General features: G+C 58.0%; 22 protein-coding genes across 44 annotated transcripts; 8 read left to right on the top strand and 14 right to left on the bottom strand.

Moving 5' to 3' along the window:
* Positions 1-3,982: 3,982 nt before the first annotated feature.
* HMGN2 (high mobility group nucleosomal binding domain 2) lies at positions 3,983-7,572 on the bottom strand. The gene is made up of 6 exons (XM_063418824.1): positions 7,265-7,572; positions 6,606-6,650; positions 6,181-6,210; positions 5,608-5,658; positions 5,193-5,288; positions 3,983-4,838 (listed from the first exon to the last, which is right to left on the bottom strand). The coding sequence occupies exons 1-6, from the start codon at positions 7,277-7,279 to the stop codon at positions 4,803-4,805; spliced, it is 273 nt and encodes a 90-aa protein (XP_063274894.1). The 5' UTR covers positions 7,280-7,572; the 3' UTR covers positions 3,983-4,802.
* Positions 7,573-9,030: 1,458 nt separating this feature from the next.
* Positions 9,031-17,970, bottom strand: DHDDS (dehydrodolichyl diphosphate synthase subunit). The gene is made up of 9 exons (XM_063418812.1): positions 17,895-17,970; positions 16,861-16,944; positions 15,921-16,037; positions 15,239-15,381; positions 14,583-14,699; positions 14,307-14,408; positions 13,538-13,652; positions 12,321-12,428; positions 9,031-10,629 (listed from the first exon to the last, which is right to left on the bottom strand). Exons 2-9 carry the CDS (start codon positions 16,921-16,923, stop codon positions 10,393-10,395), a joined length of 1,002 nt encoding a protein of 333 aa, XP_063274882.1. The 5' UTR covers positions 16,924-16,944; positions 17,895-17,970; the 3' UTR covers positions 9,031-10,392.
* A 4,008-nt stretch (positions 17,971-21,978) lies between these two features.
* On the bottom strand, positions 21,979-37,126 carry LIN28A (lin-28 homolog A). 2 transcript variants are annotated; one of them, XM_063418819.1, is made up of 4 exons: positions 37,005-37,126; positions 32,075-32,253; positions 23,253-23,437; positions 21,979-22,254 (listed from the first exon to the last, which is right to left on the bottom strand). In XM_063418819.1, exons 2-4 carry the CDS (start codon positions 32,150-32,152, stop codon positions 22,041-22,043), a joined length of 477 nt encoding a protein of 158 aa, XP_063274889.1. In that variant the 5' UTR covers positions 32,153-32,253; positions 37,005-37,126; the 3' UTR covers positions 21,979-22,040. The 2 variants fall into 2 exon arrangements, with proteins under 2 accessions (XP_063274889.1, XP_063274890.1); XM_063418820.1 differs by lacking the exon at positions 37,005-37,126 and having other exon boundaries at positions 23,268-23,437; positions 32,075-32,712.
* A 1,539-nt stretch (positions 37,127-38,665) lies between these two features.
* CRYBG2 (crystallin beta-gamma domain containing 2) lies at positions 38,666-49,864 on the top strand. The gene is made up of 20 exons (XM_063418772.1): positions 38,666-38,808; positions 41,515-43,588; positions 44,037-44,084; positions 44,162-44,280; positions 44,469-44,643; positions 44,724-44,863; positions 44,948-45,074; positions 45,360-45,395; positions 45,497-45,624; positions 45,801-45,927; positions 46,201-46,343; positions 46,432-46,558; positions 46,646-46,678; positions 46,774-46,886; positions 47,012-47,141; positions 47,430-47,569; positions 47,655-47,778; positions 48,272-48,430; positions 48,741-48,900; positions 49,042-49,864. The coding sequence occupies exons 2-20, from the start codon at positions 41,603-41,605 to the stop codon at positions 49,128-49,130; spliced, it is 4,104 nt and encodes a 1,367-aa protein (XP_063274842.1). The 5' UTR covers positions 38,666-38,808; positions 41,515-41,602; the 3' UTR covers positions 49,131-49,864.
* A 3,264-nt stretch (positions 49,865-53,128) lies between these two features.
* On the top strand, positions 53,129-64,813 carry UBXN11 (UBX domain protein 11). 5 transcript variants are annotated; one of them, XM_063418791.1, is made up of 13 exons: positions 53,129-53,727; positions 54,338-54,428; positions 54,637-54,737; positions 55,427-55,481; positions 56,408-56,484; positions 56,939-57,053; positions 58,299-58,516; positions 58,814-58,891; positions 59,706-59,826; positions 60,919-61,025; positions 61,225-61,298; positions 61,994-62,140; positions 62,775-64,813. In XM_063418791.1, the coding sequence occupies exons 2-13, from the start codon at positions 54,341-54,343 to the stop codon at positions 62,935-62,937; spliced, it is 1,344 nt and encodes a 447-aa protein (XP_063274861.1). In that variant the 5' UTR covers positions 53,129-53,727; positions 54,338-54,340; the 3' UTR covers positions 62,938-64,813. The 5 variants fall into 5 exon arrangements, with proteins under 5 accessions (XP_063274861.1, XP_063274864.1, XP_063274863.1 ...); XM_063418794.1 differs by having other exon boundaries at positions 63,830-64,813; XM_063418793.1 differs by having other exon boundaries at positions 61,225-61,292.
* On the bottom strand, positions 64,395-66,227 carry SH3BGRL3 (SH3 domain binding glutamate rich protein like 3). Its single transcript, XM_063418821.1, has 3 exons — positions 65,997-66,227; positions 65,575-65,742; positions 64,395-65,300 (listed from the first exon to the last, which is right to left on the bottom strand). Exons 1-3 carry the CDS (start codon positions 66,210-66,212, stop codon positions 65,235-65,237), a joined length of 450 nt encoding a protein of 149 aa, XP_063274891.1. The 5' UTR covers positions 66,213-66,227; the 3' UTR covers positions 64,395-65,234.
* A 77-nt stretch (positions 66,228-66,304) lies between these two features.
* On the bottom strand, positions 66,305-78,525 carry CEP85 (centrosomal protein 85). 3 transcript variants are annotated; one of them, XM_063418775.1, is made up of 14 exons: positions 78,138-78,525; positions 77,121-77,192; positions 76,453-76,593; positions 73,639-74,357; positions 72,863-72,996; positions 71,936-72,053; positions 71,360-71,545; positions 70,867-71,019; positions 70,622-70,776; positions 70,309-70,429; positions 69,841-69,891; positions 69,653-69,760; positions 68,935-69,151; positions 66,305-68,659 (listed from the first exon to the last, which is right to left on the bottom strand). In XM_063418775.1, the coding sequence occupies exons 2-14, from the start codon at positions 77,173-77,175 to the stop codon at positions 68,496-68,498; spliced, it is 2,322 nt and encodes a 773-aa protein (XP_063274845.1). In that variant the 5' UTR covers positions 77,176-77,192; positions 78,138-78,525; the 3' UTR covers positions 66,305-68,495. The 3 variants fall into 3 exon arrangements, with proteins under 3 accessions (XP_063274845.1, XP_063274846.1, XP_063274847.1); XM_063418776.1 differs by lacking the exons at positions 77,121-77,192; positions 78,138-78,525 and adding an exon at positions 74,685-74,935 and having other exon boundaries at positions 76,453-76,578; XM_063418777.1 differs by lacking the exons at positions 70,309-70,429; positions 70,622-70,776; positions 70,867-71,019; ... (5 more) ...; positions 77,121-77,192; positions 78,138-78,525 and adding an exon at positions 70,073-70,139.
* A 452-nt stretch (positions 78,526-78,977) lies between these two features.
* CNKSR1 (connector enhancer of kinase suppressor of Ras 1) lies at positions 78,978-86,774 on the bottom strand. 2 transcript variants are annotated; one of them, XM_063418774.1, is made up of 21 exons: positions 85,557-86,774; positions 85,122-85,279; positions 84,622-84,812; positions 84,461-84,545; positions 84,284-84,325; positions 83,908-84,207; positions 83,769-83,828; positions 83,323-83,391; positions 82,927-83,046; positions 82,679-82,764; positions 82,118-82,251; positions 81,873-82,036; positions 81,665-81,695; positions 81,394-81,566; positions 81,240-81,313; positions 80,829-80,900; positions 80,664-80,737; positions 80,405-80,469; positions 80,224-80,326; positions 79,540-79,721; positions 78,978-79,459 (listed from the first exon to the last, which is right to left on the bottom strand). In XM_063418774.1, exons 1-21 carry the CDS (start codon positions 85,606-85,608, stop codon positions 79,256-79,258), a joined length of 2,439 nt encoding a protein of 812 aa, XP_063274844.1. In that variant the 5' UTR covers positions 85,609-86,774; the 3' UTR covers positions 78,978-79,255. The 2 variants fall into 2 exon arrangements, with proteins under 2 accessions (XP_063274844.1, XP_063274843.1); XM_063418773.1 differs by having other exon boundaries at positions 84,437-84,545.
* Positions 86,775-88,117: 1,343 nt separating this feature from the next.
* ZNF593 (zinc finger protein 593) lies at positions 88,118-89,566 on the bottom strand. The gene is made up of 3 exons (XM_063418822.1): positions 89,327-89,566; positions 88,701-88,763; positions 88,118-88,589 (listed from the first exon to the last, which is right to left on the bottom strand). Exons 1-3 carry the CDS (start codon positions 89,521-89,523, stop codon positions 88,448-88,450), a joined length of 402 nt encoding a protein of 133 aa, XP_063274892.1. The 5' UTR covers positions 89,524-89,566; the 3' UTR covers positions 88,118-88,447.
* Positions 89,567-90,025: 459 nt separating this feature from the next.
* On the top strand, positions 90,026-91,096 carry C24H1orf232 (chromosome 24 C1orf232 homolog). The gene is made up of 4 exons (XM_063418817.1): positions 90,026-90,276; positions 90,357-90,443; positions 90,528-90,625; positions 90,804-91,096. Exons 1-4 carry the CDS (start codon positions 90,190-90,192, stop codon positions 91,060-91,062), a joined length of 531 nt encoding a protein of 176 aa, XP_063274887.1. The 5' UTR covers positions 90,026-90,189; the 3' UTR covers positions 91,063-91,096.
* A 271-nt stretch (positions 91,097-91,367) lies between these two features.
* FAM110D (family with sequence similarity 110 member D) lies at positions 91,368-94,225 on the bottom strand. Of its 2 annotated transcripts, XM_063418811.1 has the most exons (3): positions 93,927-94,225; positions 93,650-93,782; positions 91,368-92,935 (listed from the first exon to the last, which is right to left on the bottom strand). In XM_063418811.1, exon 3 carries the CDS (start codon positions 92,834-92,836, stop codon positions 91,826-91,828), a length of 1,011 nt encoding a protein of 336 aa, XP_063274881.1. In that variant the 5' UTR covers positions 92,837-92,935; positions 93,650-93,782; positions 93,927-94,225; the 3' UTR covers positions 91,368-91,825. The 2 variants fall into 2 exon arrangements, with proteins under 2 accessions (XP_063274881.1, XP_063274880.1); XM_063418810.1 differs by having other exon boundaries at positions 93,650-94,225.
* Positions 94,226-96,904: 2,679 nt separating this feature from the next.
* PDIK1L (PDLIM1 interacting kinase 1 like) lies at positions 96,905-104,898 on the bottom strand. Of its 3 annotated transcripts, none has more exons than XM_063418807.1 (3): positions 104,809-104,898; positions 102,675-104,022; positions 96,905-99,882 (listed from the first exon to the last, which is right to left on the bottom strand). In XM_063418807.1, the coding sequence occupies exons 2-3, from the start codon at positions 102,957-102,959 to the stop codon at positions 99,142-99,144; spliced, it is 1,026 nt and encodes a 341-aa protein (XP_063274877.1). In that variant the 5' UTR covers positions 102,960-104,022; positions 104,809-104,898; the 3' UTR covers positions 96,905-99,141. The 3 variants fall into 3 exon arrangements, with proteins under 3 accessions (XP_063274877.1, XP_063274878.1, XP_063274876.1); XM_063418808.1 differs by having other exon boundaries at positions 102,675-102,976; positions 104,809-104,890; XM_063418806.1 differs by lacking the exon at positions 104,809-104,898 and having other exon boundaries at positions 102,675-104,757.
* A 1,887-nt stretch (positions 104,899-106,785) lies between these two features.
* TRIM63 (tripartite motif containing 63) lies at positions 106,786-110,593 on the top strand. 5 transcript variants are annotated; one of them, XM_063418803.1, is made up of 10 exons: positions 106,788-107,203; positions 107,311-107,477; positions 108,607-108,775; positions 109,045-109,140; positions 109,262-109,495; positions 109,645-109,667; positions 109,803-109,927; positions 110,038-110,115; positions 110,224-110,270; positions 110,321-110,590. In XM_063418803.1, exons 1-9 carry the CDS (start codon positions 107,045-107,047, stop codon positions 110,232-110,234), a joined length of 1,062 nt encoding a protein of 353 aa, XP_063274873.1. In that variant the 5' UTR covers positions 106,788-107,044; the 3' UTR covers positions 110,235-110,270; positions 110,321-110,590. The 5 variants fall into 5 exon arrangements, with proteins under 5 accessions (XP_063274874.1, XP_063274873.1, XP_063274872.1 ...); XM_063418802.1 differs by having other exon boundaries at positions 110,224-110,267; positions 110,318-110,590; XM_063418804.1 differs by having other exon boundaries at positions 106,786-107,203; positions 110,041-110,115; positions 110,224-110,593.
* Positions 110,594-111,407: 814 nt separating this feature from the next.
* Positions 111,408-114,169, top strand: SLC30A2 (solute carrier family 30 member 2). Its single transcript, XM_063418800.1, has 8 exons — positions 111,408-111,587; positions 111,746-111,945; positions 112,178-112,324; positions 112,561-112,714; positions 112,805-112,961; positions 113,141-113,246; positions 113,337-113,471; positions 113,651-114,169. The coding sequence occupies exons 1-8, from the start codon at positions 111,538-111,540 to the stop codon at positions 113,794-113,796; spliced, it is 1,095 nt and encodes a 364-aa protein (XP_063274870.1). The 5' UTR covers positions 111,408-111,537; the 3' UTR covers positions 113,797-114,169.
* Positions 114,170-114,271: 102 nt separating this feature from the next.
* EXTL1 (exostosin like glycosyltransferase 1) lies at positions 114,272-121,782 on the bottom strand. Its single transcript, XM_063418778.1, has 11 exons — positions 121,137-121,782; positions 119,706-120,941; positions 116,899-116,992; positions 116,712-116,819; positions 116,181-116,300; positions 115,966-116,098; positions 115,766-115,884; positions 115,389-115,484; positions 115,205-115,291; positions 114,923-115,083; positions 114,272-114,811 (listed from the first exon to the last, which is right to left on the bottom strand). Exons 2-11 carry the CDS (start codon positions 120,638-120,640, stop codon positions 114,382-114,384), a joined length of 2,283 nt encoding a protein of 760 aa, XP_063274848.1. The 5' UTR covers positions 120,641-120,941; positions 121,137-121,782; the 3' UTR covers positions 114,272-114,381.
* Positions 121,783-123,194: 1,412 nt separating this feature from the next.
* On the top strand, positions 123,195-128,047 carry PAFAH2 (platelet activating factor acetylhydrolase 2). 3 transcript variants are annotated; one of them, XM_063418990.1, is made up of 11 exons: positions 123,195-123,321; positions 124,308-124,406; positions 124,548-124,695; positions 124,886-124,982; positions 125,073-125,141; positions 125,237-125,351; positions 126,586-126,699; positions 126,952-127,043; positions 127,131-127,301; positions 127,414-127,562; positions 127,741-128,047. In XM_063418990.1, exons 2-11 carry the CDS (start codon positions 124,323-124,325, stop codon positions 127,833-127,835), a joined length of 1,134 nt encoding a protein of 377 aa, XP_063275060.1. In that variant the 5' UTR covers positions 123,195-123,321; positions 124,308-124,322; the 3' UTR covers positions 127,836-128,047. The 3 variants fall into 3 exon arrangements, with proteins under 3 accessions (XP_063275060.1, XP_063275061.1, XP_063275062.1); XM_063418991.1 differs by having other exon boundaries at positions 123,231-123,270; XM_063418992.1 differs by lacking the exon at positions 123,195-123,321 and adding an exon at positions 123,434-123,455.
* Positions 128,048-138,336: 10,289 nt separating this feature from the next.
* STMN1 (stathmin 1) lies at positions 138,337-142,398 on the top strand. The gene is made up of 5 exons (XM_063418970.1): positions 138,337-138,420; positions 139,869-139,939; positions 140,624-140,796; positions 141,449-141,640; positions 141,891-142,398. The coding sequence occupies exons 2-5, from the start codon at positions 139,927-139,929 to the stop codon at positions 141,957-141,959; spliced, it is 447 nt and encodes a 148-aa protein (XP_063275040.1). The 5' UTR covers positions 138,337-138,420; positions 139,869-139,926; the 3' UTR covers positions 141,960-142,398.
* A 1,745-nt stretch (positions 142,399-144,143) lies between these two features.
* Positions 144,144-147,327, top strand: PAQR7 (progestin and adipoQ receptor family member 7). 4 transcript variants are annotated; one of them, XM_063418961.1, is made up of 3 exons: positions 144,206-144,334; positions 144,802-144,902; positions 146,069-147,327. In XM_063418961.1, the coding sequence occupies exon 3, from the start codon at positions 146,107-146,109 to the stop codon at positions 147,136-147,138; it is 1,032 nt and encodes a 343-aa protein (XP_063275031.1). In that variant the 5' UTR covers positions 144,206-144,334; positions 144,802-144,902; positions 146,069-146,106; the 3' UTR covers positions 147,139-147,327. The 4 variants fall into 4 exon arrangements, with proteins under 4 accessions (XP_063275033.1, XP_063275031.1, XP_063275030.1 ...); XM_063418960.1 differs by having other exon boundaries at positions 144,209-144,334; positions 144,798-144,902; XM_063418963.1 differs by lacking the exon at positions 144,802-144,902 and having other exon boundaries at positions 144,144-144,334.
* Positions 147,328-150,355: 3,028 nt separating this feature from the next.
* MTFR1L (mitochondrial fission regulator 1 like) lies at positions 150,356-156,382 on the bottom strand. Of its 2 annotated transcripts, XM_063419047.1 has the most exons (8): positions 156,244-156,382; positions 156,068-156,136; positions 155,168-155,272; positions 154,464-154,573; positions 153,767-153,978; positions 153,250-153,574; positions 151,164-151,289; positions 150,356-151,081 (listed from the first exon to the last, which is right to left on the bottom strand). In XM_063419047.1, the coding sequence occupies exons 2-7, from the start codon at positions 156,080-156,082 to the stop codon at positions 151,184-151,186; spliced, it is 873 nt and encodes a 290-aa protein (XP_063275117.1). In that variant the 5' UTR covers positions 156,083-156,136; positions 156,244-156,382; the 3' UTR covers positions 150,356-151,081; positions 151,164-151,183. The 2 variants fall into 2 exon arrangements, with proteins under 2 accessions (XP_063275117.1, XP_063275116.1); XM_063419046.1 differs by having other exon boundaries at positions 150,356-151,289.
* Positions 156,383-157,094: 712 nt separating this feature from the next.
* On the bottom strand, positions 157,095-171,864 carry SELENON (selenoprotein N). The gene is made up of 12 exons (XM_063419045.1): positions 171,583-171,864; positions 167,994-168,111; positions 166,864-166,994; positions 166,229-166,441; positions 165,410-165,534; positions 164,707-164,844; positions 163,860-163,941; positions 162,776-162,964; positions 161,743-161,848; positions 161,048-161,160; positions 160,355-160,456; positions 157,095-159,480 (listed from the first exon to the last, which is right to left on the bottom strand). Exons 1-12 carry the CDS (start codon positions 171,724-171,726, stop codon positions 159,310-159,312), a joined length of 1,632 nt encoding a protein of 543 aa, XP_063275115.1. The 5' UTR covers positions 171,727-171,864; the 3' UTR covers positions 157,095-159,309.
* Positions 171,865-175,930: 4,066 nt separating this feature from the next.
* On the bottom strand, positions 175,931-229,890 carry MAN1C1 (mannosidase alpha class 1C member 1). Its single transcript, XM_063419044.1, has 13 exons — positions 229,558-229,890; positions 227,892-228,814; positions 211,416-211,512; positions 192,986-193,101; positions 191,292-191,372; positions 189,316-189,410; positions 186,032-186,155; positions 183,607-183,700; positions 180,333-180,448; positions 179,946-180,165; positions 178,356-178,528; positions 177,725-177,840; positions 175,931-177,294 (listed from the first exon to the last, which is right to left on the bottom strand). The coding sequence occupies exons 2-13, from the start codon at positions 228,456-228,458 to the stop codon at positions 177,174-177,176; spliced, it is 1,920 nt and encodes a 639-aa protein (XP_063275114.1). The 5' UTR covers positions 228,459-228,814; positions 229,558-229,890; the 3' UTR covers positions 175,931-177,173.
* An 11,519-nt stretch (positions 229,891-241,409) lies between these two features.
* Positions 241,410-256,665, bottom strand: LDLRAP1 (low density lipoprotein receptor adaptor protein 1). Of its 2 annotated transcripts, none has more exons than XM_063418934.1 (9): positions 256,473-256,665; positions 253,923-254,065; positions 251,905-252,017; positions 250,609-250,723; positions 248,829-248,901; positions 248,486-248,569; positions 246,774-246,901; positions 245,381-245,415; positions 241,410-243,213 (listed from the first exon to the last, which is right to left on the bottom strand). In XM_063418934.1, exons 1-9 carry the CDS (start codon positions 256,633-256,635, stop codon positions 243,069-243,071), a joined length of 999 nt encoding a protein of 332 aa, XP_063275004.1. In that variant the 5' UTR covers positions 256,636-256,665; the 3' UTR covers positions 241,410-243,068. The 2 variants fall into 2 exon arrangements, with proteins under 2 accessions (XP_063275004.1, XP_063275003.1); XM_063418933.1 differs by having other exon boundaries at positions 241,418-243,213; positions 246,774-246,904; positions 256,473-256,660.
* Between the last annotated feature and the right edge of the window lie 9,671 nt (positions 256,666-266,336).

The raw sequence follows: 266,336 nt of genomic DNA on the forward strand, positions 1-266,336 counted from the left end.
AATAATGGCCTGAGGAGGAAAAGGAATGGTCCAGTGATTCTTAAAATAGAATATGGGAAGCCTAAGTTCAAAGGCTTGAGATAACACAGATAAACTCCTTTGCAATGTCAGCGATGCCTGTAAACCGATGAGGAACTGAGCACTCAGTCTGGATTTCGAGTAAAATCCTAACAAAAACTGGAAGGAGAGGCTCAGGGAGGGCTCCCACTGCTCTGGTAAATGCAGTTTGTCCAACACCGATCTCTGCAGGTGGCAGAGGATGGAGGCTGCCGGGGCAGTGCTGCTGCTGCTTCCCAGAGGCAGGCAAGGCTCCCCAGCCTGCGCCAGCCCGCTCCAGCCTCCCCAGGGCTGCCGAGCTGCGTTTGCCACTTGTGGGCCTCCCAGCCCATTCCGTGTTTCCTGGTACCACCGTGTGGCGGAGGGAAGGAACAGGCTGCTAATCACAGCGTGTTAATGAGCTAAACGGCCCCGCACAAATCCCTGCGTCCACCGGGCTGTGCCAGAGGCACCGGGAGGATGCCAAGTCCAGCCTTCCCCTGCCAACGTGCCTCAGATCCAGCTCCCCTCTGAAATCGTGGGTATTTTTTCCAAGAGTAATTAATTTAGTATCAAGGGAATTTTTCTCTGTGGGGCTTGGCAGCAAGGAAGTTAATTGGATCATGGTATGGCAGGGAAACCTGGGCACCTCCAGCCGGGCTGCAGGCCAACAAAACCCACCCACCAAACACCCCCAGCACAGGAACCACCTCTGCTGTCATCTCCAGTGAGAAGGAAATGATGAGAAAAGCTAATTTAATTGCCCAAGTTTACAATCAGAACTCAGAACCCCTAATACAGGAATGTTCAGCTCTTGTGCTGAGGTAAGACTGAATTCAATCAAGAAGCACCAAGACACCACTTCATTAGAATAAAAGCAAACAAAATCTGTCTGGGCAATGCTAAAATAGTAATCCAGAGGAACCAGATTAATAATAATCTAACAGTAACTTCTCTCCAGGAGGAGACTGCCATGTACACCCACCTCTGCACAGCAACCAGCAAACTCGAGAGCAGGGAAGAGCTGCTGCCTTTGTAAGGAGACAGTTAAAACGCAAAAAAAAAAAAAAGTTTTTAATAAAACATCTTTTAAAATTCCAGTCTTTCACATCAGAAATCTTCTAAAGCCAACTTACTAAAGATCTTTATCAGCCTCAATCAACTTTACTCACTCACAGATCCCCCTGTGCCATCTCCTTCCCATCCCTTACAAATGATGGTCTCACTGCAAATTGTGAGAGTTTAACTCAAACTCCATTTCATCTCCACCAACTGCAGAAGGTGCCATTTCTCAGGAATTATAGCAGCAATATTAGTCCCTGGGTATGGCATTACCATATCTGGGATGATTTAGGGACAATGAAATCCCTGTGCCATCAAGCTGTGTGATTCTTCTGACACAAATGATCCTGCAACTCAATATCCTCTGGATGCACTCACTGAATTCAGTCCATTTTCCTTCCCTGTTCCCTTTCAGCCCACCCGTGGCAGGGCTCGGGGATGGCAGGAGGACACTGTCACTCCTTCCAAGCAGAACTGAGCTCTGTGAAGGCAAAAGGAAAACTGCAGAGGGAAACAATCCTGAAACTCTAAACTGTTAACCCTAGGGCAGTGTGCTGGGAGGAGCAGGGGCCTGGGGAATGCTCCTAACGTGGTCCAGTTCTGTTCTTGTGGATTTTAGCCCAATCCACTTTCAGTTTAACATAAACCCATGGCTGGGGGAAAGGTGGTTCTGTGGGATATTGGGGAGTGACCACTGGCTGGCAACTTGCTCACATTAACTTCTGCTCACTCTAATTGTCACTGCTCTGGGGGGAGTCCAGAGATTTTGCTCTATAATTTATCAGTAATTTCACTGTTCTTAAATGCCCAGCAAACTCCTGAAGTGTTGGGGAAACAAGATCATCCCCAGTATCCACTTCCAGCACCCCAAAGGATTCAGAACTTGGCCATTCTTTTTGCAACTTCACCCATCAAGAGGCAAATAAATGACAACAGCAGCTTGGGCCTATTTCCAGCTGACTTGTGCTGAAATTAATAAACGAAGAAACTATTTAGTGACAGAGCCCTAATATTGCATGGATTTAACCCACCCTGGTGCCCAGCTCAAGGCCTGCTATGGAGCACAGATCTTATTCGCCTTTCTGCTGCCAGTGGTGACTTTCTGGACCCTGGATGTGACATTTCCCAAAGCTCCAGCAGGACAAAATCCCTGCTGCTGCAGAGCCCACCCAACAGACCAGCCTGGTAACTGCACCTGGCAGCACCAGTGCCGTTCCCAACAGATACACAAGGGACAATTTTCCACGTAAAATGATTACAATTTAGCAGAGAAATGTTCAGCTGCAGGCGCTCTGGCAGGCGGCGATGCAGATTTGTGGTGCCTCCAGCCACGAACCAGGCACGGTTCAGCGCCTGCTCCCCAGCTTTAATTTACACAGCTAATTAGTTGGATTTACTGGCTTCAGCATCCCTCAGCCTCTATTTGCTTAAGGAGAAATAGATGAGCCCTGCCTGTCGAGTCAAGCCCAACAGGCCAATAACTCCAGCAGCGCAGGGCACATGCAGTGGAAGCAGCTCAGATGCAGCAAGCCCTGGAACCTCACACCACAAACGTCCCCTGCTTTCAGAGGAGTTTAGGTGGCAGACACCGCTTAAAATCACTATTTTCGTGCTTGGCTGGAGAAAACATCCTCCAAGGAACCACACAGGGTCAGCACAGCCTGCTGGGGGTGGGAAGATGAGAAGTTAAGGATTTACTTCTTTAACAAAGAGCAACCCTGAGATCCCCCTTCATTAGCAGCACTTTGTTTAATGACTGGGGGTGAAGAGGTCGGCAGTGGACACAGGGAACACAACATTGCAGCTGGCACCTCGGCCACTGGCAGCCCCTTCAAACCCACTTCCTTTGGCAGTATTTGTTCATTTGTAGATGCACAGCAAGGTAAGACCCTACAAAAGCAAGGCAGGCTATTTCAAACTTCCTGATTTTGAAGATTTAATGATTATTTTCCTTTCCGCAGCCACGTCCCGGCCACTCCTGTGACTGCTCAGGACGTTTGGGGCTGTTTCTGGGTGGGGTTTAATGAAGATTATCAAACAGGATTATTCACTATTATTTCTTTTCTGTTAGACATACCAGCTATGGGAGGATGGAGCAGTTCCATGGGGTACATCCCAAACTGCCTTTAGAGCACGCGGCCGCTCCAGAACACTCCCAGCACTCCTGACATCGGAAATTTGTGGATGTGAAACTCTGCCCTGCTCGTTTGCACTGGATTCCCTCTGAAATCAGCGCAGGTTGAAACAGGTCACTGAACTTAATCACAAACAGACACTGAAATCCCAGGGAAAGCCAAGCAGAGATGGAAAAAATATTCCATCTGACAGTCACTGAAGGAGACGTTTACACAGGGGGGTTTGGGTTTAGCTCTGGAGTCCAAGTAGCAGCTATAAAAATGGTGCATTTTTACCCAAAAAATCTCGTCTCCTGCTTAGTCACTGCCCCAGCCAGGTCTGGATTCGATTAGCAGGAGCAACAATATTCAAGTTTAAGTGCAGAAATGTAACACATCATCAGTTTTATGGAGCCAGTTCTGGTTTCCCTCCCAAGAAAAGCTCACCAGAATTTACTTTTCTCTGAAGCAAGATCACTGTATTCCTCCCAGTTTTGTACAGTGCTACATTTTAGAAAATAATTTATCTCAGTAGATTAACTTACATGTTTCATTTTCAGCCTCCAAGTAAGCCAAGTCTTTAAAAACATCCTGCAGTAATCTAGCTTTTAGGCAAGGAAATCTCACTTTTAGGTAAGGAAATCTCGCTTTTCAGGTGTGAATAACAATTAATTGTCTGAATGAAAACACAAACACAGACATGCACACAGCAAACGTCCTTAAACCACTAAGGAGTGAACTAAAGGCAAGAGAAATTAGAGAGCATTAAGAACAGTCCAAGCCAAACCGTATCCAGCTTTATTAAAGGTACTTTTCATGAACAATCATGGTAATTTAGGCAGGACATGGGCTACAATCTGCAACATTTTACAACAACTGTCAAACTCCCCTCCCTTTGTGGACTACTGAAATGGAGAAGTTGCTAAAAACCGTAAGAATCTTCAGCTCATACTTGTAGAGGGCAAAGTTTAGAGTGAGGGTGGACAATGTGAAACATCCGCGCGTTGTCTGACAACTCTGCACAAACCCACCCTGACTTTGAGAGGAAAGTTAAAAGCAGGTTTCTGTATCTGAGGATCCACAATAGAAAAGAGGAAGTGCAGCTCCTGTTTGAGCCAGCGTATCCCAGACTGGACACCAGAAATCCAGGGCACCTGACAGGGGACTGAGTGTGGGACATCCCCAAATGTCAGTTCTGCTGAGCTTTGGAGTGAGGGCTCTGGGCAAACAAGGAGACCCCAGAGGAGAACTGATGGCACTGGGATGTGGAGTGAGCAACAGCATCCCGGGAGCTCTGATGTTCCCTTGGACACACCTGACACGCAGCACGGGGGAATCCCTTCTTCCAAACACTGGGGACTGGCAAAAGCTTTTCTTATTAAAATTTAGGTTTTGAGAAATAGACTAAATGACATTTGTCCCCATTGCCCCCCACCCCCCCAGAACACAACAACAAAGCGGTCTGTGTGCTAACAACATAGCTTAAAAAAAAGTAAACCAAAATTCTGCATTGTTATAAAACTTGATAAAAAATAGTATTTCAAACTGTACAGTCACCAGAAGTACACAGTTATCAAAAATTCACACGTTTTACTTGGCTTCACCAGCACCTTCAGCTTTCTGTGCCTGAAAAGGAAAAGGGGAACAAGTCAACACGTGAAAAACATGGACACTGATTTTTCTATACAGCAAAACCCTGAGCAGAACAAATCCTCTCTGAGCTGCACAGCTCTGATTTTTAATAAAATTATATTTAACATCTGTGGCACCACAAAACACAACTTAGAAGTTGCTTTGTGAACTTTACAGAAGAACAGTAACTTCCATGTGGCAACATCCCCTGGCAAACAGACAACTTTAACTCTTTACCACCACCCCCATCTGCGTGGAGTGTTGTAAGCAGCGCTCGTCCCTGCCACAAGCCAAGACCTGTCCTGGTCCGGGAGGGAAAGGAACAATCCTGGTGCACAGCAGGGATACCTGGTCTGTTTTGGCATCTCCATTTTCTGCAGGGTTGTTTCCCTCCTTGCCAGCATCAGCTTTTCCCTTCTTCCCCTTGGGCACCTTCTCGCTCTTCTGTAAATGCAAGAGAACATTTGCTGTCAGCCCCCAGCAGCAGACAGGAGCCACAGCAGCCTGAGGGCCCCACAAGGACACAGCACACCAGTCTCTGTTTGTACGGGATAGACAGCAAGCGTGAAGGCTTCACTTCGGTATTTTTTATGCAAATTCTGTAAAATGTGCAAGTTTTCAGTTCAGCTTTATGCAGTGATGATGCAGCTCCATTTCCTCACTACACAGCTGTTAATCAAAGGTTTGTTAGTTGTTATCATTACCAGGCAATGCCAAATCTCATCACCCTTTTACCTTTCCAAACAGCCCTGACCCAACTCACCTTTGGAGCTGCTTTTTTAGGTTTGGGCTCTGGCTTTGGAGGAGCAGGCTTCTGCAAGGGAGAGAAAACCTGAGTTAGAGACTCTGGAACGGTTTGGCTTGGGAGGACCTCAAAGCCCGTCCCACCCCTGCCACACCAGGGACACCTTCCACTGTCCCCAGGGTGGTCCCAAGCCCTGTCCAGCCTGGCCTTGGGCACTGCCAGGGATCCAGGGCCTCCCCACTCTCCCAGCCAGGAATTCCCTCCCAATATCCCAGTCCTCCTCCAGTGGGAAGCCATTCCCCCTTGTCCTGGCACTCCAGGCCCTTGTGACAAATCCTGCTCCAGAGAAACAAACTACTTTTTTTTTTTAAACACTCATGCCAAATAGCTTAGTTTTAGAAAAGCAAATAAAAACATTTGAAAGTGCAGCCGTTATTTGGGCTGTCCATTATTTTACCACTCCCACAGCACCACACAATGGGGCAGGAACTTAATTTTCACCTCCAGCTCTGAGATGCATTTACACACCCAGTGGTCATGTGTGAAACCACCCAGTGTTGTGACATCTCTGCCCAGCAAGAGGATACTCACAGCAGATAACCTCGCTGATCTCCGCTGCGGCTGTTGGAAAAGGAGAACAGTTCTATTGAAATGACATGGATTATGGACTCTCAAAAGCTCACAAACTTGCTCTCTTCCCAAAGTAGTAAATCCCCAGAAATTATGTTTATAGTTCTTTAGTTTCTAGAAATTAAGGTGATAGTTCTCTTTTTCTGTATTCTCAAGACACATGAGGCTATGCCATTATAATTACTAATAGCTAATGATAGTTGAGTAGATTTTTCATGGTTAGAAGTAGATTTCTCATGGTTAAAAAGCAGTTAAGACTTTGAAAAGTCAGAATCAATTGAGACCAACCCTCGCCCCGACTCCCCAATTATTGTGGTGACGTTAAACCTCATCTTCCAACGGAAACACTTGATGATCCAACTTTCTCCAAACACTCAACTTCTTACCTCATCCTTAACTTTGGCCTTATCGCCCTTGGTCTCTCCTTCAGCCTGGGGACATGGACACAGGTTGTAGGAACAAGTGATGGACAGGATTCTCGCTCACCAGCCGCTATTTTAACCCCCAAATCCCAAGGGGCACATCCCCCTCGCAGCCCCGGCGGGTCCCGGCCCCTCCCCGCGGGGCCGGGGCGGGGATGCCGGGGCACAGCCCCGCACCGAGGCAGCGCAGGCGGGGCGGGCGCCGCGGCCTCCCCGGGCCGTGCGCGGGGTCTGCGCGGGGCCGCCGCTGCCCCCTCAGGGCGGGCCCCCCTCCCGCCCCCGCCGTTTTGGCGGCAAAGCTCCGCCGCCGCTTCCCGCCCTTTCCCGCCCCACACCGGCGCTCCCCTCCCCCCTCCCCTCACACCGACCTCCCGCCAAAACCAACCGGTTCGGACCGGCGGCGGCCGCCGGCCCCTCCCGCGCCCCCGGCCCCCCCGGGCTCCGCCGGTACCGGGCCCCGCGCCGCCCCCACCCCGGCGAGGCCTCGCTCCTCCGTTACCGCCCCGAAAGCGGGGGGGGCCGCATAGTCCCGCCCCCCCTCCCACAGGCGGCTCCGTGAGGGGGGGGAGGACACCGTGAGGGGGGAGAGGACACCGGGCGCGGGGGGCGGCAGCTGCACGTACCTTTCTCTTCGGCATGGCTCCGTGTGTGTGTGAGCGTGTGTGTGTGTATATGTGTGTGAGGAGAGCGGAGCGCGCTGCGCGGCGTGAGGGGGCGGAGGGAGCGGGCGGAGGGAGGCGGGGGTGTGGGCGCCGGGCGCGCTGGGCGCGGGGGGCTGCGGGCGCGGTGCGGGGAGCGGTGCGGGGCTGCACCCGGCGGGCTGCGCTGCTCCCGACCCCTCTAATTGGAATCGGGTGTTTATAAAGTTTTATATAGAGCCGGACGCGGCCCAACCGGTTCCAGCCGGATCCCCGCCGCCCCGCGCGCCCATTGGCCCGCGGGGGTCACGTGGGGTGGGGCCAAGGCGGGGAGGGCGGGAGGGGATGGGGGGGCGCGCGAGGGGGCGGCGCGCGCGCCATTCACCCCCCCCCCCCCTCCGTGCGCGCGCGCGGGAAACCCGCGGGGGGCGGGGGGGGGGGGCAGTGCAAAAATGGTGGAAAAAGGGAAAAATTGGGATGCGAAGGCGGCTCGGGATAAAAGGGGGACACCCCACCCCGCGCGCAGGTGAGCGGAGCTGTTCGTTCAGCACCTCCGGCCCCGCGGGGCCCCCGCGCCCGGGAGCGGCTCCCGGGGGAAGCACCGAGGGCCCTTTTTCCTGTAAAAACACGGGAGATGCGGAGAGCTGCATCCTGAGGAGGAGGTGGCAGTGCTGGAAGAAGAGAGAAAAATGTTAAAAAGCCATAAAACGACGTTAAATCGATTCACACAGGTGCCCGCTGCTTGTGCCAAGCGACCCGGGGAGTTGGGCTCCTTCCAGGAGGGGACATTTCTCAAACCTGTTCCATCTGCTCCATCAGCTAAAGATCCCCGTCCACACTGCACCCTGCCCCAAACTCTCCACTTCTTAGCTGAACCGCATTCAGAAAAACACCCCAAGGAACAGCCTTTCCCCCCTCCCTGCCCAGGTAAACTCAGGCTTTTCCACACCTCATTTTTCACATTTTCCCCAGCCATGCTAATTTTTCCCATCAAAATTAAAGATGGAGGTTCAGTTCTCACTGACAGGAGCCTGTGGCTCTATTCCCAGGGATTCCCTGGGAAGATGCCCTCCTGAAACTCTCGAGTTTGCCCGGGTAACTCATCCCCACCCTCTAACAAAGGAGGGTTCACGGGGGAAATAACTGGAAATTTCATTTACTGGAATAACTGATGCAGGTGAAATGTACAAAGTCAGGTAACAGGAACCTTTTGCCACTGCTCAAAGGACTCTTCCTCCTCCCCTACTCCAGTGACACCTTTTATAAAATGGATTAAAACTTTCCATCCAAGCATTTTATACACCAGATCCTTCACTTACCTCACCTGCAACGGGACCAGTACTTTGTGGAAAGCCACCACTGTGGCTTTCGTCACCTGTAGAGTCATAACACAATGGAAAACCTTTTTTTTTGTTTGTGTTCCCTTAAGGCAAAAATGCATTTTTTGAGTAGGAGAATCTCCCCATCAGCCTGGCAAAGCAGACTGGAGAGTTTCCATCTCATGGAGAGTACACTGTTTCCACAGTTTCCTGAAACATGGAGAAAATAAAACACAGCCAAAGAAGTTTATGACCAGCAGCTCTCATCATCTCAGCACATTTTTATCCAAATTCTCTTTGCTACTTACACAGAGGTGGAACCTGCACACAGCTTCACCTGGGCAGGCTTTGGGGTGTCAGCAAACTGCTCACCCTACACTGTAAAAAACAACCTTCAACTCATTCCCAGGATAACAGGAATCACATGAGGAGTCTGTCACAGAGTAAATATTATATTAAACCTGGATTCCAACTTCATCACACCTTAAAATAAGCAGCTCTACATAGTTGTAAACATTCAGGTTATTTTTTAAATAACTTTGGTATGAATATACTTTATTCCCAGTTTGACTACACAGTTCTCCTCTTCACAATCACAGGCCAAGTGCTCAGTATGCAGCACTTACAAGGCTTTTAAATCTGCATTTTGTGGTTTTCACCTGGAGGTAAAAAGAAACACTTCAAACCCAGCAACAGCTGGTACTGCCACATCTGTGTGTGCATCAGGAGCAAAACCCAAGACATTTTCAGTTCTTTGATCATGGGGACGGAAACCAGGAGGAATCAGAGACGGAAACACTCTTGGAAATCAGCTTCTCCATCTCCCTGCCAATGGAAAACTGAGAACAAGTGATACTCCACAGCTGCTCTGGCCACTCCCAGTAATATCAGCCAAACAGCCCTTCTGGAACATCTTGGCTGGGGTCAGAGGCTGGTTTTGGCTACTGTATTCCTGAATTAAGCCCACCCTCATTCCCTGCAATTCCCTCAGAGGGTTTGGCATATGGTAGCCATCACCTGTGTTTAGCTGATTTCCTTTCCTTCCTGAGAAGGTTCATTCCCAACCAATCCTTTCTTCCTGCCTGCTCAGAGCCTTTCCCAAGGTCAGTGTGGTCCAAGCAGCACCTTCTGCACCTGGCTTTTCCCCACATCCGCTGCTCAGGAGAGATCTCAGACCTGCTGAAACTTTGGAGCAGCTTTTTTTGTTTACAGCAAGGCTGGGAAACCTTCCTTGAGCTCTCTGGAAATCAGGAGTGGATACATCCAACCCAGCAGAGGCAGGTAGGGAAAAGACAAGCTGCTCTCACCAAGTCGGCAGTGGGGAATGTCCCTGACACCAGGAATAATCCTCTCCCTGCAGAAAGCAGGGCTCTCTTGATGGGACAGCAGAGGACATCTCAAAAATGGACTCCCTACTGCAAAGCCATGGAAAGAATCTGAGCCCAGACTGATTAATCAGGACTGAACTGGTTTGGCTGGGCTAGTTCAGGAGGAATCACAGAACTGGAGGAGGCTCGCTGCAGTTCACTTCTTGTCACCGGAACACCTGGTCTGGCAAGGACCCAGCAGCAGAGACCCAGCAGGGTGCAGGGAGGTGACCCAGGACAGCACCACCTTCCCCAGCAGCATCACAGCCCGGCAGGGCTCAGAGCAGCCATCCCTGCCCCGGGCAGGGCCAGGGGACGGGAGGTCCTGGGGCAGCCCTGGATGCCCACGGCAGGACCCTGCTGAGCCAGTCCCTCTGGGCAGCAGCTGCTCCCTCTGAACACTGTTCCCCAGAGCCCAGCACCTGTGTCATGCGGACACCGGACACAATCTCTCAAAGAAGTCTGCTCTCTTGTGCTCCAGGGCCTGCAGGAAGCCCTGGATCCTCTCCTCCCGCAGGGCCGTGCATTTCTGCAGCAGCGTCCGCCGGCGCCGCGCGTCTCCATGGGACGGGCACCCCTCCTGCTGCAGCTTCTTGGTCACGTAAGCCTGGTCCCTCTCCATCTGCTGGCGCCTCCTCTCCTCCAGGTACGAGTCTCTGGCCTTCTGGAGTGGAAAGCAGGAGCGTTAGCACCTTCCAGGACCCTCAGCTCACTGTGGCAGCTCTGCCGGGCCCTCGAGCTGCAGGTTCCCCCAGGGCTGGCTCCGGGGCTGTCTCCTCCACCCTGAGGCAGCCTGCTTGACTGCTTACAGAAAATACAGGGGTGCCCTTGTGGGCCTTCCCTCCAAAACACCACTCTGCTGGAGCATTAACTCCTAGTTAGAACAGATAAAAGGACAGATTGGGGGAAAACCCTCAGGTATTGGAATCAGAGAGGAACAGCTACAGGAGAACTTTTCAACCCCAGACATGCACACTGTCCTCCCTTTGGACAATTGTGAGGATTCCCTGGCAAAAAGAAAGGGCAGCCTCAGACACTGCAAAGTGGCTCTTGCGGGGAGAAAAGTGACCAGAGAACAAATGTGGACAATGAGAAACCTTGATAATAGCATGGCATGAACACATCCAGCCACCAACCAGAACTAAGAAAAGATGAGAATAGCTGGGAACAGAAGCTGCATTTGTTGCCTGTCAGAAACCAGCACCAGGAGCAAAGTCAGAACAGTGACCTTACTGTTCCAGACAGAAGCCAAGCTCATGGCAATGACAAACACTACTGCCTTTTTTGCTTCCCTCTTCATGCAGAAGGTGAACTGCCATTAGTTGTACTAATACAATGAATTGCTGGTAAGAAAAGGGCAGAGCTGGGCCAGAAATAGGAACAAAAGAGGTTAAGGACATGGAGAGTTTGGATGCTGCCAGACTGGCTGCACTTGATTAAATTCAGCCATAACCACAACTGGCTATAATCTCTTTGACAACTCTAAGGGGTGAGCAAGGTCCCTGAAGGTAGAAAAGGGACAGGCAATGTAATGCCTGTCTTTAAAAAGAGGACACAAATAATTAAGGAGCAGACACATTCAGAGCAAAATATGATGGAGGTTAAGAGCTGAGGCCCTTCTGCCAGTCACTGCTGCCTCTGTGACACAAGGTGCTGCCCCCACATTTCTCCATCGGGAGTTCCAGCTCCCACACTTGTTTTGCTTAAAAATAGCCAAATTACTGTCTCACTCCTGAACTGGCCAGCTGTATCAGAACCAGGTCAGTGAGGTTCACAGCAACAGCTCTGAAAGGAGAGGAACAATGTCAGCGAGCAATAGGAACATTCCCTTCAGCAGGTACCTCTGGACCCACCAGAAGGAACACACTTGTCCACAGACTCACAGCTCGGGCAGCCTCATTTCAGCTGCTAGAAAGGAAACTCAAAACCCACTTGTTACCACCCTGGACACAATGGTGGAGTTAGAGGAAGAGCATGTGAGCACTCCCTGCCTGTTGCAGTGTGAAGGCAGCACGTGCTGCCAGCACTGTGAGGTGTCTGAGCTGAACTGGCAGGTGTCACCCTGGTGTCACAGCAGGTGTCACCCTGGGGCAGAGCAGCGTTCACTGGGACAGAGGCTCAGCTGCTGGAACCAGCAATGAGTGACACAGACAGAGCTGACTCTGGATATTTTGCTGCAAGTAGAGGAGTCTGGCAACACACCAAGAGGTTGTGACAAGCCACAGGGTGCAGGAGAAGCAACACATGAGCTGCTACTGAAACAAGACCTTAGCTAACAATCACTGCTGCCCCTTTTCAGCCTCTCACCTGACTCCAGCTGCTGTGCAGGTAACACACGGGGCTGGGCTCCCTTACCTGTAAAGCACTGTAGTTCATCTGGAACTGAAGGATGGCTTCACACAAGTTCCAAAAGGAATATTCTGGCCACAAGACTGACTGAAACACCAGGCATGAATGGGATGTCTGCAGAAAGCAAGATCACCAACAATTTAATCACTGAGCAAGAGAAAAAGTCATTAACATGCAACTCTGTTGGGCAAACTATGCCACTTTCCCCATAAAGGTTTTATCTAGGCTGTGTTATCAGATTCTACTTAAAGTGAGGCAAAAACCAGCTAGGAGAGTCTGAAATTGCACAGTGTAGAGTCCTTCTAATTAATTTTTAATGCTGGGACACCAGTCATCCACTCCTGTAAAGGCATCAGCAGAATTCTTTCTAATGCTGTGTTGGTCTCCAGAGGTATTTTTAATAGTTAAGCATCACAGACTTATAAAAAAACTAAAATAGCAACACTGGAGTACCAAAGGCTAAGGGAACAACAGTTGAACTGAGGCTCAGGACATGACATTTAAGCCATTCTTCAAATGACATCTCATGATATTCCTTACTGCCCACCCATGAAATTTAAACTGCTTAATGAAGCCAAGAGTTGTGGTGTCCTGAACATATCCCTGAGCTGGATGATGAAAGACTTCAAGTCAAAACCTATTTTTGCCACCAAGTTCCTCACGGTTTCAGGTAAATACATTCCTGTGATGACTGCTAAAACAATCCAACACTTAACAGGACTCTTTACCACCGAGAGGAGCAGGCAAAGTTATTTCATAGCATCAACACAGGGTATAGGTGTGCCCAAAAACAGAGGGAGGAGAGGGGATGCCTTGGTAGGGAAGCACAGCTCAGGCCAGACTTCTGAGAACTCAACAATTAAATAATTTGGAATGAGAACATTTGATGTGGTTGCCTAAAGGCAATTGGGTTTTGGCTCCAAACTGTAGATGTAAAATAAAATGTGAGCTTCAGCTGAAGCAGCCCCACTCAAACGTTCCCTACAAACAAGTAATTATCTAAAGGTGAGGAGAGGAGCAAAAGAATTCATGATTTTAGGCAACCACAGATCTGCAAGAAGAGATTGCTCAGAGGTGCCCCAGCACTCAGTCCATCCTGGGAGTTACCTAACCCCAGCAGAAGGAGTTTCAGAGCCCTCATACCTGCTTGCACCTGGAGTCAGTGGAACAGCAGCATCTCTGAGGTAAAGATGGAATATCCCAGGGAAAAACAGAGACTTTACCTGCCAGAGCAAGAAGTCGCTGAGGCGAACCTCTCCAGAGGTTCTGATCAGCAGGTCTGGGTCAGGGGAGTTGTTGGTGTACAGACATTTATCCAGCAGCGACTCAGACACGTCACTAGAAGACAGACACAGGTCACAGACCCCTTTGCTGACCTGATGGATGTGCCACAAACCAGAATTAAGGGGGTTTATGCAAACTCAGGGCTGCAAATTAGCACTGGGTGGTGGAGCTGAACCACACAGAGCCATCAACTTGCTTCTGACAGACACTGCTGTCTGCTCCACAGGCTATTCCAAATGCTATTTCAGCCCCCAGAGCATCCCACTCCACGCTCTTTGAAACATAACACAGTGGTGGAAGCAGACTGTGAGGGCTTCCATCTGGAGCAGGGAGCAGAGTGTAACTACTCCTTCTCCTTCAGGGTGGAGGAACAGTGCAGCATTCATGATTCATCTGTTGTTTGACCTCATAGCTAAGACTGTCAGCCAAGCAGCCAATTGTTGTGGCATGAAATCTGCCTTCACATTTAAACCAACTTAAGACATAGACCTAGTTTCTCTTCTGTCTTGGTTGTGTATCTATCACCATGGTAACTGAAATAATAAAAGCCAAACATTGCATAGTAACTTTAAGTCACTTGTTCCAGTCACACTGGTTTAATGAGATCTATTTAAAAGCCACTTGGCTTCTGAGAGGTTTCTCATGCAGTGAGAGTGGCAAGACAGGCAGGATTCATCCCAAAGCCTCACACAGAAAGCCAGGAGTTACCTGGGTTCCAGCAGTCCTTGTTCCACCCCCCAGGCCATCTCCCTGACAGCATTGCTGATCTCGTGCCTCGAGGTGTATGCAAAGCAGACATTCAGAAAGCACCTGCAAGGAGGAAAAGGTGTGGAAGGCTCATCCTGGGCAGGCCCAGCAGATGACAGTGGTGTGTGCTTGTAGGACCAAGAAGGAAAAAGAGATGTAGCATGTGTGACAAGTCCCAGCCCTCGGGGAGAGGAGGAAGTCGTGAGGTATCAGCTCCTGAAACCGAGTGTCACTTACTTGTTGTAGTTCCTGGTTGCCAGCACAGCTTGGGCAATCAGCTCCTGGATGTCCAGGGGCAGGAGGGGCAGGTCCCCGAGCACACGGATGCACACCCCGTGCTTCTTCAGGTTCTCCCTGCACCCAACCACAGCGGGGACCACAGAAAACACATCAGTCTCTACTGCACAAGTGCCAACATCCACCCACAGCTTCAGCAAAACTGGGAACTGGGGAAAGGCAAAACCACCAAATGCTGCAAAACTGGCTGAGATTTGATCATCCCAAACCATTCCATAGAGGCACAGTGATCACTCCCCACACCAGTTCCTGAGGTACAGACACAACCAAAGGACCAGGAAATAACCATAGATTAGGCATCCCTACCTATGGAAACCTAGAGTACAACCACAGGCTTTAGGCGCCTCCAACAAACCAAAAATTAAGACAAAGCTTTGATATTTATGAAAACATCTGGCACTCAGTGTTTCTGACTGTGCTGTGTCTATCTGAACTCTGTCCTTGTCCCCATGGTTTGGATGGCACAGTTGTCACAAATCTGATGTGCCTGCACAGAGCTCTACAGCCCACGCAGGCAGGCACAGCCCCTCCAACCCCTGCAATTCCCCGTGTCCTGCCCCAGTCCCACCCTGTGGCACACACAAGGGGGCTCTTACTGCTCCTCCAGCAGGCGGCTGAACTTCTGCCTGGCCAGGTCCATGAGCCCGTCCACCTCCTCCTGGGAGCGCTTGAAGTTCTCGATGCTGAAGGCGTAAACTGTCACCTCCCGAATGCCCAGGTTCAGGCACCACCGCAGCGTCTGCAAGGAGACAAACAAAACCATCAGGCCAGCAAGACACAACTTCCCCAGGTAAAACCTTCTTGTGGCTTCTCATGAGGCCAGGACTGGATCAAAGAAATGATATCAAAAATATGAAACCCCTAGATGTGAATTTCAGATTCATTTTAAAGGACAGGAGGAAAACATCACTGCCTCAGGATGACTCCATCACAGGGGACTCATCCAGCCAGGAAAAGCACCACTGGTTTATCAATTATATAACACTGTACCTTTCAAAACCTTTCCAAAGAAAGTCAACCTGTTTCACAGAAATAAAAGCTTTGAGATCTGTAGGGTAGACATTTTAATTGAGTGCAAAACAGAAGAAAAAGCAGTTGAATAGAATGATTCTGCAAGATAACACAGAGAGGGAGGAGCTGAAGCTGTGAATCCTGAAGATGAACATCAGCTCCAAACACAGGTCTGGCTCCAGTGAAGGGAAGGAACACAGGACACCAGTCCAGCAGCAAACCCAGCTCAAACCTCCACCACACAAAGACACCAAACATCCTCCCCACCTGTGCCAGCTTATCAAAGCCTTGGGAATGTCCCTGCTGCCTCTCCACGTGACACTTCTGCGCGTAGCGTCGATTGCCATCCATGATGAAGGCAACATGCTTGGGCATTGGACCTGCCTGGGGAACAGGGAGAAGCACAGGAGAGCAGCAGCTGAGCAGGCCTGTCCTCCCCAGAGAGCTCAGCCCCTGCCCCAGCAGCCTGTGTGCTCCCAGCAGGGCACTGCTGTGTCCCAGCAGGGCACTGCAGCTGGGATGAGCAAGGTGCTCCTTCCCTCTGTGCCAGCCCCAGTGCAGGGTCTCCAAAGGAACAGCTCAGTGCTCACAGCTGACTGCACTGGAAAGCAGCTTTGCCCTCCCCATTGCTCTCACAGCAGAGCTGCAGGGCTCAGTGCCCCGTGCTGCAACAGCTGCAGCCACGGAGGAGGGCACACAGGGGGCTGTGCTGCATTTTTTATTTCAAAGCTCAAGTGCCTTTTCACAGACACAATTAACTTCAGAGAAAACAAAGAAAGGTTGTACGACTTCCCCCACAAAGAGCACTGTTCCTTTCCTGACCTCACTGGGCCTCACAAGGGCAGCACCATCAGTCCCAAGCCTCAGCAAGGAGAGGATTTTCCTGGAACTGGTGAGGTTTTTTCCAATACTCAGTTTCACTCCTTAAACTCCCAGCATGAGGCTCTCTCTTCCCTCCCTCCTTCCCATGCCCTGCCTTCATCAGCAAGGGCAGAGATCCTTCTTGGCAAGCACTGCCTGCAGCCTTGCTCATTTGCAAGGCTAAGCCTAAGTAATCTCCCACCCTGGGATGCAGATCCAGTGCCAGCACTAAATGCACCCTTGGCAACAACGCTCCCTCTCCCGAGCACTGCAGCCACAGAGACGGTCCCACCCTGAAGAACCTGCCAGCTCTTCCCCACAAAATCCACCCAAATCCATCCCTTACCTTAATAATGTTGGCACAGAACCTCTCTATGATGGTCAGCTCGCCCTCTCTGATCCACGACATTTTTTACTGACAGCTCCTTTCCTTTTTCAAAGGGAAAATGAAAATAAAAGGGTTAAAGGTGATTGTTTGAACCCAAAGCAAACAAACCACCTGGGAAAAATCAGCTCTGACTTGCTGCTCTGGAGCCCTTTACATTGTTTGTGCAAGTCCTTTGATAAGTAGGCAGTGGGGAAGCTCAGAAACAGGCTCTGGAATTTTCCAGCTGTGTCATCAGAGTGGGCTCTGCACCGGCTGCTGCAGGGAAAACCATCCCCGAGTCCCCCAGCCTGCAGGACTGGTTTGTCCAGAGCCACGGTTCGGGTGCCACCAGCACAAACTGCCCGGACCCAACCACCTGGACCTCATCCCGCCATCCAGGGGCAGATCGAGTTACACCGACAGATCATCCTCCCTGTGGGCTTTCTCTGCTTCCTCCCTCAGGGAGGGATCCCTGCCCGCAGCTGAAGCCACAGAACATTAAGGCAAAGAACCGCCGGACCTCGGGCTGCTCCTAAAGCTCGGCCCGAGCACACCCAACGCCACCGCTGGCTGCTAGTGGTCAGCTAATGGCGATCGACCGCGGTTTTACACAGTCACCCTAAAGAACGACCTTCACAGAGGGCTGCAAGCCCGGGGCGGAGCAGGGACGGCCGTGCCTCGCTCCCCGGGCCGGGCGGGCGCAGCCCCGGCCCCCGGGACCCCCTCCCGCCCCCGGCAGCGAGCGGAGCCGGCCGAGAGCGGGACGCACACCCAGACCCCGCGGGTGACCCCGCTGCCGGCGGCCGCGCACCGTGGGGACGGGGCGTCCCTTAGGCCTCCGCCGGCTCCGTGAGGGGAGGGACGCGGCGGCCGGCGGGAGAGACACGACGGAGCTAGACACACGACGGAAGGAGACACACCCCGCCCGCAACGCCCCCGCCGTGCCCGGTAAGCCCCGGCTCTGCCCCGGTCCCTCCCGGTGCCGGTATCTCCCCCGGTACCTGCCCCGGTACCTGCCCCGGCGGCGCCGCCTCAGCCTCCGCCGGAGGGTGACGTGCCCTTCCGCTTACGTCACACCGCGCGCCCACGGGGCCGCGACGGCGCGGGGGGCGGGGCCGCGCGCGCGGCGGGGCGGGGCGGGGGCGCTGAGGGGAGGGGGGGATGGGGGGCTCTGAGGGGAGGGGGGGATGGGGGGCTCTGAGGGGAGGGGAGATGGCGGGGGACAGGACACAGGGAATGGCTCCAAAGGGAGAAGAGGGCAGGGATAGATTGGCAGGAGATTGTCCCGTTGTGAGGGTGGGTGCCCAGAGCGGCTGTGGCTGCCCCTGGATCCCTGGCAGTGCCCAAGGCCAGGCTGGACAGGGCTGGGAGCAGCCTGGGACAGTGGGAGGTGTCCCTGCCATGGCAGGGATGGGCTTTAATGTCCCTTCCAGCCAAACCAGTCGGTGTTTCTGTGACAGGGCTGGGACACTTCTGGGGAGCTGCAGGTTCCCAGCACAACCCCCCTGTCCTGGTACCCCCCGTCGGGGCTCCTCAACCCCAGGGGAGAAAAACAAAATAACCACACACAGAACATCACCAGCAGCCATTGCTCATGGTCTTTATTAATTTTTTTTTCCAGAAAAGAAAAAAAACCCACATTTTACATAGCTGGTACAAAAACAAACATAAAATGAACAGAGGGGGAACCCTGCAGCAGCAGGAACTGAGGATCTCGCTGCAGGGCCTCCAGCAGGAAATGTCTTAGGGAAGGGTGAGTGACTCCCTCAGGGGTCACCCTGAGCCCCCCAGCACACACAGCACCCCAGCCATCCCCTCCCTCCCACCCATGCCATAAAACTTCACGGGTTTGACACAAACGCTTTGGTTGCTAGCAGTAAACATGGATTACATTCTTCCGTCTCCTCCTGGACATTTTTGGGACTCAAGGCTTTCGCCCCAGGGCAGACAGCCCCTCGTGAGGGACATCTTTGTTTTATTTCTCATACATTCAAACACTGCTGTGTCACAGCAGGACCCTGAGCGTGCCCCATCCTCCCCGGCTGTCCCCTCATGCATAGTGCCCGTGGGCAGGGTGGGCCATGATGCAGCAATTTAGTTAATTATTGTCATCGTAAGGGAAGAACCACAATGGCCAACACAAGGAGATGCGAATCAATCCCATCTCCTCCAGTGTGGCTTCCCAGCACAGATAAAAATCCCTGTTTTCTTAGATCCCAGCACCCTGGGGAAACCTGAGTGATTCCCTATTTGCTTCAGCCCAGGACAGGGATGGTTACAGAGCTTCCACCCGGCAGCTCTGTGTGGGAGAGCAGATCCATCTCCCTCCTCCATAACCTATTAGATGCTTTGGATATTTCTATTTTTTTTCCTTTTTTATTATTTTTTTCCCTCTTATTTTTGTAAACAATAATCAAGGAGAATACCGAGAGAAAGTGGAAAGATTTACAGAGGTGTTTACACACACTAGACATCTAGCAGAGAAATCACCAAACCAATAAAGTGGGAGCAGGGGGAAAGGTCCTACACGATCCTTGAGGACAGACAGGAATTGAAGGGGGCAGAGACAGGGATGAGGGGGGCAGATACAGGGATAGAGGGCAGAGACACGAATTGAGGGGGCAGAGACAGGGATGAGGGGGGCAGATACAGGGATAGAGGGCAGAGACACGAATTGAGGGGGCAGAGACAGGGATGAGGGGGGCAGATACAGGGATAAGGGGCAGATACAGGGATAGAGGGCAGAGACACGAATTGAGGGGGCAGAGACACGAATTGAGGGGGCAGAGACAGGGGTGAGGGGGGCAGCAGTTTCCCTGGCACAGCCGAGGTGCCGGGGGGAGGCCAAGAGCCACCCCCCAAGGCTCTATTGCATTTACCCCGTCAGACTAAAGCTGTTTTCCTGAAGCAGTTTTGTACAGATCCCGTTGCTAGTCAAGAACTAAAAGTCCTTCCCCCCTCTCCCAAGAAGAGACCACCACCTCACCCTAAGCTACTGGAGCAGGGCAGGAGCAGCTGGGGGCACTCTCCATCCCCTCAATGCCCATGTGCTGGGGGTCACAGCAGCCTCAGCGGGTCCCCCCAGAGTCCCCCATCCCTGGGGATGGAGTTGGTGCTCCTGTCTGATCCAGCCCTGCCCCACATCTAAACCTATTGCTACTAAAACCCACAGAAAATGTGCCCACAGCCAGACGCCCTCCCTGGGAAGGCTCCAGCCACCCCCTGGGCTGCAAGGGAAGTGTTCATGCCCCAAAACCTGGGATGCAGAGTTTCCCCCAGCTGTGGTGAGTCAGCATTCGAGGGGAGCCAGGAAGGAGACAAAGATGGAGCAGTTGCACCTCCCTCGGGCTTGGAACCGGGTCCCTCGTCCCAGGAGGTCATGGACAGCCAGCCCTGAGCTCGAGGGTGAGGAAGGGCAGGGGCTGAGGGTTACCCTGTCTCCAGCCCTGTCTCCCCACGCTCCCTGGTCACTGCCTGCTCTTCCTCTGTCCCCCTGGATGGGGCTGGGACCCTCATCCTGACCCCCAGCCACACAGCACCAGCCTGCTGGGAGACATCCTGTGTGACATCGCAGCCCATGGGCAGCAGGAGGACTCAGGGGGGCACTGGAGTGTTCCCATCAGGTGCAGAGGAAACAGGAGAGACAGAGGACAGTCCTCAAAAGCCACAGGGCTGGGAGAAATTCAGGAGCTGCGGAGCCAACAGGACCTGTTCCCTGCCCATGGCACTGCCTGGCTCCTCTATCCCCACACACGGATCCACAGACCCAAATGCTTCCATCAGTGCATGGGGAAAGAGACCATTAAAACACAGTTAAAAAGAAAACAAATCCCAAACATACCAAAAAACACATTTGAAAAGCTCAACAACACGTCAGCCCACCTAGCAAACATCCAGTGAGGTAGATCTACGCTTCCAATACAGACTTCATAATTTCTTTGTGCTGTTAAAAAAACCCTCCTCTCTGTCCAGCACTGGGCTACAGAGGCATTTTATCCCTGAGATTGCTCGAATACCTGAGAATAAGTTGCAGAAATTATGTCCTTTCTCTCCTTTTTTTTTCCTTTTCTTTTCTTAAAGATTAAAATATACAAAAATACAAAACCAGAATATTTATATTAAAAAAAAAAAAAGAACAACAAACCCAAAACAAAGACAACAAACAAACCCAAAGATACGTCATTCACGCACGTCCTAGTGCAGCTTTCACTTGGCCTTGGCTTCGGCACGGCCGGGGGGCTCCCCGGGAGAAGGGGGGTCCACCGGGGCCAATAAATAAAGGCAAGACTTGGGAAGGGCTGTGGGGAGGGGGGACAGCCCCGTCCCCTGTCCCTGGGGAGGCTCAGCCCCAGAGCCAGCGGGTTCTGCAGTGGGATGGGCAGGAGGAGCAGAGGAGTTTCCCAGAGGCTGGGGGAAGCCTGAGAGGGGAAGAGCCGGCTGCACAAAACCCCTCGTGCTCTCTGGTGAGGATTAGGGGGAAAAGTGGTTTTCCTCTGACTCTCTCTCTGCCAGGCTGCAGCTCACAGCCCACAAACTGAGGTGTTAGTCCAGCCCTGAGAGATGATCCATTTCCTCCCAGACTGAGCCCAAATCCAGGCTCTGCTGCTGTCAGCAACGGAGCAACCACGGAAAAACCATAAATCCTCACACCTCCCTGAAAGTGAGAGCCACGAGGAGCAGAGGGACCCGCGGGACCGGCCCACGGGCGTCTCCCTTTCCCTCCGCCTCCCTCCCGGGGCAGGCACAGGAGCGCGTCCCCTGCAGCTCACCCAGGCTGTGCCGGAGCCTGCGTGAAGCTCAGGAGAACAAGGAGCCGTGAGCTCCTCCCTGGGATGGTGCCCCTCTGCTCCTCCTCCCCAAACACAACTGCCTGGCTTAACTTAGGAAGAGAATAAAGATTAATCAAGTACGTTCGGGGTTTTTAGCATGAAGAAGTGTGTTGGGTGCCGCCTTCCCTGTTCTGGAAGAAGCCATCCTGATGCTAACAGGGCTGTTCCCAGCCTGGGCGTGGGGAAGGGTCTGTGCAGGGACACCAGGTCCCTGCTGCCAGCGCTGCCACCCGCCCTCCCCAATCCTTCCCCTCCCAGCCCCGCGGCTGTCCCTTGCCTTGCCAAAGCCTTCTCATCCCGGTGGAAGCCCCCTCTCCCTGCCACCCACCATCATTCCCGGGTTTCGGGGAGGAGGGCTGAGCTGTGCATGTCCTCCTCCTCTCGGAAGTAGGCGGGCTTTCCCTGCGAGCTGGGGGACTGCTGCGCCTTCGCGGGGCAGTTGGCCACCATGTGGCTGATGCTCTGGCAGAAGTGGCACTTCTTGGGCTGCGGCGGGAGCTTGCACTCCTTGGCGTGGTGGTCCAGCCCGCCGCAGTTGTAGCACCTGCGTGAGGGGAAGAGAAATAAAATGAGGCGAGAGGATGCTGTGACCATGCCTGGGACCATTCTGGCTTCTTAGCCAGAGCTGGGCTCGGCTTTTGGGGTGGGTGGTGGCCCCAGGGTTGGTCCCTGCAGAACCCCAGCTCCAGCACGGCCAGTCGGGGCTCACTGGTGCTGCTGGTACCCAGGAGATGGCAGCAAACCACTGCACTGCAGCCACACACCGGGACAAAATCGGGATGTTGAGGTTCCACCCCTCTGGCTCCATCCGGCTCCTGCATGTCCAGACCCCACTGCCGGGGTTACAGTGGCCCAGGAACAGGCAAAGGAACCACTGACATCCCCAAAGGAACAACCGACATCCCCAGCTGTCATCGTGTGGGGACAAGCCCAAGGGTGGCTTCTCACAGGACTGTGCCTTCCAGCACGTGTCCCATGGGTGCCGCCCTCACAGCGGAGCAGAGGGAGCTGCCTTGTGTCCATTTAAAATCCTGCATCCCCGCAGGACAGCCACAGCCTTTTTCTCTTTCCTTTTCCTTTACAATTCCATTCTGATTAATTCAAAAACCTGTTTATGAGAACAGCTGAGTGGGTCGGACAGCATCCACTGGAAAAACTGGGATGAGGCATCCTCAGGCAGCCAAGATGGAGATAAAGGGAGAGGGGGCATGAAGGGCTGGCCAGAAACTTGCCTGGGGTTCCCATCCCACCAGGACATCCGGCTCTTTCCTTCCCACAAGGGAGGGCTTCTCCAGGAGAAAATTCCCGCAGCCCAGCAGGGCTCCCGAGGAGGGGAGCGCCGCCCGGGGTGTCCCCGACCTCTGCCCCTTCCCTGCCGCTTCCCTGCCCTTTCCCCGCCGCGCTGCATCTGCCGCTCATTAACTCCGCAGGGAGCCGCTCTCCCGGACAGGGCTCTCCGCCCGTCCCGCGGGGCCGTGCCCGCCCCCGGGGCGCCCGGGCAGCTCCAGGTGCCCGCGGGGCTCCGCCCCAGCCCGGCCCTACCGATCTCCTTTCGACCTGCGCTTCTGGAGGCTCTTCCCCTTGGGCCTCCTCTCGCTGCCGATGCAGAAGACGCCGCCGGGGCCGGTCACCCGGATGGACTCGAGGCCTTTGGATGATTTCTTGAAGGTGAACTCGACAGCTTCTCCCTCCTTCAGGCTGCGGAAGCCTTCCATGTGCAGCTTGCTCTGGGGGGCACAGGGACAGGACGGGGGTCAGCACAGAGCTGGGCTGTTCTCCAGGCACAGCACAAAGCCCTCCTGTGGCACAAGAGCTGCAAATGTCCCTCTCTGCCTGCCCCTGTTTTTTTTTTTTTTTTAATACAAGAGGATCTGGAGGCTTTGCACAATGATACAAACCCAGCTTGTGGCAGGCCCTGCAGCCAGGCCAGGAGGATGGAAGCTGGCACTGCCGGCCCCCTCAGCAAAGCTCACCTCAGCCCAAGCCCTTTAACTGCCTGCAGTAATTAATTAAGCAGCCATTTGGCACAGGATTATCACTGCTGGGAGCTTCTCCCATTCCTTCCAGGAACACCACATCGGTTATCACCACGCAATCAAACTCGGGGAGCCAAGAAAAACCCAGGCTGGGGCAGGGGGGGTTGTGAGGTGACAGAAAAACCCACTCCACTTTCAGGGGCTCTGTCCATTTTAGCAGAACAAATCCCCAAGGAGCAGAGCTGGGTGAGGTAGATGCAGTTCTCAACCCCCTGTGCCGAGAGCACCCCTGCCTGCCCTGCCCGGAGGCAGCAATTCCAGCTCGGCATTCCCACAACTCTGCCAGCGGAGCCAAAACGAGCATGAGCAGCGAATTACGGGGAATTTGCTGGCAGAGGGAGGAGCAGCTCCGCCGGCTGGGGATTCCCAACGCCTGCGCGGCTGCAGCAGACCCCGCATTTATGAATGGAGCATCTCCCCATTCATGGCCCGCAGCGTTCCCATGGCCGCGCTCCCGCTCCTCCCTCGCCGAGCCCCGTGTGAGCTCTGTCCGGACAGGCAGGGCTGCTCCCACCCCGCTCCAAAGCTCACCAGGAGCCGTGGGGAAACACCCCGTGTAAAGCAGAGAGGGAAAATTCCCGTTGTTGGGTTATAGGAGTGGATTTTTCTTGGTAGGGTCTTGCAGGATGTCCATGAGAGAAGTGGGAACACAGCAGAGCTCGAGGAGGAACCCTTGAGACCCCTTTTTGTGCTGCTTTTTCCCCTCCCTTTTTGTGCCTGGGGTCCAGCCCAGGGTGGGACAGACCCCCTGTGCTGGGCCAAGTCACCCCCTTGCCCTGGATCCCCTTGGCTGCTGGGATGGGATCCACAGTGGCCCCACGGGATCCTCCTTTGCTCTCTGACCTGCTCCTGCTGCCTAAAGGCAGAGCCAAACCCTCCTCTCTGAGGTCCCAAATGACAACAAGGACACGGCAGAGTCTCACAGCCACCTCTGCCCACCCAGGGCAGTTCCAGCACCCCCTGCCCCTGGCAAAGCCCCACAGTGACCAAATCCTGCTCCCAGCCCCAGCCCAGCTGCCCCTGTGCCGAGCACCCCCATGCAGGGGCTCTGTGCCCAGAGCACCAGCACATCCCAGAGGTGCCTGACTGGGGTCAGCCACCCACCCTGCCCTGTCCCCAGTCTGAAAGGTGACCTGGACACCAGGAGCCACCCCGGACAGGGGATTCATCCCCTTCTCAGCAGCCCAGGGTTTGGGGGTAAGGAGGGGCTGAGCATCCCTCCCTGGCACAGGAGGCAGCCCTGGAAGCCGGGGGATGAGGCAAACCTCCTCCCGTGGCTCCTCTCAGGGCGTTTACAGCCCCAGCTGGCCCAGCTGTGTTTACACTGCGGGGATGAAAACTCGCAGGCGCTGAGCCCTGAGCTCGGGATAAAGCTGGGCCGTGCCAGGGGGGACCCCAGCGCACGGGCTGGGCCCCCCCGGCTCGGCCACACCTTGGGCTCCACCGCCCCCCTGCCAGAGTCCAGCCCCGTCCACCCGTCACCCCCACCTCGAGGAAGAGGAGGGATGAGGCAGAAGCTGCCACAACATGACGGGGAAGCGATTTATTTTCCAGGAGCGGGTGAGGATGACAAGCACCCCTCCAGCCCCCTCCGCCAAAAGGCCAAAGGAAACGCCCCCTCCCCGGGGAAGGGGGGGACAGAGGCTGGGTCGCCCCAGCTCACCCCCCCGCCGCAGCCTTTTGATGTGAGCTGCAGAGTGGCTGGTGGTCCCTGCGCATCCCCCCTGCCCCCTTCCCAAAACACACACATTGCTGGCATTCCTCTGTTATCAGATAGGTAATCAAACTGCAGCCCATTGAATTAGCTGCATACCTCCTGCATCTGAAAGGAAGGGGCCCAGAGCCCCTGTCCCACACCACACACAAAGCCGGAGCCTTCCCAGGCCTCCACACACCCACACCCCCCCCAAAAATAAAGAGAGGAAGGGGGGGATTGGAGCGAGCCGGGGATGCTGGGGATGAGGGGGAGCGCAGGGGAGGGCCAGGGCCGGGAGCCACCGGCCAGCGAGAACAAAGGGCCGGCGGCGGCCGCGCTCCCGCTGCCCAAATTCCAGGAGTTCCAGGCCCCGGCGGGGGGAGGAAGGGTGGCCGGCATGGCCGCGGGCCCTCTGACCCCCTCCAGCCCCTCCACACACCAGCGCTGTGCCCAGCCCGCCCTCCGGGCCCTGGGTTTGGGCTCTGGGTCCCTCGGGGGGCTGCGGGGTCAGTCCTGGGGGGGAGGTTCTGGTGTGGGGGCTGTGGGGTGGCCCTGGGCTCGGGGTCACAAAGCACTGCCAAAAGAAGCGGAGCCCCACGCGAGGATTTCCTTGTGGAAATGACCACATTGGGGCCCAGAGTTAACCGGCGGCACAGGGGCAGAGGCAGGGCTGGCCTCACCCTGTGGCCCCCGGGCACCACGGCGGGCACCTCCCGCTTCCCCGGGCACCACGGCGGGCACCTCCCGCTTCCCCGGGCACCACGGCGGGCACCTCCCGCTTCCCCAGCTCCCTCCCCGCAGCCCCGGCAGACAAAGACGCAGCACGTGAGCGCTGCCCACCCCCGCACACGGGTGCCTTCATCCCTCCTCTTCCTCCCACCCTGCAAATCCCTCCTCACACATCCCACACTCAGACCCGTTTCCCGTCCCGAAGGGATGAGGATGACACCGTGGGGCGCCCCAAACCCCACGGCTGCCCCCCGAACTGCCGGGCCCCGGCTCAGCCCCACCCGCCGGGCTCTGGAGGGGCTCGGCGGGCCCCGGGGTCACCATTGTCCCCGCGGCCTCCCCAGCGCGACACAAGGGGACGTTTATTCCCAGCCAGCCCCGGCCACTCAATCAAACCATCTTTGTGTCCAGCAGGGCCTGGGGCGGAGCAGCCGCTGCACCTCGGCTCTCCAGAGCCCTTTAAACTGAAATCCCTTGGAAAACCAGCCGGGCTGGGATGTCGGGAGAAGGCCGGCTGCAGGAACAGTGCTGGCAGTGCCAAGCTGTGCCAGGGGCACTGCTGAGCCCTGCCCAGAGCATTTCTGGCAGCCCAGCCCCACTGCAGGTGCTGCCAGTGCCTGTTTCCCCCACTCTGCAGAGAAGGGTCAGGAGAAACAGCCCAGGGATTGCTGAGCCCCGGGGGGAGCTGCCCCCATCCCTGGGGGTACCCTGCCCACGGTGACCTCAGCTGGCACCCACAGCAGTGCCCCCACCATCCTCTGCACCCCTCTGTCCCCAGAGCCGCAGGGTCCCTGTCCCCCCTTATTCTGCCCATCAGCCACCCCGGGTGGGGGTGAGGGCGGCCCCCAGGGCCCCCCGTGCCTGCAGCCCCCGAGGGCCCAGGCAGGGGGAGCAGCCCCGGCCCCGCGGGCTCAGGTTGGCACAGCCCCGGGGTAAGGGGGTGCAGGGGTGGCTCCTGCCCGGTTCTTGAGGCACGGCTCCTCCCATCACCTCGGCATGTTGGCACTGCAATCCCGCGGGGACAGTGGCCTCAGCCCAGCCCTGGCACAGCAGTTCTCCCCTCAGCTGGGCACTGCTCTGTGGCAAACAGCCCTCGAAGGAGATTTCAGCCGGGCTGGGCTCTGCCAGCATGCAGCAGTGACCCCAGTCCGCAGTGACAGCAGGGAAATGTCCCTTTGCCTTCACAGCCTGTGCCCAGATCGGTCCCTGTCCCCAAAGGCAAAGCCCTTCCCTGTCCCCAAAGCGCACAGCAAAGCTTTTCCCGGTGCCAGAAGCTCCAGGGACTCTGCTGTGCTGGGTTTTAGCTCAGGAGTGAAGGGCTTGGGGCAGGAACCACTCCCGGTCCTTTCCTGCAGCTCCGACCCTGCACAAACGGGGGATGTGCTTGGGAAAGGGGTCCTGCCTCAGCCCCGGGGGGCCGGTGCAGAGATAAGGAGGGCGATGCCTTTGGAGCCCGGGGGGAGAGCACAGAGGATTTAACAAAACATTGCCAAGGCTTTCCCCTGGTTCTCTCACCATCATCTGCTGCAATATCCCTAAGGACCCCTACCGATTTCAACTAAAATCAAAATAAAGGAATTTCCCTGCCGAAGTAACTATGTTTGCTCTTCATTTTCCACCACAAGTCAGTAAAATGAAACTCTAGATATCAATTCCGAGGCGGGGAGGGGAAAGGGCATCTACCACAGAATTTAATCCACCAGTTTCCTGTCCTAAATCCTTTTAGCTCCTTTGGTTGTATTTTTTCACCACCAAAACCCTCCTGCACTTCCCAGGGGCAGCTAATTGGGATCAGTGGCTGAGTATTAATTTTGTGCTCGCTTCTTAAAGCAGGAGCACGGCCGGGAGCAGCCGCGCATCTCCTGACGGTGATTTCAGCTCCATCCCGCTCATTTTTAGGAGTAAGGGGATAGGGAAAAGGAAAGGTCGGAGCTGGAAGCGGGGCCAGCAGGGACAGCGGCTCCATCCCGGCCCTCCCCAGCTCCCCGCTCCATCCCGGGATCAATCCCATTCATTGGGGCCATATTATCTAGGAGACCATTCCAGGGTGTTTTCTCTCCCTGGGGCAGGGAGGGGGAGCTGGGGGAAGGGATGTGCCTGCGGCCATCAGTTAATCTTTAGACAGAGACAGGAGGCTTTTTTTTTGTGTGTGTGAGCGTCTTGAGGGGGTTTCAGGGGTGGAATAAAGCCACTCTCTTTCAGCATTTCCCATCGGGACGCGGCGCACAAGCGGCGCAATACAATTTCATTCCAGCGGTTATTTAAAAAAAAAAAAAACCTCACAAAATAAACAAAACTAAAGAAATTGCTACGACCCCTCTCACCCCACCCACAAAAAAAAGTGGAGATTCCAAGGAGCATTTCTACCCCAGGGGCTCTCGGCGGGGGTTCCCTGCTCCTTGCAGGGGGGTTGGACTAAATGACCTTTAAAGGTCCCTTCCAGCCCACACCAGAATGTGATTCCAGCATCTCCTCCCCGGGATGTGCAGCCCGGTGCTCCCGGTGCCGGGGTGCCCGCCCGGCAAACACGGGGAGCAGGAAAAGCCAAAAATCGCACGTGTCCCTCGAGAAGCGTCCCGGCTCCATCGCACCGACCCAAACCGAGAGGAGTCCCCCTCCCCCGGCTGCCCCCCAGCTCTGCACACCCCAAACCCCGCCCGGGTCCAGCTCGGGGAAAGGCAGCAGGGAAAGGCTGATCCTGCTCCCTGACAGAGACGCTCTCCCTTGCGCCTTTCCTGCACGCTCAGGGATGGAGCTGCCTCCAAACGCGGTATTTTTTTTCTAAAGACCTCACGTCACGCTCACGTGGGTGATTATTTTTATTATCCTGACCGCATGCACGGGGTGGCAGAGGTGGGTGACAGCCCGGGTCGGCTCAGCCAAAAAACAGCCACAAAAAACACAGCCCCTCATCCCATCCCATCCCGCGCCCGGGGGGTCGCAGGGGACAGGAGCCCCTCCCGTGCTGGGATGTGCCCAACAAGTCCCGCAGTGCCCGGGGCACTGAGGAAGGCCGAGGTGCCACATCCCAGCCCCAGCAGGTCCCATCACGGGCACAGCTCGGTGTCCCCACAAGGACAAGCACGACCAAGTCACTGAGTCACCACTGACCACACACTGCAGCCACAGCAACCACGGGTGCCCACGGTGCCCAGCAGAATTTCTTGCCAAAATCATGAGAAGGAACAAAAAAACCCAACTAACTGCATTTATCAAGGATTTAGACCTGCTGGCCTGGAGAAACGCTTGGAAATGCAGAGCCAAGCTGTGGAGAGCAACAATTTCCAGGCACTGGACATCCTCTTCCCCTCTGCTCTCAGCCAGACCCCAACCCCAAATACCAGCACTGCTCCTCCAGCTCCAACCAGTGGCACCCAGCCTCGATTTTCTCCTTTCCCTCTTTCCATGTTGCCTCCCCAGGCAGCTCCACACTCCTGTAAGTGATGCTCAGAGCCCGGGAGCCACATCCCGAGGGTGCCACTGCACCTTTGGGCTCTTCACCATCACCAGCCCAATTTCTGCCACCTCAAGGTCCCCAGCTCCTCAGGGGTGCTGCTCAGCCCTTCGCCTCCCCAGGACGATCTGCTCTGCTCCCCTCTGCTGCATCCCTCCTGTCTCCTCACAGCCCCCAAATGAATCCATCTCCAGTGTCCAGGGGAGGCATTTGAGCCCAAATGCCTCATTTTTAGCTCACAATGCGAGGGAAAGGCAGCCCCAAGGAGCCCTGTTAGTCTCCTGTCCTGCCGAGATTTTAATCTCTTTGTGATCAGATAAAGGCAGAGGGAGATGGAGACGCGCTCCCTGCAGAGAGGGGCCATTCAGACCTGGTTCCTGTAATAAAGTGATTTAATAGATCTAAAGAGGCCAATTCCCTTCTTTCTCCCACAATTACTTCCTGTGGGTCATCATTCACATATGTAAATGAAGAGGGGAAGGAGCGGGTTTTGAGGGGCTCTGGAGTGTTAAGCCCCAAATCTGGTTTGGGGCTCTGGGCACGCCGAGCCTTGAGCGTTCCCCCCCTGGCTTTTGGTGGCCTTTGGTGGCCTTTGGTGGCTTCTGCCCTGGCAGCCCTGACCTCCCCCGGGAGCGGAGCCGACACGGGCCATGGGAAGGGCCCGGATGCCGGGACCGGGACCCCGAAGCAGCGAGGGCGCGGTGGAGCAGGAGCTGATCCCTCCCCAAGGAGGGGCCGCTGCTGGGATCGCTGCCGTGGGAGAGACCCCGGGAGCGCCTCCGGTGTTTCTGAGGAGAGCAGAGACTTTGTGCCACCAGTGAGCGGAGCAGGAGGCGAGACCGACCCGGAGGAGAATTCTCCATCAGCCCAAAGCTTCTGGTGGTGCAGAGCCCTTTGCTGTAGCGGGGGAACCCCCCACACCCCCAGCCCCTCTGCTACCCAAACTAAGCTGCTTTTCTCCAGAGTTCCCTGAATTTCCCAAACGCTGCAATCTCTGGGATCCCGCGGTTCCCCAACCTTAGCACTTGGGGGGCACCGGGAGGCTGCAGGTCTCTCCGGGCACTGGGATGCTCCCAGCAGAAACACCCCAGCTAATTCTCTTCCCCTGCAGGAATGTGAGCAGAAGCAATCAGGAAACCAGACTGTCTGGGGGCAATAAACCCCAGGAGCAGGGCGGGAGGTTCTCCCCAGGAGCGCTGGGTCCCGCTGTGCTCCATTGAGATGCAAAGGCCCATTTGCTCTCTGGAGAACACCAGGATCTGTTTTCCCCCGGCTGATTTGGAGCCCTTGACTCCAAAACCAGCTGTGCCTGGCAGAGTGGCTCCTACCAAGGCACTTTACCCACACCACAGCCAAGGCAGAAGGGATTTGTGTCTCCCCTGGCCATCATTTGCTTGCCAGGTTGCCAGTCCTGCCTGGAGCCTCCACTCATGTGCAGGGAGTGAGCGACCCCCGGGATCCCCAGGAGGTTCTCCCAGCCCAGGGGCTCAGTCCTGCACCCCCAGCCCACAGGATGGACCCACTCTGGGAGGCTTTGGGCCCGTGAGGAGCAGCAGCCACTGAAGGTGGCTGGTCCAGGGACTCCCAGAGCCAGCACCGTGGTGCTGCTCTCGATCATGCACACAGACCCCCGTGTTTGCCCCACAAACACCCGTGTCCCCTCCGTTCGTGCTCGCTCTGCCCCCCAGCCCCACGGCAGCCGCTGTCCGGAGGTGAGGGCAGCAGCAGAGCCCCGTCCACACGAGCCCCACGTCCCCTCCCAGCGCTGGCCCCGCTTTGGGCACCATCTCCAAACCCCTTCCCCCAGACCGGGGGGGATCTCCCGGCGGATCTGGGGCGTTCAAGGAACTTCGGCCCCGAATCCACGACCGCCCTCGGGGCAGGGTCCCCGACACGCGTGGGGCTTCCCCGCTCAGCAAGGTCAGATCCGGACACGGCGTTGTCACTGTCACACAGGGACACAACCCCGACGCCTTTGTGCCACCCGCGACTGGGACAAAGGGCGCGGGCAGAGATGCCAAATCCCGGGATGGGCTCCAGCGGGAGAGCTCCCAGCCCCGCATCCCAGCCGGGCTCGGGGCTCCCGGGAGCGGGTACTGGGTACCGGGGCAGCTCCGCCCGCTCCCCGCACCCCTCCGCGGGTGAGCGGCGTCCCCGCTCCGGTGCATCCCGCCCGGCCCCGCGGGCACCTGCTCCCCCTGCTCCCCCGGCCCCGAGGGGCTCCTCAGGGAACAACGACGGGAAAATGAAATCGCCGGGATCAGCTTACAGGGCCCCAGAGAGGAGCCGGGGCTGCGGCGGTGCCTGCCCTTCCACCCGCCCGGGGACCCGGCCGGAGCCGGGCTGGGGGAGCCACGGCCGCGCCTGGGGCCGCAGGGGGGTCCCCATCCCGCCCCCACCCTCCGGAGGGTGCCCCCTCCCCTCCGCAGGACCCCTCGCGGTCCCGTACCTGGTGCACGAAGACATCGACGGGGGAGTCCAGGGTCGCGCCGCCCTTGGCGGTCATGGAGAGGAAGCCGAAGCCCATGCGGACGTTGAACCATTTACAGATGCCGGAGCCGTGCAGGGGCTGGGACTCGTTCTCGGCCTTGGGCGAGTCTCCGGCCGGCTCCTCGCCCGGCTTCGCACCTGGGAGAGACCCACGGAGCCGCTGAGCCGGGGGCTGGGGGAGCCGCGGGTGCCCCCGGCCCAGCCGCCCGCGCCCGGCCGGGCAGCCCGAACAGGAACCTCAGATCCTGCTTGGGGTGCCCAGGCTGGAAAATGCCAAAAAATATCACCAAGCCCCCCAAAAAAATCAACGGAGAGGTGAGCTCTGCCTCCACGTGTGCATGGGGATCACCCCAGGAAACGAAGGCAGCTCCTGCCAGCACAACCCAGGCAGGGCGACGAGTGGGAGCCCCAAATCCGTTTCTTCCTCAAAAACGTTAAAAAAGAAAAAGAAAAAAATTTAAATCGCAGACACGCACACAAAAAGACCAAACAAGCAACGAAAAAAATAGCCAAATTATTTTTGTAAAATTCAAATATTAAAAGGGAAAAAATCCTCCCCAAATACCAACCCGACCCCCCCCTGCCCCCAGCAAGCCACGCTGGCGCGTCTCCCTTGCCGTCAGCATCCCCCCCTTGCACCGTCCCACCCCCGCTCCCAAACACCCCCAGCAGCCTCCACTGGCCCCAAACTTCTGGGGTCATCCTGGGGCTGGAGGGGGGATGAAAAAATCCCGATAAATCCCCCCCTGCGAGCCCCCAGCGCTGCGCGGGGCAGAGGGGCCCGGCGGGCCCGGCCGCGCTGCCGGGGCGCCGCGGGACTGGGTGGGCCGGGGTCGGGGGGGCCCTGCGCCCCCCAGCCGGGCTCGGCCGTGGTTATTAATAATCGCGGAGCCGAGGCGGGCTGCGACAATAATATAACTTAACCTGCAAACTGCTGGTTGGAAACAGACCCCATCCCGACACTCGCTTGCAAATTCCGAGTTGTGGCTGTTACCGCCTCCTCCCTCCTCCTCCTCGGCCAGCTTTGAGGGTATCAGGCCAGCCAAAAAAAAGGAAAAAAAAAAAAAAAAAAAAAAAGAGGAAAAAAAAAAAAAAACCAACAAAAAACCCAGCTTAGACCCCGCCGGGAGGGAGCCGGGAGAGGTTTGACTCCATCTTCACTCCAACAATAGGGGTGGGAGGGAGCGGGAGGGTTTTTTCAAAGGCTCCCAAATTCTCGCAGACAATAGCAGCCCCCGCCCCCCCCAGGACCCACCCGCGGGGCCGGGGGGCGCCGGGCCCTGCTCCGCCATCCCGTCCCCACGTGATCCTAATTAACCCCCCCGGTAATAGCGACACATTCCGGGAGGGATTTGTAGGGGGGGTTGTGTGGGTTGACCCCCCCACACTTAGGGCACTTGGGGGCGAGGCCACCTGTCAAAGGCAGAGGTGACACTCGGGGAGGGGGGGCTGGAGGTGGGACCCCCGCACCTCGGGGGAGCGTCCCCCTCGTTCCTCCGCGCCCCCTCCCCACGAGCGGAGCCACCTGCGAGCCACGACCCGGTGGGGCGGGGAACCGGCACCGGCTGGAAGTGCGAACCGAGGAGGGGGCGGCTTTCCGGGACACCGGGGTCCCCCTGCGCCCCCAGCCCCAGCCCGTGCCCGCCAGCGGGGCGCGCACCCCGCACCGTGCGACCCCCGGGATGCGCGATCCCCGCGGCGGCGCTGCCCCGTCCCGGCGGCACCGGCGGCACCGGCGGCGGGGAGCGGTGCCGGGGCGGGGTCGGGCCCGTGGCCCCCCGGGCCGGGCGGGGACAAAGGGCGAGTGACCAGCGGCTCCATTTCCGGCGGCGGACAATGCCCCGGCCGCGGGGGCACAGCGCCGCCCGCCGCCCCGCCCGGGCGGTGCCCGGGGGTCCCCCTGCGCCGCCCCCGACCCGGGGCGAGCCGCCGGTGCCCCCCGAGGGGAGCTGGGGCTCGGGGCGGCGTCTGCGCCCACCGCGGCCGCCCCACGCGGGGCCAGTCCCGCGTGGTGTCCCCGAGCGGGGCGCGGCGGGGGCACCGCGCGGGCCCCGGGCGCGGCGGGGCCGCGGGGCCGCCCGCGGGGGGACCCCCGGGCCGGGCCGGGGCTGCCGGGGAGATCCCGCGTGGGGAATCCCCGCGAGGGCCCTGGGCTGCCGCCGCTGGCCGTGGTGCTGAACCCGCGGCCCTGTCCAGGGTCCTGGCGGTGCCCTTCGTCCTCCTGCCCTTCCTCCTCCTCCTCCTCCTGCCCCGCACGCCCCCGCCCCGGGGGCTCCTCGTGGCCCCTTCCCCACAGAGCCGAGCACCCGCGCTGGGCCCTCGCTGCGGGACCGCAAAGGAGGAAGAAGAGGAGGAGAAGGAGGAAGAGGAGGAAGAGGATGGTTTTTCTCTGTGAAGGCACCCACCGGGAGAGGTGCTGGAGCTCCCAGCCGGGAGCGGTGCGGGCGAGCCCGCGTCCCCCGGGACACAGACGCGGTGTCACAGCGTGTCCCCTCACCGTCACCCTGCTGCCAGCCGGCACAAACCGGGCTCCATCCTCAGTCCGGGGCCGATTCCCCAAAGCCACGGGGCAGCACCGCACCTGCGGCAGGAGGGAAGGGCCTGGGCAGCGTTTCCCGTGGGATCCCCACTCCCAGCCCGGCCGGGACGGCGCTGGGGACAGTCTTGGTAATAAGGGGAAGCACGGTGCCTGTCCCTGCTCACGCTCCCCTCTCTGTGGCACTCAGAGCTCGGGTGGCAACCCGGGACCATCCCGGGAGCAGGAGAGCGTCTGGCCCCCTCTCCTGGCTGCAAGGGCCGCGCATTTATCCTCGTTTTCCTCTCGGCTGTGGGATAACCGGGGCAAGAGGGGAGAAAATAACCCGCCCCCCACAGGGCTCCAGCCCTCCCAGCTCATCCCAGCTCCTTCCCAGTCCCCCCCGTTTCACTCGGGACTTGGGGAGGGTGCAGCCTGCACGTTCTGCTCTGGTGCAGAGGTGTGAGGCCACGGGGAAGGATGTGCTGAGGAATGAGCTCTTGCTTTCTCCATAACGAATCCTTCAGAAAATAATCCACGCCCTGCACCAGCTTCCCCGTCCAGCCCCTTCCTGACGGACAGGAGTGACCAGCAGCCCCAGAGGCATTTTCCTGTGACTATTCACAGGCAGCAGCACTTCCTCAGCACCCCCGATCTCAGCCCATCCTCCCTTGGTGCAGCCACATCCCTGATCCGGCGCTTCCAGGCACCCTCCCCTCCCTCCCCGGTGTCCCAGCCCACAGCAGCGCTGGTCCTGTGCCGTATTTCTGTGTGTGCTGTGTTTGTTTTTGGGGGCTGTTGAATGGCAAATGGCAAAGGGAAGGGGACTCCTTCCTGTTCTTTCAGAGCAGCCGCTGTGCCCTGCTCGGCTTCAAGGGGACGGGCGGCAGAGCGGCCGCTTTCACCAATAATGGCTTCATTAGATTGAAAGAAGTGGACAGTGACCTCACTGAAATGGACTTTGTGACCCCTGCTGACCTCTGGCCCCGGCTCTGACAGCCTGTAAATCTTCCCCCTCGGCACGGCCGGCGAGGGCAGGAGCTCTGTGAGCCCGGAGCCAGTGCTGCTGCCCCGGGCCCACGGAGCCACCCCGGGCTCCAGGCAGGCCCTGGCCCGGCAGGACGAGCCCTGGGGATGGGCACGAGGGCCACAGCCCTGGCAGAGATGGGGACCGCTGTCCCCATGGCCCTGCAAGCCCCTCCAGGGTCCTGGGGACTGAAGGGCCATGGAAGATGATGTTATCTGGGCTGAGGCTCCAGCGCCACCTCCCAGCGCTGTCACTGTCACCACTGACCAGCCCTAGAACAGCCTCTGAGCTCCTGCCAAGGAAAAGTGACCCCCCCTCCCTGCCCACCCCACAGACACAGCCCTCCTGGCTGCACACAGATGCACGAACCTCCTCCAACACTCACTGAGCCCAACTCCACCCCCTCCTGTGGGCACAGTCCCTTCCCTGCAGCCCCCAACACCTCCTTCCCCACCCACCCAGTCCCGGACGCTGGGGCCACTGCCCAGTCCTGCCAGCCCATCTGCTGGTGGGGAAACTGAGGCACGAGGAGGGGCAGTGGGTGCCTGTGCAATGGGAGCCCATGCTGGGCACTCCACCCTGCCCTGCCAAGGCTGGCACAGCCCCGGGGTGGAAGCGAGCCCCTCACACCCCACCTCCCTCCTCCCCACCCTTCCACGCTCGCCGCTGACCTTTGGCTACGAAGCAATCAATAAAGGAGGCCACGGAGCTGCTCCTCCCCCTCGCTGCCCCCACACCCCTGCTCGCCCCCAATAGCCCCAGCCGGGGCTGAGCTGCTCCCAGTGTGGGGGGACGCTGACACAAATGTGCTCCCCTGACCAGGCAGCACCTCCCCAGCACTGCAGAAAAACTCCCCTGGGGCTTCTGTCTGGCTGTGGGTGCCCCACAGCCCTGGGGATGGAGCGTGGCCATCCTGCTCCCCCCCAAACGGGGCTCCCCGGGGCGCTGGCACCTGGCAAGGGGAGGGTGAGCAGGGGTGGATGGAGACAGTCCTGTCCCCTGGCCCGGAGTGATGGGCTGTGCCCAAATTCGGCAGCTCCCTTTGATGCAAGCCCTGGGGCAGCAGCTGATTGATCGGCTGCAGAGCGGGATTGATCAGGATTTCAGCCCATACATATTCCTGCTCCCTGATAAAGGGGAATCAATAGCTGAAGGATATTCCTCGGAGGCTGCAAATCCCTCCAGACCAGAGCCCTTGCCCCTTAAATCCCCCCACCCCTGTTCAAACCTCACTCCCTTTGACAGCAAACCCTGGCAGTGGGGGAGAAAATTGGCCTGGGGGAGCCAGGAGGGCACAGCAGGATATTGAGGAGAAGCAGAGCCTCTCCTCCAGCAGCTGAATCTCACCTCAAAGCATCGGCCTGTCCTGCATCTTCCTCCTCTCACTGGTGGCCTGGCAAACAGGGTCTTCATCCTTCTTGGGGTGCTGGAGAACCCCCCTCAAAGTCCTGGTCTTCCTCTGGTCTGAGGAAGCTGAGCTGGCTGATCCATCTAGAGCCCTTCATTGCCTCCAAACAGCAGCACCGGCTGCCCTGGCTCAGCCCCCGCCCCAGTGCTGGCCTGGAAACTCACTGCAGGTGTGGCCAGAGCTGCCCTCCAGCTGCCGTGGGGAACGGGCGACAGGCACCAGTGTTCCCCCAGGGGAGGGGATATGGCTCATGGGGGTGTCCTTTTCCTTTTCCTTTTCCTTTTCCTTTTCCTTTTCCTTTTCCTTTTCCTTTTCCTTTTCCTTTTCCTTTTCCTTTTCCTTTTCCTTTTCCTTTTCCTTTTCCCCCGCCTGGAGGGAGGCTGACCGCGGGCCCTGCAGCCCCGGGAGGACTCGTGGTGTTCTGGGGCTCCCTCCGGCCCCGTCTCGCTCCCGGGAGCCGCGGCTGAGCCCGGCCCCGCCCGTCCCCAGCGTGCCCCGTTCCGTGTCCCTCCCTTGGCACACAGTGACTCAAAGCCCAGGCTCGCCCTGGTGTCCCTCGGGTTTCTCCGGTGCCTGCGGAGCTGCTTTGCCGCGGGGACCCCCGGCAAGGGGGGCTCGGCACGGACACCCCCGCACACGCTGAACACACAGTGACACCCCCCCAGCATCCACCCGGGGCTGCCGGGACCCCGTCCTGCCCCTCCTGCCGCTCCCGGCACCGCAGGGTGCAGGGGGCAGATCCCGCTCTGTGCCCGAGCCACAGGGACCGGCAGTGGGTCCCGTGTGGGTGCTCAGCCACCCTTGGGGCGGGCACCGGCGAAGGGCACGGGAGGGCACCAGGGTCCTGCCAAAACCCGGCAGAAAGAGCTGGGCCCTGCCTCAGTTTCCCCAGCGCGTGAGCGGTGTCACCCAGAGCTGGGTGCTGAACTGTGGCCACCCGCGCCGGGCTGGCGGTGGCCGGGGAGACTACCGGGCTGGGCCAGCAGCCGGGAGTGGTGGCCCCGGGCTGAGGCTGGCACCGAGCGGGCTCCCGCGGGCTGGGGCGGAGCAGGGCGAGGGCACGGGCGGGTGCTGGCCCTGCTGCGCTCCCAGCCCTGCCGGGATCGGGCCCTGCGCCCCGGGTCAGGTCTCCCGCCGTGGCTCAGGACTGCTGTGACATCCGCTCCGTCCCCAAGCCCGTGTGAAGCCCCCGGGAGCGCTCTGGGACCTGGGAGATCTCCCCGCATTCGGAGCCCCTCGGGCTGGGGGCTGCAGTGCCGGGGGCTCGGTGTGGGACCCCCAGGGGGTTAAACTGATTAACCCGGAGCGATCACAGCCCTGGGGACCCCCAGCCCCCCACCACGCTGTGCGGGGACCCTGCCAGCCCCGCTGGCTGGAGGCGCGGGGACAGAGGGGGTCCCTGATGTCCCATCCGAGGTCACCATCGCCCTTGGCTCGTGTGGGGGTGGGATAGAGGTCCGGGGGGCCCAGAGCCGGCTGGGCTCCCTCCCGGCGCTGCTGAGTCGAGGAAACGGGGGAGCCGGGTCTGGAACCAGCCTGACCGGCTCCCCGGCTGTCAGCACCTGAGGAATGCCAAACCTCCGCTGCGCCAGGGCTGGGTGCTCAGGGCTGGGTGCTCAGGGTGACTCTGCCGGTCCGCCCAGCTGTGTGGTGTGCAGAGAGCAGCACCGCGAGCCCGCTCGGCGCGGCACGGCACGGCACGGCACAGACCCCGCTGGCCCCGCAGGGACCCTTGGCCGGCAGGTACGCGGGGGTGCAGGGCGGGGCCCCGGGGCGCTGCCCGGGCCGGCCCCGCTGGCGGGGTGCCGGCAGGGAAGGGTCCCGTGGTGCCGGGGGCGGCGGGCACCGGTGCTCCCGTCCCGCTGCCCCCACGCGGGCTGCCCGTGCTCGGACACGAGCCCCGGCTGCTGGGCAGGTGCTGGGATCGGTCCCTGCTTCCCCAGGGTCAGCACTGGCCAGGGAGGGGGGACTGGGCCGGGGGGTGGGGGCTGAGCTCAGCTCTGACCCTCTCACCTTCAGCCCCTGAATTTGGGGGGCTGCTGGGGTTGTAATCCAGCTCCTGGCACCACGGAGCATCCCAAGAGCTGCCAGAGTCAGCTGGGGCTCTTCCAGCTCTGCTGGCCCGGGCCGAGGGGACAGCGGGGCTCTCCTGTCGCCCCTGTCCCCCTCCGTGCCAGGCACTTGGCTGCCCAAGACCCGGCCCAGCGGGGGCAGGCAGGGGCAGCGAGGGGGGACGGGGCTCTGCTGCCCTCCCCATGAACCCCAGCCCGTGCCGCAGCCACCCAGCCCAGGTCCCTGATCCTCCTGAAGGTGGCAGGTCCGCTCTCACCCCGCGGTGACAGAGCTCAGCCCAGCGTGGCCGGAGGCTCAGTTTAATCCGTGGTCACCGGCTCAAAGGCAGCCGCAGCTGCTGCCCTCGGCCCCTCCGTCTCTCCTGAATATTAAACAGCGCCTCGTGCTTGGGTGCTGGGAGACCCTTTGGGGTGACAGAGGCAGCAAACGAGGTCAGCTCGGCTTGGCCAGAGGGGATTAATTAGAGCCGTGCTGGGTGCCCCGGTGTGGCAACACCGCTGGATCCAGCCTGGCACGCCCGGGCAGGCGGGGGACGGCCGGGAGCTGCAGCCGGGAGCTGTAGGGTCCTGTCCTCCTGTCCTTCCATCCTCGTGTCCTCACGTCCTTGACCCACTGCTGCAGTGGGAATTATTTTGGCAGAAAATGGGGTGCTGGGGCAGAGCAGGGCTCTGGGTCAGCTCCTTTCCCACCACCCGTGGGGCCCAGGGTGGCACCAAGTGCTGGATCCAGCTGCAGGGATGGGATGGGATGGAATGGGATGGGAAGGCAGACCTGGAGATCTTTGGAAATGCAGCTCCAGGTGAGAGGAGGATGCTGAGTCAGCAGGCCCCAGCTCCTCCCAGCACCCCCAGCACGGAGCCAGCATCCCTGTCCTGTGCTGTCCTGGAGCCACAGGCATGGCCAGCGCATCCATCCCTCTTCCACTGGTGGATGCCATGGCCCTGGGGACCCAGCTGTGGCCCTGGGGACCCAGCTGTGCCCATGTGGCTGCACAGCCCCACCCAGGCTGGTCCCAGCCTCCAGCGGTGCTGGCTGCCCCAGACAAGGTCTCATCACCTTCCGGAAAAATGACACAAACTCTTCCTATCTGTTCTGGAAAGACCTGCTGGGCCGGGGAGAGCAGGATCTGGAGGGCGCGTGGCGGGCTGGCAGAAGGGGCAGGCAGCTGCCTGTACCCGGCCCCCTGATCCCCTCAGGGACTGGGAAAACCCAACCTGCCAGTGCTGGGTTCGTCGCACCCGGCTGGTGCAGGATGAGGTTCTCTCCCGAGCTGTCCCCCAGGGAAAGCAGCTCTGGGACTTGTGCAGGGAGGTGTCCCCATTCCTGGATGGGGACCTCAATCTCAGCCTGTCCTCGGGCTGACCCCAAATCCCCGTCCCTGCCATTGTCCCCAAAGCTGGGTGGTGCCACTGAGCAGCTCCTGACTGGGAGACACTGGGATGTGGGTGCACCTTCAGCTCCCTCCCCAGCACCTGCTGTGTCAGCTGCTTCCCAATCCCAAACCCAGCAATAAAACCCTTCTGGGGCAGGCATGTGGCCACAGCACAGGGACGCCTCTGCTGGCACCCCCCCCAAGCTGAGGTGGCACCTGGGTCCCTGTCCCCTGTGTCCCTGTCCCCTGCCCTGTCTCTCCACCAGGATGTGGAGCTGTGTGCTGGGACAGTCTCGGATCAGGGGGTGAGCACTGGATGATTATTCCAGTTGGTTTCCTGGTGCCACTGGAGCTGCAGAGGTGGATGGAGCAATCCCACCTTTCCCCAGGGAAGGGTCACGGGATGCTGCTGCTCAGGTCTCCACCTGCTCCTGTGCACCTCGCGGCTGCCCCAGCCCTGGTCCCGATCCCAGCCAGGCCCTTTCCCCTGTGGAGCAGCTTCCCGGTTGTTTTCTGGGCTTGTTTGTTTGCTGCATTTGCTGACTCGGCGCAGCCCTGCTGCCCGCCTGACTCATCCCACAGTTTGGGGCACGGCACAGCTCGGGGCACGGCACGGCCCAGGCGCATCCTGCACACTCACCTGTGCCCCAGCAGGCTCACCTGTGCCCCGGCAGGCTCACCTGTGCCCCAGCAGGCTCTGCCACAGCCCACAGCCCACCACAGCGTGTGCCAGACCTCCCAGCCGCCCTGCTGGACACGGCAGCGCTGGCATGGCCGGGCAGAGGGACCCACGGTGCCCCCTACACCCCGCATGTGCCAGGACGGATGGCATGAGCACCACGAGAAGCTCCAAAGCCACCCCTGTGCTCATGGGATCCTCCCCAAAAGTCCCGCAGCATCACAGGGAGGCCAGCGGGGTTTAAAGGCCTGGTTTGGGGGCTAGGGCTGTTCCCGCGTGGGTTGGTTGTTCTCAGCTCTCACAGAGACTCCCTCTCTCCCCGCAGCTCTGCCAGCCCAGCGTTGTGGCCGCGGGGGCTGCCCGGCAGCGCGGGGAGCTCGGGGAGGACGGCGCTCACTGCCCGGTGCCCCGGCATGGATCCGCCGCTCCGGCACGCCAAGAGCAGGGGCTTCACCTCCAGCGCCGAGCTCAGCATGAAGCAGGGAGCAGCGGCTGCCCCCGAGGGCAGGGCCCGCTTCCAGAAGGTCTCGCTGGTGTCGCGGCGCCTGGAGAGCACCGGGAGCGCGCGGGGCAGGGACGGGAGCCCCTCCCGGGTGTCCCTGCTGCTGCAGGCGTGGGAGAGGGAGATCGTGGAGAAGACGAGCTCCAGCCCCGCCGCCCCGACCCGCCGGGAGCACCCGTCCTCCGGCAGCCTCCCCAAGAGCTGCGCGGCGCACGGGCCCATCTTCTCGCAGGTCTATTCCCCGGCGCAGAGGCCCCGGCGCCAGGACGAGCGCGGGAAGGGGGGGCCCGGCCCTGAGGGCTCCCTCGCCCCGGCCGCTGCCTCCCGCGAGGTGCCCGTGCACAGGGAGAGCTACGTGCACGGCACCCTGCTACCCACCCGCCCCGCCGAGCGCCCCGCGGGGGCTCCCGGGGCCGCTCCCGGTGCTCCGTGCGCCCCCAAGCCCGGCCGCGTCCCTGCCGCGCCCCGGGCCAGGCAGGTCACCGTGCTGCGGACCGGCAGGGACCCGGCCGGGCCCGGAACGCGGCCGGCGGAGGGACGGGGGGCTCCAAACGGGACACACGACACTGCCGGGGCCACCGTGGCCTCGCCACAGCGGGACAGCCCCGGGCAGGGCGGCAGCGGCTCTGCCGGGGCCGCAGCGGGCACGGAGGATTCGCCGGGCACCACAGAGGCCGCTGGGCTCCCCCAGGGATCCCCCGAGGAGAAGGACTCAGCACAAGCCAAACCCACGCCGGTGAGGGCAGCTCCGGGAGCCGGCGACAGCCCCGGGGAGCCACGGACCGGTCAGACCAGCTCCCCGCAGTGTCCCTCGGCAGGCGCCGCCGGCCAGGCTGATCCGGCCCGTGCAGCTGAGGGAAGCGTGGCAGATGTGGATGGCACCATTTCAGCCACGCCACAGAGGACAGCGAGTCCCCCGGGAGCTGGCTGCACCCCCGAGACCCCCCCATCAGAGGTGAGCAATGGTCCAGAGCCTTCATCCGAAACAGCAACATCAGCAAAGGTTAAGATTCAGCTGGAGGGGCATGAGAAGATGGAAGACCCCCAGGGCACAGCCCAAGAGCCTGAGAGCATCCCAGAGCCCCCCACCGAGCCCCCAGCCCCCGAGGCCCCAGCTGAGAGCCCCCCAGACGCGGCCGAGGAGGACCCCGAGCTGCTGGTGGACATGGAGATCCTGGTGGACACGCTGCGGAACATGGAGCCCTCGGAGCTGCGGAAGGCGCCCAAGGCCCCGCGGCAGCCCCGGCCGTGGGCGCTGGGCCGCTGCGCAGCCCTGCCCCCCATCCACGAGGACCGGGTGGCCCCCCGCGCCCCCCTGTCCCTGCCCCAGGCCCTGCGGGAGCTGCTGGAGCGGGGCCCGGCGGGGCGGCCCCAGGAGAGCCCCGAGGAAGAGGAGGAGATCGAGAACCCCTACCTGAGCCCCGAGGAGCGGGCGGCTGCAGGGACCCTGCGTGGGGTGCCCAGCACAGCGGGCGAGGGGTGGGTGGAGGGGGGCTCCCTCCTGGGGACACTGGCAGCGGAGGAAAAAGCCAAACTGGTGGCCGGGGGCCCGGCCGAGCGCAGCGTGCTCTTCCGAGGGAACGTCCTCAAGGGCATGGCGCTGCTCTCGCACTTCTTGGAGCAGCGGGCAGCTGCAGCTGATGAGGGCAAGCCCTACTCCCGCCTGGACAAGAGCGTGCTCTACGGCCGCTTCGTGTCCCCCGGCGCCGCCCTGCTCGAGCTGCCCGACAGCAACGGGAGCACGGACTTACCCTGCCACAGGGACCACAACGGGCTGGGCCCTGCTGGCCATGCTGGCCCCGAGGTGGCCATGCTGGAAGCCCTGAGTTGTGGCTCTGTCCCTCCCGTCACCGAGGAGCCAGAGAGCACCGTGACCCTGAGCCTCAACCATGTCCTGGTGAGTGAATCCAACAACCCCTGGGAAACGCTCTCCTTCCCCGGGAGTGTGGGAAGGGGGTGGGGGCTGGACCCTGGAGCATCCTTCCCTGTTCCCAACATTTGTGCTCCCCGTCAGAGAGGCCACGGGGTGAAAGTGCAGGTACTGGGAGAAGTGATGGGAGGGCACTGGGAAGCGTCATGGGAGGATACTGGGATGGGTGAGGGGAGGATACTGGGATGGGTGGATATGAGGTCAAGTGATGGGAGGGTCCCGGGCAGGTGCCAGGAGGGTCGGGGGCAGACGGGAGGCTGATCCCAGCAGTGCAGGAATGCTCGAGGTGTGGCTGCTCGGGGCGGTGGGAGGGTCGGGCAGACGCCAGACGCGAGGCTGCGGCTGCGGGGAGATGGCTGCTGAAGCCGATGTCCCTCCGTGCTCCTCACCCGCCGGTTCCCTCGACTCTTCACAGCAGGAGGATAAGGACGGCTTGGAGAAGATCAACACAAGACCTGGCAAGGTACGGGGAGGGCGGTGGGGCAGGGCGGGGCATGGCGCGGTGTGGCAGCACTTCCCGGCCGTGTCACCCCTTCGCAGATCATCCTCTACTCCGATGCTGGCTTCGCGGGGCACAAACGGGAGATCTGGGACGACGTCCCCGACGCCACGTCCTGGGAGCTCTCGCACACCATCTCCATCCGAGTCATCCGAGGCGGGTAGGGACCCCGCGGGGCGAGGACACGGCGGGAGGGACCGGCGCTGCCCGGGGTGCAGTGACCGCCCTGCCCGTGCTCGTTACCGCGGCCGCGGCACCGCGGCGGGGGCAGCGCGTCCCTGCCCCGGGGCCCCCGCGGGGCTGCGGCCAGCGCTGCATTCCCCCGTTCTGCCCCCGCCCCGCTCGCAGGTGGGTGATGTACGAGAAGCCGCGGTTCCGCGGGCGCAAGTGCGTCCTGGCCGAGGGGGACGTGGAGATCGACAACCCCTGGACGGCGTACGGGGACAGCGGGGACAGCGGGGACAACGGGCAGCCCCGCCGGAGCCGCCCCTTCCGCATCGGCTCCTTCAAGAGGGTGGTGCGGGTGAGTGCGGGGACCCCCCCGAGCCTCCCGGCGCCCTCCAGGCAGAGGTGGCGGAGCCCGGAACGCTGCTGTTCCCCCAGGATTACCGGACTCCCGAGATCAGCCTCTTCTCGGAGGAGAACGGCGAGGGCGCCCGGCTCAGGTTCAGCGGCTCGGCCGAGGACACCCGCGAGCAGGGACAGGCGCTGGCCGCCGCCTCCATCATCGTCCACTCGGGCCTGTGAGCGCGACCCTGCGGCTGGGGGTGCCAGGTGGGCTCCAGCACAGGCAGGAGCAGGGTGTGATGCCTTCCCCCTTTCCCCAGGTGGCTGCTTTACTCCAAGCCTTTCTTCGATGACGATCCCTACGTCCTGGAGCCGGGCGGGTACCCCAATTTAAAGGCTTGGGGAGCAAAGGACCCATCCATCTGCTCCATGCATCCCATCAGGCTGGTGAGTGTTGGTTCCTGGTGTGTGGTTCCGGAGGTGCCGGGGCTGTATCCAGGTGTCAGTGAGTTCTGGCAGCTCCTGGTTGCCACCGGGAGATCAGGGTGTGGAAACAGGCGAAGCGTGGCTTTGGAAAGTGCTCCTGTGGGACAGGGGTGAGGGAAAGCTTCAGAAGAGCTTCTTGAATGAAAATGACCCCAAACCAGCTCAGGTTTTAAAGGGTGGCAGCAGATGTCCCTGCAGTGTGCCCTCCTGCCACCACAGCCTCACTGGGGCTCCTTCTCCTTCCAGGGCTGCCCCGTCGTGGAGAGACCTGGAGAGCCACAGGTGAGCTCTGGGGAAGCTCCCAGGAATCATGGGCTGGGGTGGCCCTGGGACCATTCTCACCCCACCCTGTCCCCTCTCTCCCCTTTCTCACCTGTCCCCAGGTGCTGATCTATGAGGCCGCAGCTTTCCAGGGCCGCAGCTTCACCATCAGCAGAGACATCTACGACCTGAGGAGCCTGCCCGAGCCAGCGCTGCCCACCGTGGGCTCCCTGCGTGTCCTGGGCGGCTGGTGAGTGGCACGGGGAGGGCAGGGCTGGCATCCCAGCTGGAGCAGGCTGGGGAGGTGATGGTCACCCCCAGGAAGGGCTGTGGGTCACCTGGGGAGAGGGTGGGGATGGTGTCCCCGTGCCCCAGCATGTGGAAATCCTCTGGAGTCCTCACTGCCCGTGTCTGCCTGTGCCACAGCTGGGTTGGCTACGAGAAGGAAGGCTTCCGTGGCCACCAGTACCTGCTGGAGGAAGGGGAGTACCAGGACTGGAGGCAGTGGGGCGGCTACAGCGAGGAGTTGGTGTCCCTGCGGCTGATCCGGACGGTGAGGGCAGGGATGGGAATCACTTGGGAATGGACTTAGTGTGAGCAGAGACAGCCAGGCCCCCTCATCCCATCCTCACCCCAAAAGGAGCCTTCCCTGCCTGCATCAGGCACGGCCTGAATCCCCCAGACTCATCCAAGCAAAGCTTTGGCAGCTGCTCTCACCCTCCCCAGGGTGCCTGAGGCCAGGCAGGAGCCTGGCTGGGTGTGTGCCCAGCCTGCAGCCCCCTCCCCTGACAGACCAGGGGGCCTGGGGGGCTCCTTCTCCCCACAGGACTTCTCTGACCCAGCACTGGTCCTGTTTGAGGCCATGGACTTCGAGGAGGGCGCGAGTGTGGAGCTGAGCGAGGCACTCCCCGACACGCAGCTGGCCGGCTACGGCACCGTCACCCAGTCCATCCACGTGCTGAGCGGCGTGTGAGCGTGGGGACAGGGCACGGGGACAGGGCAGGGGGCCCGGGGGAGGCTGGGGGGGAACGGGCCAGCACTCACCTCCTCCCCACAGGTGGGTGGCCTACGAGGGCCCCAACTACTCTGGCGAGCAGTACATCCTGGAGAAGGGGGTGTACCGCAACTGCGAGGACTGGGGGGCCACCGACTGCCACATCGCCTCAGCACAGCCCATCCTGCAGGTGAGGGGACAGCCCCCCCATCACAGACCCCCCGGGCCGTTGGGTGCCACGGCCAGACACTCACCACCCCGCTCTGTTTGCTTCCAGGTCAGGGAACACAACCTCCACTTCGTCTCCAAGGTCAGGGGTGGTGGATGGGGAGGGGGATACAGCCCCCTGTGGGGTGGTGGTGATGCTCTGCCCCCTCACCGAGCCCCTCTGCTCCCCCTCCCCAGATCCTGCTTTTCTCAGAGCCTGACTTCTTGGGGGATCACGTTGCCTTTGAGGAGGACCAGGAGGCCCTGCCCAAAGCCTTCATCCCGCGCTCCTGCAGAGTCCGTGGGGGCAGGTAGGGTGTCCCTGGGATGGGGACAGGGACAGCACCCTGGGCAGGACGGGGGTGCTGTGGGTCACAGGAGGGATGGATGCCCGCCGTGATGGCTCTGTCAGCCCAGGAATGCCTCTCCCCACCAGCTGGATCCTGTTTGACGGGCAGGACTTTGCGGGGGAGCAGCACGTGCTGTCCGAGGGCGAGTACCCCACGCTCAGTGCCATGGGCTGCCTCTGCTCCACCGCCATCCGCTCCTTGAAGAAAGTTCCACTGGTGAGTTCCCCTTCCCTTCCCTTCCCTTCCCTTCCCTTCCCTTCCCTTCCCTTCCCTTCCCTTCCCTTCCCTTCCCTTCCCTTCCCTTCCCTTCCCTTCCCTTCCCTTCCCTTCCCTTCCCTTCCCTTCCCTTCCCTTCCCTTCCCTTCCCTTCCCTTCCCTTCCCCAGCAGAACACCCCCAAATGTTTTCCCCCTCTTGTGGGCACCCCCAGTTCTGGCTCTCCACCCCTGGAGCCCTCACTCCCCTCCCCTTCCCTCCCACCCCATCTCTGCCCCCGATCCCGCAGTTTTTCTCGGAGCCCTCCATCTTCCTGCACGGCCTGGAGTGTTTCGAGGGGAAGGAGATCGAGCTGAACTCCGAAGTGCGGAGTCTCCAGGCAGAAGGTTTCAACAACCACGTGCTCTCAGTGCGGGTCAAAGGAGGGATGTAAGTGAGCCCTGGTCCCCTGGCACCCAGTGGGTGTCCCCTGCCTGCCCGGGGTGACATGTCCTGTGCCATCCTGTCCCCACAGCTGGGTGCTGTGTGAGCACGGTGACTTCCGCGGGCGGCAGTGGCTGCTGGACTGCACCGAGATCACCAACTGGCTGACCTATAGCGGGCTGCAGCACGTGGGGTCCCTCTACCCCATCCGCCAGGTGAGCGTCACCTTTGGGAGGGGACAGGGCACTGGCACCCGCTGGGGTGAACCCCAAAACCCCGGGGCACAAGGCTCACGTGGAGACAGAGCTGCCAGGGTGGGCTGGGGGAGCTGGGGAGCAGCACCTGCAGCTGACAGCTCTGACATGGGAAAGGTGCCACCAGCTCGGCCCTGTCACCCCAGATTCCTGTCCCCCACCCTGGGAGTGGCTGCTTTTGTGGTGAAACGCTCCCTGTGGGCAACTGCCTTGTAAAATCCATGGCATCCCAGCGTGGTGAGCCGTGCCCATGCCAGCTACGAGGGACAGGTCATGGTCACAGCCATCGCCCTGGGGAGACCTGGGCATCCCCTGGTGGGAGGACAATGGGGAGAATCCCCCAGGAGTCCGGGATCCTCCCTTCCCAAAGCCCCAGGCAGGTGAGGTCCTGGAGGTCCTGGAGGTGCTGGAGGTGCGGTTTTTGGGTGCAAACAGCAGGTTCCTCTCGTTGCAGAGACGGATCTATTTCCGCATCAGGAGCAGGAAGCTGGAGCTCTTCCTCTCGGTCCCTGACGATGTGGAGGACATGAAGGCGGGGCGGGTGGTGGTCTCCAGCCTGAGCGAGCAGAGCAGCTCTGTCTGGTACTACGAGAATGGGCTGATCAAAAACCAGGTCAGGGCTCAGGTGTGACAGCCAGTGCCACTGAGGGGAGCAGGGCAGCCCCTGGTAGGGCTCCTGCTGGGCACCCCACTGCCATCTTCCAGGGTTTATAACAGCTTTTCCCAGCCTCTCATCCCAGCCTTGTCCCCAGACATCTGGTGATTCTCCTCCCATGTCCGCCCTATAGATGTGAAGCCATCTCTGCCTTCCCTGCAGAGTTTTTGTCATCCTCAACACCCCCACCTCTCTCTCACTGAGGGGTCTTCTGCTCATCCCACCTTCAGCTGCTCCTTCAGGGAGATCCCCTCTGTGTCCCTGGCAGGTGGCCCCCTCCATGAGCCTGCAGGTCATCGGGCCGGCCGGGAAGGGCGCCAAGGCCGTGCTGTGGTCCGAGACGCGGGTGCCACGTCAGACCTGGAGCGTCGATTCCCAGGGACGCATCCGCAGCCAGATGTTCGAGGACATGATCCTTGACGTCAAGGGTGAGGCCCCAGCCCTGTACAGAGGCTGCTCCCCCGGGGATGCCCAAAAATGGGGTGTTTGGGTGTGACATGGGGCACCCACCCCTTCAGCACCGTCAGGAGTGGGGTTTGCCCTCTCCAAACCTTCCCCTTGCTCTGCAGGCGGCCGAAGCTATGACCGGGACCACGCCATCGTTTGGGACATGGCTGACGAAAGACCCACACAGACCTGGGACATCCAGGTGCTGTGAGGGGCAGAGGTGCCCTGGGGCAGATGGGGACACGCTGCCAGTGTCCCCACACTGGGGCAGGAGTGCTCAGGCCCCAGCCATGCTGCATGCCAAGCACCTCTCTGCCCCAGCCTCTGGGGTGAAGGATGACCATCAACCTCTCCATCACCGGGGGACCACACCACCTCCCTCCTGAAGAGGCCTGAAGGATCCCATGGACACGACCACCGTGGGACCCTCTGCAGAGCAGCAGAGCCCCTTCCTGCAAGTGCTTCTTCCCCCTGAACTGTATTTATGTACGTGTGTAAGATACAGCCCTGCTTGTCTGGGCCAGCTCTGCCTGGGTGGCTGGTGTCCTTGTCCTTGCACTGCCCACAGCCTGGCAGTATCCCCCACCTTGTCCCTCGCCAGCCCCAGGCCTGATGCTGGTGCCAGGATGGGATCCCAGTGCCCTCTAGTGCCCGCAGGCACAGGCAGCTCCATGGCCGTGCAGTCAGGGGTGAGAGGCAGTGGCCAAGCCGACCACTCATCACCCTCGCAGGGAGCAGCGGTGACAGCCTGGGGTGCGCCAGGTGACATCAGGCTGGGGACTGCCGCGACTTTCAGCAACAGCCACCAACAAACGCCCATCTTGTACGTGTCTCCCATTGCCCCAATACCCAGGGCAGGAGGCCAGGCAGCCACACGAGGGACACAAAGGCTAAGATCAGCCCGGCAGGAAGGGACGCTGAAAGCGAAACCCCCTCAATATTGCACCCAGCACGCCGCAGCTCCGCCCCGAGCCGCGCCCGCGCCTGACAGGAAGCGAGCGGGTGGGCTCACCGCTTTATATTAATGCCGCCGGGCTGTGATTGGCTGAGGGCGGGAGCTGGCGGCGTCGGATTGGCGGGGAGCAGCAGCCCCTGCCGCGGGATTGGCCGGGGCTGCGCGCGGGCTGCCCCGCCCGGCCTGAGGAGGCGCGCGGGGGTCCCGCCCGAAGCCGCGGGGGCCTGAGGGGGAAACTCGGGGGAGAACCGGGGACAGCCGGGGGAGAACCGAGAAGACCCGGGAGAGAACCGGGGACACCCGAGGGGTCTGAGGAGAACACCCGGGGAGAACCGGGGACACCCGAGTGGTCTGAGGGGAACACCCGGGAGATGCTCGGGGGTCCCAGCCCTGCTCCCCCCCCAGCTCGGGCCTGGTCCCACCCGGCCCCTCCAGCCCCGAGGGCTGAAGCCCCGGTAAGGGGCGGTGCTGCGCCCCCACGCCCCCGCAGCCCCGGTACCGAACCGGGAGAACGCGGAGACCAGCCCGAGGTGTCGGCACCAGCGCTTTTATTGCTGCGCTCCCCGCGGCCGGGGGCTCACTCCGAGGCCGCGGGGACGAGGCGAGCGGAGGGCGGCAGGGACGGGAGCGGTGCCGGGGCGGGGGCTGCCATCCTGGGGCTGCCGGGGCCGCCCCGCTCAGCGGAGCTGCAGCAGCAGCGCCGCCGCCGCCCCCAGCGCCACCGGGAGCAGCGGAGCGCTGCCGCACGGCGGGCTCGGGCTGCCGCTGGTCGTGGCGTTGCTCGGGGCAGGTCCTTTCGGAGGAAGCTCCTCTTTCGCCTGGCCGAGGGACTGGAAAAGAAAAGGAGCTTCAGACATCCCTCCCACGAGCAACGCGGCGGTGAAAGCCCTGAGAGCCCTCACAGGATGGTGCTGGGCGCGAAAGGAGCCGGGGCACTGCAGTGCCCACGCTGCCCCACCCCAGGCAGGACAAACAGCCCCTGACCCCTGGCATGTTCCCCTTCACACTCCAGCTTTTGGCTTTGGGCTTTTCCCAGCGCAGGGAGGGAAGCGAGCTCTCCCTGGAATCGCTACCCTGCTTCTAACCAGGAGTTTTTTAGAAATTAGGGGGAAGTGGAAGCCAGGGAGTGGTCTCGGCTGTGAGGAAGTGGTGAGAAGGTGACGGGCCACGGCCCTGCGGCAGCAGCAGAGGTGGGGGTGTGGAAACGCCCGTGAGGAAGAGAGGGGCAGGGGGAGGAGGGACCCCCGCCCCGGGCGGCTGCAGACAGGGAGGGTGCAGTCGGTGTGAGAAATGCAGCACAGCCGGGATGGCCATTTCAGGGCACTTTCTTTCCCTCTCTAGCACTGCCCTGGCTGCTGGAAAAGTGATGCTGTTTCCCACAGTGAAATGCACTTTCTTACACCCCTCCTCAGGGCCCCTCCAGAGATGGGAAAGGACCGGGAATGGAGCCCAAACTCTGCTCTGCCCCTTCGCCACACTCTTGTCCTTTTTGCCTGGTTTACAGAGGGGGAATCCCAAAGTGTAAATGCCCCCGTGGAGCCAGCAGCAGGCTGCAGCTGTGTGGAACTTCATGAGTGAAGTAAGCACAGACAGATCTGGCCCCGTTACCAACGTGTAGGGAAAAAGAAATCAACCCAAAAGCTGCCCCAAAGTGCATCATACTCCCAAAAGTGCTAGTGGGTTCATCCCTAACCACCCAGGAGAGCCCTGACATCCCTCAGCATCCCTGGGATCCCTCATCCCTGGGGACCCAGCCCCCACGGAGCCCCCCAGCAGGAAGGAAAAGGAATCCAATGGGGAGAGGAGAGAGGAAACCACAGCTGTGTGTCCCCTCCGGCCGGCCACACTCAGCATCCCCACCGCGGGCACGGGCTGGGGCCAGCGGGCAAAGGAGAGGCGGGAAGATGGGCTGGAGAGCTCAGTGTGAGGGGTACAGAGGTGAGTGGCACTTTCAAGTTAAAGAAATGCTTTCAAAAAGCACCATATGGAGGAGTTTGGACCTTCCAGACCACTGCACAAAGCTCTTGGTAAGATCACAGCGGCTCAAGTCAAAGAGAAAACCAAAAACTGAGCTTTTCAGCTGAAAGCAGGAATCCCCCCCACCTGAACCGTCCCCACCCCGGGGCAGAGCTGGCTGGAGCCGGGGCCCTGTCCTTACCAGGCACAGGCCGAGCAGGGCGAGCAGCAGGAGCAGGCGGGCGCGCTGGAGGGGCGGCATGGCCGGGGCTCTGCGGATGCTGTGACGCTTCCCGTGACACTTCCTCGTGTGCTCAGAGCTTTAAGCTCAGCGGTGGCAGGGGCGCACCAATCACACCTCCCTTCCCCAAAAGCCTGCGGGACCTGGCGCCGTTTGGGGAAGTTGTATCTGCTGCCTGTGCTGTGAGGAAAAAGGTGCCAGACGTGGCGTGGGGATCTCCGGCCCTGGGAGATGTTTCTCGACATCCCCTGGCACAGGAGCAGCTCCCACTCCCTGTTCCCTGGTGTGACAGCGATAAGTAACAGAATATAGAAATTTTCAGTTGTCCTGGAGTCGCTGAATAGAGCCTAAAGACTAAGTGGAAAAATAAGATAAAAGGATGGACAGGGGTGAACACAGGATGATAAACATGGCTGGAACCAGTGGAGAAATAGATAAAATGGACTACTGATAAAGCTTTTGTTTTTGCATGTACAAAGAAGCAATGGCAGATGCCCAAAGAAAAAGTTCAAGGAAAGGCTGAAACCCCTCAGGCTCTGCTTCTTCCTGGGGGTCTCTGTCCTCACCAAGGACCAGGGGTGACCGAAACCCTCCCTGGATCACTGGCAGGGTTTGCAAATTGCACCAAGGCTGGAAGGAACAAACCTCCTTCCCTCCAGGTGGAGCTGGAGCCAAGGTGTCCCTTGGGATTTCAGTTACAGATCCTAAATACAGGATCAGGAAAATGCTTCCTTTAACCCCTCCAATCCATCTCCTCACAGCAGATCTCTGAGCTCCCTCACCCTGCAGCAGCAGCAAACAAAGGGCATCTGGTTATTTTAAGATGATTTGAAATGAACACAGTCACTGGAACGTGCTGAGAACACACACCTGCTGTCTGGCTTTGTGCTGGTGAAGCACATCATGGTGCCAGCTTCCGCCCAGAGCCGAGGGCTCTTCTGCAGAAAAGCTTCACCAAATTTAGCTTGTTTTTGCTCTTTGGGCAAGTTGAAATGAAAGTCTCTTGAGCACAGCCAACATCTCTGGAAGTGTCCAAGGCCAGGCTGGGCAGGGTTTGGAGCAACCTGGGATAGGGGAAGGTGTCCCTGCCCATGGCAGGGGGTGGCATTGAGATGAGCTTTGAGGTCCCTTGAGCCCAAACCAGTCTGTGCTTCTGTGAACGCCCCATCAAAGGAGGTAAAACTGGGGGGATGATTAGCCTGTGCTGCTCATCTCCAGCTGGCGAGGCCAAGCTCCCTGGAGAGCAGCACGGAGGAGCAGGTGGGATGGGGACACCCAGGAACGGCCCCTGGGATGGTGACACGCGCTGGGTGGAGCTCAGGGCATCAGCGGGGCCAAGAGCGGTGCCCAGGGGAACAAACAGGGACCGAGGCAGCAGGTGAGGGGATCGGGGGGAGCTGCGCGGCGTGAGGGGGCTCAGGCCAGGCTGATGGGTGCGTGTGGAGAGGGCTGAGGAGAAAAACGGGACCCGCTGCCGGTCCGGTCCCGGTCCCTGTCCCTGTCCCGGTCCCGGATCCCGGGAGAACGCGCGCGGTGCCTGCTGGGAGTTGTAGTTCCCGGGAACTACCGCGCCCACCACGTGACCAGCGCCGGACCAATCACAGCGGCCCCCGCGTCGCCGTGGCAACCGCCCATAAACAAGATGGTGGCAGGGGGGTGAGTGAGGGCCTGGGGAGGGCGGGGTCCCCCCGGGCTCGGACCCCCCTCAGTTCGGGTATCCACCACGAGGGTCTCCCCAGCACACCCTGGGTCACCCCTGCCACCCCTGTCAGCCCCCCCAGGGCCCTACCTACAAGTGTCCGACACCAGAGAAGTAACAAGACGTTTCCACATCCTCAAACAGCCTTGGAACACCACCTATTTTAACGGTTCCATTTAACCTCGCAGTCTCCCTGCTCGATTTCAGAGCAAAATCTCCCATTTTGCTCCCAGTGAAGTTTGCTGCCTCTGTTAACCGCAGAGCACCGTGCTTTCTTTTCACTAAAATAACTCGATTTTACCACTTTCTGCCTCTCTGCAAGTGTTGTGGTCTCTTTCTGCAAGCTCCACTGCGTGTTCACTATTCCAGCTGCTGGGATTGTACCGTCCCAAGGTCCTGGCTCCTGAGGAGCGCCCACACACGCCCAGAAATTTGGGAATACTGATGGCATCCATGGAGCACCTGCTCTCCTTTGCCCCCTCTTTCCCTCAGCACAACCTTCATATTTCCTTACCTGCTTTTGGAGGAGCTGTGTCCAAACACTGACCTGTTTTCCTCCTTTTTCAGGAGATGCCAGGCTGTTTCCTAGGACAAGGAATCCCTGCAAGGCACCCTCCACTCCTGCTCCAGGGGACAACACTGGAAAAGAACATGGAAGGTAAAAAACCCTCCTTGGGTTTGGGAGTTCTGGGCCATCGGTGTTTTGGTGACACCCCAGGCCAGACTCCTTCCTGTGGCCCCCCTCTTGCACACACAACGAGGTGGTGACACCAGGAACCAAGGGATTTCTACCCAAAAAACCCTCCCTGAGTTCTGTGTGGGCTCCCCTGTGCACCCCAGCCCTGCCCAGGTGTTTGTGCTTTCAGGTGCAGCTCACGCTGACGTGGAGCTCGTGTCCTCTCTGGCAGAAAAAATCTCTCTGTTGGAACAAAAAATAGAGAAACAAGCACAGGAAATCCAGCTGAAGGTAAAAGTCAGCCTCTTGCTCTGTGCCCTGCCACAGGAGTTCCACCTCTCAGACCTTGTGTGGGCTCACAAGTTCATCTGTGGCCTGCTGTTAATTACCCAAACGAGGCCTTTACAAAGCAACAGAGCAGTGGGATGAGGCCTTGGGGTGACAGAGGGGACAGTCCCTGCTGGGACTTCTTGCAGCAGTGACTCTCAGCACCCTGGCACTAAGATTAGCTGCTCTTTGGCTTCAGAATTTTTTTTTTCCTCCTGTGGTGGTGCATTCCCCCTTTTGTTTTCTGAAACTGCAGCTGCACACACAGCAGCATCAACCTGGAGCAGCCCTCTCTGCATCACTGAATAGAATAAATACCCTTCAAAAGCTTAGAATAAATACCTTTTTTGTTTGGGTTTTTTTTAAGAAGTGGCTGCAGAGGTGCTGGTTTAGTTTCTAGATCAGCCCCTCCCTACAGGTCTGAGCAGGAGCATCTCCTGCAGATGGGTCACCTATTCCTGGAGTTCTCTATTTATCCCATCCCTCATTTGAGTCTAATTAAGGTGTTTGTGAGGTGACTCAGCCCTTCTGACCTTTAGCCATCCCTGGGTGGGGTGAGAGGACCTGCACCAGCCTTGACTAATTGTGCAAACTGTGCTGGAGGTGCTGAGGCCAGGAACTGACCCAGCTCATGATTTGTTCTGTCCCTGAAGGACGGGAGGATTGCTGAACTCGAGGAGAAGATAAAGGCTCTTCAAGATGGAGAAGGTAAAAATTATTCTCCCTTTGTCGCCTGTGGGAGAGCAGCAGAGCTCTGGGCAGGGCAACAGAGCAGCCTGGAGACCTCTCTGAGCTGTCCTGGGCTCCAGAACCCAGGAGCCTCCCTGGTGAGAGGGGAGCTCCACAGAGGGACCATTTCCCAAAGCAGATCTGCACTTCAGCTTGTATCTGTTACCCTGGTGCAGTGCAAAACATCATTTCCTGACCTATCTTCTTTGGGTTTCTAAGTTTCCATGAGCGTGAAGCCAACCACAGACACACGAGGAGCAAAACAAAGAGCAGTAAATACTGCAGAGTTCAAACAGGCAGGAAAGCAACTCACAGCTGAGAGAAACCAAAAACCCACTCGGAGTCTCCCACAGGATTCCAGGTCCAGCCTAACACTAAATTGAGCCCAGCTTTCAGTGAGTCACTGCAGGTCTTTTCCCCTGCTCAGTTCCCTGAGTCCAGCAGCTTTCCAGCCCCAGCTGGAGCCCACACACATTTCCTGCAAGGCTGAACTGCCTTGTCTGTGCAGAGCTGTGGTGAGTTCTCCATTTCCTGAGCACAAAACACAAATGTGGCTATCAAACCACAAACATGAGGTCTGTGCTCCCCGTGCTGCCATCCAGCCAGGATTTCAGGATCCATGGACAGCTGCTCATTTTGGGCTCCTTAAGGCTGAGGGAGCCAATTCCCACTGTGTGGTTGCCAACAGCCCCACTCACATCAGCTCCCACAGCATAAAACTTCCCCAGGCTTGTTCACAACTGTCCTTTAGTCTGTCAGTGTTGTTGTCAAACCACTGCAGGGGGAATTGTCAGAGTCCCACAGGTGTGAGTTCCCTGAGCCAGGCAGGAGCTGCTGAGCTCTGCCCTGTGTGGCACAGCCCTGCTTTGAGGATCTACAGAGAAACATCAACCTTCCTCTTACAGATGCTTCTGACTCTTCCATCACAGAGGAACTGGAAATGAGGTGCCTCCAGCTGCAGAGCCAGGTCTGGGAGATGGAGGTGAGGCTGCTCTGCTTGCCCTGAGCCAGCTGCTCCTTTGGTCTGAGATCACTGCAGTCCCAGTTTGGCCTTTTTCAAGCTGTCCCTTTGATCATCACAACCCTTCACCTCTGAAAAGAAGGAGCAGGTTAGATGTGAGCAGCAGAAGGTTTTAAACACACAAACATCTGTGCCTCCTGCCAGCTTCATTCTGATTTCCAGGGCTGTAGAAATGCTCAGCTCCTGCAGTCCTGGGCGGTTCCTCTGCCACCACAAATCTTTCCTCCTCCCTTTTCCCTGCTGCTGATAGAGCTGCTATCACTGCCCTGCCAGAGTGAGTCTGTGTGCCAGGGCCAAGGAGCCCCAAGGCAAATCTCTTCCACCTCCTCACTGCCACAGCTGACCCCTCTCAGGCCCCCATTTCCAGTTTTCTGAAGCTCTGGTCACCAAAGCTGACCTGACCTTCCTCTTGCAGCGATTCCTGAATGATTATGGTCTGATTTGGGTTGGAGAGGCACGGGACCAGCCGGAAGATCCAGAATCAGCCCAGGAGGAAGAGGAGCTGCCAGCAGGGAACCTCTGCAAGCCGGGTAAAGCACCAGCACTCCTGGCTGAAGCTGCTGCTCCAGCTCCCACTGCAGGCTCAGGGAAGGGAGAGTAGATAAGCACCAAAACCTCAGGATTTGGGTCTTCAGAATTTGGGATCCTGTGCCAAGGTCTTCATCAGTCCCTGTCAGGGTCACAGACATGGAGCAATCAAACAGGAGCTCAGCAGAAGGTTTAGTTTTATATACCTGTATTTTGTACACCCTTCTGGGGGAAGAGGAGAGCACCTGATGGCTCAGCCCTTCAGGAGGAGACCTCACAGCAGCTGTTTCCTGCAGAATTCACAAACCCTGCACATTTGAGGCTTGATTGCTCTAACGACATTGACACAGAGTGGGTGGAAAAGGGAATCAGGTGCCTTGTGTACACAGGAGCTGTAACCTACCCACAGAGCCTGGCTCCAACAGGGAGGATTGTTTGCCTTTCCTCCCAGCCACCACGGGAGGGTTTAATTGAGACCTGACTCTGCTGTCTGGGGTCCAAGCAGCTTTGGCAGTGGCTCCTTAGGAAGTGGTAACAGAGGCAAAAAAGAAAATTATTTGCACTGTAGAGCCAATGCTGCTTCCTCACCACCATGCAAATATTAGACTAGACCTTCCCTTAGATGTACGAGGGGAGAGACAGAGGGAGATCAGCAGAAAGTTTTGGTTTCAGCTCAGTGCCCCTTTTCAAGGGTATTTCCGCATCGTCCTTTAGCAACTCATAAAAAAGCAGAACCACCAAAGACTTTAACTCAGCTTAGACCTTTTCTCTCATTTCTTGTTCTGACTTCATTCCTCTGCCCCGTCACAACCCTTTTACTGCCTCACCCTGCCCCCCTCAAGCACCAGACAAACATCCTGGCACAGCCCCTGCCCTGCTGCAGGCAGCTGCCTCTGTTTACTCTGGCACCTCCTCAGCACCTGTGCCCTGATCCATTGATCCAATCTGGTTAATCCAAGCCCTGCAGTTCCTCATCCTGCCCGGCACAGGGACAGCACGAGGCTCCTGAGAGGATCAGCGAGCCCGGGGGCCGAGGGGGGCTCCAGGAATGTCCCCAGAGCTCCGAGCTGCAGCCTCTGCCCTGCCCTGGCGGGGCTGCACCGCAGCAGAAAGGCTGCACCACATTCTGAGAACGTGTGAAAGGCAAAGCACAGGCAGCCCAGAAGTGTCAGGGCTCAAACACACCTCAGATTCACACAGATAAATCTGCCCGGCCCTTCCCCGTAACTCCGATCCCTCTGCCGCAGGTGGAGCCGTCCTTTGCAAACACCGGATTGATTTTGATTTAATCCTGGAGAACATTAAGGAGTTGAACTCGCTGGTCGGAGAGGGCATTTGTGAGATCGAGCACACGGCCCGGGGGGCTCGGCTGAGGCTGCCAGAGCCGCTCCCTCTCACCCTGTACCAGAACGGGATCGTCGTGGGCCAGGGAGCGTTCCGGCCCTACCAGCACCCGGCCACACAGGTAGGGACAGGACCCAGAGCCATCCTGCCTGCACTCACTGAGCCCCAGGGAAGGGGATGGGGCTTCTGAGCTCATCCCAGTCCTACAAAGCCCGGCTGCACACTTGCACCCCCACACTGCCTTTAAAGCCTTGCATGCCTCGTGCAGTCATTTTTAGAGATGGAGGTTCCGTGGCTTTGGTGCAGACCTTTCTGCAGGGCCACAACACCACAAAAACAGGAGCAGCCCAACAGAAAGATCAGTCCTGAGCTCAACAGAAAGTCTGAGGTGTGACCACGAGCTCTCCTGTTGTTTCAGCAATGCCTGCAGGACATCATGGATGGTTATTTCCCCTCAGAGCTGCAGCCACGCTACCCCGACGGCGTCCCCTTGCAGGCAAGTGCCACGCCCAGCTTTCAGGCAGAAAGGGCTCTCTTGCTTCCCAGAACAGCTCAGGTTTTCTTTTTTTCCTCAGCAAGGGGAGTTGAGGTTTGTGGTGCTGTGCAGGTGTGCCAGGGGAGCAGGGAGGCACGGGGGGCACCTGCAGCAGCCGTTACAGGAAGGGTTTCAGCATCAGGGGTCAGGGGTGTCTGTACCTCGGTGAGCCTGGCTTGGAACGAGGCTTCTGAGAGCACTGCAGGCTCTGTGAGAGAAACAGCACATGCAGGAAGTCAAGAGCTGTGTCACAGAAAGGAGGGGAAAAAAGTTTTCAAACAGTTCCCCTGGAAAAGCTTTTAACGTGAGATTGAACAAGCACCTTTTAAAGAGGATGTAATGAGAGTTTATTTTGCCACAGTTTAAATGGATTTGGCCACCTGAGGTTCTCTTTGGTCCCAGTTTTTGATTTCTCAGAAATAGCAAAGAGCCAAAGCCACATTTGCAGGCAGAGAGCCTCAGAGGACTCAAATCTAGGTCTTGGAGTGCACCTGAACTGTCAGCAGGCACAGCCACAGGCTGGACTTTCCCTCTGCCACGGAGAAACCAGGGCACAACTGCACGAACAGGACAAGGCCAGGCCAGCTGGAGCGAGCTGGGAGCTGTGGAGGTCAGAAAGTCACAGGGAAGGGGAATTGTGCAAAGCTCTGAGGTTCCCTAGAGCCTGTGCATCACTGGTTTCATTTGGGGTTTACAACTGCTCTTGCCATTACTGCAGTTCACTGGGCTGTGATGCAGCAAGAGGAGCTTGTGCAACAGCCAGATTTGCTTACAGGTCACTGACAGGAGGGACGTGGTGTTTCAGAAGCCAGACCCTCCAGAGAGCTTTCCTGGCCTTGGCCAGGTGGTGGGTACTTCAGAATCCAGCAAAGTGCAGGAAAGCTCCAAGATCCCAGGTAAAATCTTAAACCTGCCTCAAAAATACAGCTCACTCCTGAGGAGGAGGACTCTGAAACCTTACCAGGGCAGTGCAGGTGGTAGGAGGGGAACGTGAGGGTCTCAGCAAGGAAAGCAACACTTCTGGGTCAGGGCCTGGTGTTGTCTCAGGAGCTGGGAGCCAGCAGCACACACAGGATCCTCTCAGCATTAGTCCTGCCTAACAATGAGACAGGACAAGTAATAAAAGAATAGAAATTAATTACATTTCAAAAACGTATCTGCCCTGTGCCTTTCTGAAAGGCCAAGCTCCTTCCACCTTCACCACATCAAAGGATGCTGGGGTAACCCTGCAGGCCTGGGGGAGAGTTGCTTGCAAACACTGCTCCTTCCTCCTACCAGCTCATTCCAAAAATGTAGATATCATCAAGCCAAATCAACTGTAACTGTACTGAATACGGGACAGTTTCTCTTCAGACTTTCACAACAGAAAATGGGACATCAAAGGCCACAGATTCCTCATTTTGCTTCTAGACACTTGCAGTGTGTGTAAGCAATGTCTGACAGGGTTGGGAAGTCAAACAGTCAGAGACAGAAATCAGTGGGGCTGTGGGTGCATCACTAAATAACCCACCACGTGTACCACCCATGAGAAGCAGCTGCCTGCTTACACACAACTGTGCTCAGTCACCTCAAGGCTAAAGCTAAACATCCCCCTTAGCCAAGCAGTAAAAAAAAAAAAAAAAAAAATTCTCCAAGCAAAAAGGAATGGACACCTACAAATACACCCTCACAAAGTGAAAAATGCCCCAGTCTGTACAAACGGTGATAGCCCCAGTTTCTCACAGCAGAGCTGCCTGCCTGCTGTGCATCCCAGCTGTGCCCTGAACAGGCTGCGCTGTTCTCTCTGCTGATGTTGACAATCAAACATTTCGTGGGGCAGAGAGTGGGACAGCTTGAGGGGAGGAACCCGAGAGCTGCTCTCAGCCTCGCTGGGTGCCAAGAGCTCTCCCTGCCGGCTGCTGCTCTCTCCTTCCACCAAATCAGCCTCTTCTGGGACCAAAATGTTTGTCACAAAGGTCACACACGGACATCCCTCCCCTCTGCTCCAGCAGGTCCCAAAGCCTCCTCGGAGCAGGTTCCCAACAAACTTCCCAAGGCCCTGAGGCACAGAGGGAGAGCGGGCAGTGCCCGAGGCGCGGCCGGAGCGGCGCCGCAGGTACGAGTGGACAGCCCAGACACCCCCGAGGAGAGCAGGGGTGATTCTGTACCCTCAGCTCCCTGCACAGCACCAGCACCCTCCCCTCAGGCCTCTCTGGGCTCCGTGGAAGCTCCCAGAGAGGCTGCAGCAGGCACTTGGCACTGGCTGCTCGCCCTGCAGCCCGGGCAGTGCTGACACTCGCCTGCTTTGCTTGCAGGGCTCTGAGGGGCAGCAAAGCAGCAAAGAAATCCTGGTGGAAGCACCTGGGGTGGCTGCCCTGGAGAGGTACAGGTACAGCCCCTCACCCCCTGCCCTCCTCTTCCTCCTATTTCATCACTGCAGGTTTAGTTCAGGGAGTTCAGCTCAAGAAGTAAATGGACTTTCCCCTTTTAGACCTTAGAAACAGTCAGACAAAAGGCCAAGTTCGGTCCTTTGGGAAAACCACTGAATTTTTCATGGCAAACATGCCATATTTTACATCTCTAACAAAAAGCTTCTGTTGTTCAAAATGTCACTTATTTATGTAAAAGTTTTCCCAACAGCAAGCCAAGGCCTAAGAGTTTGAAACCATTGAAGGAGCTCTTTGCAGTCATGTAAAATGGGAGAACCCCTCCAGGAAATGATGCCCAGGTGGGAGGTCTCACTAACAGCACTTTTCCACTCAGTCTTGTGGCAAGCCAAGACCCAAATACCTAATGAAAAAAAAAACCCAAGCAGATTATTTTTAATCAAAGAAGTAGGACGAAGTACTTACCAGCCTGGTTTAAAATGAAAAAGCTAAAAAAGGTCCATAACCCTCTTCAAGGCACCTTCAGGCTGAGAAAGCACAGCAGCAGTTTGGGTTGGTCTGGTTGCCCACGGTCAGACAGGGCCTCGTTCACCTCAAGGACGTTCCCAGACATGAAACTCCTCTCCCCTGCTCTGCTCATGGAGGCTCTGCCCGCTGAGGGAGCTCACCCTGGGCTGAGAGGGTTTTCTGACCCCAGGGTGAAGCCAGCTGAGGAGGCTGCAGCTCCTGGCCCTGAGTTCTGCGCTCTGCGCATCAGATCCGAGAGCGGGGAGCAGACGTACGAGCTGAGGATGCTGCTCACGGACACCATCGGGGACCTGCGCCGGCACCTCGCCCACATCAGGTAGTCCAGGACCCCTCCCCTCCTCGCCTGAGTCTGTAGGACCCCAAAAAAAGGGCTTGAGCTTCAAACATCAGCCTAAGCTGGGTGACAGCCCCGGCCCTGTGCCCACCTACACTTTCCAGGCAGCAGTGCCAGGGTCCTGAGAAGCTCAGAGCATTTCACACCCACCCTCGCCACACAGCAAGAGAGAAACTTCTTCTTTCTTCCCAAAATCACCATCAGATCCAGGCCATGCTGCCTTTGCCTCCTTCCAGCACTCACCCAACTCCTGCCACCCTTCCCAGGGTTCTGGAAGCTGAGCTGCAGCCTTTGCTTGGCTCAGGCAGCGGTGTCCCAGCACATTTAATGCTGCACAAGGGCTCCCTCAGCCTGTTGGGGACAGTTCCCTTTGCTGTCCCCTCTTCCCACTGCTGCTGCAGGGATGGCCCTGGCCTCGGTGTGAGCCAGGATGAGCTCAGTGGGATGCACGAGCCCCCTTCCTCCCCACTGCAGCTGGGCAGGCTGCTCCGTGCCTGGCTGGCTGCAGTTCGGAGCCCTTTTTTCTGCTCTTGCATAACCACAGCTGGATCAGCCAAAGCATCTCAGCGAGACCCTGGGAGATCCCTGAGTAGGAGGTTGTGCTGTTCCTTCCTAGGGGTGGAAACTCGGACTATGAGATCATCAGCACCTTTCCCCAGAGGGTGTACACGGACAACTCCAGGAGCCTGCAGGAATGTGGGCTGGTCCCCAGGGCCGCGCTGCTGCTCCGGAGGAGAGAGCCCTCCCCGCAGGAGGGGAGGGGGCTGCAAACAGCCTGAGAGCTCCTCAGCCCCAGCTCTGCACGGGGAAGGAGCTGCCTCTCACCTTACCCAACCTGCCCTGGCTGGGAGAGGTTTTCTTTCCAGATTTAGTTTCACCGTGCCATTACCTGGGATGGAGAAGAGCTGGGGGGGCCAGGCCCAGTCCTGCTGCCCCACAGCACAGCTGGGTCCCAACACAGGGACTCCAGGCCTGGCTCCTCATCTCTGTGCAGGGTCACACACAGACAACCCCTGCCCAGGGGAGCCTGCCAGCTTCACCCCGGCACTGGGCAGCTGCTCAGCTGGGCTCAGGGACACACAGCCAGGGCCAGTTTGCTTCCTACACACGGCTGCTCCCTACAGATTCCACCTGCACTGACACCAGGGGACAAATAGGCTCAGTCCCACGGGCTGTGCTGGAGCTAAACCTGAAGGCCCTGAGCCATTGCAGGGCTGGGGCTGAGCCAGGCCTGACTCGGGAGATCCTGCTGGGCTTCCTGTACGTGCAAACTCCTTCCCTTGGACAGCCCCAGCTGCAGCGGGGCCCAGGCTCCAGCCTGCCTGGAGGAACCCGCCCTCCTCCTCCTCCTCCTCCTCCCTGGCGGCGCTGGATGCTGCAACAGGACACCGTGTCATTGGAGACAGCACAATCCCTCCTCGCCGTCTCTGCCGAACCCTGAATGAAGCATCTTCCTCCCTCTCCCGCGGGCTGGGGCTGCACTTTTCCCTTTCCCTTTCCCCAGCACATTCTTCCCATTCCAGCTGTGACAAGCTCTCACTTGACTCCCAGCTGACAACACCCACTCAGGCGAGGCAGGGCCTCCTGGCAGCCTCCCTCCTCGCAGACCCAGCCCTCATTAAAGGCTCCCAGTAAAACCCTTTATCTCAGCTGCAATTTCCACTTCCTTAGATTTCAAAGGCACGGTTGCTGTGGAAGCTCAGGGTGCCCAGAGCTCTTCCCAGACCCCTCTGACCAAAGCTGCACAAGTCAAACACAGGAAGCAAAATCAGCTGCTGCCACAGCTCCCCCTGAGCAGTGACTCAACGCACAGCTCCCGCTCAGCTTCCTCCTTTTCCCACCTGTAGCAGACTCGGGAGCAGCTGTTTCCCTGCCCCTCTGTATCCTGGTCTGGGCAATCTTTGTGCCAAGGGTTTGTTCCTCACTCCCACGCCGGGCTGAGGCTGTCCCTGCCCCAGGCTGAGGCTGTCCCTGCTCTGACTGTCACTGTCACCACGCAGAGGACAGGAGTGCTCTGGTGGCTGTCGCTGCTGCGCCGCAGGACATTCAGACACGTCCTGTGAGCCCTGATCAGCAGCAGCAATTTAAGGTGTTAAGATCTTTGTGTCAGGCTGCAACAGCACGTACAACCCACTCAGCTTCTCAGCTGGAAATGACTCACAATCCTTAGGGAGGGTGATGTTTAACCTGTAGCCAAAATAAAGCCGAATTTAAAAGGAACGCAAGAGTGGCGCTGTGAAAGGTACAGTAACATTTAATAGCATCTCGGAAGACAACACCGGTTATAAACTCGCTTTTTGGCAGGAAAACAAAATGCACTTGGTCCAGGATTGCAAAAAAGCCAACTCCAAGAGGAAAGATTGGACAGCTGGAGCATCAGCTGTTCTGGGGCAGCCCTGAGCCATTAATGCTCACAAGGGAGCCTGGTCAGGGTGGGGGCAGCCAGAGCAGCACAGATCCCACTCCAGCCCCACCCATTCCCCAGGCAGCCTTCGCCCCCAGCTCCACCGTGGTGGGCACTCAGACCCCAATTCTGTGCAGTATTTTTGCATTAAATTAAGACAAACAAAAAACAACCCAACCCTGTACTTAGTTGCCATAATCTCTGCAGCTGAGATGAAGAGGGGGAAAAGAAGAGAAGAAAAAAAAAGGAAGTGAGGCAGCAGAATTTACAATTTTAACAGCAACTGGGAGAAGTGGGAAGTGCCACGCAGCCCTAAGCCCTTCCCTCCCGAGGCAGAGGAGGGGGCTGAGGGCCAGGGACACCTCGCACAGCCCCGGAGGCTTTGCTGTTTACAGAGGCACTGGAAGCTGCCGTGAGCCAGGCCCAGCGCTGCTCACGGGCCAAGCGCAGCGAGGTCACCACACTCTCTTTGGATCCCTCTGAGATGACACCGGGGTTAGGCGGGAGGGAGTCGGAGGCAGCTGCAATGAGGAGTTTTGGTCATGGGTTTTTCCCGTGCTGGGATACAAGTCCTGGTGCCAGGACAGCACTGACAACCTGGAGGTGAAGGTGGTTGGAGATGAGGACGCTCAGGGATGCAGGTAGAGTCCAGGATGGGAGGGGAAGCGGGGCTCAGGCCAACTTCAGGAACTCCTGCAGAGTGTTTTGCTCCACCGCTTCCACGAAGAGCTCATAGTCCTGCAGGGAAACGCCACACGGTCCCTGAGCCCATGGCACAAACTGTTCACAGCCCTGGCACCAGCTGGGTGTGCCAAGGATGACAGCACAAAGTGGGCACAGCCCCACTGCCACCCAAAGCCCCCTGCCTGGGTCCCCTTTTTCCCAAGGCAAACAGCCGTGAATCCTGGCAGCACCTGGTCCCTGCACCTCACACAAAATAACTCTCAAGGCATCTTGCACATCTGTAGCAAAGCCAAGGACAGGGCATCCCCCACCCCCGAGCCCGCCTCACCCCGCAGTACTGGTCCCCGTTGACGATCTGGGGTGGGATGGCTTTGGGGTTGCCCGCCTTCGCCCTCATCTCCTCCCGGAGAGCGTTGTCCTGGGAGATATCCACCAGCTCGTACTTGATGTTCTTCCCGTCAAGGATTCGGGTTACCTCGCTCTGTTGGGATTTGATCTGGAACCCGGGTGGAAAGGCAGGTTATGGGGACAGGAGAGGAGCCCGAAGGGCGGGCACACACCCAGCGCGCTCAGCACAGTGCCCAGGGTGGGTCTGGGGACAGATGGGGACGCTGCAGCGCGAGCAGGGGAGGGGACACCGAGGATGGGGCACCGAGGATGGGGCGGGGGGGCTTCGCTGCTCCACGGAGGAGAGCCGCCCACCCCCGGGGAGAGGGGCCCGGAGCGCCCAGCCCTGCCCGCGGCGCTCACCTCCCGGGAGCCGGTCACCGAGGTGCTGTAGACCTTGAGGGTGCTCATGGCGCGATCGCGGCCGCTCCCAGCGCTCAGCCCGGCGGAGGCAGGCAGGGAGGGCGGCTCGGCGGGGCTCGGCGGGAGGGAGGGACCGGGCGGCGGGGGAGGAGCGGCGGCCCCGCCACCGCCCGGCATGTGACCGCGGGGGCCAATGGGGCCCGCGGGCCCGGGCATGCGGGCTCGGCGGGGCCGGCCCCGGGACACCGCCCCGCGGCACCGGGGACGCACCGGCACCGCTCGCACCGGGCACCGGGGACGGACCGGCACCGGGAACGCACCGGCACCGCTCCCACCGGGCACCGGCACCGGCGGCACCGGGGCCGCACCGGCACCGCTCCCACCGGGCACGGGCAGCCACCGGTACCGGTCTCACCGGTCCCCGGTACCGCTCCCACCGGGCACCGGCACCGGCCCCGGAGCTCCTCCCTCCCCACCCCAGGACGGGCTCGCAGAGTGGGTCAGAGCGGCTTTATTTGATACTCCAGATACTCGATACAAACAAGCGGCGAGACAGAGGCTGGTACAGGGACACCGAGCCCACGGGACCGGGCACAACCGGCGGGGGACACGCGTGGCACGGAAGGGGGGACAGGGAGGGCACACGGTCCTGTCCCCCCGGCCTGGGGCCCAGGATTTCCCCAGCACCAGCAGAAAGCAGCACCTGGGGACACCTCGGGGCCAGAGGGGCTCAGCTGGGCAGGGGACGAGGAGAGGACGCGTGCCCAGGGAGGGACACGGGACCGGGAGCAGCTGAGGTGGCTTCAGCCACAATAATCTCATCTCAGAGTCACCTCTGCAGGGACAGAGGGCAAACCTGTCCCCTCACAGCACCCATGAATGAGATCTTGCACCCCCAAAGCAAAGGGGAGAAGGAGATGGTGCCCAAACCCCCTGAGAACCTGCAGGAGCCAGCAGAGCTCCCAGCAGTCAGGACAAACAACTTCAAAAATAGCCCTGGAAATGTGTTTTTCTCAGTACACAGCACCAGCAGCCTGGGGACAGGCACAGCCAGGAACAGAACACCCAGGGAGAGCAGGACAGACAGACAGACAGTGCTGCATGCTCCCTGTGCAGCACAAACCAACCAGTTCCTTGCCACCATCCCCCATGGTGGCCAAACACCGAGAACAAAACAGATTTGGTCTTAAAATTTTAACACAAAGGAATAACAAAAGCATTTCTGCCGAACCCAGGGCTCGCAGCCCCAACATAAACCAAGAGCAGCCACACAACACAAGTGTCAGCAGGATTTTCCCCTGTCAGAACTTGGTATCTTGCTCTTAACTCAAGATGAAAACCAAAGTTCCACCCTCAGACTCCAGACTGTAAAGCTGTCACTGGGGTTAGGGGGGGTTGTGGTACAGAGAAACAGATCCCACCATGGTTCATTTAGAAATCCCAGTACTGGCAGGGGAGCAGGGAAGGAGGGACAGGGCTGTGACAAAGCCCAAGTGGCCACTGCCTTGCAGGAAGAGCTCCCTGTGCCACTCCCTCCACATTAGGACCAGTATGGCTTTCTCCCAGTAAAGCAGGAGTGTCCCCAGGGGCACAGAGGCTCTTGGAGGCACTGGCAGGGGCCACAGACACACGGGGCTCCCCAGGATTGTTTGTGATGGCTCTAAAAGGCTGTGAGAGGGAAGAGCAGCTCCTCACCTGCCAGTGGATGCATTAGGCACAGAGCAGAGTGGGGGCAGAGGGTTCTTCCAGCTCATTAAGGCACTTCAGCATCAATTCACTTCCTCTGCAGTCTGAATCACAGCCCACTCCCAGTGCTATTTCAGGGGGACACAAGGCTTAAGGCTTCTGGGGTAACTGCCCAGGGGGAGTGCTTTTAGAATCTTTTAGTGCTGCTGTATTCCTCAACTCATGCCGGCTGCTGAAAGACCCCAGTTGCATTTACCTGGGGAAAGCAGACCCTGCTCTATCAGTCCAAGGCAGTAACACCTCGATGTAAATGCCAGCAGTGTACCTGGCACACCTGCCTGCCTGCAGAATCCAGATATCCCACACACACTCTGATAACCCTCCAGTCCCACTGGTCACACAGGACCTGCACAGGGAGGTGATCAGCAAGACCAGGGCATGCATTTCCTTTTAGCCACGAATTTAACCATTACATTTGCATGTTCAGCATTTGACATGCCTGGAAGGCAAGTCAGAATTCATCTCCCAGCATCAGAGACCACAGCAGCTCCAGCAAACACAGCATAAAACACATTCCACAAGTTCAAAACTACTGCAAAGCCCGACACCAAAGCCCTGAATTATCCCAGTTCAGCAGTCAGCAGCTGAACACCTCCGGCAACAAACCCCCTGATTCCTCACAGAGCAGATAAGTCACACATCCTGCACCCGAGCAGAGGGATGGTAAAGTGCTGAATAGGTTTAGGGTTGTAGGAGCACCAGACTCCTGAGAGTTTCAAGTCTTCATTCCCTGTCTTACTTTGGGAGTGTTCTCTACTGGGTGATGCAGTTGTCTCCCATGTCCTGAGCGTATCTGTCAGATATTGCAGTCCTCAAGTCCTCCACCTCCTTGTGAAGCTGTTTTACCTCCACCAGTTTCTTGGCCAGGCCGTCAGGGCTGAGCAGGTCATCCTTCTCCTTCCCAGGGCACTGCACAGCTGTGGGGTCAGAGAAGGGAGTTTCCTCACATGCAGTTCTCAGCAAGGATCACACACATTTGCAAGTCAGCCAGAAAAACCAACTCACATTTGCAAAAGAGGTTCTACTTAACATTCAGTTATTACAACATGCACCTTTGAAGCAAGCCAACCACAGAAAGAGTTCAGAAGCCCAGAAAGAGAACTCTTCATGCTCTGTGTGAGTTATTTAATTCTGCCACAGCGCAGGAACAGAAGGGTTTGTTCTGCCACGGCTCAAAAGGAAATGCACTTACAGTGGATGCCCAGGAGCAGAGAGAGGTTGGGGTCCTTGCCCTGAGCCCTCTGGGTGACGATGCTGCAGACGGAGTGCAGGTCCTGCAGGCAGCTGGCCAGCTCCCCGTGCAGCTCGTGGGCCAGGCGGGCGCTGTCAGCGGGCAGGGGCTGCGCCTGCCGCAGCCGCTCCTGCAGCGTCAGGTTCTTCTCGATCAGCTCCTGGTTCTGCACGGACAGCTGGACACACGGACACGGCCCGTCAGGGGAGCAGCAGCACTGCCTCACCCAATGACCTGCTCTGCCATGGGAGCACTGAGGCAGGGCTGGTTTGCACCGTGGCCAGAGGAGTGACTGTCACTCCCCGCGGGGACTGGATCAAGCAGGGAGTGCCCCGTGAAGCTGCCCCGGCCCTGCCGGGCAGTGGCAGCCCCCAGCAGGGCTGTGCACCCCGCAGGGGCTGTGCCTGCCCCGGGGGCTGCTGCTGAGGGTGGGCTCTGCCCTTCAGCCGGGCCTGCTCCTGTTCTGCCGCCCCCAGCTGGCGAGCTCGGCCTCCTCCCTCCCATCCCCAGGAGTTCCCCAGGCACAACCTGCTTCTCCTGCTCCTTCCACAGCCCTGACAGGACAGCTGACTAGCAGGGAGCAGGAGAGATGGAGGTGCTGACTAAATCCAGGGCCTTGCTAAAAGACAACCCACTGTCCATTGAGTGCCACAGCCGGGCACTCCAAACACCCCCTGACCTCCTTCACGGCAGCCCGGAGCTGCTGCAGAGCATTTTCCCTTCTCATCGCCTCCTCTTTCAGGGCTTGGCTTGTCCCCTCTTCCTGGGCCACCTGCTCTTCCAGGCTCTGGAACAGACCACGGGAACACAGTAAGGCCAACTCATTTCACAGCACATTCTCAAGGGTCCCTCCCTGTCAGCTCTCACCTTGACTTGCAAGGATAACTGCTCCATCTTCTTCTGCTTTTTGTCCACAATCTGGAATTAAAAGCAGAGGCATCAGAACTGCCCACACAGATCCAGTGATACCACCAGGAATTCTCCTTCAGTAGGACAGCATCTCCTTCCCTTTCCTGTCCATTTACTGCTCTAATCACAGATGCTCTTAAGAGTGGACTTGGATAAAAGGCACAGTTAGATTTATCAGCTAAAAACAGACCAGAGACATTGTATTCTTGTGGTTTTCCTCTCCCCTCTTCTGCATTCTGCATTACTGGAGAAATGTGTGGTTATCACACCAACAACAGCTTTTAGAACCCTGCAGTCTGGAATTCAGGAACTGCTGCTTCAGTGCCATTGTGTCTTTGAAAATCCCTGATTTTTATCTGCATGCCATGCCTGCTGTGAGTCAGTGGAAGGAAAAACGTGTGACTCCTGACTGGGACAGCCCCTTACCTTCCTGAGGCAGTCACACTCCTTCTTCAGAGAGTCATGCTCCATTTTCTGCCTCTCCCCATCCTGGGCAGGGGGTCCTCTCTCTGCATTCTTTGCATACTGCTGCAACTTGTCCTGCAAGCTGCAATTAGCAGAACAACATGGGGAAAAACAGTTTTATTTACAATCTCTCCCTTACTTCAAGGAGGGAAACAACATGAGGAGTGAAATTCACTTCCTATCAAATGTCAGTATTGCCCTGCCTGCATCCCAGCCCAGGGCTCTGGGCAGCAATTCCTGCAGTGCCAGGGTGAAGCTTATTCCTGATTCCCACCTGCGCACAGTGGACAGAAGCTCCATCTCCTTCTGTTTTTGGCTTTCCAGATGCAGCTCTTGCTCCCTGCAGGCAGCCTGGACATCTCCCAGCTCTGTTTCCAGTGCCAGCACTGTTTCCTGCAGGGCTGTAGTCTTCAGTTCAGATTCCTTCAGCTGCAACAAAAGGGGAATAAATGTAACTATAGAAAAGTCCCCTGAGTAAGTATGTGAAGAGCCACCAGTGCAACTCAGAGGAAGTTTCACCTTCTGACTCTGTTTCTGGTGGTCCTCAAGGGTTGGAAGATCAGCCAGGTATCGTTCCAGGGTCTCAATTCTCTGCTGTCTCTCTCTGTTTTGTTCAGATTCCTTCTGGCATTTCTTTTTAAGGTTATTGATGTGTTTGTCTCTTCCCTTTACCTGCAGAGACAGTTATAGACAAGCTTAGTTTATTTAATTTCTTATTTCTTCTCAGTCTTCTGTAAGCCCACTCATGTAGCTTTTTGCTACACCACACAACACCAAAATACAAGATGCCTTTAATTCATTTCTGCTCATTTAGCTAAAGACAGGCATTTTTTAATTCAAAAAGGAGTCACTGAAATGCTCCTAGCTGCAGGAGGAAAGGCTTTTGCTTGTAAACCACAGCCTACAACGAGATGAGAAAACACCTGCAATTACAGCCTGCCAGAGAAAAGCTTCACCTCAGCACTACACTGACAAAACAAACCTCCCCATTTCCAGAGGAACAGGATCATACCCTTTCTTCCTGTTTCTTTAACTCCTCTGCATGTTTCTGCACCGTTTCCTTCAGCGACTCCCGGGCCAGCTTCACGTCCACCTCTGCAGCAGCCAGCTTCCTCTGCAGCTCGATGTTCTCCTTGCTGAGGGACTCAGTCTTCTCTGTGAACTGTGCTCGCAGGAAGGCGTTCTCCCGCTGCAGCTCCTGCAGGCAGGGACAGCCCCTGAATTTGGGGTTACAAACTGGCCCAGGGCTGTGTCCTCATCCTGCCCAACTCCCAGACATCCCTCAGAGAATTTGGGGTCACAAACTGGCCCTTGGCTGCCCAGGGCTGTGTCCTCATCCTGCCCAACTCCCAAACATCCCTCAGCCCACCTGACACTCTGGAACAGCACCTGGCAGTGCTGCCAGGTATTGGCATCACCAGCACAGCTTTAATGCAACCAAAGGGCCTCAGGGCTGGACACCTCAGGGGGCACACATGGTAGCTCCACACAAGGGATAATTCCTAATTTGATTCTGCACAGCAAACAGCTCAGCAGCAGTGGCAGGCCATTGGATTCAGCACGTGTTTCTCACTCAGCCCTGCTGTACCTGCATCCTCAGCATGTAGACATCCCCATAGGACGCAGGGCAGCCCAGCAGGGCACTGTGAACCTGCAGCTCGCTCTCCCGGACCTTCTGCTCCAGCTGGGAAATGTGCTGCCTCTGTCTGTAACAAAACAGGCAATTCACTGCTCTCAGACACAGAGAGCAGCAGCACGACACACACAGGGCCACCACAGCACTGCTGCTCCACAGTGACAGGCAGAGCAGAGACAGAACTCTGCAACTCAGAGCTCACCTGTGGAGAAATAAAGGTAAACACTTCGACCTTTGTTACAATTCTTATTAACTTTTCTTCCCTTCCCTCCTTTCAAAATCCTTCCCCAACCATGATTACAGGTAAGACACACAAGCCTTGCATGTTTTAGAGGATCCAGCTTGACTCTGGAACTTAGGGGTGAAATGAACAGGTGACTCAAAACAAGGAAGAAAAAGTATTTACAGTCCAGATGCTGAAGGTGCTTCTCATTAGGACTTACATTTCCAAAAAGCTTGTGCACCACTAGCTGTAGGTAAGAGAAATGCTGTTTGCCAGCCCAGAGTCACAAAAACTAAATTTAAAATAAAGATCTCAAAGAGCTCCCAGAAAGTCCTTAAGCAAAAGAGGCAGTTATTTTGACATTCCAGATAATCATGATGTGAACAGAAATCTCTATCCATTATAAAACACAGAAAATCATAACTAAAAGTAATTTATATGAGTTGTTCAGGATCATCATCCTAATTCCAGGAAGGAATGAGAGAGGAGCTCAGTTTGTTCTCCAAGGCCCTTACATTGTTCTTTGCAACAAAACAAGATCAGCTGGGCAAAAGGGACTCTGAGAAATGAGCCTTCCTTGGTACTTTCCAAACCTTTCCTTTCCAAATGCACACAGACTGGAGCCTTTAGGCCACATGTCAGTGTCAAAGCCTCACCTGTCAATGAGGAGCTCTTTCTCCTTGAGCAGGTTTTCATTGGAGTTCAGCATATTGATCCACTGGGCTGGCTCAGGTGCAGGCAGGGATGGGGAATACATCGAGGAATGGGGGCAGGTGCCTCCATTTTGTAACTGCAAGAGGAAACAAAACAAGGAGGGAGAGGTCTGTGCCCCACAGGGGTAATTGCAACACTGCTGGAGCTATTTTGCACACTGTGTGCTCATCTGCATGCCAGGGCACGGCTATTTCAGTCTCTGTTGATGTCCAAGAACAAGAAACTTTCCCCAAGCACAACTGGAGATTAACAAATAATTTTAGATCACTGTGCTAGCTCGCTGGAAACAATTTGTCTCCATTAGGGTACAGCTGGTGGGAGGTGGTAAACAAACAGTTTCCACTTAATAAACTGCTGTTAGTTTCATGCACGTTTTCAAAAAAGTCTTTCTTAACCCTAGCTACAGAATAAAGCTATTCTAGACACTGTTTAAAACCTCTTGACATGCTTTTTCTTCACAGCTTCTATCAGACAGGGTATTTCAGCTCTAGATCTGGCAGGTGGTGCAGCCCTGTAACACAACCCAGGGCTGCTCTGCACACGCAGCGTGTCAGACGATACCTGTGACACCACAAGCTGCGAAAACAACCATTAGGAGACTTTTGGTGGCACTCAGGGAGAAGCATGAGACATCTTCCTCCTGGCTCCTTAGTCTGGGACAACAATTCCTGACTAAAGAGACAGGAAGGGTTTCAAATTCACAGTCACAGCCGCCTACCTGCATCTGCTCCACCTGCAGGCGCACTTTGTCCAGCTGCTGTTTCCAGGCGCTGAGCTCGCACACGCCCTGGTGGGGGTGCAGGGTGCAGCCTTCCTGCGCCCACGCTCGGCCTGGGGGAGCTGCTACAGGTTTGGAATAGAAGCTGCTGGCCTGGACTCCTGCTGCCATCAGCCTGCTCGTGCCGGGCCACGTCCCGTCCCGCGGCTCGCAGGCTGCGCCGGCCCCCGGCGCCTGTTTGCTCTCTGGCAGCACCTTGAAATGGTCCTTGCCTGCCTCGGAGCTCGGGTGGAACTTCTGGCACCTGTGCAGAGGGTCGGGGCACAGATTGTCCAGAAAGAGGGACTGGTTGAGGGTCTGCTCGATGGCCGGGGTGTCAAACCTCCAGGCGTCCTCTGTCCTCCCGTGCTCAGCAGCAGCAGCCCAGGGGTGCCCGCAGCCGTTCTCCCCCGAGGCCCTGCAGAGGTGCAGCAGCTCCCTGGGGGGCACCTGCAAGGGCTGCCCCCCGCTCAGGTCCCCGTTCCTGGCCAGCCCGGGGTGCTCGGGGGCAGAGCCTGGCACGGGAGGCTTTGCAGAGCTCTGGGAACAGCCCTGGTCCCCTGCAGGGCACAGCTTGGAGGGCGAGGCACCCAGCGTGGAGGGCATAACGTGGGCTGTTGGAATGGTCACCTGGGTTTTGATGGGATGGAATGAGGAACCGCTACTGGAATTGCAGAAGTCTAGGGGAAGAAGAAGAGTGATACTCTAATTACAGTCCTGAAAATACAATCCTCCAGTGAGCTTTCCAAAATGATTTCAAAACCAGTTCCTTTCCCACTGAACACATCCTCCTGAGCAGCAGCAGCATGACTCAGGCACACCTGTGCTCCCCTCACTGCAAGTTTCAGGAACCTGCTGACCTTTTCCTACCAGCACAGGAAGAATCCGAGTTCAATCCATATTTTTAATCCCTGTTTTTAAGATACTCTAGTATAATCTTGAATCAATAATGTTATCTAAGTTTAGAAATCAAGTCCTTGATACTGAATAAAAAGGCTGAAACTTACTGAGCTGAACACTGAGCCCGTGGTCCTGCTCTGCCCGTCCCACAGCTCAGCGACTCCAAAGCGTGAGCGGAGCTAACAGGAGCCTTCCCTGAGGCCATGGTGAGGCTCCCACATGGCTGACCCGAGGCTCTGACCTTCCAGCTCCTCCAGGACACCACGGCAAGAGCCTGTCCCAGAGCTGGAGCAGTGGCTCTCACCTATGGCCACAGGAAGTGAGACAGAGCTCCCACCCTGCCAGCGGGGCACCAAACCTGGTGTAGGGAACTCGGGGTTATTCTTAGCAACTCTCAGGTTTCAATACAGCAACAGCAAGGGCTGAGAAAGGCAAACAGCACAGTGCCAGTTCCCACTCCCCGTCCTGAGACGTTCTGTGTCGCAGAAATTCCAGGTTTCTCCCAGGAACACACACTTGATTTCCTCATGGCTTTGGCCAAAGGCCCATCCCCACGTGATGCTCTAACAGGTCACCCTCCCACCTGTTTGTACCCTTCCAAGCATTGCTACAACAATGAATAAACACTACAAATTGAAAACAGCCCAAATCAGACACTGCAAAGACCAAAATCACACTACAGCAGAACTGTTGCAATAAAGGCACTCAATCCTTTCATCAAAAATGAGCAGTGAGGGCAGAAAATCTCTCGGCCACTGCTTGGCTGTGCCTGGGCACTCCAGAGAACACCATGCTACTGGGCAGCTGCAAGCACGTTCACCTTGGCAAAGACAAGAGACAGCACCATTTCCTTTTACAGCCCCTAAATTTATCCCCTGGTGTCATTGTCAGGAGCCCGAGTTCCCTGAGCAGTACATCACGTGTGGGTGCTGCAATCAGTTCCTGGAGTGTGCTGAGGGTCCTCACAACAACATTTCTGACTGATGTACTGAGCTCAGCGTGCCTCAGCAGCAGCCAGGCCTGCAGGTCACCCTCGGCTCTCACAACACGGCTGTGACATCACCAGTGCTCAGAAGGGCCATTTCCCAAAGGGAAATCATCTCCCCTGCCCCCCTTGCCAAATGGGTGTTTTATTATCCTGAGAGAGGCCTGATGGAACACTTAAACATGTGCTCGTGTAGTATTTCTAGCAATACTTCCAACAGCCAGACCTGCTAAGGACTCCATTTCACTGGCACATTATTAAGATCTACAGCTCATTCCAAAGGCTCCCTGGAACACACGGATGTGGGAAGTGTTTTAAGGAACACCACAAAGTCCCTCATTACTGAAAAGAGAATCAATGAAGATGAAAAAAAAAACAAGTGGAAAGGATTGCTGGGACCAGAAAATTCACAGATTGTGCCTCAGCTGAAGGCCAGGCTGCAGAGTTCTCAGCTCCAACACTGCAGAGCCAAACACTTCTGCACAAAGGCACCTAAAAATTATTTGCTTAAAAAAACTTAAAAATCACACACTGGACAAAAGATCACTCTCACTGGACATCAAGAACCAGCACATCACCAAGGCAGCTTTTAGTCAGTTAAAGGCACAGCAGTGAGACAACAACCAAGCTCAGAGAAACAGCCAGTCCCTGCCTCACCAGGTTACACCTCAGACACCTGGATTTGAAATGGTTTGAGACATTCTGAGAGGCTGTGGGTGCCACCCCATGGCCCAGTGTGCCCCAGGTGCCACCCCATGCCCCAGTGTGTCCCCCAGGTGCCACACCATGCCCCAGTGTGCCCCCCAGGTGCCACACCATGCCCCAGTGTGCCCCCCAGGGGCCACCCCATGCCCCAGTGTGCCCCCCAGGTGCCCCGGTGTGCCCCTCACCCTCGGTGCTGCCGGAGCAGGAGGTGCCGATGCCGCCGTCCCCGCTCTCGCAGCGGCTGAGGCGGCTCTGCGACTTCACGGGCACCATTGGCCTCCTCCACTCAGCCTCCAAGAGCCTGCTCCTCTGGCAGCTGCTGGGCTCTGCAGGGAAAAAACAGGGATATTTAATGCTCTCATTAAGACATGTGTAATTACCAAACCCCCAAACCGGGCCTTGCTTCGCTGCCCGTGTTCCTGTTAGAAAAAATACCTTTTGCAAAAGGAAATGGCAGGAAGCACAGGGAAGTCAAATAATATCAACAGGAGACTGAAAAACAATCTTGGTAAGGAAGTCAGAATGCAGAAGCTGTAAATTATACTCCCATTGATTAGTTTGGGCATGTTACACCCAGCTGGTGCTCTGACTAAAGAGGGCAGCAGCACAGCAAAACTGAGCACATTAAAGAGGTGTTTTTGCATTAACTCCAAAGAACTCTTCCAGATACATCAGCTGACAAGGGAGAAATTCCTTATCAAATTATTGCTGAAAAAGCAGGCAACGGTAGAAAATAAGACTTTTTTGAACAAAAGGCTTCTGGTAGAGAATATTCTGAGGGCCACGTGTCTCCTTAGAGAAACTGAAACAGGATCCAACAACAGCAGGGCCCCGGAGAAGGGAGGGTCCTTACCCAATGGATTCTTCTGCAGGAGCCTCAGGTCTGCATCTTTCTCAGGAGCAGCCATTTTATCTATCTAGAGAACTGGATAAACGAATAAAAATCTTATTTTGAGTATAATCCACACCCCGTTCCCACTAACCAAGCAAAGGGTACACACACAGCAGCTGCTCATCAGATTAACACAGCATTTAGTAATTAATTAGCTTCTTCTCCTGATAATACCTGGTTTTCCCCTGCACAAACACTTAAAAAAACCCGAACCTTGTAGGTTTTCTTTACACCTGAGAAAGGAGAATTCCTGTTTGCACCATTCCCCAGGTATTCAGCAGCACCTTTCAGCTGTTCTCCCCAAGGCAGGTATTTATAGAGCACCTGTCACCACGGTACCTGCACGCTGAATCTGTGTCTGCAGAGACTGAAAATTTCCCTTTAAAACCCTTAACTCTCAACCAGATAATTTCTGCCCTCTGTAGAGGTCACTGAGCAGCTACATGAGGAAAAAAGTCCTTCAAACACCAGCCTTGCTGTGCCATAAATAGCAATCTTTATCTGCTCAGAGTTTTGGATTTATTTATTTCTCTGAGTGCTTCAGACAGAGAATTTCCTGTCTCTGATAATGCAAGTGCAATTTACATCTACACAGTGGAAATTCAAGGCCTCTACAAACCCATACTCAATCCTCAATGAGCAGCTGTTACAGATTCTTGTTAAACTGATTCAAAGAGCTCAGAGGAGACATTAATTCCTACAAAACATTCATATACACAGATGTTACAACCTAAGAGAAACATTAGAAATGCAAGAGGATAACGAATCAGAAACAGCATTTTACTCAGCAAAGAAATGAAACACTTCTACATAAATGTAGTGCTTATTAGGGTAATTTAAGTATAGTTAATTTAGGCAGATATGCCCAATTTTAGGTAAATTTCTGACAGGCTGGAGGTCCCGGTTCTTGAGGGTAGGGTGGGGGGACAGATTCTGAGGAGCCAGCCCTGAGGGTCTGGGGGCTCCGTCTATCAGCACCTGATCCAAAGGCGGCGGGGAAGGGGGTGTCGGTCCTGCGGGCCCGGTCTCTGGAGAGGAGCGGGAGCCGATTCCTGAGGGCTGGGGGGGAAGGCCATGAGGAGCTGAGAGACCGGTCCCTGAAGGGCTGAGGGTGCGGTGCCGGTGTGGCGGTGGCGGTGCCGGTGTGGCGGTGCCGGTACCGTGAGGGTCCGGGCTGGGCCGGGCTCCGTCCCTCACCTGCCCCCGCCGCCGCCGCCGCGCCTCTCCCGCCACCCCCGCGCGCCGCGACCGTTACCTCCGCCGGCGGGGGGCGGGGCTTCACGGCGTATCAGCCAATCAAACACTTCGGCCACGCCCCATCCGCGGCTCATTGGTTTGCCTGAACTCTGTCCCCGCCCCCGCCGCGCCCCGCAGAGAGCGCGGGCTCTGCCGGGGGAAGAGTGGCCGCGGGCGGCACCCGTAGGGCGGGCGCTGAGGGGGCCGGGAGGCCTCAGCCTGGAGCAAAGGGGGATCGGGGAGAACGTCTGGATCCCCACAGCTCCCTGGCAGCAGGAACAACAGGACAAGAGGAAACGGCCTCAAGTTGCACCACGGGAGGATGAGGTTGGACGTCAGGAGGAATTTCTTCATGGAAAAGGTGGTTAAGCACTGGCACAGGCTGCCCGGGACAGTGGTTGAGTCACCATCCCTGGGAGTGTTCAAAAACATGTGGATGTGGCACTTGGGGATGCGGTTCAGTGGTGAACGCGGCAGTGCCGGGTTTACGGCTGGACTCGATCATCTCGGAGGTCTCTTCCAGCCTAAACAATTCCATGATTTGATGATTTCAGCGCCAAGGAAAACCACAGCACGACCAGGCCCTGTCAACACATTTATTTACAGCAGAAGAGCCCGTGGCCGGGCCGGCTGGCAGCACCACCGCGGGGACACGTTCCCCGGGAAAATTCCCCCTTGCCAACCTGCAGCCAGGGCAAGGCGAACTGGGAAAAATTAAGACTGTCACAGAAGCCACTTCCCCTGCGGGGTGGCCCCTCTGGGGCTGAGCCTTCCCGAGTGTGTTCAGGCCCCCCAGCACAGAGCACCCACCGTGCTCCAAGCCTTGCGGGCACCGACCCACACCGGCTCCTGGCGGGATGTCAGGGCTCAGCCGCCTCTTGGTGAGGGCTGTGCTGGTCTCCAGCATCCCCCTGGTCGTGGCGCTGGCCCTGCTGCCCTGCCCAGCCCTCCCGCAGCTCCTGGTACAGCTCCTGGTGCTCCTCCTTCCAGCGCCTGAAGGTGTCCGAGGTGAGCGCCGCCTCTCCCAGCAGCTGCTCCAGGGCCTGCAGCTCCGCCAGCTTCGCCTGCCCGGAGCAAGGCATGTTTTTGGGAGGATGCCCATGGGCAGGGGGCGTTGGGGGTTCGGGGGGCTGCGGGGTCCCACCTTGAGCGTGCTCTGCAGGGCGCGCACGGCGTGCACCCTCTCGTTGATGTGCGGGTTCTTGTTGCGCCGCAGGAAGGACTTTCGGCACTGCTCCTGCGTCAGGACACGCCGCTGCCCCATGAGGGACACCCCGCCCTGCCTCAGGCACCGCGCCAGGCTCTCCAGATCCTCCCCGGCGGGCTCTGGGCAAGGAGAGGGGGCACTGCAGCAGGAGGGCAGCCCTGAGACCCCGCGGGGCTCCCCCGTGCCTGGCCCTGCCCTGAAGGCGTGGAATCATGGAGGGGTTTGGGTTGGGAGGGACCTTAAAGATCATCTTGTTCCACCCCTGCCATGGACAGGACACCTTCCACTATCGCCCGGGCTGCTCCTGTCCCTGTCCAGCCTGGCCTTGGACACTGCCAGGGATCCAGGGGCAGCCACAGCTGCTCTGGGCACCCTGTGCCAGGGCCTCACCACTCACACAGGGAAGACCATCCTTCTAATGTCCAATCTAAACCTACTCTTTTTAGTTTAAATCTATTCCTCCTTGCCCTGCCACTCTGTGCCCTCATAAAAAAAATCCCTCTCCATCTTTCCCTTCATCCCACTCAAACACACCCCAGCTGGAGCTACCCCCGGCACACCCACAGGCAAAAGGGAGGGACACAAGGTGACAGGGGTCAGATGTCCCCCCCCAGCACCTACCCATGGGGGAGCAGGGCCGGGGGCTGCCCTGGGGGCTGCTGGCTGCGCTGCTGGCTGGGGAGAGCTGCGCCTTCTCTGGGGTGTGCTGCAGCCTCTTCCTGGGCTGAGGGAGAGATGGGGCAGGAGGTGAGACAAGGAACTCTGTCCCTCTGTCCCCAGGGTGTCCCCCAGGGCCACTCACCGGGTCAGATCCGTGCCTGGGGGACTCATCATCAGGGTCCTCAGCTTCTGTCTCACTGTAGCAGTCTGGAGGCCATGGGAGAAGACAGAAATTCCCTCCCAGGGCTGAGAACCATCCCAGCTGCATCCCAGAGCATTTGCCACATTCCCCCAAATCATGGCCGAGCTCCCAGCGGTTCCACACCGGGGCTGTGATACTGGGGACCCACAGGGACCCCCTCCCACTGGCCCCAGCTCCGGCCCCAGGATGGCCTCGTTACCTTCCTCCTTGTCCGGGAGTGCCTGCTGGGCCAGCGTGTACTTTGTTTTGGCTGTCACCAGGCGACTGACCCACCTGGGGAGGGAAAGGATGGACAACAGGGGAGGAGGGTCCTGGCCAGCCCGGGGCAGTGGGGCCAGTGCTGACCACTGGCTCTGTTACTCACATGCTCAGGTCAGCCAAGGTTTCAGCAGCAAAGACAAAGGGCTTGTATGTCTGGTGGCACAGCTGGAACACGCTGAGGACAAGGGGGTGGCTGCCTGTGCTGCTGTGGGGACACAGGGCCAGCCCCAAGCCCCCCATCCCAACCCTGCTCCAGTCCTCACCCTCATCCCAGATAACACCAGTAACACAGGGCAGGCCTTGCTCGGAGAGTGGGCACAGGATTGCAAGGTGCCAGCCCTGTGGGGATCCTGTCAGCCCCATGGAAACCCTGGCAGCCCTGTGGGGACCTCGCCAGCCCCATGGGGACACGCAGGTGGCTCCCAGCAGGACTCATCAGCACATGGCCTTGGGACAGCATCCCCTCCCCTCTTCCACCACAGCTGCGGGTGAAAGTGAGACAGACCCCACTCACTATTTCTTCTTCTGCTCCCTGGTGCTCTCCAGGTTGTAGGTGGCCACGTTGATGAGTCCTGCAGCCCTCTCATCCTGCGGGGTCAGGGACAGCCGTGTCCGGCACCACCTCGGGAAAGCCCAGCTGCCCAGGGACACCCGGTGCCCCCACTCACGTTGGGGTGGTTGTACCAGTAGAGCGTGTGGCCCTTGAGCACAAACCAGCAGCGCTTCCACTTCTGGGCCATGAAGCCCACGTGGTCCTTCTTCTTGAGGAGCCACCCATCGCAGTCCACCCGGCCCAGGTCCCGGCACGAGACCCGCCGGCGGCTCAGCCTGGTCGCCACTCCTGCACCACAGCAGGGGTGTCAGGGGAGGGAAGGGGGAGCAGAGCCCCTGGGACAGCCCCCAGCCCCATCCAGCCCAGCCTGGCAGGGCTCTGCTCACCTTTTGGTCTGCGTCCCGTGCTGGGGCTGCCCTGGGCGGGGAGACAGAAATGAGATTTTGGTGACAGTGCAGGGGTGAGGGAATGGCAGTGTTTGCTGAGCCTCCCCAGCAGCACCACAGCCCTTAGGGACCCCTGTAGGGACCCCCAGTTCACACATCCACAGCAGAGACTCAGAGGGGAGCCTCTGACACTCCCCGCAGCTCTCACCTCCCCAGGGAGCTGGCTGGGCTCTGCTCCCCCAGCCCCTGTGGCGGGGGCTGCCCTGGGGCTCAGCTCTGTGGCACAGGGTTCAGTGGCAGCAGGGGTGCTCGGGGGGGTGTCCAGGGGGGTTTCCAGGGGGGTGCCACTGTCCCACACCTCCTCTGCAGCACCTGTGAACAGCGAGCGGGGCTGCAGCCTCGTACTCTGGGGAGAAGTGCTCCGTCCCCAGGCACCCTCTGCTCCCATCCTACCCTGTCCAGACAGTCCTGGCAGCTCCTCCACAGCTGCCCCCGGCAGCCTCAGATCCCGCTCGTCCTCTTCCTGCTCCTCGTCGGTGACGGGATCCGGGGCAGAGTCTGGTCCCGAGTCCAAGTCGGCCGCAACGCTGGGAGGCAAACGGGACCCCTGAGCCCCAAACCTCCCCCAGCACTGCCGGGTCCCTGATCAACCCAGGCACCCCCGGAATGGGGCTGGAGGGGGAGTGGTGGCAGAGCTCCAGCTCAGTTCCCCCGGCCTGCCCAGCTCGGCTCCTGCCGCTGACTCTCCGCACGCCTTTCCATTCCGGGATGGGAGAAGGGTCATGTCTAAATATAGTTCCAACCCTGCTAAAACGTTACCAAGTGAATGAATTACAAACCCCTCCTTTTTTTCATTCCTTAAGACTCTTGGCAGCTTCCTGGGCTGCTCACAGGCAGCTGCCACACTGTTGGCACCTCTCCCCCTAAAAAAGGGCTGGGAAAGGGCCCTGGATGCACCCAGACATCTCCTTGCTGGCCAGATTGGGGGTGTTGGGGTGTCGGGATGGGGCTCACCTGGAGGTCAAGGACACGGGGCTGCCCGGGCTCTCACCACTCCTGGTGCCAGGGGAATCTGCAGCATCCAAAAATGCTCCTGGGGGCTGTGGATGGAATGTCAGTGCCAGCCCCATCCCACCATGGAGCCCAGAGCTTTAGGAATCTCCAGTGTGATGGGAGATGCCCAGCTCTGAGCATCTCTGCCCGGTTCCCAGCACAGCCCAGTGTGGCACTGGGGCTGGACTGGGAGCACTGGGGTCACTCACCTGCTGCCTGGGAGAGGGAGGCGAGCTGGGCAGGTCGAGGGGGATCTTCTTCAGCACCAAAGTCACCCTGTTCCCCTTCTCCAGCAGCTTCCTCGCCAGGTTGACAGGTGTCCAACCCACCTGCAAATCCTGGGTGAGCTGTGTGCCACTGCCCCAGCCCCACGGATGCTGCATCCCCCAAACCCGCCCCAGCCACAGCTCCCGCGTCCCCCAAATCCTCCTGGCAATGGCTCCTGTGTCCCCCAGACCTTCCCCAGCCATGGCTCCTGCTTTTTGCTGCTCATAACTCCTGCATCCCCCCACCTCAGCTCCAGTACTCCCTGAGCCCTCCCAGCCCTGCGGCTCCCTGTCCCTGCCAATCCAGCAGCACCCTGGAGCCCCTCTCCCCTGACTCACCACGACCTGCTCGTTGACCTGCACGATCTCATCTCCAGGCAGGATGTGGCCCCCGTGGGCAGCCAGGGCCTGGGCACAGGTGGGGGACAGTGGGTGCCCAGTCCTCGCTTCTCTCCCTCCCTCCCAAGCTAATCCCACTCAGGATCTCTCCCAGACAGGAAGAACCAGGGGCGTTAACCATTAACCTGACTCTGCACAGCACCTGCTGGAGCTGCTGGTGGGATCGGGGTGCAGAGGGGGCTCCCCCATGCCCAGGCTGTGCTCACTCATGGGATGAGTTGCACGGGCTCAGCCACAGGCAGCGCCCCCTGCTCTGGGTCAGGGGAGGGCAGGTTAGGGCCCTAAGAGGTTCACAGGATCCCATGGGTGGGGGGCGTTCCCCAGAGGGCATAGAAGGGGGTGACTGAGGGGCAGGGGGTGACAGGGAGGGACAGCCCCTCACTCACCTCTGAGGTGGTCGCAGACACAAAGTGCAGGCAGGAGCTGGTGGAGGTGATCTCAAAGCTCTGGGGGGGCAAGACAGGGGTCTGAGCAGGGGCTGGGGGTCCCGAGGCAGAGGGGGGCACTGGGATGGAGGGGACTCACCAGCCGGGTGGAGAGGAGGGGCTGGGGGCTCCCCAGAACATCGGAGGGTGGTGTTGGGGTGTCAGGGGATCCTGGGGGGCTGCTCCATTGGCTGGGGGGCAGCGTTGGCACATCAGAGGATGTTGGGGGGCTCTGCCCCAGGCCGAGGAGCAGTGCTGGGGTGCTGGGGGACATCAGGGGGCTGCCCTGTGGGCTGGGGGGCAGCGCCAGCCCCACACGCTGCAGCACAGCCCTGCGGTCCAGCAGCGCCGGGGGGCTGCAGCCCACGATGCTCTGGCAGATGCCCACGATGTGCTGGCACTGCGGGTGACAGCGGGGCATGAGGGGAGCCCTGGCAGCCCCCCAGCCTGCCACACCCTCCTCACCCAGCACTCACAATCTGCAGGATCCCACTGTTCCTCTCGGCCGCAGGAAGGTCCTGCGGGACAAGATGTGGGGATGGGCATGGTGGGGTGGCTCCGTCCCAGCTGGGGGGCCTTGTGGGGAACCCCCTGCACCCCATCTCCCCTCACCCCAGTTCTTGCCCCACCTCCAGCCAGCCCTGGGCACTCACTGCCTGCAGCGTCTCTGCCAGCTGGGCACAGAGCAGGATGATGTCCCGGCTGGCCGAAAAGTCATTGAGGGTGGAGAAGAGGTACCTGGGGGGGAAGACAGAGTTGAGCCCCCAGAGTGGGGGGCACCCAGCACCCGGGGGTGCCCTCACCTGCCCCAGACCTGTTGAGCCAGGAGAAGAGTTCCTTGGCAGCCCCGACCAGGTCGATGACTCTGGCCAGGAGGGTGAGGGAAGGCGGCTGGGGGGCATCCCCTGCTGACAGCCCCTCCTGCACCAGGCTCTGGATGCCCTGCGCCAGCTCCTGCAGCCTCTCCGTCAGCGTCCGCAGGCTGGTGCTCGCCAGCCCTGTGTCCTGGGGGAACAGGGGTGCCAGGGGATGGACAGGCAGGGCGGTGTCCAGGGTGCCTCCACACCCTCACCTTCACCCAGCCCACGATGCCCTCATGTCCTCCCCTGTGTCCAGCTCAGGGGCTCCTCAGAACCCCTCTCCACTGAGTCCAGGGTGCCGCTGTGTCCCCACCTCCGTCTGGTGCAGTGACGCCATCTGCACCCTTCCACCCAGCCCAGGGTGATCCCACATCCTCCTCCTTCAGCCCAGGGAACCCCCATGCTCCTCCCGTCCGCCCTGGGGTCCCGCAGCCCCGGGGATCCCGGCACTCACCAGGTTCCGGAGCTGCTCCGTGGCCTCCAGCAGCAGCTCCTGGTGTCCCAAGGGCCACACTCCCAGTGCCTCCAGGATTCCCGCGTCCAGCCCCAGCAGGTCGGGCCCCGACAGCCCCCAGGCCTCGAAGGGATATCCCTGCACCGCCGCGTCCAGCCCTGCCACAGATCGGTCCCCCCTGCCAGTGTCCCCGCTGGCCCCTGGCCGGGTGGCCCCAGGGGTGACCCCTGGCTGACGGGAGGGTCCTCATGCAAAGAGTCCACCGGGCCTCAAACTAAACGGTGCGAAGGGGCAGACCCCTTCCCGCCGCCGCCTCCACCCAGGGAATGCCCCTCCCAGGAAGGAGATGAGGGACGGGAAGCAGTGCCACCCCAGCCACATGTCCCCAAGCTGGGGACACCCCGCCCCAGGGCCCGAGGACAGCCGGGGTCTCACCTCGGAGCCAGGCGGCCACCTGCGCGGGGCCCCAGGAGCCCACGGGCTCCATGGCGGCGGCCCTGAGCGGCGGCGGGCCCGGAGCGGCGGCGGGCCCGGAGCGGCGGCGGGCCCGGAGCGGCGGCGGGCCCGGAGCGGCGGCGGGCGCGGCTCTCACCTGCGCCGGGCGCGGCTCCCACCTGCGCCGGCAGCCGCAGCCCCATTGGCGCTCCCGGGTGCCGCTCAGCGCCGCGGCTGCCCAGGACGGCCCAGGACGATCCCGCGGGGCGAGGCCCCGGTGAGTCACAGCCCGGACGGTGACACACGGCCGCTGGAACCCCCGGGAAATGACAGCCGGTGTCACCCCCCAGCCGCTGCACGCAGCCAGGGCTGAGGCCCGACAGCACTTGTGACACCAGTGGGAGACCCCGAGGTGCCCTGTGGGGGCAAAGTTAGGCCACACAGACCCCCAGAAGAACCCGAGGGAAGCCCCTGCTCAGCCCTGGAGTTTTTGGGATGTCACCCCTCGCCCAAGGCACAACTCACACCCCTCTGCAGGTGGGGAAGCTGAGGCAGCCCCACGCAGGCCTGCAGAGGAGTTCCCCCATGGCCGAGCCCAGCCCCTCAGCCCCGCCTGGGCTGGCCGTGGCCCCCCCGCCCGCCGTGTCCGCTCCGGGGAGCAGCGGGCGCTGATCGCGGCTGACAGCTGCTGCTCCGCGCCCGCCCGGTGCCTGCGCCCTGCCCCAGGGGCTGCGGGGCCGCCGACACGCACGGAGCCCTCGCCGTGCTCGGGGGCTCGGGGGGTCCCAGCCCCGCTGCCGCCGCCCCACGGGGCCCGATCCCGCTGCCCCCCACCACACCATGATCATCCGCCCCCGACGCCTGACCCCGGGGTATTTCCGTCTGCTGCAGGTAAGGCCCGAGCAGGGTTGGGGGAGTCCCGGGGAGCCCCGGGGTCCTGCCCGTGCTGCCCACCAGGCCTGCTGGCTGCGGGAGCCGCTCCCGGCTGTATCCCAGCTCCACGTTAGCAGCGACGATGCTGCCGATGGGGGCCCACAAGTGCTGCTCGAGGCATCCTAAAACCCCCTCTGAGATGCCCAGAGGGACACAAAGCTGCCCCCATTGCCTTTACACCACGCAGTGTGATGGGGACATTGAGGGCATGGCCCCAGGCCCCTGCCCCCGTGGGGTGTGGGGTACTCCAATGCTCCCCTCTGCTCTCTGTGTCCCCACAGATGCAGCTGGCAGCGGGCCGTGGGGCTGAGCCGGGGGGCCGCCTGCTGACCCCCCTGGCCCTGCTGCTGGCGGCCGCCGGACTCTGCCTGTCCCTCTACAGCGCCCGGAGGATGGCTGACCCCGCCAAGGCCCCCCCGGAGCCGTGAGGAGGGGGCTGGGGGGCCGTGGGGACAGTCCCCGGGGGGGTGTTGGGGTCCCCTCTCCCCACTGGCCCCTGCCTGAGCGCTGCGGCCGCTTTCCAGCTGACCTGCGCCACATCCAGCCCTTCCCACCGTGCCTGGGCACGCCACGGGTGCCCTGGGGATGGGGGACACGCGCCTGTCCCCGCCTGTCCCCGCCGTGGGCAGCCAGGATGGAGAACGGAGAAGCCGCTTCCAGCTCCGGAGCTGCCGGCTGAGCCCCTGCCCGGGCACAGGGGGACATCGGGATCCGGCCACCAGAGCAGAGGCTGGACGGACAGACAGGGACGGCCGAGCCGGGAGCTGCCTCCATCCCCATCCCCCACGGAGGCAGAGGGGCCTGGGGACCCCGCTGGTGGCCACAGAGCCCCCTGTCCCCATGGGAACGCGCCGTGGCTGCAGCCCCAGGAATGAGGCCAGCGCCGTGCGCCATTAGGTAACGGGCAGGGGGGACAAGGGGCCGTGACGTGTCCCCTGGGGCCGTGACGTGTCCCCTGGGCAGGCACATCCCGCCGGGATGGCGCTGGGATGGCGGCTGCAGCCTCCCCAGCCCCCGCAGAGCTGCATCCCCCGGGGCCGGGGGACACATCCGGGCAGGCTGCGTGGAAATAAACCCTTCTCTACCCAGCACAGCTGTGTCACTGCTCTGTCTCTGTTCCCAGCACATTCCCAGGGCCCAGCGCGGCAGGGGGGACTAATCGGGGACACCCAATCCGAAGGGATTTGGTGGCATTGTCACACAATGTCCCCTAAGGGGCACCAGCAGCAGCATGGCACACACCAGGCAGGGAGGCTGATCACACCATGCAGCCCCAGCCCTCAGGAGCAGGAAATCACTTGTAGGAGTTGAGGTTTTGGGGACAGAAGCCTCAGTGTCCTCACCAAGGGGACACCAGCACTGCCTCCCAAGGCCCAAACCAGCTGCTCACTGCAAACCCAAGTGCTTGATGAAGAGGTCACTTAAGCTCATATTCCCCACAAAACACTGCCTGGGAACTCCCTGCCAGGAGGGCAGGGGGACTTTTACCAGCCTGCCAGGCAAGAGCTCCAGGACAAGGCTCCAGGCATGGACAGCTTTGGGTAATGGGGAAGAACCCATTACCCACAACCCTGAGGTGCCCCCCACCCCTGGGGGGACTGTCACCCTCATATTCAATGCTGCCACACTGGTAGTTGACATATTTTAATGGGTGCATCACTGAAATAACCTCTGACCCAAGGACAAAGCAGAAACTGCTCCAAAAGCAGCCAGACAAGTGTGCAGTCCCACCAGCACTGAGAGAACAAACAACTGGTCCCCTTCTGGACAAGGAGGACACTCAGTGAGGCCACCCAGGGTCTTGCTGGCTCCTTCTCCTCGTTAGTCCCTGGCCAGGGAGGCTGTGGGAGGAGCAGGGTGGTTTTGGCTGGCAGTGCTGGGACATGTTTTTCTCACAAAGCTGAGGACAAAGACGTCCTTACAGATCCACTCAGCCTCTCTGTCCCCTGTTCCTGCGCTCAGCTGGACGTCTCCATCTCGGTGACCTCCTCGAGGGGCTGGGTCTGCACCTCCACCTTCTTTGGGGGGATGTAGGAGCCCATCCCAGCGGCGCGTTCAGCCTCCTCCTGAGTGTACGGAGCCTCGCGCAGCTGCTTCAGCCTGGGGGTGCAGAGGGGGTGAAGCTTCCAGCTGCTCCTCAAGCAGGGCCAGCCCAGAACTGCCCCTGCCACCCCCTCACCCCGGCCAACTCGGGGGGCTGCTCCCTTTTACCTCTTCTTGTGCACCTTGGATCTGAAGTGCTCCTTCATGCTGTTCAGGTCCACGAAGTAGCGCCTGGAGTGTGAAAGGATGGGGGTCAGGGGGACCCCGCGACTGAAGCAGGGCTGGGGAGGGTCCTACCGAGGGGCCAGGGTCCCACCACAACCCTGCACGGGCCAGGGGTCACCCTGACACCAGGACAGGGAACTCCCCCAGGGCTTAGAGCCCTCTGGCCAGGAGCCAGGGACCACCCGGGACCAGGGCAACCCTCCCAGGAGCCAGGGACCACCCGGGACCAGGGCAACCCTCCCAGGGCAGAGGGACCACCCGGGACCAGGGCAACCCTCCCAGGGCAGAGGGACCACCCGGGACCAGGGCAACGCTCCCAGGGGACAGGGACCACCCGGGACCAGGGCAACCCTCCCAGGGCAGAGGGACCACCCGGGACCAGGGCAACGCTCCCAGGGGACAGGGACCCCCAGGCCTGAGCACCGCTCTCCCAGAGCCCCCTGACCCCCAGGACCAGGACAGGCCCATCCCGAGGTGGGAGCCCTCCCTCCCCGGCCCCCGGGATCTCCCGGGATCCCCCCCGGTCCCCGGGATCCCCCCGGCCCCCGGGATGTCCCCGCCGCACGCACGCGCAGTGCAGGCAGTAGAATTGGGCGCAGCCCGGCAGGTCGGGGTCGACCTCCTGCCGCAGCAGCCGCGCGGCGTTCTCGGGCTTCAGGTCCGCGTGGATCTCGTCCAGGTCGCGCCGGCGCCGCTTCGTCTTCAGCTGCCGGGCGAGCGAGTGCGCCCGGTGCGCCCCGGTGCGCCGCCCGTTCCGCGGGGACATGGCGGCCGCACGCCGCGCCGCGCCGCACTGCGCAGGCGCGGGGGCTGCGGGACACGCCCACACCGCCGAACGCCCCGCCCACAGGCCGCGAGAGTGTGCGCGTGACCACGCCCATCCACGTAAACCACGCCCATCTCCAGCAGGCCACGCCCCCGCCCGTGCCCCCGGTCCCGGGCCCGTCCCCGCGTCCCTGCGACCCCCCCAGTCCCGGTGCCACCGTCCCCGCCCCGTGCCGTGTTCCCCCCGTGTCCCCGTGCTCCCCGTGCTGCCCCGGTCACCGCTGTGATGAGCCGGGCAGGGCTCAGCCCACCGTGTCCCGGCGCTGATCGTGTTTCGTCCGTGATCAATTATAGATGGGGACACGCGGCGGGGGGGGCGCGGAGCTCCAGCGCCTCCCCTGCACCATGAGGGGGCTGTCCCAGCCCTGGGGGTCCCAAGTGGGCGGGGGGCACCGGGGGGCTGGGGCGGGGGGTCGGGATGGGTTTTGGGGGTGACCGGAGCAGCCGCCCCCGCGCTGCCCCCGGCTCAGCCCGGGCTCAGATTCCTTTTGTGCGGTGCAAGTGGCCGCTGAAACTTTAATGAAGCCACCGGATCGCCGGGTCGCCCGCCGTGCCCGCCCCGCTGCCCGCGGCTCCCGCCGACTGCGGCCCCGCTGCGCCCCTCGCCATGGCCCAGGGCTTCTGGCGGCTCTACAAGGCCAAAGTGCTGCAGACCCTGGGGGGGCCGCGGCCGGACGGGGCCCTGCAGGACGAGGTAGGGTGGGGGGTCCCCAAAATGGGGTGACCAACCTCCCTGCCCTCCCCCTGCCTGTCCTCACGGGGGCTTCGTTGCAGGGAGACCCCCCCGAGCTGAGGGAGACGGCCGAGCCCCCCGCGCTGCTGGAGGAGGGAGCCAGCCCCGTGTCCCAGCTGGCCAGGAGGGTGAGGAGGGGGCTGCGGGCAGCGGGGCCGGGGGGGTCACCGGGAGCCGGGGATGCCCAGTGACCGCGGCGCTGCCTCCCGCAGGTGCAGGGGGTGGGGGCCCGGGGCTGGCGGACGCTCTCGTCCCTCTTCACCCGCGAGGACGAGCACCAGCTGCTCAGCCCGGAGCCCTGCCCAGACCAGTAAGTTACTGATCGCTGGGGAGGGACCCCGGACCCGGATCCCACCCCTGGGAACTGCCGAGCCCCCACAAACCCCCCCACTCATCACCGGCATCCCCCTCCCCGCGGCGTGGAGGGGGGCACGGGGGGCTGGGGGAAGGTCCCTGCACCGACATTTCCATCCCCGCTCTCTCCCCAGCCCTCTGGCCGCGGAGCCGCCCGAGATGCCCCGCACCGAGAAGGCCCCGGGATTTTGGGATCTCTTTGCTACCAAGTGGCAGCAGGCGTCGGGGCCGGAGAAGGGGGTGCCCCCCCCGGAGCCGGGGGAGAGCCCTGGGGAGCCGCCGGGTGACGATGGCAGCGACCTGCGGGAGCCAGAGGAAGGAGCCTTCCACTGGGGCTTCCTGGCTGGCAAACTGGCCGAAATCCGGAATAAAACCGCCCCCAAGGGCAACTAGAGGAGGATGCACCGGCCGGACTCTCCAGAAGTTATTGTGGGCAGCGCCCCGCCCATGCCCGCGGGCTCTGCCGCGCGTTTGGGTGTGTCGTCTGCACTGACGCCCCCGGAGGTGCCCCTGTTCCCCTTTCCCCTTTCCCCTTTTCCCTTTTCCCTGAGCTCTGCCTGCTGCTTTCCTTGCCCTCACCCTCCCAACAGCCCCACGGCCCCTGAGGCAGCACAACCCCCAGGGTGGGGAGGGGGAGCTGCACCCCCAGCCCTGGGACACCCCCCCCAACCACACACACACTGCCAGGCTAGAAAAAAACCCCAAACAGATTTATTGAGGGCAGCTCTGGCCCCAGCAGCCCCTGTTCTGGGGAGGAGGGGGCTGCGGGGTGGGCTCTGCCCAGGACAGGGGGCTCGGGCTCTGCCCACCCCCCTGCCTGCAGCTGGAGCAGCACAAGGGCGGTCGGTGGGGGCTGCGGGCTCACCCCACCCTCCCGGGCTGGGGACAGGGAGAAGGGAGGTGGGTGACAGATGGGGACAGCAGCCTGCCAACCCTGCGGCCCTGGAGAGACCCGGGGTGTCCCTTCTTCGCCTGCCCCTCAGGTGCCCCCACCACGCCCAGCCTGCGGACCTGGTGGTGCTCCCAGCCTGCAGCGTCCCCGGGGCTCCAGGCCACGGCTGCCCCCAGCCCATCGGCCACATCCAGCGAGGGCCAGGGGCCACAGCCGGCCAGCGGGAGCCCCGCGGTGTCCTCGTCCCGGCCAGGCTGTCCCGGCTCACACCGTGGACTCCTTGGCAGCGGCCCAGGCTCTCTGGCAGCCGTAGAGCCACTTGATGACGCGGGCGTTGCGCTCCACCACCGACACGGCGGAGCCCGGCCGAGGGTCCGGCTCGTCCTCGCCCGGCCCCGCGTCCCCCTCGCTGCCCCCCGAGGCCCGCCCGGGCTCGGACTCGCAGGAGCCGGGGCCCCGGGCCGAGGCGCTGTCCCAGCCCGCCGGCCCGAAGCGCTCCCGGCCCAGCAGCTCCACCTGCGCCCGGTCCAGCCCGCAGTAGTTGAAGAAGCGCTCCTGCTCCGACAGCGGCAGCGACACGCGCAGGGCCAGCGGCTCCTTCCCGGGGCCGCCGGGGGGCTGCTCCGCGGGGCTGCCGGGCACGGGGAGGATGCTGACGCTGTCACCGCCGCTGCCGCCTCCCGGTGTCCGCGCCCCCTCCTTCTCTGCAGGCGCCCACAGCATGGGGGTCTCGGGGCTCTGCGGGGCTCTGGGTGCCTCGCCCAGCGCCCTGGCGGGGGGCGAGCTGGGCGCTCTGTCTCTGAGGGGTCCCTGGAAGAGGCGCCGCACCAGCCCGGAGCCCTTGGTGTTCTCCTTGTCGGCGGCCAGGCAGTCCCGTTTCTGCCGGTAGATGATGAGCGAGTCGGGTCTCAGCAGGCGCCTGCTGCCGCTGCGGCGGGACACGGGGGACTGCGGGCGCGGCAGCTCGGAGCCCGGGCACAGCTCCCCGCAGGGCTGCCGGGCCAGCAGGCGCCGGCCGTGCGGGGCCAGCCGGGGCGAGCCCCGCAGCGCCGGCTCCTGCCGCCTGCTGATCACCTGCTGCGACTTGACGTACTTGGCCTTGTCGGCCTCCAGCCGCTCCACGGCGCTGGCCCTGCGGCCCCCGCTGCCCCCCGGGCCCTGCGGGCACTCGGGGCTCCGGTTCAGCCAGGCCAGGGGCGAGCCGCGGCCCGGGGCCATGAGGCGCAGGTTGCTGGAGGCGCAGACGGCGAGAGCGGGGCTGCCCAGGGGCACCATGGCCCCGGAACGGCGCTGCTGAGCGCTCTGCTCAGCGGGCGGGTCCGGTGTGGCCGCTGGGGAGGCTCCTGAAGCTTCGCTCGGCTCCTGGATTCAGCCCTGGGAGGAGAGAGGAGAGTCAGGGTCAGCCCCGAGGGTGCAGCGGTGAGGAGGAGGAGGATCGGGCTGAAGCAGAGCTGAGGGTCCCCTCAGTGCCGCATGGGCAGCGAGCCCTGCCCGCCCAGGCAGGAACAGCCCCTGGGCAGGAAGGGAGAAGCGCCGAGCATCCGCCGGCTTCAGCCGCATCCCAGGAGCGGCGGCCAACAGGAAAAAATACCGGAGCCGGCCGCCGCCTCGCCTTCCCGAGCGGCACAAGAAAGCTGCGCTCGGGGAGCTGGCGAGCTGCCCCACGGCTGGGGGTGCTCGGGGTCCCCGAGCCGTGCCCCGCACAGCCAGGCTGGGCTGGAGGGAGGATTCTCCCCTTCTCCGTGTGCGGAGGGCACGGAACCAGCCCTGGGTGACAGCAGGGACACGGCGCTGGGCACGGCAGAGCTCAGGGGAGCAAACAGCCCGAGAACCCTCGGCCACGCAGCTCCACAGCAGCCCACGGGCTCCACACTGCCCCCACTCCAGAGTACAGACGGGGAAACTGAGGCACGCGGTGTGTCCGGCCCTGCGCTCCCGAGGGATGAGCACGGGATGTGCCCAGGCTGGGACTGCCCGCGGGGCTCTCACCCTCCCCAGCCCAGCCCCGCGGCCAAGACCTGCGCCAGGACCTGTGCCAGGACCTGTGCCAGGACCCGTGCCAGGCAGGCGGGGGATGCTCTCGCTCACCTGAGGCCAAGCAGGGATGCAGGGCTGGGATGCAGGGCTGGGATGCAGGGCTGGGATGCAGGGATGCTCCAGTCTCACGCAGCTCCTGCGCCTCTGGCTGCCGCGGCAAACTGAGCGCAGAGCCGGGAGCAGCCTCATATAGAGGATGAGGAAGAGGAAGAGCCACCCATTAACCCCTGCCAGCCCAGCCTCGCCGGCAGGAGCCCACCCTGCCAGCCTGACCCCCCTTCACAGCCCTGCCCAGCATTAACCCCGTCCTCCTGCAGCTCCTGCTCACCTCTGCCAGCTCCCCCCTCCCTCCGCTTCCTTACGGGAACCCGGTCGGGATTTCGGGATCTGCAGCGGAGATTTTTGCCTCCGAGTCTCTCTGTCCCCCTGCACGGGCGGGTCGGGAATGGGGCAGGGACACCGTGACCGCTCCAGCAGCTCCTCCTCTTACACCCACCCCAGGGTGCTGGGGGCAGCTCAGGAGCGGGAGCCCACCACAATCCCCCTCCCCAGGGTCCTGGCAGGCAGGAAAGAAGGAGGAAAGGTCCTTCTGGCACCTTCTCCGGCGGCGGTGAAAGGGTCAAAGCCAGCCCCGCGCCGGCCGGTTCCTGCCTCTTCCCCCCGGGAAGGGCTGTAAATCGCAGGAAGCCACAATGGGCTGGAGCTGGCCCAGGGGTTATTTTTACCGCTGCCCTCTTCCCTTCCCGAGGGCCGAGTGCTCCCACAGGGACAATCCCGGCCCCTCCATCCCCAGCTCCAGCCCGGGGGGCTGCGAACGTGGCACTGGAGCAGAGGGGGCAGGACGGGCTGCACCCCTCGGTGGGCTCCCAGACCCTCGGAGAGGGGCCAGAGGAAGCCCCCAGTGCTTCCCAGGGAGCCCCCAGCCCCCTGCACCCCTCTGGCAGCCAGCCGGGAGGGAGAGCTGGGCACAGCCCGGCCCAGGCTGATCACAGGGGCTGAGGAGGCTCCAGCCAGGACAAAGCCATAGCACTCAGATCCCGGGATGAGAGGGGACCTGTCCCTTCTGTCCCCACCCCAGTTCCTTCCTGCGGAGCTGCTGCTGCAGACCCAGTGCCAGGAACGGGCCCTGGGGCTGTGTCCAGCACCTTCCCGGCCGATGGCAGCGGGGCAGGAAGGGGCTGGGGCCAGGACTCCTGTGCTGACGAGAACAGGCAGGATGAGACGGGCCAGGTCCTGTCTGGGCTCTGCAGGCACTGGAAAAATTCCCAGAGTCAGAAGGAAGGGACAGACCACCTCTCTAATAAACCTGGAGAGGAGCAAAGCAGGCAGCACTCGGGCTCTGTGTGCAGGATGAGGCTGCACTGGAGCAAATGTGGTGGAAGACAGGGAATGGGATCCGGCCAAGTGATGGAGAAACCCTTGGCAGCTCTGGGATCTGCCCCTGGATTCCCTCATGGACCTTAATTTTAACTCCAGGCAACATGAATCACTGTTCATTGGGAAGTGTTTTATTTTCCAAGTGGTTCTGGTAAAGCCACGAGTGAGTAAGAACAGCCTTGAAATCACCTTTCCTTGTTGGCTGCAGCCTGTTCCTCTGGGATGCTCTTCCCAAATGCCTGGCCCCTCCTTGGAGCACCTGCCAGGCACTCGCTGTTGAACTGGAATATTTGGACAAGGCAGATTCCCTTTGGGATAGAAAAGGGATGATTTGAGGGGCCCTTCCTGGCATCAAACTCCCAGGCAGCTCCTGCTTTTCTTCGGGAGAGGGCAGGGCTGCGAGGCTTGTTAGACCAGTTTAAAAATACCGAGGGTTCAAACGGGCACGAATAAACCTGAAAGCAGCAGCCGAGCCGAGGGAGGACCCGTGCAGGTCGGGACTGGAGCAGCGGGGCCCGGAGGGGCTCCCGTGGATGTTCCAGCCCCAAAGGGCGCCGAGGGCTGGGCAGTGCTGGGACCCCGGGGACAGCCAGGAATGACAGAGACAGGAGGAGCTGCTGAGGCTGAGGGGAGCAAGCCCAGGTCAGGATGGAGGCCTGAACCCAGCGCTGCTGCAAAGGTTTTTAGGTTGCACCGGGTTCCATCCCAAACCTGAGTGAAGGAGCCTCTGAAATGAACAGGAATAGCCTCGGCTCCTCTCCCAGCCCATCCTCGGGTCACTGGACACCTCCCTGCTCCTAAAAATGGGGCTTCAGACTCCCCCAAAACGCTCCAGGGCTCCTGAACAGCACCTGCAGCAGCTCAGTCGGGCATTCCCGCCTCCCCCGTGTCCCGCGGCCGCTCTGGATGCTCTGTGGCATCCCAGGCACATCCCTGCGCCTTTGCTGTGCCACAGCACGGGAACTGCAGGCTGGGAAGGGGAACGGAGCAGCCGCTGCAGCACCGCCCGCTGAGGCTGTGTCTGAACGCTCCCAGCTGGCTCTGCCCGGTCCCTTCCGTGCCCAGAGCAGCAGGAGGGATCCGAGCCACGGCCCAGGAGGATCCACGGGAAGCACAGGGAAGAAGGAGCAAAGGGAAAAGCGAAGTGGGCCAAGGGGAGCTCTGCTTAAACCAAAACAAAGCACAAACAGCACCAAGGCGAGGTCCTGGCCCGGGAACGGGGCCAGCCGGAGCCTCCGCACGCTGCAGGAGGAAAACACGGCCGAGGTTGGGTTCTCCCAGCCCAGACACGGCTTCAATTATATCTAATTTCTGCACCAGGGCATTTCCCTGCAGATTCCCCCGCCCTCCCTAGGAGCTAAATATATTTGAAGTACAGTATATACTATATATATAGTGTATATCTATATATACACACACACATATATATGGTTTATTTTTCTTCATTTTGTGGGGAAGGAATTCAGCCTGTCTGTATTTAAAATCACCACGTTTAGAATTAATCCAAACGCAGGAATTTCTCCTTTACTAAAGGTCTTTACCCCCTAAAAAACTGAATCTGAATCCAAACTACATTGACTCAAGGACAAGGCTCCTGCCAGGTGGGAATCTCCCATTCCAGGTGGGAATCTGCCCCTTCCTGGCACCAGGAATCCACACGTGCAGGCACAGGGGAGAGGGCTGGGCTTGTTGTGGGGTAAGAAATTCCAAGACAAACTCATTTACAGCGCTCCCAGTCTGCAGCTCCCTCTGCCCAGAGAGCTGCTAATTAAAACATGCAAATGAGGGCTGCCCTTTGCTGTCATGGATAAGTCATGATGTTCCCTCACCTTCACTGCTAAGGTTTCTCGGGACATGTGGGAACAGCAGGACGCTGTCCCTGGAGGGCAGCACTGACTGAAAGCACTCCCTCATAGAAAGTCCTTAAACTTCACTGAAAATCAAGATTTTATTTCAAAAACAGTCATGAACTTAATAAATTACACAATAATTTTCCTCATTATAAATTCTCCATAAAATATATTTTACAGTTTGTAAAGAAAAACACGGAAAAAAAAAATCTTTCCCAAGTGCTGGAAAGTGTCTTGACTTGGTGTCACGCTGGTGAACGACCCCGCAGCTGCTACAACTTGATTTATTTCCTCAAAACAAAGACCTCAGACAACAGAAAATCAATGAGAACACAGAGCTCGAGGAGTACCAGTGTCACCCAACAGCGAGGAGAAGCACCATGAGAGGGATTTCAGGTACCCCCGACCTGTAAAGTGGCAATCAGTGCAAAGAAACCCTCGGGGAGTCAAACAGCCCAAAGCTCCCTGTGCCAGCCCCTCATTTGTGCCCTGCAGAGGGGCCCGGGTGGCTCAGGGCACCTCGGAGGGGTGGCTGTGGCTGTCACTTCTTCCTGCTCACCCCCTCAGTGTTAAAAAGCTCTCAAGTTTAACATGAATTATAAATCCCTTCGAGTTTTTCTCATCCTATGACCCTGCTGGGATGTGAGAACTGGGAGGCAGAGTTGGCACAAGCGAAGTGTGTTCGTCTGAGGATCACTCCCTAAAGGTAAGAACTGAAAAAATAACAAGAATTAAGAACTAAGGCCAGCTGGGTGACAGCCACCAGCTCACACAGCACCAGGTAAGAACAACCTGTGGCCTGCAAAGCCTCAGAAGTTCGGCAGAATCTGAATCCTTTGCTTTTGGAAAAACAAGAAATCATATTTTGTTTATTTGCACTCCAAGAATAAACACTGAGTGCCCAGAACTGCCATCCCAGCACTAAGAGGAAACAGTATTCAAAAAGCAAATTATACAAGGAAATACTTACAGCCATTTTCAGGTAAGATTTGGGTGGGGGAAAAAATTAAATTGGATTTTGTAAAGAAAACTGGCCCTTCCTGCAGCTTTAAAGGCAATTTTGAGACTCTGCTTTTTTCCAGAAGGTCAGACTGGATGGGAAAGGTCAGTGCTGCACCCAAAAGAACAAAGTGTGGTGCTGGCACAAAGAGCTGCTGTCAGCCCTGCAGTGTCAGGTGGCCCCAGTGAAACCTCCCAGCCTCAATCTGCTCGTGCAGCCAGAGCTGGGGATAAGCAGCTTCCAACTGCTGCAAACCCCCATCCTCCCATCTGTGCTTTTAAATAAAGATCACTTCTTTAAAAGGAGGGAAAAAAAAAGAAAAATGAACCTGGGCTGCCCCGTTTCACATGGCTGTGACTGAGCTTTGTCCCAGCTCTCACAGCAGGTGAGGGCAGGGGACAGAGCCACCCCTGTCCCCTCTGGATTTGGGGCAGTGCCAGAGAGGAAAGGCCATGGCTGTTGGGATTATTAGTGGGATTCAGTCAGTGGGAAAACTGTGCTGCCACCACATTTTGAAGGATTTTAAGATTATGCTGCTGGATTCCCTCATCCACATTGCCATAAACTGAGGGCACAGAATTGTCTGAGATAAATCCTCAAGGTGCTATAGGATTATGGACACCAGGGCAGAGAGCATGTTGAAAAAAGGCAGATTAATCAATTAATAAAAGCAAAATCAAATGATCAATGACCCAGCCCCCCTGCCAGCACCTGACTGTACATTTTTAATTTGACTCCCTCAGTGATGAGCTCGTTAAGCTCTAAGTGCTAAGATCAGCCACATTAGCACTTGGAAAGCAGCTGATCCCCTTGCATTGCTTTTTTTGTTTACAAAGTCAAGTCTTTGAAATTAGATAACAAAAATAAATAATAAAGCCATTCAGGCCTGGGGAAGGAGGGGTTTTTCTCACCCCCCTTCTTCACCCAGATTTCTATAGACCCCAATCATCCAGACCCACAGCAAATAACTTAAGTGCCACACGCTCCCAGTCACTCATATACATAAATATATACACAGATTACATTACAAAGCCTCAAGATTTGCACTGCCAGCATGCAAATCTTTTTTTTTTTTCCATGAGAGTTCCTAATACTGACATAGGAAACTGGAATGTGTGAGACACTCCACGACAGAGTGCTGGAAATCAAGTAGTGTTGGCTCTTGCAACATCCCCCTGCCAGTGCACACCAAGGAGCAGCCTCACGTCTCACTCTGGGCTCTCACACCGCGGCCAACTCAGCATCCCTGTGGGGAAACTGGTGCAAACCCCCCCTGCAGGTGAGCCCGGGCTGTGCCTGCCGGGCAGCTGAGCCCCTCACGTGTCCCAGCTGCTGTCCTTGAAGGCGATGTTGACCAGCCTCAGCTCCAGCTCGAAGGCGTCAGGCCGGTCCTGCGGGTTGGCCGCCAGCATCTCCTTGATCAGCTGCTTCATGCGAGCGTTCATGGACTTCTTCTTGACGGGGATGAGCAGCTCCATCTTGGGGTTCTCCAGCAGCGCCTCGCCCACGGGCACGATGGCCGTGCCCTGCCTGACGTAGCTGCCCAGCAGCTCCTTCTTGGTCTCGGTGTCCACGAAGGTGATCCTCTCCAGCATGGCCCAGATGATGATGCCCAGGGCGAAGATGTCGGCCTTGGCCGTGTAGTGTCCCTCCCACACCTCGGGGGCCATGTAGAAGTCGGTGCCGCAGGCGGTGGACAGGAAGCATTTGTTGACGCTGGCCGGCTCCTCGGGGTTCTGCCCCGACGCCGAGCACACCTTGCTCAGCCCGAAGTCGGCCACCTTCAGCGTGGGCTCGGGGTCGCTGGCGCCCGCCCTGCCCCGCGAGATGAGGATGTTGTCGGGCTTGAGGTCGCGGTGGATGATCTGGTTCTTGTGCAGGAAGGCCAGGGCGCTGCTCAGCTGCAGCATGAAGCTGGTGTTGGTCCTGCGGTTGGGCTTGCGGGACAGCAGGTACTCGTTCATGTCCCCCCCGTCACAGAAGTCCATCACAAACCACAGGTAGTAAGCACTTTTGGGGTCAAAGGCTATTTCTCCTTTTAATGAGGTTTCTACAAGCTGCAACGAGGAAAAGAACTGTCATAACTACCTGATGATCACAAGAGGGATAGGATGGAAAAACGCGTGAGATCAGGATCTTCAGAGAGGGGAAATCTGGGTTAGATACACGGAAGGAACTGCTCCCTGTGGGGCTGGGCAGGCCCTGGCACAGGTGCCCAGTGAAGCTCTGGCTGCCCCTGGATCCCTGGAAGAGTCCAAGGCCAGGCTGGAGCAAGCTGGGACAGTGGAAGCTGTCCCTGCCCATGGGAATGAGGGAAGGTTTAAGATCTCTTCCAACCCAGACCATCCTAGGACTGCTCGACCCTCCTCTCAACAGTCCAGAGAGTAAGATATTGCAAAGGGGGAAAGAGAACATTATGCAAACGTTTTTATGTAAAAGAGAGAGAGAAAAAAAATCACAATATATTTGCCAGCCTCCTTATCTTCACTCGTGGGGAGCATATCAAGCTCAGGCTCCTGCCCAGAAGCAGAGCTCGACCCTGATAAGAGAATTTTCAAAGATACCCAGTGGCCATTGCCCTCCCATCTGTCCCAGCTGGACAGTGTCCCACCCTGACAAAGCCTGTCCCACCCACTTTGCCAACAGCTCTTCGGGACAAACAAAGTCTCACAAGTCACTCCACACAGCTCTGTTTATCCCTGAGAGATTTTTAAAGCCTGTTCTCCATTCCTGACACATTAATGGATTCCAACAAGTTAACACAGGATCCCTGAACTCGGGAGAACACTGATCTGCAGGCACAGCTGAGCACGGAGCACCCTTCCCACCAGCATTACCCACATGGCATTTTCAGGAACACAGGCTGAACAGCCAGTTCTTACAGCTGCTTCACACAGAAAGCAAAGTAAAACCTGCAATCACTTTTGCTAATCCTGTTTACACAACTCCATTTGCCTCTTTGGCTCCTCTGAGGTGGCTCTGGAAAGAAAGTCCTGCAATTATTTCTGTTAGTAGTAAACCAATGGATACTAAATCAAAAACGAAGGGGTGTGTTAATATCTAGAGAGGCATTTTGAAATGCTTTTAAAAAGCGATCTTTTCAAGAGAAAAAATGGTAGGAATTTACAGCTATCTTCCTAGACCAATTTAAACAGTAAATCTATTTTAGAGCTAAAAAATGCCTTACTTAGGGTTTTAGTCAGGAATGGTGAGATTAGGCTATCTCAGGGGAACAGGGAGTCTCCTCTGCCAATAGGGCACCAACACAGACTCACAGGAGCTGCACTTGCAGACGCTGTGAAAGTTGAGACAACAAAATCCACCCCCCACATCTGTGACAGTGGCAAAGCACCAGCAGACAAGGCTGACTCAGGACTCAAACTCTACAGATTTGGTTCAGCTGGCGCTGAGAATCTGCCCCAGAGCCCTGCAGGGGAGGGGGACAGCCCTTCCTCAGCTCTGCACCATCACCCGGGACAGGCTCAGCCCCGGGCTCTGCCCGTCCCTGCTTCAGCCCGGGCTGCTACAAAGCGACGCCGCCCCTCAGCTCAGCTGTGCCCTTTGCTCCTCTCCCCGGAGCAGCAAAACAATCGGTGCTGTTTGCCCCTGGAGCTCTGCCCCAGCTCCAGCTCCAGCGGGGCTCTGGGAGCTGCTCCCTGCACATCCACCCCCGGCAGCTCCACTGGAACCGGGGAGGGACGGCTCCGACCTCTGCCCCACGAGCTGGCCAGAGCTGAGTCAGCCTAATCCTCAAAAAACGAGTCAGGAGCAGCTCCCGAGCCACAGGGAGCTGGCAAAGCCAGGAATCCTGGTTCTCTGGCATCTGCAGGGCTGCTCACAACAAAGGGTGCACAGCAGACAGCAGGAGTGACAGTGAGGACTGAAATAATAAAAATAATAACAGCTGAGTGGGGACAACACAGCGAACACTGAGCAGGCTGAAGGCTTCTCAAACCACACACACAAATTTCTGCCTGGGGTGATTTATACTTGGGGCTCCTTCTTGACAAGGGAATTAATTACATTATCGTTCAATGTCTGTTCATCTTCAACCTTGAAGGACGCTTTCAGAGTGATATGTATTCCCTTATTTATACCTTTACCACTCTTTGAAGAGATTAATAGTTATTTATTAAAAAACAAGAACAGCTCATGGTGTGCTACCAACTGAGTCTTGTTTCTGAAAGAATTGTAAGTGTTGGCTTCCTATAAATCACTGATTTCCTCTTCCAAGGACACCCAGGATGGAATTCCTCCAAGCTCTGTGCCAGGATAGAGAGCTCTTTAATCTGCAGCTGCCAAGAACTCCACAGCCTGCACTTCCCCTGGGCTTCACCTGCAGGGCTTCCTCAAATCATCCAAACAGATTTGCATTAAACACAAATTCTGGACTCTTTTAGAGCAGCCCAGCTTCAAACCCAAGATCCAGGTGATTGTTCCATGGTGTTTTTTTTTAAAGCTCTCTGTTGAGCTCTGGGTGTCAGCAATGCCAACAGCCCCCTGGCCTGACTGAGCACAGCCCAGACCCCACCTCCTTCCCCCCAGCACATCTCTGTTAAATTAAAGATCTCTGTTAATTTTTTTAGATTTAAAGCTCTCTTGAGCTCTGGGTGTCAGCAATCCAACAGCCCCCTGGCCTGACTGAGCACAGCCCAGACCCACGGCCTCGACTGCCCCACCTCCTTCCCCCCAGCACATCTCCGTTAAATTAAAGATCTCTGTTAATTGTTTAGATTTAAAGCTCTCTGTTGAGCTCTGGGTGTCCACACCCACGGCCTCGGCTGCCCCATCCCTTCCCCCCAGCTCTCGGTCACCGATTCCTCCACCCCGCTCCCTCGGCCTCGAGTACCTGCAAGTACAGGGAGGAGCTGGAGCCATGGGCCATCTTCTGCACCATGCCATCTTTCTGCAAGATGCACTCCTCCAGGTGAATGACGTTGGGGTGCTGGCTCTTGATACTGCTAAGGGCCCAGAACTCGCGCAGAGCCAGTTCCACGTTCTCGGGAGCGTGGCACCGGATCTTTTTCACGGCCACGCGGGCACAGGTCCTCCTGACGACCGCTTCGTACACCACACCATAACTGCCACGACCAACCTCCCGAATTAGATCGTACTTAGGCTGGCTACTCACCATCTTCAAGAGCAAAGGTTCTGGGGAAGGGGGAAAAACCCACACAACTAAAACTTAGGCACAGAACCGGGCTGTGTTTTCCCCCCTAGGGGCTGGCGTGGCCCAGACCCCGCCGTTAACGGGGGTTCAGCACTAGAACATTCCAGAAGCTCCTCCATAAACCTGCACCTCTTGCCACACACCAGGCCAAAGGGAAATTACATCTTTCTGTTAAGGTTTCAAACGCAGCCCGGCAGGTTCAGGGTGGCAGCAATTCAAACCTAGGCTGGTACGGTGCCGGGACAGGAGTGTGGAGAGCGCTCCCGCTCCGCTCCCTCAGCGCCTTCCGTGAGCATCTGCAGCAGTGACAGGAGGGTGTCATGCTCCCCATCCAGCCCGGAGAGCACGGCAGGAACAGCTTTAATTAACTGCCTTTCTGTGGAGATGACTGCAGGAGCAAATGTTTTCTGTTATAATTAAGTTGTTTTACTCAGAGAAGAGAAAGCTTCGATGCCAATTCACTCTTTAAGGTGACTGGTTTTTCTCCAAGCCTCCTCCGCATGAGGAATCTACAGCTATGAAAGGTTAAAAAGGGTAGCTGATTGCAGAAGTTTGCACCCAGCATCTAACTTTCACTTTTGCTCAACAGAGCAAGGACAAAAGTTAAGTTATTGCTCTGGAAGTAAAACAAGAGACACACACACACAAAAAGAAAAAGGAAAAACAAAAAGCCACCAAACCCTGCTGCAGATTTATGACCCTCCCTGCACGCTGCCCTACAGGATTACAAACCAAACACCAGCACCACCTTCACACAACCAAACTAAAACGGGACACTGACTGGAGACAGCAGTAAATGAAAATAAAAAATAAAAGCTTGACTAGCCAAGGATCACTGGTCAAACAGAATGAAACACAAACCCAAAAGCAAATAAATAAATAAAGAAAATCACACTGATAGATCAGAACTACAGTAGCTTTAAGACAGCCAGTGATAAAGGTAATTCTCTTTATGTCAGGCAATAAGGACCACATTGAAACGGCCTGATATTAGTAGGAAGCTTTCAAGTATTTCCACTGCTTTAGGCTTTTTTGTTTTAAGGAAAAAAAAAAAAAAAAGAAAAAGAGAGAGAAAAAAGGTATCATCAGTCTCAGGCAGTGCTACAGAGATATTTTAACCTTTCAGCAAAGCTGCGTGAGGGACATTTGCAGTAAGGTTTTGAACCCAGGTGTGACGTGTGTGAGAACCGCGCTGCCGGGAGAACGCGCTCAGGGGATGGGCCCGGGCTGCACCTGCGGCAGGGCTGCGGCTCCAGGTGAGAGCCCCAGCACTGAGATCTGACGGGCCAGCGAGGGCCGGAGCCTCATTCCCCCAAATAACTCCGGGGAAAACACGCGCTGCGTTCCTCAAACACGGCACACCGGGCTCCGGGCGGGCGCACCGGGCTCCGGGCGGGCGCACCGGGCTCCGGGCGGGCGCACCGGGCCCCGCCGTGGCCCCGGCGCTGCCCGGCCCCGTCACGGCCCGGCCCCGGCGCTGCGGGGCCCGGCCGAGCCACAGCGGGCCGGGGCCGCCGCTCGCCGCGTTAACGGCAGCAATTATGGAATAATATAAATATAGGAATCATAGGGATAATATAAATGCACCCTTCCTGCTGCGGGCGGCCGCACCGGGCCCCCACCTGCGGCTGTGAAGGGAAGCACCGGCGCACCGCTTACCCCTGAGGGGGGGACGATGCTGCCCCGCTGGGCCGTGCCCGCCGCAGTGGGTAGCGGACCCCCACCCACCCTGGAGCGCGGATCCCACCCCGCTACAACCCCCGGGGGCCGGGGAGGACGTGGGGCCGAGCCGGGCCGGAAGAAGCCGCGTTACCTCAGCGCCGCCGCCGCCGCCGCCCGGCCGCCATCTTAGGGCTGCGCTCCGCCCGCCTTCCTCAGCCGCGGCCACGCCCACCGCGTGGACACGCCCACTCTGGGCACAGCGCTCTGTGATTGGCCAGATGAGGGGCGGGGCGGGGCGAGCGCGGTGGGCGTTTAATTGCATTAATTAATCAATTACTTAAATGTCTGTTTATTAATTAGGAAGGAATTGTTGCCTGTGAGGGTGAGCAGGCCCTGGCAAAGGGTGCCCAAAGCGGCTGTGGCTGCCTCTGGATCCCTGGCAATGCCCAAGGCCAGGCTGGATGGGGTTTGGAGCAGCCTGGGACAGTGGAAGGTGTCCCTGCCGTGGCAGGGGTGGCACTGGAGGGGCCTTCAGGTCCTTCCAAAACAAACAGTTCCGGGACTTTATGATTTATTGCTTGGCCTCCAGAAAAAAAATCTGTACAGCTCCTCTCGCCCTGGGTTGTGCTCTGGCTTTGTGTTACAGTGACACGGGAGCTGTCACCCCTCTCTGTTCCCTGTTCTGAGCCACAGCCCCCTTTCCTCCCCAGGCTGCAGGGCTGGAAGTGCCCCCCATGCCCAGGAGCTGGGGGCACAGGGCTCCTGTCAGAGCCCTGCTGTCTCCTCAACCATTGCAAAGCCATCACAGGGACATTTCGGGAGAAGCCAGGGCCACCTGCTGCTCAGAGCCCTTCGAAGACCAAGCAGAGGGAGATTCATTCCTGTAGTGGGCTCTCCAGGGTTAATTGGGAAGGATCCCAGGGGTGATTAGTGCCCTGGGTCCTGCCTAAGCTGTCCCAAGCCAATTAGGGGCCAACGAGCCCCTTGTGGGTTCGGAAAGCTGCTTAGGGCATTACAACCCCTCTGTTTCCGTGAATCCCCTTAATCGAGTCCAGAAGCAATTAGTTAATCAATGTCAGCCAGGGCAGGGCCAGGTCTTGTCTGGGTCCGGGCAGGGTCCGACCGCTGCGTGCCCTCCGGGGTGCCCAGCCAGCGCTGTTCTCCTGCCAGCGCCTCTCTGGCAGAGCCCCAAGGGCCGGAACGGGAACGATTTTGCAAGATGTGCCCGGCACAGTCACTCGCTCCACACGTGAGCCTGGGCGGAAGGAGGCCCAAAACAGCTGCGGGGCTGCCCTGGGCGGGGAGGGGTCAGTGCACCCTGACACCGTGTGCCTGTGCATCCATGTGTGTCATACATCCCTGTACCTGTGCATCCATTTATCCATGTACCTGTGCATCCCTGCATCCCTGCACACCTACACCTGTGCACCCAGGTACCCCTGCACCCCTGTAACCCCTGCACTCCTGTACCCCTGCACTCCCTCCTGCCCGCAGTCGCTGTGGGCTCCGCAGCTGCCACCCTGCCCCACCCTGTCCCCCATCCTGACCCATCTGTGCCGAGGGTAGGGTTACCCTCCGCCCGTGCTGACAGCTCTCCCTGAGGCCAGCGCTGGCCCCTGGCCAGCCAGCCAGGGATCGTGTCCGGGGCTGTTTCCAGCCCGGGCTGTGCTCACCCGCTGCCCCCCGGCCGTTTCTGGGTCAGCTTTGGAACCCCAGCAGAGGAGCCAGCTGGGTCACGGCTGTCACATCGCTGTGAGGAACAGCCTGAGCAGCCCCTGCTGTGTCAGGGGTCATAGGGGAGCCCCCAGCCCCTGCCTGGGAAGGGGGCACCCGCTGCATGTGCCAGGCAAGGGGGCTGCATCTCCCCAGAGCTGCCTGTCCCCTCCAAGCACGCAAGGAGCCACTGGCGAGGTGTGTTAGTACCACACAAGGGGTCGTGTTTTGGGTGGGAAAAGGGACAAACCCTGTTTCAGCCACCCCCTGCTGCAGCTGGCCCAGCAGTTCCTGATTTCTGGAACCATCACCATGTCCTAATGAGCACGGGGCTGGTGTTTGCCCCTCCTTGCCCCGCTCTGATGCTGTTTCGGGGGCGTGCCGGGCTCAGGCTGTGCGGGATGTGTCTCACCCGGCCGGGGGCAGCGCGGGGCCCTGTTTACCCCGCGGCTCCCGCTCGGGCACGTCCCGGCACGGGCGGGCAGCGCCTCTGGACAGCCTGTGCCCGACTTGTTTACCGGCCCTCCCCGGCGCTCACCGCCGTGTGACAGGTGCTGTCCCGACACCCGACACCCGACACCGCGACAGCGACCCGCGTGACGGCAGATATGGATAAATATCGGGGCCGGCGGTGCCGGCGGCGAGAGCGCTGAGAGGAGAGCACTGCCGAGCCCATGGACTTCCAAGCCGGAATCCTGCAGGATGGCAGCCCCATGGAGAGCCTGGAGAAGCAGCTCATCTGCCCCATCTGCCTGGAGATGTTCAGCAAGCCCGTGGTGATCCTGCCCTGCCAGCACAACCTGTGCCGCAAGTGCGCCAACGACGTCTTCCAGGTGAGGGGGGTCCCTGTGCCCCTTCTGTCCCCATGCCCAGGCTGGGGGGCACTGGGACATTGTGGGGATACTGATGGACCCCCTCGATGTTCATCTTCCCCTCCCAGGCTGCCAACCCGTACTGGCAGAGCCGGGGCTGTTCGATTTCGGGGGGCCGGTTCCGGTGCCCCTCGTGCCGCCATGAGGTGCTGCTGGACCGCCACGGTGTCTACGGGCTGCAGAGGAACCTGCTGGTGGAGAACATCATCGACATCTACAAGCAGGAGTGCTCCAGGTGGGCATGGTTGGCCGTGGCTGGGGGTACATGGGGATATGGGGACATGGGGACGCGGGGATGGCCCCCTCCTGTGCCCCAGTGCCAGCACTGAGGCCCCAGAGATTGCACCTGGGGGTCTTTCTGCTCAGTGATCCCAATTTCAAATCTTGTCCTGACTCAAATCTTCCTCCCTCAACCAAAATCTTCCTCCCTGGACCCAAAACTTCCTCCCCCAACCCAATTGTCCCCTCTATCCACAGCAGTTTGTGCCTCTGGCTGTCCCAGGGGGTCCCTGAGGGGTGGTGGCAGCTGGGCAGTCCTGCTGTCCCCCGAGTGCTCTTGCTGGAACATTCAGTGGGAGATAAGAGGTGTGGAGAAGGAATCCAGGCTCTGCTTGTGACAGCAGGCACTGAGGCTGATAAGGGACAGAGGGACAGTTTGGGGGGGCCCCAGTGGGTACAGACACGAAGCTGGGGGGGGACAGAGGGGTCACAGGCTCTCGAGGCAGAGCAGTGGCCCCGGCCAAATTCCCTGAACCGCAGTAAATATTGTGTGAGAGCCATGGGGACGGGGACGATGGCGCGTGGCAGGTGTCCGTGCTGCCGGGGGGGCCGGGGGCCAGGCCTGTCCCTGTGTCAGAGCCATGGCTTGTCCCCATGTCCCTCCTCGCTGTGGATGGGACGATTGAGCTGCAGCCCCCATCTGGGACCCCCCAGGGGTTTCTGGGTGTCCCCACCCCAGTCACACGATGGGTGACAATAAATCCAGGCAGCCCAAGGCTAAAATTAGGCACTGGTGCAGCACCTCTGGCTCGCAGGCCCCCCGTCCCCAGTGCCACCCGCTGCCATGCCCAGTGCCACCATGGCCTAAACTGGGACATACTGGGGCTTACAGAGGCACAGAGGCTGGTGGGAGCAGCTGTGGGGTTATGCAAGGATCTGGCTTCTTTCCAGGGGACTTGATTTTGGGGTGACAGTGGATGTGTCACCACGGTGGGGGTGACGCTGCGGTGAGGACACCATGGTGGCAGGGGTGTGCCTGCAGTGGGGACATCACCCTGGTGTGGATGTCACCATGATGGGGACATCACCCTGGTGTGGATGTCACCGTGATGGGGATGTCACCATGGCCGTGCCACCCTCCCCAGCAGGCCACTGAAAAAGGGGGAGCACCCCATGTGCAAGGAGCACGAGGACGAGCGGATCAACATCTACTGCGTCACCTGCGAGGTCCCCACCTGCTCCATGTGCAAGGTGTTCGGTGCCCACAAGGACTGCGAGGTGGCCCCTCTGGAAAGCGTCTTCCAGGGCCAGAAGGTGCTGTGGGGGGACCCGGGGGGGGCTGCGGGGGACACGGATGTGCTGAGCTGGGACAGTGACAAATAACACCGGGACTGGCTCACGGGGTATTAATAGCCCCGGGTGACTGTGCCCAGGAGACAGACAGACTAAATTTAGGCTGTGGCTGGTGAGGGTGTGGGGGAGCAGAGCTGGGGACAGGCGATGCCCAGCCCGTCCCCATGGTGGGACAGGGGAAGTTCCAGTCCCCACAGGAGTTAAAGCTTCTTCTGTCTGTCCCTCACCAGACTGAGCTGAACAACTGCATCTCCATGCTCGTGGCGGGGAATGACCGCATCCAGACCATCATCTCCCAGCTGGAGGACTCCTGCCAGAGCACCGAGGTGAGGAAAGGGATAAAAGGAATCCCCCAAAAGCCTGGAGTGGGCTGGAGCCCACGGAGCAGGGAAGCCTTGGGTGCCGGCGGGAGGCAGCGGTGGCATCCCTTGTCCCTTGTCCCCGCAGGAGAACAGCGAGGCGGCCAAGAGGGAGCTCTGTGCTCGCTTTGACGCCCTGGCGGCGCTGCTGGAGGAGAAGAAGGCGGAGCTGCTGCAGCGCATCTCGCAGGAGCAGGCGGACAAGACCGCCTTCATCCAGAGCCTCATCTGCCAGTACAAGGAGCAGCTGGAGAAGTCGGGCCGGCTGGTGGAGACAGCCATCCAGGCAGCCGAGGAGACCGGGGGGGCCGCCTTCCTCATGGTGAGACCCCCAAACCTGCCCCCTCCCTGCTGCTGCCCCATGGGCTCCCATTGTTGGGGGCAACCCGGTGGCTGCTGTGGCTTCACTCACCTCCTTCTCCTCCCTCTTGTCCTTCTCCTCCTCCTCCTTCCCGTTCTCCCTCTCCACAGAATGCCAAGCAGCTCATAAAAACGTAAGTGCTCAAACTGGGGAAATCTCCACGATCCAGGCCCCACGGGCAGGGCTGGCGAGGGGGGGATGCCCTGACCCCCTGCCCTGGTGCCCCAGGGTGGGACAGGGACACACCCACCCTGCTCTCCCTGCCCAGGATCGTGGAGGCCTCCAAGGGTGCTCGCCTGGACAAGATCGAGCCGGGCTATGAGAGCATGGATGCCTTCTCCGTGAGCCTGGAGCACCTCACCGAGGCCGTCCATGCCCTGGACTTCGACCCGGGTAACCCAGCCCCAGCACCCCTCCACTGACCCCCACCCACCTGGGGACACCCCCTGCTTCTCCTGGTGGCTCCTGCTGGCTCCTGGTGACCTTTGGCCGCTTGTTTGCAGCAGAGGAAGATGAGGAATACTTTGATGGGGAGGAAGAAGAGGTGGAAGAGAGCGCAGCGCCTGAGAGGACGGTGATGGGTAAGGGGCAGAGCACGGCTGCAGCCACCTCCCCAGGACCCTGCAGCACCACGGGGGAGCTCTGGGGGCTTGGACCCTCCTTGATCACTGCATCCTCTCCCTTGGCAGCTTCCCTGTAGCCACAGCAACGTTCCCGGCGCGGGAGAAACCCTCCTGGGCACAGGATGGGAGAAACCCCTGGGCACAGGATGGGAGAAACGCCCCCGGGCACAGAATGGGAGAAACCCCCCGGGCACAGGATGGGAGAAACCCCCCGGGCACAGGATGTCCGGCGATGGATTTGGGATGGGGGGGACACTCGGCAGGGACCTGGCCAGCCGGCGCCTGCCCCAGCACAGGACACTTTTCTATACGGGTGCAAACAGGACAATTCCGCACGTTTTGTAATTCCCTTGTTTTGTATATAATTGTCACGGATTTGAAATTTGTGTATTTTGTAAAGAAAACCGGTGCTTTGGGTGGTCATTTTCTTCCTCGCCTCCTGCTCTCGGCTCACCAGCCCCGCATGGGCACCGGGGATGGGTTTGCCAGGCTGGTGCCATCACCGGTGTCCCTGCCAGCACCCGGTGTGGCAGAGGGACGCCTCCAGTCCAACTCTTAATTTCCATCCTCATTAGCACCTCTGGCAGTGCTGGCAGCTGCTCCTGGCCGCCTGCCCGGGATGTAACAGGTCGGCACCCGGCAGGATTTATCTCCTGGGGATGGGATGCCCTGTCCAGAGCTTGCCCTGGGCTGGAGATGTGGCACGGGGGGGCTCAGGATGCTCCAGGCTGGGCCAGCCCCTGAAATGGGGATGGTGTCGGCATCGAGGTGATGGTTTGGTGCTGGCTGAGCTCAAAAATACACCTGGGATGAAAAAAATACACCATAAATGCAAATATACAGCCTAAATGCAGAAGTACCCCATAAATGCTTTTCTCCTGCAAAAAATATAAGTCCTGCTCGGAGGGAGCCAAGAGGAAACTGAGGCAGCACCCAGAGCTGAGCCACAAGAGCAATTAGCCCCAGGGTAATTAACGCTGCTCACCCAGGGTGGGGGGAGGGTCCAGCCTTATCCATCACACGGCTGGATCTAAACTGGGGGGCTCGGAGGGCTCCCCAAAGCGGGGCGGGGGGGTCACCGTGTGCCTTTGGAGGGGACACGGGGATGTTCCACCCCCCTCTGCCCCGGGGACTGCACCCAGCCCGGGTGCGCAGCTCCTGGGGACGCTCGGGGGGTCCCAGCGCAATCCCCCCCCAGCAGCCCCCGGGGGCAGGCGAGGCGGCCCAGCCCGGGGCAGGCACCGCGGGCGCTTTGCAGCCGGCTTGGCCGTCCCTCCTCCAGCCGGGATTTGCACACGAATCCCGGCTCTTCACACGAGCCGAGGCCACCGGCTGCCACCAGCGCCGGCCACAGCCGGGGCCACCCGCGCCCGGAGGAGGATGGCAGCCGGCGACGAGAAGCGGCACCTCCTGAGCGAGGGCCCCGGCGGGTACGGGGGCGCGGGGGGGGGCCGGAGGTGTCGCGCCCCCTTTTTGCTGTGCGGCCCCCGAGTGGGGTCTGGCCGGGGATCGGGCTGGGGGGGCGCATTCAGCGTCCAAGCCGCCCCCCCAAAGCCCTCCCGGCCCCAGCCCCGGCTCTGCCCGGCAGGTCCTGTGCGGGGGCCGCGCAGAAGGACGGGCACGGCGCGGCGCGGGGACAGGAGCCCGCCCTGGAGCTGGGGACACGGCGTGGCCAGCACTGCCACACGCGGGGGACCTGCGGCCACCCCGGGCAGCAGCAGCGGGCGCGCAGGAAGCTCTACCTGGCCGCTGGCATCTGCCTCTTCTTCATGCTGGGGGAAGCCGTGGGTGAGTGCTGGGTCCCCGTGGGGTCACCCCGAGGGGCTGCCCAGAGCCCCTCCTGTCCTGAGCCCCTGCTGTGGGTGCGGCCAGAGCTCCCTGGTGGTTTTCTGTGGGTCAAACACCCAGTGGACCCCACTGTGGTACGGGCTGAGCTGATCTGTGCCCAGCTCGGGGAGGGGCCCCTGCCACGTCCCCCCCCATGTCCCCCCGATGTCCCCCCCATGTCCTGTGTCCACAGGCGGGTACCTGGCACACAGCCTGGCCATCCTGACGGACGCTGCCCACCTCCTGACGGACTTTGCCAGCATCATGATCAGCCTCTTTGCACTCTGGGTGTCCTCACGCCCCCCCACCAAAACCATGAACTTCGGATGGCACCGGGCAGGTAACGCGGCGGCACCGCCCGGCGATGCCATCAGGGCAGCCCAGGGTGCCCTCCCCGCGAGGACCAGGGGCTCTGGGGTGCCCTGAGGGGCCTGGGGAGCCCTGGCAGAGTCCTGGCACCATGGCCCTGTGCCTGAGTGCTGGGTGCACCCACTGTGCCCCAACACTGCTGGGGATCCTGGGTTGGTGCTGGGGATGGCACGGCAGTGAAGCAGCAATGGGGGGGTCTCTCCACAGAGATCCTGGGGGCCCTGCTCTCTGTGCTCTCCATCTGGGTGGTGACGGGGGTCCTGGTCTACCTGGGGGCCCAGCGCCTGCTCTCGGGGGACTACGACATCCAGGGCGGGGTCATGCTCATCACCTCAGCCTGCGCCGTGGCCGTCAACATCGTGTACGTGCGGCCACACGGCCCCTGCCCTCCCGGGGTGTCCCCTCCCTGAGCCCGGTGGGCCCTGGGGTGTCACCGGTGCCCTGTCTGCAGGATGGGGGTGGCTCTGCACCAGACGGGGCACGGGCACAGCCACGGGGCAGGCGGGGAGCAGCCCAGCGCCAGCGTCCGCGCCGCCTTCGTCCACGTCGTGGGGGACCTGCTGCAGAGCCTCGGCGTCCTCATCGCCTCCTACGTCATCTTCTTCAAGGTCTGGGTGGCACTGGGGGAAAAGGGGGTGCTGGGGACACGGGGACAGCGGCTCCAGACAGCCATGGCCAGGCACAGGGTGAGACAGAGAGGACTGGGTGCCCGCCCTGCTGGTCCCGATGGGGATTTGGAGTGAGGTGATGGTGCTGGAGGGGCCTCACCCCCTGCCACCCCCTCCAGCCCGAGTACAAGTTCGTGGATCCCATCTGCACCTTCCTCTTCTCTGCTCTGGTGCTGGGGACAACGCTGACCATCCTCCGTGACGTCCTCCTCGTCCTCATGGAGGGTAGGGACCCCGGGGGGGGCCTGGGCTGCGGGGTCACCCATGGGTGCCCTGGGCCCCGTCCCTGCAGCTCCCGCGGCTCTGCCTCCGCAGGGACCCCCAAAGGGATGGATTTCAACGCGGTGCAGGAGACGCTGCTGGCGGTGAGGGGCGTGGAGGCCGTGCACAGCCTGCACATCTGGGCACTGACAGCAGCGCAGCCGCTGCTCTCGGTGCACATCGCCATCAGTGAGTGCCACAGGGGGACAGGGGTGCCAGAGTGCACATGGCCATCAGTGTCACAGGGGGGACAGGGGTGCCAGAGCCACTGCTCTTGGTGCCCATGGCCATCAGTGAGTGCCACGGTGTTGGGTGGGGAGGGTCGGGGTTTCCCCACACCCCGACATCCCCACGTTTTCTCCTGGCAGACGCGGCTGCCAGCGCGCAGGAGGTGCTGGAGGAGGCCAGCTCCCGGCTGCAGGGCGCCTTCCGCTTCCACACCACCACCATCCAGGTGGAGAGCTACTCGGAGGAGATGCGGGACTGCCGGCAGTGCCAGCCCCCCCGCGACTGACGCCCGCCCGCGCGTCCCGGGGGTGCTTCTCATGTGTGGAAAATAAAGCAGAGCACACGGGGGTGTGGGGGGAAGTCGGGTCTGGGTGTTATCTCCGCTGTCTGTAGGAGCCAAGGACAGACCCAGGGCTGTGCCTGAGAGCGGCTCTTGGAGGCCGGCCACCTAATATTCCCTATTTCTATTCAGCTGGGAGCAAAGACAGCTGAAACACGCCCCTTCCCTTCTTCGGGGAGAGCTGCGAAGCAATGCGGTGCTGGGCTGCCCAGGGGCTGCGGGGGACCCAGCTGGAGGGAGGGAGGGAGGTCACACACACCTCTTATCGCTGCTCTGTTTGCCTTGGGAAGGCGAAGGACTCTCCCTCCCCGCAGGGCTGGGGGGGTTGCCCGGGTTATTCCCACCAAAAGCTGGTGCTCCCAGTGCTCCCAGTACTCCCAGTGCTTGTCCCACATCCCACAGCCACCATCCGGGTCCTACCTCCGCACCCTCCTTTATTGCACTGGTAAAACCCAATAACGAGTAAAACCCCGTCAGCTCCCGGAGGGCTCCGTGCACCGGGAACGGGACACGGCCCCGGCCCCGCAGCCCTCACGGCTTCTCCAGGCTCGGGTATTTCTTGCGCAGGACGGAGACCTGGTCCTTGAAGAGGACGGGGTCGAGGCGCAGCTGCGAGGACACCAGGGGCATGTAGCCAAACCAGTCGGCCAACTGGTTGAGGCAGTCCTGCCGCTGGGAGGAGCGGCGGCCGCCGGCCGTGCCCGTCAGCCCGGCGGGGGCAGAGTGCGGGGCCGAGGGGCTCCGCTGCCCGGGCGGGGGGGTCCCCGCAGCCCCATCCCCGCACTCCGCACGCTGGGCCGCCGCCTCCTTGTGCTGCTTCCGCTGGGTCACCTTGATGGGTGGCAGCTTGGTGACAGCGGCCACCAGGACGTTCATCAGGATGTCCTCGCAGGCGGCCAGCCCGTCCACCAGCTCCCGCAGCCCCGCGGGCAGGTACTCGCTGAAGAGGCTGTGGTAGTACCTGGAGGAGGAGAACGGGGCGAGGGCAGGATGTGGGCGAGCCCCCGGCCCCGCCAGCCCCTCCCGGCCCCGCCAGCCCCGCCCGGCCCCGCCAGCCCCTCCGGGCCGGTACCTGTGGTAGAAGGCGGCGGCGGTGAGCACGATGGAGAGCTCGTTGGTCCATTTGGAGGTGTAGCCCCAGCGCCCCTGCTCGGGGTCCCAGAAGTGGCTCTGCGTGGGGAAGCCCACGATGCGCTCGGGGAAGCTGCGCCACACCAGGAAGGCAAAGTCCACCTGGCACGGGATGGGCACGGGGTCACCCACGGGGTCACCATGCTGCCCCTGGAGGACGTAGGGACATGGGGACAGCCCTGTGGTGACCACTGAGCATCCGAGGGCCCCGGGATGGCCTCACCTCGCTGGTGGAGAGGCTGGTGTCCTCGTCCAGACTCAGCACCGCGTCTGTCTGGATGGCCTCGAGGGGGAGGAAGCGGTCACTGAGCTGAGGAGGGAGGACAGACGGGTGGGGCTGTGCCTGGGGTGGCCGTTCTGGCTCCCTGCCCTGTCCCAGATCCCTGCCTGCACCCTGCCCCTCTCACCTTCCTCCTGCCCTGGATGATGCTCAGGGGCACGGCGCTCTGGGGCCATTTCCCGCTGGGGGGAGGAGGCTTCTTGCAGCTCCACAGGACCACGATCTGCAAGGAGGAGGACAGGCCTGGCCACAGGGGTCTGGTGGGTTCTCTGCCTCATCCCAGACCATCCCAAAACCATCTCATGGCAGTTTGGACCAGGATAAACTCCCGGGTGGTCCCACCTCCACCCCAGAGGGCTGTGGACACAGCTCTGCCCACCCAAAGGTGACACCATCAGCCACCCCCTCCACCCCCAGACCCACCCATCCCCTGTCTGACCCACGGGACCCAGCCCCATCCCGATGGATCCCTGCAGGGGTGACACGGGACCCAGCTCCTCCCACCTGGGCACAGTACTGGGATCCAGAGACAGCCTGGATGAGCCTGAGCATGGGCTGGGACAGCGACCCCGCTTGTGAGACCGCCCGGATTAAAGCTGTGAACTTCTTGGAGGGGCTGTAGCCTGAAAAAAAGGATGGGAAAGGAGAGGTGTTGTGGCATGCCCCGAGTTTGCCATGCTCAGCCGGGGCAGGCAGGGTCCTACCATGCTGCAGGTAGTAGAAGGGAAAATCCCCAAGGTGGGTGGAGAAGTCAGGCAGGACCAGGAGTCCCCCGGGCAGCGAGTTCCAGAGGAAGCGGGAGCGGGAGCGGTGTGGAGACAGGCGGTCCTTGATGATCTGCCAGAGGCCCCAGTGATGCTCCCAGCGCCCCGGCTGGGACCCTGGCAGCTGGGGAGGGGCTTCGGGGTGGGGGGCTCACCTCCAGCGTGGTGTGCACGATCTTGTCCACGGAGGAGAAGTAGGCATCCCACAGGAACTGGGTCTGCTGCTGGAAGGCCAGCACGCGCTCCGGGTGGATGCAGCGCACGGCGGAGGGGATCTGTGCCGGGGAGCAGCGGGGTCCTCACCTCAGCTTCCCCCCAGCTGGGCTCCTTGCCTCTGTCCCCTCCAGCTGTGCCAGCTGTCCCCCGGGACAGCCCCTGCCCACGGATGTGGTGTGTGGGGCAGTGTCTCCTCTCCCTGGAGCAGGATGGGGCCCAGGATTCCCAAGGGTTTGTGCCTGGGAAAACGCTTCCCACCTTTCCCCCGGGATGAACAGTGCCCCAGGACTGCAGCTGGAGCGGGACCCCCCCCTTCCAGACTGGGTCAGGCCCTCCTGCATCTGCCACAGGAGCAGTGCCAGGCTCAGCTGCGTGGGGCTCACCCCCAGGCTTGGCTGAGGGCTCCACCAGCACTGGCACTGGGATCGGGGGTCAGGTGCCCGATGTGGGGCAGGATCTGGCCTCGGTACCTGCAGCAGGAGCCTCTCGCTGCCCACCACAGCAGCCTTGCCCCAGTCGATGGCCTCGGCGAAGGGCAGCTCCCAGCCGTCACTCAGAAGCACCGGGATGCAGGCGGCCTGTGGAGGGAGCCCGCAGGCTGGGACACAGCCCCCAGACCCTGGTGAGGGGTCCCTGGTCCCCCTGCCCACCCTGTACCTGCAGAGCCTCGAGGAAGCGGAAGGAGCCCAAGCGCCTGCCCCGGGGCACGATGCAGAAGGTGGAGTTGTGCAGCAGCTCCTGGTAGTCAAACCTGGCGTGGGAGAGGGGGTGGGGGTCAGGCACGGCCCCCTCCCCTCCTGTGAGCATCCGGGAGGTGCTGCTGGCCCCCGGCAGGTGTGGAGCCAGCGTTAGGGTCGGTTTGGACTGGCCTGGGCTCTGAACATCCCAGGTTTTGTGGGAGCAGAGATCTCCTGGGTGATGAAGGGATGTACCTGGGCATCCCTTAAAGAAGGGGGGTCAGGATGGGACCCCAGTGCCCTTCGAAGGCAGGACCCAGCTCCTCCCACCCTCCAGCAATGCCACCCCACGCAAGGCCACCACCCCAACCCCCGAGCCCGAAACTGCAGCGACTCCTCCGCCGTGCCCGGACTTGCAGGGCAGGACCGGCCCTGCCTGCCCCGGCAGCGCTCGGGGGTGGGCACTGGGTGCCCGCAGCGCGGCCCCCCCGGCCCGTGGGGCTCTGAAAGCCCCTTCTGTGCCGTGCTGGGGAGAGGCTCGGCCGCTGCCGGGTCCCTGCGGCCGCGCCGGAAAATCCAATATTGACTTTAGGTCGGGACAGACCCCGTCTGTTCCCGCCCGCGGGGAGGGGCAGCCGCTCCTGGATGGGCTGGGGGGGACTCGCATGGCCCAGCCGGGTGGGTGAGAGGCCAAAAAGAGCCCCTGAAATGTGCTGGTCCCCCGAGACAGGGTGTCTCTGCGGTGGGACGCGGTGCTGGTGCCAAGCTGGCAGCCGGGGCTGTGTCACCTCCGTGGGTGCTGGAGCACTCTTGGCGAGTCCCGGCGCTCTGGGATGCGGGAAATCAGCCCCGATGCCAAGGCACAGAGTTTTACAACAAAACCCGCCTCTGGATGAACGCCTCCAAAGGATGCCAAACCCCTTGACCCGTTAACACTCAAACTCCTGGCCGGGAAGCTGGAGGGAAGACAGCGGCTCAGAGAGCGCCCAGACCCCGATGGAACCACAGCAGCGACAGCCACATCCCCGGGGCCAGACCCGCGTGTCACCTCTCCTCGGGGACCCCGGACCCTGCCGTGACCCCCGGCACGCCCGGGGGCCGTGCCCGCAGCCGGTGCCGCGGGGAGGCTGGCGCCGGCCGGGCTGCGGGGCCGAAGCCTCCCGATGGAAACACTTCGCTCCTGACGCGCTGCGGTTTCCGGGCAATCGCCGTCAGGGCTTCCTTGTTTTGTCAGCCCCCTTGGCCCGGCCCCTCCGCGGCTCCGGCCGGGCACGGTGCCACCGGCACCGGCGGCTCCACAGAGCCTTTCCCAACGCGGGGCAGCGGGGCCGCGGCACTGCCACAAGCCGCTCTTTATCCCAGAACAGGAGGGGATTGTCTGGGGCAGCCCCCTGGGCGTGAGGAGGATGATGGAGCCCCCAGCAGCGCCTTCCTCTGCTCCCTGAGCTGCCCCCACCGGGACAGCACCGGACACACCGGGCGAACGGGAGCGGGAGTCTCCCTTGGTCCCCTCCCCGCTGGCCCGTCCCCTGTCCCAGTCTGGGAACATCTCCCGGGGCAGGAGGGCGTCAGTCCCCGCAGGAGGTCGGGCAGAGCTGGCTCCGGTGGAGATGCCAGTGGTTTCTTGCCCGGTGTCCCACAGGGATGGGCAGAGCGGTGGAGGCTGGGGTCACACACGAGCACGCTGCCCCTGCCCCGTGTTCCTGCTCAATCCGCTGCCCAAAGCCATCCCGGGAGAGGTGTAAATCCCCCTGTGTTTGCAAACAGCATTAGGGGATTACCTGGGTGGGCGGATGGGGGGGAGTTCTTGTCCCACTGCCCCTTGGCACAGCGTGGGGCTGACCCTGGGCCCGCTGTCCTGCCAACCCCGCTGTCCTGCCGTGCCCATCCCAAAAAGTGCTGACCCTGCTGGGCTGGCTGCACCCTCCAGACAGGTCCACGTGGTGCCTGACCCATCCCAAAGCCCCGGCTAATCCCAGTGCCAGCACCCCGGTTCCACTTTTACCTCCCAGCACCTCCTAAGACGCTTTGAGGATGATGCCCAGCGTGGCCTCTCCCCATCTGCTCTGCAGCCGGGCGGCTGGGGGATGTCCCAGGCAGTGGGATGGGGACCTGCCCACTGTCTGTGGGATGGGGTCTGTGTGCACCAGCCCTGGATTCAGCAGCTGGTGATGGGTCCCAAGTAGTTGGATGGGGAGGTGAGGAGCTGGAATGTGTCCCTGCAGGATGGAACCCCCCAAACTCACAGAACTTTGTGCCCCCAGTTCTTCCACCAGTGAGTCCATCTCATGCTGCTGCCACCACGTCCATTTGTGATGGGGGCACAGGGGGACCCCCACCCACCACCACCAATTAAGCTTGGGGCTGCCCACACTGGTCCCACAGACCCGGCAGTTTTGTGGGATTTTCAGTGGAGCCAGTGAGGGGGGGACGGTTCGGGCTCATCTCCAAGAGAAACGTTTATGTTGGGGGAGAGCGGGAGGGGGGAGAAGAAAAGCGTCATTCATCAGCGTTCGGAAAAAGGGAAATCGTATTAGAGGCGGTGGCGGCGATTGCAGATAAGAGCTGCTCTCGCCAGATTACCCCAACTTTAATACAGGGCAGGAAAGCCCTGAGCAGTCAGCGCCGCTCCCCACGGCAGTGAAACCCTCACCCACTGCAGGAGAACCCAAAACCTCCCTCTGGAGCCACCACAGCCGGTCACAGCTGCACCCACAGAGAGGCAGGAGCACCTGTGGGGTGTCCCAGGGCCCCAGACCCTCCCCTCCCACCCCACCTGTGCCTCACCTTTCATAGTCGACGTTATCCTTGTCGCAGCGCGTGTCCTTGTGCTTCTCCCAGTCCTTGCCGTGCTTGCAGGTGGTGAGGGAGATGATGTCGTGCCCGTTGTGGATGTGGTGCAGCGCGTTCCGCGTGCCGGAGCCGATGCCGGTCAGGTACCGCTTGCCCTTGAACACCAACAGGTATTTCTTCCTGGGGGGCACCGAGCCCTGGTGCAGCCAGCCCCTGTCCCCGCCGCGCTGCGGGTGCTCCTTGGAGAACAGAGGGATGGAGATGTCAAAGCCAGGCCGGAATCTCTGGGTGTCGAAGCTGGCCTTGGCCAGCATGGCCTGCCCGGTGTCGAAGCCCAGCTCCCCGGTGTAGCTGGGCCAGGTGCCCGAGTAGAGGTTGAAGATGAGGTGGTTCCTGCCGCCGTTCCAGAGCGGGAAGCCGCGGATCTTCTCGTCCACGTTGCGGACGTACTGTCCCGAGAGGTGGTCACGGTCCAGCGTGTCGATGCCCAGGATGAACACACAGGCCTCCTCGGGGTTCACTGTGTGGTAGCGGGAGCGCTCGATGGAGCTGAGGATTTTGCCGTAGGTCTCCGAGACGGGCTGGCCCCGCTCCTGGGGGTAGGTGAACACTTTGAAGCCATTCCTCTCGCACCTGGAGAAGTCGAAGCAGGTTTCCATCCGGCATCTGCTGCTCCCGTGAGTGCTCAGCTGTGCCGCCCGCCGCTCCCGGGGGGACACCAGGGAAGGGTCCCCATCCCTCTGCAGCTCCTCGGGGTCCGCAAAGCTCCTGAGGAGGGTCCGATCTGTCCAGCGGGGCCAGCTCCTCCGGGCTTCTGCTTTCCTCCCAGGAAAGAAAGCGAAACGGCGCAGCTGATCCCCTCCAAAGAAGAAAAGCAGGAGCCAAGAGGCAAGGAAAGTCAGGCAAATGTATTTCTTCCTGGTCTGCATAGATTCACACGCAGCCCCAGCTCCTCATCGGGCTCAGATGGGTGCCAGAGTCCTTCAAGGGGCCGATGTTCCCAATCCCGAGTGGGATGGGTCCTGGTCCCCAGGTATTGTCCTGTGCCCTTGCAGTCTGTGACAATCCCCACTTTCTGCCCGCTCTGCCCAGGGCTGTGCCGGTTTCTCGGGACCGTCCCGGTGTCTGGTTGCAGAGCAGAGCCCGGTGCCCGCTGTCCCAGCCGCTCACTCCTCCGGGCCCCCGAGCCGCCACAATGACATTTCCATCGCTTGACCCAGCTTCAAATCCCTGGAGAAAGGGAGAGGTCGCGTCGTCACCGTCCCGTCGCCGCCAGCCGTGTCACCACAAGTGGCTCCACACATCCCTGCGGCGGGACCCCCCTCCCCAACTCCCTTGGGAATAAAACCCTGGCAATAAACCCTCCCGCAGCCACCAGAGCCCCCCTCTGTCCCCTGCTCCCTCCCTGCCCGGTCCCCCCGTTACCTTCGGGGAGCCGCGGCCCCGGGTGGGTGCCGGGCCGCCGTGTCCCGGAGCCCCGATCGCCGGCTGCCCGCGGCTCCGGGCTGCATCCCCGGCCGGGGAAGGCGGCGGAGCAGCCGCCGAACCGCCCCGCCGGGCTCCCGGTTCGCGGCCGGGCGGAGGAGCCGCTGCGGGAGGCCCCGCTCCCGGGGCGCTGGGCGTGTGCGTCCCCCTTGTCACCTTGTCTGTCTGTCCCTCCGCTGCGCTCTCTGCTCCCGTGCCCCCCCGGATGCCTGTCCAAGACCCCAGCTGCTCTCCCTGTCCTCCTGTCCCTCCCCGGGACTGGCTGTCCCCTGTCTGTCTGTGTCCCCTCCGGGACTAACTGTCCCCCTCGGAGCTGGCTGTTCCCCTCGGAGCTGGCTGTCCCCTGTCCGTCCGTCCTCCTGGGACTGTCTGTCCCCTGTCCCCTCCCAGATCTGGCTGTCCCGCGTCAGTCCGTGTGTCTGTCCCGCCCAGGGCTGGCTGTCCCCTGTTCCCTCGCGGAGCTGGCCGTGCCCTGTCGGCCTGTCCGTGCCCGCGGGGCTGTCTGTCCCGGTGTCCGTGTCCGGCTGTCCCCGTGTCCCGCTGTCCGGCCGGTCCCGGTGGTCCCGCGTCCCCCCCGCGCTCCACGTGCCCCCCCCGCCCGCATCTGTTACACGGCCCCTGGCCCCGCCCCCTGTCCGTTTGCCCCGCCCCCGGGGTGCCATTGGCTGTCCGCTGGCAGGAGTGGGCGTGTCCGGCGAGCCCCGCCCCGCGGCGCGCGCCCATTGGCCGCGCCCACGTGGGAATGGGGGGGGAGCGGGGGGGGAATCCCCGCCCGAGCCAGGGGGTCCCGGGGGGGCCGGGGAGGAGAGGGGACCGACCCGAGCCCGTGTCCCCTGTCCCCCTGTCCCCCTGTCCCCCTGTCCCCCTGTCCCCGTGTCCTCCTGTGTCCCCGTGTCCCCCTCTGTCATCTGTCCCCCTGTCCCCGTGTCCCCGTGTTCCCCGTGTCCCCTTTATCTCCTTGTCCCCTCTATCCCCCTGTCCCCGTGACCCCCTGGTCCCCAGGTCTCAGCCCCCCAGGGGACCCCCAAAGGGACGGGGCAGTTCCGATGAGGCCGTGGGGCAGCACAGGGAGCAGGGACAGAAACCACCTCCATCCAGGACCCTCTCCCGGGGTGGCTTTGCCGGGGTGATTTGGGGGTGCTGGGGGGGCTGACCCCATTCGCGGGCCGGGCGTGGGCCGGGCCTGGCAGCACGGACAGGTCGGGGCTCGTCTCTCCCACCCCGTCCCGGCATCCGCGGCCACGGCAGCCGCCCTCGCCTGCCCCGCCGGCCGGGCAAGCCGGGACCGGAGTGCTGGATGCCGGCCATGGGTGTGACAGCCCGGCCAGCCCCAGCCTGCGGCTGCACCGACCTGCTGGGGTCCCCTGTCCCTGTCCCAGCCCCAGACACCCAGGGGACACAGACAGCGGCAACCCCAGGGCTCAACCCAGCGCCCAGCCCGTGCCTCAGTTTCCCCAGTCACCCAGGGGAGCCTGGAGTGGGGCTGCGTGTGTGAGAGCTTGGTAGAGACGGTTTGCACCAAACCTTTGGATATTTATTTGCCAGCCTGGCTGGCTCAGCCCCACAGGGAATTAATCCCAGGCCGCAGAGGGGATTACTGGGGACCTGGGGCCGCTTTAGCTCCAGAAAGCGGATTAAGCAAGGACAAGGAACGTGGGGATGGGCAGAGAGCCCCAGAGCAGCGCTGGCCTCTGGGGGGGACAAGGGGACAGTCCTGGGGACAGGAACTCGCCCGGGTACAGACGGATAGGGCAGGCCTGGGGTTGGGGGTGCTGCCCACGGGCACAGCCCCCCACAGCCCCTACGGAGGGGCCACGGCTGCCATGGGGGGACTGGGGACTGGGGGCTGAACTGGTGACACTGGGAGCTGTCATTCTGTGCTGGTGACACTGGGAGCTCTCACTCTGTGCTGGTGACACTGGGAACTCTCACTCTGTGCTGGTGACACTGGGAGCTGTGTCCCGCCCCGGGGGCAGTGGCAGCTGTAATTTCGTGCCGGTGACACCGGGAGCAGTGTCCTCCTCTTTGGTGCCTACTGGGAGCTGTAGTCCAGGCACACAGGAGGCACTGGGAGGTGCGGGGCAGAGTGCACTGGGCGTGCTGGGAGCGGTGACCCGGTGCACTGGTGTGTGCGGGGGGGGACACTGGGGGGTACTGGGTGCTGGGCAGTTGTTGCTGGGAGGGCACAGAGGGAACCGTGGAGCTGGGACAGCCCTGCGAGCTTGGCAGGGGCACTGGGAGCTGCGGGGGGAGCTCGGGGTGGGGGCACTGGGAGCTTCTGGGGAGCACTGGGAGCTGCGTGGGTGAGGGCACTGGGAGCTGGGGTGGAACTGGGTGGAACTGGGAGGCGCTGGGGGCTGCGGGGAGCAGTCAGGAGCACTGGGAGCTGGCGGTCATTGCGAATTGGGGTACAACTGGGAGCTGCGATGGCGACTGGGGGCGCTGGGGGGAGCGCTGGGAGCTGCAGGGACGGCTCGGGGGGACGGGCACGGGCAAGCGCCGGGATCTGTAATCCTGCTGCGCGTACTGGGACGTGTAGTCCGCGCTCCCAGCGCATACTGGGAGGTGTGGTCCCGGGCTGGGGCCATACTGGGAGGTGTGGTCCCGGACTGGGAGGTGCGGTCCCGGACTGGGGCCGTACTGGGAGGTGTGGTCCCGTGCTGGGAGGTGTGGTCCCGGACTGGGAGGTGCGGTCGGACTGGGGCCGTACTGGGAGGTGTGGTCCCGTACTGGGAGGCGCGGTCCCGGCCCGGGTGTGGCTCCGCAGCCCCGGCGCTGCTGGAAGCTGTGGTTCTGCCCTGGGGGGCTGCAGGGTCCCGTCCCCCGTGGGTGCCCGCCCCGCAGTGACCCCTCTGCAGTGTCCGGCCCCCCCCAGCCCCCTGTCCCCTGTCCCCGCGGGGGGACAGGACCCTCAGCAGGGTGGCCGTGGGGCAGCCCCACCATCCCAGTCCCAGGAGAGGAACTGGGGGGGGTCTCATCCCTGAGCAGCCCCGAGGGGCTGTGCCCCGGGAACTCGAGGGCAGGGCTGGAACTGGGGGTCGCTGGGGTTGCTGGGGTGGGAGGCGGGGTCCCTGGGGTGGGGGACAGACACTGACCCTGTGTCTCCCCCAGGCTCGGCTGTGCGGCATGGGGGCGATGCTGGCGCTGCCCCCGGGGCAGGGACCCCACCAGGTGGGGTGCACGGATGTCATGGTGGGCCACACGCGGCAGGTACGGGGACGGGGACAGGGAGGAGGATGGGGACAGGGACAGGCTCCCACGCAGAGCAAAGTGGCTGCAGCCGGCTGGTTTTGGGCATGGCTGCCGCCCTCTGTGCTGTCCCCACTGTGTCCCCTGCCTTGTCTCCCCCAGGGGCTCTTCCTTCGCCTCTTCTACCCGTGCTTGCCCCGGGCAGGGGCCGTGGAGCCGCTCTGGATCCCGCGCCCCGAGTACTGCGGGGGCCTGGCCGAGGCCACCCTGGGGCGCCGCTGGTGCTCAGCCCTGCTCAGCATCACCATCGGTGAGGGGGCACCCCCGCCCTGGGGCTCCCCGCTCCCGGGGGACCCCCACCCCGTGGGGTTCCAGCCCACCCCTGTGCCTGGGTGGGTGCTGCAGGCAGAGCTGCAGCAGAGCAGGGCCCTGTTCCAGCAGCAGCAGTGGCACCCCCTGCCCCTGTCCCCCCCTTTCTGGGGGGTTTCTCCTCCCTGCAGGCTCCTGCAAAGTCCCGGTGAGCTGGAATGGGCCCCTTAAGCCCTGCAGCAGTGGTTACCCCCTGATCATCTTCTCCCACGGCCTGGGAGCCTTTCGGTAACGTGAGCCCTGAGGAGGGCTGGGACAGAGCCCTCCATGGCCCCCCTCTGACCTGCCCTGACCCCTCTGCTCCCATCTCCCTTCCAGGACCTTGTACTCTTCAATCTGCACTGAGCTGGCATCCTGGGGCCTGGTGGTGGCAGCGCTGGAGCACAGGTGGGTGCCCAGGTGCCCACCACACTCGTGCTGGGGCTGGTGGGACACTGTGCCCTGGGGGAACTGCCGGTGTCCCCTTCCCTCCTGCCCCACAGGGACCATTCTGCTGCCACCACCTATTTCTGCACGGCAGAGGCAGGCAGGGAGGAGTGGATCCCCTTCCAGAGGGTGCCCCAAGGGCAGAAGGAGTTTTATTTCCGAAACAAGCAGGTACCAGGGCGGGGGTTCAGGGTGGGCAGAAGGGAGGTCTGAAATCCCTCCTGCAAGCCAGGCTGGCCCTGCATCCCTGGGGATGCTCCTCCCAATCCTGTATTTCCAGAGTGCTGGGCCTGAGCTCTCTCCTTGGAGATGAGAAAAATCCATTCAGCCTGTTTGTCTCTTGTCTCCTGGGGTCTGTCTGTCCGGCTCCAGCTGACCTGGCAGGAGCCAGGCTGGGCTGTGCCATGGCCCTGGATAATGTCCCCATGCCCTGGGGAGAGCAGGACTCTGTGCCCAGCCCAGCTCTGCACCGGCTGCTGGGTTTGTTCCCACTTGGATTTTTGTCTCTCTGGGATTATCCCGGACAGCTGCTTGCTGGGGAGCAAGAAGGTTTCCTGCTGAGCCAAGTTCCCCCCCTCTGTTTGTTTCTGCCTCATTTAAAAGGACAACAGCAAGTGAAGATTAGTCGTGGAAGAGCTCTCTAGGAACGGAGGTGCTTTTGGCAGCCTTAAATCACCTCCCAGCCTGTTATATTTGTGTGTGCTCTGCCTCATGGCACATTGCACAGAAAAGGGAAACAGTTTTCCTTGAACCCACGAACAGAAATGGTGAGGGAGAGAGAGAGAACTGATAAATAGAAGGAAATAGTTGCCAGGTCAGTCTTGATTCCAGCATTTTCTGTGTTGCAGGGAGCAGGAGAGAGGTTTTCATTGGAGTTTTTTGTCACTTGTCACCTTTAATGTGCACAGACATCAGTACTGGTGTCCTTAGGGCAGCTGAGGACGTGGCCTCAAAGTGACTCCAAGTCAGGGCATCCTCTCCCTGAATCATCTGGGATTTTAGGATGCTCCTGGGCGGTGCCCCTGAGCTGGGTTTTAGGGGAACATCCAGGTTTGTCCTGGGTTAGGGGTTCTGGGGGGGTTTGGAGCAGGGGTTGACTGGGCTGGGGGGCGGCTGGTGAGGATCCCAGGCTCTCCCTCCTCTGCTTCCTCCCCAGAGCAGAGGCTTTTGCTCATCTCCAGCTGTCTGCTGCCAGATTAACATTGAATTAAAAACAAACACCAGAAAGAAACCATTCCCACAAAGGCGCCGTGTCCCTCGGGAGCCGCCTCGCGCCTGCTGTGGCGTTGGTGGCAATTCAGGGAGAGCCCCCTTGGAGAAAAGGAACGAGCCTGGGTGGGCACTGGGGGAAGCTGTGAGCCCAGATTTGTGGGCTGTGTTTGCCAGGGAGCGCTGACTGTTCCAGGTTCACCAGAGGGCTCAGGAATGCGTGCGGGCGCTGCGGCTCTTCCAGGACATCGCTGGTGGCAGATCTGTCCCCAACACCCTTCACCAGGGCTGGGACCTCTCCGTGCTGAAGGTACCTGGCTCTGGTTGGGGGGCTCTGGGTGTCCCTTGGTGGCAGGATCAGTCCTGGCTGCCGGAGGCTTTTCCTCCTGGGACAAGAAGGGTCCGTGCAGAGCCCCAGCCAGAGCCCATCTCAGCAGTGGGACACGGCATTACCCCCTTCCAGGGAGACTCTGCTCATCTTCCCTTGGCTTTTTCTTCCCTAATGAGAGACTTCCAGCCACGAGGTTTGGCCTCAGACTCCTCAGCCCTCTCCCTTTTGCAGGACAACCTTGATCTGACCAAAGTGGCCGTCATGGGCCATTCCTTCGGGGGGGTGACAGCGGTGCTGGCCTTGGTGAAGGAGCCCAGCTTCAGGTAAGGCAGGGAGGAGCTGCCGAGGCCCCGGGGACAGGGCTCGTCCTGGTGGGAGGGGGGCCCTGGTGGGTGCCTGTGCTGCTCCAGGTGTGCCGTGGCTCTGGATGCCTGGATGTTCCCTCTGGAGAACCTGCTGTACCCGGAGGTGCCCAAGCCCGTGCTCTTCATCAACACCGAGAAGTTCCAGACTCCGGAGAGCGTTGCCAAAATGAAGAGGCTGAGCTCCAGGAACAGCCAGACGAGGATTGTGACCGTGCTGTGAGCCTGGGGCTGGCACCCACCCGCTGCAGGGAGCCCCTGTGGGCGTCCCAGCAGGAAAACCTCTGGGTTCTGCTGCACATCCCCCTGATGCACATCCCTCCCTGTCCAGGGGAACCGTGCACGAGGACCAGACCGACTTTGCCTTCTTACCTAAGAAGCTCTTTGGCCTCATCTTCGGCAGGAGGGGCACCCTGGACCCCCACAAGGCTCTGGCCATCACCAGCCGGGCAGCTCTGGCCTTCCTGCAGAGGCACCTCGGTACAGCCCAGGGTGGGGAGCAGGGTGGGGGCTTGGGGGGCACGAGAGCTCCCTGGTTTGGGGGGGCTGTGGGGCAGGCACTGCCCGCCGGGGCTTGGGGCTGGTGGCTGCCCCTCGGTGGCCCCTGTGCCCTGGAGGGGAGGGTGAGGTGACCGTGTCACCCTCTGTGCCCGTGCAGAGCTGCAGGAGCAGTTTGCTCAGTGGGAGCAGCTCCTGGAAGGTGTTGGGGACGCGGTGGCTCCGGACGCGCCGCTCGGCCGATCCCGCCTGTAGCTGCTCCAGGGCTCTGCTGCCAGCTGGGACTGGGAAAGGGGCTCCTTCCTGCCCGGAATGGAGGGACCAGGAAGGGCAGGAGGACCCCTGAGGAGGGCAGGACATGGGGACAGTGCTCGTGGTGACCGAGGTGCTCAGGAGAGCCGTCCCTGCCCGTGTGCCTGCTCTGAGGGAATAAAATCCCCAGGGATAAAGACTGAGTTGGCTGTCACGGAGTAATAAAACCACGGAGGGGGTTGGGTTGGGTTGGAAGGGCCTTTAGAGACCATCCCCAGCTTCGCTGCGGGTTGGGGCTGGTTCAGCCATGGCTAAAGGAGATGCAGCATCAGGGCTGCAAGCACGGGGGTAGGGAAAATCCCATCATTGTCCTGGAAAGCCGTGCAGACGCTGACTGCAGGGGGAAGGAGGAGGATGGTTTTCAGCAAGGAGGGGTCTCTGAGCATCCCAGCGGCGCAGGGATGTGCGATGGGGACTGGGATCGGCCTCGGGGCTGGAAGGGGAACAGCCCAGCCCGGCCCCGCAGCACCAACAGCGGTGCAGGGACAGCTTCGGGAGCACCGGCAGCACACCCCGGCTCACCCCGGAGATGTCAGGGGTGCTGTTTGAGGGGGGTCCGATCCTCAGCCACCCCGAGGAAGGGCTGGAGCCGGGGTTTGTCCCGGAGGTCCTGGCCGGCTCAGCGGGATGCGGGGCACGGCACTGCCCGGTCCTGCCGCGCCCTCTGCCCGGGCATTGTCCCCGCCGCTCCCGGGGCACACCGGAGGAGCTGCAGGTGACAGCGGGGGACACCAGCGCCAGCCAGGGCCCTTCCCGGGGAGGAGGGAATGGAAAAGCAGCGGCGGTGCCGGAGCTGTTCGTGTCACCCTGGCAGCAGCGTCCTCAGCTCCCCGGCACGGAGAGAAGGAGCAGCCCTGGGGCTGGGGATGCTCCAGGACGGCCTGGGGGAGGCGACAGCACCTGCAGGGCAGGGGGGACATCCCTCAGCAGAGGGGACAGCCTGAGCTGACAGGACATCGTCTTTCGATGCCTGCCCCGCTCCCCGGTGGCACAAAGGGCTGATGTGAACAAGAGCCTGCCGCTTTTAAGCCTCGCCGATGTTAATTTTTAGGTGTTTGACACCGAAAGCAGCGTTGGCAGCGCCGGGCTGGGGCCGGGCCGTGGCAGCCCGCGGGGACAGGGCTGTGCTGCGGTGGCAGGGGGACACCCAAGGTCGCTGCGCTGAGCCGGGGGGACCTGGCAGGTCCTGGAACAGCGACAGACAGCGACAGGCGCAGGAATCCAATCCCATTTCCCTGCCGCGCTCGGCCCGGCGTGGCACAGTGAGACCGGCTGGGAATTCTGCAGGGCTCTTATGTAAAGGCTTCCCCACACCGGCTCTGCCCGGGGGCTCTGCAATCGTTAACCCTGCGCTGCCCGGGGAGCAGAGGGGCAGGCAGGCATCCTCCTCCCATCCCTCTGCGCACCGCCACCCTCCGGCACGCCTTTTGTGTCTCTGAAGGAAAATCCTGCCGGAAAAGAGTCCGAAAAGCCCCGAGGCCGCTTGGGCAGGGCAGGCACCCTCCTCCCTCTGCTCTGCTTTCCGTGGGGTGTCTGGTGCAGGAGCCTCACAGGGCGTTCTCCTCATTCACTGTCTCGCTGTGTCTGCTCTGAAATGCAGCCCGGAGCCACCTCCTCGCCCGGGCTCCCTCCTGAGCAGGGTTTTACTGCCTGGGCTCCCTCCCGAGCAGGGCTCTGCTGTCTGGGACACCCCGGGGTCAGTCGGGGTCTCTGTCCCAGCTGTGTCCCCTCCAAGCTCCCTGTGCCCCCCCAGCCTGGCCCTGGGGGTGACAGAGCAGCAGGAAAGGCCTTGGCGCTGTTCAAAGGCTGCTCAGACACAACAAAACATCTTTGTGTTATCACCCCTGCCTTCAGCACAAACCCAAACACGGCCCCAGCCCAGGCATTGCACGGGAATTAACCCTGCCCCAGCCCAAAGGCAGCGCATCCCCACATCCCAGTGGGATTGCTGGGGCTGGGACTGGGAGAGCTCTGCAGGAGCTGGGAAGGGGCTGGGAGGGCTCTGCTGGGGCTGGGAGAGCTCGGCAGGAGCTGGGAAGGGACTGGGAAGGGGCTGGGAGAGCTCTGCAGGGGCTGGGAAGGGGCTGGGAAGGGGCTGGGAGAGCTCTGCAGGGGCTGGGAAGGGGCTGGGAAGGGGCTGGGAGAGCTCTGCAGGGGCTGGGAAGGGGCTGGGAGGGCTCTGCAGGAGCTGGGAAGGGGCTGGGAGGGCTCTGCAGGAGCTGCAGCTCCCCAGGCAGGCGCTGAGGTCGTTCCCAGCACGGGGGTCCCTGGGGTGTCCCCGGCTGCCGCAGACCCCCTGTGCCACGCTGGGAGGGTCTGTGGCAAAAAGCAGAGATAAAGATCACCCCAGGATTGATCTGCCTCCAGCACAGGGCTGCCCACACAGAGGCTGGGTTTGGATGTGAACTCCGGGGTTTTACACCCCTAAACCCAGAGGGATTTTGTTTCTCAGGGATGTGGGAAGGAAACATCAACCCTGTGACTTTGGGGGTCAGCCCTGGGATCCCCCACCCGCAGGATGGCAGCCCCAAGGGGTGCTGAAGGGTTCCCTTCCAGCCAAGCACTCCAGCGTGTCTGCCCTGCCCTGATATTCAAACCTGTGGCTTTAAAAATTAAACAAAAAACCAAAAACATCAAAAAACCCCCAACCCCAAACAAAACAAACGCTCTGCCCATTGATATTCCCCTCACAGCTGTGCTTGCAGCATGGCTGGGGTATGAATGGACACATTCCTTTTCCCACCAAAGCTTCCCACTCCTGGATCTGAAATCCCACAGTGTCAGCACAGCCCTGGCTCCAGCTCCTCACGTCTCAGAGCCTCCTCTCCCTCCTGGGAGCCCCTTCCAGGGCACATCCCTGCAGCAAACCCAAATTCCCAGCTCCAGCCCTTGCTGCCATCCACACAAAACCTCATTTGCTCAATTGGAGCTTCCCCGTTGATTTAATTAATGCTAATCCAGACACGTTTTAAACCTCCTCATAATTACCGTAAGGCTCTCGTGGTTTTTGTTGGGTATTCTGTTTTTCCTTTTTCTTGTGTTTTTAATAAAAACAGCGAGGCCTGGATTCACAACAGCCCGTGGAGGTGCAGGGCCCTTCCAGCTGAGCCCAGTGGGAGCTCTGGGGCTCAGTGTGCAGCCCCAAAGCCCAGGCTGGACTCAGTGCAGGGCTGCCCCAACCCCAACGCCAGGCAGCACCTCCCTGAGCAGAATTCCCAAAATCCCTTTGATTGGTGAGGATTCACTTGCTCTCATGTCGGGTTTTTTCCACTGGAAAAATCCCAGCTTTGCTCTGGGTGAGAAACTGAAGGAAATTCAAGTTTCTTTCTCTCTAAAGTGAATTTTTATCATCTCATCCCTGAGCTGAGCAGCCTGGATGCTCCCAGTCACGAGGGATTCAGCTCCACATTTAAATCTTCCCGAGTTCCTCCCACACAGGACAGACCCTCGGGATCTGGAGCAGCTCCGAGCTGCAGGCTCAGAGTTCTCCCCATTCCCTGCCCTCCAAAAGGCACCAGCACGGCCCAGGAGGGCTCCTGCTCCCTCAGCCAGCAGCACCCAAGGGATTCTTGAGGCACAAGTGGTTTTTCCAGCAGTTTTCCCTCTGCAGCCCCATTTTGGGCTGGAGCCGCCTCTTGCTACCCCAGGGATGGTTCCTGAATAAACAGGGGGGAAAAAGGGCTGAGGAGAGAAACTGAGGGAGAGAAGGGCTGTGTGAGGTCTCTGTGCTCTGAAAAAGCCACTGAGACAGATTGAAATGATGCATTTTGGGTTGTTTCCAGCTTTCCCCCATGTTAGGAAGGACAGGCTGAGCTCAGCCTGTGGATGCCGGCTCCTGCCTTTCCCCAGTGTGGTGGGAAGTGGGGAGCTGGGTGAGCACGAGACCCCAGCTCCTCCTTTTTAACCCCTCAACTCATCATATTTAACCCTTTTAAACCCATATTTTCACCCCAGTGGTGCTGAGACTGTCAACAGCCCTCCCTGGGTGACACCAGAGCCCCCAAACCCCTTCAGGCTGTCTCCTCTCATGTCAAACACAACCTTCCGACAACATTCACCACACAAGGCCTGGGCTGGGCATTGTTTTGGGGGGGTTATTTATTTTTAATTTAATTAGAACAAAGCCCTTGTGTTGCCCATCACACGGGGGTGCCTCTCAGGGTGCTGGTTTTGGCACAGAGCAGCAGATTGCGGGTTGATTGTATAAAAGATGGATGTTTCCCCAGCAGAAAGTCTGGCTTTGTCTGTTCTCCCAGCCACAGTGGATGTGTCAGGTTCTTTTGTCTTTTAATTTATGTATTGATCTATCACGGGCTCAAATTAGTAGGGGGAAAAAAGGGATCAAAAAGCACGGGGCAAATGTTAAGTGCAGGTGTTGTTTCCGTGCTGGTGTTGCTGAGATGCCAGGGAAGGGAGTGGGAATTAACCCATTTGGGTGTGGAATTGTCCTGGAGACGGCAGGGGAGCTGCTCGTCCTGAGAGGGTCTGAAATGTGGGAACAGATCTGGACAGAAGCTCCAAAATCCACAAAACCCCACCCCAGACTGGTCTCCTTGGCTCACAGATCCTGTGGGAAGGGGTCCCCCATAATCACCTACAGATATTCCATGGAAAATCAGCTGTGGCTGTTACTCCAGGTTCTCCTGCATTCCCTGGGTGTGAGGAGGGGATTCAGGGTTCTGCCCTCTGCCCAGAGCTGCAGCCTCGTGCTGTGACTCTGCAGGGCCCCGGCAGCTCAGAACTGCAAATCCACCTGTTCCCAGGCAGGAGAGCTCCTGGAAAATCAAACCCTGCTCCCACTTGGCCGGGCACTGATTTTGCCAGGGAGACCGCTCTGATTTCCCTGAGCTCTGCACTGAGGAGCATTTCCACGCCTGCCCTTTGTGGGAGCAGGCTCGGTGTGGGGCTGTCACAAACCCATTCATTTTGTTTATTTGATCTTGGGGAAGTCGTATTCCTTTAAGAGGATTTCCACCCCTCAACTCCTCCCCTCGTGACACTTCCAAGCCACATTTTGTCTTGAAAGGGTGGCAGTATTTTTAACCATATCACGCCAGGGAAGTATTAATAGCACAATGGGCTTGCTGAGCTGCCGGTGGAGCTGAATCCATATTTTAAATCCAAGCAGCTAATTAGGAGCTGGGGAATAATTAGTGCCATACCCAGCTTTTCTTCATCCCCCCCTGCCCACCCCTTCCATTTTCAAAGATTCACGGCAAATGTCTGTGCTGGAATGTTCTGCGGCTGTTGAATATTTCATGGCTGCTCCATGCATTGCTGCTCCATGCATTGCTGCTCCATGCGGATCCCCCGTGCCCTGTGCTGCATTCCGGCTGCAGGGGCTGGCTCGGGAATTAGTGCTGGAAAATGGGAAATGGAAAAACCCCGCAGCCCGAGCGCTCCCTCCCTCGTGCTCCCGGTGCGGCTCGGAGCGGCACCGAGGTTATTTTTGAACCCCGAGGTGTTCGCGGGAATAGCGGGAGCGCTCGGAGCTCCAGATGGAAATGCAAATGTTGGGAGCGGGGCGGGAGAGGCGGGGATGGGCTGGAGCGGGAGAGCTCCGGGGGATCCCAAAATGGGAATGGGAATGGGAATGGAGGGGCGGGAGAGGAGGACACACGGAGCTGGGCTGGGCTGAGACAGGGGAACACACCTGGAGGGATGGGAATGGGAATGGGAATGGGAATGGGAATGGGAATGGGAATGGGAATGGGAATGGAATGGGAGTGGGAATGCGAAATAGGAATGGGAATGGGAATGGGAATGGGAATGGGAATGGGAATGGGAATGGGAATGGGAATGGGAATGGAATGGGAATGGGAATGCGAAATAGGAATGGGAATGGGAATGGGGACAAGGATGGGAATGGGAATGGGGATAGGAATGGGAATGGGAATGGGGATGGGAATGGGAACGGGAACGGGAAGGGGAGTGGGAATGGGAATGGGAATGGGAATGGGAATGGGAATGGGGTAGGAATGGGAATGGGAATGGGAATGGGAATGGGAATGGGAATGGGAATGGGAATGAGGATGGGAATGTCCTGCGGGATGTGCTGATGGAGAGAAGAGCCCGCGTTGGGGCCGTGCCCGCCCGTGGGAGCACTGCTGGTGCGAATCCTCGGCTCTCTAATAATAGTTGGGCTTGTGATGGAGCCTCTCCCTCGGCCCTGCCTCTCCCCAGCCATCTGTTCCCAAGAAACTTGTGGAATCCTCTGAGCTCTGGGAGGGGCAGGGGAGAGCGCCAGGCAGGGCTTTGGGGCTGCAAACTCCGATTCCCTGGGCAGGGGAGGATGGAAACATCCCTGGGCAGGCTGGGCAGGGAATTCTGCTGTGCCCGGGCTGGGCAGAGACAGGGCTGCTGAAGGGAAGGGCCAGACCCTGCTGTGGGGGGGATGGAGCTGCCCGTGGTGAGAACCCCTGACCTTATTTCTGCGGCCCTTCCTGAGTGTTTGGGTATTTGTGAGGAGGGAACAGTGTTCCTGCAGCCTCTGGCTTTATTTCCTCAGGATCTTCTTGTGCTCCAGAGCCTTGTCACCCCCATCACCACGGGATTTGGGTGTCAGTCCCGTGGCTGCATCTGCAGGGGTGAACGTGACATTCCAGGGCTCTGTTGCCCCAATATCAAAGCAATTAATTGATATTTCCGTCCCTGTGCTGCAGGCGCAGTCACCATCTGTGCTCAGCGCTTTTCCTCGTCTCGTTTAAGGGAGGAATTAGCAGATTTCGAGTGAATTTCTCAAAAAAACAACCTGTCTGATCCGCAAAAATTCAATTATCTCCAACAGCGCTTTGGGAGGTGCAAATTTATTCCGAAGGGAACATTTTCTTAATGGTGTTTTTCAGCATAAATATAGTACCAGTCTAAACACCTCCAGTAAACAAATATCAATTACTTTAAACGTTTCCTGCCCATGGAAAAGCTTTCATTGTGAGGGAGACACTCCCTAAAAATCTTGGTTTGTTCTTCAGTTCCCTGGGGTCCTCGGCTGCGTTTGGATTAAAATGCATTTTTTATCTGAAGATCAAGAATTTTTAAGGTTGGAAAAAACCTCTGAGATCTTAGAGTGGATTGAAAGAGGTCTTGTAGCCCTTCTCTAGCTCTTAATTTCTTTTTAAAATACTGCTTCCTCCAGCAGGCTGGTTATTAAATCCCTCAAAATGATCCACTCAAGTCAGAGAATAGATTGGATTTCTATTTTAAAATAAACTTTGCTAATTCGGGGCTGTTGCCAGCCCTAGCAAGTATCACTAACCAAGGTGCTCTCAAACATCCTCTGATTAACAAATTAGCTGTCAGTCCCTCCACCACCACCACCAGTGCTTAAGGCTGGCAATTCCATACTCAGAAACCACATTTTCTTACTGGAGATTAAATATTTTTGCAAGTTAAAAGAGCTGCCGTGGGCTGAGTTGTCACCTAATTATGTCAGTCTCTTTGTGGGGTGTTTTGATAAGCACATCAGAGCAGAGGCTTTAATCTTTGGGCTGAATCTGATCACGTCACGTCCCAAATTCACACCCACCAGGAGCCCTCTGCTGAGACCTGGATTTTTGTGTTTCAGGGCAGGGTGGGCTGGGGCTGAGGGGCCTCAGGTTTGGTTTTTGGTGGGGCTGAGCCTCCCTGGAGCACTGAGGGGCTGCCAGAGGTTTGAAGTGGGTGCTGTTCTCTCCATAGCCACTGGTCACATCCCCAATTTACAGAGCCTTTGTCCTTTCTGCTCTGTATCTCCTGCAGGTCCTGCTCTGATCCTCTATTTTCCTCAAAAGGCAGAAATTCATCTGGCAGAAACTCATCCTGATGTTAAATTAGGGTTTTAAACAGTGTTTTTCTTCCCCAGCCTGTTTTGGGGTTAAATGTGACATGTTGGAGGATGTCTCTCCCACTGCTGCCTGCTCTCTTAGTGGCAAAACTGGAATTAAAGCAAGAAAAATGAAGCTTTTATTGGTGATAAGGAATCCAGTAGATAAAAACTACCACAGCCACATGCTGAGGAGGGAAGAGTCTGTTTGGAACCGCAGTAAATGTGTCAATAAACACAAATCAAATGCAAATTAAATAAAAGCTTTTCATACACTCCATTCTCCTCGAGATCAGACAAAAATAAATGCCACATAAACAAACGGGGTTTATGAAACGCTCCAAAAATAAAACCACTCTTGCAACAAGGCCAAAAAATGAGATTGCCTCTGTGTCTTTCCACCTGCTGGGAGCTCTTGTTTCCCTCTGTATCACAACAGTGCTCAAAGATTTTGGTTCAAGTCAAAACCAGCAGTGGCAGGTGTTGTGAAGGGGTTGGGGAAGAGCCTCATCCTAAAAGATAGGGCATGGAAAATGCCAGAGCTGAGAGCAGATCCCAAATCCTCTTCCCAGCTCTGTCAATAAGTTTCCTCTTACATAAGAGAGTTCTTGCCCAAAGGAAATATTTTTGGCTTTTAAGCCAATCTGCAAAGGAAGGTGAGCTACAGTCAGATTTCTTTCTTTTTTTTCGTTTTTTCCTTCCTTTTCCCCCCACAAAATCAGCAGGGAAGTGCTGGCATGACTCGTGGCTCTCTCTCAGCCTGCATCCCTCCTTCAAAGGCTGTAAAGGAAATTTCCTGCTCCCCTCCCCAGGGGTGAGCCCTGACTCCAGGGCCTCACACAGGTACCAGACCAAAACCCTCAGCCCAGGAAGCCCCTGGGAAATCCAGGGATCATCCCAGGATAAGCTCATTGATTTCACTCAAAAGCATTAATATTAAATCCTCCAACACAGTGTTGGGCTGCACGGGCGATAATTAATAAATGATGAAGTGAAACACAGGCTGGTGGCAGGGGCTCTTGGCTGCTTTGTCTCCCACAGCGTTTCATCCAAGCACTCAAGATGTTTCCCTGGAAAACACGTGTGTGCTGGGTGACATGGACGTGTTTCCCTGGAAAACACATGTGTGCTGGGTGACATGGATGTGTTTCCCTGGAAAACACGTGTGTGCTGGGTGACATGGACGTGTTTTCCCCGGGATGGAGTTGGAACGCCACGGAGCTGCCAGGGGTGATCCCAAAGGGCCAAGCAGCGCCTCAGGTGTCAGATCTTGGTCCTGGGGTCCCGTCAATGGCACGGGAAGGTTCCACCACGCAGCTGGAAAATGGCTCTTCCCGTGCCCACTCCGGCAGGAGCCTCTCCCAATTCTACAGCTCGGCGGCTGGATGTGGTTTCCATGGAAATAGACGTCAGATCAGCAAAAAACAGGGCCAGTGTTTAAAATAATCTCTGTTTTGAAAGCTTCCTGCCTTTCTGTCACAATATTAACCTTCAGCAAGGTAGGATTCCTCTCTTTTTGGTGCAAATCCTTGGGTTTAAGGGGGTGCACGCCAAGGGGGGTCCCAGAAAAGTCCTTTTTTTGGGGTTGAGGGAGTGGAGGCTGCTGGGCTGGGGCTGTAGCGGAGGATTTAGTTGTGTGTCCATCTGCCTTTTGTGAGGATTGACTCTTGGTGTGGCCGGAGCGTGGGAAGCTCTACGGGAATTGCACGGGATCCACTGGTGTGGAACACGTGGACACGGAGGGAATTTGTTGGCAGCACCTTTGGGAGTGAGACACGTCCCCGGGGCTGGCAGTGGTGTTGTCCTGGGGAGGGGAACACCCCCAGGGCAGATCCGTACGGAGCCACCGTGCCCATTCCATGGAATCTGCACTAATGGGGGATTTTCTGGAAGGGCTCGGGCTCGCTGGTGTCACCCCAAAGGAGAGGTGGCCTGGCCCCCAGAACACTGTGGGGCCACAGACCCCCTGTGGGGCTGTCCCGTGGTGGCTGTGACCCTGAGATGACCAAAGGGACTCAGTGGTCATCTTGATGATGACCAGGAACCCTGAGGTGGCCATGCCCTTACATAGGTGACCATGAGGGACCATGAGGTCTGAGGGACCAAGGTCTCAAGGCAGGTGGCCATGAGGTGACCGTGGCCATGAGGTGGCCGTGGCTCTGAGGTGGCCGTGGCCATGAGGTGGCCGTGGCCATGAGGTGGCCGTGGCCATGAGGTGACCGCAGCTCTGGTCATCCCAGCCAGAGCTCCCCTCCCACCGTTCCCCCTGCGGGGCCGGACCCCCCTGCCCACAGCAGCGGCCGTGATGCCCGTTTCCTCCCCACCACAGGGGTGGGACACAAAGGCAGTCCCAGCAGCTGGGGGGCAGCAGCGAGATCCCAGCGCGGGGCTCTGGGGGCCGGGGGTCCCCGGGGCCCGGGGGCTGTCGCGGTTGGGCCCCGCAGCCCCGGCCCGGCCCGGGCCCAGCGCGGGGGCCGCCGCCCCCCGCCGGGGGCGAACTACAACTCCCGGCGTGCCCCGCGCGGCCGGGGCGGGGGGACTCGGCTGGGGGGGCGCGTTGGTGAGGGGGTGGGCGCGAGCCCCCCCCAGCCCCCCCGGCGGGCGGCACGTGCCGGCGGGCTCGGCCAATCGGGGCGGGGCGGGGCGGGTCACGTGCCTTTGTTTGGCGCTTTTGTGCGCGGCGGGGCGGGCGCGAGCGGAGTGTGGCCGGAGCGGCGGCGCGGGCAGGTGGGTGCGCGGCGGGGCCGCCGGAGGGGGGAGCGGGCACGGGCGGGCCGCGGCCGCAGGGCCCTCACCCGCCGCGCCCTCCGCATCTCGGGAAGGCGCAGGAAGAACGGGGGAAGCGTCGGTGCTTCACGGGGGTCCGGCGCCCCGTTGATGAGGGCGGCGGAGGGGTCCTGAGGGTGGGTGTCAAGGTGAGGGGGGGCTTTGCGGCGCTTCGCGGGCGCTCGGGGCGGGGGTCGTTTTTGTCCCCGCTCGCGGGCATCGCGTCGCCGCCCGGTTTTGGAGCGTGGCGGTGACAAAGGGAAGGGAGACAATGGGGGGGATTCTCCGTATGTGTCCGTGTTCCCCCCGCGCCCCGATCGCTGAGGGGAACGGGGTGTCTATTGTCCCTCTGCGAGGGGCGACGCCCTACCCGCGGCAGCGGCGCCCCCTCCCCTCCCCGCCATTGTTAGTGGGGAAGGGGCGGTATCCGGGCGACCGCGCCCCGACGCCATCGAGCCGTGGGGGCCCTCCCGGAGCCCCCTGTCCCCGCGTCGCTGCCCGGCGCTCCCCGTCCCCTTCGCCCCTGCGGGGCTGAGGCGGGGGGGGGCGGCCCCGCACCTGAGGCGGGGGGCGGCAGGTGCCCGGATGTTGGCGCTGGCCCCGCCCCCTCCCTCGAGCCCCCTCGCGCGGGCGCGCGCGCGCTCTCCCCGGCCGTTTGAATTCGGTGCGGTTGGAGGGGCGGGGGCGGGCCGGGGGCGGGGCCTGCGCTGGCGCCTCGGCGGGGATTGGCTGCGGCCGCGGGAGGCGGGGCCGGGGGCGGGCGGTCCCCTCTCCTCCCCCGGCCCCGCCCGGACCCCGCAGCGGCGCCCCTTCAAACCCCCCCAAAAAACCGCTTTTCTCTTTTCTTTTTTTTTTTTTTTTTACTGGTTTCTAGACGTTTTTCTGGCATTTTTTAACGACGCCCTCTTTTCACGAGGTGTCCTGGGCGGTGTGCGCCCTCGCTGTCTGCCGCGGTGTGAAGCATCTGACTTGAGCTGCGCAATTAAAACCGAATTTTAAATGAGCTCGGTTGCGCACATTTCAGATCCTTCGGGAGTAGCAGGAATCCTGGCTGTGCTGTCCTGTGATGCGTCATTTTTTTATTCAGCGAGCTCTTACATGTGTGTGAGAGCAGAGAAATCCCCATAGTGCCGTGGCAAAACGGGGGTCTTTGTTCGAGTCCCTTAAGGTGGAATAAAACAGGTTGAAAATGCTTGAATATCACACAGATCCTGCAACGCCACTAATTCCATAACCTCTCCGGTATTCCCAGCTGTCCATCAGCTCCATAAAATGCCAGGAATCACTGACTGCAGTGACCTACCTTGCCTGCCTTTTGTTCAGCAGCTCTAATTCTGTTTAGCAGTTGTCATTAGAAGGAGCAGCATCCCTGTGCAGGCTGGTGAAAGGCACATCTCTTTGTTACCTAGGAACCCACCTGACTGACCTTCTCCCAGGCTTGGCTTCTGGAGTCTTATTTTCTTGGCCATGGCTACTTCTGGTAGGTAGAATTTTATGTTAAATGCTTTTGTGCCTTTTTTTGTTGCTGTTGTTGCCTCCTGATTTCCTCGGGAATAATTTAAACCCGAATCTAGTGAAACAAGCTGCTGTCAGCAGGCTTTTCTCCCACTCGGGTGAGGCTGTTGAAGCTGGGTGGTTGTGAAAACACCCCAAAAGAGGAGTCTGGCAGCAGATGGGCTTCAGCTCCCTGCAGCCATCTGCTCCCTCAGAGCTGGCTGCCACCGAGACATCTCGGGGACCACGGGCGCAGCTGACACCGTGCAGGGCTGGGGGAGACAGCCCTGCCTGCAGATTTCTCTAAAAACCTTTCATTTTTAGCTCTTGGCTTTCTCAGGTTCCAGGCAAACGCCTGGAAATTCATCCTCAGGTTTGTCACCGGAGAGAGAATGGTTTTTGATTTAAATAATGAACTTGTTTTCACGATTTGAGATGCTGAAGGCTGAATTACAACATCAGGTGCTTGGGATATATAGGATCAAGGAAGGATTGCAAAGGAAATGTCCACATTTTTGAACAGTATTGCTGTGCTGGAAACAGAACTCCTGTCTTGGATTCCCTTCCTCAGGGAACTGCGTGGTGCTGGATTTTGGGAGGCTGGTTTTGTCACCCGAGCCTGTCCCTGCATAAAATTCTCCCTTTTCTGGCTTTGTCCCCTGCGTTGCAGATATCCAGGTGAAGGAGCTGGAGAAGCGAGCCTCTGGGCAGGCCTTCGAGCTGATCCTCAGCCCCCGCTCCAAAGAGGCCGTGCCGGAGTTCCCCCTGTCTCCCCCGAAGAAGAAGGATGTGTCCTTGGAGGAGATCCAGAAGAAGTTGGAAGCGGCCGAGGAGAGACGCAAGGTAAGCCTGGAGCAGCTGAAGTGAGCTCTGCTCCACCAGTCTGGGGGGCTTGGGGCTCTTTTTTTGTTTGTTTCTTGGGATAAGTGTTTTTGTATGGCAAATTGAGTATTAATGGAATTTATTAATGAAATCCCTGGGGCTCTTATGAAGCTTTATGGTCATGGTTTTTGTTCCAAAAAGACTTTGAAGAAGAACTGGGAGGAAATGTAGCTGAGAGGGGCAGCTCTTTCAGGAAGAAGCTGTTTTTCTTGTCTTTTAACACCAGAACAAGGTGAATTTTCTCCTAGAAAACGCAGCAGTGAATCTGTAATGAGAACTGGGGGAATAAATTGTCTGAGTGATGAAAGACGTGGCTGGGGCTGCAGCCTGGAGCCCTTGAGGGTGGCGAGGCTTTGACTGAAGGGAGCCTGACCTGAATCTCAGTGATTCACCCCTGTGAGAAGGGAGGGTCTTCAAGGAAAGTTCCATCAATGTGAACATAAAAAATAAATCCGTGTTCCCTCTCCAGAAGATCCCATTTAAGGAGATCTGCAGCAGTGGCAGCCAGGGGGGTTTGCAGTGGATTGGTGGTGAGGGGAGGCTCTGGGGGAGGCTGGGGCAGCCCCGGGGCAGCAGCAGGGCACAGAATCCTCTGCCTGCCCCTGTCCCGCAGTCCCACGAGGCAGAGGTGCTGAAGCAGCTGGCGGAGAAGCGGGAGCACGAGAAGGAGGTGCTGCAGAAAGCCATCGAGGAGAACAACAACTTCAGCAAAATGGCAGAGGAGAAGCTGACCCACAAAATGGAAGCCAACAAAGAGAACCGTGAGGCACAAATGGCTGCCAAGCTGGAGCGCTTGCGGGAGAAGGTGGGTGTGGGGCCCGGGGAGAGGGAGCTGGCCCTGCTCCCGTGGGAAGGGGAGATGGAAACCCCCAAAAGCCACACGAGGAGGGGCCCTGAACACGTGGGGAGGGCAGTGGTGGCACAGTCTGGTTATGGAATCTGCGAGAGGCTCTGTGGGAGGGACGGATGGAGCTGGAGCAGCCTCTGCCCCCTCCGTGCCCCACGGGGTGTGGGAGCCTCTCCCGGGGCTCACAGGTTCCTGCTGCTGCTTTCAGGACAAGCACGTGGAAGAGGTGCGAAAGAACAAAGAAGGGAAAGACCCCGGCGAGGCCGAGACCGACTGACTCCGTTCTGGAAACTGACTCTCCCCCTCCTCCAAATATCCAAAGACTGTACTGGCCAGTGGTTTTATCTTTGGTTTTGGTTCGGTTATATATATATTTTTTTTTAAGTTTCTTAGAAACTGATGTAGAACTGTAAAATTAGATCCAAACTGTACACTTGCTTTGGGGGTAGAGGGGAGAGCTTCCATGTGTCACTTTTCTAAAGTGTTGTCTTTCCAGTGTAGCTTTTTCTTCTTGTTGCATCCTTTTCTACGCCAGTGCACTCGCTCCTGGGTTGATGGCGAGTACTGTATCAGCTCTGTAAGACCTTTGTGCAAGGAATCTCTATAACTGTTCCATGCTGAATATCTGTTACACTTCAAACAAAAATCTCTGACTGTCCAGTCTGCTCAAATCCTGCTGTAACCGAGTGACTCAATAAAGCTGCACAGTGCTGTTACCCCCGTTCCTTCCTGGGGCTGGGCGGAGGGAAGGGCCTGGAGCCAGCCCGGCATTGTCCTGCCGTGACAATCGGGGCTTTGTGTGACACCTCGGCCGTGTCAGCTGTGGCCGTTTGTGTCCCCTGTTTGTGTCCCCTGTTTGTGTCCCCTGTTTGTGTCCCCTGTTTGTGTCCCCAGCCGGGGCCACGCCCGGCACAGCCCCACGGGCCGCCCTTGTTCCCGGGCCGGGGGAGCCTGAACGGGGGTCCCGGTGTGCTGGGGAGAGCAGCACCCGCCCCAGCCGGGGAAAGATGATGTTCAGTGGATTTGGAACAGAATCTCCGTGTTGCACCCCAAACCCTTCCCCTGAGGATGGCCACAGGTGCTTGGGCTGCCCTCGGGCTGTGACCTGGCACTGCCACCCCTGGGGTGCCACAGCCCCGTGCAGGTGCCACTGCTCTGTCCTTCCTCTGTCCCTGGCCCCGGCTTGGCTCCCAGCTTTGTTTGCAGTTTAACTCCACACCCGGAGTACCCGAGGAAGGAAAAGCCGCAGAGAATTGGGATTTTTTGAGACTCAGGGAGTCTGGGCCGCTTGGCTGCCGTGTGGTGGGGAAGGAGCCTCCGTCCGGGCAGCTTTTCCCGTGTCCACCGGGCCCTGCCGCGCTGCTCTTGCCCGGAGCAGCGAGCCCGAGCCTGGGCTGCTGCAGCGGCTCCCAAACCTGCGGGAATCCCAGCGGCGTTGGGATGCGCCGCAGCCCGGGGAACGAGAGCGGTGCTGCTCCCTGCTGGGGAGAGCGGGCCGCTCCTCCGGGCAGCGCCAGGACACGGAACGGGGTCAGGGTCTGTCCCGGTGTGGGGTCAGGGGCTGCCCCGGTGTGGGGTCAGGGGCTGCCCCGGTGTGGGGTCAGGGGCTGCCCCGGTGTGGGGTCAGGGGCTGTCCCGCTGTGGGGTCAGGGGCTGTCCCGGTGTGGGGTCAGGGTCTGCCCCGGTGTGGGGTCAGGGGCTGCCCCGGTGTGGGGTGAGCACAGGAAAACAGGGCTGAACTTTGAGCCAAAGCCTGCGAGGGCAGCCGGGAGCGAGGCTGAGCCCCTGGCACGGCGTGAGGGAGCCCTGGAGCAGCTCCCCAGCATAAAATGAGGCGCAATCAGCAATCAAAAGCCCCAGATCTCCGTTTTAATGGAGATACCTGCTGAGGAAAGAGTGTCCCAAATGCCATGTGGGGATTTTTCTCCTCTCTCCAAACGTGGGGGAGGAGAATGGCAGCTCTGCCAAACCCCAAATGGTGCTGGAGCCCAAATGGATGCTAAATGCGAGGTTTGGGCTTGCCAGAGCTGTCAGAGCTCGGCGCGGGGCCTTCTGTTCCCTCCTCCTCCTTCTGCCTCACGTGTGTGCCGGGCTGGGCCGGGGCTGCAGGGCCGGGCCGGGGTCTCTGAGTGCTCCTGGAGGGATCCTGGGGGCGGGAGGGAGAGGACAGCAGCGACCTTAGAGCGGGGTAAGGGTGGGGAGTGACCAGGGCAGGAAAAGAGAACTCGGGGTCTCTCTGGGCTGGAAACAGGTTCCTTAAAAAAAAAAGAAAAAAGAAAAAAAAAAAGGCAAGCTCCGCAGCTTCTTCCCCCTGCGGAGGGAGGGAGGGAGGGATGCCAGGGGTGCGAAGGGAGCAGTAGCGACTCGGAGCAGCTCCAAGGGGCTGCGGGGGCCGCGACCCCCGGGCCCCCCGCGCCCCGGGCGGAGCCGCGGGCGGAGGAAGCGGCGGGGCCGGGGCGGCTCAGCCCGGGCGGGTCCGGCCCGCAGGTGCCGGGGCGGGGTCCCGGGGGACACCGCCAGGGAAGGAAAGGGACCAAAGCCCTGCTCATCCCCACCCACGCCCCGTGGGGAGAACGTCCCAGGGGAGGGAGAACCACCCTGGGCTGCCCGGAAGGTTTGGCAGGGCTGGAGCTGCTGCTCTGCGGGGCTCAGGTGGGTCGGGGGCTGATCGGAGCTGGGGGAAAGCCGAGGTGATTCGCAAATGAACGCTGCCTGTGCTTTGGGAGCCCTTGGGAGGCTTTGGGAGGCCGAGTGCCGCTGTGTGGCGGAGCAGGCAGGGATGTAAACAGCCGGGGGCGAGTCTTTATCACCAGAGAAAAATTCAGCGGGAGGGGTGGGAGCTGCTGGGCAAAGGAAACGCCGCGGAGGAAACGCCAAGCGGCTGAGGCGGCGTTACCGCCAGCCCACGGGGGAGTGCAGGGTGTTATTTGGAGTACGAGCAGATGAAGGATTTCCAGGATGCGCTCCCTGCATAACGGAGCGTTACTCAAGGCTCGGGAGCTGGGAAGAGCTCGGCAAATTAAATCCTGCTCCGACAAGTTTTGGAGGAGTTGAAGTAAACACCGCTCCCTTTCCTGCCTCGTGCTTGGCTGCCTCCGACACGGCAAATCCCCAGGCAGAGCCAGCGCCGCCTTTCCCGCTGGAATTTCTCTTCTGGGACCGGAGCGGAGCTGAGCCCCCTCCCCTGCGGCCGGAGGGCAGCGGCAGCCCCGGCACTGAGGCAAGTTCTCCGGCGCTGCTGCTTCCAAGCCGCCCCTGGAATTTAGGTCAAAACAGCAGAACTGGGGAGGTTCTGCTTTTGCCCTGGGTCCGCGGCAGCGCTCGGGGCGGTTTGGTTCAGAGCAGGAGGAGGTTCAGGGGGTGAAGCCCGAGGAAGTCGCGGCTTTTGGGAGGGTTTAGGGGAGGGTTGGGATCCCCCCTTGTGAGGAGCTGCCCCGGCCGCGGGGGCTGTTCGGGATGTGGGGCTGCTCTAACCAGGCCAGGTGGGCAAAGGGCAGCAGAGCCTGTTTGTTCCTGCATCTGTGCCCCTCGGATGCAGGCAGGAATGAGTTACAGCCTGACTGTGATGAGGAAACGACACAGTTTTTTAAAACAAACAGTCCCATCCCCACCTCCTCCCGTTCCCAAACTCTGAAGAACTTTTCCTGTCCCTGAAATGAGGGCACTTGCCAGGGGTTGAGGCACAGATCAGCACGGGAGCTGGACCTGGATCAGGTTTTCTTCAGGACTTGTCTGAGCAAGAGCAGGTAAAGTCCGGGGAGAATCTCATTTTGGGCATGTTCCGTTCAGTAAGTTTTTATGAAAAGGCTGAAGAAGCTGTCAGGGCTGCCTTTATCTGGGTAAGGGCAGCAGCTTCCAAAACGTAAATATGGAAATTCCTGCTCACAAAGATTATACTGCTGGACCTCGGTGGTGCAACAGGGGGAACTCACTCGGGCCACGTTGTGGGAAGCTTTTTGGAAAATCAGGAGCTGAAAGAATGAGGTCAAACTCCAAACACAGGAGTTGCAGCCTCTGTTACTTGTTGATATTTGTAAGGACAGACACTGCAGTTTACAGGAGGGGGAATCTGGAGTGGGAGGTTTGTTTAGGATGCTTGGTTTGTTTAGCAGTTCCCAAACCACAGGGAACAGGGTGAGCCAGGCTCTGACGTGTCCTGGTGTGTTCATTATTGTCCTTTAACCCCAGACCCGTGTCCTCGGGGCTCCCCACACAGCAGAGGCACCTCATGAGTCCTTACCTCTCCCTTCAGCCTCCTTTCTGTCACTGCTGCTGGGGATCCAAGGGGGGAAAACCCCGGGCAGAGCATTTCAACATCCCCTGCTTGCTGATTCTTAAGTTAAACCCCTGCTAAACCCCACAGCAACCCCCCTCTCCTTCCCAAAGGTAACTTTGCACAGCGAGACCCTGGGTTTGGCCCCACCATGGCCACGGTGGTGACGGAGAAGCTCAGCCAGCTCTTCATCAACGCCAGGCAGCTCCCGGCGCTGCTGGGGCCGCTGTCCCTGGGCACGGTGAGCAGCGCCGAGGTGCCGCCGGTCTTCTGGAAGCCCTACATCCACGGCGGCTACCGGCCCGTGCGCCAGACCTGGCGCTACTACTTCTCCACGCTCTTCCAGCAGCACAACGAGGCCGTCAACGTGTGGTCACACCTGGCACCGGCGCTGGCGCTGCTGCTGCGCCTGCTGCGCCTCTGGCAGCGCGTGGACTTCGGGCAGGACGAGCACGCCCGGCCCCTGCTCATCATCCTGGCCGCCTCCATCACGTACCTGACGTTCAGCAGCCTGGCGCACCTGCTGCAGGCCAAGTCCGAGTTCTGGCACTACAGCTTCTTCTTCATGGACTACGTGGGGGTGGCCGTGTACCAGTACGGCAGCGCCCTGGGCCACTTCTACTACGCCATCGAGCCCGGCTGGCACCGGCGCGTCCGCGGCTTCTTCCTGCCGCTGGCGGCGGCGCTGGCCTGGCTGTCCTGCGCCGGCTCCTGCTACGCCAAGTTCCGCTTCCACCCGGGCTGTGCCCTGCCCGGCCGCCTGTGCCAGGAGCTGCCCTCGGGGCTGGCCTATGTGCTGGACATCAGCCCCGTGCTGCACCGCGTCTGCACCGCCGCGCGCCCCGACCCCGCCCTGCTCTACCACAAGGGCCAGGTGCTCTTCTTCCTCCTTGGGGCCTTCTTCTTCTCCCACCCCTACCCCGAGAAGTGGTTCCCCGGCAAGTGCCACTTCTTGGGGCAGAGCCACCAGATCTTCCACGTGTTCCTGGTGCTCTGCACGCTGGCGCAGATCGAGGCCGTGGTGCTGGACTACGAGTCCAGGAGGGAGATCTACTCCTCCCTCCATGCAGGCCTGGCTCACGACTTCTGTGCCCTGTTCCTGGTCACTGTCACCTGCTCTGTCCTCACAGCCGCCTACATGGCCCACAGGGTGAAGCACAAGCTGCGCCTCAAGGAGGAGTAAAGAAGAAATCCCAGCCCAAATCGTGCCCCGAGCCTCCAGATGCTGCTTCCTGAACTGTCCCTCTGCAAGTGCTTTCTCTAGGGAATGGAAGAGATGCTTTTTATGCTTTTTTAATCCAGCCTAAGTTCCAGCTTGCTCACAGAATGGTTCACGGGTTCTGCTCACCTCTGAATAAACAGCTGGAACAAAGTGTTTTGTGTGCCCTGGTGGGCTGGGGAAGGCTCTGGGAAGCTGCCAGGTCTCCAGCAGGAGATAAGGAGAGGCCATCTGGCCCCTGTTAGACTCCAACCATGGCAATAGACCAAGATGAGGCTGTTTAAACCACTAAGAGGACAAATTAATTTAAAGTCATTTCAGGCTCCTCTGACAGGGCTGAGGGAGCTGTTCAGAGCTGTCCAAGCAGTGCCAGGGCTCTGTCCTTTACCCTGTGCGAGCAGGATGGGCACAGCCCTGTCCCTGAAGGCGCGGGGAGAGGAGGAGCTGATGCGATGGGGAGCCCCAGCACTGGGTCAGGGCTGGGAACAGCTGTTACTGCCCCGATGGGGATTCGGAGGCAATGGAGCCCGGCCCAGCCGCGGCGCTCCCGCTGCTCCTCAGCTCTGAGGTCGCGGCGCCGCGACCGCCGCTTATATAGGGCAGGGCCGGTGTGGGCGTGGTCTCATCTGCTATGTGGCCCCGCCCCATCTCCCATTGGTCAATTCCTGTGGGCAGCGCGTGCGCAGCGCGCTCTGAGGGCGGGGCCGGCGCGAGCGGGAAACTGGGACAGGGAAAAACCGGAACCGGAACCAGGACCGGGAATCACCGGGAATCACCGGGAATCGCCGGGAATCACCGGGAACGGGCCCGGGGAATCGCCGGGAGCCCCGGGATGAGGCGGCGGCGCGGGGGCGGCGCGGCCCCGGCCGGGGCGTGCGGGGTGTGGCTGGACACGGCCGAGCTGAAGCGGGGCCCGGCGCGGGTGAGCTGAGGCCGCGCTGAGTCCCCGCGTTCCGTGAGGGGAGCGGAGGCTGAGGGGGATCCCACCAATCCATACAAACATCCCCAAGGGCTGCACAGGCCAAACTCCGTTCAGTGGTGACAGTGACAGAATGAGGGGCAATGATCATTAATAAACCACGAGTTCCACCCCAGCGTGAGGAAGAATTTTCCCTGAGGGTGGCAGAGCCCTGAACAGCTCGGGGAGGGCTGGGGTCTCCCTCTGTGGGGACATCCCAAACCCACCTGGAGGCGTTCCTGTGCCACCTGCCCCAGGTGACCCTGCCTGGGACATCCCCAGAGGTCCCTGCAACCCCAATGATTCGGGATTTCCAACCCAAACGCCTCTGCTGCCGCAGAATGAAGGTGGGAGCTGTGCCACAGCGCTGGAAGAGGGTGGAGTTGGTTTTATATTTAATATTTTTCACTTGTTTCTTCCCGCAGCCCCTCGGCGCCAAGCTCAAGGCACCCACCCGAATTCCCGAGAGGAAGCGGAGCCCGGCGCTGCTGCCTCAGCCTGGGCACAGGCAAAGCACCATCCCCGCCTTCTTCAGCCCCCACACAGGTACCGGGCCAGGGAGGGAGCCGCAGCCCTCACAAACCCCTCTCACATCTCGGCTGCTTTGCTGGGCAGAAAAGTTCATTTTTGGGTGCAGAGGGTAAAGGTTTGAACTCCCAGGAAGGAGGAGCTGGTACTGGGAATTTGGATTTTATTTTAAATTGTTTCAGAGGCAGGTGTGGGATTGATGCCTCCGTCAGGCCGGGGCACTTTCCCCGGGGAGTTCTCAGGGGGTTTTGATAACTTTGGGCAGCTGAAGGTGCAGCTCTGGTGTCTCACCCCAGGGTGAACCCAGAGCTTTGGGTGCTGCTGCAGGGGATCCCAGGGGTGCTGGCAGTGCTGGGACGGTGAGGGACAGCCCTTAGGGACACACAGGGGACAGCAGTGATGCCGTGGGGGCGATTATCCCTGGCAGGGGGGGCTGCTTTCACCAAGTCCCTGTTGTTTCCAGATGAAAGCAACAAAGAAAACTCCAGGCCGACTCCCTGCACCCCAAATAAAGACTGGAGGGACTCAAATAAAGACTGGAGGGACTCAAATAAAGACTGTGGGGGCTCAGGGGTTCCCCTGGCTGCCCGTCCCATGAAGATCCTGGCCTTGCCACAGCTGGGGGGAGCCCAGGAAGAGCCCCCTGGAGCCGAGCAGGGGGTGCAGGGCACATCCCAGGCATGGAAATCACCTCTGGAGCCCCTGGAGCTGCAAGGGGAGGCTCAGGGACAGAGCAGAGCCTCCCGTGGGGCTGGGAGGGACCCCTGGTGCTGCTCCCAGGGCTCGGAGCACGGCGGGATCCTCACTCCCAGGAACAAACCCCAGCTAATTCCTGGAGAAACGGCCTCAGGCAGCAGCAAACCACAGCCCTGGGGCAGAGCTGACTCTGGGGCGGGCTGTGCTGGGGCTGGGAGCACAAATCCTGTCCCAGGGGCTGCTCCCAGAGGGGTTTGCTGCTCTCCCCGGAGCCCGGGGCGAGCTCAGCCCCTCGGGGAGCGGGGCCAGAGCCCGGGGGGCTCCTGCAGGCAGCTCCTGGGCCAGGGGAACGGGGACAGGGACGGGGATGGGGACAGGGACAGGGACAGGGAGTGCTCCCTCGGGGAGCTGGAGCTGGGCCCCGAGTGCCTCTTCACGCAGGACTCGCAGGGGAACAGGGTCATCAAGCACTGGTGAGGGCCCAGCTCTGGGCACTGTGGGGCTGAGCAGGGCGTGCTCACAGCTGGGGAGCTGAGCCCCTCCTGCTGCAGCCCCCAGCGCCTCTTTGTTCTCTGAGATGTTGCTTTAATCCAAATAAAACGTTGGAGTTTGTTTCCGAGGGTCTGGCAGTGTCAGTCAGGGTCACAGCCTGTGTCCCTGCCCTGCACGTTCCCAGAGCAGGGACTGCTCCACAGGCCCCAAAATCCACCAAATCCTGGGGCAGAGGAGCCCTGTGGGGACAGGACAGGGCTCAATCCCCCAGGGGCTCTGGGGGTGCATCCAGGAGGGGAGGAGCTCTCCCTAAAACTGATAAATCTTCCTTCTCTCTGCCACAAGTCTCTTCTGTCGTGTTGAAAGTGGGGATGATGATTTAAATTTCCAAGGAAATCCAGGGGGATTAAGAAAGCCCCTGGCACCTGAATATCTGGGATTCCACCCCCAGACTGCCCCACAGCAGCCCCACCCCGACCCCAGCAAGAACCCCACAGACCAGCGGTGTCTTATTAAGGCTCCATTTTATAGAAAGGAAAAAAATCATACTTTAAATACAGCCATGAGGAAGGGGCACTGCAGGGAACGTGGAGCTGGGGAGAGCTCGGAGTGAGGGGGAACTGCAGCCACAGCCAGGCCAAGCTCCTCCTGCCCTGGTGTGCCTGGCCCTTTGCACTGCTGCCAGGTCAATAAACAGACCTTTGGAAGGTGAAATAAAACACAGGCTGGGACACAGGGATGGGTAATGGAACTTTAAATTACTGGCGAGAAATTAAGGCCATTCTGTCATGCAACTGTGGGCTGTGAGAGGAGAAACACCCAGGGCACACGAATCCCTCAGAGCTGAGATGGGATTTTTGGGAAAACACCTTTTCCCAGCATGATCCCACAGCCCCCAAAGCCCTGGAGAGCTGGGGGCACTCAGGAGCTCGTTCTCAGCACTCTGTACCACACTCAGATCAAGGACTGGAGGTTTGTCCTGTTCACACTGGACATGGGAACTGCTCTATCCTCACAGCTTAATGCTTAACTGGGACCTAAGGAAAAGTGCAGGTAGGAAGAACTTCATCCAGCAGCACTCCAGGAGATCCTCACCAGTCACCAACAGCAAAACACTGGTGGAAAAGAGCTCCCATCTTCTTAAAAAGGTTTTTCTTAAATAGAACAACACGTGGAAAACACATCAAACCCCAAGGGTCTTTCCTGATGAAGTGTCCGGTGCACAAACCATGTCTGATTAATAAAAGAGGCAAAAGGCTCAATCCTCAGGAGAAGGCAGCTACTGTGGAGGAGATTTTGGGAGCGTTTTGCTTACAGAGCTGAGTGAAAGCAGCTTCACTTCTCCTTCAGGGCCAGGTCTTCCTCCTTGAGGGCAAATTTCCTCCTCAGGACCTCTGCGATGAGCACGGCCGGGTCCTCCTCCTTCATGGAAGGGCGGTTCCTGCAGGGACAGGAGCCAAAACTCCTCATTAGCAGCTCTCCTGGAGCCTCTGCAGTGATTTCCTGCAGTTTTTATCATGAGATGCTGCCACAAGGGCAGGACGTGCAAGAAAAACACCACAAGACAACAAGAGGAGGGAAAATTCAGCCCTTTTGTGTCGGGCTGGAAAACCAGGAGCTCACCTGGAAATCCCATCCTAAGCTCTGGGTAATTCTCATTTCACCGTGCTAATAACAACCAATCAACCCAAAACTTCATTAATTATTTACAGCCCCTCCATATAAATCAACCCAACACCTCAGTGAGGTGTCTGGGGGAGCTCCTGGAAATTCTGTTTTTTCCATTAATATTGCTGCACTATGGATTTCTGCTTCCTTATTTCAAAATGGGAGATTCCAGGCATTTTAAAGCAGGGCTGGTGCAGATTTCCTGCAGCTACACGAGTTCTGTTCTCAGGGCAATCTGCCTCCTTCAGCAAGTTCACACAAGCAGCTCCTTTTAAAGATTATTTTACAGGAGGCCAAACCTCAGTTCTTTTCCCTCAGGTACCAGGGTTTTGTTTACAACCTATATTAATAAGCTCAGAGCTTTATTTTTTTCCATAGTTGGAGCCCTCCCTCACTCAGAAAACATCATGGGAGTTTTAAACATTCCTAAAAGACAAAAAAAGAAACCCTGGAATATTTCCACCAGACTCTGGAACAGGCTTTAGTTCACATTTGCTGAAACAGGCACATTTCTCCAAGTTCCTCGCTCCTTCCTGAAGCTTCCAAGGCTGGGTTTTAACACAAAGGCTGAATTTAAACACAAAGGCTGGATTCAGACACAAAGACTGAATTTAAGCACTGAGTTCCACACAGCAGCAGCAGGAAACATCGCTGTAATTATCTTTTCAAGCATCTTTTGCATCTTTAAGCACCCTTTCTCCTCCACTTAAAGAGCACCTGACCCTCTTCAGGCTTCCCAGTGCTGCCCAGTGCAGCTGGGGGAGAACAGGGGCTGCTCCACCACGGCAACAAAATTAGGAATTAAAGCTCATCAAATAATGAACATCAGTAATTAACTTAATTTTTCAGCTACCTGCAACTCTTCAGACAGCCTTAATTAATGTGTAATAACCCCAACCCATCAGTGCTGTGTGCAGGAGAGGCTGAGGCAGAGGAGCTGAGCGTGTTCCTCCCATCTGACTTGCATTTTTTCAGTGCTGAGAATCTGATTCCTTTCAAAGCCAATCAGGGAACAGCAACTGTCACAGGCACCACCCAGGGAGGTATTTTTGGCCAGGAATCTCACACGACAGAATGAGAAATGGAGACTGAGCTCCAGCACTGGGATCTGTGAGGGGCAGGTGGCACAGCCAGCACTGGAGAAGGAATTCGGATCTCAGCTGGGCAGGATCTTCAGGAGTTCTCATGGTCAGAACTTGCCAGCTCCTCATGAGACAAGTGCAAACTCACCCTGCCCACGCCCAGAGCTGGGCCAGATGAAGAACCACAGCAGCTGAGAAGCTCCACGTGTTAAATCCCTGCACATTCCACGCTGGAAAAGCTGCTGAGCTTCCCAACTGCCTGGGAATGTGAGGTGGGCTAAGAGCAGCACTTTCCTCACTCTGAAAGCTGCCAACACACACAGGGCTGGTGGGCAAACACAGCTTTTTGTCAGGTGAACGAGCTGGAACAGCCAAACATTGGGATAAGCAGTTTAAATTCCCCTCCACTATTTCCTATCGAGGGAAAAATCCCAACAAAACAAACCAGGAATGAGTTACCAAGTTCTGCTCTAAACAGGCATTTCCCCCATGAAAATTCTCCATTATTTCCTATCCCAGAAAGGCAAAAAAACCCCAGAATGAGTTACCAAGTTCTGCTCTAAACAGGAAAGAAGGACGCAGAGCAGCACCAGCAGCCAGCTCTGCACAGATTTGACACAAAATAAAAAGAGAAGCTCAGGAAACACTTACAAGTCTTTGCTCTGCTTCATCCTATGAATATCTTTGAGGATTCCCATCATGTCAGCAAAGCTGCTGGCCTTGGAGAGGGACACGGAGTCCTCCTCGTCGGGGTCCCGGGGCTCGGGCCGGCTCTCGGCGGGGCCGAGCACGGAGGACACCGGGGGCAGCTCGGCCACCGAGGGCAGCTCGGGGCTCTCCAGCTCCGCCTCCTCCTCCGTGATGTCGCTGATCACAAAGGACGTGGTGGACTGGAACGAGGGCCCAAAACAATGCACGGGGGAGGAGGCGTTGGAGCTCCCCGGAGAGAACAGATCCGGCGTCAGCTGGGCTGAGGCTGCAAGGGAAACAAGAGGTGGATGGAACTCCCAGCAAACCACACGGGACGGCTTTTCCACAGAGAATGTCACCTAAATATCAATAAACACAGCCCCAGAGCCAACACCCCACCAAGGGAGCTGCTGGCAAACAGCCCTGAGTGGGCCTGGGGGAAACACAGAGCAGAGCTCCACAGGAGCTCTGGTCCCACCTGACTCTGCAGCCACGATCTTGGCGATCTGGCTCCGCAGGTGGCTCAGCTCATCCTGCAGCTCCGTGGTCCGGCTCAGGGCTGGCAATCCTGGCTTCTTCAGGGCCAGCAGCTTCTCCTCCTGCTTCCTCAGGTTGGGCACTGAGGCGTTTCTCTGGATCACTGTGAAGGGACTGGGCTTCCACTTGTGCTTCAGCGGGCGAGTGTCACTTCTGGGGACAAAAACCTGTCAGTCACAACGTCCAAACCTCTCCATGACACAGCCTGGCCTCCCCCGAGGGCAGCAGAGCCTCCACCAAAACAAAGGAGGCCTCTGTGCACCATCAGAGGTGCAGATGTGCTCTCTGCAGCACAAGGAACAAGGGAACTGTGGCTGTCCCTGCATCCCTGCACGTTTCCAAGGCCAGGCTGGACAGGGCATTTCAGTCCTGGGAGATCTCAACCTTCCACGTGCTGAGCAGAAAACACCCCGGAGCAAGGGGTTACCCTGCACAGACCAGTGAGGGAAACAGCACATGGCACAGGCTCCTGGCACTTCCTACAGGAATTCCTCTCCGGGTACTTTGTCATTTTTTTTCCCTCTTAGGAAAGTCTTTCAAGAGGCTCCACATCAGGCCCTGGGGGGACTGGAGGCTGTGGTCACCTGAGCAGTGTCTGGCCTGAGCTCTGGGACAGAAACCAGCGGGTGAAAACCAACCTGACCCTGGCGTAGGTCTCCTCATCGTCCGCTGCGATCCACACGATGTCAGCCAAGGTGGGGACGGGGGGCACATCATTCAAATACAGCTCTGAGACACTTGGCAGAACCTGGCAAGAAGCACAGACTGCTGAGGAGATGGTGTTTGTTCTCCTAGAGCTGCCCCGGGTGGGCTGTCAGAGCCCCTGTCCTCAGCAGCTGTGTCTGCACAACAGCAACTCCAGCAGGTTTCCTTTGGTTGGCACAACTGTTCAATTATTTTGAGCTGGGAGATGAATCCTGTGGGTCTGGGCAGTGCTGTGCTCCCCTGGGTCAGTGTGTGTGAGGCAGGACGGGACAGCTGCCAAGGCCACGTGCAATGCTCTGCCACCCAAGTGCCAGCCCCGAGCTCCAGGGGTGACGTCAGGGGCTCCACAATCCCTGGATCAGCCCCAGAGGGCACCAGGCTCCTTGGAGGTCACACAGCAAAGCCCTGGGTCAGCAACTCCACCTTTCCCTCTCCTCCAGCACAGACACTGCCTGAGCAGGGATTTCCTCAAGTTGCCAGTGATCACTTTACAAGAACAGAATTAAAGAAAAAAGAAATTAAAAAAAAAAAAAAATTAACTGTACCGGTGCAGGTTTTGTGGCTACAACTCTGCAGATGTGAGGGGGCAAAACAGCTCCTGCTGGCAGTGCCTGGACAAGGCCCAGGGGTCACTCACCTCGAAGGTGGCCCTGGGACAGGGCTTCAGGGGCAGGTTGGAGCCGATCATCCTGACCACGCTGCGGGCTGAGCCATGGGGCTTGTTCTGCCAGATGGGGATGGTCTACAAGAACCCACAGCACACAGTTAATATCTCCACTCAGAGCCCTTCCTGAAATTCATCCCACTGGAAATCCTCCTAAACTGTCAGAGAGTCTGATCTCTTTTTGTCTCTTCCCTTTTAATAGAGAACCTGGTGATAGCTGAGGTCCCCATTTCTCAAAGCTGTGTTCACCTGAGCACAGGTGACAGCCACACAGTGCAGGGACATTTTGAACACGGGTGTGGAGTCTTCAGGACTGCAAACTAAAAACTCTCTATAACAGGCATTTCTTGGGTGACAGCAAGTGACAAGTCTATCCAATGCCTGTCCCAGCCCAGGACCACGAGGAACAGCCCTGAAGAGTGTCCTGATCAATGTTTCAGAGCTCTCTGGGCACTTGTGAACCGCCCCCAGCACGTGAAGTGTGTGTGACACCCTCAGGCTGCTGTGGCAGGAGGCAGCGCAGGGCTCTGACAGAGAACACCACAATGACAAAGCTCAGCACAGCACACCCATAAATGATTTACTGCTGGAGCCCGTTCTGCACTTTGTGCCGAGCACTGCTCCGTGCTGGCACACCCGAAACTCCTGGGGAGCGTTTTACACCGACCCTCGGGGCTGGGGCAGGGAGGTGCCAGCGCTCTGGCTGGGGAGAGGAGAAGGTGCCAGGGGCAGTGCCCGGTGCTGGGAGCGGGGTCGGGGGAAGGTTCCGGGCAGTTCCCGGACAGGTGCCCGGGGCTGGCGCTCGGAGGTGCCGGGGGAAGCGCGGGGGCAGCTGCGGGGCAGGGCCCGCCTGTCCCGGCCGGGGTCACTTACGGCCTCTGCGTCCATCTCCGCTGGCTCAGCGCCGGCTGCTCATGGCACCGCTCCGCCGCGTCTGCCTCACTGCAACACACAGCGGGCGGCTGAGCACCGCCCGGGCCGGCCCCGAAACCCCCGGGATCCCCCCGGGATCCCCCCGAGCCCCCCGGGATCCCCCCGAGCCCCGGTACCTGCCGGCCCGCGGCGCTGCTCGGCCCCGCTGCCAGCGCCGGGCGCGGCCCCTCCGCCGCCATCGCCCGGAACCAGAACCAGAACCCGCCCCTGGAGCAGCGGCGCCTTCCGGGGGACAGCGCAGGCGCCGGGCGGGACAGCGGGGACAAACCGGGACAAACCGGGACAAACCGGGACAGCGGGGACAGCCCGGGACAGCGGGGACAGCCCGGGACAAACCGGGACAGCGGGGACAGCCCGGGACAGCCCGGGACAGCGGGGACAGCCCGGGACAAACCGGGATAGCGGGGACAGCCCGGGACAAACCGGGACAGCTCGGGACAGCGGGGACAGCCCGGGACAAACCGGGACAGCGGGGACAGCCCGGGACAGCGGGGACAGCCCGGGACAAACCGGGATAGCGGGGACAGCCCGGGACAAACCGGGACAGCTCGGGACAGCGGGGATAGCCCGGGACAAACCGGGACAGTGGGGACAGCCCGGGACAAACCGGGATAGCGGGGACAGCCTGGGACAAACCGGGACAGTGGGGACAGCCCGGGACAAACCGGAACAGCGGGGACAGCGGGGACAGCCCGGGACAAACCGGGATAGCGGGGACAGCCCGGGACAAACCGGGACAGCTCGGGACAGCGGGGACAGCCCGGGACAGCGGGGACACTGGGGACAGCCCGGTGAAAGGGGGACAGTGGGGACACCCCAGCGCAAGGGGACATTGGGAACACCCCGGTGCAGGGGGACGCCCCAGTACCGGGGGACACCGGGGACACCTCCGTACCGCGCAGCGCGCCCCCGGCTCGCCCCGCGCCCGCCCGCAGCCCCGGCGGAGGAAGGAGAGCGGAGGCCGAGCTGAGGGTCACGGGTGGTTTTACCGGGGCCGCTCCGCCGCCCCTCCCGGCCGGCATCGGCCCGGGCCCGCCGCGGGTTTCGGGCCAGGGCGTCACAAGGCGCGGAAGGGGCGGCGGCAGCGCCGGGAGCAGGTACAGAATGAGGGGTACAGAATGAGGGGTACAGGGTGAGGGGTACAGAGCGGGCGGTACAGAATGAACGGGCGGTACAGAATGAACGGGCGGTACAGAATGAACGGGCGGTACAGACGGGACGAACGCCGGGCACGGAGTGATGAGCCTCGGGCGGCAGCGCAGGGACAGCGGCAGAACAGCTCGGCGGTAACAGGGACAGGGACACGTCCCCTGTGACCCCTCGGGATCCCCCAGGCGCTCCGGCTTGGGGCTCCCTCCGCCGCTCTCCAGACCCGTCCCCTTCTCCCGGGGAGCTCCTGAAGGAATGAACAGGTCCCGGGTGGGATCCCAAAGGCTCCCTCCGAGCTGGAGCGCTGCAGGGATGGCAGTCCCCGGAGGGATGGCAGTCCCCGGAGGGGTGGCAGTCCCCGGAGGGGTGGCAGTCCCCGGAGGGATGGCAGTCCCCGGAGGGGTGGCAGTCCCCGGAGGGGTGGCAGTCCTCGGAGGGATGGCAGTCCCCGGAGGGGTGGCAGTCCCCAGAGGGATGGCAGTCCCCGGAGGGGTGGCAGTCCTCGGAGGGATGGCAGTCCCCGGAGGGGTGGCAGTCCCCGGAGGGATGGCAGTCCCCGGAGGGGTGGCAGTCCCCAGAGGGGTGGCAGAACAGTCTCAAATGCCGCCTGGAGGCACGGCCACAGCTCAGGCTGCCACACCGGAGAGTGGGGAAGTGCCCAGCCAATGCATAGTTACAGAGCCAACGCTGAGAAACATCCCGGGGCCAGGCATTCATCTCACTGCAGCAATTAGTGAAGTGTCTCTGGTCCAGCCCAGAGGCGCGGCTGAGCTCAGTCTCCAGGCTCGGGTAGGGACAGGAAGGCTGGGCACGGTGGGGACAGAGGACAGGCTCCTCCCAGGACCTGGAGCCCAGCAATGAAAATACCTCGTCAGAAAAAAAAAAAAAAAAAAAAAAAAAAAAAAAAAAAAAAAAAAAAAAGGCTTTTCCCTTAATTTGATTTGGTCCAATAAAATTGTGCTTCAGAGAGCAGAAAAAGCATCACCAGGCAGGGCTGGCTGCAGGCAGCTACAGAAGATGCTTTGTCTCCTCACAAGTCTGTAGGAATATGCCTTAAAACCTGTTTCCCTTAACCTTTCCTTCTCCAAATTACAAAACGATGCTCACTCTGTATCCAGGCACTAGCACAGAGCAGGAGCAACTGCTCAGAGTGGCTTCAGATACGGGATAATGGCTTCATGTCTGAACAATCTCTTTGGAAAAAAATCCTGAAAATACCTTTCTGTACTCCTGGCTTTTAGAAATGCCCAGTTCTCACTCAGGGGATGCTCTCAGGGCAGTTCCCTGAGGGAACTTCATGGTTCCTCACCCAGCACGACCTGGAAGCTCAAAGCAAACAGGGACAGAGCAGCAGCTCTGAGGGGACACTGGGAGAAGCTCCCAGAGCTGCAGGGGAGGGGGCCCTGGCAGGGATGGATGGGTGGGACACTCTCACTGCTGTCTCCTTTAGCCTGGGGTCACTGGGGGTTCTCAAATTGATCCTGACCCGGCCCCTCTGAGCTGCACCAGACCTCAGTGCCCTGGTGCCACTGCTGGTGTCCCCGTGCCACCCTCAGGGGCACAGGCCCTGCCTGAGCTGGGCCACCAGGTCACACAGGGCGCTGCTCAGAGCCCATCCCCGGCCCAGGGCTGCCACACAGATTGTCACTGTCACCGTCAGCCACTGTGCAGGGCTGGCCCAGGGGGGCTGGTCCTGTCCTCCCCACGAGGGCAGCGCTGCAGTCCTGGGCTTGTCCTCCTTTCTCCAGTCTTGGAAGAGCTGTGCAGATGAGGGTGGGTGGCACGCCCAGGCATGGGCACTGGGAATGGATTCAAGTATTTTCACTCCTGTAAAAAACGTGCCTGAGCTGCAAAGGGCAGGTTGTGGAACCTGGGACCACCAGCCTCAAACCAAGATCCAGAGCACAGCCCCGGCCTGGGGCTGCCTGCAGTTCAACACCAACGTCTGGCATGGAGATGAGGAGGGTTTGCTGTAATCAAAATAGATCTCTGAAGTCTTTGGCCATCTCAGTGGGGCGTTCAGGTGCCTGTTTCTAGGGCTGCAGGTATGGTTTTGCTCTCTGCAGCCCTTCCTTCAGGAACTGGAGGTAAGTTGCAGTTGAAGGGTCTTCAAAATTGGTTGAGAAACTAAAGATGCTGCTTTCAACATCCTCAGGCTTCATAGAAGTAATGTCCAGGAAATAGTTGGCATTGATATGGTGAATCTGGCAAAGAAAACAGATGAGAGGAGATTCTGAGGGTCAGAACAATTCCCCTGCTGCTGCCTTGGCCTGCAGCCAGGACAGAGGTGACAAAGCTCCTACAGAATATCTAATCCTTTCCAAGTGCTAATTCAGGAACCAGAACTCAGGTCTGAATCTCACAGTCAGAGAAAAATATGTGATCTTGCCCCAAGGGTGCTGACCCTCTGCTTAGGTGAAGAACAAGAATTGATTTGATTTTGGAAAATTCATGGGAGGCTCAGATCATCCTGTGAGCAGGAGCTGGGAGATGGAGCCTGGGGGCTGCAAAACCAACACGGGGCAGGGGAGGGGGACACTGACCCACCGTGGCTGCTGACCACAGAGCTGGGGCTTGTCACAGCCCACAGCCCCAGGGGACAGCGAGGGGACCTGCAGGTGTCACCAGCTGGTGTCTGGGCAGGATTAGCAGCTGACACAGACACCCCACGCTGCCAAGGATCAGGAACTGTTCCCTGATCCAGGGGGAAGGGCAGTGGGGGCTGCTGGGGGGCACAGCACAGCCAGAGCACAGCATGGCTGATCTGCTGTGACCAGTCTGGGGAGCTGGGAGAGACAAATGTGCTGGGAGGTGCTGATCAGGAGATTTTCTTCAAAGGATGAGCACAAAGGGCCCAAGGGAGCAGGAAACAAAGCTACAGCGGCTTCCCAAAGCTCAGGGACAGTGAGGAATCACACTTAGTTCAAGCCTGCTCTGCCCCTGCCCACAGCTGCTGCTGTTCTGTGAATAAAAATACATTTGTTTCAGATTTCCAGGCAGAGGGACAAAGGCTCAAGGGGCAGTCCCAGGCCTGCAGACCCTGCAGAGGACACACTCCATGGGAAGAGCCCAGCCTACCACTGTGCCATTGGGCAGGCAGATGATCATCTCCACAGGGAAGTTGTATTTCTCCAGGTGCAGCTCAGCCAGTTTGCTGTGGAACTCATTCTCTCTGTTGCTCTGCAGGGAGACACCAAAGAGACACATTTGCACACCCCAGAAGTGGCACCCAGGACACAGGAGAGAGGGAGGGAGGAAGCAGAGAGCTGCTTTGTAATGGTAACTGGTACCATTCTCACAGGCTGCTTTCCCATTCCCTTTCAAATTTCAAATAAAAGCTGCAGATCTTCTCCCCAGACAATAAAATCACCCCATCCCAGGCACAGCAACAGTCTGATCCCAGCCTTTCCCAGAGTCTCCAGCTCTGTGACTGATCCCAGCTGACAGCACAGGCTCACAAGTTGGAAAGGCTCAGTCAGGAGCCCCAGGGTTCAGACAGTCACTTGGCTGTTTGCTGTCCCCTGGGCTGCAGGGGGACAGTTGGCTGATGGCACCAGAGGCCCTGGGCAGGGCTGTCTCACAGAGAAGCATCTGGTTTAGCTTTAAACCTGGCACCAGGACAGAGCCAAGGGGGGTCACTGTGCCACTTCTCCACTGCCTCCATCTGGTGTCTGCCTGGCCCTTGCAGTGGCCGAGGACAGGGAGGGCTTGGAACAGAAATGCCCCTGGCACAGGGAGCTGCCCTGGCACCCAGCAGAGTGTGAGCCTCACCTGCAGCTCCTCCAGCTCCTTCACCAGGGACCAGCTGCTGATGAAGCTCTCGTTGAGCAGGGCGAGGATGGGCGAACTTTCCAGGACCGTCTCCCGGAGAGTTCGCCCCGAACCTGGCACGGGAGAGGCACAGGGGGCTCTGCTGTTGTCTCCTGAGTCACTGTCACCATGAGTGGCAGCTGACTCTGGCTCCCCCAGCCCTCCCCACTGTCTCTCTGCTCCGTTGTTGGCAGTTTTCCACGGCTTCTGCTCCCTACAGGTGCTGCTGGCAGAGCAGAGCCCAAGCCAGGCACAGAAGGCCCAGGAGAGGTCAGCCATGGAAGCCACCCCGAGTGCCACGTGCTGCTCATGCCCAGCACAGCCCAGTGCTGAGGGGTTTTCAGGGCAGACAGGACTGAAGGGACCCTTCCCCTCCCACCCATCCCTCCTGCCACACGTGGCGTGGAAGCTCCCAGGCGCTGAGGGGGAAAAGCTGCACACTGGGACAGCCCCAGGGCCAGCCCTGGCTCTGGCCACTCCTGTCCCTTTTCCCTGCCAACGCTGCCTCTCCCCCAGCAGGAAGGAGGAAGGGGAAAGACCAGAGCCATGTCTCCTCTAGTGCCACACAAGTGACCCAACGTTTCCTGCTGGCTCCTGGGCAGTCCCTGAGCCCCAGCTCTCCTCACACCACCCCTCCAGCCAGGGAATGTCCTCACCTCAGCAGGACTGGTCATCCAGGGCACCCCAGAGCAGGATGGAGTGCACCAGCTTCTTCTCTGCTTGTGCTCTCTCAAAGGCCTCTGTGAAGGGCAGGTAGGACACCTGGGGCAGAGGGACAGTGTGACAACAGGCACAGGCAGCCCAGCTCCCACAGCAACAGCTCTGAAGGAACCAGACCCAGACACACACAGAGCCCAATCTGCAGCAGGACCAGCAGATCCAAACAAGTGACAGCTGTGCTGGTGTCCCCAGGAGGGGCAGGCTGTGGTCCCTCTGTCCCTGCAGAGCCCTGATGTGACACATTGCAGAGAACACCTGCACCAGGCTGTCTGCAGCCCCACCTCCTGCTGGGAAATGTGGCCTTGAGATATTTATTCCAAAACCTCCTGAAGCAGCCTGAGAACGGGCTGTGAGGGAGCTGCACAGAGCCTGCTCCAATCACTCAAATGAGAGGAACTGATATTAACATCCTGGCAGCCTGAAGGGACATTTGTAAGCTCAGGCACAAGGAGGCAGCCACTGAAACGTGTCCCTTCAGCCAAGGAAGCAGTGACAGGCAGTAGCCATCTGCTCCACAGGCTGCTGGCATGTTAAATAGTTTGGGTCACCCAGAGCTATAAATCTGTGTCTGGCTGCAGGCTGCAGAGGCTCAGGCAGATCGTGTGCTCTCTGCTGATAAGGAAAGCTTGGTCCAGAGGCACCTGGGTGCTCTAGAACTAATGCCAGAGGGAAAACCATTTGTAAGCAGCACGATTACCTGCCTGCTCCAAAATCACAGCAGCAGCCACTGATAAGAGGCAGGAAGGATGAGCCAACACCCACACTGCAATCCTGGGGACACCTGACAGGAGCTTTGCTCCTGCCTGTGCTGCTGGGTGACCCCAGGCGCCCTGGACACCCTCCCAGGGCCCTGGGTGCTGCTCAGGCTGTGCCCTGTGCACTCTGCTGGCCCTGCAGGGCCCTGGGTGGCTCAGCGAGGACGATCTGCCCCAGATCAATGTGCCAGGGAGGGCCCAGCCCCTTCCTCACCTTCTTGAAGGGATACATGGCCACTTCCAGCCTGTGGGCTGCCTCCTGCCAGGGGATCTGCTGCTGCCAGGGGATCTCCTCGAACACGAACTGGATGGGCTCCCCCGAGGGCTCCCTGCTGTCCAGGACGTTCCCGTTCTCGTCGTGGATCACCGAGGGGATGGAGGGCCCCGTGGACTCCAGCTCCATCTGCAGGGACAGGCTGGCTGGGACCCTGCACACAGCCCCCTCCTGTTCTGCTGGCCTCAGGACAGGATACAGACCCTAAACAGCACCTAAATAGCTCCTAATGAAAATACAGCTTCATCTCCCACCTCCCAGAGCTGCACTTTACCAGTGAAATGCCAGGAAAGGAACTTCATTTCCCTCAGCGAGGCTGTGCCCCCAGGACTGGAAATGCAGAGACTCCGTGTTCCCACCTTCCCCGTGGAGATTACTGACTGTGGGACACCAGATCCTTTCAATCAGCAGCCTGCAGGGCTAATTGGAAGCCCTTGCTCCTGTCACCAGCTCAGCCCTGGGAAGCCACGAGAGGGAGCAGCAGGAAAAGCTGCCCAGCAGCTTCCCTGTGACTCGTGTTCTGGCACAGCTGAAATGATTCTGTTAAATCTGCTTTCCCGACTTTTGCTCATTAAAAATGAACACGACCCTAGTTTAGGAGAAAATGGGCCTGTTTAATTCAGGCGTTCAGAACTCTGATTTATGTTTCCTGTCCCAAGAGCTGGGATCACCACGAGGGCAATAACCTCGTGCAGTTTCTAAACCCAGACCCACTGTTGTTCATACCCTGCTCTGGGCTCAGCTCTGGGTTCAGCTCCTCATCCTCCCTCCCGCCTGTCAGGCAATGTTTTAAAAAAAGGAAAAAGTCCCCAAGAGCTTAGGATTCAACCCACACCGAGGGAAAAAGGAAACCACCATGAGAGCTGGGAACAGGGAGCCCCACAGCTGCAGAGGACAGACACAGATAAATGGGAATTCTGCTGTTGTACTGAAATGATCAAAGGCAGCTCTAAGGAACGGGGTCACAGGGCCGTGGCAGCACAAACCCCTGAGGAGCAGCTGCAGCCCTGGGAGGGGCACACACCTGAGGCAGGTATCCAATGTCCACTTCCATGTTGCTGCTCTCGCTGGCCCCGTACAGCCACTCCATGTCCACGTTGAGGGACCTGCACGGGAACCCCGGAGTCACCCAGGGCTGAAGCTGCACCTGGGAAACCCCAAACAAACAGGAACATCCTCCTGCAGGCTCAGCACTGAACCAGAGCCTCTGGAGACCTCTGTGCTCCCTGCACCAGCCCAGCAACACCAGATCCCTGCTGCAGCACCCACTCTGGGAAACGCACTCAACACCTCTGAGCTCTGTCAAACGACAGCAGAGAGAGAGGTCTGTGCTCCCTCTTCCTTCCCGGCACTTCACTCACACATTCTGATCCTGCTGAACTTTTAAAAGTGGTTTTTTGGAAGCAAAAGGCTGCTGGCAGAGCCCAAAGTGTCTGCTGGCTGTAAGAAATGTGCTGACAGAGCTGCTGGGGTTGAGTCGCCAGGGTAACACTGTAATAGAATTTTCACTCCTGTCATGGGCAAAGAGATTTGAAGCTTCTTCCCCCTGAAACATTTCCAGCTCCCTGCCAGAGAGCAGGAACGAGCTGGGCAAAGCTGTGCACACAAAACCTTACCCTGTGAGACTCCAAGCAAAAAATCTGCTGGAGGAGGAGCATCAGGCCTTGCTCAGCTTCAGTGCACTGGGACTGCCAGTCCTGCCACACCCTGCCTGTCCCTCCCACCCTCCCAGTACCAAGGGACAGCTACTGGGGACTGAATCAGCCCCTGGACGGGTCAGGGACCCTCAGGGATGTAGAAATGCATTTACAGGCAACTGCAGAGCTCAGATCACTCGGATTTCCCAAGAAATGAGAGGGAAACAGCTGTACCTGTTGTTAGGAACAAAGAGCCTGAAGTCCCTGACGTGGGAAGAGTCCTTGGACAGGACAATGTAACCTGTGAACTGCCCCGGGGAGAACCAGAAGGGGAAGTTTGGTGGCTCGTTCAGCTGGAATTCAGCGTGGATCCTGAAAGCAGAGAGGAGCATCAGCTGCAGGTGACAGCAGGGAAAAGCTGTCTCCAGGCAGCCAAAATGATGAACCTAAACTGGGCAAGAGAGGTGGAGCTTAAAGAGCTTTCATGTCTCACAATGAAGAGGGTGAAAGACTGGAACAGATGCCCTGGGTCGGGAGCATCTCCAGTACCCATGCCTTCTGGAATTGGGCATACAGGAAGAATTAAATACTTCATCATTCCTTGAAACACAGAGACCCCTTTAGGCCCCCCTGCAGCTTGATCAGACTGTGTGTGACACTCCCAGTAAAACAATTCTGTGGATTCTCCCCCTTGGAAAGACACTCCACCCCCCGATTAACCTAAATCTAACAAAATTCTTGCTAGCCAGGTTCTCCCCTTTGAGCCAGGGGTAGTCAAGGACGACGTCCTGCATGAGGACACGGTGACACTGCCAGCACAGGTGGCTCCAACCACCCTCCCCTCCCTCCCTGCCAGCCCCTGGGGACACCTTGCAGTGCCAGGGCCCCTGTGTCCCCGGCAGGGTCCCCAGGGGCTGGCAGGGCTCCCCCAGCTCACCGGAAGGCGATGGTGTAGTAGAAGCTGCTGCGGGCCTGGACGCAGGCCACGGCTCCCTGCGGGGCGAAGCGCGTCCTGACGAAGGGGCGTGGGTGGAACATGCTCAGCAGCCTGTGGATCAGCACCTGCACAGGGAACCAGCAGTGAGGGCTGCCCCTCCTCACAGCTCCACAGCAAGCCCCCACCCCAAGGGAGGGCAGGGAACGGCTGGGATTTAACAGCCAGCTCAGGGACCGACCTCATCACACAGCAAGGACACAAAGCAAGGCACTGCTGTCACAAATAAATCCATCTTCCGTGGTTTATGTGCCAGTCCCGCGGTCTGCGGGGTTTCCATCAGCCCAGGCAGAGCAGCAGACTGATGTGCAAGGCTGCCTGCACCCCTGCCTCAGCCCTTGGAGGGGTGGGAGTGCAGCCACTGATCCCACCAGGCTCAGTCACCCCCTGCACCCAGGGCAGGGCATGCACAGCCAGGCCTCACCTCTGAGCACACACAGAGCCCCATGTGTCACCTAAAGGCTCCCCTGGCCACCCTGAAGGCTCCCCTGGCCACTGCTCCAGCAGGAACGATCACACAGCTCCTTTCTGAACACCCCTCTCTGGGAAAAACTATCCTCAGATCCCAAATTACCAAAGAAGATGAAGTTACTCAAGTCAGCCTCACTGGCTGTGACAGACACCCAGGGCCTTTGCCTGCTCCCAGTTTCACCTCCAGTTTGGGTGCTCCTGGCTATACACTGCAGAAATGTATAATAAAATCCCAGATTTTCCTCAGAAAATCCAGGGATACACACACAAAACCTGAGTTTCATATCTCACCTCTTTGCCCTTGGGAGGTGGAGGGTAAAACCTGTTGTTGGAGAGATACCCAGTGAAGATGTTCAGTTCACTGGGAATTATCCACCAGGGTTCCCCCAGATCCAGATCATCCTTTGGAGGGAGAAAGGCTTTAAACTGCCTGGCAAGCAGGACACTCATGGGGGCTGCTGGGGCCGTCCAGTTCCTGAGCCCAGACAGAGCCACGTGAGAAATCTGTGAACAGAAGATGCTGTCAGAGCCCAGAGTGGAGTCTCCCAGTGTGCAGTGATGTCATGGATGTAGGGAGGCTTTGGGAAAGGAGGAAAATGTATGTACCCCATCCCAAATTCCTTTTACCTCACCAAACAGTTCTGTCAGCCTTCAGGAATGTGAGTAACAGAGGAGAGGGGAATGTGCCATGAACACCACTGCCTCTGCACTCAGCTGAGGCAGGGCCAGCTCTCATCCCTGCTCCCAGCTCCCCAGGAAGGCTGCTCTAAGGGTGCTGAAACCCTGAATGCTGAGGGAGGCAGCGAGGACCCTGTCACAGCAAATCCCATGGGATTCAGCACCACATCCCCCTCCCAACGTATCCCTGCTGCCCCCACCCCACCAGACGTGTTTATCCCAGAATTTGTGGCCTGCAGGACACCTACTCCCAAGAAACCATCCTTGCTCTTCGTCATTGTTTCCATGACCAAGGGCTGGAATTTGGCCACAATGGACAAAGTCTCCCCATCGGGATCCGGCGTCTCCTCCTCCTCTGACTCCGAGTCTGGAGCAACCCCTGGACAAAAGGACAGGAATTCAAGCAGCTGTTTCCCCTCCCTCCCCTTTTAAGCAATTGTGATTTATCCTGGCAAATCCAGGAGCACTGGGAGTTTCCCAGCTGTCCCCACACAGCAGAACTCAGACCCATCCCCAGACCAGCTTTGGCTGCGTGAACTGAAGAGGAAGGGATGAACTCAATGGCTCTGAAGTGAGAGAGGGTGGGTTTGGGTTGGACATTGGGCAGGAATTGTTCCCTGGGAGGGTGGGCAGGCCCTGGCACAGGTGCCCAGAGCAGCTGTGGCTGCCCCTGGATCCCTGGCAGTGCCCAAGGCCAGGCTGGACAGGGCTTGGAGCAGCCTGGGGCAGTGGGAGGTGTCCCTGCTGTGGCAGGGGTGGCACTGGAGGGGCTTTAAGGTCCCTCCCAACCCAAACCATTCCACGATTCCCTGTTTCCCTGGCTGCAAAGCCCAGGCAGAGTCACAGCCCCTCAGAGTGATCCCAGCACGTGCTGGAGCCAGCCCAGGAGAGCACAGGCAAACCCTGTGTGTGTCCCCAGTGTCCATTGTCCCCCCACACTTCTCCCTGCCTGGCACCAGGCTCTGTGCTGATACAGTCTGCAGAGATGATCTCCCACAGCTGCCCTGCAGGAGAGCTGCCCCAGCTGAATAAAACTCTGTGACTCACTGATGCTTTTGGCTGGCCTGGGCTGAGCTGGATTTGTTGCATTCACCCACCCCAAATCCCCTTTAAGCTCCAGACAAAGTAACTTATGTACTTTGCTAGTCCAGCAATGGGATCCTCCACCTTGTAAAAACTGCACTTTGTCAAAGTGATGTCTGCTGCTTAAGCCTTTTCAACAACACCCAAAGCCTCACAGCCTCTCTTCATGCAAATGAGACCCAAGGCAGCACCCAGAAAACAATGAAGTGCATAAAATATTCAGTGGATCAGGCTGTGGAGCTCATTATGTTTGGCTCTGTGCAGGGAGGGCTCTGGAAGGCAGACAGGAACCCACCTGTGAGCTTCTCAGCGATGGGTTTGAACTCCTCTGGGCTCAGGTACAGGTCCTTGTTCGTGTCCAGGGAGGAGAAGAGGAACAGCCCCTCATTCCCCAAGGACTTCAGAGCCAGCTCCTGGTTGGGGAGGAAGAGGCAAGGGAGGTTTCATTGGAACCTGCTGCAGAAGTCCACTCTGGCCCCTCTGGAGTTAATCCTCATTCTTCCAGCACATCCAAGGGAAAGATGAACGCCCCTTGGCAGGATTTGGTGCTGTGTGCAATAGGGAGCCGTATCCAGCACTGCTGGCACGGGGATACTGAACCTACATCTGCCTGAGTAATTCCAGCTGAACCATCTGCTCACGTCCAGTGCCTTTGGTCAGAAAAAGTCCCCACTTTTTCCAGCCAGTTCGTCCTAAACCTGCAGATCTGGGAGCACCTGGAGGTGGTGATTGCTGGGATAAATGGATGTGCAGTGAAACAGAGGCAGTCAAATGTGTGAGGACGTTCCAAAAGCACAAAGGGAGTGAGCTGAGCCCTTGGAATGAGAAGCTTCCATTCGTGGTGGGATCCACTCCAGCCCGACTGCCCTGCTCTGCTCAGTGCCCCTCCAAACCTGCAGCCTCGGAACTGCACGGAATATTTTGGCTCCCTGCTCCTTCAGCCATCCATCAGGGAGTCACAGAACCCACAGTCTTCTCCAGAAATTTCCACAGCATCCCAGCTTCTCTGTGCCTCAGTTTCTCCCTCTGCAAAGCCCCCACAGGGCTCACCAAGGTGATGTTTCCCCCGGAGCAGCCCCAGAAGGGCTCTGGATGCTCCCAGACATTCCCACTCCTCAGTCTGAAGGGAGAGGGACAACCTGGAGGCAGAGCAGGAGCTCCAGGTTGGTGTGAGAGGAGGGAGGGACACAGAGCAGGTGGGACACGGCCCTCAGTGCCAGCCAGCCCTTGGCACATCCCCCGGCTTGCCCTGCCACCCCCGGGACAGGCTGGAGCTGGGAGCACAAGCACTCTGCATTCTGCTGCTCATCCGTGCCTGCTCTCCCTCGCCTGCAGCAGCACCACCATCCCCAGAGCTCCTGAGCCAGTTTATTTTCCATCTGTTGCCTGCCAGCCTGAAGCAGCACTAATGCAGCCTGGAAGGCTTTGCTCCCATCAATTGCAGCTACAAAAGCACTTCAGAGCCTTCCAGGGCAGTTCCAGGACTGAGACAGACTGGAATGGAGACCCTGGAACTCAAAGCGAAGATCTGGCTGAGGGCATGGCCAAGGACATAAAAAAATGAAGGGAGATGGTTATTTGTGCTCAGGGACAATCCACGCTGGACTGTCCACTGTTAACCTGCTTTTATTCCCTGAATGAACGGGGATGAGCATCCTTGGCTCTGGAAAGAGCCAACAGCTCCGCTGAGCACCTGGCTGCAGGTGCTGACACATCTGCCAGGTCACACCAGCCTCTCCAGCTCCAGACCTCACCTGTGCTGGGCACACGGCTCAGGAGCTGCACTCAGGGCTGCTCTGGGAGCCAGCGAGGCGGGGCAGGGAGCAGGAGCCTCCCCTGGGCAGGGCAGGCTGTCCTGGGTGTGTGCTGAGCTCTGGAGGGATGCTCCGCTGCCTCTGCTCTCCTCAGCACAGCACAGCTCCTCCCTGACGGATCTTTCAGAGCCTCTCTTCATTTCACACTTCACAGGCACGGACCCCGAGGGATGGGTTGGAATTTGCATTGCTGCAATGTGGGGAAAAGTCATTTTTCCCCTCCCTGAATGGGGCTGGAGGCAGGAGGAGAGGCAGCTGTGCCCCACAGGGACAGGGAACACCCCTGGGACAGCGGGACGTGAGCTGGGATCTGGGGTGCTGGACACAGGCAGTGTCCAGACACAGCCACGGCCCCCCTGCACTGACCCACGGCTCCTGCAGTGACCACCCCAGGAGAACCCACCCAGATGAGACCCAACCACGGAGGAACAAAGCTCCCATGGAAAACACTCCAGCCCTGCTGCATTTGGACACCAGGGATGACAAAAACGATGTTTAAAAGCAGAGAGAGACGTCAGGGCTTGGCCTTTTGCCTTCTGATAACATTCACATCAAACAAAGCTCCCAGAACCTGTTGGTTTTTTCTTTTCTCTTTTTAATGTGGGATTGTAAGGAAGAGAACTTCCCTGTTTGTGCCAGAGGGGTAGGACTGAGCTGTTCTGGTGTTTTTGTGGAGGAACAGAGCTGTGGTTTCCACAAAGAGCTCTCCTCTCCCACCTGTGTCTGTGGGTTGTTCAGCTAAATAAACACTTCCATAGGAAGAGACAAGACATATGTTTGAGGCAAGAGGAAGAAAAAATAAAAATCTTGGGCTGTTCACATTTTGTTCTCCTCTCCAGCAGCACCCAGTGACAACTGTCTGCCTGTCCTCCAGAAAAAACAAACCTCCAGCAGACCTGTCAGGCTGTGAGAATGTTCTCACCCTCCTGTCCTTGTTGGAAAAATTCTTCTAATTAACTTGTTTAAACCATTTTTCCCTTTTTGCAATGCAAGAAGAGACAAAGAAAAGAGGCGTCCTCTAAAAATATCCTTTAAAAACACTTCTTTTTGAAACAGAGGAGTATCAAGAAGGAGGAATCTGCTCTTTTCCCAGAACCTCAGATGTTCAGGGCTGAAGCGCAGAGCCAGGGGAGCGCGATCTCCTACAAAGGAGATCTCCAAAGCCCCTGCAGCCAATGGAATTACACGGATTACCATCAAAAACAGACAATCAGCCTCATTTAACGCAAAACCCCCCAAACACAACCCCCAGAAAAAAAGTGCTCCTGTTCTCCAGCTCACATCCTCCCTTTTGCTGCTTCTCAGTGACCTTCAGAGGCTGTGGCAGAGGAGGTGTGAGATGGAGACCCCTGAGCAGGAGCTGGACCCACGGTCACTGCTGGTCACTCCCGGTCACTGGTGGCCACTGGTGGCCACCACAGCTCCGTGGTGGTTCCAGCCTGGTGGTGGCCACCCTGTGGCTGCCTCAAGCCCGTGTCCACTGTGGTACCACAGCTCAGCGGTCACCTCAGCCCCAGTGACCACCTCAACCCCACCGGTGCCTGCTGCTCACCTCAGCCTGGCCACGGTCACCAATGCCTGGAGGTCACCCCAACTCCAGTGGCCACCCCAAGCCTGGTGGTCACTTTACCCTCCTTATGACCACCTCAGGCCCCACCGATGCCTGGTGGTCACTCCGGCCTGCCTATGGCCACCTCAAACCCCAGCGGCTCCTGGTGGCCCCCTCAGCCCGGCTACGGCTCCCTCAGCCCGGCTACGGCTCCCTCAGCCCGGCTACGGCTCCCTCAGCCCCGGAGCCCGCCCGGAGCCGCTCCTTCAGCCCCGGAGCCCGCCCGGAGCCGCTCCCTCAGCCCCGGTGCCGCTCCCTCAGCCCCGGAGCCCGCCCGGTGCCGCTCCCTCAGCCCCGGAGCCCGCCCGGAGCCGCTCCCTCAGCGCGGCCGCCGCCGCCTCCCCTCACGCAGCCCCGGCGGCCGCTCCCGCCATTCCCCTCCCTCCGGCCGTCCCCGCGGGCCCGCCCCTGCTCGCTGCCCGGTACCCGGTGCCCGCTGCTCGGTACCCGGTGCTCGGTACCTGCCGCCGCGCCTCCTCCGCGTCCCGGTAGTATTTGACGGCCACCAGCGCGGCGAGCAGGGCCAGGGCCAGCGCCAGGCGCGGAGGGGCCGGCCCGGGCCCCGGCCCCGCCATCGCGCCGGGCCCGCGCCGCGGAGCCGCCATGGCCGCCCGGCCGGGGGAGGCGTCAGGCGGGCGAGGAGGGGCCGCGGCCGCCCCGAGGGGCCCGGCCGCCGAAAAAAAAACCTTTTCAGCCTTAAATCAGCGCCGCTCCGACACAGGAAGGCTCTGTTTAGTGTTAAATCAGCGGCAGCCGGGCAGGGGAAGACGTGTTTTAGTGTTCAGTGACCATCGCTCCGTCAGGGAAAATCTCGTTTTGGTGTTAGATGAGCGGCACCCGCCAAGGAAAAAACGCGTTTTAGTGTTAAATCCACGCCGTCCGGTTAGGGTAAGCCTCTTTTTAGTGATAAATGAGCGTCACTCGTCAGGATAAAACCACGTTTTAGTGTTAAATGATCGGCACTCCTTCAGGAAAAAGCACTTTTTAGGCTGAAATGTCCCTGCTGCGAGGGCTCTTGGGGGGATGAGCCCCCTCCTCCTCAGCGGTCTCCAAGGACTTTGCTTTTATTACTGGAGAGAGGGTTTTGTGCCCATCCCCACATTTCCACAGTGGCATTTGGGCCTTAATTAAGCTTTTCCCAGAAAGAACAAAACCCTCAACTTGTTTTGCACTTGCCAAGACCAGCCGTACCCTGCATTTCTACTTGGTTAGAGCTGCCCAAATTTTTTTTTTTTTTTTTTTTTTTTTTTTTTTTTTTTTTTTTTTTTTTTTTTAACAGAACAGGTATGGGTGGGTTCACTTGCAGAGATTCCGCTGAGGTTTGAGCCCTAGGGATGGGATTAGGAGATGGGAATGGCTTGGGAGCCCTGGGGTGATGGTGCTGAGCCTCCCGTCTCCAGCATCACCCGCACATTTGGGGTCATTTTTACCACCGTGCCACATTTGGGGTCATTTTTACCACCATGCCACATTTGGGGTCATTTCCACCCCAAACTTTTCAGCCTCCCGATGTTTTCCGTGCCCTCCAGGTCCCTCCACTCGGCCGTGGCATTGCTGTCACGTTGTCCCTTAGCCTGGCTGGGCCCAGACTCTCGTATTTATTCATTTTAATCCCTCCCATGCCTCATCCCGCTGCTCCCCGTGCTTCCAGCCCCGCTGCAATCCCCGGCTCCGGGGAGGATTTCTGCTGCAGGGCCAACAGCAGCGAGCGTTTGATCTCTCCGAGGGTAGCAGGAGGCGGCAGCGTTTAATCCTTTGAAGCTCGGCTGTACCCTAAGCCTGCCTAATCGCTTTTGTTTCAGGTTTAAAGAACTCTAGAGATGGAGATGAGCGAGAGCATGACCAAGAGAGGAGGAGGGAGGAGGGAGGATGAGGACGGGACCAGGCAGAGGAGCCCAGCAGCGGAACCAAGGGGGATATTTGTGATTCGTGTCAGGGGTGTTGTGCAGGGAGAGAAGAAAATTCCTTCTGCCAGCTGCAGCACAGCGGAAAACTTCCCTGAAACTGCTCCGATCACGGCTTGGGCCGTGGGGAGGAGCGGGATGAGCAGAGCACGGAAATGAGTCTGGGGGCAGGGACGGGGGATGAGCCCAGCGCTCGGAGCTGTGTTTGAAACTCGCGGGGTGCGGAGCTGCTGCTTCCCGGAATAACCCACACGAGGCAGAGGATGGGTTTGGAACGGGATAAATGTCCCGGGAAATGAGCAGGAGGGGCAGGAGCTGGTGGAGGGGACCCGGCAGGGTGGTGGCAGGGCTGAGGTGATTCTGTTTGGATGATGAGAGGCACAAGGGCTCATTTTACACCTGAACCATTTCCAGTGTCACCGGCCACCACACAGGGATGAGAAACAGGAATTACTTGATGGGAAAGAGAATGAAAGACAAAAGGTGAAATAATTCAGGTTGGCTGCTGCTCCTCGAAAGAGAACAAACCCAACTCCTGGCTCTCCTCTGCTGGGTCCTGGGATTACAGCACTCAGGAAAAATGTTAAATATCCACACATCTGCTGTGGGGCCCACCCAGGCACACCTGGATCAAAGGGAATCCTAAAAATAATAACAGGGAAGATCTCCACTCAGCAGGAAAAACGATCTCAGATTTCCCCTTGGTCAGGAGGGAGAAAGTTTGGCTGAAAGTAAGGAAAATAGTGAGGGGTTGGTAGCAGCAGGGTGAAAAACTCAGAGGAACAAGGAGCATCCTGGTCTGGTTGTAAGGGGACAAGAAAACCAGAGGTGATAAAGCTTCACAGCCATGGAAACCAGAGAGTTCACCCCCAAAAATGCACGGCCAGCAAAGGAAATGGGAGTTTGAGGCATTTCAAAGCCTCAAACCCTCCAGCTGCAGGGCAGGAGCCAATCCCTGTGTCTCGCATTCCCTCCTCCTTGGCCTTTCCCTGTCAGGAGGAGGGAACCCTACAGAAAATCCTTTACAAAGCAGGAGTTTATGGAGAGGGTTCCTGACTGCAGCAGGATCCCTTTGGAGGCTCCGCAGGGAACGAGGCCAAAGCCCCGGACGTGCTGAGGAGGAGCTGCTGGGGCTGTGCTGGCCCCGGAGCCAGGGCTCTGCATCACATCTGAAACAATCAGATAAAGGGATCACATCAAAACCCATGTGGAAAAATATTCTGGCTGCCAGGCTTCTGAATCCAATAACCAATTCTGCTGAAAGCCTTCCCAGGGAATTTAATAATGCTGTAAAAATGAAGTGTGGGTTACAAAAAGGTGCATTTGTTTTCTGGATGGTTTTTTCTTATCTCTGTGCAGGCCAGGCAGCAGCAGCCCCTGGTTGTGATAGGGAAGAGTTTTCACCTCCACCACTGATGCAACTTTCTATTATCAGAACTTCATTTACAGGAAATTCCTTCTGATATAAAAGAGGGCCACAAGCTCTGATAGTGGAAATTAAGATGGCAATCACACCTTCTGAAGTAGAAGTGGAATGTTCTCAAGGAAATGGGCAATACACCAGGCTGGTGGCACTGCAGGCAGGAAAAACAAGACCAAAACCAGCAGAACCCCCACATACCTGAGACTGGAGGCAGCCAAAGGACACACATCAGTTCAGTTAACTCCATTTACTCACCTGCTCCAGGTCTGGAAACCCAGGGGTTCCCTCTGGGCAGGAAAATCCCACCTGGCAGGAGGAATCTGGGGTGGGCTCCAGCCCCTGCTGCCACAGCAGGGCTCCCAGGGGGCAGGAGCATCCAGCCAAGGCTCGGGGAAGGGAGGAGCTGAAGCATTTCAAGGCACCAGCAGGACAAACACTCCCCTCACCTGCATTGCTGTGGGACAGGAAAATCCCTGGTGCGGATCAAGGCCAGGCCTTGGAACAAAGCTGATCCTGGGAGTAAATCTTAGCTCCTGCTAAGCACAGCCACGCTGAGCTTGATGCCTGTGGTTAATGCCTGGGGATTTCAGGGATGTGTGGCAGCCCAGCACAGGAGTTTGCAGAGTTGCCTTGGCACCATCGCAGACATTCGAGCGCGGTTTCTGCTGTGCCTGGAGCTCCTGGGAGCAGTCAGGGGTGAGCTTTGCCTCTCCAGGGCAGCTCAGACACCTCCTGGTTCATGCTGTGGCCACTGAGCTGCAGGAAGCTTCCTCTGGAAGGGTGTGGGATGCTCCCACTCACTTGTGTGGAATGGAAACCACGGAGTTCTCCCGAAACACCAGGATCTGTTCCTAAAGGAGACCAGGCCCACACTGTTTATTTTGGGGGAGTTTAAATCCTGCCAGGCAAAGTGTTCCGTGTTATTCCAAGAGCAGGCCGTTCTTATTTAAGAATTCCCTTAATCCTTATCAAAATCCTTTGAGCTACAAGAGCTTCCAGATCCCCAAATCTCCTGGATAACACAGCTCACTCCCAAGATGTTTATTTACCAACAGCCATTCCTCTAGGCCAGGCTTACCAGGCAGCAGCTTTATCCCTGGGATAATGCTAAGTCCCCATCTGACAATCTTATTTCTCTCGGGGAATTACAAAGGCAGGAATTTAGAAACAACATTTTCTGTTTTCACAACTTGCTCAAAGCAACTTTATTTTTCCCCATGTTGCTGAATGAACCAATTGTCACGAGGATGTCACAGGAATGAACAAAAACGTTCCATCCCCCAGGGCCACAGAGCTGTGCAGTGATCAGAGGGAAGGCAGATCCCAGATCCAGCAGTTTAGGAGAGCTGGGAATTGCTGTCAAACACTGCCTAGATTCACCTAGAAATCAACTTCCACTGCACAAACCTCTTTAAATCCACCAGTATTGTCTCATTCCAAGCATGGAGTAACTGATCTTTTACAGTATCAACCCCAACAGGCTTTTTATTTTACAAGACTTTTATTCTGTTTCACAGATCTGACTATTACAGCAGTAAAATTATTACAAGTGACTCGTAACATTTAGTTCCAAATAAAAGTAGAAAAACACCAAAAAAAAAAAAGATAAAGGAAAGATAAATGAGATGTGATGGGTGGCAAATGTGTTTTAAGAGCATGGAAAAGAAGTATATAAAAATACATCAGGAGCAGGGATTTTGCAGCCAGGTTTTGGTTTAGTTACAATTTTGACACCACAGAGTCACAGAATGGCTGAGGCTGGGGGCACCTCTGGGGTCCCCCTGTGCCAGTCCCTGCTCGGGCAGGGCCACCTGGGCCCCGGGGCTGTCACTGCCCCTCTGGAGAAGTCCAAGCCTGCTCTGCTGGAGCCCAGGGTGGAGCTTTCCCCCTCCCTGCTGCCCTCAGGAGCCTGAACTCACCATCCATGGCCAGAGCTGCTTTGGATCTTCATTCTGGGCTCAGCAGAGCCCCTCTGTTGGCTCCTGTGTCTCTTGGAGGAGGAATTTTTCACCAATCCACTGCAGGAGCCTCCTGGATTGCTGCTGTCCTGCTGACCCCCTCCAGCAGGGACCAGGTTGTCCCTCAGGAGGAGCAGGGCCTGGAACCTGCAAATCCCAGCCTGAGGCTGCTCCTGTCTGTGGAGGGTCTGATCCTCTCATTTTCCCACTAAAACATCGCCTTTCCCTGTCCTCTGTGCACTGCTGAGCTCTCAGCTGGCTCCTCAGCCACCCCCAAGAATTCCAGCTGCTCTCCCACACCAGGGACAACTCCTGTCCTCGTTCCCCTGCCCCTCCTGGAGCCCCCAAAGCCCAGAGCACTGAGAGCTGTCCACTGCAAAGGTGATAAACCCAAGAGCAGATAAAAGGCAGAAATGAGACAGAGAAAGGAAAGGAGGATGTGTGTGTGTAAAGTCTATTTATGGCAAACTTCCAGTCCTTTGGCCACTATAAAGCAAAATCAGTGGATTTCATATAAATTCTCTGTATAAAGGAATGTCTATGAACTGTGTACAGTATGGCCCAGAATAAACATCTCATCATCAGCCTAACAGAGCTCCTCACAGAGGAAAAGAAGGTGCTTAGTCATGGTTCATCTTCCCAAGAAAATACTGTCCGGAATTGGACTAGTGCCCCAAAACACCATTTCAGGAACCACAGGAATTCCTTCAATGGAAAGGAAAAGCAGAGTCTGCCCAGGCTGGGGGAGCAGGAGCTGGGCAGGGGCCTCAGGGCTGCACTGCTGCTTTCAAGTCCGTGTGGTTGATGGGCAGGGGATGAGCCTCGGTGTTGAACACCCAGTCCTCCAGGGACAGCACATCATCTTCACAGAACAGAAGATAGAGGTACCTGGAGCCACAGGAGAGGGACACGGGGATCAGAGGGGCTCAGCAGGGACTCCAGCAGGCACAGGCAGCAGGATGTGCTGGGGCTGCTGCCTCTGCACTTGTGACACTTTCCCAGCTCCCTGGAAAATCCCCACCCTTCCCACTTAACCCAGTTCTGGATCACAGCAGAGCCCTTCAACCCCAGCACCCGGGCAGGAACCTCCAGGCAGCCAAAGGCAGCAGAGGCTCTGCAGCAGGAAACTCCCAAAGCTTTGCAGCCTTGCCCAGTTTCCCCCCAGAATGGGTTGGGAAAAGGAAAGATCCTGAAAGCTCCTCTGGTTCCAGCCCCCTCCCCCTGGAAGAGAAGACTTCCCCCTCATTATCTGAGGCTCATTAAGCAGCTGTTGCAGGAATTGTGCTGCTCTGGAAGGCCCCTGTGAGCCCAGACTTACTTCAGGGTCTCTGCGAGGAAGAAGCTCTGCTGCATGTTGTCGTGGGTGGGCGTGGTGGTGTAAACGTCCCGGATGCCAGAGAAGCCAGCGTCCACCCTGCAGTGCTTCTCCAGGGCCTGGGGGGGAACAGGACCCTCAGGCACCCCCAGTGCTGCGGGGGACCCACCCAGCACCGTCACTGCTGTCCAAGCCAGGTTACAAACCCAGCTCCTGCCCCTCACGGAGCACTGAGGGTTCCTGCAGCTCTGGGAGTCAGCCTGGCTCCAAGGGAACAGCAGGGGAACAGCAGCCACCTGAGCTGGCTGAGCGATGGCAGTGCAGCCCCCAGGGAGAAGAGAACACCCACAGCGCAGGTAACACACTGAACCGAGACACTGTGTATTCCTGCCCCGTGGCTCACGGCTCTGAGAACTAGCTGGGTTAAAAGGAACCTTAAAAATCCCCCATTGCCACCCCCATGCTATGGACAGGGTCACCTTCCACCACACCAAGCTTCTCAGAGCCCCACACAGCCTGGCCTTGAGCATTTCTGACATATCTCAGTGAAATAATTTCTGCTCCTTCCACTGACCAAAGCTGAGATTTTCACAGGAACACAGCGACCCCGGAGCTGTGCCCCCTGCAGCCTCACCTGCACCACCTCCCAGCCCCAGTGCCGGTACTTGGGCTCGTGGGTGAGCCTCCACAGGTACATGTAGCTCTCCACCACCTCGGGCCGCAGGATGTAGTAGCGCTCGCTGAGCCGCGTGGCCGTGGCCTCGCTGCCCGCGTCGAAGCGGAACGCCTCGGGGCCCAGCCTGGTGTCTGGGGAGAGACACAGAGAGAGAGGGAGCTGTCAGTGCCAGGGCAGAGCCAGCACAGTGCCAGGGCACACTCACAGAGAGCTGTCAGTGCCAGGGCACACACAGGGCTGTCAGTGCCAGGGCACACTCAGAGCTGTCAGTGCAGGGCACACTCAGAGCTGTCAGTGCCAGGGCACACTCAGAGCTGTCAGTGCCAGGGCACACTCACAGCTGTCAGTGCAGGGCACACTCAGAGCTGTCAGTGCCAGGGCAGAGCCAGCACAGTGCCAGGGCACACTCAGAGCTGTCAGTGCCAGGAGGGCACACTCAGAGCTGTCAGTGTCAGGGCACACTCAGAGCTGTCAGTGCAGGGCACACTCAGAGCTGTCAGTGCCAGGGCACACTCGGAGCTGTCAGTGCCAGGGCACACTCAGAGCTGTCAGTGCCAGGGCACACTCACAGCTGTCAGTGCCAGGGCACACTCACAGCTGTCAGTGTCAGGGCACACTCAGAGCTGTCAGTGCAGGGCACACTCAGAGCTGTCAGTGCCAGGGCACACTCGGAGCTGTCAGTGCAGGGCACACTCAGAGCTGTCAGTGCCAGGGCAGAGCCAGCACCATGCCACGGCACACTCAGAGCTGTCAGTGCAGGGCACACTCAGAGCTGTCAGTGCCAGGGCACACTCAGAGCTGTCAGTGCCAGGGCAGAGCCAGCACAGTGCCAGGGCACACTCAGAGCTGTAAGTGCCAGGAGGGCACACTCAGAGCTGTCAGTGCAGGGCACACTCAGAGCTGTCAGTGCAGGGCACACACAGAGCTGTCAGTGCAGGGCACACTCACAGAGAGCTGTCAGTGCAGGGCACACTCAGAGCTGTCAGTGCCAGGAGGGCACACACAGAGCTGTCAGTGCCAGGGCAGAGCCAGCACAGTGCCAGCCTGCTGCTGCCCTGCTGCTCAGGGTGCCAGGCCTTGGTTAAGGCTTTGCTCGGCCTTTTTTTCCACGCTGCCTTTGGAGAGAAGGGATCAGGACGATGGGAAAGGCTCCAGCAGCTGCACTGGTTTTATAAACAGAACATCAGGGGTGTGCTGGTCTCTGGTCTCCTGCGAGCACTGTCCAGCACTCAGACCCCTGCTTTCAACACCAGCCCTCTCCCTGCTGGAAAACATTTGTTCATGAGGGTGCCCAGAGCAGCCCCTGGATCCCTGGCACTGCCCAAGGCCAGGCTGGACAGGGCTTGGAGCAGCCTGGGGCAGGGGAAGGGATGGCAGGGGTGGGATGGGATTGAAGGTCCCTTCCAGCCCAAACCACTCCGTAATTCTGTGATCATGCCACAAGGTTCCCAGGAAAGCCACACACAGATGCTGCTGAGGCACAGACCCCCCTGCCAGGCAGTGCCCCATCCCCGGGGCTGGGGGTGCCCCCCGTGCCCCCCAGGGTACCTGAGCGTGCGTAGGACTCGTGGCAGGTGCTGGTGATCTCTGCTGCCAGCTCCCTGTGCCTCTGGCGCCGCTCCTCGGGGCCGTGCTCGGCCCCCAGGGCGATCATGCCCCCGGAGAAGCAGGCCAGGTGGCCCATCTTGTGGTCCAGGATGCCGCCCCGCCACTCCGCTATGTAGGTCAAGCCTCCCGCAGATTTTTTCACCAAATGCTTTTCTATTGCCTGCAGGGATGAAAATCAGGATTTCAACAGAGTGGACAGTAAGTAAGACTCACTCAGTGTCACTCAGTGACAGGAGTGAGCACCAAGGAAACCCAAAGATTTATTCTGAAGGTCTGAAACCTTCTCAGGAACCCCCCAAACCCACAGAGCAGCACCTGGCTCCTCACCTCCAAGGCATCGTCGTACATCTTCTTAGCTTCAGAGTCCTTCTTGTCTGACATCAGCCAGGATTTGATGAGATATTCATAAAAGCTGTCCCCGAGCCCCCCGATGGAGACGTGGTCTGTGGTGGGAGAGCCAGAAAAGAGCCTCAGCTTGATGACACACAATGAGCAGCTGCTGTACAAAGGGGAAACAATCACGTCCTATTTAATGCCCTTGTTCTCTCCTTCCTCTTCCCAGCTTCCTGGGGAGAGCTTGCAGCATTGCTTTTCAGAAAGGAAGAAAGGTGGAAAGTGCAATCAGGAAAAAAATGTTCTGTCATTTTCCAGAGCATTAGTATCCCTTACCAGAAGCATTCAGAGGCCTTATTTTACAAGTTATTTATACTGCAATGTGAAGATGCTTCCTGTTTATGGAGCCATCATCATAAATCCACCCTCATAAACCAAAAGCAGTGGTGGGTATTGATAGATTTCCATCTCGATGGAGCCCCTGGGAGCTGTCTCCCTGCCTCAGGAAAGGAAGGAGAGGCGTTGGATCCCACAGAGCTGCCAGCAAGGGGCTCCAGAGACACTCCTGGGCTTTGCCATTTGTATTCCTGGCTCAGGGAGGGACACTCAGCCCTGGGGAGGGCTGGGGGTTGCTGGCACATTAAAATGATGAAGTCAGGTACAGGGATGTGCACTGCACGTTCTCCTCTGCAGGAATCAAGTTTCCGAGGCTGTCTGCTGAGGGCACCCCCTGCTCTGACCTTCAGGAGGCTCTGAGGAATTGCAGTGTGAAATGGGGCTGGCAGCTGCAGGCTTGTGCCTGGGGGAGCTGCGGGATGGATTTACAGCTCCAAACTGAGCCGGGGGGGAACAGCAGCACTCAAAAGCAGGCAGGAACTCCCGTTTTTGGGAGAGCAAGACAAATCACCCTGCCTGGGCTGAGCCATCCCTGGTAATTAGCAGTGTCCACCCCTGGTCTGCACCAGCCTCATTTCCCAGCTGAGCACATGCAGCAGGTGCTCAGAGCTGCTCGGGGTTTTGTTTCCCCTCTCCTTGTACACAGATAAAGTCCCGAGGCTTATTCCAAATGCTGAATCCTCCCAGCAGCAGAAACCAACAGCCATGCATCATTTTCCTGACCTGAAGAGCAAACATCCCTGCCACACTGTGTCCAGTGATCCAGGGAATAATCCCTGGCAAAACAATGAGATTAAACACCCGCCTTCCGTGCGAGGAGAGAGGGCAGAGGATTTGCAAACACAGCCTGCCTTTAAAGAGCAGCCCTGTGATCCTGAGTGTGTCATTCATAAACTCACCAAGGCTGCAGCCCTGCTACGAAATCGTTTTCCACATGGCAGCAGCCCTGGCAGGGTTTGCCTCCCAGGAACCTGCAGGAATCAATCCCTGCCTTCAGCAGGGACTGGGCTTTCACTGCCCAGAGGGAGCCACAGTCTCCTCCTTTACAGGGGCTGCTCATGCTGCCACGTCAGAGATACACCTTTTAGGAAAATCACAGCAATTTCAAGAAAAACAGCTTCCTGCAAAGAGCTTTAATGGCAGGAGAGAAAATGAGGGCTGGCCCCTCCGGGGAGCGGCTGCAGCTGCCTCCCTGCTCTGGTCCTCCTCTGTTTCTGCCCAGCAGCACTGGAGATGCAGAAGGGGCTGATCACTCTCCTCCCTCCCTGCCAAGGTCACATCCTGAGCACCTGCCACAAACAGCCTGTGAAAGTCTGACTGGAGTCAGATTTCCAGGCCTTTGGCAGGAATCTGCCTGTCCCAACACGAGCAATCAGAGGCTGCTTTTAATGTGCTCTGAAAAGCACCAACAGGTCCCTCTTTACATCAGAGAGTTCAGGGCAATGCAGTGAAATCCGCAGACAGAAAATAGAATTAAATGCGTGGCAGAAGAGATGAGGGCTTCCTCACAGCACCAAAGGGCAGCTCTGCTTTAGTGGGACAACTGTGACCATCCCAGACACTTTGCTGGGACCAGCCCTGGCACTGAAAGGTCGGGGATTGCTCACAGCCAGAGCTCTGTCCCTGCCTGTTGCCACCAGAGCCATAAAAGCAGCAGTGGGAAAAGTCTGGAGTGATCCAGCCCAGCAAAAAGTGCAACAAAGCACAGGGACACCAGGTGATGCAAGGACTCAGAGTAACCTCCTAGATAATAAATGTCACCCACTGACAGGTTCAAACCAGTCTGCAGAAAGAGACTTTTCTTTGACAACATCAAATGCAGCAGCCAAAACAAGCAGGTCAATAACTGAGCAGAAAGTGGAGGTGAGAGGTCGGGGCACAGCTGCAGAAGTGGCACCTCCTGCTCCTACCACGGGGCAAATCTCTGCCCCTGGGTGGCCTGAGAGGAGGGACACAGCCTGTGTGTCACCCTGTGTGTCACCCTGTGTGTCACCTGTGTGTCACCTTGCCCTGGGTGCTTCCAGGACTCCCCTGCTCTCTCCAAGACCTTCCCTGATTGTTGCCCCCCCTGCCCACCACAGCAGCATCTCCCAATGCCCCATCTCCAGTGCTGGGTTCCCAGCAGGAGAGAGGAAATTGTTCTTATCTCATCCTTCCTTCCCGAATTGCTCTCTGCAGGGGTGCCATGGTAACAGGAACAGGAATGCACAGGAGAATCCAGCCCTGATCCGAGGGGGATCCCAGGCTCCTCCAAGCCCCTCTGCCTCTCCAGGTGATTCCTCACTTTCTGCAGCCCCTCTGGAGGGGAATCTCACAGTGCTGATTCCCAGTCCCTGTGAGAGGGGCCCTGTGCCACCACCCCCTGTGCAGGGACACCCAGATCCTCTCCCTGGAGCTGGGACCCTCAGCAGCCCTGCACCCTGCCAAGCCTGGCTTATCTCCTGCACCCTGCCAAGCCTGGCTTATCTCCTGTGCCACAGCCAGCCTGGCTGCTCTGGCAGGGAAGGATGGAGGCCTGGGATGCTGCAGGCAGAGGAGGCAGGGGAGGCAGGGGGAGGCAGGGGAGGCAGGGGGAGGCAGGAGGAGGCAGGGGAGGCAGGAGGAGGCAGGGGAGGCAGGAGGAGGCAGGAGGAGGCAGGGGAGGCAGGGGGAGGCAGAGGGAGGCAGGGGAGGCAGGAGGAGGCAGGAGGAGGCAGGGGAGGCAGGGGGAGGCAGGGGAGGCAGGAGGAGGCAGGAGGAGGCAGGAGGAGGCAGGGGAGGCAGGAGGAGGCAGGAGGAGGCAGGAGGAGGCAGGAGGAGGCAGGAGGAGGCAGGGGAGGCAGGAGGAGGCAGGGGAGGCAGGAGGAGGCAGGGGAGGCAGGGGGATACCTACGCTGCACCCAGCTCCCCGTCACCGGGCTCAGGAAGTTGGGGTACAGCCCCTGCGGCTTCTCCACTCTGTTGAGGACCCTGCGGATGTTCATCACCTGTGGGAGAGAGAGAGACAGGGCTGGGTCACTGCTCTGCTGCCAGGGCTCAATCTCTGCTGCCAGGCCTCAATCTCTGCTGCCAGGGCTCAATCTCTGCTGCCAGGGCTCAATCTCTGCTGTCAGGGCTCAACCTCTGCTGTCAGGGCTCAATCTCTGCTGCCAGGGCTCAATCTCTGCTGCCAGGGCTCAATCTCTGCTGCCAGGGCTCAATCTCTGCTGTCAGGGCTCTCTGCCCTGCTGCCAGGGCTCAACCTCTGCTGCCAGGGCTCAACCTCTGCTGCCAGGGCTCAATCTCTGCTGTCAGGGCTCAATCTCTGCTGTCAGGGCTCAATCTCTGCTGCCAGGGCTCAATCTCTGCTGCCAGGGCTCAACCTCTGCTGCCAGGGCTCGCTGCCAGCCCTGTGCTGAGCCCTGCCTGCCCCAGCCCAGCCTGGCACACCGGGCTCAGACAGGGCCCTGCTGGCAGCCCGGGCTGGGAGATGCTTTAGGCTCAGCCCAGTCTTGGGCCAGCTCTGTGGGATTTCACAAGTGGTTCTGGGAACCCTGCAAAGCCCCAGTTCAGTTTGGTACCGTGATCCAAAGCAATCCTGGGAGATCTTCCAGTGCCTAAAGGGGCTACAGGAGAGTGGAGAGAGACTTTTCCCAAGGGTGTGGAGTGACAGGACAAAGGGAAATGGCCTCAAGGTGAAGGAGGTCCAGTTTAGATGGGATATTGGGAAGAAATTCCTCCCTGTGAGGGTGGGCAGGCCCTGGCACAGGCCAGCTGTGGCTGCCCCTGGACCCCTGGCAGTGCCCAAGGCCAGGCTGGACAGGGCCTGGAGCAGCCTGGGACAGGGGAAGGTCCCTGCCGTGGCAGGGGTGGGATGGGATGAGCTTCAAGGTCCCTTCCAAACCCAAATGTGATTCTGTGTTTGGGGATCTGGGTGGAAATGGGAGATGTGAGCGATGCCAGGGGTGATTTTTTCCATGATCCAAAGGGGAAGGAGTGGCAGGGATGAGTGACTCACACAGCACTTAAATTCACCATGTGGTCACTTAACCTGATGAATTGGGGCCTTTAATTTCAACAACAGACACTTCCTTTAATACCCCAGAACAGCCAGCACTTAACTCTCTAAAGCCTCCCTTGGTTTCACCCCCATTAAATCCAATAGGCCTTTCCCTTAAGGGACCCAGTTAAATTCCATGCAGCATAAATATTCTATTATAACCTACAGAGCAGCTAATTCGCCCTAAACCTTTTACAAAATCAGACAATTTGCACACCAAAAGCTGCCTACAGGCTTAAGCCGGTGCTTCCAAGGAAGTTGTCAGGCTCCATAATATTTACTGGAGTTTAGGAGCTTGGCATATTAATGACAGGTTTGAATAAGAGACACAGATGGACTTTAATTCCTGCTAAAATCACTCAAGTCCCAAGCTGGGAGTTCATGAGTTATCTGCAGTAATTTCCCGCAGGCTGGGCTGTTAGAGCCCACCCCATCCCACATTTCCCCTCTCTGAGGGTGGCAGGGTGCCTGTGATCCATTTTCTGTGCACACATCAGCCCAGGAGAGCCCCTCAGAAAGGTTTTGCCCTTTTCCCTCCACGGGCTTAGGAGAAGGAGAGGAAAATCTCTCAGGCTGGGGACAGAGGTTCTACCCTGGCTCAAAATGCCACGGTTTGAACCCAGAACGATGCAATTCTGTTTTTAGCAGTGCATCCCCAGTGTTTCCTCGTGTCTCCCCTCCCTCCATTCCCTCACACATTTCCTCTCCACAGCACCGCTGCCTTTCCTGGCCCCTCCCCAGCTCCCCCTCCCTGGGAGCAATTTGTCATTATCCCTGTCCTCAGGAATTGTCCTCAGCCTTGTCTCTTTATTTCACATCACCAGCCTCTCTTTATCTTCCCACAGCGTTTCCTGTTTCCCTTCACCCTCTGTGACATTCCTTCACTCCTCCCACCCTCACTGCTTTCCATCCCCTCCATCCCAGCTCCACTTTGCTCTCCCAGCTCCTTCCTCCTCTTTTTTTCCTGTCTCTCCTTCAAATTCCCTCCTTGTTTCACAACTGACAGGCCTGCACTGCACATATCCTGGAAAAGCATCATTTTTAAATTGTTTTTTTTGGCAATCCTGTCTGGTTTTATCCCCCTGTGGCGCTCTGGACAAGCCCCATTTCCCTTGGGCTCACAGTTTGGATCCTGCCTGGAACAATCCCTCAGAGCAGGTTCTGGTGGGATCTGATGGCTGCACTTTGGCTGTGCCCCTCTCTAAAACTCACACAACTCCACCCACACTGGGAAAAACACCCCGGGAGGGAGAGGCCAGTCCAGCTGGGGGTTACTTGCCTTTTCTGCAAACACTGGGTTGCCAGAGAGCTCGGAGAGGTGCAGGAATTCCAGGTGCAAGGTCCCAAATTCTGCCAAGATGCTGCTCCCAGCGGATGCCCAGCCCCAGCTCCAGCTCATGCCACTGCAGGGAGAGGAAAGGGAGCCCTGAGTGCCAGGAAAACCCAGCCAGAGCCCGGGCTGCCCTGCCCCAGGGGCGTGTGCTGCACCCCAGGTGTCACTCGGGCATGGAAAGGACACACACAGATTTCCAGCAGCAGTTCCAGTGGGGTGGAGCTGTGATTTTCCAGTGATCTTCCAGAGATTCTTTAGGATTGGGCTGACACACAGACTGCACAAACTGCATTTTTTTTATTTTGTGGGAGAGGAATTCCTCCTGAGCAGCTCAGCTGAAGAACAGCTTTGGAAGAGCACTGCCACCCTGCCCTACAGAGATGTTTTGGGATGAAATATCCTTGTGGCACCCCCAGCTCTGGGTGTCCCTGGAACCCCGCAGACAGGACAATGTCCTGGGGATGCAGGGCTGGATGGAAGGACTCGGTCCCCGGGCAGACCCTGGGGTGCTGCCCCAGAGCCACCTCAGATGTGTGGTGGCTCCGGTTTCCACCTCCTCGCAGTCAGTCCCGGGGAGGTGACAGTTCCCAGGGACACGGAAGGGTGGGGGTGACACTAGATGGCGCCGGGAAACTTGGCTGGGAGAGGAGAAGGGTTTGTTGTTTACAGGAGGTTAAAACTGATGATCCTTCTGAGCACGGAAAAAAAAAAAAGGAAAAAGAAGAGAGAAGTTTCCCTCGCTGTGAGAGAAAAGCATCGCAGGTCCCGAGTGTTGTTTGCCTCCACACAAAGAGCCATTAGAGAAGCGATGCTCTGCCCTGCCCAGTCCCTGCCCGCTGCTCCGGGAGCACCAGGGCAGCCCCGATGGGGATCCTGGCAGCTCCTGCCTGTCCCGAACACAAACCCGGTGAGCCCGGGGCTGTGGGGAAGCCGGGCACAGCTCTCACACCTGTAGAGAGACAATTCCTTCCCTGAATTACCGCTCTGGAGGGCGGCTGGAGCGAGCACAGAGCTGCCCTCCCTGTGGGGCTGCAGCAGCCCCGTGTTTATTGTCACAGCAGCTCGGGGGGGGTCACTGAGACCACCAGAACCCTGTCCCAGGGACCTGCCCTCCCCAGCCACTGAGCCTTGGGTCAAACAACCCAGCAAAGTTCCTGGGGAGGGGTCTGGAGGAAACCGAGCCCGTCTGCAGCGTGTCCCGGGTCAGGAGCAGCCTGCAGGCAGCCCCTGCAGGAAAACATTTCTTCAGCCTGGATAAACCGGGCTGTCACAGCTGCTCTGCTGTTAACAGCTCAGAGGAAGCCACTGTGTAAAGGACCTTGGCCTCCAAGGGAGAAGAACATGCCCAGAACCTCCTTTATCTCCCAGATAAATGGATCTGAAATGTCGAATCATTGCCTTCCCTCATGGGGATGTGAAGCAGCAAAACCAGTGCCAGGTCAGGAGAGAGGCCTGGGGATGCTGAGGGGAATCTGGGGGTTCAGAGGGTTTGGGGAGTGGTGAAGGAAAGCAGGGCCAGGGTCAGCACAGGGCCAGGGGCACCGAGCAGCAGCTGCAGCAGACACAGCACTGCAGGGCTGGCAGGGAAGCAGGGGTGACACAGGACACAGAACCACGGGAAGAGAGGGGACCCAGAGGAAAAGGTGACAGCAGGAGATAAAGGCAGCCGGTTATGGAAGAGCTGGCGGGGCTGTCTGTGCTTGGGCCCTGGAAAATGAATGTGCAGAATTGACTCAATGCCAGGGGGGGTTTTTGGTTTTAAATTTCTGAACGTCCTTTTTACCCCACTGCCCAAGCTGCCACCAGAGGCCCACACACGCTGCAGGACTCTCCTCCTTTTGGGGTGCTGAGGCCTCTCTGGAATTAGCACATCCTTGCAAAAGCAGAATTGGAGAGAATTCCTTGTTGCAAAACTCTTCTGGGCTTTGTTTTGGCTCTGATATTTGGGTCAGTGTGGCCTCACAGCCTCTCCTCGCCCTCCTCTTCTTCCCCTTTCACACTGAGTAATTCCCTTCCCCTGTGGGTTTCCAGCCTTTGGCTGCTCATGGTGCTGCTGCAGCAGCTCCGGCTGTGGGTGCAGCTCCCTCCATCCCTGCTCCTAAACCGAGTGACACTCCAGCCCTCAGAGCAGCTCCACAGCCCCAGGGCAGAGCTCCAGGGTTCTGGGCATGGCTGGGTGTCCTGGCCATTTCCTCAGCTCTCACTCAAGGTCACTAGCGAAACACTTTGGGAATGTCTGGGCAGACAGAGGCTGCTTCGATTGTCTTCACAAAGGGCAGGGGAGGGTTTGGCATTTCTGTGAAAGGTTAGTCTCTGCAGAGCTTTATCAGCCACGGAGGAAGCAGGATGTGTGTGCTGTACAAAAGGACAATTACAGGGCTGCCAGTGGCTCCAGTTTTCCCCGGGATCAGGAGCACATCAGACAGCTGAGGGGTGACAGTGATATTTGAGCAACGCAGCAGCCTCAGCCAAATACTCGGAAGTCTTTTGCCTGCAGAGCCAAGCAGGAGATTTGGGCTAAGGGCTGGATAATGACTTTCAGGGTTTCACAAGAGGTGGGGATGAAAGGCTTGGTTAACCCTCACTCCCTGCCGCTCTCATCCACGGGCTTTGTTTGGAGGCATCAGAACCAGCAAATCCAAATCCAGAAAGAATTGTCTGCCAGGAGAGCCAGGGAGCAGCAGGGCAGCCCCAGCTCTGCCTGTGTCTGCTGCCAGACCTTCTGCAGGGATTTACTGAACTCAGCTGCCTCCCCTGGCCATGAGAACATCACCAACCTCAATTCTGGGGCTCTGAGGAAGGACAGAGCCTGTCTGGGGCTGTGTGCTGTACTCTCCCCCCTTCCAGCACCAAAACTGTCACCAGTCCCATCCACTCCCTTGCCCAGTTTTTCCAATTTTTAAAATCATTTTCCTGGATAAATTCACATGCATCTAGCTGGGCACACTGAAAAAATCCATGCTACAAGCAGACTACAAAATCACCTTTCAAAGAAAATGAGAGTGAGGAAAACACTGTTGCAGCAGGGAGCCCTGTCAGGAGGCACAGGAAGAAACTGTGCACAGCCCCAAATGAATAAAACACGGCTGGGTTTGACCTGAGTCACCTGCAGCCTGTGCCAAGGTCTGAGCTGGCAAAGAAAATGCCCTCGAGGAATCTGCTCAGAGGGGGCAGCTCTGAGGAGCTGCTGCTCCAAAGCAAAGGAAATGCTGGTGAGGACTGTGCCTTGCCTGCCCAGGTTGATGACTCCACGTGGGATTCCAGTGGGGGTGTTGAAGGCTGGCAGGAGTTTCTCCCCAAGTTCCAGAGCTTTGCTCCTGAACACCTGTTGAAAGGGAGGATAAATATTTGATGAAATGAGTCACACAGGATTCTCTCCCATCCCCTTTTCCAAACTCATCATAAAACACTGGAAGTGCTGCGGTCTGAGCACCTCCTGTTCCAGGTGTGCTCTGCTCTGGTTCCCCTGTACAAAAAAAATCTGAACCAAAAGTTTCACTGAACTTTGGCATCTCTAAATTTCCTCTCAAACCAGCACCCAGTCCCCTGGCAAAGCCTCAGCCTGGGCCAGAGCAGCTCACAACAGCACCCTGTGATCTGAGCTGATCCCAAGAGTGCTCTCCAAATTCTTCCCATTCCCAGGATGGCAGAGAGCACAAGGAGCTGAAATGGCTGAGTTAAAATCAGAAGAAATCTTTCTAGGCCGAGGCACTGTTAGATCTACAGCGTGGGCTTGCCCAGCTCGTGCCATCTCCTATTGTAAAACCCAGATTTGCACAGAACCATCTTCTCCTTGCAGCTCTGCCAAGGAGGATTCGTGGTTTCGTGGCCAAGCTGCTCCTTTTGCACTGGTAATGCCTCAGTTTGGGGCTCTGCAGTCCAATTGCAGCTGATGGTGCCTTGCAGCACAAAGAACACACACAATTATTTTGGGACAAACTGATACTAGCACTAATCTTCGCTGCAGAGATTAGTCCTGATCAAGAGAAGCCTCTAAGTGACTTAGGAGATAAAGCACAAGCCTTTTACCTCTAGCCCTGTGGTGGTGGCTCTCAGAAAGCAGGAATTTATTGCTCTAAAAATACAGCACCGAGGAAAGCTGAGCTCTCCTGTGGGCTGCAGACCTTTGATATCTCACAAGGAAACAGGGGCTTGGTTCAGAAGGGAAAGCAGGAGACAGGGACTGGTTTTTGCCTTTCAGCCCAGTGACACTGACTGGGTAAGTGACAGGCACTGCCCCAGCTGCTGATGGGACTTCAAGAGGTCACTGCTGCAGTTTTACGGTTTAGTGTGGTTCCTTTTTGCTCTGTTGATCTGAAACCTGTTGAAGTTGTCACTGAGACAGACTCTGAGTCGGGCACTGAAGTCTTTGAGAGTTTTCCCTGGAGGGGAAGCACAGAGGGAAGTCATTCCTGGAACTCATTTAAAATGCAGCTGGAGTGAGAGAGCTCTCCTGGATCAATGGTGCCACTGTGCAGGAGCCACCCCACCCCTGTGCTGGGCAGCACCAGGGCTGAGCTCCCAGGCAGGGCCAGTCCTCACAGATCTCCCCTGAACCTGAGCTCCAGCTCCCCAAAGACTGCCAGGGCAAAGGAATAATCTCCTCGTGTCCCTACAGCCAGCTGTAAAATCCCAGCCCAGGCAGGTTATCAAACAGATTATGGCATTATGGCCTCTGTGGGCCGGGCAGGAGGGAGGGGAGTGGAAATGAGATCCTGCTCCAGCCAGGGCTCAGGGGGATGCAGCATCCACCAGCCACAGGGGCTGTGAGTGCCGGGCTCTGCAGCTCAGGAATTCCTGCTCCAGAGGGGGATGTTCGGCTCAGTGTGGAGCACCTGCCCCTCCTCAGCCCGAGGCAGGAGCTGGGATCATGTCTGATGAAATCTCACCCGACTTGGAAGAGAGAGGAACAAGTACAAAGACAAAGATCCTCCGCAAATGGCATTTCCCCGGGGAGCAATGTGTCCAACTGCAAACGTGCCTGGCTACAATTGCCCACAGGAGGAAAGATCTCTGGCAAATGAGCCATGCACGGTGTGTGCAAGGTAATTATTCGAGGCTTAATTAAAGGAACATTAGTGGCACTTCCATATTCACAAAAACGATGGGTTTGGCCTGTTTTTATGGGGGGATTATCTCAGAGCAGAGCTCTGGAGAGCCCTCCCCGCCGTGCTGGGGGTGGCAGGGACACTCCGAGGGGACAAACCTCCTCTCCAGTCAGGTAGTAGGTGGCCAGCAGCCCTCCGATGTAGCGGATGTTCACCTCGAACAGGGACGCCTCTCCATTCTGCAGACACACAAGCACAGCCCTGAGAGGTGACAGCAGCACAGCCCAGCCCCTGCCCAGCCCTCAGCCCTTGGGGTGCTCTGCAGCCCCAGGGCAGCCTGGAGGGCAGAGAAACACCCACACTGCCCCTTTATCACTGTACAGCAGCTGAGCCAGGCAGGGACATTGCAACCACACAGCCACAGGATCTGCTGAGCTGGAAGGGACCCCCAGCATCATCCAGGGCAGCCCCAGCCCTGACACCCCAACAAGCCCACCCTGGGCACCCCTGGGAGCTCTGCCAGCCTCGGGGCCGTGCCCATTCCCTGGGGAGCCTGGGCAGTGCCAGCACCTCTGGGGGAACAACCTTTGCCCGACATCCAGCCTAAACCTCCCCTGACACAGCTTGAGACAGATCACAGCACTCAGCTTCAAGCAAAGCTCGTGGGTCTTGCAGTCCCTGGCTTGCCTGTCTGGACTGTGACAGCTCCTTGTACAGAAGCAATATTGAATGAATTTCCCCCTTGCCTCCCTGTGCTGTGCTCCCTGACTCCACGGATCAATCCATAGCATTCACTCTTGTCTTTACAGATCAATCTATTCTGCAGGCCAAGATTAAAAGCTTTTATGAAATCCAGATAAATTATCTCCCAGTTGATTTTGTCCCTTGTTTATCGATTCAGTAACAGACTGAGACCATTCACCAGATTTATCAGATGTGGGCTGCCTTTTATGAATCCATGAATGCCAGTGGTGCCCTCCCAAATGATGCTTCTCTACAAAGGCAGCTGCAGGCATTGTCCCCGTGGGACAACCATTCCTCACAACAACTAGACTGGCATTAAACAAATAAAAGTTTAAGCTGCGCTTTGGTTTAACATTCTCTGAGTGTGCCACTGATGAGATGCCATCAGCTGGGGATGAGGAATGCAGGGGCTGGCTCAGAGCACGGCCAGGGACAGGGGAGGGACAGGGGAGGGACAGGGGAGAGACAGGGCAGGGACAGGGGAGGGACAGCACCCTTCAGCTGCCAGCACTGCTGCTGCAAAGTCCCAGCACAGCCCCACGTGTCCAGCAGAGCTCCAGGAGCCCAGGGAGAAGCAGCTCTGGCCGTTTTTAGAGGTGATGCCCTTCCTCCCAAACCCTGGCTCCCTCTGTGCTCCCCCTCTGTTGCTGAGGTGTCACACAGGTCCCAGCAGGGACCAACAAAGGGCCCAGACAAGGGGAGCTGGGTTTACAACCTTCATCTAATTTAATAAGATCTTGTCTTATCTCAGGCAGACATTTACCTGAGATGAAACAGAACTTGTTCTTTGATGAAAATTTCCTTGGAGTGTCTAATAATGAGTGTCTGTTTCCATAACCCAGGCCAAAACACAGGAACAATTAAACACTGAACCTCATTTTCAGCCAGACACGGTGAGGCTGATCTGGTGGCCCCTGCTGGAACCAGCAGAAATTTGGGGTGAATCACTGCACTGTTCCCTTTGGCCTTAGAAAGAGAAAAGAACCAGCTGGGTGGTTTCTTCCCCCACAGAGCCCATGGTTTCCCTGCCCAGAGGACTCCTGGGGAAGGTTGTGATCAGGACTGGCAGTTTAGGTGGCACAGGCAGGCATTCCCAGCACTGACTCACCACGTTCAAGTCAAAGCTCTTCTCCACCCACTGCTTGGCTTCTTGGAATTCCTCCTCGAGTTCCATGATGTAGAGGGTATCTAAGGCATCGATCACAGTTGCTCCTCGAAGGCCTCCTGTGTGGCAAAAACACACCAGAGGTTTGTAGGCAGCTCTGAATCAGCCTGGGGGGCTGGCACAGCAGCAGCTCCCAGGGCTGGGGGTGTCTGGGGGGATCTTCCACCAGGGCTGCTCAGCTCTGCCACCCAAAACTGGAGAGGTCCAATCTTCAGAGGCCTGAAAGAAGTCTGAATTCTGGAAGAGCTCCCCCAAGGAACAGCTCCGGGCCCACACCTGAAGCCCCCAGTCCCAGCTGCAAGCCTTGGCCTTGTTTACAGCCCTGCCCTGGCCAAAGTGGCTCAGCAATGCCAGCCTTGGCCACTGCTTCGCTGCAGAGCTTTGTTCAGCCTCTGTGCAACCACTGCCCAGCTCTGAGAGAACTCAGTTTTATTGTGCAAGAGCGCCCAGGGCAGGGCTGTGATCCTTCTGTCCTGATGCAGAGTTGGTGTTCTGGGGCACAAATATTTTTGTTCCATGCCACGACCAGCACAGACACAAACCCCAGCCTCTCCTGGAGGCTGGCCAGAATCTCAGTGACCCTTGAGCAGCGTGGGGGATTTAGGGACCTTGTCCAGCTCCCTAAAACTCCTCCTGCCACGGGGCAGCCAAGGGCGTGAACTCCTGACTCAACACTGCCCATCCAGGCCATCCCAGCCCTGGGCAACTCAGCAACACAAACCCCCACGTGGGGCTCCAGTCTGGAACCATCCCCACTCACCCAGCTCCAGTCTGGAACCATCCCCACTCACCCAGCTCCAGTCTGGAACCATCCCCACTCACCCAGCTCCAGTCTGGAACCATCCCCTGACCCAGCTCCAGTCTGGAGCCAGCCCAGCCATCCCTCTGGGGTGTGGCACAGGCTGAGGCTGCCTCTGCAGCACCACACACGCTCTGCTCAGCTGAGCCACATTCCCACCCACCCCTGGCAGACCTTTGGGGATCTCTGCCAGCAGAGACGCTTGGATGAGGTTCAGGTTTTGTTTCTGCAGCAGAAGCTCCTCGTACCAACCCTGTCCCCATCACCTCCCTCTGCACAGACTCACTGCCATGCCCAGGGATTTTCCTCATTTCTGTTTGGCTCAGTTCTCCTCCTCACTCACACACTTTCAGCTGCTCTCCCAACTTCCCCCAGCCTTTCTCTGCACTCTCAGATGGGTTTGGCACTTCTCTCATACCTTCAGTGCTACTTCAATTCCCGTTCTGCTTAAGAGAGGAAAACCCAGCTGGGTGCTGTGCTGCAGAGGGGAGAGGGAGCAAAGGTGAACTGTGTGCCATCAGCCTTTGGTCTGCTCTCCCCACGGGACAAAGGGGCCGTGTCTGATCCCCGCAGCCCAGGGAGGGCTCAGATCCACCCATTCCGGGCTCATTCCTCCTCTCAGCATTCCTCTCCCGTAGGGAAGGATCCTGCCTTATTTTGTTGATGCTACAAGATTGCAGTTTTGACACTTTTCAGCCAGCCAGCACATCATTGCTTTAATAAAAACCCAACCAGGACTTTACTGCTCAACTACAGATTGCTGCCTTTCGGATGCTGTCTGCATCAAAAGCAGGGGCTGTGGGAGAGGAGGAAGGCGCCTGAAACAGCCTCCAGAAATCCATTTATTCCCGCAGGCCTGGGAAATGATCATCTAACTGGAGCCATCTCCGGGAGCAGTGGGTGGATGGAGTCAAACAGTCACTGGATCAACTGGTGGGCTCTAAAAATCAGCCGGGCTGGGGTGGGCCTGGAATGTTTGCCAAAAGCACTGACCATGAAAAACAACACCGTGGCAGGCAGCGCTGCTTTTATCAGCCCTAATGAGTCTTCAATATTAACGATGATGGGATTTTTATACACTTTCCTGTTAGTGAGGAGAGGCGTGATGGGGAGGCAGGGAAAGCATTTTAAGCAGGGAAGGAAGGGCAGTGGCACCTGAGGCACAGCCTGTTACTGTGATATTCTGAGAGGAAAATCACACTCGGCTTAATTTGATGATATAATCAACAAAAGCTTTTCATAATCTGCAGAGAGACAATGAGGAAAGTTGGATTTGCTCGAGCTAAATGGAGACAAAGAGACAACAAACTCACCATTTTCTGGGATGATTAATTGAAGTGAGAAATATTGGTGGAATCTACAGAGCCTTTTATGTTTTTAGCAAGTCAGGCCTTTAACGGGGTGAATTGCTCTGGGGATTGGGAACACGCTCTGCTCTCTGCTTGGAGTGGCTCAGCTCTCCTGCCTGTGTTTGACAAAGTGGAGGGCAAACCCCGCTCCCCTGCTGCTTTGTCTTTGTGTCACATCAAACATTTGTTTTAAACATTCCCTCACCCTCTGCATCAGAGCAACCTCGGGCTGTGTGTTCTGTACCAGGGGCTGGGCCGTGTTCCCTTTCTTCTGCAGCGCCTTTGAAGCGGCTGCAGACGCTCGGTGCCTCCTCCCCTGCAGCCCCCGGAGCTCCCCACGCCGGGATGGATGGATGGAACACCCTCAGCTCCTTCCCCTCCTCAGCCCCTGCTGAGGACAGCAGGGACAGTCCCTGGCCCCCAGGCTGTGACACCTTCTCTCCCTCCTGCCCTGAGCAGAAGGATGGAGCTGCCACAATTGGTGTGTGCACAGCCCAGCACAAACACCCCCCTGGCAGCTCCTCCTGCCCCCTCACACCACCAGCACCTCTCAAAGGGGAGGCAGCTCGAAATCAAATCAAACCCCTCGCTGTCACTCCTGACTCTGGCTGACACCCTCATCTCGAAATTGCTGGTTTCAGTCTGACTGTACTGGCTCTGAGGGAGTTCTAAAGTAGGAACCAAGAAACCCTCAGAAGAAACCCTTGACAGAAAATCTCCTGGAAGCACCCAGAGCTGGGAGCAGAGGCTTTTAAGCAGGACCCCACATCTGAGACTGTCTCCACAAACCCAAGTGTGCTGTGAAAAGCCCCTCCTGATCCTGCCCCACAGGGGCTGGCGTGGGGATACCTTCACCAGGGAGAGGCTGAGTCACTCTGCTGGTCCCAAATCGTGGGGATTTAGCATCCACAGCAGCTCCTCACTGCCCCGGGAGAGAAGAGCCACAGAACCCCAGATCAGCTGAGCTGGAAGGGACCCACCAGGATCATCCACTCCCTCCACTGGGACTGAGAAGAACGGGGACCTCAGGAGGATTCCATGAGGTCTGAATTTCTGAGTGTCACAGCAGCTCTGGGGACGGGGCCTCTGCCCAGAGTTGTCCCCTGAGCGATGATCAGGGGAGGAGAAGCAGCAGCTGATGGAGCAGACAAAGGTTCATCTCTCCCTGAGTAAGGAGGGCCTGTGCCACCCCGTATTTGCTCTTTTGTGCAGCAGAAGAATGGAGAGAGGAGTGTGGGCAACAAGGCTGCTCTGTTCCTGCTCCCACCCACCCCAGGAGCCCGAGCCCTGCCGCAGAGAGCACTAACGAGCATTAACTTAATTAACAGAGCGCTGGGGAAGGGTGCTGGGTGGAGAGGGGCTGGCATTGTGAGGGCTGTGAGGGGTTTTTTTTTGGGTTTTTTTTGTGGGAGATGACTCAGGCTCTAGGAAGAAATTCTGCCCCAGATGAAAAACCTTGGGGTGAGGTGTTCACATGTCCAAGTCCAGACTCACCTGCACCTGCCTCTCCCCGTGGCCTAACCCCAGCACCCAGGGCTGGAGAAATGTGGGATTTTGCAAAGAGGAGCAGCTGTGATGGGAGGGATGGAGAGCGCTGCCTTCCCTCGCTCCCCTCTTCCCAAAATAGCCCACGTGGAGTATCTCAGCCCAGCTAGGAGACTTGAAGGGCTCCCAGCTGCAAGTCTGCCCCTTGAGAGCCTTAAAAAAAGCCACAAAAGTGATGCTTCAGCAGCCAAGTAGCTACAAGTGGGGTCTGAAATAGCCTCTTCCTCAGGAAGCAGAGCTCCTTCCAAAGGCTCTCCTGAATCCATCCCACTCTCCACGCCTGGGGAGCCACGGACAACGAGGACCCTGAACCACGGGCTGGACTCTCCTGTCCCACCAGCTTTGCTTTGGGGTCCAAGGAACAAGGAGGAGTTCAGGGGGTGCCTTTGGAAAGGTGAACACAGTGCAAGAATTCCCCAGCAGCAGGAGATGGGAGCATCCTCACCAGGATCTCCACCAGCTTTCCAGCACTCCCTGATGTCAGGGTTTAGCTCCAATAAAAACTATCTTTCCACAGGCTGGTTTGGGATTGGAAGGGGCCTTCGAGTTCATCCAATTCCAACCTTCCTCTAGAAAATTCCTTGTGCTGTGTCCCCCTGTTTAGAGCCACGTTCCCTGGGATTGCCATCGGCTGTTTGCCCCAGGGGTGGAGGGAAGCCCAGGCTGAGCTCCGCCAGCCCTGCAGCAGAGCCTGGGGAATCTCATCTCTAAAGCCCTCAGCCCCAGGAGGGCTGGTCCTGCCACTTGGCAAAGAACCCTTTGTGGAGTTACTCAGTGAACAGAAACCAAATCCTTCATTTCCAACAAAGCCATCTCCAGCCCCGCACAGTAACGCATTGTGCCAACGCCCCAAGTGAACAGCACAAGCCATTAGGAAGATATCAGACTTAATCTTGCATACAGCAGGACTGTTTAAATGCTACGGAACAGGGGGTTCAAACAGCTCTTTGCTAACTTTAATAACAGAGTTTACAACTGAAAAGCAGGAGCAGAAGGGGGAGGAATTTAGATCAGCGCAACGTAAACCCAGATCAAAAATGAAAGGTCTTGACTCCCACTGTTCTTATGTCAAATCGTATTTGTCAAAACAGAAATTAGTGCTGAAATCTTGTTTGGAATAAAAATTAGGATGCAGTTTCTATGGAACATGATGAACTGCTTAACTGCCAAGGCACAGGGGGCTCTGGTTGTCACTGGTTGTTTACCTTCACCTCTTGGGGTACGGGGGGAAAACACGAGATCCCTTCCCCTGGTTCTGCTGGTTTGAAGGCTTCAATTAAAATCAGTGCCTTGTTACAGCAGGAGTCTGAAAAATTACCATCTCCAATTGCTGCTTTTTTTGGTCCTTTTTCTCCGTGACAGGGCTTGGAGAGCAGCCTGAACTCCTGACATTTATCCCAAGATGTGTGTGAGAAGCCTGGGAGCTGCCTGGGACCGCGTCACCACACAGCTCCTGGCTGTCCAATTCTGGGAGAAATCCACACAGAGACGTTTTACACAGCTCAGGATTATCTTGGCAACGAAGCAAACTGTGAAAATCACTGCAGCTCCTTGAAAAATCTGCCCTGCAGCCAAGATTTGCCAGTCCCTGTGTGGAGCTCCAGGTCAGGCACAACTCGAGGCCGGGAGCCTGCAGCTCCTGAGGTGGGAATCTGGGTTTAGGCCAGAGCTCCCTGCCTGCTCTGGGCTTTAGCTTCTCCTGCCAGCCTAAAAAGCAAGAGGAATTTCCCTCAAAGCATGAAAAGAAAGAGGCTTTAAAGGAAGAGAATGTGATGGTTAGAGAAATAAGAATTCATTTATCCACCACATCCGACCTGTCTGTTCTTCCCAAGCACTCTGCAGCAGCCATCCCCTCCCCTCTGGAACGGTGCAGGAATGCTCCCCACACGTTATTTCCTGACAATTCCTCCCAGCACGGTCCTGCAGCACTCACAGCTCACACCAGGCATGGGCTCTGCGAGAGGAGCTCCTGCTCAGGAGATGCTCTCCAGGGCAAAGTCACTGCTGCCACTGCAAGGATCAGCCCCAGGAGTGAGGGATCCCCAGGACAGGGCTGCTACTGCTGCTCCAGCTGGCAGAAATTAAACAAAAAATCCAAATGGAACTGGGAAATGGGTTTTGTATTCTGGAAGAAAGAAAATTTTTCAGTTAAACCCACAATCAACTCATTACACTCCTTCAGCTGCCTGTGAGTGGTACCTACTGCAGAAACACCAGACCTGAGCTACAGCCCTACCAGTGCCTTATTTATTGAGTTTTTTGTCTGTGAACCTGATAGCTGTAACACAGAGTAACTACATTCCCTTTATTTAAGGCAAACTAAACAAATTACATCTGAGCAACAAGGTAGCAGAAGCAAGGGATGGAGGGGACAAAGAAGTAGTCCAAGAATTAGAAAAGATCTATTTCTTTTTGTATCAGCACATTCTCTTGCAGAGTGAGAGAAAAAAAAAGTCCATTAGCTTTTGAGCAACCTCATTTTTCTTTGCTTTCCAAATAAACCACTGCATCTACACTTCAGAGACCTCATCAAGAAACACTTCATGGCCAAGGTTATTTTCCCATCTTCCTCACATCAATCTTCCTCACTCTGCTCTGCAGGTATTGGTCAAAGGGTCACCCCCGAGTGCTCTCCATGCCAGAGCTGCTCCCCTGATGGGCAGCAAAGGCCACTGGCACAGCCTTGCAGGGTCACGGGCAGCCCTGGCCCTGGCCCTGTCCCTGTCCCTGCCCCTCCATCCAGGGGGGTCTCAGGGTGACCCCTGTGCCAAGCCCCACCCCATGGCTCACAAAACCAGCCCCCATCACCTTAAAAGACAATTTCCCCCCTGATTTCAGTTTCTGTTCTGGTCTCTTCCCCTCCACCAGCCCTGGCAGATTCACAGGATGCTGGCCCTGCTTTGCAGGTCAGCAAGAGGCTGCCAGCCTCCTCAGCTGTCAGTCCCCTGGCCCTGGAATTGTGGATTTTCATGCAGTTCCAGAGGAAACACGGGATGCTCTGGAACTCCCTGCATTCCATGAGGCACAGGACATCACCCAGACCATGCCGAGGTTACATCACTCTCTGAGCTTCACACCCAAACCCAGTGCAGCCCTCGTCCTGTGCACTGCAGGGTGGTAAAGCCACGTTCCCCCAGCTGAGGAAAGGTCAAAGGGCTGAGCATTCCCTGAAAGATGCTCAGGAACAGCAGAGCAGCAAATCCTGGGGCACGTGGCTGGGAAGGAGCGGGGCCCAGGGCACATCAGAGGCAGCGCAGCCTCCAGAGCTCCATCTGCCAGCCCAGGCTGAGCCTCACCTGCAGCACAGGAATCTGCACGGCTGGCATGAGGGAAACCACCCAAACATCTGCCTCACACCACAGCTCAGGCTGCTTCTTGTTGTCAACAGCAGAGATCTTCCAGGTTCCTGGGAAGTGCTAATGAATCCCAGCTCCACCTGCACCACAGAGCATATGGGCTGCACAGGTAAAGCTGGCACCAGACAGGCAGCTTCAAGTGCTGCCTTTTAGGCTGCTATAATCAAATCTAATAGAGAGTGTGTTCCAGCTGGGGAAGAAATGGCTTTTTTGGATTACAAGCCACTCATGTTTTTCAAATATCAATTTCCCCTGGAGAATTAAGGCTATCGTTCAAGCTGAAGCAGCAGTGGCAGCTCTGTCTTGAACCAGTGATGGGTGAGAGACACAAAACCAGAGCTTGGGCTCATTTAGGGATGAGGCAAAGGAGGCAGAGTCTGGGGGAGAGCAGGTTAGCAATATTCTTATTATGCTAGAAAATGGGGAAAAAAGAGAAGAAAGGTGCTCAGCACAAAAATGAATTTTTTGTCACAGCACCAGCCCCTCAGATAAGTTACTTCCTTCAGAGGAATGTGAGTCTGACATATGATAAGCAGCTATTGCCAGCTGATTCTTAAATATTTAATACTTGGCAGCAGCTCCCCAGTTTAATCCTCTTTTCCCCAGTTTCTCCAACCACCTTTCAACATTTAGCGATCCTCCAGCCCCCAGCTCTGGTTCATCCCCGCACGACTCCGACACCTCCTGGAGCTCAAATCAAACCGTGCCTGTTTCCAAGTGTCAGGAGGAGGGGAGGATTGCCTGGGGCTGGGAACACAGCCCCTGATACAGCAGAGACACTGCAAATCCACTCCCCACGAGCCTCCCATCTGTCTCCCGTGACACGCAGGCAGCTCTGTGGGCCACGGAGAGCTCAGCAGGAAATTGCAAGTGATAATCGTTCAAATGCTCCTCTGGGAAAGAGCTTTCCTCCTGGTTTGGGGCAGCGGGGCTCAGATGTTGGCCAGGCAGAGGTAATTACTTCTGACAAAGATGGGTCATTTGACAAGCCACGAGCACTTCTGGGAGCAGCAGTTCAGGGAGGTTAAGCACAAGACAACAGCTGGGGCAAAACACTGCTGGTGCCTCCCTGTTCTGGATGTTTGAAATTAATTTTAGAGTGGTTAAAGGTAATCTGATTATATTCAATTTATTGCTCTTCCACAGACCTCCTCGAGGACCTGCAGCATTTAATGTGAGGGGTCCCAACAGGCCCATTAAAACAAACACACACGTCCTACCTGCAGCCATTATCCTGCTCTGCCAGAGCCACAGGTAGCAGCTAATGAGCAGAGGCTGCTAATTCACCTCAGAATTCAAAGGGGAGATGCTTCATTATAACAATCAGAAGAAGGTGCCCTTCTGCCTCCCAAACACACTTCCCAAAAAGTGGCAGATGTGTTATGACAGCACAGCCTGGAACTCCTGACAGTGATTTTCCCTCAGCTCTGCTCGGCTCTGGATGGGCTCTGCAGAACAGGCACCACGTTGGAGCTGGGGCTGTAAAACCACTCATCCCTGACGTGGTTTTATCCACAGCCCAGCAAACATCACCTCCCACAAACTACCTGGTCCTTAACACCAGCCCAGGTGGGAGAGAAATCAGAGATAAAGAAACAAAACCACCCTTTGCCTCAAAATGAATGAACAGCATTAATTGTGCTGTTCAGTACAGGGCCTGGCTCATGACCTGAGCTTGGAACCCTCATAATCACGGATGGAAGAAGCTAAACACATTTTCGCTGAATGCAGTGGGTCAGGAGAATGCAAATGGTCCATTACCATGAGCACAAACACATTAAGCCACGGTAACTCCATCACTTGGGACCATCTGTCCCTGTTCTTCCCTTTCTCTCCCATATTGTTAAAGTCACACCAACAAGACCCCAGCTGAGAGCCTCCAAATGCTCTCCAGTATGCTGCTTGACAGGATTAGATATCAAAATAATCCCAGCAAATTGGGAAAATAGTCAGAAACGAGCAGGATGCAATTCAATGAGGCCACACGGCGCGTTCTGCCCCGGGGGAAGCACAACGAACCATGAAGCAGAAGGAATAAATGGTGAGGCAGCAATCTTGTGAAAGCCTTACCCAGGCTGCAGCCCTCAGAAATGCAGCTCAAACCACGGATTTCCAGCTCAAACCAAGGATTTCCAGCTCAAAACACGGATTTCCAGCTCAGATCAACCATTTCCAGCTCAGATCAACAATTTCCAGCTCAAACCAAGGATTTCCAACTCAAACCAAGGATTTCCAACTCAAACCAAGGATTTCCAACTCAAACCAAGGATTTCCAACTCAAACCAACGACTTCTAGCTCAAATCAAACATTTCCATCTCAGATCCACAATTTCCATCTCAAATCAATGATTTCCAGCTCAGATCAACAATTTCCAGCTCAAACCACGGATTTCCAGCTCAAACCAATGGCTTCTAGCTCAAATCAACAATTTCCAGCTCAGATCGACAATTTCCAGGTGCTCCCTGAGGTGAGTGGGAGTTGCAGGTCTCCAAAAAGCCTCCTGAGGAGGCAGCAGGGTGATCCCGAGGGAAGGGCAGCTCCAGGAAACCCTTCCCTATGGCTCCAACCCCTGCAAGCCTTTCCCAGAGCCACCTCAGTGACAGGGAACATCACAGCTACAATTTGGGATGTACACACAAAAGTCAGGAAATTAAAAATGCTGGTTCCCACAGCAACCAGGAGGGAGCCTGCCAAGAGAGAAGGAATGTTCTAGCCTAGGCAAAAGGTGTTAATTTTAATGCCTGAAGGCGACTTCCACTTGCAGCTGCCTGCAGGAGAAGTCCATGAAAGCTCTGCACTCCTGCACGGGCAAACCTTGATCCTGGGGTTCTTTGTTCCTGAATTTCCTCTCTTCCTGGCAGAGCACAGCACAGAGTGCAGCTTGGAAATGGAGATGAGGCAGAGCAATCAAGGCTGCTGTGATCCCCCAGTTCAGAATTCACAGTTTGGGTTTTCCCACCCCCCAGCTCTGTGAGGAAAGGACCCCACTGCAATCCTGTGCTCAGATGAAACAGGAATAACTTAGGTGTTCTTAATCCTGTGTTTGTGCCTAAGAGGTAAATTCTGTCCATATTGAAATTAGTGGGAAACAACCTCTGCCTTTAGAACTTTCTCTTGAAATGCTTTCATTTCCCTGCACTGAACTTTTTCTCCCTTTTTTTTCCCCTTTCAGAGCTGCATATAAAGTGTGGTAGGGTGCAGAACTGGTGCTGGGAATAAAACATCAGAAGAAGGATGAACAATTTTAGTCAGTCCAAAAAAAAAAAATCTTCCCCGTGTTTCACACTGATGCCTCAAGCAAAGGCTGAGGGATTTCCTTGAACTTCCAAAAAAATCCTCTCTAGAGACAGGAACAATCCTGGGAGGCTAAATGGAAGTACTTTGTGAAAGCATAAAGGTCTGCGAGTGACAAACGCCTGCTGCAACATTCTGAGCACACAGAGCCAACCCCAGCAGCAGTGACAAATCTGAAAGTGGATGTCCTGTGGGAGGAAGTTAAACCCACTGATTAACTGAGACAAGGGACTTCCCTCCCCTGAAAAGGCAGCAGAGATGAAAAAAAAAAAAAAAACCAGAAACAAGCACCTGGAGAAATTACAGAGGAAGAAATTCTGTAGCAGGACCCATTTGATATATGATCTCCTGGAGGTGAATAGAAAAATGTCAAAATCTAACACTAATCCAGATGAATATCCAATGAGGTACATAATGAGGGTGGAAAGAAACCTCAGCAGCAGCACAAAATGATGAGATAAAGCAGTTACGTTCTAAATGTGAAATCCAACGCAGCAAAGCCAGTTTGGAACCTGCTTAATCTCGTCAGAAGATTCAGGAGTGAAAACCAAGTGAATTAAAACCAAAGTAAGTGTTGTGGGGTTTTTTTGGTACAGTTTCCATCTCCTCTGCATAAACAAGGGAAAGCTAAAATACAGAGAGATAAAGGTAAGAAACCCACGAGTCTCAAGATTTTTCCAACATTAAAAGGCATAGCTAAAAGTGTATTTTTAAAATATCCTTAAGCTGCTCTGGTTTTTTATGCAGTTCCTGGCAGTGCAGGGGGGCTGTGTCAGCAAACTCCTCCTGGAATAAAGCTGGAGCCAGAGGGGCTCTGGGACAGGACAAGAAACGGCCTCAGGTTGTGCCAGGGTAGGTTTAGGTTGGATATTGGGAGGATTTCTTCCCTGAATTGGAACTGGCGGCTCAGGGAGGTGCTGGAGTCAGCAGCCCTGGAAGTGCTCAAAAATCTGTGGATGTGGCACTTGAGGATGTGGGTCAGTGCCTGGACTTAAAGGTCTTTTCTGACCTTAATTCTGTGATTCTGGCAAAAATCCCATAAAGACTCTGACTGCAAGCACACAGAAAACTCCTGGCCCTGAGCACTCCCAAAAGCCACCTCCAGCCCAAGCAGGGCAGTCGGGAGCCCCAGGCCTGGCATTTACCTCCCTATGGAATCCCAGAGTGGTCTGGGGGGGAAGGGACCTCAAAGTCCATCCCACGGATCCCACGGATCCCATGGATCCCATCCTATGGATCCCATCCCATCCCATGGATCCCATCCCATGGATCCCACGGATCCCATCCCATCCCATGGATCCCATCCCATCCCATGGATCCCATGGATCCCACTCTCCCACTCTGCTGCCCCAGGCTGCTCCCAGCCCCATCCAGCCCCACATTCCCAGTGAATCCCCAGCCCTGCCCAGTTCCCTGGAGCGGGTGCCGGATGTTTGTTCAAACCAGCTGGAAGTGCCAAGCCTCCAACTCATCCCTTGCTGTGGAGCTGCCACCAAAGCCTCCTAATCCAGAGCTGGATCTGAGAGCAGTCCAACTCCTCCCACTCTCAGCTGGCTGCCTTTTAATCACACGCTCAATATCTCTGAAGATTAGACAATTATTTCCGCATAATTAGTGTCCAGAATGAGGCACAGGCAACATCCATAATGGGGTGCTTAAAGAAAATATTAAAAGAAAAGAAGGAAAAATCTTCAAGACGAGCTGACTGCATTTTAAAATACACCCAGAGCCTGCAAAAAGGACAAAAAACCAGCTCCAGCCTGATTGTTCCCTGTGTGCTCCACCACGGGGCCGCTCACGTGTGGCTTCCTCCCCTTCTCTGCTGCTCCTCTCTCTGCAGCCCACAGAGGCCCCACAGAACCCTCTCCACTCACAGCTCAACGCAATTTTCTCCCTTCCTCTGCTCCCATTTGCTTCTCTAATGGTTGTTTTTCTGTTTCTTGTTTTGTTTCCTTCTCCCCCGTTTTGCTGCGCCAAGCACTTCTGACAAATCCCAAGACGCCCTCTCCTCCTTCCAGGCCTCATTAAGCTCCAGACTCAGCTTGGGGTCAGTGGAAAGTTCAGGAAGCTCGTGAGGAGCTGGGATGATTAATGGGGTTGCATGGAGATAATGAGCTTGCCCAGTTTGTGCTCAGGACAGGCCCAGGCCGAGCTGAGCTGTCCCCACATCCCCCAGTCTCAGATCCCAGGTTCTCCACCCAATTCTCCTTCCTGACTTCATTTCTCTGCTAAGATGGAAATCCAAGATGAACCCACTGGCTTCAAATGACATTTTCCATCAGTCACTGCCCAGCCCCAGAACCTGGTGTTGAGGAGGGCTGGAGGCCACTCCGTGAGACACTGGGGTTTTTGTTTAAACTTTTAAAATGAACATTTCAAGCTGAGAAGTCAATTGAGCCACTGTAATCAGCTTAAACCCCTGTGTGGGGTTCAGGGTCCAGCAGAGCCCTGATGTTGGAGCCACCACTGCCAGCAGGACTCAAGGTGAGAGTGGAGTGGGGAGAGATCTCCTGAAGGATTAATTAGCTTGGGAGTGATCTCAAAACAAGGGAAAAAAACCCCACCAGAGGGATTGGTGTCAGCTCCAACACGCAGCCAGACTCCAGTGAGTTTGGGATTTGGAGGACATCCTGATTCCCTGCTTTCTGCTGCCAGTAAATAAGTTTGTTGCTGCAGATTTCACTGACAGCAAAAGCCAAAGTCAACTCAAAAAGCCCTCCTGAAAATTATTCATCTGGGGAACATTATACATGGAAAACAACAAAAAGAAAAAAAAAAAGATGATGATGCCAGGGAGCAACAGAGTTCCAGCAACATCTTCATTACAAGGTATTTTTCTCTTTAAAGAGCCCATAGAGCCAAGCATCCAATGTCATGTGCAATAGGCAGCAGGCATAATTCAGCATAGGAATTAAGAGAGCCATTATTATTATTATTATTTTAATCACATAAAAGGACTCTCCAGGGTTTTGCAATTTTGTGATCACAGCGAAAGAGACCCAGAGACAGAAGAGAAAAGGTGCAGTAAGTGATTGCACAATTGGAGGTTCCCATTTCTCTTCTAGTAGCTGGGATATTGCTGAATTAATATTTTCATTCAATTACCTCTCCTCTGTTATATATTCACAGACCAGCTCCTGTCGCTTTTAATTGAGGTGGGTGTGATTGCTGCCTGCTGAATCCTGGCTAAATCCTGGATGGAGGAAGCAGCTCTTTGGGAAATGTTTGGCTCAGCTGGGTGGTTGGAGGCTCAAATCCTGGGATGTGGAGATTTTGGGGTCCAGCACTGAGCTGGGAGCCCCAGAGCAGCTGCTGCTGTCACAGGAGCCTGGGGGTGTTAAACCCAGTGGGGATTCCTGGAATTTCCAGTGGCATTCCTGGAATTATCTCCATCCAGATGTGAGCCTGGCAGGTCACAGTGCACAGGGTGGGATTTGCCAGGCAGAACAAACCTGAAGGTTCTGGAGCTCAGGACACTCAGTTTGGTCCTCCCCAGAGGCCCCTCTGGACACATTTCTGTGGTCACTGCTTTTCTTCCCCAGCCAGTTCATCTCATTTCTTTATCCTGGAGAGCCAAACCAGCCCCACTTCCAGGCAGCTGAGGCCAGTGACCTCCTGTCCCCAAAGCAAACAGCTCAAAGTCTGAGCCCAGCACACAAACACAGCCACGGATTTTTGCAGGAATTTCTGCACCCCGTGCCCTGTCACCAGGCAATCAAACGTGGAGCAACACGAGAGCCCTGCTGCAGGAGGAGGTGTAAACACCTCCTGTCCTTTCAGTGCAGCTGCTGGCAGGGCTGTGCCACCCACCCTGCTGACCTGGCACTGTCCTGGCAGGGACAGTTGTCACTTGGATTCCCAGCAGCTGAAGCCACACAGCCTCACCACGCTGCAGAAATTCAGCATATGCTGAGAGGAGCAATGGCTGCAACGAGACAATTCATGATTTCAGGCATGATATCGAGTGGGGAAAGATGAAAAAAGGGGAGAAACCTGGTTGAGGCTTGCTATTTTTAAACTAAAATTAATAAACCAACGTGCATTTAGGTGGTGAAAAATGCCTAACAGCACAGCAAGGTTCCTTATTTACTTGCTGTCACTGATTTCAGAGCAAATTGGCTCAGGTTATAAGTCAAAGAAAGATTCTTGTGCTGCCAGCACTGCACACTTCAAGAGATATCTGAAAATCAGGCTTCTCACCTTATCATTGTTAAAAGACTGTGCAATCAAAATGTAACTGACAATTCAGCTGATGCACGAGCAGAACGAGATGCCAGCTCACTCTCCCGTAGCTACAGAAGCTCTGTAAAGCTAACAGGATTTTAAAAACATTTTGTCAGAAGAATAAGTGGCTGTGACAGAGCTGGGGAGCGGGCAGAATAACAACCCAGCGCTGTGGAGCTCTGGTGACAGTGCATCCCAGGGGCTGTGACACTCAGAGTGCTGCCCTCTCCAGCTCCCAAAGTCTGCAAACATCACTGAATCCCATCCTCCCAGCACAAAGGCAGCACTGCTGAGGTGGTTGGGAAGGGTTAAAGTAACTGCATCAGCACTGGGAGCAGAATTTGTACCTGCAGATCTCCAGTCTCACCCTCAGCCACAAGCTCAGCTGTGCTGTTCTCCCTGAATGTTCCTAAAGCAGCACGTCTGCGGCTGGTTTGAGCAGTGCCTGGCATTCCTTTCCTTGGGAAATCCTGCAGACAATCCTGAACCCCTGAGCTGTGCAGCCTTTGGGACCATTTGGAGGCACTGGAACCTGGTGACTTCCAGCAGAGAGCATCCTCCCACCCTGCTGGAGCTGCCACGGCCTCATTTCCAGGGAAATCATCACACATCTGAGAGTTTGAACCGTGTTTACCCCACTGGAGGCCACGGGCTGGGCTGTTCAGCGTGGCACTTGTGATCTCAAGCATCGCTGATGAATAATTAATGCTGATGAAAGGAGCACAGCTTGTGGGTTTAAGGAAAGGGCTCTGGAGCTGCAGTGATTGTAAATGACAGCAATCACAGAGCTCTGTGCACATAAACCCGTCCAGAAACGTGGGAGAGCCTTGATGAGAGCGATGCCTTAGAAACAGGAGCTGGAGAACATCAGGCACCAGCAGGAACGTGAGACCAAGGCACCAGATCAAAGTCCAGGAGAGGGGGAATGCTGGAAAATACTTGGGAAGTGGCAAAGTTGGATCTCTGGAGAGATTAACGGGGTTGGGGATCCAAGTTTTCCCACCTGGGCAGGAAAATGGGGAGGGATGCTCCCTCCTGGCTGCCAGGAGAAGCAGGACACTCTGCAGGAGCAGAATTCACAATTCATTTTCATTTCTACTTGGACTTGAGGGAATATTTGATCCAGAGCAGCTCCCCCCAGGCTGAGGCTGCCAAACTGGAGGCTCCAAGTGAGCAGCAGCACATCCACAACAGCAAAATGTATCACCCTTCAGGAACTCGATTGCTTCCCATGCACACAAACACACTCGAAAATAGCCCCAAAGAGGTTCCTCCCCTCCCACATGGAAGCAGCTGCAGAGAAATCTCAGCTTAATATTGACATTTCCAGCCTGGAGAGCACCCAGTTTGCCTCCTTTCCATCTGGAGTCTGAATAAAAAGACACTTGATGTGACAGGAGGGGGAATGGGCAACAATGCAGGGCCACAGTGCCCTGTCCTCGTTTCTCAAAGTCTCTGAAGGCAGGAGGGACAGAGGGCAACGAGGGACTGCCTGATGCTGCCCTCCTCCAGTTAGAGGGAGGAAAAGCCTAGGAAAAGGCTGAAATGTACCACAGATCTGCTTTTCTGCAGTTGTCTGCAAATCCTCGTGCTCCAAAGCATTTTTCCCTGAGAGTGCTCACAGGCACACTACAAACAAGCATAAGTACTGTCAATTGTTTTAGCATGATAAATGCATTTTAAAGCTTTCAATATTTTTGTCTGTTTACTGGCACACTCCTTGAGGAATTTTGACAAGCTTGCCAGAGTGGAAGAGCTGCAAAATGCTTCAACTTGCTCCATGCAAATTCTCAAATGAAGAACCTGGCTGTTGCTGGAGGGGCTTGAAAGAGCAAAGCAAAGGCCAAACCCACCCAAATGAGAGCTCCTGGCAGGGAGGGGCTGGGCAGGGGCAGTGGCTGCTCACACCCAGCCTGGGACAACCCCAAACCTCCTTCCCTGACCCTCCACAAGGGCTTCCCTGCAGCCCAGCCCTGCACAGCCAGCTGTGAGCCAGATGTGGCCTCACCACCCCCACTGCAAAGAACTTGTCCCTAATGTCCCATTTAACCCTGCCTGTGTCAGTCTGAGCCACTCGTGGCACTCCAGACCCTTGTCAATGCTCTCTCCATCTTTCCTGTCCTCCCCTCAGGTCCTGGAAGGCCATAATGGTCACCCCAAGCCTTCTCTCCTCCAGGCTGGTGGTGTCAGGGACACCTGATGCCATCTCCACCCTCACACCTCCCACATCTCAGCCCCCAGAGCTGAGCAGGATCAGGGCTGGGGTCCACACAAAGCAGAACTCCTGGGCTGGAAATTCCCCTGCAGCTCCTGGAGAAGGACCTGGACAGCCACAGAGTGCAAAACAGGATGGGAGTGCTCTCCAAGCCCTCGGTGCCACCCTCTGCACTGAGGCAATCAGCTCGTGGGGAATCTGCCTGGCGAGGAGCTCCAGGAGAGAATCTCTGCACGCAGATCCCTTGGAAAGGAGCCCAGAGCCTGCACAGCAGGAATTCCCCAGGGATGGGGAGGGAAAGGAAGGGCTGCTGAGGCAGGTTGTGCTGGCTCCCCAAGGCACAGGCAGGGTGCTCTGAGTGCAGAGCAGCAAAAAGACAATTTAATCCCCAAAGGAAAACAAATGCCCCAAACCACAACAAGTATCCCACCAGAATGAGCAGGGGAACAGCACTGCAAGTGGCTCACATAAAAAAAAAGGTAATCTGCTAAAGAGTAAAATTATACAAGCCAGTTAGCACAGAGTATAAAGAGCTTTTAATATTGATTCACTCAATATTTCATGGAATTCACATCTTGCTCAACAGTGGAGAGAGAAAATGCTCAATTTGGTTGGGTCCTGGAGCCTACAAGCTCAGACAAATAGCAGCATTGTCAGCTCTGGGCTGGCTTCATGTTTTAATAACGACGCTCTCGTTTCAGCACTGCTCCCAAGCACGTTTGGAGCTGGCCCTGCTCAGAGAGGTGACCCAGGCTGGGGCTGGGAGCTGCCTGAGGGGGTGAGAATCCAGCCCTGGGGCACGCACAGCTCGCCTGGGGCATGCACAGCTCACCTGGGGCACGCACAGCTCACCTGGGGCACACACACCTCACCTGGGGCACGAACGGCTCACCTGGGGCACGCATGGCTCACCTGGGGCACGCATGGCTCACCTGGGGCACGCACAGCTCACCTGGGGCATGCACAGCTCGCCTGGGGCACGCACAGCTCACCTGGGGCACACACACCTCACCTGGGGCACGAACGGCTCACCTGGGGCACGCATGGCTCACCTGGGGCACGCATGGCTCACCTGGGGCACGCACAGCTCGCCTGGGGCATGCACAGCTCGCCTGGGGCACGCACAGCTCACCTGGGGCACACACACCTCACCTGGGGCACGAACGGCTCACCTGGGGCACGCATGGCTCACCTGGGGCACGCATGGCTCACCTGGGGCACGCACGGCTCACCTGGGGCATGCACAGCTCGCCTGGGGCACGCACAGCTCACCTGGGGCATGCACGGCTCGCCTGGGGCACGCACGGCTCGCCTGGGGCACGCACAGCTCGCCTGGGGCACGCACAGCTCGCCTGGGGCACGCACGGCTCGCCTGGGGCACGCACAGCTCGCCTGGGGCACGCACGGCTCGCCTGGGGCACGCACGGCTCCCCTGGGGCACGCACGGCTCCCCTGGGGCACGGATTCAAAGCCTTGCTGCTCACCAGCAGCTGTGACAGGCACCTCTTGCACTGCAGAGGAGCTGCCCTGGATGTGTGACCCTCAAAACCCCAGAAAAAGTGGAATTGCAGCAATTGGAGCCCCACTCACCGAACATGTTCCCGATGTGGCCGTTCCTCGTCAGCGGGCGCAGCTCGTTCTTCCCCAGGGCGTACTGCTTGTAGTTATCCCAGGCAAACTTCATCATCTGCCAGGGAAAAGGGAATGGAAACAGTCACCAAATGAGAATTTCCAGACCTGAGCTCTGGGAATCGATGGGATTTCCCCACTCACTGCTAAACCCGCGGCCCATTAATTATAAAATCTGAATTCCCACGAGGAGTGGGGCTGCATCCAGAGCTGGGATGAAGTCTCCAGCTCATCATTCCTGATGAAGAACCCGGCACATCTCACACCAAAACTCCACTTTTCCCCTTGGCCCTGCAAACCACGTGGGATTTGTAGAAAGCTGTCTCCACCTCTGAATTTCCAACCTTTTTCAGAGAGCATCAGTAATTCAGGATGGTTTTAAAATGGGCTAAGAATGCAAGGCCAAAGCTGATCTGTCCCTAAGGACAGAGAGAAACTGATCTTGGGGACTGCACAGAGGTTTTCATTCTATTCATTGACAGAACACATTCTCAAGGACCAGATCCATGACATTTTGTTATCATCTATCAAAACTCCACAGTGCTTTCTTCACTCTGCACATGGGCTGGGTGATTTCTGAGCAACCCCTTCCAACTCAAACAATTCCTTTTGGGACGTTTGAGCTGTCCTGCCTGGGCCCAGCACCCTGACCCTCCCCTGAGGGCAGCAGGGCAGTGCTTGTGCAAGTTCCAACACACACACACATCCCAGCACAGCTTTTTCTGTCCTCCTGCCCCTCTGGCTCCAGCTGGGAGGAAAAATTAAACCTATAAATGTCTTTTCTTCATCTGGGAGAAACTGGGACTTGTCAGCTTCCGAGGAGTGCCTTAAATGAAGCTGCCTTTTCTAACCCCCAGCCTGGCTCTGAGCAGTGCCAGCCCCAGCACCGCACTGACCTGAACATCCTTTGATTCAATCCCTGGGAGAAAAGATAACAAAGGGGAAGAAGGGGCTTCAGAGAATCAACCGTGTTCTCCAGCAAAGATAAGAGGAGTCTGAAACGCTTCCCTCAGACCAGGCTTTTGAGGGGAAGTGACAGTTTAAACCAAATCCTTCCTGCACAGAGCGCTCCCGTCTCGTGTCTGCAGCAGCATTTGCTGCTCTATTTCAGGATCAGAATCTGCAGGTTACTTTGGTCTGAAATTCCTCCTGTCATCTCAGCTCCTGCTCTTCCCTCCAGCTGTGTGTTTCACTAACCCAACATCACAAGCCCCTGGCAGTATCCTCCTTAATTAGCAAAAAGCCACATCCCCAGATTCCCCCTCCTTTTTAAACATCAAGCTTCCAAAGTAAAGTTTCCTGGAGCTGTTCATATGGAGGAGGATAAACATTTGCTGAACTGGTTGATAACACTCAGGCTCCAACACCACCAGGAGATGGAATGCTGGACAAACAAATAAAGGCAATTTGGGGTTTAGAAACTCAGTGTGGGATGAATTAGCCAGTGGAGAGCTCTGCTGAGGAAACTAAATAATGACCCTCCACAAAATGCACTCAGACATGTCCCAGTCATAAGACTCGAGATGTTCACTTTATTTTTGCCAAATCTGTTTTTTTCCAGTGGCAGCAGGTTGTGTATGGGAAGTTCTCATTCCTCATGAACATAACAGGGTGAACCTTTGAGGAGCTCTGCCCCTCTCTGGGCACTGCAGAGCAAAAGCTTTGACGTGTCCCAGCTTGACGCTGAGGCTGCAGCAGGAGGGATGATGTTTTTAGAGGCAGCACTCCCACAGCCAGCAGCAGGGCCCCTGCACCAAAAGGAAACAGCCAGGCTCCTCCTGGGCTCCCTTCTGCTCTCAGCCAGAGCTGGGGAAGGGGGACCCACCCTGCTGGCACTCGGGGAGCCTGGACACGCAGAGGATGTGGAAATGACTCTGCTCTGTTCCCTCAACTCCTAACGCTGTAATTCTGAGTCAGCCTCATTTTAAGCTGAGTATGAAATTTGAAGTTATTTCCTCCCCTCAGCTTCTTTAACCCCTCCAGGGTGAACCCAGCCACAGCTCCCTGGGGCCCAGAGCCTGCAGACACCTCCATCCCCTGGAGAACAACCCAGGGTTTCCATTCAGCCCCCACCAGCCACATCTCCTGCTGGAAAACCTCCTCTTGTCCTGTCTGCTCACACAAGGAGGAGCAGCCTGGGGCTCCCCAAGGTGCACCCAGGGCTCTGAGTCTCCCTCATCTGCCCATTCAGCCCCCTCAGCTGCCTCTGTCTCACTGCTGCACCAAAAGCTTTCAGTCTCAGGCTCTGCCTCTGACAGTCCTGAGCTAATCACCAGGGAGGCAGGGGATGATGGCAGGGGAAGTGCTGCCTCATCGAGCTGCCAGGCTCCCTTTAGGTGAAGCACACTGTGCTGGCTGCCTTTAAACCCTGCACATTTGGGAGGCAGCGTGCAGAACGTGGCAGCTTTTCATCTCCCAGCATCCCAGAGCTTTCCTCTCTCCACTGACGGCTCCAAAAAGCAGCAACTGGAAAAGTTGAAGAGCCAAGAAAGCATCTGCACCACTCTGCCCGTTCTGCAGCTGCCTCTCCAGTCCAAATTTAGCACCTCAGCTCCCAAACCACCAAAGGGATGCAGCAAGGTCCGAAAAGTGGGGGCTCCACATCCACAGCAGCTTCCTCGGGGCAGAGATTCTGTTCCAGGCTCATTTCTGATGAGCCACCAGGATTAGAAGTGAATATTTTATGCCACCCCAGTCCTCACACATCACAATACATCAGTGTTAACACTGTGCCATTTTGCATTTGAAAAATGGCACCAGAACCACAAAAATTATGGAAATAGATCCATAATTTCAGATTTTGTTCTCACCAGTGAGCCATCTGCCACCTAATAGACAATTATCTTTTTGGCCCTGGTATTCTAAGCACTCCGAGTCTCAGCTGATTTATAGCAGTGACTTCCAAATTTATAACTTAATTTGTCAGATGGCTCTTGCTTTTCTTTCACCTGTGAGCCACTTGTTACTTTGGAGAGTTTCAGCTGCCCAGCCAGACAGGTCTGTACTAAAATCAACTAGAAATGACAAAACTGAACTCTGAAAACCTGTGCTATCCCTTTCACCATTTAGATCCTTATCTTTTCTTGTGCTCTGCTGCATCCAAACCCAAAAGGGACCTTTCATGCCCACCTGCATTTCTCAGAGGCAGCAGCAGAACAAAAAGCATTTAGAGGATGCTGTGGAGGAAATAGGTCTCGGGATAAAAACTTGACCAAGAAAGTGTTTTCACTTTGAAGAGATGTGCAAATCTTTAGCACATTTAATAATGAAACCACTCCAAATCTCTGGGTTTATGGACTTGCAAAAAGCAGAGAGATGAGAGAGGGGGAAAAAAGAAGAAAAACTCTTCCCCCATCACTTGCCCTCCTTTTGTTAAACAGGGAAGATTTCCAAATGCAGAACATTCCCAAACAGCTTTTTGATTAGTTTTATCCATCTAGACTGGGATAATTAGTAAATGCTAAAAAGATGAAATCTAAATATACCAACCAATCAGCCCCTTTCAAGCCCTTCCAAGGAACATTACACAAAGCCATTATCTTCACAAGATCACCACTTCTGTGGCTCTTCAGCCTCTTCCTTCAACTCCCCTTCAAACATTTCACTATAAAAGATCAAAGAAATTTCCAGTTTGGGTTAAAAAAAAAACCAAAAACAGAAGGGCAGGGTGGTGAGTGTAATTTTAATATTTCTTTGCCCATTGTATTCCCAACTTGTTTTTTCCCCACTCTCTTCCTTTTCCTGCAGCTGGAAGCAGATTATTTGTCCTATCAGTTTCCAAAGTCGGACCTGTTCTATCCCACCTTTAACCTCCTTGCTGCCCCATGATAATCCTGTGTCAGTTTGGGTTTTCAAGCTGCAATAATGCCATTTATTTTCCCCTGCTGTATAAAATATCATTTGCCAGATGCTGAGAGAGAGAGAGAAAGAGGAATTGTCAGTCTTGCAGGAAGAAGTCTGCCCGAACACATTGGGATAACTCATTTCTATTTGGAATAATGGATGTATTTTTCCCTTATCAGACTTGCATAAACCTGTATAATTCAGGATCTGCAGAAAAGGTAATGAAACAGCATCATGTTTATTTTGTGTTGCTGCCTTTATATTATCACATGGAGATATAAATATCCAGGCAAACAGCAGGGCAGAATGCTATAAAAAGGCTGGAATTCATCTGAAAACCTTTAATAGAAAGCTGAGCAACTTCTCAGGTTACTTCTCTGGGCCTGTATCCCCGGTAATGCTTTTATGTAACAGCAAAATGATAACAAAAAGGCTGTGTGCTCACTGCCGTGGATGGAGATGTTCCATTTAGGCAGACACTGATATCCAGAGCCGTCCTCTGGCTGGGTTTAAAAGCCTGGAATTGCAGAGCAGGAGGAGCTGCAGCTCCAGGGATGTTACCAAGCAACTCCCGGAGACGACACCAACATTGGTAATCCATCCTAAAGTAATTACCCTTTATAATTAAAGATTACAGTAAATCCAATAGATCCCAACAGGAACTCCAGCAATTTAAAGGCACGCTGGCTAACCTGCCTGTTTTCCACGTTCTCTCCTGCCTGCAATGAGCTGCTCAGGGAACTGCAGAGATTTCCATTCCATCGCTGCCGACACGGGAGCCTCACCTGGGGACAGGTTAGCCCAACATTCCCCTCTTCTCCCACTTTAAATCAAACTCATCCTTTTATGAGGGTAAAACCTGAGCCTGTCACTGCCAGAGGAAAGGCAGGAGAGCACAATCCCGACTCCAGCTCCAGCTGTTTCCTCTCTGCTCTCCACTGATGGCTCTCCTTGCTCCTCCATCTCAAACACGCTCAGCCCTTTCCTCTCGGAGCACTGGGAATATCCAGAGGGTGCTGGACACAGAAATATCCAGAGTGCACTGGACACAGAAATATCCAGAGTGCACTGGACATAGAAATATCCAGAGTGCACTGGGCACTGTGAGCCTGAGCCCACCTGGTCCGTCAGGCTCCCTGGCAGTGCCCGAGGCTGGGCAGGGACAGGAGCAGCCTGGGACAGGGGAGGTGTCCCTGGAGCACTGGGATTTCACCCTTCCAGCCTGATTGGGCTCCCAGATAGCACAGGGCTGGTTCCTGCCACCAACAACTCCCTCAAAAGCAGAGTTCTCCAAACACGCCCTTTGGAATGACCCCAAAGCTCAGGAAAGCCTCACTTTTTTGATACCTGCTGCTGTTCTGCTCAGGTTCTCCTTAAATACAAGATAAAGGTTCATTTTCCCCACCTAAAGCAGCAGCCTGGGCACAGAACTCCTCCCTGGGGCTCCAGCTCTTCCTGGAGGATTCTCACCCAAAATTCCCATCCCTGTCAGCTCCTGCCTCCTCACATCAGCTGAGAGTGCAGTGGGAGATGGCAGACAGAGGAATTGCTTGCTACAGGCAGCTTTATCCTGAAGTAAATGTAACAGAGCAATTCCAGCAACAGGTGAGTGGGGCTCTGCTTCAATTTCTTTCTGGCAAACTCCTGGCAGCTCCTTCTCCAAGCTGCATTTTGGATTTTTCTGCCATCAGCTGCTATCACAGCTCACCCTCTCTTGCACAACAGCCAAAGGCATTGCTCAGAAAACTGATCTCCATCACTGGAACAAAGAGGGAATTCTTCAGGAAGTCAGCAGAAATCACCTTCCAGCAAGTTACAATATAAAAAATGAGCTTTAAGCTCTCCTTGCTGTTCCCAGCCAGAGCTGCAGAGCCAAGCACTGGGGATGAGCAGGACTGGAAGGCTGATCTGCACTGGGAGCACAGAAAAAAGCCCAGCACAGAGCAGTCCAAGGTTGTCAGTGTTAGTGGCAAGGACAGAAATAGAACTCAAGAGTCTCCCTGACTCAGTCCCTGCTAGGAAAGCTGAATGGGAGAAAACAGCTCAAACCACAATTAAACTAACACCTAATTAAATTCCTAATGCAACTAGATTTAACTGTGTCAAGAGGGGAAAAAAAAATAAAACCCTTCCAGGGCTATCTGAGGCACTAAACCCCAGCTGCATCCAGCTGCATCTAAATCAGGAAACATGTCAGCAAGAGCAGTTGATTTTGCAGTTACTCTGTAATGAGATGCTGGCCTGGAAGAGGCCGACAATGGTTTTGAGAACAAATTTGCAAGTCTAGACCAAAGCACGGGGTGATTTAGTGGAGAGATGAAGGAAGCTGCAGCCTCCACTCCCTTTGCTTCCCAGAATCAAAGCTCGGGGAAAATTCTGATAGGAATAAAAGGAATTTGTGTTCGGGGAAAATTCTGATAGGAATAAAAGGAATTTGTGTTCCTGGCCACCTGACACCTGAGCTCCGTGTTCCCTGCCAGCCCCTAGGGCTGATCAGACTCAGGATAGCCCAGAGCACGGCCAGGCGGGGGCTGCACAGCCACACCAGCAGTGAACACAAGAAATATTCCCTCTGTCCCCACCCTGTCCCCTCCAGGGGCCACCCAGGCACTGAGTAATGATGCTCCTTCAAATGTCACCTGTGAGTCCCCTCCTGGGTTTTGTGCCTGCAGCACAAACCAAGCAGGGAATTCCCCGAGCTCTTAAGATTTTGGGCACTGTCTCGTTCCTGCAGGCTGCCTTGAGGGCTCTTCCATTTCAGCTACTTCCCTTCGGGCATGTACAGCACACGGGCTTTGTAAACCCCTAATTACACACAGACTACAAATTCTCCTTGCAAGGGCCCAGCATTCCAGGTGAGCACCAGCAGCAGCTGAGGAGCCAGGCCAGAATCCAGCGGCTCCTCCCCAAAATCCCCCACGCGGAAGGGGAAGGTGCATGGAAACACAAACACGAAGCAGGATTGTTTTTACAGACCTGCATTATGACAAGGGAAGGGTTTTTCCTTTCCCTACAGACACCCATCTGCACAGGATTCTCATTTGTGGAGAGCCACAGCCCAAGGGGATGCTCCAAAGGAACTGTAGCCATAAGTAACCCAAAATGCTGCAAGGAGAAGGGAGAAAAGGAAAAGGTGTGGAAACAAAGGAAATCAAGGAAAATAAAAAAAGAAAATCAAAGTCTCCAGAAAGTATTTGGCCTGTCTGTTTGACAGCCTCTAGGACAAATGTCAAACAGATCAATAATGAAAAGAAACAAAACAGGGAGGAGAGGAGGCTTTGTACTCCTGAGCCTCGGATGTGGGAGCATGGCAGGAATTGTCAGTGCAAGAGAAGGAGTGAACAGGCTCCAGAGCATCTGTGTGCAAATCTGCACGGAGCCATCCCCAGGCTGGTCAGTAAAGCCTCCCCTGGCAGTGCCTGTGAGGGATGGACATCAGCAGGCTCCAGAGCTGGGGGCTCCAATTCCAATTCCAGGCTGGACAGCCCAGAGCTCCCATTCAGCCCAGGGAACATCTCCAAAGCATTCACGGAGACAAAAAGTGAGGATCAGCCTCACACCCACCATGTCTGTCAGAGGCAAAAGGAACAGCCCTGTCCCAGGTCCCTCAGATGCTCAGCTCACTCCCACTGCCCCATTTCAGCCCCACTCTCCCATCCAGGCCCTGCAGCTGAGCTGCCTCCCCCCAGCACCCACAGGGTGTGAATTGCTTCTGACACACGGATGGCTCAGGGGCCCAAAACACAGCAGAAGCAGATGGGGGAACTGAAGGAGAAGAAGAAGGGAAGAAAAAAATGTAAATACAGGCCAAGAGTCATCCTGCATCACTCCTGTTCTGCGCTGTGAGAATGGATTTAGGAAGCAGGAGGAGCATCTGTTTGGAAACTGGCTTTGTCTCAGCCCAAATGCTGCAACAGGAGAAAGAGGGAGGCTGAGGCCTGCCAGCACACCTCGTGCTTCATCTCACACTTGGATGGCTTAGCAGGAGAGATCTGGGAGGATGAGTTTAGTTTAATGATTTGTTGCTGGTTCACCTGCTCCCCATCTGTCTTTGTAGTCCTTGCTCAGAGGGACAGATTGGAGCACTGCTGTCCTCTCCCTTTTCCAGAGCTCCTCGTGATTGGAACTTCTGAGGAGAGGAACAGAGCAATTCTCCAGTATTAAGTAGTCAGCTGAGATTAGTCCAATAATTTATCACAGGTAATAGCTGATAACAGACACAAGAAACTCACTCAGAGCCTTCCTAGAGCCACGTGTCAGAGCTGCCACCTAACAAAAGTGGTACAAGAAATTCCTGGACCACAGTAGCAAATTTATTAGCCAGAGGCTGATAAACCCTTCCAAGAGCCCCAGAGCCCACAATAAATCACACAAACCAGGCTGCAAACACGGGATCTCTGATGAAAATGAGGTTGGTGGGGTGGATGAGAGAACAATGTCGGGGTTCAGTGGCAGGATGGAGGGGCCTGGCTCTCCCTGGGGTGACCTCCCATCCTCAGGGGACCCAGGCTGGGCCCTGGCTGATCCAGCACAGCCATCACACGGCAGAGACTGAGGGATGCTGCCACAGTAAAGCAGGGAATGGCAACTTTGAGGAGCTGGGTAAGGGAAGAACCACAAAGGTTCATCAGGATCAGAGGCAGCTCCTTGCTCACAGACTCCACACCAGTGCAGAAGTGGCACCCACAGAACTGCCACGAAATCCCACCCTAACACTCAACTCAAAATTTTATTTAAGCCTTTGAAAGGCAGAAATGAAAGAACCAAGAGAAGAGAGCTGCCTATGGCTTTGTCCTGTGCCAGCCAGAGCTGAAATCAACCTTTTGAATTATTTTGCTGTGCAGCCACCAGAGTGGGCAGAGCCACAGGCAGCAGCAGCAGTGGTCTGGCTGTGCGGGCTCAGCAGCACCCAGCACAAGCCTCTGAGAGATAAGCTAATCAAACACAGCCACGGTGGTTCAGCAGTCCTGACGTGATCTTGGTGCTGGAGAAAGGCCTTCAGGAAAGCCAAAACAGCACCAGAAATCAGCCAAGGGTTTGTTTGGGTTCATCAGTGGCTGAATTCCAACATAAATACGTGTCCTTCCTAGATAACTGCAGAGAAGAACGAGGCTCAGATGGCAGGAGAGCCAGAAACACCCCGTTTCCACTGCAAGTATTTTATTTGTATTTTATCCTGCTGGCTAACCCAGGCAGCAGGAGGGTTTCAGCATGGATGAAACACGATTACTTTATAATTCTCCTTTGTTACTTCTCAAAGTACACGGTTCTGCACTTCCCTCCCTGCCCAGGGAAATCATGTTAACACAATTAGAGCAAAAGCCCTGCTTTAAACACGGCTGCTCGGACGTTGCTAACACGGCTCCAATCCTCAGCACAGACAGCCTGCAGAGCCATCCTGCTCCATAAATCAGCAGCAGCTCTGTCACCGAGCCCCTCTGAAGGGAAGGGACACTCTCTAGGAGGAACACTCACTGTATATCATCCTCCTGTGCTAGTGCTGTTGCCACGAGGTGCTGCAGGATTTCAGCATCTCTTGCATTTAATAATAATAATTCTTTGCAGCCTTTTTCTTGCAGTATCTCAGAGAGGAAATCTAACAACGGCTCCAGGGCCACGCAAGGCAAGTGTCAGAGGCCAGATTAGAACTAATGAGCTCCTGGCTGCCACTCAATCCCAGCCTTTGAACAATTAGCTCAAATAAACCCAGGGACCGCTCTCTGCCCCGCTGTGGCCTGCCCGTCCTCCCGGTAACTCCTGAGCTGGAAAACTTCAATTGGCTTTGGCAGAGGGGAGAGGTCAGAGACACCACGGATCAGGGCAGGCTGAGAGCCCCAGAGAGCCCCACGGAGGGGGCCAGGGGAAGGTTCCTGCTGTTCCACTGAGGAGCAGGACGGGAGCCCAGGGGACCCTGCGCAGGGCTGGTGACACAGATGGACACAAGCACAGGTCCCAAGCTGTGTGATGGCCCTAAGGACATCCAGGGTTTCAGCAGGCAGGGCTCCCTCTCCTAGAAAGCTGCACTCTGCCACCTTCCAGCTCAGGGGAGAAGCCTCAGGAGCACCACTGCCCTTCCCAAAGGAATCAGAGCAGGGCTCTGCTGTGGTCCCACTCCTCACACGGGGACTCTGCAGCTCTGCTGTCAGCACGAGGAGATGCAGGAGGAAAGCAGGGCAGTCACTTCAGTTCAGTGCAGCCTCTTGCTGTTACTCACGCTCCAGTGTCCTCCCAGGGAGGCTGCAGTGCCCAGGAGGAAACAGCTCTGCTGCACATTTTCCTGCTGGATTAGGGATTGAGCAGCGTGTCCCATTTCACAGAGGTGCCACGAGGGATCTGCCCTCAGGAACAGAACACAAAGTGTCCCTTTAATTAGCAGAGGGTGCTCTGCCCCGTTAGCCAGGGTGCAAACGAGAGCCCTCCTGTCCCATAAATGGGGGATGTTTATTATCCAGTCCTCCAGCCCTGTGCTCTGTCTCCTGCCATGCTCTGGGTCCATCATGCACAAAGCTTTCACATTATGTGCAGCTCACAGACACCACTGCCCACGACAGCTCCCCTGGAGCCCTTCCAAAATGTGGTGTCAGATGATGAACTCAAGTGCCAGGGGACCGAGAGTAAAGACAGCAATCATGGCAGTGTGTGCTCCTCATGCCAAATCCACTCACAGCATCCACTGAAAAGTATTTTTCTGAGGAATGTAAATGTAGTCTCTTCCTTAAGTTTAAAAATCAGAATGCTCCCAGCACCAGGATTTCCTCTTGCCACCATTGGAGTGAATATTCCTTCCTGCCTTCTTCTGACAGCTCCATGTCAGTTTTATATTCAGGTCAGTCTTTCATTTAGTACTAAGGTACATTTCCCTTTCTCCCTCTCAGCCGCCCCATCTAGAATCTGAATTGTTTTCAACACCAGAGAACATATTCAAAAACATCAAAATGATAAACAATCTGTACAGTAACAGAATCACAGAGTAAACCAAACATGATGGATTAACCTCGTCTGGCAAAGCCGTGCATACAGAACCAAAGGAAAGAACACTTAGCACAAAAATCTTTCTCCCATTAAAGGGGCAGATTTAATCATTGATTAAAAGTTAATCATGAGTCCATAAAAATTTTGGCTGGAAAGATGGAATCTTAATGCAGGTGACTGCTTTTTGGTAAATATTTGAAGACTTGGATGTGCACAGGCCCCGGACTGATGGGTTACAGCAGGATGTTACTGACAGCTCACAGCCAGGCTCCAGCCCCCTGCCCCAAACCCATTTTCCTATGCAAGGAATTTCAAGGAGCTGGTGTGTATTTCCTGAAGTGATTCAGGAAAGTGCAGGTCCTTCAGCACAGCACATCTGTGGCCATCCTAGAAAGTCATTTCCCCACACCCGGTCACTCATCACCCGCCGCCAACAACTCCGCAGTGCTGGAGCTGTGCTGGCTCTAAGTGGCAGTTCAGAAACCAGTCTAGCATCAAATTTAGTCGTTGTGGAACAAGTGCTTTCACTGCTAGATTTGGGGAGAGAAGAGCAAATGACTGCAAATTGCAGAGCACTCCCAAATTCCAGAGTGCCCTCAGCCCGGGAGAGCGGGGTCAGAGCGAGCTCTGAGGTATGGCTGAGGCAAACAGCTCTGATCACAGCACGCCAGGCATTTCCTGCACTCTACCAACACAACAAATACATTTTTAGTCAATTAACTGTATCCCCTACAGCTAACACAGGCTCGAGGTCAGGTCTAAATTCTGTTTGCATGAATCCACCCGAGGCTACTGAAGCAAAAAACCCACTGCACGCACCATTTGTGGGATTTACACTACAGTACCCCTTTCACAGGTTCAGTAAATAAATGCATGAGGAGTGTGGAGCAAAGGAAAATTCCAGCAAGGCTGGAGCCAGCCAGTGCTGCAAACTGCAGAGAAATTCTCTCTTGCAGAGGTATTTCTACCCCAGAGGAAGAATTACAATCCGATCACAGCACATCTGACTGGTCTGAGATCATAATCCCACTCCACCATAGGAAATATTTTACTGAGGACTGGTTTCCTTACCCCAGCAGCCAGAGCCAGTCGGGTGGAAGTCCCTGGGTCCCCATGTGCCCAGCACACAGGATTAGACCTTCCCCACGTGCCTCAGAGAGGAAGATGTGCATGGGACGTGCATTTCCAGCTGCAGCTGTGCGTGGTGCTCCTCACGTACCGACCACACGACTGGCCTGGAGTGCTGCTCAGCCCAGAAAAGGCATTTTCTCCAAATGGGAGAACACAAAGTTGCACAGTGCAGGCAAAGGGAGAGGTCTGGCATCGTTTTCCTGCTGGCTGGGGAAAGGAGGTGGTCAGAAATGACCAATAATGGACTCACAGCCCAGCTCAGCCCCAGAAGTGCTCTGAGCTCTGCTTTTGGCAAACTGGTGCTCACAGCCCACCCCAGGGCACCTGTGGGCTCCAGGAGAGCACCCAAACCCACACAGGTGTGCCAGAGGCAACCAGCACCACAGCTGAGACCTTTCCTGGCAGGCTCAGTGCTGTGCCAAAAATTCGGGAGAACCTGCAGCATTTCCCCAGCTCTGCCCCAAAACTGAGCAGTTTTTTTCCACTGTGGTCACAACTGGCCAAACCACACAAAGCAGCTTTCAGCAGAGGCCGAGCTCCTGATAACATTCCTGTCTCTTGCTAATTATCTTTTAGTGATAAACTGTCAAGCTATTTGTGTTTGGAGGACTGATCCAGCTGCTGATGTGCAGAGTGATGCAGGGTAGCTGTGCACACTGCCTGTGGTGCCTCCTTCCCCCAGGGGTGATTTTTGAGAGCAAACTCATCCTCAGAGCTGTGGTAGAGGAGGACAGGGACAGCCAGGGGAGGCAGGGAGAGCTGGAGATGGGAGGAAAAACCAGGATGGAGAGAACTGCACTAAACAGGCTTTGGCATCACTAATCCAGAGGAAATGAACGCCGGTGTCAGACCCAAAGGGACAATCCCTGCCTGGATTTGACACATTCCCGCATTTGAGAGGGACAGAGGACACTGCCAGGTTCAGGCATGAGGCATTCCCACACATCAGGCATGGAAATGTCCCTTTTACACCCCAAAAAAGAAGAGAAAAATGAATAAATCTCTATTCACATTTTTCTCACATCCCATGACCGAGCTGGAAGTATTTCACGATGAACTTTCTGCTCTGGCTGGTTCCAGGGGTCGACTTTAAGCACTGGTTGGTATAAAAATACTTTAAAGAGATGCTCTTCCCTGTGTCCCCACCTATGAGATCCACGAGGCCACGGCAGCAGGAGTGCAGCAAGGAGCAGCCTGTTTGGCTCCATCCATCATCAGCAAAACTGTCAGCTCAGCTCCACCAGCAAAATCTTTATTACTGGTTATGATGCACAAGGCAGGAACCACACGCTCTGATTTCCTCAGATCTGAGGCTGAGTTTGCAGAGGCAGCAGTTGGAGGGGAAATAATTTTGACTTTTCCCTGAGCCAATTTGATCTGGAAATTGTTGAGAGCAAATAAATATGGAATCCCACCATGGCATTTCTGCAGTCACTCTCCAGCTACAACCACTTCTCCTTTTTTTTCCTGAGCATCAGTGATTTGTATTTGGCACATGTAAAAAATCAGCTAATCCCCAAAGCCATGCCTGACTGATCAATTACACAACTAATACCTTTTCCAGAGGTCATCTTAAGAGATGAATAATCCCTTCCAAAATTCCCCAGCCTGCAGCATGGAGAGATTTGTTGTTTGTCTTTCTGCAGCTTTCCTGGAAAGGTCAGAGTGCCCCCAGGCCCTGGGCTGCCCACAGGAACACACAGCAGTGGATGCCAGGCTGCTCTTCAGGTGACCAATGACCTTTAGCAGCAAAGGCTGTGCAATGCAGGAGCTCTCTTTTTTATTTCTCAATAAAAACAACTGTTAGCTGACCCTGGACTTGTCTTTTTAGGTAAAGGTGCCTGCACACACACGTCAGCCCAGCAGATCCACCCAGCTCCTCACTCTGCAAACAGCTCCAGCCCTCCCCACGCTCCAAAGGGCTTTCCCAAACTGCCATAAAGTGGGAGAGGCCACGGGACTTCCTCTAAACTCTGTTTTTCAAGCAGGAAAAGTCTAGCAGGGCTCCATGAGCTGCCACTTTCCCCACAGAACAGCCAGGAAAGCCTGGCACTGCCTCTGCTTTAGCTGAAGCATCAGGCAGCCCGGAGGTGGTGAGGAAGAACGGGCAGCAGCTCGGATTCCTGACTGGAATTCCTGACACTGAAGGGCCCTGTGGGAAACAGAAAGCTCCACGTCTCCAGGCTGGGCATCACCTCTGGGTATCTGTGATCATGCACCAGCTTTTCCTCCTGGCTTTCATCTGGAAGGCAGATGGGGGAAAAATATCAACAAATCCCATCCACATCCATCCTCCCTTCTGGAGGTGCTGACCTGTGAGAATGGCCTGAGGGAAGGCAAAGGAAATAACAAAACTTGCAGCACAAGGACAGTTTGGGACTCGTTTTTGCAAGTTACAGGACTGAAAGCTCTGGAGGAAGGGGGCAAAAGCCACTTGCAGCCACAGCAAACACCTCAGAACAGCCAGCACAGCCACCACCTGCCCTGCTGGCACCTCCCATCATGTCAGCAATATCTGCTAATCCAAAGGCTGTATCATCACTTCTTTCTTGCAATTCTTCTTTTCTCCATCTGTTTCTTTTCATGCAGCATTTGTCTTCTAACCTTCCCGGTTTGTTTTCCTCTTGTCTTTTTGATTAACAAAAAGAGACACACCTTATCTCTTCCCCAGGCTGCACCACCCTCCCTTGTTTTGCATGTTCAGCCTCATATCTCAGCACCATATTTGTTTCTCTCTCTCTGAATAAATAGAAGTGTAGGCACTTTTAAGAAATAAGGGCTCTGTTTGAAGAGTAATTAGCTGTCAGCATAAAACTAATATTTATGGATTCTCATCCTTGAAAACTCTAACTCTGCTACCCAGCACTGATTATGGCTGTTAGAAACAGATGGGGCTGAATCCATACAGCTTGAAATAATGCTATATTTAAAAAATAATTAACTCCAAATGAAGGACTGAATGCCACTCGCTTCCCCTAAATTTGATTTTTCAATTTGATCTGTTTGCACAGAGGGGGAGCTGGGCTGTTCCCGGGTGTGTCGTGCTCCCTGGCACACCTTGGAGGTGGGAATCTGCAGAGATCCAGGCACACGTGAGGGCTGGGCACTGGAATATTCCAAACACCCTGCAGCAGGAAAGGACGGCTCCATCCACCCGGGATCAAGGAACCAGCACCCCTGGGTGTGTTCTGTCTGGCTGCCCGGCACAGGAATTGGAATTTCACCAGGGGTGCAGCCTTTGTTTCAGTGTCTGACAAAGACATGGGAGAGGAGCTTTAAAAATTGTTTTTCAGATGCAGGTTGGAGAGGATGAAAGCCCTCAGTCTGTTATTCCCTGACTTGATTCTCTCTCCAGCCCGGGGCAGCATCGTCGCCGGATGCCTGCACCTCTGCGAGAGCACAGACCCAGGAAATTTATACTCTGCTTAATTAAATCTGTGCTTTTTACTTATTGGCACCTCTTCCAAGAGCAGAATTCCCTCCAAGTTGGTTATCCATCACGGCAAAGGATCCGACAGGCACAATCGAATCCCACACAAACCTGGTTAACTGGGTCACAGCCTGCTCCGAGACGTCTGCCAGGATTTCATGCACGAGCTGGAGGCACAGGGCCAAACCTCCCCCGGCCCTGACACCCCTGCAGACCCCAGCAGAGGGTGACAATTCCAGTCCCTGTGGGCCGGTCCCACAGGGATCTACAGGGACAGAGCCTCCTGCGAGGGCTCATCCTGTCCCTCCATCCCCGTGGACCAGCCAAGTCCTGTCATCATTTTTGTGCAAAGTCTGACCCCCCCCAGGGGTGGAGACTCTTGCACAACCAAAGACATCTCCCATAGATCGAGGGTTTTTCCCCCTAGAACCCTTTTTCCCCCTAATAACCAAGCTGAAATTTACGTTTCGTTAATTTCGGTCACGCCCCACCAGCGGTGTCTCCTCTCCGGTGAGGGGAGGTGTGTGCTCAGTGACAGGGACACTCCCTCGGGAAGGGACAGCCCAGTTCCTGCCGCCCTCCTTGGGAAAAGGAGCGGGCAAGGGACCTTGTGTGAGAAATGGGTGAGGCTGGGGAGGTGAGGGGTGGGCAGTGAGGGGGGACACGGCTGTGGGGGCAGTGATGGCTGAGGGGGGACACGGCTGTGAAGGGCAGTGATGGCTGATGGAGATGGGACCCAGACGTGAGGGCTGAGGTGGACACGACTCTGAAAACTGAGGGGGGTCACGGCCATGAGAGGGGCCAAGGGTTGACTGAGGGCGATGTGGCTGTGAGGGGAGGCAGGGACTGGCTGAGGGGGAGATGCGGCCGCTGGTGGCAGGTGAGGACTGAGGGGACACACACCTGAGGGGAGGCGATGCTGTGAGGTGACACAAGGTGAGGGCTGCCCGAGGGGGATGTGGGCACCGAGGGCTGCCCGAGGGGGATGTGGGCACTGAGCTGAGGTGAGGCAGAGCGGAGCGGGCACACGGCCGGGAGCGCTGCCGGCGCTCCTCACCCACCTCTTTGATCTTCATCCTGCGGGCGCGGGTCTCAGGGTCCTCTCCGTGCCTCCCGCCGCGCACCGGGTGCCGGAGGCTGCGGCGGAACCGCTCGTAGTCGAAGCGGAACGGGGCCCGCGTGTCCCGGGCCGGGGGCGCGGCGCTGGCGGGCTCCGCTCGGCCCTCGGCGCCCTGCACCTGCTGCCGGGAGCCGGGCGCGGTGCGGGCCGGCGGCCCGGCCATGCGGGCGGCCGTGCGGAGCTTCTCCCGCAGGCGGCGCGGGGCGGCGGGGCTGGCGTGGCGGGGCTCGGCGGCCGCGGGGGGGCTGCGGGGCAGGTCGGTGTCGCGGGTGGAGGAGGAGGAGGCTGAGGACGAGGAGGCGGAGGATGAAGAGGAGGCGGAGGCGGTGGCCCGGCGGGGTAGGAAGAGGCGCTTGAAGCGGGAGGAATCGGGCAGGAGGAAGAGGGCCCCGAAGCAGAGCGTGAGCAGGCCCGAGAGGAAGAGCAGGAACAGGAACTTCTGCGGCAGCCGCAGCCCCAGCGCCGCCGGCCAGCCCGGCATGCCCGGCAGCTTCCGCAGCACCACCATGGGGCACCGGATCGCGGCCGCCGGGCGGGACCCGCCGCCGCGCCGGGGGCTGCCGCTGGCTCCTGCGGCGAAAGGCTCAGCGGGGCCCGCCCTGGGCACCACCGGCCGCCTTCACCGGGGACCGCACGTGGGTGGCTCCGGGCCGGGCGGAGCGGCGCTTCAGCGTCCCCCCTGCCGGCATGAAGGCGGCGGCGAGCGCATCCCGCCGGGGCCGGGCGGCGAGCGGCGGCGCGGGGCTGGGCTGCTCCCGGTGCGGGCTCCCGGCCGGACGGTGCTCCGGGGCTGGCTCAGGCAGCGGCGCCGGGGCGGTGCGAGCCCGTCTCTCTAGGCGGCGGTGGGTTCATGCTGCAGCATTTCTGCGGGGCGGGGGGGAGACAAGAGCGCGGTCATTCAACACCGCCGAGGATGCGGCCGGCGAGACCAGCCTTTGTCCCCGCCGCTCCCCCACCCTCCAGCGGCTCTAGTCCGGTTCCCTCTGTCCGGACTTGGCGTCAACTCTCCGGTCTGCGAGCAGCTCCCCGCTCTGCAGCATCTCCCCTCCGGCGCCGGGATGCCGGGCTGTGCTGGCGGGGCAGCCCGGGGGACAACGGGGAGAGCCCCGGGAGGGACGAGGGGCTGTGGGACAGCCCGGGAGGGGCAGGGTGCCCCGGGACAGCGCGGACAGACAGCGACAGCGACGGGGCTGCTCCGCTGCCGTGCCGGGAGCTGCCTTCGCCCGCGCCGGGCTGGGCACGATGGGGCTGCAAACCAGCCATGCGGAAAGCTCGGCTCGGGCTGAGCTCCTTGAGGCAAAAATATTAGTAATGATAATAATAATAATAATAAAAATCTACGGGTTTTGGTTTTGCCTAATAGATCCCGGCAAATTTCTCCCAGATCTCTGCCTGCTAGAGTTATCCATACCTCCCCCCACAAATAATTTCCCTGCGGAGGAGACAGAGCTCAACTTTCAGACCCCGCAAGGCAGCAGGACCCGGCTCGAAGCCCTCCGTGAGCCCCGGATCGCCCCCTCCCCTGCGGGCACGGACAGCGCTGCCCCCCGAGCGCCCTCACTCCCGCTGGGGCGGGCGCTCTCCCACCCCCAGCGCTGCTTACTCACCCCTCTGACAAATCCAAGCCTCTCTGGCTCCTACAGTGAGTAAAATCTTCTCAGTCCTGCCCGCTCATCCCAAAAGCGACAGCCCCTCGCTGCTGCCAGCGCTCACGGGTGCCCGCTCAGTCAGGATGCTGCGCTCTCCGGGGGACAGCTCCTCTCCCTGCCCATCCGAGCATCCAGGAGGGAAGCACCTGACTGCACCGAGCTCCTCGGAAGGCGCTGTTTTTGCCCACCCCGGTGCCGGGCGCGGGGACCGGCGGGGCAGCGCTGCCCGGTGCCCTCACGGAGCCCCGCCCGCGCCGCCGCTCACTGCGACAGCGCCCGGCCCCGCCCCGGGCCCGCCCCCGCCGCGCCCCCTCCCGCCAACGGTCACTCCGCCGCCGCGCCAGCCAATCAGCGCGCACGGCTGTGCCCGCCCTCGCTCGCTATTGGCTGGATGTCCCCTCCTGGGAGCGCCCATTGGCTGCCGCCCGCGCCAGGGAAGCCGTTGGCCCCGCCTCCTTGTTTACCACAGATGCCCGGCCCGAGATCGGGGAGGGATGGCCCCGCCCCTTTCTTTCAGCCACCGCCTCCCATTGGCTGCGAGGAACGCCCCGTCCGCGCTGCGATTGGCGGAGGGGGGGGCGCCGTTACTTTAAAAAGGGGCTGCGGGCACGCGGCGGCTCCAGAGGCTGTGAGGGCTCGGCCGGGGCGGGTCAGGTGCTGTCACCGCTTCGGAGCCTCACGCACCGTCAGGGCTCTGAGGGAGCGATTTACCCACAGATCCTCCGCGAGAGGCTCCGTACCCTGCCGCTGCCACGGCTCTGACACAAGGAGAGGAGCAGGAGTTGTAGAGAGGGGCTGGAGGTGCTTTGGAAACCCCCTTTCTGGTTTATACGAGCCCATGTTCAAAGTTCAAATCTTCTTAATCCCATATTGTTAAATCCGCACCTTAACCTTAAACGTGTTGCCAGGTAAATTTGAGTGACCCTGTGAGTTAGTACTTTACCAGAGGGGAAGGTGGTGAATTAGAGTTTCTGCTCATAAATGTTACAAAAACCACCCTCAAACCTGCAGAATTAGCAATGAAAGGGAGGAAAGGCCATGACCCACACCCAGAGGCATCTGAAACCCCTCAGGAATAACGGGATGGGTGGCAGTGGACAGGATGAGGCTCCCAGGAAAGGGTAAACGCAGCCACCAGAGAACGGCTGTGACTAAACTTGGAAGAGCTAAAAGGGAACATTTTGTAGGCTGGAAAGGAGCTGGAGCTGCGAGGAGAGAAATCATCTGCTGTTTGTGTGTGCCTCCTGCACAATAACCAGCACAGGGACAATACCTGAGCGATGGCCGTGGCGCCCCACGCTCTGAGAATCGCAGACACAACCAATATTGTCATTTTCCCGTGCAAAATGCTTTAAGGGGTGTAGAGCAGGCGGCAGGGCAGGACTGTGGAGCTGCTCTTGACCCCATGGTCCTGCTTCACCTCCACAGCTGCCGCAGGTTTAGTCCAAATAAACCCAAAAACCCCCTGATGCTTTTAGCTGCGGTGGCCGCCCTGTGAGGCGGATTTGCACCGTGATGATTTGGGTTTGAAATCGTTCTTCCCCCGTGGCACAGGCAGGGCCTGCCGGGCGTGAAGGAGCCGTGGGCACCGGGCACGGCGGGCTCTGAGCGGAGCAGGAGGGGCTGGAGGAGCACAGGGAGCCAGCCCGGCACTGCTGCTCTCCTCCTGCACCCTGAGGAAGAGGAGGGAGGCAGGGGCTGCTCCTCCTCGGAGGTTGGCACTGCGCTCCACGGGCTCCTCAAAGCCCCTGGGAGCTGGCAGAGGTTCTGTCAGGACAGGGGGACAGCCCTGCCCGCCAGCTGCCACTTCCATGACTTGGAGCACGGATGGATTTTGGCAGCGCTTCTACCCCGGGCAGCAGCAGCAGCAGCCAGAGCCCAGCGCCCCGCGGGCTCCCCTCAGCCCTTCTCCCACACCTCAGCTCAGACCGAACAGAAATAATCCTTCACCTTCCTTAAATCTCCTCTCCCCCGGGGAAAGCTCACGCAGCAGGCAGGCTGCAGTTTGTCTCATCTTTATTAAAAAAACAACCTTGAACCAAGGGAACCAAACCCCACCAAAGCAAAGCTCTCTGCTCTTCCAGTGGTGGTCCCTTGATCTTCTTAGGGAAGGCCCCAGGACAGGAAAGGTTGGATGGCTCTGCTTCCTAAGAGGATTTGGGGCATCAAGGAGGATAAAAAATAAAAATCAACAGCAGAGAGCAAACCAGAGGGATGATAAAATACACAGTTCTGAGCAAAGTGAAGGGCTACGCCTCGCTCCTCATTCCAGGCAGCAGCAGTGGAAAACTTGGAGGCTTATCTTTTAATTAGGTTAAATTAGGAACTCTTTTTGTTTTGCTTTGTGTTTAGCATAACATTGTCTTGGAGGTAAAAGCTTGGAAATGGAAGGTTTTCCAGATTAGGTTAAATTAAAATATTATGCTTCTTAAAGAAGACAAAGCATTGTCTTCAAGGTAAATGTTTAATTACATTTTAAAAACAATTTTGTCTGTGCAATGATAAAACAGAGCCCAGCTCTGCCTGTGACTGCAGTTCCAGATGGAAACCAAATAAATTGAGAAATTGGTGTTGAAGGAGTTAGGAGGCAGAGTGTAATTACTGGGGAAATGGGGGTCCTGCTGCATTATGATTCTTGATTTTTTAGCAGCTCTGGAAGAAATAATTTAGAGAAAATTACTTTTTTTTTTTTTTATGGGCATAAGAAAAATAGAATTTAATATCCACCTTTCTGTGAGGAAGCAAACTACAGAGTGATAGATAACACTCAGGGCAAAGGAGTTTGGCCCAATTATTGCAGTGGAGCCTCCAGACTATCTTTTAAAGAGCTTCAATGTTTATTCCTCTCTCAGAGCAGAAAACTCTCCTGGTTCTGGCTGCAGGGTGAATCCCAGTGCTGGAGCAGCACCCCAGGAATACACACCTACACACGAGATATTAATTATCTGAGTTAAGAGTCACACTTAGGGATGCACAGAAGCCTTGCTGAGAATTCCAGCAGTTCTCTGCAGGCAGGAGAGAGACATTTGCACAGTGTAAACCCCATCACCTCAGCCAGACTCGTGTTCTACCCCAGAAGAGGGGGGAAAAAACCCATTCACATCTGAGGAATTGTGTAGGAACGAGCCCTCACAAGAGGAGGAATCTTGCTTAATTACGGTAAAGGTCTACATCTCAGCAATCTTACCTCCTGTGTTCCAGGGAAAATATCAAAGATGCTGAAAAATGGTACAAAAACAGAAACACAACATAAGGTGCATGGAGGAGAGAGCAGGAACATTTCTCGTTTATTGCTTTCCTGTAACACCAGGTGACTAATGGAGCAGGCTGCAGCTTTTTTTCTGTTTTTTCATTAAAATCAGCATCATCAGAACGTCTGTGTTCCATTTTGCCCTGCTTGAATAAGGAGAGGGCCCGAGGAACGCCGTGAATTTGCTCTTGTGAATGTGGAGCAACAGCCTATTTTAGATGGCTTCAGAAATAAGATCCCAAGTGGGAAAGGTCTAAGAATAATTTTTCATCCAAAGGCTTCACCTGTCAGGAAATGCAGCTCGGGCAAACCAGAGCCGAAGATAAATCAGGGAGGAACTTGGTGAAAGTGAAACAAATCCAGCTTTTCCCTGGGTGTCCCTGTGAGGCCAAACCCCCTCAGCTGGCTCTGCTGAGCTGCAGCAGCTCCCTGGCAAGCCCTGAAATAAGGAGAGGGCTCTCTGCAGCCCAAAATAACTTCCCAGTCACCTTGAGGGTGAAGTTCATCTGTCCCGACCTGAGGAACGGGTCACTCCCAACCTGGCTGGGATGAATCACTGTCTGCACTATATTTAAACAGAGCCCGGGGAGGTCAGCGCAGAATTGTCATTTTGCCAGGCTGGTGTCCCACGTTCCTCGTGACATCTGCAAACAAAACATGTCCTGTGACACAGGCACAGCCTGGAGGTGCCTCAGCACTGCCTCAGCCCTCCCCTCGCAGAGTTTTCTCCTCCAGTATCACCCAGTACCTGACTGGTCCTTTACTGGTGGCACTGTGCCAGCACAGCCCCTGCTGCTGCTGGCAGAGGGGGTTTTCATCCTCCAGCTCCGTTCAGAAATGTCCTCAGTGGCCTCTCAATTTTTCCTGGGTCAGTAGAAAATGAAACAATTTTATGGTGCTGGTGTGAAACAGGGAAATGTTTTTCCTTCCTGGTGTCTCCGTGTGCTCCCAGCTCAGACTCATCACTCCGTGAGATCCCTTGAAATTACAAATCTCCCACAGATCCACTCGGATTTCATCCTTCCTTTTCCTCCTTTAACACTGCACACAGGGCAATGCTTAATGGACAGGAAAAAACCAAAAATACCTTCCTTGGATCCTCACCCAGCCTGGGCAGATCCTCCTCAGGGACTCCAGACTTGTCCCTGTCCCACCGAGTGTTTGGAGCTCTCAGCAGTGCCCAGACACGGGGGACAGGAGGAGTTGGTGCTGCTGGAGCCCCCAGTCTGTGATTCAGGCTCTGAGGGGCTGCTCCTGCTGCATAAAAATGGAAAAAGCTCTGCCCGGGTGGCCGGGCTGGAGCGCAGAAAACGGGAGCTGGGGAAAACAACAATTACAGGATTATAAAAATACCTGCCAGGTATCAGGAATGCGAGACGGGGGAGGATCGAGGACTCCAGGGGAAGGGAATTAATGCCTCAGCGCTGTGTCCTTCTGTCCTGGCTTTGGGAAGGAAAAAAAAAACCCCAAAATCTCTTGGTAGGAGCTGAAGGGATGCATGGCCCAGCAGTGGAGCAATGCCAGCAGCCCAGCGCTGATTTTGTCCCAGGTTTAGGGGCTGTTGGAAGGCAGAGAGCCTCGGGACAGGCTGGTCTCCCGTGGGCACAGGGAATGCCGTGCAGGACCTGCGGAGGGAGGCTGGAATCGCTCATTTTTAGCTGGGAGGGAGGGGCGATGTCACCTCTGCAGATCTGAGGTCGGTGCTTTGTGTCTGCTCCCACTGTCAGCGGTCCCGGCTGTCACCGAGCCCCTGGTGGCCCTTGGGGACAGCCCTGGCCCTGTGACACTCCGGAGGGTGCACTTGGGGCTCCTCAGCTGCAGGATGGACGGAGCTGCAGCATCCAGGGGCATCCCAAAGCCCGGGAGAAGCCCGCAGAGCCCAGGGAGGGCTGTGTGTGCATGGCCCGAGGCAAACCCAGCTCAGCCTTTAAACCTCGCTGCCTTCCAGAGCCTTCCCCTCAACTTGCTCAGGGCTCTTTGCGTTTCATCCTACAACTCCCCGGTGCTGGCTCTGAGATGAGAGAGGAGGAACTCCAGGCTGCAAACCTCCCTTGCTGGGAGTCCTGGAGAACGCAGGGAAGGCCAGGCCTGAGGATCAAGTGGCTGGTGGCACTGGGGTGGCACAGAAGGGACTCTCCTCCCCAGACAGCTGCCACCTCCTCGCTCTTTAAATGGACGTTTGCACCTGCTGGATCAAACTTTGTCAGGATGAGAGCGGATACAGCACCTTTCAGAGAGAGGAAATAATTTTTTAAAGGCACATTTGGGAGCTGTGTGTGGCCTGCAGGAGTGCTGGTGGCAGCCTGGAGCTGGGTGTTAGTGGGTGACACCTCGGAGCCGGTGTGGAAAGGCACAGCAGAGGCTGAGAATGGTTCCCTGGTCACAGATTCTCACCACAGCTCCTCTCCAGATGCTGTGTTATCACTCCAGCACCTCCCTGAGATGGCCCAGATCAGATAAAGCCCGAGCTGATCGGGGCAGGCAGCTGTAAATCGGCATTTAGAGGAGCTTTATCGCGGCCGCTGGCTCGGAGCCGCGGCGGGAGGCACGGGGCAGGGTGGGATGCTCAGCCTGGCCCTGGCCCAGCTCCTGGCCCGGCGTGTGGCTCATCCCGAGGCTCATCCCGAGGCTCTGGGGGTGGTTAATCGCTCGGAAGGGGCGCATTCAGTGACATTTCACTGCGGCTGGCAGCGCCAGCACGGCGGGAGCAGCGCCGGTCCGGGGGCAGGGACACCCCTCGGGTGGCTCGGTGCCATCGCGGAGCTGGCGTGGGGACACCCCCGGGGCTGGGGCGGTGTCCCCCGCCCTCGGCAGCCCCTCACGGACAGACTGATCCACGGCAGGGCTCGGTGCCCGGGCTGGCATCGCACGGTGGCTCTGGCCCGCTCCGGCCTCTCCTCCGCCCGGGCTGGCCCTGAAGGAGGAAACCCGGCGGGTTTGCGTCTGTCTGTACCGGGCTGGGATTCGGGGCTCGGCCCCTCCTGGGCCGGAGGAACCGCCCGGGGGCCGGAGGAGCCCGCCCGGTCCCAGCCCCGGCCGGGGAGAGCAGCACCGGGGAGGCTCCGAGCGCCGGGCAGGGGATCCAGCACAGCCCGGGGGGCTCCGAGCGCCGGGCAGGGGATCCAGCACAGCCCGGGGGGCTCCGAGCACCGGGGCAGGGGGTCCAGCACAGCCCGGGGGGCTCCGAGCGCCGGGCAGGGGATCCAGCACAGCCCGGGGGGGCGGCCCGGCCTCTCCTGCCAGGGCTGGGAATGCCCGAGCGGTCCCGGCCGGCTGCAGCCCCTGGGTTACCGCACCGCGGGCTCTCCCACCGCATTCCGCAGCCCTGAGCTCCAAATACAGCCGGGAGACCACGGAGGAGCAGCTGACCCAGATTCTGACAGACCTTCCCCAATTTCAGCTTGATACACACCACGGTGTTTAACCAGCACGAGGAAAACAATTCCAGCCTCTCACATCCCCTACAAGCAAAGCTCCTGCCTGCCCAGCACTGGCTCTTCTCACACACAGTCACATTTTGCCAACCTGCTGCCCCCCAACACTCTCATGGATCCATCAAAGCCTCAAATACAAACGTGAAGGATCAAATCTGGCCCCATTTAAGAAGCAAATTCCCAGAAGAGCAGCACAGCCCCATCTCACAGACATTCCACAGGTGACAAATCCTCTCTGGAGCCTGCAGCCGTGGCTTTGGGGTTTATCTGGTTCCTCTGAGACCTGGGAAGGTGGAATTATCTGGTTCCTCTGAGAGGTGGGAGGTGGATTTGGGGAAGCTGTGACTCCAGCTGCGGAGGGGGAGACCTGAGCTGATGTGGAGCAGCTGAGCCTGGCAGTGGCAGCCCCAGCTCTGTGCCTGGAGCTGCAGGTCAGGGCTCTGAGTTTCTGTGTGACCCATGCTCAGTAAATATTCCTGACTCCAGCTGAACCACAGCTCCAATAAAGCTCTGCCAGAGTCAGTTGGATCATCCTCTGGCTCATGCACCAACCACGAAATTACAGGTTCCTGTTACAGGCTCTTCCTTAGAGGTGATTTCACGGGAGCTGTGATTTTCAAACCTGAGCTGGATCTGCAGGTCCAGCAGATTTTTTCATCATTCTCATCCCTCCTCAACCACCCACCTGCAGTGCTCTGTTTTTAACTCACATGTGAAGCCAGGTTGATCTGGAAGTGGCTGACAGAGGATGCCCCTGGCTCCTGTCTCTGCTGGCACCCCAATAACCCCAAAAGCTGCAGCCCCTCCAGCCCAAACCAACCCACCCATTCTGACACATTTCTGACATTTTCCTCCGGGCTGGCTGAGCCACAGCCCCTTCTCTGCACAGCAGCTCCTGCTCTATAAAGGTTAAGTGATTAGAAATATTTCATGTCTTTTAGGGCTGTCCCCCTGTGATTTGCAGGCTCTGTGCAGATCTGCATGAATCAGACGTGCAGGGCACGGTGACCTGGGAGTGCTCACAGGGCAGTGGGAACCAGAGGATGTGAAAGGCAAATCCCTGCTGCTCCTGGTGGGATCTGCCTGTGCTCAGGATCCTGTCCCACACCCAAGGACGCTGATCCAGGCTCTGCTCTGCCCTGAGCTGTCCAAGGGATGCTGCAAACACAGCTCACTGTCATCATTCCACTGACAATAATACACCAGCTTAGAGGAAGCCTCTCAGCTGCAGCTTTTTATATCTAAACTCTTCCTGGCTGAGCAATCTCAACCTACTATTGATCCAGATGACGCATTTGATTCCTATAATTGAGATTGGAATTTAAAAAAAAAAAAATAAAAAAGCCTTTCTATTTCTTCCAGCGAGTTTGTTTCTCACGTTTGACAGCTCGGGGCGTGCATCACTCGGGCTTCTGCCATGATTAAAGTGAAGGAATTTTTTAGAGGGTGGGAAGCTGTAACTGCTTCAGCCCAGAAATTCACTGATGATGGAAGCAAAATACCTGGGTGTTCTCTCACCCATCGCCTTTGAATGTCAAGCAGCTGCTGAAGTTGTTTTCTGGGGGATCATGGAATGGTTTGGGTGGAATGGACCTCAAAAATCATCTCATTCCCACCCCTGCCATGGCAGGGACACCTTCCCCTGTCCCAGCTGCTCCAGCCTGGCCCTGGGCACTGCCAGGGATCCAGGGGCAGCCACAGCTGCTCTGTGCCAGGGCCTCACCCCCCTCAGGGAAGGATTTCTCCCTAATATTTCACCTAATCCCACTTTCTTTGAGCTTTAACCCATTCCCCTTTGTCCTGTCAAGTAGGAATTTGGAAAGAATGAAATAGAAATAAACCCATGGCCAGCTGGGAATCAAACAAGGATGTTCCTGATGCTGCAGGCTCAGTGATCTTCCCCTGCTGCTCTCCTCTGGCCCAAGAGAATTTCCAGCAGCTGAACTGGACAGAAATTCTCCAGTTTCACATGGAAAAACCACTGACTCAGAGGAGAAAGTCTCTGATTCAAGAGCAAGCCTGGAGCCCCTCCTCTCTGGGTAGCAAACTGAGCTGGCACTTACTCACTGTGGATCTTCTGTAGGTATTGCATTGATGGAGAAAGTGCTGTGTATTCGCTTGTTTATTTGCAAAAAAAGGTAAAAAAAAAATGTCTATTAAAATCCTGCACCTCTGGGACTGCCTTTGAGAGGCGTGTGATGTGACTCCAGCAGGGAAGTGATCAGCCTGCAATAATTTAGATGTTCCTGTTGCTATGGATACTTTCTTTAAGTGAAGCATACCATTATAATTTAAATTTCCAGTAACTCACAAAAAAAAAAAAAAAAGAAAGAAAGAAAGACAGCAGATTAAAAGTAATAAAAAATGCCAGAGACGCAAGTGTTTTATTCCTGGCTGTCAGTTTTCCTGGTGCTGTGACAGCATCGGGGATGTGATCACATTGCCACGTTGGAGCAGATTTGGGACTTTTACACATTTTATTCCATTAATTACACCTGGGGCTCATGGCTATGATTGAGGCAGTGGCTTGGTGACAGGCTGGGAGCTGGGATGTCACACTGGGATTGGGAATGTCATACTGGGAGCAGGGGTGTCACACTGGGATGTCACACTGGGATTGGGAATGTCATACTGGGATTGGGAATGTCACACTGGGAGCAGCCAGTTTGGGGAGGAGTGGGAAGAGCATTGCTGGGATGGAGCAGCCACGTGGCTCTGCTGAGCCAGCAGGTGACAAAAGCAGCATTTGGACACCAGAATGTCCCCAAACCTTTTTTCGTCCCAGGCTTTTGCCATCGGTTTCTTGTTTCGGTCACCGCCGCCGTCTCTCTGGGCACACGGGGAGGTGCCCGGGGGATTTTCCTTCCTCTCCCTTCTAACCAGACACTGCAAACCCCACATCTCTCACTTTCTGCCTCCGAGGGTTGTTTTTTCTTTCACCTTTCCAGCCCTCACCAGCAGCAATCCCTTCCTCAGCAAACGCTGCAGCCTCCACACCAGACTCTCCCGGCGCTCCCTGCCAGCCGCAGTTTCTGTCTCAGCTGCTCCAATCCCACGATGGCACCGCCACTCCAGGCAAAGTTTTTTGCTAAAAAGCCTGGAAAAGCCTGGCTGGTGACACTGCAGGGAGTTCTTTGCCTCGTGTTTCCTCTGCCTGCTGGAACAGCCCGGCAGGGCCCCGCTGGCAGAGCTGCCCCTCCAGGAGGGGAAGGAGCCGCTGCTGATGGAGATCAGAGATGTGACCCCGTGTGAGTCCCAGTGAGAGGCTGGGGGCACTTAATTAACCAGCACTTGGTCACTAATTACCTTCTACTTGCTCCCTCCCTGTGCCTCCAATCTCCCTGCAGCTTTCCTGGCCCGGCTCTCCGGCCCCATTTCCACTCCCATCTCTGAGGGTTTCCTCTTCCCGCAGCTTTGGATGATTTGACATCGCTCCTTTTTGCCTTTCTCCCCGGGGCCAGGAGCCAGCTGGAGATTTTAGCAGGGAGGAAAAGCAGCACAGAGCCCCCTGCCCAGGCAGCAGGGAGAGGTGCTGAGGGAATGAAGGAATGCAGCACGGAACTCCCTCTGCCAGCAGCAGAACCCTCTCCCTGCCGGTAAAGTGCTCCCAGGCAGAGCTGAGTGGCTGCTAAAAGGGCTCCGGGCTATTCCAGCTGCTCCTGGAGCTGCTCCGGGGGGTTCCAGGGCCCCCTCCGTGCTGTGGATGGGGAAAACCTCGGGATCCTCCCAAGCCCACCTTGGCTCCAGCAGGGCCGGGGCATCCCTGACCCCGAGCAGCCCTGAGCTGCTGAATCACAGAACTTTGGAACATCCTCAGCTGGGAGGGGACCCCAGGACCACCCAGCCCAGCTGTGGCCCTGCACAGACACCCCAGGGACCCCACCCTGTCCCTCAGAGCTGTCCCTGAGCTCCAGCAGCCTCAGGCTGGCACCAGTCCCTGGGGGGATCATGGAGGAGCAGCAAAATTTCCTCTGAAGGGGGCAGAAAACAGCGAAACCCTCGGAGCAGTTTGTGGATCTCTGGCACTGCAGTGCCAGCTCTGTCAGGAGCTGTGCCAGCCCCTCCACAAGGCAGGGTGACAGCCCAGAGTGTCCCAGCCCCTCCACAAGGCAGGGTGACAGCCCAGAGTGTCCCACACCAACACCTCTGTGCTGCTCCAGGGCAGGGACGGCCACCAGAGCCACCCCACATCCTCCCTGGGGCAATGTGGGGCCGGGGCAGCAGAGCCAGCAGCCCCCAGCCCCCTTTCCATGGCACAGCAGTGAATTCCTCCCTCCCTGGCAGGGCTGCTGGCAGTTCCATAACTGGCAGCTCAGAAAAGGTCACATCAGAACTGAGGGATCAATTTGTTCCTCAGCAGGGCCATCAGTTATGCATGAGGGCTCAGCACTCATCATCTGGGACAGCTCACCCTGGAACAGGCAGTTTCAGCTGAAAAATGAACTTCTGGTGGATTTATTTTGGTTAGCAGGGCCGGAGGGGAGGTGGCTCTGCAGAGCCCCTGCCTACAAGGCACAAATTCCAGCTGCCCCCAGAGAAAAGCACTTTGTGGCACAGAAACTCTGCCAGTGAAGAGATCTGGGGGGTTGATGCCGCTCTTTATGTGCAGATGAGCCTGGAACATGGAGCTCCCTCCTCTCCCCTTTCATCAGAGCCTTGCTGGTGGCCAAAGCAGCCCCACAGGGCCGGGTCCTGCATCCTCTGAGCATCCTGCAGCCCCCCAGCACCCCTGGCAGCCCCCAGCACCCCCTGGCAGCCCCCCAGCATCCCCAAAGCACCCCCTGGCAGCCCCCCGGCAGCCCCCCAGCACCCCCTGGCAGCCCCTGGCAGCCCCCAGCACCCCCTGACAGCCCCCAGCACCCCCTGACAGCCCCCCAGCACCCCCTGGCACCCCCCAGGACCCCCTGGCACCCCCCAGCACCCCCTGGCAGCCCCCCAGCACCCCCTGGCACCCCCCAGGACCCCCTGGCACCCCCCAGCACCCCCTGGCACCCCCCCAGCACCCCCTGGCATCAGGGCTCAGTGCCCAACTGCAGCTCTGGACCCCCCTCCCCAGGACTCTCCTGGTGCTGCCACTCAGCAGGGACAGGCAGGACCCGGAGACACAAAAGCTGCCACACAATAAAGGAACCACAGGGAAAAATAAAAAAATTAAGTTACCCAGCATGGAGGAGGCTCCAAAAAATGGCAGAGTTTTTATTCCCCTCAGTACAGAATATTCTTTACAGCGTCAGGTCTTCTTAAAAAAGAACCACTCCAGACACACGGAGGGTGTTGGGAGTCTCTAGGAAAGGAGAGAGGTGAATGCACACAGAAATCCTCACACCCCACCCTGGTTTTTGGGGATTTCAGGGCTGGCTGCAGGCACTGCTGGCCCTGTGTGTGCCCTGTGCCTGCAGCCCCAGCCCTGCTGATCCCTCCCATCCCCGGGGCTCAGGGCAGCCCTGGGCACACGAAAACTGCTCCAACTCCCCCCTGCAGCACCCACAGAGCACAGGTTTGATCAGGGCCCTGATGAGTCAGCGCCACGAGTCCTCAACACCTTCTCACACTCACACTTGGGGGGAAAAAATATCTCCAATCTAAGTCAGAGTCACTCAGCTGCTTCCTAATGAACCCTTACAGCTGACAGGGAGGGTTTTTTCCCTTCCTGTGAGCAGTTTGAAGGGAGTTCTAAAGAGCTATCTGGGGAATGAATTAGTGCTTCAAACCCGAGTTACAAATCTATAAAACAGATTAGTACACTTCACATAAGGCCACAAACACTGCGAGGTGTCAGTGCAACTATTTAGGATCATTAAACTCAATCTTTTAATTAGCATAAGTTTCCTACCTCCGTGTCTGATTTTCAGTTCCAGGGGTAGCTGGAGCTTCCTGAGCCCCTGGGAGCTGTGGCTGCCAGGGAGAAGGGCTGGGAGCCCCTCAGGGACCGCTCCTGCCTGACCCAAACCCACCCAGCGAGCAAAATCACACGGCTCTGAGGCAGGAACAAGTTCCTGGACAGGACCTGTGGTGCTGCTGGTCCTCCCAGGCCGCCCTTGCCAGCAGAACTGAGCAGAACAAACCCTTCCTCCCTGCTGGTTTTGTGTTTAAAGCCGCCGGAGCTTTGGGATGTCGAGGTGAGGCAGAGCTGCAGCATTGCCAGGTGGGTTCTTTTTGGGTGAATAGCTTCTGAGGAGAACTTCCAGGCACTGCTTACCTTGACAATTCGGACCATTGCTGTCAGTGCGAGTCCTAAAGTGCAAAACTTGGTGGAGTCTTTGGGTTCTAAAGCCTCAATCCCCACAGGGAGCGGCGAGGGCAGGGCTGGGCCCGGGGCTGAGTGACAGCTGTGACAGTGCCACAGACACTCACACAAAGCCACAAAGCCCCTCTCTGCTCTCACCCTGCTGCAGACCCCTCCCTGCAGAGCCAGGCAGGTGATGCTGCTCAGAGGGGATGAGGAACGCTCAGAGCTGTGTCTGCAGCCCTGCCCTTTGCTGGGGGAGCTCCAGAGGGGCTCTGGCGGGGCCTGCAGGGGGAACAGGCACTGCTGCAGCTCCCCCGGGGGGTGCAGGTGCCCCCCACACCCCCAGGAGCACTTGTAAACTGTGAATAAACATGTCCAAGAGCGTCTCGTGGTTTAGATAAAAAGCAAGGTATAAAAATCCGCGTTAGGTTTCTGAAGCTTTGGTCTAAACTGGGCTGTGGCATCCTCTGAGCTGCTGAAGAGCCCTGGAGGGGTTCCCTGGTTCCAGAAGGATGCAGGCCAGGGGCTGGGAGTGGTTTTTCCCTGGTGGATGCCCTCAGAACAGGAACAGATCGTCCTTCTCTGCCGCGCCGGCGTCGATTTTGTTCCAGTCCAGGGGGGACAGGGTCTCTGCCCCCTGCATGTCCTGAGCTGTCAGCCCCGTGTCCAGCACCTGCGGGTTTGTTCTCGACTGGGCCAGCCTGGGGGGGCACAGAAACAGAGCAAAGCACAGCTAAAAACAGAGTGAAAATGCACTGAGAAGGCCAGAACACTGAGAGGGCACAGAAACAGAGCAAAGCACAGCTAAAAACAGAGTGAAAATGCACTGAGAACACCAGAACACTGAGAGGGCACAGAAACAGAGCAAAGCACAGCTAAAAACAGAATAAAAATGCACTGAGAACGTGCAGGGGACACGAACACGCTGCTGCTGCTGCTGTCACTGCTTCTGCTTGGGACTTTGCTGGCTCAGACTGTGTCAACTCTGCCTTCGTGAGGCTGATTGAGCCTTCAATAAAGGACTTTATTTTACAGCCACCCATCGCCAGAGTCTTCAATGAAGACACCCCAAAAACTCGACCCGTGGTGCCCACCATGCCCAAAGGTTTTTTGCTGATGCTCAGGTGCCTCCAGAGAAGTGAATTTAACTCCAGCTGCACCCCCAGAGCTGCAGCTCCACACCCCAACACCCTCCAGCGGGGTGGAAACTCCCAGGAAGGGGGAAAGGCAGCAGGGAGCTGGCACAGAGAATTCACAGCACTGCCAGGCTGGGCTGCTGCCTTCCCCTGCAGGCATCCCGGGAATGTGCAGGCTGGCATCCCACAGATCCTGCCCATCCCACAGATCCTGCCCATCCCACGGATCCTGCCCATCCCATGGATCCTGCCCATCCCATGGATCCTGCCCATCCCTGCCCATCCCACAGATCCCTGCCCACCCCACGGATCCCTGCCCACCCCACGGATCCCTGCCCACCCCACGGATCCCTGCCCATCCCATGGATCCTGCCCATCCCACAGATCCTGCCCATCCCACAGATCCTGCCCATCCCATGGATCCTGCACATCCCATGGATCCTGCCCATCCCATGGATCCTGCACATCCCACACATCCCTGTCCATCCCACACATCCCTGCCCATCCCTGCCCATCCCACACATTCCTGCCCATCCCTGCCCATCCCTGCCCATCCCTGCCCATCCCACACATCCCTGCCCATCCCACGGATCCCTGCCCATCCCACGGATCCTGCCCATCCCACACATCCCTGCCCATCCCTGCCCATCCCCAGCCATCCCCGGAGCCGGCAGTGACTCAGCCCTGCCTGTCCCTGCCTCAGCTTTGTCCCACAGCCCCGGGCTCGGCTGCAGGAGCTCCTCACCCCAGATGTTTCACAAACCCCAAGGAGCCCCAGCTTGCTGCTGTGTGATTTCAGTGCCCCTGTGAAAATCTGCAGCTCTGGGGCTGGAGGTTAACCCAGACATTTGGGGGTTCAGCCAGGGCAGGCACAACCTCCAAAAATCCTGAGATGGAGCCCCAGTTTTGACCAAAGCAGAGAAATGTGCAGCGGTGCTGATGTGGCAGGAAGGGCTTTGGGAGTGCTGCAGGAGCAGCAGCCCAAACTCTGAGTCACCAGAGGCCCGGGGGCTGTGACAGCTCAGCAGGAGCAGGGCAGGACACAGCACAAACCCAGAGCTGGGCAGGGAGCAGGGCAGGACATCCACAGCCCCTTCTGCAGCCCCAGCCCGGGCAGGGGGAGCTGTAAATCACCCCCAGAGCCAGGAACTGCTCAGGAACTGCTGCAAACCCTTCTCCTGCCTCACCCCCTCCTCCAGCACCTCCCAGCCCCAGGGGGAGGAAGAGGAGGAGGAAGAGGAGGATGGGACTGACATAAACCACACCAACCCTGCTGGGACACGCAGGAAAACCCACCCCAAGGGAAACGGGCTTGTTTGGCTTTGCTGGGTTGCTCAGCAGGCAGGGAAGCCTTTAGTTTGGAGTGGAAAGAGGAATACACCCCATGAACCGATGGCCAGGAATTTGTGGGCTGAGGAAGAGCAAAGCCCCCGGTGCCAGAAGTTGGGACCAGCGGGCTGAAAAAGCCTCGGGAGTGGGAGCAGACACAGCAACTGCTGGGGGAATTAAATTCCCTATCACACACAGCCTCTCTCCATCCTTAAAAGGTTGTCAAAATATTTGGCTTATCAGGCAGCCTTACAGCCCATCTTTCAATTACCAGCTGAGGCTCTGGTGGGGCAGTGCCTGGGTCAGATCACAGCCCCGATGAGATGAAGGAGAATTATTAAAAGCCAGTCACCAGTCAAGTCTCTGGGGCTGCTCCCCTCCTGAAGGGAGTTATGAGAATTACCTTGAAAACGCCTCGTCGAGACCATCATCCATTTCCTTTGTTAAGAGATAAAAAGAGAGACAAGTAGTTGCTAAGAGAACTGCAGGAAAGTGTGTATTTAGAGATCTGGCTCTGCACCCAGGCAAAAAAAATATAAAATACCCGTGTTTGTTTGCTCCTGAGTGCCTCAATCACCTCTGCATTAACCCTTCCTTTATCTCTGCATTAACCCTTCCCTCACCTCTGCATTAACCCTTCCCTCACCTCTGCATTAACCCTTCCCTCATCTCCCAGCTCCGCGTGTCCTGCACCGAGGAGGGACCTGGAGCTCTCCAGGAGCCCCTGGGGCTGTTCTGGATCAGGATCAGGGGGATCTGAGCACTGGCACAGCTCTGGGAGCTCTGGGAGCCCTTCTCTCTGCTCTGCCAGGCTTCCCAGGACAGCCCTGGGGCTGTGGGGTGAGAGGTTTTCCCTGCTCCGTGCTGGGCTCCGCTGCGGCCAGGACCGTTCCCAAAATCCTGTGATGCTCTTACAGGCTTAATGCAATTAATGAGTAAAGTATGAGAACTCTAAGCAGGGAGGGATTGGAGATTGCTGATAAGCCTCCAGGATTTGAGTCAGCCTTAGAGCTGATCTTCAGGTTTAACCTGGAGAGCCTCAGGCTCGAGGAACGGGCTCCAGGCAAAGGCATTTCTCCTGCAACTCCCCAAAATCCAGCAGGCTCCAGGGAGGGGAATGGGACCCCAGGGCAGGTGGGGCTCCAGGGCTGCCTGGTGCTCAGAGAACCAGGGAATGGTTTGGGTGGGAAGGGACCTGGAATCCCACCCCACTGCCACGGGCAGGGCACCTCCAGTGCTCCAGCCTGGCCTCGGGCACTGCCAGGGACCCAGGGGCAGCCACAGGCGGGAATTCCTTCCCAAAATCCCAGCCAGCCCCACCCTGTTCCAGTCTGGAGGGACTGATGGAGCCCTGGGCTGTGGGGAGGCTCCTCAGCAGCACTTTCCCATCAGGGATCCAGGAACAATTAAGGCAGAGGACTGAGGACGTTTCCAAGCCCCCACAGACACGAACATAAATATAACCTGGCTTTAGTGAGCAGTAAACAAAAGCCATCAAGGGAACGATCCCTGCCCTGAGCAGAGCAGCTGGGTGGGCTCTCAATTAAGTGAAAACCACTGAGAAACACAACAAGGAACATTCAACCCCCTGGCTGCAGCTTTTTCCACGGGGCTTTGCCACCCTGTTCATTTTTTTGCCACCCTGTTCATTTACCCCTCACAGGGCAGCAGCCATGGAACACTCAAATCCAAATTTCCAGCTCTGGGCACCCAGAGCAGCTCAGCCACCCCACAGCCCCCGGCTGAGGCCAGGAGCAGCCCAGGGTGGGCGCTGGACCCTCCAGGCTGTCCCTTACCCACACCACGTTGTTGTTGACCGAGGGGCTGGGCCCGAAGCCGCTCCTGTCCAGCCCTGGGGACTCTGTGCTGCTGCCCAGGGGGGATCGGGCAGGGTCCTCCAAATCCAGCAAGTTCCCCATGGCTGCTGCTGTGGGCAGAGCAGAGAGGGGTGAGGGGGGAGGACAGGCACAGCCAGACCCTTCTGCAGGAGTCACTTCCCTGCAGGAATCCCTTCCCTGCAGGAGTCACTTCCCTGCAGGAGTCACTTCCCTGCAGGAATCCCTTCCCTGCAGGAATGCAATGGAGGGGCTGCAGCAAATCCCTGCAGGGCAGCCCCAGAGCTGAGCCCTGAGGAGCTGCACCCGCCCCAGGGGCTGTGCTTGACCCAGCAGGTCCAGGTCAGCCCTGGGGAGCTCCCAGTCCCTCCAGCAGCCCTTGGGAAGGCTCTGGGGTGCCCACTCGTGTTCAGGATGAGCCCCAGGCCACAGCAGCCCCTGGGCTCAGCTCAGCCCACAACGTTTTACAAAGCTGCACCGGTGTTTTATAGGCTGAGGGCAAATCCTGCCCTGGGTGAAGTCCAGACCTTGGGGAGCCTCAGACCCTCCCCAGGAGCCTGCCCTGGGGTGGGTGCAGGAGCAGCCCAGCTCTGGAGCATCCCCAGGGAGAGGCTGGAGCTCACTCCAGCACCCCTGGCAGCCCCAGGCTGGATTTATCCTGGTGTGCCACCCCTTGGGAGAGATTCCTCCAACCCTGAGCCTTCCCTGGAAGAAGCAGGATGTGCCAGCCTGGAAGAAAGCCCAGTTTAAAGCTATTTTTCTGCGTGCCAAATCCTCTTATCTCCGTGGCCAGCATGGAGGAATGATTAGCCTTTTGTCCCTCTTGTCCCTGTCCCGCACCTCAGAGGCAGCACAGGACCCAGGGGCTGCTCTGGGAGGGGATTTCTGATTTCTCTGCTTTATTTCACACCCTCCCCTTGCCCAGGGGCGCCTGGGTGTGCTCCTCCCTCAGCCCGGGGGCGTTTGGGGCTGGCACAGCCCCGGCCCCAGCCCCGGCCCGGGGGTGCAGATCCAGGCTGAGCTCATTACAGCCAATTGGCCCGGGGCAGGAGTGAACAGATTTGGGGTGGCACAGGGGGTGCTGCAGGGGGAGAGGGAAGGCTCAGCTGGCAGCCAGGAGCTCTGAAATGCTGCAGAACCCTCCCAGGAGCTTGTCCTGCTTGGGGCAAATCCCTCAGGCTGTCCCTGCCCTGTCCGGGGACAATCCCCATTCCCCAGGGACAATATCACCCCTCGGGGACAGTCCCCAGCCCTCAGGGACAATATCACCCCTCGGGGACAGTCCCCAGCCCTCAGGGACAATCCCCAGCCCTCAGGGACAATCCCACCCCCAAGGGACAGTCCCCATGGCCCAAGGACAGTCCCCAGCCCTCAGGGACAATCCCCATTCCCCAGGGACAGTCCCCAGCCCTCAGGGACAGTCCCCATGGCCCAAGGACAGTCCCCAGCCCTCAGGGACAATCCCCATTCCCCAGGGACAGTCCCCAGCCCTCAGGGACAGTCCCCATGGCCCAGGGACAATCCCAGCCCTCAGGGACAGTCCCCATGGCCCAGGGACAATCCCAGCCCTCAGGGACAGTCCCCAGCCCTCAGGGACAGTCCCCACTCCCCAGGGACAGTCCCCATGGCCAGGGACAGTCCCCATGGCCAGGGCAGGCTCCCCTGTGCCTCACCTGTCCCAGGGTGTGCAGGAGCTCCTGAGCCGGGGCTGCTGGTCCCTTCTGCCTCCAGGATGGCCCTTTCCCTCTTCTCCTTCTCTGCAAGGGAGGGAAATCCCATCAAAATCCCAATCACAATCCCATCACAATCCCATCACAATCCCATCACAATCCCACCACAATCCCACCACAATCCCATCACAATCCCACCACAATCCCACCACAATCCCATCACAATCCCATCACTGCTTTGGGCTCTTAGGGACGGCTGGAGGAGCCCCCAGGGCAGCCCCCGAGCAGGGACAGGGACAGGGACAGGGACAGGGACAGGGACAGGGACAGGGACAGGGACACTCACCCTCCTTCGCTGCCTGCCAGAACTCGAAGGCCAGCCTGAAGGCCTGGGCCACGGTGAGGGTGACAGCCTGAGCCTGGGGGGGAGAGCAGGGAGTGAGCGGGGCTGGAACCGCCGAGAAATCACTGGAATCAATCACTGAAATCACTGGAATCAACTGCTGAAATCTCTGAAATCAGTCACTGAAATCAATCACTGAAATCTCTGAAATCCATCACTAAAATCTCTGAAATCCATCACTGGATTCACTGAAATCAGTCACTGGAATCTCTGAAATCAACCGCTGGAATCACTGAAAAAAAAATCACTGAAAAAAAATCACTGAAAAAAAAATCACTGAAAAATCAGCCAGGGAGGGCACAGGGCTGGCACGGGGGGAGCTGAGCATGGGGACACAGCAGCTGCCCCTGGGAGGGCCACACAGACCCCTCCCTGCCAGCCCTGCAGGCGAACCCCCAGGGACAGGAATGTCACCTCCACCAGCCCAGGAGGACCAGCAGGGACAGGAATGTCACCTCCACCAGCTCAGGAGGACCAGCAGGGACAGGAATGTCACCTCCACCAGCTCAGGAGGACCAGCAGGGACAGGAATGTCACCTCCACCAGCTCAGGAGGACCAGCAGGGACAGGAATGTCACCTCCACCAGCCCAGGAGGACCAGCAGGGACAGGAATGTCACCTCCACCAGCTCAGGAGCAGCCCCAGCCCCAGCAGAGAGCAGGGAAGGCTCCCAGCAGCTCCAGGCTGGGTTTGTTTCCCAGTTGTGAACACAACAAACCCAGAACCTGCACAGGGACGTGGGGGGGACACGGGCAGAGCCCCAAAACATCCAGGCAGGGGGGCCAGGAGACCCCCAGAGGCAGCAGTGCCAATTAAGGCTGGCAGGCAGGAGAGCTCATTTGAATGTGGGAGCTATTTACATCCTTGATGGAAGTGCAAATGCTTTATGGCAAAAAAACCTTAAATATGGTAATTAAGTATGAAACTCCTCACAGCTGTTTACAATTTAAGCTGTCACATCTGAATCAAGTTTAATAGACCCAGCCACTGGTGAGAATTATCCAGGAACTAAAATTATGGACTAATTATATGCCTGTGACGGGGAGCTGTGGTGCATCCAGGGACCCTGCCCCGGGCAGGGCTGGCTCCAGGCTGGGAGCAGGGATCACCTCAGCAGCAGGATGTTCCTGCATCCTACACACCAGGAAAAGGGAAATCATTCCCAGTTCTTGCCACAAAAGGCTCTGGAGAACTTTATTTGGAGGGGGATGCACTGAGCTGATGCAGCACTCAGATAATTCTTTTAGCACCAGGAAGATTTAAATTTTAATTTGCAGAGCGAGGCTTATCTCGGCCAGGCAAGGATGGCAGCACAGCCGAGGAGAGCAGAGACAACTTGTAGCTCCCATTATTCCCTCCAAGGAAAAAGGAGAGGGAGAGGGGATGAACAGGGCTGTGGTGGCCGGGCCCAGGCACAGGGATGGTCCTGAGGACCCTGCTGGGGTGCACAGGGTGGGATCTGGGACACCCCACTCCCCGTGCAGGAGGCACCAGGGCAGGATTTCGGGGGGCACAGGGCTCTGACCTGCCCTTCTCCTCCCCTAAAGCCCCTGCCTGGCTCCACCAGGGCTCTCCTTGCCCCACTTCTGTCTCTTCTCACCAGGCCCCTTCCCACCCTGGAGCACGGAATCAGCAGGAAAAGATCCCAGGAGGGTTCCAAGCAGCCCCTGTGTGACCCTGCAGCCCCTGTGTGTCCCCCTGTCCCCCCCTGTCCCCCCCTGACCATTTTCCTCTTGCTGCTCAGGAAGGCGTGGCACTCCAGGCTCTCACTCAGCTGGTTCTGGGCGATGTAGGCGAACACTTTGTCGTGGCTCTTGTCTGCTGTGCAGTAGGAGATCCTGAAAGGCACAGGGACACAGGGGGGCTCTGAGCTCCAGGGGGGCTCCAGACCCTCCTGGGGCACCAGGGCCAGCACAGGGACATCCCCAGGCTGGGCACAGCTCCCTCCCAGTTTTAATTGAGTTTTAATTCCCTGTATTCCAGCCCCTGTGCTGCCCAGGGTGCAGCTCTGAGCTCAGTCAGGGTCACTCAGCTCTGCACAGAGCAGGGACACAAAACAAATCCTTCCCCTGCTGCACACCCAGGACAACTTTTACAACTTTCAGCCCAAAAGCACAAACAGGGGTGGCTGAAGCTGTAATTACAAAGCTGGAATTGGGCAATTAAACCCCAATGTGCAAATGGACCCAAACTGATCAAAGTGCTCCGAGCCCCCTGAGCTCAGGGAAGGTGGGAGGGGGCTCAGGCTCCCCTCTGGAGCTTCCCCAGCATCTCTGGGTCTCCCCCAGCCCCCCAGCAGGGCAGGGCTGACTCTGGAATGCCAAACCAGGCTCTGGAAGAGCAGCGGGGTGAGAGGTTTGGGGAGCTCAGACTGAGCATCAGCCCCAGCAGGGCTGAGCACAGCCTCAGTGCAGGGCGGGAGGAGCTGGCAGCCAGCAAAGGCTCTCCCCTGATCACACAGGAGATAAAGAAGGAGAAAACCCCAGGAGAAGGGGGGATGCTTCAGGGGGAGCTCCTGCATGGCCCTGTTGCCCCTTCAGCTCTGCTCCCTCTGTCCCCCAGAGTTTGCAGGGAGGGGACTTCAAGAAGCCACATTCAAAATTTAGTTACACGTAATTTATTTTCTTCCCTGTGAGCTGTCTCTGCCCAGTGGCCTAAATTCTGTTTCTCAGAGCGGAGCTGTTCTCTGGAATTATTACAGAGGCACTGGGAGTTCACTCCGTTCTCCCATTTCCCCCAAAACCTCATGGCCACTCTCTGGTGACAGTGCCAAAGCCAGGACAGGTCCCTGTGCTGGCACAGGGCCCTTCCAGCACCCCAGAGCAGCCCTGGACGGGCACAAATCCCCTGGGATGGGAGAGCTCAGCCCTCAGTCCCAGCTCAGGGGGGCTCTGACCCCTCTGCACCCTGGAAATCAGCTCTAAATTCACCTGAACTCAGCCCCAGCGCCCTCCCCGCTCCTCTGCAGCACAGGGGGATGAGGGGCAGGCACAGAGCCAGGGGAGCAGGCAGCACCCACCTGTAAATGGAGATGTTCTCGATGAGCTCGTTGGTCCTGCTGTCCCTCAGCACAATCCCCCGGGGTGACACCTTCAGTGTCACCTTCTGCAGCTTCTTTCCACTCGCTTTTGCCTTTGGGAGGGAAAGGGAGAGGGGAAGCCCCAGGCTGTCAACGCTGGCACCTCCAAAGGTGTGAGCAGGCTCTGGGGAGCCACCCTGGCACCACCACGGGGACCCTGCTGCAGTGGGACAAAGCCCAGCTTAACCCCCCCTTCCCTGCCCTGAGCAGGGATTTGTGCTGCCGTGCACCAGGCAGGGCTGGGCACAGCACTGCCAGCCCAGCACCTCCGCAGGGATGTCCCCAGGGCCACCAGCACGGCCTGGAGGCTCCTCTGGTGACACCCAGGGCCACCAGCACGACCTGGAGGCTCCTCTGGTGACACCCAGGGCCACCAGCATGACCTGGAGGCCGCTCTGGTGACACCCAGGGCCACCAGCACGGCCTGGAGGCTGCTCTGGTGACACCCAGGGCCACCAGCATGACCTGGAGGCTCCTCTGGTGACACCCAGGGCCACCAGTAGGGCCACAGGCGCTGTGCTGGCAGCAGGGTGGGCAATGTGGGCTCCCAGTGCTGCCAAAACCCCTCCAGTGCCAAAGCACCCCCTGGGCAGGACATCAGCCCCAACCAGGCTTTTAGGAGCCACTTTCTCCTCTTTACTGGCCTGGTGCTTCCAGCCTGCAGCTCACATCCAGCTGGCTGCCCCAAGGAGAGAATGCACGTCCAGAGAGCTGCAGGCTGGAGCCCTCAGCCCCACCTCAGAGCCGTGCCCAGAGCACTCCTGCCCCTCCGAGGCTGCCCCAGCCCCGGGATTCACTGCAGGGCTCCGTTCCCAGCGGGTCAGAGCAGGGCTCTGCCAGCCCCTCCCGTTCCATGGAGAAATTCCCTCCTCCCCTGGCCCAGCCCAGCACCTGCCAGGAGAGATCCAGCACTCCCCGCCCCACTGAGCTTTGTGGCACCGCTGGGGCTCTGCCTCATTCACTTTTACAAGGGCTGGAAGGAGCCTTAATTTTACCCGGGGGGAGGATCCGAGCTGGAGGAGGGCTGGGAATCAGGGAGGAGGGCTGGGAATCAGGGAGGAGGGCTGGGAATCAGGGAGGAGGGCTGGGAATCAGGGAGGAGGGCTGGGAATCAGGGAGAGGGCTGGGGATCAGGAGGAGGGCTGGGGATCAGGGAGGAGGGCCGGGAATAAGGGAGGAGGGCCGGGAATCAGGGATGAGGGCTGATCCATCCCTCTGAGGTGCCAGAGGAACAGTGGCTGCCGTGGCTGGGGACTGCAGGAAGCTGTCCCGCTCCCTTCCCCTCTCAACCCCCCAAATCCTGGGCAGGAAAACCCAGAACAGCGCTGGCCACGCTCCAAGGGCTGTTCCTGCCCCGAGGAGGGCACCCAGCCCCGGGGCAGGCTGATCCCAGCGGGTCAGAGCCCCCTCACACACCCGGCTTATCACGGGGAGCCAGAGCTGAGCCACAAACCAGCTTCCCCCAGTGTGCCCCATCCCACAGCCCGGGCTGAGCCCAGCGGCTCCCAGTGCCTGCAACTGCCCCAGTTCCTCCCACAGCCCTGCAGGGGCTGCAGCTGCAATCCCAACACCCCTGCAGCTGCAATCCCGACCCCCCTGCAGCTGCAATCCTCAGCCCCTGCAGCTGCAATCCTCAGCCCCTGCAGCTGCAATCCCGACCCCCCTGCAGCTGCAATCCCGACCCCCCTGCAGCTGCAATCCCGACCCCCCTGCAGCTGCAATCCTCAGCCCCTGCAGCTGCAATCCCAACACCCCTGCAGCTGCAATCCCGACCCCCCTGCAGCTGCAATCCTGATTCCCCCTGCAGCTGCAATTCTGACCCCCCTGCAGCTGCAATCCTCAGCCCCTGCAGCTGCAGTCCTGGCTCTCCCCAGCAGCAGCTCTGAAACTCTTCCCAGTGAGGCTCCCCTGACCAGCAGGGCCAGCAGGGCCACTCAGGGACACTCGGGGACACTCACGGTGGCCACGATCCTCTTGACAGCAGCTGCAGAGAGCTCCTCTCCCTTGGGCTGCTCCACCAGGGTCATGCCCAGGTACTTGAGGCTGAACTGCATCCCCTCCAGCAGCGTCTCCCGCGTGTCCGTCCAGTTCTCGGGCAGCTCTGGGGGCACAAGGAGGCTCCTGGAGCCACATTCTGGGACAGTGGCTGGGGACTGCAGCAAGGTCCTGCTCCCTTCCCCTCCCAACCCTCCAAAAACTGGGCAGGAAACCCAGAGGGGCTCTGGCCATGCTCTGAGCGCTGTCCCTGCCCCCAGCACCCTCCGAGGGCTGTGCTGGAGCCTGGAGGGGCAGGGGGGCTCTGGGGGGAGGCAGCAGCACCTCCGGGTGTTCCCTGGAGCCTCCCCTAACCCAGGATCAGCACCCAGAGCCGGGCTGTGAAAGCAGGAGCACCTCGGAGGCAGAGTGGGAAAAGAGTGCACCGGAATATTGGGAACAGGAATGGGGGGTCAAAGGGAATTGACTCAGAAATACTCAGGAATAAGCCAGCCACAGCAACAAATGATCTAACACGACTAAAACAGCCCCTACAGTCATCCTTACTGCATTAGGAACAGTCAATGGCAGCTTTCAAAAGCATTACCAGGGTGGGAGAAAACAGAGGAGCAAGGCCATAGGTTAATAATATTAACCAACAGGTTAATAATAATAATAACATGATTGAGATGCACTTGAGAGCATCTCTCCAAGGCAGCAAAAACAGAACCACAACAAACCCCCGAGCCACAACAAAGAGCAGCAGCCCTGCAGGAGCCACCCGGTGACCTGGCCCTGCACAGCGTCACCTCCAGAGAGGAGAAAATGGGATTTGCTGCTAAGCCCGGGCAGCTGCTGGGATCCGGGTCAGGTAAATCAGTCACCCACAGCCCTGAGGAGCCCCTCGGGAGGAGAGGTCTCTGCTCTCCCCTTGGACACCCCCACGGGCCTCTGCCCTGAAGTGCTGGGTTGGAAGGAGGGCTCCAAACGCAGGGATAGGTGTGGGGGCAAGGGGAAAGTCAGGGGGGCGTTCCTAAGGCTGAATTCCACCGCAGGAGCCAACTTCAGCCACGGGAGCAGGAGGAAAACCCGCAGCCCTGGGGAGGGATGGGAGAGCCGGAGCAGCCCCGAGGCTTCCCTGCCCCAGCCCAGCCTCCTGCGGGGCTGCGGGGACCGGGACACACCCGCGGCCACCCCGGGGTGGCACAGGAGCCACCAGCACCCTGCCAGCACCCCGGGGTGGCACAGGAGCCACCAGCACCCTGCCAGCACCCCCAGTGCGCCCGGCACAGGCGGGACAGGGCTGGGAGGGGTCCCCAGGGCGGGGGTCCCACCCGACACCCCCGGAGGGCACAGCCGAGGACGGGGGGATGCGGTGCTGAGCCGGTCCCAGTTAAAAACGGAGCCTGGCAGGATTCCCGCAGGCCAGGGGCGCTGATGGCAGCAGGTTCGTGTGCCAAGGACGGGCACTGTCCCCAAACCCCCGAGCCCGGGGACCCCCTGATGCCGCGGGCACGCAGAGCCCCTGGCACGGGAACGAAGCGCTTTAATCGCCGCCACCGAGGAGCTCCGGCAGGGAAGGGCAGCCCGGGGACCCCGCACACCCCGCCCGCACCTCCGGGGGCACCAGGCACGGGCACGGAGGGCTCTGGAGCGCCCCGAGGGACATCCCTGCCGGGCCAGCCCCCGCGGGTGTCACACAGCCCCCGCGGGTGTCACACAGCCCCCGCGGGTGTCACACAGCCCCCGTGGGTGTCACAAAGCCCCCGCGGGTGTCACACAGCCCCCGCGGGTGTCACACAGCCCCCGTGGGTGTCACACAGCCCCCCCGGCTGTCCCCGGGCCAGCCCCCGCGGGTGTCACACAGCCCCCCCGGCTGTCCCCGGGCCAGCCCCCGCGGGTGTCACACAGCCCCCGCGGGTGTCACACAGCCCCCCCCCCCCCCCGCTGTCCCCAGGCCAGCCCCGCTGGGGTCACGCTGCTGCTTTTCCCTAATGCCAGGTGTGACCCGGGTCAGTGTCACAGCTCAGACACAGCCACAGGTTTGATGTCGCCTCGGGGGGGGCGGGGTGGCCCCGCCTGGCACGGCCCGGGTGGCCGCGGGGACATCGATCGTGTGACAAAGCCAGCAGCGGGAGCGGGTCACAGAGCAGCCCTTGTCCCAGGCTGGGGACACGGGGACAGGGGGGGACACGGGGGGACACGGGGGGACACGGGGACCGCCAACCCAGCCAGCCCCGCTGCTGCCCGGGGAACGGAGCGCATGGAAAGGGGCGCGCAGCGGGGTGGAGCAAAACGTGCGGCAAAAAGTGAGGCTAAAAGTGCAAAAAGAGCTGCGAGAGAGACCTAAAGGAAAGCGAAAAGGGAGTGCGGGGGACCGGGAGAGAGCGGCCGGGGGAAAGCGGAGGGGAAAGAAGGGGCGGAGAGGGGCCCGGGAGCGGGAAGAGCCGGGAAGAGCCGGGCGGGAGCGGGCGGGATGCGGGCCGGGGGCGGGCAGGGCTGCGGGGAGCGCAGGGAAGGGGCTCGGCTCTCACTCTTGTGCCGCCCGCCGGCCCAGGACGGTTTGTGGACGCTGGGGCTCCTCAGCAGGGCCCGGCCCGCGGACTTGAGCGCGTCCATCCCGGCCCGGCCCGGCCCGGCCCGGCCGCACAAACTTTCCCGAGACGCCGGCGCTGACCGCGTCCGGGGGCGGGGCATGCTAATGAGCAGTGACGTCACCGCGCCACGCCCTGTGCCACGCCCACCCCCGCCCGGGGGCCTCAAAGCTCCGCGGGGTCCCAAAAAGTGAGCGGGGACCCAAAACTGCTCCGGGACCCCAAAGCTGTGCTGGGTCCCCAGAGCTCTGCGGGGTCCTGAAACTCCTCCGGGACCCCAAAACTCTGCGGGGACTCTAAAGCTCTGCGGGGTCCTGAAAACTCTGCAGGGTCCCTAAAACTCCTTGGGGACCCTAAAGCTCCTCGGGATCCTGAAAACTCCTTGGGGACCCCAAAAATCCTCGGGGATCCTAAAGCTGTGCAGGGTCCCCAGAACTCCGGGGGGACCCCAAAGCTGTGCAGGGTCCCCAAAGCTCCTCGGGGTCCCCCAGGTCTGGCAGCACTGTGGGGACACCGTGACCCGGCCACACCCCGGGGCTGTGGGTGCCCCCCAACATCGGGGGTTGCTTCTCCCCACGGATCTTCCCCCCAGATCCCTCCTCCACACCCCTGTGGGGTGCAGCTCCACAGGGATCCCCCCCTTTCCCCACTCAAATTCAGGGCAAGGACCCCCCTCCACTCCTCCGTGCTCAGGTGACCCCAAAAAGCCGCGTTTGTCCCGTGGGGGTTGGGTGCCCCAGCCTGGGGGGGGATATCTGAATATCCTTGGGGTCCCTAAAGCTGTGTGGGGGTTCCTAAAGACCCTTGGGGACCCTAAAGCTGTGCAGGGTCCCCAGAGCTCCTCGGGGCCCCCCTCTGATGAAGTTTAGCCTGAGCACAGGTCACCCCCGAGTGCCACCAACTGCTCTGAGGGGAATTGAATGGGAGATTAAGGCTTTCCGAAATTAAAGGGATAATAATGAGGAGGTCAAACCCCACATTTGGGATTTGGAGAGTAATGCTTCCCAAAGCCTATTACTCACAGAAACATTTGTGTAATTGAAAATCCCTTTTCTAGTTCGGTTTTGACTTTCCCCTCTCGTGTCTGTAGCTGGGAATTGAGGCAGGGGAGTCACCCCAAGTTCCTCTCCCTGGGACATGAGAGGAACTGGGATGGAGCCACTGGTCTGTCCCCACTCCGTGCCTGGTTTGAATCTGAGCACGTGGGGGTGAACTGGGGACAGTGACCAACACCTGAAAGGAGAAAATTCCCAGAGCTCAGAGCACACAAACCCCCCAGATCCCCCAAAATCGCTGTGTAAGGAACAAATGTAAGCACTTCCACAGATCCTGCTCCGTGCAAAACCCTCTGTAGGCATCTCTGCTTACGGGCAGCTCCCACTCAGACCCGGGAGTTGCAGGGGTTTAAGCCAAGCTCAAATGTTCCTGTAAATCATGGATGAGCTCAGGCCTGGCTGCACTGGGGGGGTTCCTGCTTCCAGCACCTGGGAAGTTCAGGCAGAGGCCTTGGCTGTAAATTCTGGACGGGCCAGGCTGGGAGGGGCACCCTCAGGGGTGGCCAGGGCTGGGTTTACCCTCCTGGCTCTGTGTTTTGCACCTGGTTCTGTATTTTGAGTGAATCCCACTCTGCTCCTTCCACGGGGCCACGATCCCCAAGGGGACAGAGCCTCGAGGTCCCTGCTGCCACCAACCCCAAAGGGGACAGAGCCTGGGGGTCCCTGCTGCCACCGTCCTATCCCACCCCTGCAGCTCCTTTTGGGCTGTCCTCCCGTTCCTCGGGGCCTTTACCGCCCCAGGGCCCTGCTGTCTCACCCAGAGGAGATTTCCCACTGAATCCATCCCAGGTACCAGAGGTGTCTCCCTGGAGTCACCTTTGGGGTGAAAATAGCCTTTTTTGGGGGAATACAAACAGAGGAAGGCAGCTCAGAAGTGCAGCTCCACACCCATTTCCCTGGGTGGGATTCCAGGCTTTCCTCCCGAGGAGAAACCCCGGGACAGGCCGGTCCTGAGGACCAGCCAGGCACAAAGTGATTTAATTTTATTTCACGGAGCCCTGAGCCTGCAGAGCAGCGATTTTTTTGGGGGGAAACCTCCTCCCTCTCTCTCTCCTTGGCTGCCCCTGCTACCACCCATCCGTGTCACATTTATTGTCCCCACGGGCTGTCCCGCCCAGGGCATTCCCAGCTCTGCAGCGTCTCCCAAGCGCAGGAATTCGCGGTTCTCTCCTCTCCCTGCCCCTCTCCCCCGGGACACACCGAGGAGTCCCGGCCGCTCCCTCCCCGCAGCGGAACAACCGCGGCTCTCCAGGAACCGCTGCCTCTCGGGGACACTTCTGCATTTTCTGTGCTGCTGCTGCTGCCTTTTCCCAGCCAATTTCCCCTTTTCCGGGGGCTGCCCCGGATTTTTTGGAGTGATCTTTTCGAGGAGCTGGCAGCGCTGGCCCCAGGCCAGTGGCGGGAGGGTGGCTGCTCGTTTGCTGCCTGCTTTAATTAACGAGGGCAGCAGCGCCAGGCTTCGCTCTCTCCTCCTGCTCACAGCAAAGCGCATTTCTGGCAAATCTTCACCTCTGGGGGTGGTTAAAGGTGATCCCCAAGGGAAATCCGAGCTCATTCCGCTCTGTCGAACCCGGGCGTGGTTCCCTCCCGATAACTGCGAGGGCTCTGTGCGATTCCTGGGTGATAAAAACACCAATGCTGACATTTCCCTCTGCCTCCCCTTCCCCTGACATTTCATCAGGGAGAAAACGACGCCATCGACTCCAAACGTGCTCTCGTTGACATTTGCTGGCCCTGATTAAGCGAGAGCTTGGCGAGGGGGGTGTCCCTGTCCCCAGGATCCCAAAATTCCCGAAATTCCTGAAATTCCCCGGCTCCTCCGGGCCCTGCAGCATCCCAAAGGGGCCAAGCTGCTCCCAGCCCGGGAATCACCTCAGCTCACCCCACCCAGCCCCTCACCGCAGCCCGGCAGTAAACCTAATTTATAGGCGTGCTTAGGACTCCAATTAGCACAGTCATTAACAATTTGTTAATGAGTCAATTAACATGCTTTGGGATCTATGGAGAAAGGGCATTACAGATGCGATGGCATCAAACACTGCACAAATAAAGATCTGGGTGTGCCGGGGCTGCTGCTGGGTGCAGGTGAAAGACCCGGGGAGGCTCCAAAGCTCTCAGGGAGTGAAAACTCGGGGTGCAAACCCCTCCAGGGACGCGGCTGAATCCCCCTCAGCAGGATTCCCTCAGAGGGAGCAGGAGTTCGGTCGCTTTTTTTGGGTTAATTCTGCTTTTTTATCACGAGGAATTCGGGGCTCATCTCAGCCCCGTGTTAGACTGGATTAGTTTTACTGCCAGCACTGGGGCTCCCAGACTGACACCAGCACATTTTGTTATATAACACAGCAAAGACAGAAATGCAGCAGGGTGAAGCTGCTGCTAGAGGAACTGACTGGAGCACCCACGCATTTAATGCATCCGGTAAAACGGGGAGAGGAACCGCGGGGCATCTTCTGTCCCAGGTGACCACAATAAATCGGGGTTTATTTAACCCTTGTCACGCGTTGGTCACAGCCAGAGCAGTCCTGGGGCAGGGCAGGGGAGCGTCAGACAGGGAAACACCAAAACCACAGTCAGGAGTGTTTGTGGGAAGGACCTGCCAGCCCCATCCCCTGGGTTTTGTGTTTCCTTTGGAAATCAGGGAATTCCCATCCCCTGCAGGGGCTGCTGGCGCATTCCCCATCCTCTCCTCTGCATCCCCTGCCCGAGGCTTCCCTGCCAGGCTGGAGCAGGCCTGGATGAGGGAATTTTCCAGGATGCCGGGGGAGTTAACTGGAGCTGTGAGAGGCACCACGCTCAGCTCAGCCCAGCCTGGCTCAGCCCAGCTCAGCTCAGCCCAGCTCAGCCCAGCCCAGCCCAGCCCGGCTCAGCCCAGCCCAGCCCGGCTCAGCCCAGCTCAGCTCAGCCCAGCTCAGCTCAGCTCAGCCCAGCTCAGCTCAGCTCAGCTCAGCCCAGCCCAGCTCAGCCCAGCCTGGCTCAGCTCAGCTCAGCTCAGCCCAGCCCAGCTCAGCCCAGCCTGGCTCAGCTCAGCTCAGCTCAGCTCAGCTCAGCCCAGCCCAGCCCAGCCCAGCCCAGCTCAGTGTCTTTTTAACTTCAGCCATTTCTCAGTTTGCCCCCTCTGAACCCCTCGGGGCTGCCTTTCCCCCCAGCAGTGCTGCTCTGTCTCTCCCCTGCTGCATCCCTGCATTCATGATGTGATTTCTGCCTCTCCCCGCTGATTTTCTGCCCCTGTCCCAGCCCTGCAATCCCAGGGGCAGATCCTGCTCCCACCGGGCCCCTCCGTGCCCGGAGCCCCCAGCCCGAGGTGCAGGCAGGAGCAGGGGAGCTCCGTGGGGCTGTGCTGGAGCAGCAGCTGGGCAGGGCTGCGCTGCTCTGCTGGGCAGATTCTGGAGCTAATAACGATGGTAAACATCGCTGTGCCCCGTGTTTAATCCCGGTAAGCTCCTTAGCCCAGATCGGTGTTTGCTGCGTTGTTCTGGTGCCCGGGACATCCCTGCCCCTGCAGGGGCCGTGAGCAGCCCCCGGGTGGGGATTCCAGCAGGGATTTCTGTGCCCATGGACACCCACTCTGAGAGGAGCCAGCCGGGTCAAACAGAAAATAAAATAAAATAAAATAAAATAAAATAAAATAAAATAAAATAAAATAAAATAAAATAAAATAAAATAAAATAAAATAAAATAAAATAAAATAAAATAAAATAAAATAAAATAAAATAAAATAAAATAAAATAAAATAAAATAAAATAAAATAAACGTTTTGTGCTGGGCCCGAGGTCTCACTTCAGTCCTGGGTGTGCTTCCAGCCCTGGCAGGAGCTGTTCTCACAAGCCCCGGAGCCCCCGGGGTGATGTGATCGGGTTACAAGCCTCCCTTCCCATTAAAACCCGACTTTTCAGGATTTTTGTGGCTGGAAATATGAAGAACACGAGTTCAAAAATCCGCACGGCAAGTAGAGAATTTTTTTTTTTTTTTTTAATCCCTGGATCCGGGGGAGGAGCTGACCCTGGGTTTGCAGCTTTAAATAGAAAAGCCGGGACCGGCTCCCTCCTGCAGGGAAGGGCAGGCACCGACCACCCCCAAAAGTCACCAAATCCTCTTCGTGGTCATTGCTGGCTTCTCTCTGGTTTTGTTTTGGGTTTTTAGGGTTTTTTTGGTGATTTTTGTTTGTTTGTGATGTGGTTTGTTTGGGGTGTTTTGTTTTGTTTGTTTGTTTTGGGCACTCTCTGCTCTAAATCCGGACGGGGGATCCAGGGGGGCACAGCCACAGCAAATCCCCGCTGCTGCCAGAGGGAAAAGCACTGTCCTGGCAGGGGTGTAGAGCCGTTCACACTGTCCTGGCAGGAGTGTAGAGCTGTGCACACTGTCCTGGCAGGGGTGTAGAGATATTCAACACCTCCTGGCAGGGCTGGAAGCAGGATCAGGACGTGCAGGATGTGCAGGACGGGCACAGGACGGGCACAGGACAGGGACAGGACGGGGACAGGATGGGGACAGGACCGGGACAGCTCCCCGGGGAGCAGCAGCTCCCTCGGGCCCTCCTCAGGTCCTGCCCGGCCCCTCCCGGCTGCTGCTGGAGGCGCTGGCGGGTCCTGGCAGGGCAGGACGGGCCCTGCCCCGCTGCTGCTGCTCCCTGCAAACCTCCCTCGCTCACCCCGGAGATTTGGGACTGCCTGGAGCAGAGAGAGGCTGCAGGGATGGGGCAGGGCAGGACCAAAAGTTCGTTAAAATAAAGGGGTGAAAAGGTCACCTCTGCCTGGCACAGAGGGCTGGAAGGGGCAGGGAGAACTCAGCTCCCAGGCATCTGTTGCTGGAATTTTCTGCTGCTCTCCAATAATTTAAATTTTTGCATTCATTAAAGCAGCATTACCAATTCTCAGCGTTCCTGCTCTCCCGGACAGGATCTCAATTTATTCCAGATCCATCCTCGGGGACAGCTCGCTGAGCCCCCCTTTGGTGTGTGACTGTCCTGCTGGCACCCCCAGGGCACGGGGGTCACCAGAGGGGCTGCCCTGGCATCCCCAGCCCTGCCAGCCCTGGGTGGGGAGGGAACATCTCATTCCCAGCCCCAGTCCTAGATCTGCCCCCTCTGCCCTCTCCCCTTCAGGCACGAAGTTGGAACGAGGGGACACCGAGTTTGTCACAGCCCATGGACACGGCCCCACCTCCCCTCCCCTCCCCTGGGACATTTTCCCATTGTCTGCTTCAAAAAAGAAAGGGAATTGTTGTTTGGAACATGAAAGCATCTCAAACCCGAGGTGACATTGGCGCTGCTGGTGCTTCCATGGCAACCTGCGTTTGTTTCTCGGAGCAGTTCCAGAATAATTAATAAAAACCTCCCCTGCACGTGGGCCCTGCTCCGAGCGCTGCCGCTGCTTCCCCGGCTCACGTGGGAAAACCAAAGAACCAGAGGAAAAAATGAACTTTTCTGCCCTTTCCTGCCCTTTTCTGGTCACCCCCTTTTCCCAAGGACAGGCAGGGGCTCCTGGAATCCTCTCGTGGAGCCCCAAGCGCAGCAGCCACAGGCAGGGTCTGGTTCTGAGAGTTTTGTTTTCATCTCTGGAGTTCAACATCCGCTGCTCCAACAACACCGGGCCCTGGCAAATCCTGGACAACGCCCTCCCCACCCCGCTCTCCGGGCCTTTCCTCGAGCTGGTGCCTTCTCATTCTCCTTCTGAACAGAAAAAAACCCAGGTTCAAAGCACAGACAGGTTAAATCCGTGCCTGGAGCCGCAGGGAGGGAGAGGCAGGGCCGGAGAGCTCCAGGTTCCTCCTCAGGGCTGAGCCGGGTCCCTGCTGCCTTCCCCGTCACCTCAGCAGAGGCGGGACTGAGCAGGGAGAGCGCCGGGAATTCCTGCTGGGATACCCGGGGGACAGAGGGGAATTCCTGCTGGGATACCCGGGGGACAGAGGGGAATTCCTGCTGGGATACCCGGGTGACAGAGGGGAATTCCTGCTGGGATACCCGGGGGACAGAGGGGAATTCCTGCTGGGATACCCGGGGGACAGAGGGGAATTCCTGCTGGGATACCCGGGGGACAGAGGGGAATTCCTGCTGGGATACCCGGGGGACAGAGGGCAATTCCTGCTGGGATACCCGGGGGACAGAGGGCAATTCCTGCTGGGATGCCCAGGGGAGGTCCCTGTCCCTGTCCCTGCTGGTGCCACTCCCTGAGGATTGTCCCTGGGCAGGCACAGGCAGAGTTTTGGGGTGACACCCCCCAATCGAGGCAGAGTTTTGGGGGATACTCCCCAGCCCAGGTTATTGTGAGGCGTTTCTCACACCATTCCAGCAGATTTTGGGCAGAAAGCAGCACCCCCTGCTTCCCTCTGCACCTCCGGGGCGGGATCATCCCTGAGCCCTCCCAACGCCCCCGAGGTCCCTTTGGGGCACAGCCAGGTGCCCCAGGGAAGCCCAGAAGAGCTGGAATCCCTGCTGGAATCCCTCCCACTGCACTAAAGCCTGGGAGCTGTGGGGTTGTGTGGGGCTCCGGGCTGTCCCTGCTCCGGGCTGTGCCTGCTCCGGGCTCTCCGGGATGCTCAGGGAGAAGGGAATTCACTGTGTCCCTGCCCCGGGCTCTCCGGGATGCTCAGGGGAGGGAGGAGAGGGGAATTCACTGTGTCCCTGCCCCGGGCTCTCTGGGATGCTCAGGGAGAAGGGAATTCACTGTGTCCCTGCCCCGGGCTCTCTGGGATGCTCAGGAGGAGGAGGAGAGGGGAATTCACTGTGCCCTCCCTGCTCCCACCCAGCCCCGTTCCCTGCCCAGGTTCCAGGTGACCTTCCCCAATCAAACATTAACTCTGCAGCAAACAGTCATTAGGGAGCGTTTGCTGCCTTTAATAATTAAGGCTTTTATTAATCCACTGGCTCCACTTAGAGCAACAGGTGTCTCCAGAATTAATTCTGTTGTCATGTAGGGGAGGAATAAATGAACAGCATTGAAGGTGTTTGGATTCCTCTGCACTTTCTGAAGGTGCTGGATCTGCTGCAGGAGCTGTAATTACACAGATAATTAACTGCCAAACACCAGGCTCAGTCATTTCCAGAGAGAAATCGTGCTCCTGGCAGCGCTGCAACCCGAAATGCAGCCAGTGCAGGCTGGAGCAAAACCCAGGGAGAGGAGAGAGGAGAGAGGAGAGAGGAGAGAGGAGAGAGGAGAGAGGAGAGAGGAGAGAGGAGAGAGGAGAGAGGAGAGAGGAGAGGAGGCAAAGGAACCCTCTGGAATGAGGAGAGGAAGAAGCTGCTCCTGCTCAAAGCCACCCAGGAGGGAGCAGCCTCCACCTGCCAGGCCACAGCTCCCAGCCCAGGGCTGCCTTTGGCACTCAGAGCCCCAGGAATTAAAAAAGAATTCAAAAAGAATTCAAAATAAACAATGCCAGGGGTCCTCCAAAGCAATCCCTGGCTCTGCTGTGTGGGGACAGAACAAATAAAGCCACCACAGTCACCCAGGCCAGTTCTCCCCTCTCCTTTTTCTGCTTCCTCAGCCAGGTCAGGGCAGGGCAGGCAGGGCCAGGGCAGCTGGAACACAGAAATTGCAGAGGGGGAATCAATAACGTGGATTTGTGGAACAGCTGGGAAACATCGACGCTGGAAAAAGCCAGGAGGAAACGCTGCTGTTTGATCAGGAACCAGTGCTAAAGGCAGGGAGCAGAGACAGCGGATTTTGATTTAAAATGGGTGGGATTTAAATGTTCCTTTGGTTGTTACTGGTTTGGGTGCTGTGGGCAAAAAGCCTGAGAACAAACCCAGGGATTTCTGAGCTCTCTGGGCTTCCCAGATAAATCTCCTCTTCCTTCACACAACAGCAAGGCTATGAAGTTCCGTTCATATTTAGGACAAAAAAGGAATATTTGCAGCCTGTGGGGCTGGGGAAAGCTCAGGATTTGCTCTCCAGGCTCATCCGAGGCGTCCTGGGCCCTCTTGTGGCTGCTGGGGACAGGACACGAAGGAATTCTCCTTTAATTGTCTACCAAACACCCATTTGGTGTTATTGGAAGGAGAATTTTGGGTTTGGAGTGCAGAAAATCCATCTGTTGCATCCAAATGTCCTCGAAAAGAAAATGTTTGGAGCAGCTCCTGGGCACGGGAATGGGGCTGGATGGGAAATAATCCACGTGTGTGTCACACTGGTGCTGGCTTCAGGATGAAAATTAAAAATATAAAAATAAAGATGATAAAGATAATAAAGACTCCTCAGGGAAAGTCCTGGCAGAGCCTCCAGCAGGACCCTGGGACAGAGGAGGTTGGAATTTCCCGGTACCTGAAGGGTTCTGAATTCAGAATTCTGTACCTGAAGGGTTTTACCTGGAGGCCAAAAACAGCAGCCAAAGCCAAGAGGGGAAATCCAAATTCACCCCAAATCCAACTGCAGGATTCCCAACAGGAGATTTTACCACAGAGACTGAGCAGAAAAGGAAAACCAGGGAGAAGCTGCTCCTCCTCTGTGTCTGGAAAAGGACAAAGGCCAAACTTACAGACTTCTGCAAGTCTCAAGAAATTTAAATTTACCTGGTTCTCCTTTTTTTAGAGCCCACAGACAGGGAAAGCTGCTGGTTTTATACAGGAACCCAAAACCAGCTGCTCTTCCTTCTGCTGCAGAAGGAAAAAACTCACTGGAATACCAAACCAAACATATCCTTTGTGCTTCTACAACAGGGCAAAAAGGCAAAAAAATTTAAAATTCTTTCTTTTTATCTGCAAGAAACTGTTTATTCTTTGCAAACCCCACAGAAAAAAAAGGATGCAGCCATGACC

This window comes from Prinia subflava, chromosome 24 (genome assembly GCF_021018805.1).
Source record: "Prinia subflava isolate CZ2003 ecotype Zambia chromosome 24, Cam_Psub_1.2, whole genome shotgun sequence".
NCBI classification, from domain to species: Eukaryota; Metazoa; Chordata; class Aves; order Passeriformes; family Cisticolidae; genus Prinia; species Prinia subflava.

Bases quoted from the DNA above. Each gene is read 5' to 3' on its own strand.
- HMGN2 (XM_063418824.1), bottom strand. The intron at 6,211-6,605 runs GTAAGAAGTTGA...CTTTTCCAACAG, and splicing joins AGGCCAAAGTTAAGGATGAG to CCGCAGCGGAGATCAGCGAG. The intron at 5,659-6,180 runs GTGAGTATCCTC...TCTCCCTTGCAG, and splicing joins GATCAGCGAGGTTATCTGCT to AAGCCTGCTCCTCCAAAGCC.
- DHDDS (XM_063418812.1), bottom strand. From the start codon at position 16,923: ATGTCGTGGATCAGAGAGGGCGAGCTGACCATCATAGAGAGGTTCTGT. The intron at 16,038-16,860 runs GTAAGGGATGGA...CCTGTTCCCCAG, and splicing joins TCTGTGCCAACATTATTAAG to GCAGGTCCAATGCCCAAGCA. The intron at 14,409-14,582 runs GTAAGTGACACT...TCCTCCTTGCAG, and splicing joins GCAACCAGGAACTACAACAA to GTGCTTTCTGAATGTCTGCT.
- LIN28A (XM_063418819.1), bottom strand. From the start codon at position 32,152: ATGGGCTTCGGCTTCCTCTCCATGACCGCCAAGGGCGGCGCGACCCTG. The intron at 23,438-32,074 runs GTACGGGACCGC...TGTGCCCCCCAG, and splicing joins TCGATGTCTTCGTGCACCAG to AGCAAGCTGCACATGGAAGG. The intron at 22,255-23,252 runs GTAGGGCCGGGC...CCCCTCACGCAG, and splicing joins CGCAGGTCGAAAGGAGATCG to GTGCTACAACTGCGGCGGGC.
- CRYBG2 (XM_063418772.1), top strand. From the start codon at position 41,603: ATGGATCCGCCGCTCCGGCACGCCAAGAGCAGGGGCTTCACCTCCAGC. The intron at 45,396-45,496 runs GTGAGCTCTGGG...ACCTGTCCCCAG, and splicing joins AGAGACCTGGAGAGCCACAG to GTGCTGATCTATGAGGCCGC. The intron at 47,570-47,654 runs GTAAGTGAGCCC...CTGTCCCCACAG, and splicing joins GTGCGGGTCAAAGGAGGGAT to CTGGGTGCTGTGTGAGCACG.
- UBXN11 (XM_063418791.1), top strand. From the start codon at position 54,341: ATGCCAGGCTGTTTCCTAGGACAAGGAATCCCTGCAAGGCACCCTCCA. The intron at 54,429-54,636 runs GTAAAAAACCCT...TTGTGCTTTCAG, and splicing joins ACTGGAAAAGAACATGGAAG to GTGCAGCTCACGCTGACGTG. The intron at 62,141-62,774 runs GTAGTCCAGGAC...GTTCCTTCCTAG, and splicing joins CGGCACCTCGCCCACATCAG to GGGTGGAAACTCGGACTATG.
- SH3BGRL3 (XM_063418821.1), bottom strand. From the start codon at position 66,212: ATGCCCGGGCCCGCGGGCCCCATTGGCCCCCGCGGTCACATGCCGGGC. The intron at 65,743-65,996 runs GTGAGCGCCGCG...CCCGGGTTCCAG, and splicing joins CGGTGACCGGCTCCCGGGAG to ATCAAATCCCAACAGAGCGA. The intron at 65,301-65,574 runs GTGAGGCGGGCT...GTTTCCCTGCAG, and splicing joins ACGGGGACCAGTACTGCGGG to GACTATGAGCTCTTCGTGGA.
- CEP85 (XM_063418775.1), bottom strand. From the start codon at position 77,175: ATGGCTGCTCCTGAGAAAGATGCAGACCTGAGGCTCCTGCAGAAGAAT. The intron at 72,997-73,638 runs GTAGGCGGCTGT...TTCCTCTTGCAG, and splicing joins TGCAGGTGGAGCAGATGCAG to TTACAAAATGGAGGCACCTG. The intron at 68,660-68,934 runs GTAAGTGCATTT...CTGACCCCACAG, and splicing joins TCTGCTCCTGGGCATCCACT to CTGTGCAGTGCCCTGGGAAG.
- CNKSR1 (XM_063418773.1), bottom strand. From the start codon at position 85,608: ATGGAGCCCGTGGGCTCCTGGGGCCCCGCGCAGGTGGCCGCCTGGCTC. The intron at 84,326-84,436 runs GTGGGGCAAGAA...CTTGTCCCGCAG, and splicing joins GTGCCCAGGGCTGGCTGGAG to GACCTTCCTGCGGCCGAGAG. The intron at 80,327-80,404 runs GTGAGTGGCCCT...TCTCTCCCTCAG, and splicing joins CCAGGCACGGATCTGACCCG to CCCAGGAAGAGGCTGCAGCA.
- ZNF593 (XM_063418822.1), bottom strand. From the start codon at position 89,523: ATGTCCCCGCGGAACGGGCGGCGCACCGGGGCGCACCGGGCGCACTCG. The intron at 88,764-89,326 runs GTGCGTGCGGCG...TTCACACTCCAG, and splicing joins TTCTACTGCCTGCACTGCGC to GCGCTACTTCGTGGACCTGA. The intron at 88,590-88,700 runs GTAAAAGGGAGC...CTGCACCCCCAG, and splicing joins TCCAAGGTGCACAAGAAGAG to GCTGAAGCAGCTGCGCGAGG.
- C24H1orf232 (XM_063418817.1), top strand. From the start codon at position 90,190: ATGGCCCAGGGCTTCTGGCGGCTCTACAAGGCCAAAGTGCTGCAGACC. The intron at 90,277-90,356 runs GTAGGGTGGGGG...GCTTCGTTGCAG, and splicing joins ACGGGGCCCTGCAGGACGAG to GGAGACCCCCCCGAGCTGAG. The intron at 90,626-90,803 runs GTAAGTTACTGA...CTCTCTCCCCAG, and splicing joins CCGGAGCCCTGCCCAGACCA to CCCTCTGGCCGCGGAGCCGC.
- FAM110D (XM_063418811.1), bottom strand. From the start codon at position 92,836: ATGGTGCCCCTGGGCAGCCCCGCTCTCGCCGTCTGCGCCTCCAGCAAC.
- PDIK1L (XM_063418807.1), bottom strand. From the start codon at position 102,959: ATGGTGAGTAGCCAGCCTAAGTACGATCTAATTCGGGAGGTTGGTCGT. The intron at 99,883-102,674 runs GTACTCGAGGCC...TCCTCGTTGCAG, and splicing joins GCTCCTCCCTGTACTTGCAG to CTTGTAGAAACCTCATTAAA.
- TRIM63 (XM_063418803.1), top strand. From the start codon at position 107,045: ATGGACTTCCAAGCCGGAATCCTGCAGGATGGCAGCCCCATGGAGAGC. The intron at 107,204-107,310 runs GTGAGGGGGGTC...TTCCCCTCCCAG, and splicing joins GCGCCAACGACGTCTTCCAG to GCTGCCAACCCGTACTGGCA. The intron at 109,496-109,644 runs GTGAGACCCCCA...CCCTCTCCACAG, and splicing joins GGGGGGCCGCCTTCCTCATG to AATGCCAAGCAGCTCATAAA.
- SLC30A2 (XM_063418800.1), top strand. From the start codon at position 111,538: ATGGCAGCCGGCGACGAGAAGCGGCACCTCCTGAGCGAGGGCCCCGGC. The intron at 111,588-111,745 runs GTACGGGGGCGC...TCTGCCCGGCAG, and splicing joins CTGAGCGAGGGCCCCGGCGG to GTCCTGTGCGGGGGCCGCGC. The intron at 113,247-113,336 runs GTAGGGACCCCG...CTGCCTCCGCAG, and splicing joins CCTCCTCGTCCTCATGGAGG to GGACCCCCAAAGGGATGGAT.
- EXTL1 (XM_063418778.1), bottom strand. From the start codon at position 120,640: ATGCAGACCAGGAAGAAATACATTTGCCTGACTTTCCTTGCCTCTTGG. The intron at 116,099-116,180 runs GTGAGCCCCCCA...GGCCTCTGGCAG, and splicing joins TCGTGCACACCACGCTGGAG to ATCATCAAGGACCGCCTGTC. The intron at 115,292-115,388 runs GTGAGAGGGGCA...CTCCCTCCTCAG, and splicing joins TCATCCAGGGCAGGAGGAAG to CTCAGTGACCGCTTCCTCCC.
- PAFAH2 (XM_063418990.1), top strand. From the start codon at position 124,323: ATGGGGGCGATGCTGGCGCTGCCCCCGGGGCAGGGACCCCACCAGGTG. The intron at 125,352-126,585 runs GTACCAGGGCGG...TGACTGTTCCAG, and splicing joins TTTATTTCCGAAACAAGCAG to GTTCACCAGAGGGCTCAGGA. The intron at 127,044-127,130 runs GTAAGGCAGGGA...GTGCTGCTCCAG, and splicing joins GTGAAGGAGCCCAGCTTCAG to GTGTGCCGTGGCTCTGGATG.
- STMN1 (XM_063418970.1), top strand. The intron at 140,797-141,448 runs GTAAGCCTGGAG...CCTGTCCCGCAG, and splicing joins CGGCCGAGGAGAGACGCAAG to TCCCACGAGGCAGAGGTGCT. The intron at 141,641-141,890 runs GTGGGTGTGGGG...TGCTGCTTTCAG, and splicing joins TGGAGCGCTTGCGGGAGAAG to GACAAGCACGTGGAAGAGGT.
- PAQR7 (XM_063418963.1), top strand. From the start codon at position 146,107: ATGGCCACGGTGGTGACGGAGAAGCTCAGCCAGCTCTTCATCAACGCC.
- MTFR1L (XM_063419047.1), bottom strand. The intron at 154,574-155,167 runs GTGAGTGACCCC...GCTTCTTGCCAG, and splicing joins GTCCCAGGGCCACCTTCGAG to GTTCTGCCAAGTGTCTCAGA. The intron at 151,290-153,249 runs GTAAGTGTTTCC...CTGTCCCTGCAG, and splicing joins ATGAAGCAGAGCAAAGACTT to GAACCGCCCTTCCATGAAGG.
- MAN1C1 (XM_063419044.1), bottom strand. From the start codon at position 228,458: ATGGTGGTGCTGCGGAAGCTGCCGGGCATGCCGGGCTGGCCGGCGGCG. The intron at 177,841-178,355 runs GTGAGGCTGCAG...GTTCCCCCCCAG, and splicing joins GGGGCTGGGAGGTGGTGCAG to GCCCTGGAGAAGCACTGCAG. The intron at 177,295-177,724 runs GTAAGTCTGGGC...CTGTGGCTCCAG, and splicing joins TTCCTCGCAGAGACCCTGAA to GTACCTCTATCTTCTGTTCT.
- LDLRAP1 (XM_063418933.1), bottom strand. From the start codon at position 256,635: ATGCCCCGCCCCCGGACGCGGTCAGCGCCGGCGTCTCGGGAAAGTTTG. The intron at 254,066-256,472 runs GTGAGAGCCGAG...TTGTGCCCCCAG, and splicing joins GGCCGGCGGGCGGCACAAGA to AGCTGCCCGAGAACTGGACG. The intron at 245,416-246,773 runs GTAAGGGACAGC...CTCTTAACAAAG, and splicing joins TCAACAACAACGTGGTGTGG to GAAATGGATGATGGTCTCGA.